A 253194-nucleotide genomic window follows, 5' to 3' on the forward strand; every position below is an offset into this window, starting at 1 on the left:
ATGGAACCTGGAGATTTGACTTTGGCTTGTAGCACTCAAGCTGCAAGGCTAATAAACTGCAGCGTATCGGGCCACCTTGCAGGGGCCTAGAGCCTGGGACCCAGCCTGAGTCCAAATGGCACTTATGGGTATCTCTATACCCACAGGAAAGGGAGTGTTGAACTGCAGTGTAGACAAGGGAATTCAGGATCTTACAAGATTTGGTAAGAGTTCTGTGGATTGCAGGAGAGGCAAAACTGGGATGTAGGTGACTAAGCCTCTGGGAGGAAACTGACTCTTAAATTTAATGCATGATTTGGATGGGGGCAAACAAGCTAATATTCCCCTCCCTTTGCAGCTAAGACAGATTTCTGTTGAACCTAAAAAATAACCCTGGTTGTTGGCAAACTAATTTGAAAAACAAATTTCATCTGAAATACCCAACATTTGGAATATCCATCTAACTTAGGGCTAGATTCTACAACTCTTATATGGACTAAAACTCATCTGTGCATTTCCATTGGCTCCAATGGGACTAAGCATGTGCATACATATAATTTAGCATGAACAAGCAATGCACTATCTGGCCCACAGCTAGTAGTCACATCTATATGGCAGTAAAAGCCAGCTGAACACTGAGTTGTACAACTTGGTTCTATTTTATAATTAAAAGATGCATGATTCAGAAATGAGAAATAATATTTTCTATCTCTTCCATTTCCAGTGTTGGTGAGCACATGGTGACTACATTGATCTGCATGTTTCCTTGTCTTTTATGAAAAGCAGTGGCATTTCTCTCTTCAATAAAATATGTGCAGCCATGGAAAGTTGTCAGGACAAATATTTATGGAGTAATATGCACATTTTTACAGATGAACCTCAAAATGCTTTACAAATGAAGTTCTCCAGTTGGGGGAAATTGAGGCACAGATACAGGAAACTGACATTATTTGACCAAAGCCCCCTCTGACTTTGACGCAATAGATTAAAAAACAGCTCCTCCCCTTTCAGAAGCAATTCATCAGTCTACTGATTAACTCTCAAATTTTCTGGTGACTAGTCAAAACAAGATAGGTTTTTCTCCTGTGGCTGGGTCTACATTTGCTGTGGAAGATTGAATGCTTACGTTCCATCTTCTGGGGTGCCATTTTGCGCATGTGTGAAATGGCGCATTCCTGGGTAGATGTCAACCCTGGAACTTCTTTTGAGTGGTATGGTAGTAAGGAAGGTTGATGGGAGGAGTGCTCCTGTCGACCTTCTGCCGTGAAGACAGGCACAGAATTTGATGCTGCAAAGTCTATTTTTGGTATGCAATACCAAATTTTTGGCGTACCAAAAATTGTGTAGAAGCCATTGACCTTCCAGGTAAGTGTAGATGTAGCCTCAGTGTCCATCCAATTATGTACTGTAGAAACTGGAAAACATTGTGCACTTACCTCACTGTAACAAATATATGGTGTTATATAGTGGCTGTTTTGTTATTTTTGTTTGTATTTCAATATAGCAAGACAACACAATGGACAAAGCTTTTGTTTTAATTTCCATTAGCCAGTTGGCTACAAATGTATCTCCTTTTCCTACAGGGCTTTTAAACTGTCCATCTTATTTTGCTGATTCCAGGGTATTCACAGCCATCCTTTAAGTTCTTCTTTCTACATTTCTTATTACATCTTAAAGAGGAGTAACCCACATGTACTGCGCACAGTAGGCTGGAGCAAATTTTAGCTATCCCTATGGAACTAAATGGCTTCCAAATATTGAGCATGAACATGACTGGTTGGGTCTACACGTGCCCCCTACTTCAAAGGGGGCATGGTAATCAGGGCCACGGGAGATTACTAATGAAGTTCTGCGGTGAATATGCAGCACTTCATTAGGCTAATTTTCCCCTGTGGCAACTTCAAAGCATCAAACTTCAAAGTGCCAGCATCTGCGTAGCCAGGAGCATTTCAAAGTGCCCATGCTACTTTGAAGTGCCTTTACTCCTCAAAATCGGTAGCTTCATCGAAAAGCTTTTGTTTGTCAAAGGGCAGATCCTTCATTTTGCTTTGGAGCTCTTTCAGGATGCCCAAAGTCTGGATCCAAAATGCCCTTCTCATAACTGTTGTCATGGCTGTAGATCAAGCCACTGTATTGGCCACCTCAAGGGCAATCTGGACACTGGTCTTGGAAGCAGCATAGCCTTCCTGGATGATTGCTTTAAGTAAGGGATTTTTTGAGTCTGGTGAGTACTCCATCAAGGATGTCAGCTTGGAGTAGTTGTCAAAGTTGTGGTTGGAAAGATGTGTTACGTAATTGGCCATCCATAGAAGTAGTGTGGAGGAAGAATACATTTTTCGACCTAAAAGGTCAAGATGTTTAGAAGTCCTTATCAGTGGACTTATAGTGTGACCATTTGGCTCTCTGCTGACAAGACTCCACCACCAGCAAATTTGGCTAGGGGTGGGTGAACAAGTACTACATACCCATAGAAAGGCCAAATATTTTTCTAATCTGCCCTTTTATCTGTAGTAGGAGCAGAGGCTGGCATCTGCCATATATTGTCAGCTGCTTCCACGATAGCATCTCCAAGAGGGATGGCAATCTTTGAGGAAACTGGGGGGGTGGGTTTCAGGTTCTTTAAAAGTCCTTGTTTCCTCTCTTGAATTTCTGCCAGTTTAACACTGTGTGTACTGGCCATTCTCCAGAACAGATCTTGAAATTCCTTGCGATCATCAGGGGGAGATGTATCACCAGGAGTGACGGCCTCATCTGGTGAAGATAAAGAAGCATCAGTTGGAGAAGGTGGTCTAGGACGTGTATCAGTGTCCAAGAAATGAACCTCCTATTCCCCTGACTGAGGGGGAAGGGATGGAGGCTGAGGATCCGATGGTGGTGGAGCTACCAGAGATGGGCTGGTTGAGCAGGATGCCATGGAGTGTTTCTCTGGTGACTCTTGTAGCACATGCATGTCCTGATCCTGACGATAATGCATCTTAGTCTCGGGATCTAGAACAGCAATAATGATGCCTCACAGGCAAGTAGCATCTGTACAGGGACTGGTACATAACCATGCCTGTGCAAGGAATAGGCTTGTGAATGCCTAGATGAAGGAGGTGGTGAGACGGAAGGGCAGCTACCTCAGTGCCACTGTGATTCAACCTTGTACAAAGAAGGAGACGATGGCTTTAAGAATGGTGAAGGTGACCTCGATCTGTGGTAAGGCGATGAGGGACGTTGGAATGGCAATGGAATCGAATACCATCCCGGAGATATCTGTGAAGTAACAGAGACAGGCAGTCATAATGAGCAGTGCAGGGAAGGCTTGGGAGTGCGCCTGTGCTTACATTTAGACTTGGCTTTGGTTTGTTTGTGGTCCTTGTCCGGTGCTGGTCCTTTAGTTGATTCTGTAGTAGGTTGAACAACAGCCAGTGCCAGTATGCTCGGTGCTGATGATTCACAGCTAGGTGCAGTTACAGCCGGTGCTGTGAGGATTGGTACTGTGGTCAGTGCCACACAAGTCGGTGCCCTTATTGGTGCTGCAGTCGGCACCAGAGCAGATGGCGTGATGGACTTGGGGCTTTTGGTGCTGAAAGTTGCGGTGCAGAGACCATCGGTGCCAACTTTGAACGCTCTGGAACCGATCTACTGCCTGGTTCTGCTTCATATCCCGGTGCCATCGAAGGGACCACTTTCTTGGTCTTGGCCTTTTTAGACATGCCAGAGACCATTTCAGTAATGCCCTCAGCCTCACTCATTGTTCCTCTGGGAAAAGCAGGCAACGATCGAGTTGGCGAGGCTCTTGGTTGCTTGTGTGCATACCTTTAGAAGAGAGCACTCTGTGCTTGTGCTGGCTATCTTGGGAAGGCTCAGCACTTTCAAGAGAAGACAGCTGGAGGGCCTTGTTGAACAGGATCATGCGCAACCGCATTTCCTTGTTTCACTGAGCCCGTGCAGTGAGTTTTGAACAATGCAGGCACTTCTGGAGAATGTGCCCTTCTCCCAGACATTGAAGACGTTTGGAGTGGCTGTTTGAGACAGGCATTTCCTCACAGCAAGTGTCACATTTCTTAAAACTGGCAGTGCTGAGCATGATTATATCAGCTTCTCTTAACTTGTCAATATTTTAAACAGAACTAACAGAGTCCGTTTGCTCCACAAGGGTTGCCAACAAGGCTTAACTGGTAACACATGGCTTAACTGAAAAAAAAAAAAAACTTTAAATGTCAAACTTCAACTTCTAACTTTAACTGTAAATTTAAACTAACCATAACAGTCTCCATTTCAAGTAAAACGAACCAAGGCGGTGGCAAAAAAAGGTAAAACAATGCATGAGGCTGAGGAGAAGGTAGAAGCTCCACCTGCAGCCCCTCATGGTTGAGAGGAACTGGCTGAGTTCAGACCATGCACATGATTGAAAGGGCGCAAAACAGCATGTTGGAGCCCACAGAGGCGCGATCCTGCTGAAAACAGCTATGAAGATCTCTGATCTGCACCAGGGCAAGCCTGACACCTAAGGTGGAGCACCCCCAGGGACACTTGAAGAAGAAAGTAAATTACTGAATGTGCCTTTCAATATAAAAAATATACATGAAATAGTGAAAAGTCAGATTTCTACTGACAATCATAGGAACAAAGCCCAGGTTTATTGGTCACAACAGGACTGTTTGAAGAGATGAATTTGATTCACCACATGGCATCATTTGGGTCTCTTGAAACAGTCCTGTCACTGTATGCCAGCAACTTGGACTTTGTTCCTGTGATTGGTGTTTAAAACATTTGAATTAAGAGATGATGTCTATATAGCACCTGTCAACAAAGGCTCTCCAGCTGCCTTACAATTAGTCCCTAAGTTCCCACTCTGCCTTCACAGCCTGGATGCTGTAGAAACATACATTTTAGAAAGGAAAACTAAGGTGCTGAAAACTTGTCTAAAGTCACAGAGCAAGTCTGCAGCAGAGTCAAAAATGACCCCCCAGTTCAAACTCCCAATCCCATGTTCTAAACACTAGAGAACATTCTAGCTGCATTTTTCATTTGATTTTATTTCGGACTTCTTCTATTTATAGTCATTCCTTTTGATCATATTTACTGTGTTTAGCTGCAGAGGTGTCCATCTGAGGAAGATCTGTAGCGTGAACACTCCAAGAGCACAAAATATAACAACGTACTATATTGCGGGACTGAAGGCACTGGGTCAGAAAGCACAGCGGCAGTTTAGTAACCCCAGCAGACAATGTAAGTACTATAATATGTGGCATTTTTGTAAGTAGAATGAAACATTTGTTACAAGTTTAGGGTCTAGCTTTTTGCTTTGTGTGCAGCTGGCTGCAATTAAAAATGCAAAGGAAAGGCTTCGGTCAGCTTTGTAGGGCTATCAGTCAGGACCTTCAGTGAGGCTTGATATGTCCTAAACTAAGGGAGAATGCATAGTTGTGTAGGGTGAACATCTGTCCTGTTTTAGCCAGAACTGTCCCCTTTACTAGCTCCCTGGAGAGAGTCCTGACTTTAAAAAAAAAAAAAATTTACAGGCTAATTGTCACGTATGTTGCAAAGCAGGGACCTGAATTTTAAAGAGACAGCTCTTTAAACAGCAGAGGCTGTCTGTTTAAAGAGCTGTCTGGAGGTGTGTGAGGTCTGAGTTCCATTTCACACTGGTGTCTTGAGATCATATCTCCCTCTTCTCTGCAGCTTCTGGCTGCTCTTTATAGGGTTAAGCTGCCCTCCATCAGACCACAGTGCAAGGCTGTTAATGAGACGTAGGTAGGCTGGACTAATGCCTTATATGGCACAAAGTGACAGTAAAGAGCAAGGAATCCTTTTGCTGATGTGATTATCAGAATAGTAACAGAGAGGGAGCCACCTTAGTCTGTACTCCAACAAAACAAAACAGCAAAAATGTAGCACTTTAAAGACTAATAAAACGATGCATCTGGCAATGAGCTTTTTTGGGTCAGACCCCCTTCATCGGATCAATCTCATTTCCAATACAGACTGACATTTCTGCTGTTTTGTTTTGAGGTTATCAGAAATCACTTTTATGAACCAGTTCATTGCAAGTGAGAAGAGTAAAACTGCAGTTTGTCAAGTAAGAAAGATGTTCTGAGTAGTAATTTCTCCCCAGCTGGTCAAAAACAGCTTTTTCCCCCACCCCCAAGTACTTAAAAAAAAAAAAAAAAAAAAAAAAAAAGAGAGACAGTCAAGGGAAAGATGTTGAGCTGATACTAATACATAACAGATTATCCACAGAAGACATATAGTATGGGAATGTGTAGTGTGAGGTCCTTGGAGAAACCCAGTAATTTGTCTTTACCATAATCTGGAGAGAGTTTGTTATGATGTAGGGCTGAGCTGTACCTTGGCCCTCTCTCAGCCTCTCTGTGCAGACCCCTTCTAAGGGTATGTTTACGCAGGAGCCTTATTTCAAAATAAGATATTGCATTTATTATTTTGCAAATTGCATACATTATTTCAAGTTAGGGAGACAGTCTAGATGTAGTCTCAGTGTAGGAACCTGCAGCTCACTCAACACTTAAGATGGACTGACGAAGCTACAGCATCTCCCTTCTACCAACCATTTAGAGTTGTCTGGATAATGGAATTCCCATTCTGTGGGAAACTATTAAACTAATGCATCCAAAATGGAAGAAAACATGAAATTCCAAAAAGTCCTATGGAACAGGAGTTCCAAAATTTCATTTAGAAAAAGCTGCAATGACATTTTCATTTTGCCAGTTCCAAAATATTTACAAAGATTTGCAAGCTGCCCTGGGGCTCTGTCAGCCTAGCAGGCAGGGAACTGGCTAGTTTTGGCAGCCTCAGACCTGGGGCTCCTGGGCCATTCAGCCTCTGAGAGCCAGGAACTTTGGAAAGCCTGAGAGCCAAGGCTGCAGCCTAGACTGCTGAGGAGTTGGGTGGCTGAGCTGTTAAGAAACCAGGCAGGGTCTTGCTGAAAATTAAACAATCAAACACAAGCCTGCGGATTGTTTTGCTTTTTATAAATCAGCATTTTACCATACAGAAATACACCTGAATATTTCTGAACAGTTCTGGAATCACCTTCGCAGCCCCATCTAAGTTTGGACTTCATTATATAGTCTTTTCATTGAGCTCTTGGGAGCAGAATGATATTGCAGTGATTCAAGACAGCCTCTTCAAAACAGGTGTGATTTATTTTTCCATAGGAACGAGAGAGGGAAAAAAAGATTAAAACATTAAAAGGACTTTACTAGCTATCTGAGAGCTCTTTAGGTATACAAAGTGCATCTCCAATATTATTTAATCCTCACCATACCCATATGAGATAGGCATTTGTAAGTATTATTATTAAAGCTAATGGTCACATCTATTTCTTATTAGAAGTTACCAGCAGGATCCAGGTGATAAACAGTTAATCAAGGGAGCCCCATCCACTAGGCCTGTAGTTCCAGATGTCAGGCAAAGTCATGGAATCTGTGTGACCAACTTCTGGTCTTATCTCGATCAGGCTGTCGGGAGTGGTTCTGACTGAGTGCTTACCAGAGAGCAGATTGTCAGAACCACAGCAGACACTTCAAACTGGTGCTATGTTTAAATTATTGGATTTTAGGAAGCTGGTGACAAGTATCAACTCCTGCACCACTCTAACAAATCTTGCCATGAGTCACAGACAGTCTGCTTAGACTTGGGATGGGCAATTTTCACTGAGGGACCACTCCAGAGATGTTGGTACTGGTTGCAGGCTGGCTCTGGGGCCCCTGAGAAGGAGCAAGGCCTCAGGCAAAAGGGGTGGGGACTGAAGGCTACAGAGAGACAGCGTGTGAGAGTGTGAAAGAGAAACTGTGAGGGACAGACTGACACTGTGTGCATGCACTGCAGTGTGTTTGTGACAGTGACTATGTGTATGTGGCACAGGCTGGGGATGTGTAACAGTGACAGAGGGTGTGCGCTGGCTGCTGCTGCGTAAGGTTCTGAGAGAAGCCACCCTCTTTCTCTGCAAGGGAAATCTACTCTGCTGTTTTCTCTCTTCCTCTGCTTTGCACGCCTGTGTCACTTACCATCCGTACTTCAGTCTGAAGCAGCTCTGCTGTGCCTCTCCCCAGTCCCTGCTCTGCAGAGATGGGACACAGAGGCAGGGGAACACCCTGACTTCCACACTAACCTCTCCCTTTCCCCTTCTGCACAGCTAACAGGAGAATCCTAAGAGCAGCTTGTCTGCAGATGGAACTAGGTGGGGGAGGGGCCGCTGAACCCAGGCTGCTAGCTATAAGTATGCACACTGCTAATAAGCTGGGCAGGCCAGAGAGAAATGCTTGGCGGGACAGATCCAACCCCCAGGCATAATTTTGCCCATCTCGGCTTAGCCTTGCCAATCTTGCCCTCCAGACTAGACTTAGTGACAAATGATCACTTACACCAAAAATCACATTATATTCAGGTTCTTTTAAGTCCCAAAGAGACTTACCCCAGATCAACTGGTATCCTAGATCTTACAACAAAGACTATCTGTAGCTAATCAGGAAATAAACTATCCACAGGTTTATTAACTAGGAAAAAGAACTCAGTTATTTACAATTTAAAACAAGCAAACACACATGAGCTACTGTCAGGATCCTAAGACTGACAGAGCTGTAGTGATCTGTCAGTTCAAAGTGTCTGTTAGGGCAGATCCTTGAGTAAACCCTGGGGATTTCTGGGTCAGTTTGACTTCTCTGGCCCTGTGAGAGTTCAAACAGGAAAGAGATGAAAGGTAGTCATTTCAACTGTTTTTTATTTTCCTCTTCCAGAGTTCAAAGTGATGGGATAAGATTCTCCATGAATGCATGGAACAATTAAATATTTTTGTTCTATAATGGCTGATTTAAATTTTAATAGTCTTCAGTAGGGGAGGGACAGTTCCCAAGCTAGGGTTCACAAGTTCAGGGCAAATATTTTCAAATATGTAAAGCAAAATGTATGCATTTCCTTACAGCATGGAATACATACATTACAAGTGAAATTAATGTGGACAGCAATCATAGAATCACAGTACTGGAAGGCATCTCAAAAGGTCATCTAGTCCTGTCTCCTGCACTCGTGGCAGAAATAAGTATTATCTAGACCACTCCTGACAGGTACTTGTCAAACCTGCTCTTAAATATTTCCAATTATTGTGATTCCACAACCTTCCTAGGCAATTTATTGCAGTACTTAAAGACCCTGACAGGAAGTTTTTCCTAATGTCCAACCTAAACCTCCCTAGCTGCAATTTAAGCCCAGTGCTGCTTCTCTTATCCTCAGAGGTTAAGAACTATTTCTCCTTCCTCCTTCTTATATCTTATGTACTAGAAAGTGATCATGTCCCCTCTTAGTTTTCTCTTATCCAGACTAAAGCAGCTCAGTTTTTCAATCTTCCCTCATAGGTCATGTTTTCTACACCTTTAATTACTTGTTACTCTTGTCTGAACTTTCTCCAATCTGTCCACATCTTTCCTGAAAATGTGGTGCCAGATCTGGACACAATACTCCAGTTGAGGCCTAATCAGCACAAAGTAGGAGAATTATTTTTCATGTTTGCTTATAACACTTCTGCTAATTCATCTCATAATCATCGCTTAGCTTTTTGCAACGATGTTACACTGACACTTCTTTATCTTGTGGTCCACTAAACACCGCAGTCATTTCCCAGTTTGTATGTGTGCAACTGATTGTTCCTTCTTAAACAAAGTACTCTGCATTTGTCCTTGCTGAATTTCATCCTCTGTACTTCAGAGCATTTCTTCAGTTTGTTCAGAACATTCTGAATTTTAATCCTATCCTGCACAGCACTTGAAATATTTCTGAGCTTGGTATCATCTGCACACCTCATAAGCGTACACTCTAAATAACTGATGAAGACATTGTACAAAGCTGGATTCAGAATTGATCCCTGCGGGATCCCATTCATTATGCCCTTCCAGCATGACTGAACCATTATAATTAGTCTCTGGGGATGATTTTCCACTAGTTATGCACCCACTTTACAGTAGCTCCATTTAAGGTTACATTTCCTGAGTTTATGAGGTCAGGCAAGACAGTATCAATAGCATTAATAATAATAAAATATACCATGGTTTACTGCTTTCCCCTATCAATAAAGCTTATCACGCTGTCAAAGCTATCAGGTTGGTTTGACATTTGTTCTTGACAAATCCATGTTGATTGTTACTTTTCACCTTATCTTCTGGATGTTTGCAAACTGACTGCCTAATTATTTGCTCTATTACTTTTCTAGGTACAGAAGTTGAGTTTGGTCCATAGTTTTCTAGGTTGTCCTTATTTCTGTATGGATGTGCACTATATTTGCCATTTTCCAGTCTTCTGGAATCTCTCCTGTATTCCATGACTTTTCAAAGATACTAGCTAATGGCTCAGATATCGTCAGTCAGTTCTGAGTATTTCAGGATGCATTTCATCAGGCCCTGGTGACTTGAAGACATATAATTTGTCTAACTTTTAGTTTTTCTTTTCTTATTTAAGCCTCTGATCCTACCTAATTTTCACAGGCATTTACAATGTTACATGTCCAGTCACCACCAACTTGCTGATGACAACTGAAACAAAAAAAGTCATTAAGCACCTTTACCATTTCCACATTTTCTGTTATTCCTTCCCTTCCTCATTAAGTAATGCACCTGTTCTATCTTTGGCCTTCCTTTTGCTTCTGTTGTGTTTACAGAATGTTTTCTTGTTACCCTTTATGTCTCCAGCTAGTTTGATCTTGTTTTGTGCCTTGGCCTTTTTAATTTTGTTCCTACATATTTATTTGTTTACATTCATCCTTTGTAATTTGACCTATTTACTGCTTTTTGTAGGTCTTTTTTTTAAGTTTTAGATCATCGATGATCTCCTGGTTAAGCCAAGTGATCTCTTACCATTATTTCCTATCCTTCCTAAAAAAATTGGATAGTTTTCTTTTGTGGTCTTAATAACGTCTCTCTGAAAAACTCTGACCCTTTATGTGCCCACTGGTTGAACCTTTGGCCCCTTGTTCTTCGTCTCGCCTAAGTCAAAAAGAGTACGTTCTGTATAGCCGTAACGCTGGCCAGGAGAGGATCAGCACTACAAGCACTGATGGTGGTGTCAAGAACATGAGTACCAACCCCAGGGCAGAGAGTGATGCACCAGGCTACAAAACCCAGATGGGCTGACAGATCTGTATTTATATTTCACCAGCCAAATATATTAAGTGTAAATGCCTCAGGCACTGCAGCAGTTTAACCGCATCTTTTGTCATCTAGGCAATCTTATTTTTTGTGATGGATGATCTCCTTACGCCATAAATCAAAGGAATATTCACTTTACTTCCAGTCCCAAAGTTCAGTCACTTACCACAGGTCAATTAGGCCTTAGCTCTCACACCAAAGACAACACCTGACCCTGTAATGAACCCTGTAATAAACTATGTATTTATTAAAACAAAATGAGTTATTTACAACATTAAAGCATATAAACACACATACACACAAATTGGTTCCAGTCTTTAGGTTCAAAAGATAACAACAGCTTCTATAATAACCAAGCCCTGTATGTTTTTTAGGGCTAACCCAGGCTAAATACCAGGGATCTCTTGCTTATTCCCCAAAACACTTGCTCTCCAGAGTCCAAGCAGCACAGAGGTACAGTTCCTCCTTGTTAGGGGCGTTCTTCATTCTACCCTTCTGCTTCAAACTGCCAACTCAGCTGATTGGAAGAATTCTCTTGCATATCTCCTTTTCATTGGAGTGGCAGAGCAAACAACAAAGTCCTTTGTTGTGTTTCACAACAGTCTGTCTGGTGCCAGGCAGAAGGACATACCACCTTCTGTTGGAGGATAGCATTTTAGACTTAATGTCTCTCTCCTGTCTGGCTATCAAGGCTTCCAATGCAAATGCTTATTTATTACTTTACAATATTACATACAGATGTTATAAGTGAGATTACTGCATGCAGCAACTTAAAAATATTCAATGAAGTCTGAATATTAGATGTTTGTAACAACTATTTTAACAACACTGACATATAGATGAACCAGACTGTTTCCAGCTGTTTATCTGTCACTCTTTAAATTAGGGATAGGGACCTTGGCATAAGGTGGCACTTGATCTACCAGCATTACAGGCAGGTCCTCTTTACACAGTGATGTTCAAAGACAGAGTAGCCGTATGACCCCACCTACACTTGTGACAGCTTTTCATTTAAACCAGACAGACAATGTACCTCTGGTCTTCTTCCCCAAACTGCAAACTAGCAGCAAAGAGGAACATCAAAACAAGTTAGATGTCAGGAGAGCACTGGCTTTTAACTTAGAATGAAGTCCTTTAATGGTATTCTTGTCACTTTGTGTCTGATGTGGATCACTAGGTAGATCTCAGCACAAATGGTCCATTTCTACATGAAAATTTTCAGGAAGAAGTGGCCTCCAGAAGCAGGACTTCCTTCTAGGAGATCTTCAGGGGCCGCACTTCTACACGCTGTTTTGGGGTCCAGAAGAGCTTCTTCCAGACTCCAAATCATGTGACCTTATGCTAATGAGGTGCTGGGAATTTACATCCATGCCTCATTAGCATATTTTGGGCCATTTATTAGCATACCACTTTCTCTGAAAGTGGCACGTGTAGAAATGGCCAAGATGTCTCATTGGATAATCTCTTGCATTATAATGGCATACAGGGCAGTCAATATGCCACCTCTGCAAAGACTCTTGGCCCATTCTGCAAAGGCACAGGCTTCACCAAATTTTTTTACCCCTTGGGGATGTTCCCATTCTGAATATCTGTAGGTTGCTACTTGGTCCTCAGTAAATACATTTACTTTGCACAATGTGGTCACACTGCCAACGTTCACACCTGATTTAGAAATCAAAGTCCTATTCAATCATTATTCAAGTAGCCTCTGAATCTGCCTCCAAGCTGTACTGTGTGAGAGAGAACTAAGTAGAATACATGCCTGTAACAAAGCAAACAAGAAAAAAAATTCTGCTTACCTGTTCCGTAACTGTTTTTCTTCAGCTTGTGGGTGCAGATGAATACTCCAGAACCAGCTCTCCACCCCCTCTCTATTGGGGTCTTAAGTTATCTGCTCTGTTGTTAAGGAACTGAGTGGGCTTGAGGCAGGGGCTGCCTTCTATTACCTTCTGAGGGGTCAGGGAGATATGAATTATGTGTGAGCTACTAGTTGCTGTGGGAGTAAAGTCTGATTCTTGTGTGCTGGGCATGAACATACTTAAGTGGAACAGATATCTGCACACACCTCTCAAAAACAAGTTACAGAACAAGTAAGTAGCCACTTTGGGGTTTTGTTTGGTGGGTTGTTTTTTGCAAAATTCTTCGCTTCTCAATGATTTTCAGAAGAAATCTACTTGATTTACAAGACTTATTCCCTGACTTCCATCTCTACATCCTCAACATGGGATGCGAAAGTGAAACTGGATTCGTTCAAGCACTGATTTCATAAGAATTAACAATTAAACAGGTGGAATTTGGATTACAAGTTTGATGCATGAAGCAGAATAGAATCCAATTAATTCACTCAAAATTGTGCTGGCTCTGCAGGGCTAACTGGAGTAAAACAGTATCTCATGTTTAAAATATAACAATCTGGTCTACAAACTAAGCAGATAGGACTTGGAATATACAAGTGACTTTAAAAAAAAAAACAAAAAACAAAAAACTCCGAACCTAATTTACTGGCTATGACTACACATTCCAACTGGAGACTTACCAAAGAGAGAACCCTGCTGTTCTGTTATTAACTTTTCAGAATTAAAATTGAAGCCAGACACTGATCAAAGTCCATTATAATAACTTCTTTATCTGTAAATCAATAGTTTGGTTACTTATATAAATTACAGTTTGTTTCCATGTTAACCAGTTCTCCCTTTTGGTATAGAATGAATGTAATTATCTCAGTGACAGTATTTAGTTTAGATCAGAAGATGGAAAACAATCATATGGCTGAGTTATTACTGCAATATACACCATCTGTCACTTTACATTTCCTTTTTGGATGTCATAAGCCATTAGTATATAATGACCCCTCTGAAGTCATATCTGTATTTCCCAAAGCTCAATAGCGGAAGTGTCAAGTCACTGCATGCAAATGCAATTTGCTTAGAGACGAACAGTGCCATTTGAAGTCTTTCCCAACTGAATACATGTAGAAATAAGAAATTACAAATTTGGTAGCAGTGTATCAACTTCAAATACTATATTTTTGTCTGCTGCAGCTATGTCTATGTACTGGGGCAGAGGGAATGCAGGAAAAATTACCCTGTATTATTTTGAGATTGGATGCATGATACTTACTCCTCAGCGCAAGGGGGCATCTGGAAGGCAGATTGTGACTCTCTGAATCATGAGCTGCCTTTCAGTTTGTTCCAGAGGAAGCACAAGAACTGCATTGCCCTTTGTCCAGGGTAGGTTAGTTTCAGAACTCTCAGGATACATAAAAATATTTGTTCAGAACATTAAGAGAGTTTCAAGTGGTCAAATTTGAGATCAAAAGGGTCAAAATCTAGTATCCACAATGGGACATTACTCTGCCTTCAACTTGGCCCCAGAAAATAGATAGGTGTTCAGATCAAGAATCTTGTTGCACCGACATACTGCTCCCCATGGTGCACAGTGAAGAACAAAACTGTGAAAGCCTTTGTGGTGTCATGTAGAAAGAAAGGCAGCAAAAGTTCTGGCACTCTTTAGGAATTATGCATCACTGACAAGCAGAGTCAGCAGTGCGTACAACTGAACCCAACCTCAAGTGTGGATCCAAGACCAACTGCTTAGAATAGCTTCAGAGAACGAACTTCAAAGCTATCAAGAGTTGAGCATATTTTATTCTTAATAGCCCAGAGTATGTGTTAGCCATGTTTTTCCCCCCAGGTGATGCCTGCATTAAGGCGCCCCAATGACCTTTGCCAAGGGACTGATGATGATTATGATGCCTGCATTTGAACCACTTCAAGTGCACTCATTACTGGCAACAATTATGAGGAACAAACAATATCTGTGGTATGACTACAACTAGTGGAAGAGATTCCCACTCTCAAGGGATGAAGCTAATGCAGTTCTTCCCACTACACCTGATTTTTATTTCCATTGGCACCAAAATGGAACAGAAGGAGCACCATAACGGATCCAAGGACTTACAGACTCCAGAGGGGAAGACAATCATATGACTAGAAGGATCTTGAGAAGTTATCTAGTTCAGTCCCTCAATCTCCCTAGGCAATTTACTCCAGTAATTTACTACCATGACAGTTAGAAGGTTTTTCCTAATGTACAAAGAAATGCATGCTTGCTGAAATTTAAGCCATTGCTTCTTGTCTTATCCTTAGAGGTTAAGGAGAACAATTTTAATTCCTCTTCCTTGTAAAAGCCTTTTATATAATTGAAAACTATGTCACCTCTCAGTCTCCCCCTCCCCAGATTAAATAAACTATTTTTTTTCAAATCTCTCATAGGTCATATTTTCTAGACTTTTAATAATTTTGTAGCTCTTCTCTTGTACTTTCTCCAATTTGTCTACATCCTTCCTGAAATGTGGCACCCAGAACTGGACAAAATACTCCAGCTGAGGCCTGATCAGCATGGAGTAGAGAGGAAGACTTACTTCTTGTGTCTTGCTTATCCCACTATTGCCAATACATCCTAGAATGACGTTGAGAATAATGAAGAGAAAGACGACAATGGGAAGGGCAAGGAGTACAAGAGTAACATAATTTGCAGGATTACTCAGAAAGCTGGTCCTGTTTGCCTAATTTTATGTTGCTGTCACAGCAGAAGTGAGTACTGTAGTGCCTCCATTTACGCGAGGGTTGTGGTCCCCTGCACCCTTTCATGCCTCGAATTTTGTGTAAGTTGGGGGGGTCGCTTTTCCCTGGTGGAATGCGCATTGTGCATCTGGGGAAGCAGCAGGAGCACCTGGAGCTCTTTTCGAAAGGTAAGTCCTGGGGTTGGGGGTGGCGGGGGAAGGGTTAAGCGTGGCAGTGGCTTGGGGTGTGGGAGGGGGGTGGAGTTCAGCTGGAGTTGTGCATGAGGCGGGAGGCTGAGCCGAAGCCATGTGTGAGGGGGTTTGAACCAGGGCGGGGGGAAGGGGAGGGCTGAGCTGGAGTCATGCTCAGGTGGTAAGCTGAGCCGCAGGGGTTTGAACCAGGGCGGGGGGTTGAATCGGAGCTGTGTGTGGGGTGGGGAGCGGGAGGTTTGAACCAGGGTGGGTAGGGGGCAGGCTGAGCTGGAGCCATGCATGGGGGGTTGAGCTGGAGCCACGCATAAGGGGAGGTGAGCTGGAGCCAGGGCCAGAGTTGGGTGTAGGGGTGTGAACTGGAGCCATGCGCGGGTGGTGATTAAACTGGGGCTGCGCAGGGTCAAGGGATTGAGCCTGGCGAGGGGAAGCAGGATTCTAAGTTGTGCTTAACTCGCATTAATGCAACTTGAAATTGTACATTTCGAGGGTTTACTGTATTTATGAAGAAATTTGAGTGTGGGGGTAGGGCTTACACAGCAGCTTGTTTTGCAGCTTGGACCTGCAGAAAAGGTACCATTAAATTATTACTACTTAAAACAGCACTACTCCTTGCACACACTGCAACTTCTGCCTCCAAGAGTGATCACAGTTTAAATAGCAGTACTGAAACAACTGTCCTGCCAGGATTTGGTTGGGATGGTTATACAGGAAGAATTGCAATGTACTTGGGCTTTTAGACTGCAGTAGCAATTGCAGAGCAGCTCTGATGCACATGGCCTCATTGCCTTGTGTATCTCCCCAGCACTCAAGACCAGCTACATGCACTACATATTTTTGGCAGGATTTAGACTTTGTAGAAGGAAGAGGTGGGGAGGAAACAAATCCAACTCTGTTAAGCTCTCCCAGGAGAGGGCAGTAATGATCAAAGAGGTGAAAATAATGGGCTGGTTTCATACTAATGAAATATAACAAAATTACCTTTTATTCACCTTCTAAGTTCACATACACATATACATCTCTTAGTATGGTCAAGAGGGGCCCCAAACAGTCCAAAAGAATACTAACATTTGAACATATTCTGGCTAAGAACTGTGGGAATCTCTGAACATAGCTTACACTGTTATTTTAATACCTTCCAAAAGGCAATAGCCACTATAATAAGACGACTATATAAAATGGTATTTAAAAATTACTGATTTATATTTTTGGAAAGTTCATAAAGATCAATACGGCCCATATAGTCTCGAAACCCTCACCCTTCCTCTCCTCCACCTAACGATTCTTCAGTATTATTGACATATGACAGAATAAGAAGCCAGTTATCCAGCGTAAAGCACCTCATCTTAAAATCAGAAATAGTTAGTTTTACAGTTGTGGTAACAGGCTCAGTGTCAGGTGCTGAAATTTCACAGTAGGTTTGAAGCTTTTATGATGGAACCCACATGTTGCCATGTGTATCAGGTGCTCTGGTATAAGGAATATTCCAAATCCATGGGCGATCTGCAAAACAACACAAAGAAAAAATTGGTACATAGATAAAAAGTAAAAATGTGCTTTTCACAGACTTATAGGCCTTGGCCCCAGGTGAAGTCAGTGGCAAATTCTCACAGACTTTATGTGGTTTACTAACAACATTTACTGAATTAGTGATACCAGTGAGATAGACACAGGTTTTCCCCCCATGAGATGTTCTTTTAAATATAGGTGATGCAACCTGATAATTATCTATTAACTATGAAGCTTAAAAACTCAAAAATAAAATTCAACAAAATGCCTATGTAGCCTAGTATCAGCGTAGTCTTGTTTGCCTTACTTTCATTTCAGCAGGACGACACGTCAAAACTGGTGACAAGAACAACTGGGAAGAAGGGGTGGGAAGTCTGGGAACAAACTCAGGCCTACTACTATCTCAAACAGACCAAAACAACTTAAATCCAAATGCCCTCAAGCTTTTGGAAAATCTGATGTCTGGATATGGAGCTACATTATGCGGCTTAAAACAATCTTTGCAGTTACCTTGTTTAAATAAATATAACATGCAACTTTTGACAGATTTTGCTTATAACAGAGATTACTGCAGCCTAATGTGCAACATAAGCCTAGAAAGGAGCTTCACATGCTTACCTGGTATTTTGTTATTTTTCTATTGTGGCTACAAGCCTAAAAGAAATTTCTACCACAAAAAGGCAGTTGTGAATTCTTACTTCTCATTTTTCCTTTGTGGGAAGTATAATATCAGATTTACAAGGTATGTCAGAAGTTATGAACTGTATTATAATTTCAGCGTAGCACCAAGAACTACCTCATTTGTGATTTTAAGTACAGCGTCCCAGTCTTCCCCATGAAATTAAACAGCTGTGGCCAATCAAGGCCTGCAGAGCCCTTGAAAAAGGCTTCCCCCAGAAAGGAGATAAAGGACTAACTGGGACTGGAGGGAGAAGACTCACCAGGGAGAAGAACTGCAGCTATCAGAGAAAGGTACTGTGGTTGCGTTACAAGGGGGCTCTGGCGGAAGTGGCCAAGGGGGCAGGCTGTGGCACTACAAGGGCCCAGAGAGGGAAGCCCCTCTTGCCAGAGCTGCCTAGGGCCCTTGGGCTGGAATCTGGGACGTGTGGGAGGGTATGGGCTCCCCCCAAGACCACCCCACGCATTAGGCCAGCCCTGGAGGGGCAGCAGGCAAGGAGTGAGCCTCGTCTCCGAGAAACTGTATTTTTGAACTAGCCAATGATGAGAATGGCCCAGTGATGCTGTGAACCAAGCCCTTGCAAGTACAGGAAGCAGAGTGAGGGATGCAGTGGGCCTCTGAGGCTGCTTTTAAATCGCTACGTACTGCAGGGACCCTCAAGGGCAAGCCTGGGGTTGTGTCGCAAACCCCATAGCATGTTAAATGAATACCGACATTCCTCATCTCCCACTTGAGTCCTTCATTCATGCCTTGCAAGGAGCTGTCCCATGCTCTTTGGGAATTACTGGGAAAGGTTTGTATGTTCTGATGATTCCTCCCCTTTCTTCCATGCTTCAATTAGAAATGAAACAGCAAGCAACACTGACACTGAGAGAATCACTGGCAGCTAAGTTAGCACCCATAAAAATGAATAGAGCAGTGCTCACCTCAACTTTATTGTTCAAGGCTTTCTGCAATTTCAGACAGATGACACTACATCGATTACAACTAGGTCATGTTTGAAAGGCTTTCTCCACAGCGTTAACAGGCTATTTCTGCTCCCCTCCCTCCCAACTGCACGATAAAAGATACACACTGAGGAACAAAGAACTGGTCTTTGGGAAATGCTGCACTATAAATTGATAACGTGCTAACAATAATATAATGTGTTGAGTTTCTGTAAGTTGTTACTTAGCATTTCAGTAACATGCTACATAGTATTGTATATGAAAAACCTGCAGAAACCTTTTGGAAAGCTCATGTTCTGGTGAAGTATGACAGATGGTGGTACAGAATGTACAGCCAAGAAGAGAAGAGATACAAAACAATGGAGCTTGCTTCAGAAAGAATGAAGTGCAAAATATAATTACTGTATCTCTATGGTCCTCTTTCCACAGCACCATACACTTACAAAACCATGAGTGATTAAAAAATGGCGTAGAACTGAGTAATTGTTGGACTTATTTATTAAATCAGAAAGTTATCAAAGTTAACTTTCAAATTCTTATTCCGCAGAATATGAAAATAGTTCTCTACTTTGCAAATTAATTCAATTGATGAAACTGCTCTCAGGCCACAAACCCACACCCTAACTCTCAAGCATTGCATTTCTTTGTGAAAAAGGTGAAGCAGGATGGGTTAATCATCTAAGCCAGGGATGTGCAAACTGGGGGGTGTGAAATTTCAAAAGGGGGGTGAGCTACAATTGGCTCCCTCCCCCATGGGAGCCCTACGCTGCCTCCCGGTCAGCAGAGGACCAGCTTCATTTCTGGGGGTGGGGAGGGCTCCCATTGCTTCTCCGCAGCCTCTCTTGGCTCAGCTGCCCATCTCCTTGACCCCCCCAAGTCTCTGCCATTGTTTCTGGTTCCCCTGTCCTCACATTTTGCAGAGGCATCTGAGTCAGGGTAAGAGATGTATGCTGTTATTGGCGCAGCCCCTTGTTTCGGTTTCCCTGAGAATCCAAGTTTTTGGGTTTTTTTTTTTGGTTTTTTTTAAAAAGTGGAATTAGGCTGATGTTGTTTACTTGAAAAGGCGACCAGGGAATGCTGGAAGGGGTGTGGGAAGTGGACTCTTAAAACAGTAGGAAGCTGCTGCTGCTGCTTTTCTCCTAAGCTGAGTCAGGCTCTTGAAACAGTAAGCTAACTATTTGGGACTGCTGGAGTTGGGGGGGCTCTTTAAACAGAGTGAATTTTTTGTTTTAAGATCGGTCTGGGAGGGCTGCGGAAGGTGGCTCTTCAGACATGCTTTGCCTCCATCTGTATAGTGAGTATCCTCTTGCCCATTGCAATTTACGTTGCTGTCTCACACAGACTGGTACATGCTAAAAGGGTTTTTTGTTTTTTTGTGTTTTTTTAAATATGAAACTAACAGAAGTTTCTGTTGTTTTGCATTTTATTAGATAGGTTGGGTGGCCCCAGCTAATTGCAGGAATGAAAAAATTTGCTCACTCCTGGTCTAAGCATCAGGCTTGGAACACCCTGAGTTCCTGAATTCCAAGGTTCCAGTGCCTACTAGATCTACTGAGCTATCACCCTGGTAGTTTGGATAATTAATTCTAAGCAGTTTACAAGTGGTTTATTTATTGGAGGGCATGAGGGGAAGGAGCTAACCATTTTATCAGGGTTAACGTTCCTAGCTATTGTTCTTTGAGATGGGTTGCTCATGTCCTTTCCATTCTAGGTATATGGAGACTTGTCTTATCAGTATCCAGAGGGTCAATTGTGGCACCCCCTTGAGTGCTGTGCTCATGCATCAGTATATTAGCCACCACCAACCTTAATCTATCAGTTCCGTTACCTGCCCTCCTACCGACAAAATGGTAAGAAGGTAGATATGACAAGAGGGCAGAATGGGCATAATCAACACATCTCATAGAACAACAGTTATGAAAGTTTGGTAACTTTTTTCTTTGAGTGCTTGCTCATGTGAGTTACCTAGAATGGAATCAACACCCAGTAGCTAGAGAAGTGGACTTAGACTGCAGAGTTTTGCGGCTTGCAGTACTGTCTTGCCAAAGCCAGCATCATCTTGGGCCTGCTGGGTAAGCATGTAGTGAGATGAAAACGTATGGAGAGACGATCAGGTGGCTGCTCTCTAGACATCTTGGACAGGCACCTGTGCCAGAAAAGCCGCCAAAGAGGTCTGTGCTTTAGACAAGTGGGCAGTGATACTCGCTTAATTGCAGCAGAAACAAATGCAGGCAGTGATCCAAGAAGAAATTCCTTGGGAGATACAGAGTGTCCCATCATCCTGTCAGCCACTGTGATGAATAACTGTGTAGACTTACAGATGGACTTGGTCTTATCAATGTAGAAGGCTACCACTGTCCTAAAGTCCAAGACATGTGGTCTACGTTCCTCTTTTTATTTGTGTGGTTTTGCAAAGATGATCAGTAAGTAAATATCCTGGCCCAAACAAAGCTGAAAGACCACGTTGGGCTGGAAAGCTGGGTGCAAATTCAGCTAGATCTTGTCTTCAGAGGAGACTGTATAAGACAGTTTGGACGTGGGCACCCATAGTTGTGAGACTCAGAAAGCCAAGGTCACCACAACCAGGAAGACAACCTCCTAGGACAGGAGATGGAGAGATCAGGAAGCCAGAGGCTCGAAAGGAAGACCCATGAAAGCACTAGGTTCAAGTCTCACAGAGGAACAGGGTTTTACACATGTGAGTAGAGGCCCTTAAGGTATCTGGTCACCCCATTCTTGGCCAAAGTTCACCCTCAGCCTATTATTGCATGGATTGTTGGCTGTTGCTCTCCACTCAGACAGCTGCATTTCGATGGTGCTGTAATCCTTCTAAAAGAAAAGTACTATATAAGTTTAAAATGCCATTTAAATGCTCATCCAATTGACAGTAGAAATAGATAACTTATGAGATGCTCTCTTTTCCCTGTTGATTAAATAATTACCTTAGAATGTTTTCCCTAAATAATTTGTTAATTCAAATGAATTAAGTCTATGGGCTCTGTGACTGTGCCATGAATTAAATATTTTTCCATTTATTCTGAAAATTACTCTAATTATTGGAAGCAGAAAAGAAAATCTATTCTCCAAAGCATCAGGCTCACTCATTCTCATTATAGGAGCAACTACTCAAGCTGTTCATCAAACATGTAACTTTAATACATAGAACATTAGTCAACTGGATTGCACAATGTACTTTACAATGTTCCATTTACCTTATACTTAAGGATGAATGACGCAGTCAGCAGAGTCACTGGCTATTATCACTCAGATGGTTATTAACCCCAATTAAGTGTTCAGTATGATGGCTGTGACTTATAATAGAAATTCTATAAAATGGTATTCAGTTTTACAAAAATGCAGTTTTGGGGGGGAGGAAGTTGGGGTTTTTTTTGTTTTTTGTTCGATGAATGCGACAGGAACTGCTCGTTTTAAACTATCCCTATATTTTGTTTCTTTGTTTTTACCTGGGGTAAATGTTTATCCCTTTCTAGCTTGATAAGTAAATTAATATGGTACAAAATTCTGCGCTGACAATTATCTACACTTTTAGAGCTGTTATACAAAATGCTTTCCCAATCAGTTCCATCTTCTCCTAGTGCATAGTTTTGGGAAATACACATGTCTAGGAGTAACACAGATGTTATCTTCAGTTGTTTCCTCTCCATTTCATGAGACTACTCCCAGGGTACATCTACATTATGTAATAAAGTCAAATTTATCAAAGTTGAATCTGTAATGCTCAATTTTATAAAGTCTAAGTTGAGTGTCCACACCTGCCCACAAAGTCAACTTAATGTGTCCCCTGGGCAGGACAGCAGGTCAGAGAGATGTTAGTCCCACCTATTAGGGAGTCTGTGCCATGCTAACAGGAACCTCAGTGGTCTCTCGGGGGAAGTACAAATCTGGACAGGGGCCAAAAGGATTGGTAAAGGTGCTGAGGCTACAATCATCCATGAGCATGTCAGGAAATCTGGAATTTTTTTTTTTTGTTCAGTGCGGTTGGGCAGCAAGTCAGGGAGCTGTCAATCCCACATATTACTGCATCTGTTCCGCAGGACTCTGTTTTCCTACCGTGAGATGCAGCACACAGAACACTGCAGAGACTGTGCAGCTCCCCCCCGAGACACACATTTGGGAAGCTGGAGTGGGGGAACAGGGAGCAGTCCACAATACAGCTTTAGCCAGGACCAGCCCTTCAAACCTCTGGAGCCAGGGAAGCACCTGTTAGCATGGTGCAGGCATCAGGGTATAGTGGAGCTAGCCAACAATGCAGCTTTGGCCAGGGCTGGCCCCCACAAATTTCTTGAGCAAGGGTCTCCATAGAGGCTCCTGTTAGTATGGTCCAGGCACCAGACTTCCCCCAGTGACAGCTAGTACCCAAAAATCGTTGCTGCGGGGGTGGGGGTGAGTACCCCCGGTGACAGCCAGCCCCCCAAAATTTTCCTGCCATTGGAGCCTTCACCACACGCAAGCCATTGCTGCTGTCTGGAAGCATAGTCCACACTGCAATGCAAGCATGTGTTTTTATTGGTTGGGGACTAGCCACGTGTTGTGGTTAGGTAGGAGATAGGCCCCTGACTGCATGGTACCTATGGGGGAGAGGGAACCGCTCTCATACAAGAGTGAGCCACAAAAAGAAGTTGCTTGGCGTCTCATAACAAGCATGACCCTCACAGCCTAGCTGCCAAACAAAAGCACCTTTCCTGGCCCTACACACACCCTCCCCAACAATTCGGCCCTAGCAAAGGGCAAAACAGGACCATGAATTTCACACTGCTTCTATGGTTGCTACTGAGGAAATAGATATAGTTTAGAAAGTGGAAGTTAAATCCTTGTGAGAAAAAGAGAAGGGTGCATTACTTCTTGCAAATGAAATATAAAACTGTCATCAGGAAGGCCAAAGAAGAATTTGTAGCACAGCTAGCCAAAGCCTCAAAAAGTAATAAAAGATTTAAGTACATCAGAAGCAAGAAGCCTGCTAAACAAGCTGTGACCAATGGATGATTGTGATGCTACAGGAGCACTCACAGACAATAAGGCCATCATGGAAGAACCATGTGTATTCTTTGCATTGGTCTTTACAGCTGAAGATGTGAGGAAGATTCCCAAGCCTAAATTGTTCTTTTTAGGTGACAAATCTGAGAAACTGTCTCAGATTGATGTGTCATCAGAAGATCATTTGAAACAAACTGATTAATTTAACAGTAATAAGTAAGGACCCTACCAAATTCACTGTCCATTCTGGTCAATTTCACAGTCATAGGATTTTAAAAAGAATAAATTTCATGATTTCAGCTATGTAAATCTGAAATGGCGTTGCAATTGTAGGGGTCTTGACCCAAAAAGGAGTTGAGGGGTTGCAAGATAATTGTTGGGAGGTTGCAGTATTGCTACCCTTACTTCTGCCCTGCTGCTGCTGGGCTATTGCCAGGTGCTCAGCTCTGAAGGCAAATAACCATTGCTCTCCAGTTGCCCAGTTTTAAAGGCAACACAAAAGTAAGGATGTCAGTATCACAACACTCCCTAAAATAACCTTGGAATCCCACTGCAACTCCCTTTTGGATCAGGGCCTCCAATTTGAGAAACACTGGCCCCATATAAAATCTGTATAGTATAGGATCAAAGCACAAAGAGAAAATTTCATGGGAGGAGACCAGATTTCACGGTCGGTGATGCGTTTTTCATGACCGTGAATTTGGTAGGGCTCTAGTAATAAGTCACCAGGATCAGATGATATTCACTCAAATGTGAAATTGCAGTACTAATTGTGGTCTGTAATCTATCATTTAAATTAGCTTACATATCAAATGACTAGGAAGACAGCTAAATGTGACACCAATTTTTAAAAAGGACTCTAGAGGTAGTCCTGGTAATTACAGGCTGGTAAGTCTAATTTCAGTACATGACAAACTGGTCATACTAAAGAACTATACTGTCAAACATATGCATGAAAAATAATTTGTTGGGGCAGAGCCAACCCATTATGTAAAGGAAAACCATGCTTCAACAGTCTACTAAAATTCTTTGAGAGGGTCAAGAAGCTTGTGGACAAGGGAGATCCAATGGGCATAGTGTACTTAGATTTCCAGAAAGCCTTTGACAAGGTCCTTCACCAAAGGCTCTTAAAGAAAGTAAGTTGTCATAGGATAAGAGGGAAGGTCCTCTTATGGACCGGTACTTGGTTAAAAAATAAGAATATGTATAAATTGTCAGTTTTCAGAATGGAGAAAGGTCATTAATGTTGTTCCCCAAGGGTGTGTTCTCGGACCAGTCCTTTTCAACATAAGCATAAATGAGCAGAAAAAAGGGATAGACTGTGAGATGGCAAAATTTGTAGATGATACAAAACTGCTCAAGGTAGTTCAGTCCCAGGTAGACTGCGAAGAGCTACAAAAGGATCTCAAAACTGTGTGAATGGACAACAAAATAGCAGAAGAAATATATATTTATAAATGCAAAGTAATGCACATTGTAAAACATAACACCAACTACACATATAAAATAATGGGGTTTAAATTAGCTGTTGCCACCCAAGATAAATGTTGCAGTCCTTGTAGATAGTTCTCTGAAAACATCCACTCAGTGTGGAAGTCAAAGAGGCAAACAATGTTAAGAAATGGATAGATAGTAAGACAGAAAATATCTTATTCCCACTATATAAACTCATGGTACACCCACATTTTGATATCTGTGTGCAGATGTGGTTGCCCCATCTCAAGAAAGAGGTATGGGAATGGGAAAAGGTTCAGAAAAGGGAAACAAAAATGATTAGCAGTATGGAATGGCTTCCCTCTGAGGAGAGATTAATCTGACCAGATTTTTTCATATTGGATAAGAGGTGACTAAGTGGGGGAGATACGACTAAGGTCTATAAAATCACGACTGGTATTGGGAAAGTAGATAAATAAGTGGTATTTATTCCTTCTCATAACACAAGAACTAGGGGTCCCCAAATGAAATGAACAGCTAGTGGGTTTCAAACAAAAGGAAAGTATTTCTTCATACAACAGTCAGTCAGTCTGTGGGACTCTGTCAGAGGATATTGTGAAGGTCAAGAGGATGGCTAGGTTCAAAAAAGAGCTAGATAAATTCATGGAGAAAAAGTCCATCAAAGGCTATTAGCCACAAACGGCAGGAATAGTGTCCCTAGCCTCTGTTTGCCAGAATCTGGGAATAGGCAATAGGTGACGGATCACTGTTCATTCCCCTGAGGGCAGCAGGCACTGGCAGAAGACAGGATACTGAGCAAGATGGACTCTGGTCCCAGTGTGACCATTCTTATGTTCTTATAAAACGGTTACTTCCACAAGCAAATGATTGTCATTTATCTACCTATCTATATATTTTGACACACACTACTCAAGAGCATAGTTTTGTCTAGAGACAGGTGTATAAAAAACCTAGACCCTGGTAGGTTGTTTCTTGTGACAGGTTTCCCTGTATTCTAAAAGAGAGAGCCTTCTGTTATTATGATCTCAGTTAAAAATGTGGGTTTTGCAGCTTAGTCTCCCAAGGGTCCAAAGTGTAGTTAGATACTGAAACACATTCTTCCCTCCTCACCACCTGGTTCATGTTGAAATTTGAATGCAGTTATCAGTCATATGGATTAATAAGGAGCATGATTAACAGACCTGTGGCAACCCATAACCTAGTTCTATATTGGTAAAATGTAAAGCTATGTTTAAGCTTCTCTGTGAAATTTCTTAGCTTGCCTTTCAAGACTTCTCATGCAACCATTTCCCCACAAGTTGTGTGCTAGCATGCAGTAGTTATGTCTTGCTAGATTCAAAAATTATAATAAAAGAAGACTTTGTACTTGCATAAGGCCTTCCACCTAACTAGCTCAAAGACATTTACACATATTAGGGCACACACTGCCCTTCTGAGATACTATAGGTGAGAATTCTCACACACTTCATGATGAGTCACAGAGAAATTAAGTGACCGACTCGTGAAAAATGCAAGCAGCTTGTAGCAGAGCCAAGAATTCCACCCAGGCACCTGATTCTCTTCTCACTTTTATTTGTGAGAAGTAGCAATAAGTCTAGTGAAATGATAGACATTACACTGGGTTAAAATATGTGCAATAAGAAAATCAGGACCTCTCTCTCCTGAATCCAGTCCTATACGTTAACTACAGGTTGCATCTACCTGGTCCCAGCACCCTTGGGATCTACATGCTCCCAGACCAGGGAATTTGTTGGACCAGGGAAGTGCAACCTGTACTTCCTGGCTCCAACAAGGCTCCTGATCCCGGCCGCCACAGCTCCCTAGTTCCCAGCTTCCCGCTGTGGTGGCCTGAACCCAGCCATAGCCCTGCTCCCTGCCTCTGACCGTGGCCTCCACTCCCCAGCTGTGGCTCTCCAGTTGCAGTGGCCTGGGCACAGACAGCCCAGCTGGCATAGCCTGGCCCCAGCTGGGATCCTGGCTTCCACCAGGTTCCTAGCCATGTGGCCTGCCCACATCAGGCTTCCTGGCCCTCACCAGCAGCTGCCAGTGCAACCACAGGACTCTCAGCTGGCTCCTGCTCCCAGTATTGAAGTGCTCTCTGGTCCAGCAACATCCATAGTCCTGCTGGACCACAGATGTTGCTAGACCAGAGTCCTGGATTTCACACGTTCAACCCACACAAGATAATTCTTTCTCCTTAAATGAGGCTAATTAATATGGTTGAAAATGTCTTTCCTCTTAGGGAGAAGCAAATCTAGTTATATGAAAAATAAAAGAGAAGAACATGTGGTTTTCCCCCAATTTGTTGAATCCTGTATGTTCAGAGCTGATTGAATAATGCATGTATTCAATGGTACTGCACTTTGCCTACAGAATTATGAGACTGTGAAGATCAGATATGACAAGAGTTTGCCACTGAAGTTACATTTTAAAAATAAAACATCTGACACCCATCTGAAAGCATCCCAAGAGAATCAAGCACCAATGTCAGTAGGGCTACAGCTGCATTGTAGCTGTAACTTGAAACAACTTTTGCAATATATTTTGAGGTACCTTATTTTGAAGTTGGTGCCACTCAAACAGCACCAAAGTTTGAAATAAGTGGCTGTTTTGAAGTTTCCACTACCCCTCTCATGAAAAGAGGTAGTGGACACAGAATACTTGTATCCCAAAATAGCAACTGCAGTGTAGCCATAGCCTAGGAGACTGGATGAAAAAAAAATAAACATAACGCTTATTTTTCATGTATACATCTCCTAGGGTACCTTATGCAGTATATTTGTTATTTTATGTTCAGGGAGATCTTTGTCTGCAAAAATTGACTGTATTTTGAATGGATGACTCTCACGGTACCATCATGCTGTTACAGTATATGCTTATGAAGTTCAACATGTCCTTTTGTTGCTTAAATGTCCTATTGGTAAAAAACCTACACGTAGTTATCTGAGAGACTAATACCCAAAAAGATGACAGGTCAATTATTCACATTATCAAAGCAGTAGCAATGTCTACAGCATGAGCTCCTTTTGCAAACCCCATAATAAGCGTGTTTTGCACAGGTGTATAGAAACTAACAATAGACTTGTCAACATCATCTGTTGTCCACAAAATGACTTTGGCACTGTTAAAAATAGTTACTTATCTCCAAAGAGTTGGCAAATAAGCTTTAGTCACATACACATCTGTAAATTAGGTGCTAAAAACGAATGACAGAACTTCATAGAACAAGAGTAATGTTACTGAAATAAGGGTACCAGTAAAATAAATTTGCAGATTTCAAATAAAACGGTTACTTATCTTTTCTTTGACAAGCCTTGTGTATTCATATGTTCCATTGTAGGTGTAAATGCACCCAATGCACATGATGAAGAATCTTTTGCCAGCAATATCAGTAAGCAGCTCATACACCCCTGCTCACCTCATATACCAAGATGAAGGCATACAAGGGGCATGGTCACTGTCTCCCTCTGCCCTGCTTTGCATCACTGTCTATACAAAGATCAAAGTAGTCAGGAAGGTGGGAAGATTCTTCTCCCAGTAATAGCGTGTTAATATATTTCACTGCAAGTGACTCACTTGTATTTCCTTTACAAATGGCAGGACTTGGTAGTTACCTAAACAGAGACTGCAACACTGATTTACTAAAGTTCGTGTCATCTCAGGAAGCATGAAAAATGGTGTAGTCTCTGAAGAAGGTTCATAAAGAGGATCACTTTGTAATGGGTGAAAAATAGGCTAGCATCTTCCAGACAGTTTGGGTCAGTTCCAGCAAGGCTTCAATAATGGAAAGGGCAGGACCAGAGCCTGCAAGATAACCCACAGAAGCTCCTGGGTATCTTGTACAAGAGTGGGTAACTGTGGCAAGATCTCATCATAGGAGAGAAAAAAAAAAAAAAGACACCTGTCTTTCCATATGCAGGCAGGAAAATGTGGTCTTGGTAAAGGTGCAACCTGATCATCTAAGAGCAGCTCAGGATTTAAGAAAACCTGAACTGCAGGACTGGTTTACAAACCGAGGCTGTTTTCTCCTATTAAGGGCACAGATATAAGCTGCTTTCCTAATTCACTAACATGAATGCAGTCTTGTCTGGAGTAAGTCACAGCCAGCTAGTTCTTACCAAAGTCCATCTAGGCTGAGGGCAATTCATTCCACTGATCTGGCTTGTCAGATGTGACAGAGACAGAGCTAGGTGTCAACGTACTGAATATCCTGCGGCCCATGTCTCCTCAACAGCCTTCCTAGATATCTCACAGACGCAGGGAACAAAAGAGGTTACACTAAAGACCATGGTGACACCCTGCAAGAGATTGTACCCTTGAGGCAGCAAAACAATTATCTACAGCCATCCTTTGGGTTCTCTCAGAAAGAACAAAGCCATTCAAGAGCAGGTTCATCCACCCAGTTCCAGCCACAAATGAACCAAGTCAATATTCAAGTCACAGTGGTATGACAAATATAAAGCAGCAGACAGAACATGAGCTTTTTAAAACTAAAAGTCAACCAAAATCTAGACTATCTCCTCCTCATCTCCAATGCTGGTCAATTCTACCAACATTGTTTCGTAGCACTTTTTATGCTTGTTTTCTGAACGAGACGAAACTCCATATAATTGGAGCACTTAGTTGTAAAATAATCTTGAATAGGAACCATGGGTGAGTTCCTATAGAATATCTACCCCAGTTAAACCATTTCACCATTGAACATGGCAAGGGAGCACAGGAAAGAGCAATACTATCCTACCTTCCCTTGAAGGGAATCCTCCAACGGATCCAGAGTGGCAAAAGGTAGTGTAATTTTCACTACCCCTGCACCAGCTTTGGAAAACCAGCTTCCATTTCATTCAAATGTGAGCAAAAGACATACCGAAACACAGCTGAAAACTACGAAAAAGCAACAGAGGTATTTTAAATTTGCTATATACCATATAAAATGTTCTCTTTCAGAATTGCTATATCAGTGTCATCTTAAACACAATTCTCAGGGAACAAAGCAACATCTCAATCCATGATTATTCAGTCAGAGTGGGATAATGAATATCTGTGGGAGGCAAAATAATAGGAAACAAAATAGTTATCTGTCTTCCATGAACCTGGCAATTTGTACTATTTGGAAAGCATTGAAAAGGAAGGAAAAAATACATAGCTAGGACTAATTAGTTTCTAAGAGCTCTGGAAGACACCTGATCTATCTGAATTTGGGATTTACATGGAAATCCATTATGTGAAAGAGACCAGAAGCCTCAGTTAGATTTTCCTTGTGAGTGTAGGAAGCTGTTGATTCTATCTACAATGAAATATCAGGCACATTCTTCAGATTCAGTGACCAAGAATTATAAGGAACTTCGCTATAATCACTTTTCATATACACTCACCCCTCGCTACATGAGCGCAATTGGTTCCTAACCTTTTTGCTCGTAGGTGAAAACTCGTAAGTGGGACACTAAATTCCTACTAAAATACTTGTAAAAGTCTCCGATTGGTTCCAAGTACTTGGAGCAGCAGCAGATGGCACTGCTTTTGAAAGGTAAGTGAGCCTGGGGTTGTGGGGGGTTAAAAACTGGGGCAGTTTTGGGGACAGGAGTGGGAGGGAGGGTTAAAACATGGTGGTGGGTTGGGTCTGCAGGGGGCAGGTTCAGGTTGCTGCAGGATGAGTCTGTGTGGCTGGGGGTTACACCTGCAGCGCTTTGGGTGCATGAGGGCGGCGGGGGGGTTAAGTGTTGTCGGTTTGGGTGCGTGGGGCCAGTGAGGGAGTTAAATTTTGATGGATCTGGGTGCGCTGGGGGTTGAAATTCTGGCAGTTCAGGGTGCACAGGCTTGTGTGTGTGTGTGTGTGTGTGTGTGTGTGTGTGTGTGTGTGTGTGTGTGTGTGTGTGTGTGTGTGTGTGTGTGTGTTAGGTTTCAGCAGTTCAGGTCTGTTGGGGGGTTTATGGTTCGGCAGTTTGGGGTGGTTACATTTTGGTGGATCCAGGTGGGTGGGGCTGGTGGGGGGTTTAAATTTCAGTGGTTTGGGGTGCACTGGGGCCAGTGGGGGGGGTTAAATTTCGGTGGATCAGGGTGCGGAGGACTGGCCGGGGGTTAAGTTTTGGGGTTCGGGGTGTGCGGGGAGGGTGGCAGGGGGTTTAGGTTGTGGTGACTTGGTGTCCGTGGGGCCGGCTGGGGTGGTCAGCCCGCAGAAGATTGGCGAGTAAGTGTCATCTTAGCAGGGGGAGTTGACTCGTTGAGTGAACTGGGGAGGTATGTGTGTCCCTCGTTTAAGCGAGTACACGTAAATAAAGTACTTGTTTAAAGAGGGATGAGTGTACACTGTGTGGGAAAGTATCAGAGGTAGCTATGTTAGTCTGTATCTTTGAGAACAACAAGAAGTCCTGTGGCACTGTATAGACTAACAGTTATTTTGGAGCATAAGCTTTCATGGGCAAAGATCCACTTCATCAGACACATCTGATGAAGCAGGTCTTTGACTGTGAAGGCCCTATGCTCCACTAGGAGCTCAAAAGGATTTTTTTTTTAATTAAAAAAAAAAAAAAAAAAAAAAAAAAAGATGAATCCAGTAGCAGTCTGAATCCATCTATAGTAATATTTGGGCTTCTTCTAACTCCTCTTAAAGCCAAGTAAATTCAGCAGCAATAAGGCAGTTTGGTCCCCATTTGATGCATCTGATGAAGCGGGTCTTTGCCCACGAAAGCTTATGCTCCAAAATATCTGTTAGTTTATAAGGTGCCACAGGACTTCTTCTTGTTCTCACTGTATGGGAGAAGTAGTTCTGAAAAAGGAAATGGGGACCAAACTGCCTTATTGCTACTGAATTTAATTGGCTTTAAGAGGAGTTAGAAGAAGGCCAAATATTACTATAGATGGAATCCCACTGCTACTGGATTCATTTTTTTTTTAAATTAAAAAAAAAAATCCTTTGGGCTCCTAGTGGAGCATAGGGCCTTCACAGTCATTCTCCATCTCCTGCGATCCTTAGTGATAGTCTTAATTTGATCCCACGTTAAACCAGCTGGTTTTACTTTGTCCAGGAAGTTTCATTGCCATGTTTGTTTGGGACGTCCCCTCTTCTTCTTTCCCGTTGGATTCCATTCTAATACTTGCCTCATTATATGTTCCTCACAGTCCTTGCGCAGGATACAGCCTGCCCATTGCCATTTTATCTTCTTGATCTGGACCTCCATTAGCTTCTGGTTTGTTCTGGATTTATCTAAGAGTTTTTCATAACATTTAATGAAAGTGGTCCATAGCTCACACAAGTTAACAGAATTGTTTTTACATTGGAGTTTAGGTTCTATTTGTTGAACTGTGAGATCTGACCTATATACACCAGATGAAGATACTTCTACAAGATGTAGTTTTCCTGAACTACATTTTCTTGGGTAGGATGTTCTTGCAGACTCCTTAATAAACTGATCTTTTCACATTATTATATGAGGTGTAGTAGTCCAGATGTTTGGACCACTTTGCATGTGTCTAATCTAAGAACAGAATCTTAGATCTTAGAAAAATCAAATAAGTTTTCTGTACATCAATCTTCTAACAGAAGTCCTATATGGGAGGTTTATGGCCATGCTTCTGACTGTTCACCATGCGTTCAACATTTCCTTCACTTATCTTCGGTTACTGATGGAGATTAGTCTGGTTATATGAAAGTGCCTGGTATGGTTCTTTGGCTTCTCCAAAACCGTAGAATCTGTCAGTTTATGAAAATCCCAGAGCTTTTGCCTCCCAGAGCAGGAAGACAGTGAACATATTACCTTTAGAGGAAGAATAATTATCCCCTCATACATCTCCTTCTCTGACAATTTCACTTGACTGGATCCCTATTTATTCAACCACATCCCTCCAGATTTGGGGAGCTGAGCTAACCAGTCTCAAGGGACTGATTTTTTTTTTGTGGTTTTTCTACTGCCATCCTATAAATATTCTTTAGGTATCTATTCTAATAAGAATTTAAGGAGCTCTAAACTTCCTGCTCATCAAGGAATTGAAATGGAATGGTCTTGGAGCAGACAGGGGAAAGAGAAGGCCACACTGAGGCACTGGTAGATGGGCTAAGAATGAGGTGGACTTGCCTTTGCCTCCAAAGACCAAACATCTTTCAGATGGTGAGATCTGGCCTCTCTCATGCTAAACATCCAAGAGACAAGAATATAGCCAAACTCGTGTTCTTCAAAGAAACAAGAATTGGTGTACAGGGCAAACAGTCCTTTTGACATTGATTATGTTTTAAAATATATTTTGTTAAATATAATACCATTGAAAGGGTAGGTAAAATGCCAGAATAGTAGCTGGAAGAGGATGGCAAGGGAGGAAGAAATCTTAATTACGTAGATAGGAATTTTTATAGAAGAAAATAAATCTAGTAGGTTTATGATTAAGCATGTATTTGTATTTTAATTTTCCATCTTTGTATGAAAACAACAAATCTGAACCACACATTTCAAGAAATCTTTAGAAATATATTGCTTGGATAAATTATTTTGTATACAGTAAACCCTCAAAATGAGCAACTTTGAGTTGCGCTTAACTTGCATTAACGCGACAAGTGCAACTCGAAGCCGCTCTGCAGCTGCCCATCCGCCCTGCTCCCCCAGCTGGGGAGAAACTGCACTTGGCTCCCAGAGTGCTAGGAGCCAGGAAACTGCTGGTCAGTTTCCCAGCTCCTGCCAGCAGCAAGAAGCTGGGAGCCAGGTTGCTGCCTGGTTCCTGGCTCCTTGCCTCAGGGTGGGAGACAGGAAACTGACCAGCACCAGTGCTGGTCAATTTCCTGTCTCCTGTGAGTGGCAGGGAGCTGAAGCCTGGGCTCACAGCTCTCCACTGCTCCCAGGAGACAGGAAACTGTCTCCTGTGGGCACAGGGAACTGGAGCTGCTGTGCTGGTCAGCTTCCTGGCTTCCAAGCTATGCGAAAAATTCAACTTACGCGGAGGTTGCCAAGAACGCAATCTGTGTAAGTCGGGGGTCTACTGTACTGAGTGTCAGTTCAACTCCTTGACATTAGCAGCTAGATCTCCCCAAGCACAACATCAAGTGGCTGCAAAGAAGAGTTTAATTTGTTTGCATATTTAGGCATGTGCAATTCCCACTGGTACTTCAGCTAGTATTTACCATTTAATGACTTATTAGAAGAAATCAGATTTAAGTAATGGTGAATTGCATACACTAAATGCTACCCCTTTCAGTTGGTTATTTACCCTGTTAAACTGAAAGAGGAACTGATTTAGCAGTAGTTACTACTACTATGGATAACATGTTGACTATTACTCTTTGATACAATGTTAGTGGTACAGCTACATCTGCATTTCCAAGTTAAGTTTGTATTTTCATCAGGGAAATTGAAATGACACTTCTATGTGTGGTAAATGAAGTACTGAAGGGCTCTTTAATACTGCTGACCAACTCTTTTCCCAGCACAATACACAAACAGGGTGACATGCTTTATAACTCTATGCTTATAATGATTGGCTCAAACCTGCTCTAACTGAAGTCAATGGCAAAACTTCCATGGACTTAATAGCAGCAGGATCAAATCTGATGTGATTACAGTTTTATGGATGATAAACACTGCAATGATATGACTTAAAACAGCCAAGAAGCCATGGTCAAATAAGTTGGTGGTGTTTCTAAATCTGTACGAGTATACATTGGCATAGTTTCCTATCCTGGCCAACAGGTCAGGGATTAAACCAAGGACCTCTAGAATTAAAAGCACTGGCTGGTAGAGCTTGAGCTAAATGGCCACAGCTCTCCAGTGGAGGCTTTATTAGACCCTGAGTCCACTGAAGACTGGTTACAGAAGGGTACCCATAATACACACACAGCCCCTGAGCAATTCAATTAAAATATACAAAAATTTTTTTTTGTTTAAAAATGAAAAGCCCTAATTTATTCTGTAGATACTAGCTAGAGGTACTGAAAAAGTTTAAAATCAGTGGATCTTGTAAGACTACCAGACAAAGCAAAATTCCAGAGACAGAAGTTCTCTACTGAATATATCCTCTTGCCAGTCCTAGAGAATTTAACGTCGGGAACCAACAGCAAAAACAAACCAGAAGAGCTTAACTGACACTAATGCTTGTCAGTATAAATTTTTCCATCACGTGTCCCTTTGCTTCGTGCTCCTACGCTGCTCTACAAGTGTTAGAGCTATTTTTAAAACCATTCATGACAGAAGGGAATTTACAGGCACACAGTCATGAGACTCTGGCAATCTAAGCAGCCATTTAATAACCATAGCTAATAGCGATATCATCATGATCATCATCTCCACTTATAACAGGAGTACTTATTGAGACATTTTCAAAGAACTATATAGACAATAATTAGTTAATTCTCCTAACACCCTTCTGCAGCTTTGTCGAGTATATCAAACCAAGTGTAAATAATTGAATATCATCCTGTTTTACACAATACTAACAGATACTTAAAAGAACTTCAACTACACAAGGCTGTAACCCAATCTATAGAACAGATAAAGCAGTAAACTGAGATATGCATGACGCTGCAGGGCAGGAATAGTTTCATAAGTTACAATACCCCAGGAATTAGGGTGATGCTTCAGGGAAGCCCACAAAATCTGGTAAAGGCTACTTCTTTGGGTGCTAGTCCTATGTTTATTCCCTTGCTGGATATCCTACAGTCTGAGAGATCCAGTCACGTGCTCCTGGTAAGCGAAGCCATACTAGAACCGGCAGTGGCTGAATGGTACACGCTGGCTACCTGTCCTTACTCCCAAGGATGCAGAAAATTGGTACTCTATACCAGACAAGGGAGTGGAATTCATGTTCACCCACCCTGCTCTGAAGTTCTTGGTGGTTCAGACAGCTCTGGAAATATCCGGACAACAATATCCAAGGGCTATCCTTGTAAAAAGGAAATCAAAAAAGTGTATAGATCATATGCAGCCCTACTTATGAATTTTTGTTCTTACCCTCTTTCCTTTCTTCACATTTTCTCACATATCCTATTTAACTGTTCTTTTCCTCCATATCTCTGCTTTCCTTCTCCCAAAGTCTTTAATTTCTCCTAAGTCCTAGATGCTCTTAAGGCAGCTGTGCAAAATCATCATAACAGAGAACCTGCCTAGGAATAAGATCTACTTGCCCCACCCCTACTACAGAAAGTACAAATCACAAAACTGTTTAAACACACCTACCTAAACAAAACCAAAAGAAACACCAAATCTGCCAAGAACAAAAAACGCTCATGAAGTTTACAGATCCTGAACTCCACCCTAGAAAGTGAAGACAAGATTGACTTTGCTTCATGCTCCATGGGGTTATAGCTCCCTGCTCTATGTCATGATCTGTCTCTTCACTAGTAATGCTACAAAAAATTCTCAATCCTTGGCTTTCAAGCCACAGAGCAACATATTGGAGGGCTGTCCTACGTGAAATGCCAACAAAGAGCACATGAGCAGGTCTGAAATTGGACAAAACAATTTGGCCTCTGCATAGCAGTCACACTTTTTCCTTCTTCAGGAGTATGGTACACATCTTACCTTTACTTCCATACGGCTCTGGGGGAAGATCATAAGGCACAGGAAAAGCTGTCACTGGCTCGTTACTTCCTGAAAACATTTTTTTCTTCACATGGAAATAACCTGCATCCAATCCCTGTGAAAAACACACAGAAGGAAATGACTGATTTCTTAGTTTTATTGAAGTAAAACAATCACGTATCACAGCATGGATTTTCTCACCACCAGTGACAGCTGCTAAAACAAAGTTTTGCTTTGCTGTCTGTTTAAACAAATACTCCTATCTTGAGAGCCCAGGCTTCCTTCCCTGCTCCAGTTCTTTCTTCCTCTTTTGATAACTACCATCTTGGCCTTGCATATGGAATAGACCATACTTGCACTCACTGTCCTTGTCAGTTATTCCCCTACTAATCTAACTCTACACTGAGGCAGAGAAAACGAGACTGTGGATGTCATCTTTATATTGGAAACCCCACGCAAAGTGCCTGAGAGTTTTGTAGGACCCAGCTGATCAATGTATCCAGTCCCAGTCTGAAAAGATGTTTTTGCATGTAAACCAAGTCATGGCCACAATTAAAAAATTAATGTGGAGAAAATACTTCTCTATTCTTTCCTTTGCTTAATTTTATTACAAAAGTCTTGTCTACATTACAAAAGTTGTGTGTTATTCATTAGAGGGTTAAAATCCAAATAAACATTAACACATTTGTAAAGAGGACACAAACATCTCTTCATAAAAAAAAGTCTCCCAGGCACTTTTCGATAACGTAGCACTGTAATGCTGTGAAGTTCACTGAAGCTTCGAGAACTGTGGTGTGAAAAATAAAATAAAAACTTTTGAAGTGTTACAAAGTCTGACAATAGGGATAGAAAATGAAAACAGACACTGGGGGTTTGAAAACAAAACCAAAACAACATATCCATGCTATGCAGTACAAGGAGGACAAGGAGGCCGTGATTTTTTTCAGACACATATGGCAGATGCTGTTAGGTTAGCTATTTGGTCAATGGGATTCAATTATCAGACCTGTAACAAATTACTCAAAAATAAACACATTTAACAATTCAGATTCCTTCGGATTGCATGTGAAAATAGCATCAGTCTACTGTTTTCAGTGAAACTAATATAAAAATTAGTATTTGAAAAATAGACTATTTTCTTCCAAAAGTATTTTTTTGATTGGGACTAAACTTCCTTCCTTTTGATATATACAACCCCCTACAAATGCCATCATAGCTGTGCTATTTGTCAGACTTCAACATCTGCCATTATTTGAGTTTTGCTAGATTCCTGGATTATTGTTTCCATAACAATACTAGCACAATGTTAAATAGCCCTTGAGTTAAATTTTTGTTTAGGGCAAAATTAAACTGAAACTGTTGGTTGAAATACAGAAGCATTTATGTAATCATCCTCATCTGCTTCATGTTGTTCTGTGCTTAATTTTTTTTTTGGATCAAAATGTTGCTGTTTTAAAAATTAATGGTATGTTGAATAGCTAGAACAATCTATACATTGTGCCATCATATGGGAGACAGATGTAGAAAAATGATCTTTGACCTTTTTTCTTCATATTTTGGAAATTCGAAAAGTTGTATTCATAACACTTAAGCTTGAAGAAAATTATGCTAGGGTGGCTCCTGCTTAGCCAGTCCATGAAATAATATAGAACTTAATGGAGGAAGATGCCCATTTTGTCCCATGGCTGGAAGTACTGAGCATGGAGCTAAGGGGATAGACGACAAGAAGGTAGGAGATGGTACCTAAGTGAAAATGGAAACTTACCTAATAAAAGGAAAACATAAGAAGGCCCCTGTCACATATGAGCAGCTCATCTAAGAGAAGGAAAACTCTGAAGTCAAACCAAAGGTGTCAGTCTTGGAAAGTTTGTCCAGTAAATATGCTTCCATGAACCAACTGCCTGTATCCTTACTATGATACAGCTTGCCTTCTTTGTTGCTGGGCCCCACTTTTCAAAGGTTGATACAAGGAGCGGCAAGCCCATTTATCTTTGGCAATTTCCAGTAAGCCTTAGTGCAGGGGTGAGCAAACGTTTTACATTGGGCCCCACTTTTCATCCCTGCAATTAGCAACCCTTCCCCCGCAACGTAATCCAAACCAGTAGAAATTTTGATTACGTTCATATGAAAAAAATCCCCAACCTTTTGGCACATTTAAGAAAATAATTATGTGGAATGTAAAAACTTTATTAATTGGTATATGAATGTGAATACACCTACATAAAAACAGTAACATATTTCAACATTTTTAATGAAATGGATGAGCCTCAGACCCAGCAGCCAATCATGCTGCACCCCGCTTTTGAAATTTCATCTCTCACTTCCAAGGGGGCCTGCCCCCACTTTGCTCACCCCCGCCTTAGTGGATGGAAAGGCACTGTGTTCTCACTCAAAACTTAATAGAATGGAGTTTCCCTGGAAACAAAGTTATAGAAATCTCATTACATGCCTGAAAGGCCTTGGAGTTACCAAAATGAAAAGCAAGCAAAACAAGCACTGCAAAGCAATTCATGCATCAACAATGAATCTAAAAAATAAACTGGGCTCAGTTCCTTGGATGGTTGACCTAAGAATCCTTCAAAGACAACTGGGCAAAGGGTTAATTGTCATATAATAGTAATTATAAGGCCTGGCAAATTTACTAGATCAAACACATTGCTATCATGGTACAAAGAATATAGTGTAAAGCATCATATGAAAACTTGTATCATAACTTGTTCATCATAGTTACCGTGAGATATATGTAATGGCAACAATTAAATAAGCTGTAGGTACACACAAAGAATATGCCATGCCATGTAACCAGGCAGGATTGGCAAGCAATCGAATGCCACCTACTTAGGTCTGAGTGTAAATGGAGCAGGGAAGGTCAAAGCCAGGAAGAGCTACATTTGCACCTGAAGTCAGAAGAAAAAGCTAGTTAACAAGAAAACAAAAAAGGGGACAAGGGTACCAGCACTCTGGCTTTTTGTTCCCCAGAAACTTCAAAAACCTTGTAAGAAGAAGAAGAGAGGGAAAAAAAAAAAAGACCTTGTGATTTTTCCACAAACGAAGGAAACACAGAGGACTGGTCTACACTTGCCCCCGCATGTAAACAACCCCGAGTGGTGAACAGCAATGAGGTGCTGCACTGCATATGCAGCACCTCATTAGCATAATTCTCACCACGCAAACTCTGAAGTTGCTAACTTCGAAGTGCTGGACAGCTGTGTAGCCACAGTTGTTTCAAAATACCCATGCAACTTTGAAGTTCCCTTACTCCCACTATGTTTTGGGAGTAAGGGAACTTCAAAGTTGCATGGGTACTTTGAAGTGCCTGTGGCGACGCAGCTTGCCGGTGCTTCAAAGTTACCAACTTCAAAGTCTGTGTGGTGAGAATTATGCTAATAAGGTCCTGCATATGCAGCGCAGCAGCTCATTCCTATTCACCACTCGGGCTCATTTACATGCCCTCTTCGAAGGAAGGGACTAGTGTAGACAAGACCAGAGGGCAGCATGTTTTGTATCCAGGGACAGCTGGGACAGTGGATTCCCAGATTTGTGGGTTGGCAATGCTGAGAGGCAGCTTTAGCTGAGAAACTGCCATACACAAGGATTGTAGCCTGATAAGATTAATCACTAGAAAGAGTCAATTATACTTTTTATTTGCAAACATGGTTTATTTCTATTATCTTTGCTTGGTATCACTTACATCTCCTCTCTTCATCAATAACTTACACTTGATTTTACTGTAAATAAATCTCAGTACAAAACATTAAAAAGTGTGACTCCTCAGATGATCTAACAACTGATGCGTACATTGCTCCTTTGGAGACAGAAGACTTGGTAATTACTGTCAGCGTTCAGTGACAGGGCTGGGGAGTGCCAGAGAATGTTCTTTGAGGAGCTTCGGGGATTGGAGCGCATCTGAGTTAACCTGCCAGACAAAGTAAAGGATGGCAGAGCTTTTGAAGAGATTGTTCGGAGGGCTATTAGACTGGAATATCAGGGACCTGATGTATAGTTTAGTCCCCTGAGACAGCATCTCAATGGCTGTCTATGCTAGCCAAGAACTTTGAAATGATAATGAAGCGCTGAAATACATATTCAGCGCTTCATTAGCATGTGGGCGGCAGTGGCACTTCGAAATTGATGCGGCTCACTGCATGCAACTCGTCCAGACAGGGTTCCTTTTCGAAAGGACCCCGCCTACTTTGAAGTCCCCTTATTCCCATCTGCTCATATGAAAAAGGGAACTTCGAAGTAGGCGGGGTCCTTTCAAAAAGGAACCCCATCTGGACGAACTGCGCGGCAGCAAGCCGCGTCAATTTTGAAGTGCCGGGGCCGCCCGCATGCTAATGAAGTGCTGAATATGTATTTCAGCGCTTCATTAGTAAACTTCGAAATGGCCATTTGCATGGCCATTTCGAAGTTTTTGGCTAGTGTAGACACGGCCAATGGCATAAAAATCTTCTATATCACATACTTAGAGGAGCTACTTTGATAGCTCACCCTTGAAGAGCAGTTTGGAGGCTCATGAAACTCAGATTGAATTATAAAGTTGGTTTTGCTTTTTAATGGGGAGTACAGCAGTTGCCACTAAAATCTACACACTTGCCAGGCATTGCAGTTATTTCACATATTCAGAAGATGATGATATGGTGGAATCTCAAATACCACATTGCAATATTTGTTGGTAAATTCAGTATAGCCTCTTTATCATTGTAATCCCATGGACAAGATCAAAGAGAAATCCAAGAGAAGATATCACAAGACTAAAAAGATTTTCGGTAAGATGCACACAGTTGATCTGATTACAAATACTTAACTTTTTGCATAGGTACAGAGAGGGATAGTACTGTGGTGAGACACCACTGTAGCTAGCACAATTGCGATCAATACACTCTCCCACAGGAGGCTCATGGAAGCTTCTCTCTAAATCCAGCAAAGGAAAAAGGGTAGGAGATACTAATATCCTGTGCTTAGCCCTGGTTCATGCTGGTCTCATCACAACAGTTATATTTTATGCTGGTATGTGAATGACTTGCATATGCAAATTACTCCTTCCCTCACAAACACACTCCAAATCCAGATTTTTTGAATTTCACATCTGACATTGAACAACTATCAATCAAGAACAGTATCTAAAGCAGTGGTGGGCCACCTGAGGCCAGCACAGCTTGTTAGGGAAAGCAGCCATCAGGCTGCCATACAGGTTGCTTAATTTGCATCCACAGATATGGCTGTCCAAAGAGCCAATTGAGCATGGTTTGCTATCCCCGGCCAATGGGAGCTGCAGGAAGTGGCACAGACCACAGAGTTGCTGGCCACTGCTTCCAACACCTCCCATTGGCAAGGAATGGTGAACCACAGTCAATGGGAGCTGCAGGCAGCTGCACCTGCAGATGCACTGTGAACAACCTGTCTGATGTCCTGCCAGTGGTTTACCCTGACAAACTGTAGGTTGCTCACCACTGATTTAAAGCCTGATCCCTAATCAACAATTCAGTGCAAACATCCCAAAGCTATACATTTTCTCTAATACCAGCCCTTTTGTCTGTAGTACCTGAGCAAGTCACAGCCCGTGTATGTCTACACTCAAAATGCTGCTGCAGTACAAGTAGCAGACCTGGGCCCACTGGTGAAACATGGTGCATTGGCTAGTGATCTGTGAAGAGCCATATGAACGTGTCACTTGCCATACCCTCCTATTTTCTAGTTGATTTTACAGAGTCTATCCACTTCAGTTTTTTCTATAGCTGTTGTTTTCAACCTGGGGTCCTTGGGCTCCATCTAAGAGGTCCGAAAAAGGCTGTTAACACAGAACAGTGGCTTTCAACATATGGTCTGTAGATGGCTGGGGATCTGCAGATTGTGTCTAAGTTTTCTGAAGGGGTCCACACCTCCATTTGAAATTTTTGTAAGAGAAAAGGCTGAAAACCACTGTCCTATTGAACTTGCCACTGAGATTCTAAGTGTCAACCTGGATGCCTGTAAAATGACCTGGAAAAAAGGAGGGAAAAATCAGCATAGTTGTCTCTAAGGACACCCAATTAAGAGGAGGACAGAAATAAGATTTGTTCACAGGGAGTGAAGCTACCAGTGGAACAACTAACTGTTTCTCATGTAAACAATTGCTGCAATTACCATTGAGTAATTGAGCAATGGTGAATAGGATGTCTGGAGGTCTATGAGATAATCTTACCAATATGTGGTCCACATTATGAAGAAGTCTGAGTACCTAGATCTAGACAAGCATCAGGAGGTAGCCGTGTTAGTCTGTATCTTCGAGAACAAGAAGTAGTCCTGTGGCACCTTATAGACTAGACAATTTATTCTAGTGCTGTGTGCAGGAAATCCACAGACAAGAAAGCAGCAGAAACAAAAAATATATATAATTTAGATGTTGGGGTCAGCTGGCTTTGTGATGTAGTGAGGGATACGTGTGTATATACGTATGTGTCTTTCAGGGGGTGTGGGGCTCCTGCTAAGGGTACCGAGGTGACCAGGTGACAACTCTGGACTGCAGACAAAGGAGGTGGTGGAGCCTGAGGGGTCTGAACTGGAACTGGGAGTTAGAAAGCAGTTAGTGTGGGCTGGGGAAGAGAGAGACAGAGACAGACAAAGGAGGGGGCAAGGCCCCAGCTCGGGAGGGTCCCTTGGGGGCCTCCTCTCCCCAGCATGAACATAAGAACATAAGAATGGCCATACTGGGTCAGACCAAAGGTCCATCCAGCCCAGCATCCCATCTGCCGACGGTGGCCAATGCCAGGTGCCCCAGAGAAGGAGAACAGAAGACAATGATCAAGTGATTTATCTCCTGCCATCCATCTCCTGCCCTTGTTCTGAAGGCTAGGGCACCATACTTTATCCCTGGCTAATAGCCATTTATGGACCTAACCTGCAAAAATTTATCAAGCTCTTTTTTAAACCCTAATAGAGTCCTGGCCTTCACAGCCTCCTCGGGCAAGGAGTTCCACAGGTTGACTGTGCGCTGTGTGAAGAAAAATTTCCTTTTATTAGTTTTGAACCTACTACCCATCAATTTCATTTGGTGTCCCCTAGTTCTTGTATTATGGGAAAAGGTAAATAATTTTTCTATATTCACTTTCTCCACACCATTCATGATTTTATATACCTCTATCATATCGCCCCTCAATCGCCTCTTTTCCAAACTGAAAAGTCCCAGTCTCTCTAGCCTCTCCCCATATGGGACCCATTCCAAGCCCCTAATCATCTTAGTCGCCCTTTTCTGAACCTTTTCTAATGCCAATATATCTTTTTTGAGGTGAGGAGACCACATCTGCACGCAGTACTCAAGATGTGGGCGTACCATAGTTTTATATAGGGGAAGTATGATATCTTTTGTCTTATTATCAATCCCTTTTTTAATAATTCCTAACATCCTATTTGCCTTACTAACTGCCGCTGCACACTGCATGGGTGTCTTCAGAGAACTATCCACTACAACTCCAAGATCCCTTTCCTGATCTGTCGTAGCTAAATTTGACCCCATCATGTAGTATGTGTAATTTGGGTTACTTTTTCCAACATGCATTACCTTACACTTACCCACATTAAATTTCATTTGCCATTTTGCTGCCTAATCACTCAGTTTGCTGAGATCTTTTTGTAGTTCTTCACAATCTGTTTTGGTTTTGACTGTCCTGAACAACTTGGTGTCATCTGCAAACTTGGCCACCTCACTGCTTACCTCATTTTCTAGATCATTGATGAACAAGTTGAACAGGATCAGTCCCAGGACTGACCCCTGGGGAACACCACTAGTTACCCTCCTCCATTGTGAAAATTTACCATTTATTCCCACCCTTTGTTTTCTGTCTTTTAACCAATTCCCGATCCATGAAAGGATCTTTCCTCCTATCCCATGACCACCTAATTTACATAAAAGCCTTTGGTGTGGGACCGTGTCAAAGGCTTTCTGGAAATCTAGGTATATTATGTCCACTGGGTGCCCCTTGTCCGCATGTTTATTAACCCCTTCAAAGAATTCTAATAGATTAGTTAGACACGACTTCCCTCTGCAGAAACCATGCTGACTTTTGCCCAACAATTCGTGCTCTTCTACGTGCCTTGCAATTTTATTCTTTACTAGTGTTTCTACTAATTTGCCTGGTACTGATGTTAAACTTATCGGTCTATAATTGCCAGGGTCTCCTCTAGAGCCTTTTTTAAATATTGGCGTTATATTGGCCGTCTTCCAGTCATTTGGTACCAAAGTGGATTTAAAGGATAGGTTACAAACCACTGTTAATAACTCCGCAATTTCATATTTGAGTTCTTTCAGAATCCTTGGGTGAATACCGTCTGGATTGGACTGGCTGTCTCTGCTGGCTGTTCTGACCCCTCTGTATGATGCTGTGCCCTGTTGGCTAATAAACCCGCTGTTCTCCTGCTGAGTGACAGTCACTCCTGCCTGTGGCCGGGCTGCAGTGCTTGGGGACTCCAAACCCCATCACAGGCTTCTTGAGCATTTCCCCGATACATGAACTGGTTATTTCACAACCAGGGACTGTTTTTTTCCAGCAGTGGACTCAGTATCAGGACCGTATGGGTACATTTAACTTAACAGATAAGTACATAATTTGTAAATAATGCATTCTCTCTCACGTCACTTTAAAGAACAAAAAGTACATAGAGTTCAGAAAGCTGATGAGTCATTTAGGAATAAACAAAACTTGAATTAAATAAGATCTGTGCAAGTTCAACCTACAGATTTTTTCCAATTGCTATAGATTTTATCATTTAACAATTTCTAGCATTTCGGACAGCTAAAAGGAAACAAAGATAGGTAACATTAAAATAATTTAAAATGAGGAACTTTTATAGAGTGCTTCTGTAATATTGCAGCATGTATTAGATGCATGCGCCTCTTGATTGCTATAGTTACTTGAGCTTTGGCCTGGTCTTTTCAGAATGCTCATGGTGGATTAGAGATCTGGCTGCAACTACACTGACACAAAAATATATAGCAAATCTCGGTAAACACATTCATACTTGAGCGTGAGACTGCATACCCATATATTCACTCTGCCAGCACACACACACACACACACACACACACACACACACACACGCACCCACCCACCCGGCCCTACCCAGTAGGGTGGAAGAGGGAGCTCTCTGAATTTACTCATAGGACATCTTTTTATATTACATCCAGTTTAACCAGGCTTTTCAATGTACACTCAAACTAAAATATTTTCTCAAAAGTATGATGTATTCCAAGTGGCTATTCTTCATATCTACCCAATATTTCTGTTAGCTCTTGGTAAACAGACTTAAAATGCTTGAATGACAATCTGACAAGAACTAATCCAATACATGCTACACTTGTCAAACAAAATAAGAAGGCCAAACACACACTGACTCAAAACTTGAGACGTGATATCACCTGCCATGTTTCCTACAAAGATGATGATTATAGGCTGAACTATTTTAACTTCCCTTTATCACCTTGATCTATGGGCTTGTCTACAAGGGAAAATAGCCTAGATTAACTGTTCTTCACTAGCAGTCACGTAGCGCTTCAAAATTTGATCTGAAGAAATGGGTCTGTCCCACAAAAGCTCAACACCTAATAAATTATTTTGTTAGTCTTTAAAGTGCTACATGACTGCTGGTTTGTTTTGTTAGAATGCAAAATAATACTGCTCCCTCTCTGTTACTATTCTTCACTAGCTCTCCATGTCAACATTGGTACTTCACACTGAGCTCCTTTAAGTGGTTTAGTTAAACAAACTTGGAAGGCACATCCTATGTAGGCAAGCCACTACCTACAGTTTGTGCCATCACCCACAAAGGTAATTCAGGTGGAATCTCTCTGGTCTAGGACTCCCTGATCTGACGTCTGTGGTATGGCAGGACCAGAGAGCCGCAGGGGCTGGCTGGGAGTCCAGCAGTGCAGGGGGCAGCAGCTTGGAGCTCTAGGCTAGCCAGGAGCAGCAGAACAGCCAGGCCCATGACTGGGGGGCTGGCAGCCTGGAGTCTGGCTATGGGCTGAAAGTGAAGCTGGACTCACAGCCAGGAAGCTAGAGGCCTGAAGCTAGTGCCATAGGCTGGGGAACCGATGGTTTAGAGAAGAGCTGGAGCACAGCAGGGCAGGGAACCTGGCCAGGGCCTGCACTGGAGCCCCATGGTCATGAGGTGAGCTCAGTTGTGGGGCTGGAGACACCCAAGGAGAGCCTGGAGGCCAGCAGCAGACAGGCCAGAATGACCATCCCCAGTCCAGCAAACTCCTTCATTCAGGACTGGTCAAGTCCCGAGGGTGCTAGACCAGGGAGGTCCAAGCTGTGTATCACTGTCTTCCATCTTCAAGAGAAGGTCAACAGTAAAGTCATTAGCACACTATGTGGAGGAGTTTCATACTCTTCTCCCTTTTTGGGTTACAGAAAACTCTGCTAGGGGTAGGGTTGTGTTTTGTTCTGGGAGCAGGTGTGGGGGAGGATGTTGCTAATGACAGACATGACATTGTAAAGGTCATGGTGGTAATGGTGAGAAAGCACTGCCAAATAGTAAAGGTTTTGGGTATTTCCTAAAGGAGATCAAACCTAGGATTCATCTAATCTCTTGAAGCTTGTTTAACAACCAGACACAATCAGTTACCCCAGAGGAGGTTACTGTATTGTTGGTTTACAAACAGAGATGCTGACCTGATCTATTAACAACATTAGGATTCGGACCGGGCCTCATGCTGGCTGAAGAAATGGAACAGGAGCCAGTGGAGAGACTGGAGCACAAATGTGACGTGCTCATAACCACTTTAACAGCAGAGGAGGCAGGCAGCTGCATCCTGACCTTGTTGAAGCCTTTACTTAAAGCTGTTGGGTGCTGAGCATTTTTCAAAATCTTTTGTTCAGGAGCTCAAATTGAAGTTCCTGAACATCTAAGGACTGGACATCTTAAAACCTGGACTTCCATTTTTCTCACTGTGACTACAGATCTAGAACCTCTAGAATTTCCTGCTATGCTATCACATTTCAACTTCACCATTGGTAGCAAAGGTGGGAAGCCTTAGCACACAGGGCTCCATGCAGCTGCTAGCATTTTTAATTGTGTCTAACCTCCCAGTGTAGGACTACACAAAACTCAGTTCTCAAATATGGCTGCTGCTACAGCCTTCCCTACACCAGAGCTCCTGCTACTGTTAGCATCAGTGAAGGAAATGCCTCATGTCCAGCCTCCAATGATTCCCTGTATTCTGCTCCTTCCTCCACGAGTTCTCCATTTACAAAATAAAACAAAACTAAAATCATTTCTACATGGTAAGATTGGTTTGCAATTTTAAAGACGACTTCAAAGCATAAACAAACCCCTTGAGTCTCTGCAAATTCCTTAGGGTTCCTAGTCTCATGTGTTCTGGGATTTGTAAAAACAGACTCATATATCCTCACCCTCCTGCCTGTGAATAAATTGTTTCCATCCTTCTGCAATAAATTAAAGCTGCTGGTAGAAGAGGAACAGACTTACTTTACAACTAATTAAAGCTGTTTCCCTGTATTTGAAGCAGATAATACCAAGCACTAGTTTGCGGTATGTTCACACCTGCAGGGCTTTCTTTGCAGCCATAAGGGCTGCAGCCTTTTCAGAAAAGGTATTGCTTGGATTATGCAGAGTCTGATGAAACTCTTGGGGCTGCCTTTTCTCAAGCAACAGGCAGCAGCACCAACTTTTGCTGAAGGGATGGAAGAGACATCAGCCTTTCAGATTCCTCCTGTGGAAGATGGATGATTTCTGGTTGGTTTAGTATGATCTTAAATCTGGCTTTTTTGTTTGTACATGTTTTCTCTGTAATGCTTTTCACTCTACGATTAAATGAACTTACTAGGAAAAGCTGTGCGATCACTGCTAAAAAACCATTGTTAGGCTACGTTTACACAGCAGCACTATTCCTGAATAAGCTATTCCGGAAAAGGTATTCTGAAAAAGCTTATTCCGAAATAGTGCAGCTGCACACAAAATGCATTTCAAACTAGCACTCAGCTATTTCAAAATAGAATGTAAACACACACTACAGCCTGCTTTGAAATAGAGCCATTGGATGCACTACAGCTTATTCAAAATAGGCTTGATTTCCTGTCTACACAGCACCTATTTCAAAATACTTATTTTGAAGTATTTAAGTATTTTGAAATAGGTGCTATTCCTCATACAATGAGGTTGCCAATTTCAAAAAAAGGCGTCCGCTATATTGAAATTATTTCGAAATAGTGGTTGTGCTGTTTAGATGCTCACAGTTATTTAGAAATAGCAGCTGCTATTTCAAAATAATTCTGCTGCGTAGACATAGGCTTACTGTCCTCTCCATCAGTTACGAAGGGGAAGAGTCTGCCTCACACCATCAGCTCTGGTTCCTATCTTCCCATTGGTTCCCAGTTCCCACAGCCAATTTGACTGTGGCCAGAACCTCCCACTTCCTGGCTGTGAGCTGGCATGGCCACCTCCTTTGCAACTGGGAAGACAGTAAAGAACTAGAACTGGTCAATGCCAGAGCCTCTTCCTTGTTGGCATGATGAAAAGATAATGGGCCAGGCCAAACCTGAGGGGTGCAGAAACCTAGCATGTGTCCCGCTGTTTCCTGTCTCTTCCTCCATTTTACTCCACCCATAGACACAAGCTACACCTGATGAGGAACCTGTACACCCAGATTCTTCATGGTCACAGACTCCAGCTCCATTCTGCATCACCAAATACGCGTCAATTCCCAAAGATCTTGGCATACAGAAGCACATGACTTCATGAATTACCCATGTGCAACAAAAAGGCTTATAAGCTAATTATTATTATTATTGAGTGGCCCTGGGGAAAACAAGTTTATTTCTACTTGTTTAGTCATAACACTCTGAAGTAAGCATAGTCTCTTTGACTGAAGGGACTTTTACCTTGGCTTCCCACATGAGTTTTTTGAATTATGTTTTTAAGACTGATGAATGCACATATGTAGAAGGAAAAACACCACACAACAGGAACTGACTGCCTAAATATGCTGGCCTTTGTGGCATCTGTAGCAGCTGAAGAGAATTGTGTTAATAATGCAGAAAGATATGTCCTTTAAATGCCTCAGCACTGTCTCCAGCTTGACTTTGCTTGGCAGCAGCTGTAGACAACAGAAGCCAGTTTGCCACAACACTGTCTGCTCCTGGGGACAAGCTGCTGACAAAATCATCAAATAAATCTTGGCCTAGTGAGGTGACAGTTTCTGCCTGAATCACTTCATGACTATCATCAATAATTACTAAATGAGTTTATTTTTTCTATTTCTTAGAGAGTTTATTGAATCCCAAATGACCACCCTGTCTAGTCAGTTAAGAGGTTCTCTTATTTCACAACCCAGCATTGTCACTAAATGTTGTGTTATACATCTGAACAGCATTTGAGGTTATTATGAGTCTTAGATCATTTGTGGGAACCTCTGAGAGCAACATGTTTTTGCTTCTCTATGATTTTAGTGATTAAAAAAGTCAGAGAAATGCTGCTATTACTGTTGAACGTTACCCAGTATTTGCTTTCAATTCTTTACTAAGTGTCAAGAGTGTGATGTGGCACTTCTCCCATGATAAAAAGCCACAGCAGGAAACCATCATTTCTATTCTAGCAGTTAGAGGCTGGAATTAAAAATTATTACACAAATATGTTCATGAAATTTCATTCTTTAAAAGTGCTCCATAGGTTAGTTATATAGTGCCAAATGAAATGATGAAGTTATGAGCTCTGTAGATGTAATCTTGGAGGGATGAAGAGGAGAAATTTTGTTCTGATGAAAGGCGCACTTGATTTTTAACTTATGGATTGTTTTTTCTAGCAGTCAGAAAATCACCATCATGAATAGGGATGCATTAGGCAGGAAGCAATCTGAATTGTTTCTTGTCGTAGATCAACTGTTGCTGTTGGTCTTATTTTGCTCGCAATAGATCCATGTTGCACTTTCTAGCCTTTGAGGATTTGTTTTGTTTTCTACAGAGGAATTATTTTTAGTGTGCTCATCTACAAAAATAAAGTAGAACACAAAGCAGTATCTGAAGGTCTCACACAGCTTTACAAATCTAGGTGAATATTTTTCCTGTTTTGTGTGACGAAACTGAAGCTGACACATGTTAAAGCCAAAATTTTCAAATGCATGTTCTCTAAATTTGGGTACCCAACCAGTTATAGCTAAGTCTGGACTGACAGAGCTGAAAAGCACATGCAATTTCCACTGACTACAACTGGAAGTTGTGCATGCTGAGTATCTCTGAAAAGCCAGATCATAAGCGTTCAGATAACTAAAACATGAGTGGATGTACTTGAACTTTTTTTGCCTGCTTGCACTACAACAAGCTAGGTAGAAATGTTAAGAAACAAACCCAAGCTTCCTGATTCTCAGTAATCTGCTCTGCTGTTAACCTGCTCATCAACCTTTTGTTCTGTAAGCTAATATCTGCTGAGAATTTCCAGTAGCAATGCTTCAATTTTCCAATATTGCGTTTGATAACTAGATCAGAAATTACTGATACCATAGTAACAAAGAAGTTTGAACATCTGCTCTTAAAAGTAGTGACTCTGGGAAAAGGCAAAGTAGAACTGTCCAATGGTCATCATCAGTGGATTTCAGGAAAGCAAATGATCAGAGGAGATTAGATGTTTTATTTGCAGCTCCAAACAAATTATATGCAGTTAGAATAATTGTGGCTTTTTCTAAGACACCAGTTTGCAGAGTGTCACAGTATCTAGGCTTTTGTTGCTGAATTGTGAACTTACAAATGCTGAAGGCAGGAAAAGGACTCCAAGCTCATACGAACGAATCATCAGTTGGGTGCCATTTTTCTCCAGAGCTCCCCAGGCAGCTTTGGAAAGATTGGCACTATAAAGAGAGACAGCAGTTCAGTGAGGCATAATCTTCACAACAGCAAAACACTCAAATACTACAGCTGCAACAACAATGCTCTTGAATTAAAAGTAAAACCTTTCCCCAAACAGGAATTCATTTCACAAAGAGAGTAATTAGGGCATTGCTCCTCATTATTATTCCATCAGTGCTGTAGGGAAATGTGCAGGTACCACACTAAAGGGCAGTCATGCAGCACATATACAGTAAGTACTATGTATTATGCAATTCAATATGAATTGACATTCCCAGATTCACAACGTGCAAGTAACCAACTTCAGCCTTCCCATTATTACCTGGGACCCTGAATAAAGAATTGTTACTAATCAACCAATTTTGGCATTTTCCCTTATGTATCATCTGTAGAGATGAAAGGATCATTCCCAACTGAAATTACTTCACATTCCTTGAGACATTTATTACCAAATACATACAGCAAATTAGTAAAACATAAGGCTTTTTCCCTAACTGACATTTTCTCCTTTGATAAACTCCATAAAGATTCATTACTTTATCAAACAAATAATTAATGAACGCAAATGTTACATTATACTTTCAACTCTTAGGCTATGTCTAGATTGCACGGTTCTGATGGTAGAAGTTTGTGTAGGAAGATGCCTTGCGACAAAACGTCTGTTGACAGAGCGCGTCCACACAGCAAGGCGCATCAAAAGAGCAATCTGCTCTGTCAACAGAGAGCGGCCAGACAGCTTGGCCACTCTCTCGACAAAGCTGTCACCTCAACCACATCAGCCAGGGTTGCAGGTCACCAGTTCCTTCTGGGAGCTGGTGCCAGAGCCCTGACAAGATGGGGACTTAAAGAGACCCCTTCAGACAGCCATTCCCTGACCCTGCTGTGGGCTCACCTACCCCTGTGAGGGACAGCAGGGCTCTTGCTGTGCCCACTGCGCTTGCCCTGTCTTTGGGACTACACAGGCAGTCCTTGAGGGTCATGCTGCCAGAGCTTGAGATGGGCCCACACGGACATGCTGCAACTGAGCTTTCTGGCAGCTGCCCTCCTGTTCCTCAGTGAGGGTAGCCACGAGACCACCCTCAGGGCTGGTGCATACCTGCACCCACCAGGTGCACATGTGGCTCTGAAGGTACCATGCCAATTCAGACTGGTGGGACTTGTTGGGCATGGAGAAGTGGTATGACCAGCAGTGACACCAAAAGTTCCACATGCAGAAGGCCACCTTTTTGGAGCCCTACACCTGGCTCGTTGCTGCCCTCCAGAGACATGACATCCAGCTGCATCCCTGTGGAGAAGCAGGTGGCAATTGCTCTCTAGAAGCTTGTCACCCCGACAGCTACCAGTTGGTGGCCAACCAGTTTGATGTGAGGAAGTCAACCATCGGCGTCCTCCTCATGGAGGTAACACACCCTTCGACTGCAGTCCCTGTGCAGTGAGGGAGGGTGTCCTGCTAAAGGGCAACTCTTGAGCAGCCTTAATGTCCCTGCTCCTGTATCAGCCAGCGAGTAGTTCTCAAATTTAATCTGAATCAAGAAAATATGTGAAGTTCCATTACCCAAATCTGTTCTGATAAAAGAAAACAAAAACACGTTTCTGATTTAAATCTGAACTGAAACACATAGTATACACCTTCTAGCTGGGACAGGGGAAGAGAGGAGGTAAGAGATTGATCCTGCATTAGTGACTTCAGTTGGCTGGATCAGGACCTACTCTGGAATGAAGACATATTGGGTCAAACCAATGATGCCTCTACCCATGGTGTCCAATACACTAGCCACTAGGCACATGTGACTATTTGTCTGGTTGAGTGTGGCTGGTTGGCTTGAACAATAAATATATTTTCAGAATAATGTGGCTAGTTTGCTATAGTGGTGCTTCAGAATTGATTGGACACTGTAGATCAAAACCCAGTATCCTGTCCCTGTAAGTGGCAGTCTCAGAGCATCACGAGGAGCGTACAGAAAAGTGCAGCCGAAGAAACCTCACTCAGCTAAGAAGGAATTTAAAAATACCATTATACAAAAACTGAAAACAAGTGCTTCTCTAATATTCTGACTGCTGAAGATCTGAACATAAATATTATGTATAAGATACGGTAACAAACAATCTATTTTCTTCTATTAATCTTCTGCCTGTGGGAAAATAAAGGCTGTTTTTTTGCAGGCATGAGAAAAAAAACTTGATGGCTCAGGAAATGAGTAAATTATCTTTCATCTTGGAGTATTTGTTACATGGATATCACTCTTGTTGCTTATGCATGTGAAAGTGGATTCTTTTGGTCAGCAAGGTCCATACCTCTACAAGTCCTCACATCATGCAAGCATAAATAAGGGCTGGCACAGTCCTACTGTCCTTCAGCTCCTTATTACCACTCATGGCAGTAAGACTGAACCACAGCACTCTCCATTTGCTTTCCTCGCAATCAATAAAAAAAAACACCAAACCACTGTGCTGCTAATAGTCAGTCTTCTTTCTTCATTAATTTTATTTTCATCTATTAACATAAAATAATCCCCTTTTCAATAGTTACTAGACTAGAGGACTCCATCTCATACAGATATTTGAGCTATCATGGCGGAAAGAAAATTCAGGTTAAATCTTATCCCTCATATAAAGTTTCTATACCACTAAGTAATGGGCATTCTAGCTGCTTTTTTGATTAGACAAGGTGCATATACCAGAATGCTGCTCCATCTGCCACTCATTTTCTAAAGGCACCAAGACAACCTCTTAATTACTTGTTGGAGACAGAGGGAAGGAGCTAATAAAGACACAGTCCCCTACCCAATCCTTCTTACTGAGCATCCTTAAGAGCTGTGGATTCTTCACCAAGCTCCAGAGAAATATTGGACCCCTGTCATGAGCTTCATTCTCTGTCACAACACCTTCTGAAACATGCCGGAGATACCATCACTCCAGAGTACAGGACACCCTCCTCCAATGCCTATGAAACACAGATACAAAAATCACCACAGGCTGCACCCTTCCCAAATTCAATGGGCAGTCAACACACTGACAAAGAATCCTCTGGCCTCTTGGTACCAACTGTTAAGAACAGCAACTTTACTTCCATATTTTAACTTATCTCACCATAGTACTGATACTTGAAAGTACTACTTATACTTGTATTGTATATATTTACTTTCACTATTGCACTAGGAATGACTGTCTACATCAAACGGACAAAGAAATTGTTTCTTGAAAGGACAAAAAACTAACATCAAATTACTCATTTCCCCTTGTGATCCGACCTATGGCAGAAGTAAATGATAATGAGAGTAAGAATATAGCGTTATAATTGAATTTGTTACATGGCCACACTGGGTCAGACCAAAGGTCTGTCTAGCTTCGTACTCTGTCTTCGACAGAGGCTGACGTCCCAGGGGAATCACCAAAGCAATCCCTCTCCTGACATCCATTTCCAACCTCTGACAAATATAGGCTATGGACACCTTTCCTACCTTTCCTGGATAACATCCACTGATAGCTCTAACGTCCATGTTCTGTCCAAATTTTCTTTCCTAGTCTTTTTGACAATGTATTTTGTACAAAACAGTACCCCCCCCTCACAGATTTCTGCACTGAATAGTAAGAAGCCTCATTTAATTGATATCCAAGATTATTTCCACTTGCAAAAAAGTTTTGCCATGGTCATCATGTTTTCTTAAACGTTCATTTCTAAATTACTTCTTAAATGGATGATTAACCTATATGGTTGGAAGCTGGAGTGAGGCTATTGTGCTTTAAAAAGCAAGATGCTGATGTCAGGGAACTGAGCCAGAGCTGCATAGCACAGAAGCCCCCAGGTTTATCAAAAAGGCAGGGACAAACCATTATTGTTCTGGGAGAATGCTCAAAGCATCATTGTATCTTTGACAGAATTATGTTACATTAAAACACATCAGCTGGGACAGAACAATTTCTCTCATGAAAAGATTATGGACATGTTAGTTACATTGTGGAAACCAAAAAACCCACCAGTTCTCATGTCCTACTCCCTTGCACTTCTATCACTGGGATTGAATAAGGTACAAGAAAACCACCACATTTCATCTAGAATGACTAATTAAGTTAACATTTATACAGTGCTTCTACAATGTCACAAGGCTACAGTCCCTATCCTGAAAACACTTTAGCAATGTACAGTTTGCTCCTGTGTAGCCCTGCTGATGCTAATGGCTCTTCTCATGTTGTCAAGTTACACGTTTGAGAGTTTGCAGTACTGGGTTTTATATGAGGGAATGCTGTATATAATCATATTTACCCTCTGTAAAGAGCTTTGAGATCTACAGATAAATGTGACACATAAAAGCTACGGATGGTATTAAGTACAAAAATAAACTCAGCATTGGGGTGAAGATAATGCATAGAAAATGAGCCCAAAAGGTAAATGTTTGTAAATAATAGAAATTGAAAAAGAATAGAAATGTTTCCAGAATAGAAATCGATTTGCAACCTTAACTGCCGCAACCAGTACCTACTACAATAAAAACATCCAAATGGTTTTGCTGGAGAATATTTTCAGCCTGAAACTACCCCTAGACTTTGAAACCAAGAGAAGGAGAGAGTCAACTGAGAGGGAAGTTAAGGTTTAAAGAAGACCAATATGGGAAAGTGAAGAGCCAACAAAAAACAAATGGAGACACCTGGAAGAAAGGAACAATTAAAAAAAACAAGAGTAATATTTCACAAAACTCCTTAATTTAGGCTGTTGACTATTTTCCCTCCACACCCATCACTCCTTCAGGTTCCTCTTACCAATGCTACATCCACTTCATGTGCTTCTATATCAGAATAGGCGGCAACCAACGCTTTGCAAGGAAATGAATGGGGGGGGGGGTGAGCTAAATATGACGACAGAACACTGAGGAAATCAATTATATCACCTCCATGTCAGCTCTGTTGGCCACCCGCCTAGGGAACAGACATATGAAAACTGATTCACAACCCAAGAATCCCAAGCTCAGCTTTCAATTTTTAGAGTAATTCTGAAGTAAACAAAGATACACAGAATATGGGGCTAGGGAGCAGAATTTGTTCACATAGCCCATGTCTCACTACGAAGAGGCTGCATTTGATTACTCAGTGGCTACAAGCAGCCAACCCTTTTAGTAGCATCAGTGTTCAAAACTCAACAGTTTAATGTTTGATATGCTCTGTGAGCCTTATCCCTCAGCTCCTCTGTTGGCCAATGACAGCAGAGGAATTTAGTACGTGATTTCTACCAAGGCTTCTCCCCACTCCACCACCAACTAATTTTGACCTGAGTTTAAAAATTCATTTTAACTGAAAACAAAGAAAACAAACAAGGATTTCAAAAATCATAATCAACGAAGGGTCCTGTGGCACCTTATAGACTAACAGAAAAGTTTTGAGCATGAGCTTTCGTGAGCACAGACTCACTTCATCAGATGCTCTGCAGCATGCTGAAAACTTTTCTGTTAGTCTATAAGGTGCCACAGGACCCTTTGTTGCTGTTACAGATTCAGACTAACACGGCTACCCCTCCGATACTAAAAATCATAAGGATGACACACAATTTAAATTACAGTAAGAAAAAAGTGAACTTGTCTCTAGTAAAATCTTTTTAATTACTGGCAGCATTTAAAATCCACACTCAGTTTGACTGTGCTAGCTTATGCTAGTTGAGTGTGACTAGAGCTGAAAATGCTGGTGTTTTACAGGGATCTCTTACTAAAGAGAGGGTATCATCAGGAACAAGCACAACGTACAATAGCAGCAACTCCACAGCAACAGCTAATTTTAGCTTGTACTATTACTGACACATGCTGCCCATTATTTCATATGGAAATTCCATTTGAGTTTAAAAATGGCACACTATTTTGAATTTCATTCCAGAACTAAGTCAATGCCCTTATGCAGCAATGATTTTCAGCACCACTCTTTGAAATACACCAAGTTTTCATTAGAAAACATCAATGGAGATGTGCATACCAGCTAATATTTTCCAGATTTTACTGAGTACCATTTTTTTTTTTTAACAAACTTTTAAAATCTTCTCTTTGAGCATACTATTTACATCACACCAAGCTGAACAATTACTAATAGTCTCGTCCTCACTACATCCCCCCCCCCCCCCCGCCCCAATGTATACACAAAAGATCAGAAATGCATGTGTGTGGGGACTTCAGGCCCAAGATGTTCTACTCTGGGCAATGAAATCATGGAGTGACAATATGGATGTAACTAGCTATTAGCAGCTCAGCATGTATACAGCCCAATGCTCTGCAGAGATATACTCTTCAAATGAAACAAATACAGATTTCATCTACTCAACACACTAATATTCCCAAAGACTTTAATCATGGTACAGAACAAACATCACGATTTCTTATTTATGTTAACTTAATGCACTCCTTTCAACTCACTGACTTCTTTTATTCATAGAACTACTTTCTACCTTATCATAATTGATCCAGTCTGTAGGATGACTACCTTCTATCCAGCAAAATTTGCTACAAAATGTTTTTTTTAAAAGAAGCTATATCCAACAACTACACACCTTCCCTATAGAAAAATAATTATGGATAATACTGATGTTTATTTTTAAGCACTTTAAGAGACTTCAAAATTCAGAGCTGCTTAAAACCCACACTTTTGTGCATTTTTCAGTTTTCATCAAAATCTCCCTGCTGCAGGAAATTATGGGGGAGGACTGACAAGTTTTGTAATGACAGTAGATGCTGAGATTCAAAAAGTTAAGAAGATTTATCACCATTTAGACAAAAACTATCAATGTCACACTGAAATAGACACAGTGAATCAATAAATCAAGCAGGATTTTTCTTAGCATGTGTTTGGAAATTTTGATTATCAATGGGCTTATTTGTGCACACAGTGAAATCAACATTCACTGACATTTACTAATAAAATCTAATTATTCCAAGCCTGCCTACTGTTTCTCCTCCAAAGGAGGCAGCAAGTTAAATGAAAGTTTCAAGTAAAGCAGATATTTCTCAAATTAGAGTAATTTTTTCCACTTTTTCCAGTAGGCTGTTGCATAAGAGAATGGACAATGCTCACACTGCATTTCTGAGGTTGCAAGTTTGCTTACACAGATGGATTTAAAACAAACTCAAAGCAATAGATAAGGCAGGGATGGGGAACCTTTTTTCTATCATTGGCCACTGATCCACAGCGGGATAGGGAATCAAATAACAGGTCACCTACCCACCCAGGGTCTCAGAAGCTTGGGGCTTTCCCTGTCCTCCCACATGCAAGTTGATGTGTACGGCTCCAAGCCCAACAGGCTATGTGTGCACGTGTGAACACACCATAGGCCAGATGAAATTAAGCAACAGTCTGGATCTGATCCTCAGACTTTAAAGTTCCCCATTCCCGGGTAAAGGGAACACTTATGTTGTTAGCAAAAAAAATAAAATAAAAAAAAAATCCTTATACTATGTAGCATTGCCAAAGCCAGCCAGCCAGCCAGACAAAACAAAGTCAATGCCACAGAAAAATCATGAGACTGGCTTAGAAATCAGTTGACATTTTCATTAGTAGATTTTGGGTTGTTTTATTTTCTCAGTCTTAAGGTTACATTATAAAAAAAAAATCAACTCCATCCTTCCATATATGTACACCCACCCCTAAAGCTAATGCCATCAAATCCATAGTCTCCAGTGGCAAAGATGAGAAGGAAAACAAATTTTATACCCACCATGAAGTATCAAGGGTTGGCAACACTTCATTTTTTCTACCAAGACTGTATGTTTAAACGATAGAAATATTGGAATACTGACTCTTTTGGAACTAGCCAGTTTAAGAAAATTCAGACAATATCTCATTATATTTGTTTCCAAAATTGTCCTGAACTGCTCAGTCAGAACTTTATTAGAACAAACAAGTAACCAAGTCGATTTAAAATTGCTCAGAATTGGATTAACTCTTTTCTCATCAATGGCAACGAGCATTACCTCTGAAATCAACAGGACAGACTTAGGGCAATGCTGACTGCTGCAGAAAACGCTACCAACTGTCTCCAATGAACATGCACTAATAAACCAGAATTGAATTTGCACCCTACTGATTAGCTCACTGTCAAAAAGATTGAACTGAATGCTGCTTTATAGAAACAGATTTAGAAACACAGATGACATCTGGGAAACATACATACAATTGTATCCTATGCTAAGACCAGAAAATCCTTTGATCAGAAAAGCTGCTCTCTTATAGAGGTTCCACCTCCCTGGTCCGGCACCCTCGGGGCCTGAGCGATTCCAGACCAGGAGTTTTGCTGGGCCAGGGGGGCTCAATCCCGATCGCCTCTGGCCCTGCTTCCATGCTTCCCTCTCAGACACTGACCACTTCCTGGCCCCAGCCTGCCTCTCCTGCTATGACCCCACCACAGGGTACCACACCCCAGCCCTGGCTGGATGCTGCCATCCCTCCTGTCTCGCAGCCTCCAACTCTCAGGGCTCCATGGCTCTCTAGTTCAGCAATGTCTATTGTTGTGCCAGACCACAGATGTTGCTGGACCAGAGAATTATGGATTTTAGAGGTTCAGCCTGTACATACAAATTAATTTCTCTAGTTTTAGGATCAGTCTTTCAACAGGCTACATTCTCGTTGGAGCATCATGACCTGAAGTGAGAATGAGGAATTAAGACAGAAGAAACCCATCCATGAGTTGGTACTTGAGACTGTTTCTATGCCTTCTAGCCCCTTCAAAGTTTACTCTAACTTTTGCCTTTGATATACATCAAAAAGAGCAGAAATCTTTCCTCATTACATCTTTATACCATTCAATTGTTGTTAATAAATATGAGAAGTTAAAAGCTATAAGATTTTGGATAAAAATAGTGAAAGTAGGAGTCACTTTGATGCCAGCCCACTAAAGAACGCTTCTTTTTTGAAAAATAAGATCATTACCAATCAACTGCTGATTTTCACTGTGTTCACCTGAAAGCAAGAGCTCCTGCAAAGCTGCAGCTTGTTGGCAGTTTTGGAGCAGCAGGTGAAGATCTGAAATAAAAAGCACAGCAGCAAGGAAGAAATTCTAGGGCCTATGGGAAACATTGCACTTTATACATTTTTAAAGAAGGAAAACTGCAACTATGGAGACAACTGAATGTAAATGTCTAGGAGGCAAAACAAGAATTGGAGTTTGGACTTTAATTTGCTTGTGTGACTAAATCTTTAATTATAAAGCAGTGTAGGTTATGGTTAGAGTATGGCACATGGCGTCAGAATATTAGGTCTTCCACAGGCATGGCATGACCTCAGGTAAATCTTATTTTGTGCCTTAAACTATACCTTGGTAAAAATGAGACTACTATTACACAGATGTAAACATTAAAATTTGTGAAATGCTTTGAAGTCCTTGGATAAAAGCAGCACTATAGTCATCAAGTAGTACTAAGGTAACAGGGTTACTGCTCTTGTAATTGCAGTAGATACAGCCACTTGCACATATCTCAGGTCCCCAAATGACATAATATTATTTAAGCTCTTAGATCTAATTAAATTTCTGCAGAATTTATGATTTTTCATTTTCACAGTATTCATCCAGAGTGTACACACTTCAAATTCACAGTTATATTAACTCAAAGAATAGCGATGAGAGGTGTAAAACACCATCCATTCATCTTTGTAGAATCTTAAACACTGGCATTGGGCAACCATTTTCCAGGATCAGTGCATTCACAGAGACCACAAGGAATAGGGATCATGACAATCCTCCCTAAAACAGAAGCAACATGCAAATTTACCAACAAATCTTCTCTTTCTCCAGTTTATTATATGCACTTCACAGTTCTTTATATATAGTCAGTTTCACTTTTTTCCCAAATGGTACAATTCTATCTTGTTGAAAAATATCCTTTTAATATTATCAAGATTGCAGAAGAGCACTTATAAAAGTATAGCTATTTTTTCCAAATACAGCCTAGACATACTGTTTAAGGATGACATATCATAAACTGGGACTTGTTGAAATTACAAAAAAAGGTTGACATTGTTCCTTCAAATTGCACACTTAACTCTAACTCTTACAGATTTTAGGTAGGACTAACTTCACTGGTCAGCAGTTTATTACTACTACTACTACTTTAGCTGAATGACTAGCAATTTCATCCTCGGAGGGTATTGTGCCAAGCAGGAATAGGAAAGGCAGAAAACACTGTTCTAGCACTTGAAACCAAGAATTACACACAACTTTTAATCCACATTTTGACATTTATTTACAGGTCTAATATACACTTATTTGTAATTTATAATAAGGTAACTTGGTATCATTGCTGCAGGTTATGCAATAACCATAATGTATGAAATAAATGTCAGCTATTGCAGTCACCAGTTAGTATTTTGTGAAAGATTTAAAAAACAAACAAACCAACCAACCAAAAAAACAAACCACCAACCTATTGGTATGGTCTCCTATGAATACTTACTTATGCATTTACAATGGGTCCAATGCCTTAATCTCACACCAACACTTTCGTAAAAATAAAATTTTATATGGTATTTTGGTAAAATATTTGCAAGGAGCTGTACTGAAAGGCTATTCCCATTTTATTTGTTGTTTCACTTAAATCTATAAAACTTTTTCTCAGTACCAATTTCCACTCTGACGCACATAAGAAATCAGACTCTCCATAGATGGTTAGGCAGCAGGGCAGATCAGAAATTCTACTAATTTATCTATCCTTAACCAAACTATCGCATGGTGTTATCAGGTTTGACCATGCAAATGTCTGACCTTTTCGTTACTCTTATTTTCCTTCAGACACTTCCCTAATACTTGTCATCTGCACTTGCTGCAACGTGTATCAATTTAGACTGAGCTCTTCAGGGCAAGGACTGCATGTTCTCATGCTTTTGTACTGCACTCAGCACAGTGCAGCTTGGACTCTGAGTTCAGTCTTTCAGCGACAATATTCAATGCCCTTAATTAAATTTCTTCCTACCGCAAAGAAGTTCGGTTGCTATATGCTCCAAAGGCAGAGGATCTGTGTTTATACATTTTACAGGTTTTTATTTGAAAGAATTGAATTAAATTCTTTCAGATTAGTATGTCAAACCATACTGCACATTTTCCAATGATGCATTTATCTTCAGACAAACTGCATTAGAAATACTATAGCAACACTGCCTCTATTTATTGACAGGAGAGTAAGGAAAACAAATCTGATTACAGCCATTAGGCATCAGATATTTTTGCCTTCTCCTCAGCAGTTTGTCTTCCCAAAGAACACTCAATCAATTAAAGGACTACTATTTCAAAGAAGAAACTTCCAAAGCGTAGAGTATTAAACACAATGGCTGTGTCTACACTAGCCCAAAACTTCAAAATGGCCATGCAAATAGCCATTTCGAAGTTTACTAATGAAGTGCTGAAATACATATTCAGCACCTCATTAGAATGCCAGCAGCTGTGGCACTTTGAAATTGATGCGGCTTGCAGCCGCGCGGCTCGTCCAGATGGGGCTCCTTTTCAAAAAGACCCCGGCAACTTTGAAATCCCCTTATTCCTATCCGCTGATAGGGGATTTCGAAGTTCCTGGGTTCCTTTCAAAAAGGAGCCCCATCTGGACTAGCCGCACGGTGGCAAGTTGCGTCAATTTCGAAGTGCCACGGCTGCCGGCATTCTAATGAGGTGCATGACCATTTTGAAGTTTTGGGCTAGTGTAGACACAGCCAATTTGTTTACATCAGAAGGATCTGTTTGAGGTGCCTTATGGGAGCAAATGATTCAAGAAAGGGTGACCAGCAACATGGTTTCCATGTGTTATGATGCAGTTTTCTTTGTCCCACAATGTTCTCTGCACCTTGTAATGTTTTTTGCTTCTTTTCAAAAACCTTCCAAACCTGCGTGTCGACCATCTGTCTGAGAAGTACGGGTCCTGCACAGCCCTGAATTACTGTGGTAAGCACTGAGAGACCAGCCATTAGCCATCAGTATCTGCAGAACCATCAGAGGAGCCACAGGAAACATGATGATTCCTTGGAGGCCAGCTTGCTGCTGGACATAGAAACAGTTTATGGCTGTTCACATTGTGGAGCAGTTGCAAATGGTGGAGAGCTGGTTTTGGGCCCAAGAAACAAGCTCTGACTGGTGCAGTTGCATTGTTATGCAGGTATGAGATGACAAGCTGTAGCTGCAGAACTTTGGTTGTGCAAGGCCACATTTCTGGATGTGTGTGGAAAGCTTGTCCTAGACCTCACCACAGTGACATCAAAAAGAAGACTGCACTGATAGTGGAAAAGTGACCAGAAGCCCACAGGTAAGTCAAAAATGTGGAGATCTGGGAAATTGGGAGGGGAGGGAACATTGGCTGTAATAGCCAGAATACAGGAGAGAAGTCAGAACTGCAAGCAAAATCAAATCAGTATCTTAATTGTCTATACGCTACCGCATGAAGTATAAGGAATAAGTAGGAAGAACTTAAAATGCAAGTAAATAAACAACTATGACATAGTTGGAATCACAGAGACAATGGGGTAATTAGTATGGAAAGGTACAGTTTGCTCAGAAAGGATAAGCAGGGAAAAAAGGGAGGTGGTGTTGCCTTATATATTAAAAAATGTATGCTCTTGGACTGAGATTGAGATAGAAATAGGACAGATTTATTGAGAGTCTTTGGGTAAAGAAAAAAGTTAAATATATATATACACACACCCCAAGGTATGGGTTTACTATCAACTACTGAACTAGGAAGAAAAGATGGATGAGGTTGGAAGGGGTCCCACAGGGATCAGTTTGGGGACTTGTTCTGTTCAATATTTTCATCAGCAATTTAGATAATGGCACAGAGAATGCATTTATAAAGTTTGCAAATAATACCAAGGTGGGAAGTATCAAGGCCTGGCAAGTGCTTTGGAGGACAGGATTATAAATTCAGAATGATCTGGACAAACTGGAGAAATGGTCTGAGGTAAACAGGATGAAATTCAACATGGACAAATGCATGCTTCACTTAGGAAGGAACAAATCAATTTCACACACAAAAATGGGAAATGACTGACTGTATGGGAAGGAGTATGGCAGAAAGGGATTTAGGGGTCATAACTGACCATAAACAAAATAAGTCAATAGTTTGATACCGCTGCAAAAAAGCAAACATCATTCTGGGATGTATTAACAGAATTATTGTAAGAAAGACACAAGTAGTAATTCTTCCACTCCTCTCTGTACTGACTAGGCGTCAACCAGAGTACTCTGTCCAGTTCTGGGAATCACATTTCAGGAAAGACGTTGAAAAACTGAAGCAAGTCCAGAGAAGAGCAACAAAAATTATTAAAGATTTAGAAAACAAGACCTATGTGGGACAATTGAAAGAACTGGGTTTGTTTAGTCTGGAAATGAGAAGACTGAGATGTGACATAAGTGCATTCAAATACTTAGAAGGGTGCTACAAAAGGAGGGAGAAAAAATATTCTCCTTAACCTGTGATAGGTCAAGGAGCAATTGGCTGAGACTGCAACAAGGAAGGCTTAGGTTAGACATTAGGAAAAACATCCTGCCAGGGTGGAATAACTTGCTTAAGGATGTTCTGGAATGGCTATCACTGGAAATAAATTTTAGTGCCGGATAGACAAACACCAGTCAGAGAGGATCTTCTATATGGTGCCTGGTCCTGTTACGAGTGCAGGGGACAGGACTTGATGACCTCTTGAGGTTCCTTCCAGTTCCATGATTCTATAAAAGAGTGACAATTGATGTGTGGAAGCTTACAACACGAGATTACTACTGATGAGTTAGGAATCACTTTGGAGTTAGGAAATCCACTGTGATGTATGTGTAGGGCCATTAACTGCTGCATCCTGCTACAAAGAACTGAGACTCAGATCATGGTTTTGCCACAACGAGTTCTTGAATTATGGTGGGACTACGGATGCCATGCATACTAGTACTTTAGCATCAGACCACCTTGCCCACAGAATATATCAACAGAAAGTGCTACTTTTCCATGGTACTGTAAATGCTAGTTGATCACTGGTGACATTTTGTCATCCTCAACATGGAATGGTCAGGGAAGGTGCAAGATGCATGCATCTTTAAGAACACAAACCAATTCAGAAAACTGCAAGCAGAGTCTCTCTTTCTAAACTAGAGAAATACCACTGATGATGTTGAAATGCCAGTAGTGATCCTGGGAGACCCAGCCTATCCTTTATTCTGAGGGTTTACAAAGCCGCACACAGGCCACCAGAACATCAGCAAGGAGTGCTTCAACTACAGGGTCAGCAGGTGCAGGATGACAGTGCCAGTGATACATTCAACCATCTAATCACAAGGTTAGATTTCTGGAATTCTGGCCCCTGTCCTCACTATCATTATAGCTGCCTTTTACTTGCTTCAAACTATCCGTAAAGAAAAGGGGGTAAAGTTTCTGGTGGTGTGGAGGTGGAAAAGCTGTCCGTTGTTTTTGAGCAGACAAATACCAAAACTATAAGAACTGCTCAACAGGGAGCCATATGGCTCAGGCAGGCTTTGAAAGGTCATTTTAATATTGTGCCTTAATAGTCTGGCATATTTTGCACTCAGGTATGCTTTTGTAATGAGAGCTGTGTGTGTAGTACAATCACATTGCAAATGCACCTATTGCTAGTATCTATGAATAAGATCAGCCCCAGCTAGCATATGTTGTGAATAAAGCTGACTTAAGTTTCCATGAATAGACTTATTCAAACCTATTAATATTTATAACTGAAACTTTATAGATATAGGGGGGAAAAAACCCTATGAAGGGGAGAGAACAGTCATATTCATTTCACTAACACATACACGGTCCTGTGACAGACACGGGTGGTGTAAATACACAATTATGATTGCCTGTATTGCCCCCAGGGTGCACTAGTAGGGGTAACAGAGGCCTTGGATGCTACATGGAATTGCAGGGGCGTACGGAGACCATGGAATGCAGTTCTCTAGGGGCTGAGAGTGAAGTGCAAATAGGAAAACAAATTTCTATTGGGCTTTTAAATGGGGAGGGTCCTGTATGCATACATGGCTGCTGGGCAGTGAAGTACAAAATGGCAACCAAAGCAGGTCATGGTGAGGCATTTTGGGATATCTCTTGAAAGTCAATGTACATAATGCACTGTCTACTCTGACACTGCTTTGACCTAAGCATGTTGACAAACAGTATTCCTCGCACAGGCGATGTCTGCACTACAGGAAAACTTCAAAATGGCCATGCTAATGGCCAAATCAGAGAATACTAATGGGGCACCAAAATGAATATTCAGCGCATCATTAGCGTGCTGCCAGCCGCAGCACTTCAAAAGTGCTGCATTTCGCTCACACGGGTCCTCTGCACAGGGGTCCTTTTCAAACAAACATCGAAATCTCCTTATTCCTATCAGCTGATAGGAAGGGTTATTAAGTTAGCAAAGCAGGTAAGTTACATTGGCAAGAGAAACACTGTTTTGTTTAGTGTTAGAATTAGGTTGATGCAAGCTGCCATATGTAGACCTGACACTGTAGTGTAGACCAGTCCTAAAAGTCAATGACTAAAAAGCTTTTCTGTGGTAATGCAAAGACTGCAGTGGCATTCTCGATAAACAAATGCATCAGTCAAGCTAGTAAGAGAGGATGCAACAACTCTTACAGTCTAACTACCCATAGATATCAACAAAGGAACAAATTTTTGATTAAGATCTGATATCCCATTGTTAGTAGGATTTCTGCTGAATGCTTGGACATGCTTCCCCCAGTTCTTTTTAGACTACTTTACAGGGAAATCCAAATACAATGCACTAACTCTGGATATATTCAAACATCAGCAAGTTTCTAATGTAAACCGTCTGTACCAATTTCCCTCTATTTCTTTTTAAAAAGGAGTATAAAAGAATTTAGTGCTCAGGAAAACCTCACTGACAGCACTGGAGTGCTCTCTTTTCTTATCGAGCAAATATTTATCGTTATGCTGGAAGATTTTAAGGGCAGTATCTGAACAGGAGCTCACCCATGTAACTTCTGGCATTTCGTAGGAGATTGAGTCCAAAAGCAATGGGATGAGGCACTGACTGGATGCTGCTGTAGATCTGTCTGTCTGAGCAAGAAACTAGAGAGTCAGGTAAAAATAAACAAAAGCACCAGAGTCTTACCAATTTCTCCTCCTAACCAAAACAACTTGTCAAAAAACACCAAATATCAGTTAACTGCTTGGGCCAGGGGAAATATCAATTTATTATTTGTATTGTGGTAGGGCTTACAAGTCCTAGTCATGGACCAGAGTGAATCACTGCAACAATACATGCATGGTTTACATGATCGAGATTGGCTTTACAACTGTAATAGATAACATTTATTTCAAATTAAATCTTAGATTCTGACACAAAGCTCTGTGGTATGGGCTGAATTCCACAGCTCACCATGCAGCACAAAATCACAGAATGCAGAAGGTCCTGATGTAGGGTCCACAAAGACAGACTAAGATGAACTCTGCAACTATTTGAATGGATAATGCTCTCAAGAGGGAGACAAATTATTCAGCGTTTCACACCGGTGTATTATTAGAAGTCTTTGGTGGAGATTGTTAAAATAAAATACCCCACTGCAATGAGATATTGGGCTTTTGTTATATATTTAGGACACAACGTAGTGTTTTTCCTTCAGGCTGTACTTTGGCAACTGTTTTGCTAAGAGGCTGAAATTCCTTTCATTATTTACCAAGTACTGCTTTAAGAAAGGAGAAAATATTACTTCAGCAGGGGATCTTATTACCCAAAGGGAACATCTCAAGCCAGGGAAATACATTCAACAATGAAAACTAAATTGTATCCAGCAATTTTGAATAAGAAAAAATAAATCTAAATTTAGAATGTTATGTCACTGAAATATGGTTAATTTAAGTAGCACTAATGAGCTCCACTACAGTATTTAATAATTTGCATATATTGTTCTGCGATCTATATAGTACTCAGGGGTAAAGCTAATGACCACACAGTTTGATGAATTTGTCCATAACTGGACATATTAATATTTTTTAAAAATACTTAATTAAAAATACATAATGCAATCATGCTGCCATAACTCATTTTAGTCCTTCCTCTCTTTACAAAGGCATTTCAACAAAAGTCTGAACACCTAAGCTAGATAATACATCTCTCTCACCCACTGGAAAACTATACTGCTTTAGTAACAGATCCTACTTTATAGACTAATATAGTGTATAAAGGTGCCACAGGACTTCTTGTTGTTCTCGAGGATACAGACTAACACGGCTACCTCTCTGATACGAGATCCCACTTTGGAATTCCAAAAGAAACTACACCATCTACTCAAAGAACTCCCTGCCTCAGCTTCAGACCAAATTCACTCAGACATACCACCTTAGCCCCGACCTGGATTATTCTATTTACTGCCTAAAAACCACAAACCTGAAAACCCAGGATGCCCTATCATTTCAGGTATTAATGCCCTTACTACTGGACTGTCCAGCTCTATAGGTTTCTTCCACAACCCTACACCAGCAGCACTCCTAGCTATGTCCAAGATACCACTGACTTCCCGAGGAAATTACAAAACATTGGAAACCTTCCTGACAATTCCATCCTTGCCGCCATGGACGAAGAGGCTCTCTACACCAATATTGCACATGAAGAGGGACTAAAAGCTACCAGAAATACCATCCCTGATGTCACTGCAGCTAATCTGGTGGCTCACCTATGTAAAACTTTGTTCTCACCCACAATTATTTCCAATTTGGGGACAACTTATACCTCCAGATTAGCAGCAATGCTATGGGCACCTGCATGGCCCCACAGTATGCTAACATTTTTATGGTCGACTTGAAACAATGATTCCTTAGCTCTCATCCTGTTACCCCTCCTTTACTTATGCTACATCAATGACATCTATCATTTGGACCCACAGTAAAGAGACTCTGGAAGAATTCCACAGAGATTTTAACAACCTGCATCCTACCATCAATCTCAGCCTTGACTATTCCACACGAGAAATACATTTCCTGGATACCACAGTACAAATCACTGATGGCCACATCAGCGCCACCCCCTACCGGAAACCCACTGACTGCTACACTTACCTACATGCCTCCAGCTTCCATCCAGCTCACACCACACGATCCATCGTTTACAGTCAAGCCCTTAGCTACAATCGCATCTGCTCTGATCCTACAGACAGAGACCAAAAACTACAAGACCTCTACCAAGCATTTACAAGACTGAATTACCCACCAGAAGAAGTAAAAAAACAAATTGACAGGGCCAGACAAATACCCAGAAACCAGCTACTTCAAGATAGGCCCAAGAAGATCAACCACAGAACAACACTTGTTATCACCTTTAGCTGCCAACTCAAACCCCTGCAACGCATCATTAAAGATCTACAACCTATTCTGGATCAGGACGCTACACTCCAGAAGAATGTAGGTAACAGGCCTGTCCTTTCCTATAGGCAACCTCCTAACCTGAGAAAGATTCTCACCAGCAATCACAGGCTACATCAAAGTAATACAAATTCTGGAACTTTTTCTTGCAACAACCCCCACTACCAACTTTGTCCACATATTTATTCTGGGGATACCATCGCTGGACCTAACCATGTTATTTACAAGATCAAAGGTACATTCTTGTGCACTTCCAGCAACATTATATATGCTATTATGTGCCAGCAATGCCCTGACACTATGTACATCGGACAGACTGGGCAAAACCTTTGCCAAAGAATAAATGGACACAGAGCAGACATCAAGAAACTCAATACACATAAGCCAGTCAAGTGAACACTTCAATGGAGTGGTCCATTTTGTTAAAGACCTGAGAATGTGTGTCCTGAAACACACAGAATTTAACAACAGATTAGAGTGAGAGATTTCTGAGTTAGAGTACATATTCAAATTCAACACATTAACACATGGTATGAACAGAGACATCAACTACCTCACGCATTACAAGGACTGCTTCCCTGCCTTTGATACTCGCCATTATCTCAGACAGGACAATTAGCACCCCCCACCTCTCACTCCCTTCCTTCAATCCTATTTGTCAGTTTTTATTGCAGTTTTTTTTTTGGGCCTCTGTACTTATGTCAGTCTGTATTGGAAGTGAAATTGCTCTGATGAAGTGGGTCTGTCCCACAAAAGCTCATCACCAAAGAAATTGTTTTGTTAGTCTTTAAAGTGCTACATTTCTGCTGCTTTATACTGTTTTCGGTCAGTCACATTTCTTTAGTTCCACAAGTTAGATCCTGCTGGTTACCTGGCAACCATAACGGTTCCACTACATGCAATTCACTCACTTGTAAATGACAGTGTTTTGTTACCATTCTTCACACACAAACAATCTCTCATAACTTAGCTTGTTTACCAGTTAACAGAGTTAGTAATGTTCAGCCAAGCACTCCTACATCCCAGCTTCTATCAAGTTGATTCTGAAATGAAATCTCAGCACTATACTTTTAAAAAAATAATAATATTTTGTACTAATGTGTTTTCTACCTCAGGACCTCAAATCACTTGATAAATATTAAGACTCACACCTCTGTCCTGAGGAAGTATTATGGCCATTATTCAGATGGATAAACTAATGTACAGAGGTTAAGTGATTTTCCCAAAGTCACAGAGCGACTCAATGGAACAACCAGGGTTATATCTCAGGAATCGTTACTGGACAACATGTTCTATTTCATCTGCCACATGGTTATGGTTATATAGCCCTTACTGAATAACAGCATTATAATCTAGGTCTTACACAATGCTTTTTATCTACAAAACTCTAACTGTTGTACAGAAAAGGTCAGTATAATTCTATCCATTTTACAGATGGAGAATCTATAGCACAGAAGTGAAGTGATTTGCCCTGCAAGCTACTGATGTGACTAGACACTCAAATTTATAATAAAATCCTCCTGGGGCTACAGCCATTCATAGCTATGCTTTATTCTAAAATTGTAACTAAACTATGGACTGGTCAGCCAACAGACTAAGTTTGATTTACTAATTTATCTTATTGTGGTCATGGAGCACTTCACCCTAATATGCCTTTTTAAATGTCTACTTCTGAATGGGGAACTGGTCTTGTAGTGGCAGAACTCTGTCAGATAAAGACATCCAAAAGTGTAACAACTGATTGGGTGTACTGGCTGGGTGTGCGTTTGGGGCTCTTCTGATGTGGTTCTACAATACAGGGGAAGGCTGTATAAAGGTACGCAATTCCAGGTATGTTAATTACATAGCTAGAGTCGATATGCCTTAATCTGGGCTTCTGTACTGTCTCCTCTAATGGAGGCTGATGGGCGTGCAGGCTCCTCTTGACTTCCTTTATTCCTAACAGGTGGCAGGAGTACTGCGGTTGACAGGTCACCCTATAAGTTTAATTTAGCACATCCCCACTGGGCATGCTGAATTGAACTCTGGAAGATCAACCAGGGCAGGGTCAATCTTCCCTGTAGTGACCCAGCCTCAAATAGTAACCTTTGGATTGCTTTATCTTTCCTGCCTGGAGAATGTAAAAGTGGTGTGGAATTCACTGCATGAGGAGCAGAAGTTCCTCTCTATCCTTCTCCCAGAATAAATACAGGTTCAATCTCCAAGGTCCCAGGCTGTTTGTGCTGATCCACCACAAATTAGATCATGCAGTTCTACAATGCTAGATTAACAGCCACAGCCTCTTCAGTCAGAAAGAGAGCAGTGTCACTGCCACACTCCCATCTTTTAAGATGCCCTGAAGAGCAGCAGAAATGGTGAGAGGACAAAATGCACGTACCTTGCTTACATTTGAAAGATGTCATTCACTTTTTTACATGTAACGTTCTGCCATGGCGGTCACAGTATACTCTATATTCCTGGGGAAATTCTGCACCACTGCACAATGCAGAATCTTGGAGAAGTTAATGTGCACACATAATTTGCTCACTGCAACCCCACAAATGTACTGCAGAGATGTTAGCTGACACTGGGAGCCACTGGACCCAACAGAGCAATCTTGCAAATAGAAGACAAAGCTCAGTGAAGGAGGAGGCTGGTACTGAAAGACACTGGACAGCTTCCAGCAGCTGTAATTCCCAGCAGACAAAACTGTTAGCCTACAACACTGAAATAGAGTCTGGAATTTCAAGGCAGGGCTGGTTGCACCATCAGCCACCTGGGGGCAGAAACAATTGGAGGGAACTTCAAGAGGGCCCTCTGGTTCTGCTCCAAGCTGCATGCAGACTAAAGTACTGCTGTAATTGATCGAAGGAATGTAATAAAGGTAAAAACTGCTGTCTAACATCCAGTTGTTTGCACATCTCTAGTTGATGGCAGAAATTTGTCTTAGTAGACGATGCAGCAAGACAATTTTTTTGGTGCATGAACTCTTTGTCAAGAAAGGACCGGCTTCATGCAGAAAGTTGTTTGATGATCATATCCTCATTCTGGTTGTACACATCACAAAGATAAGCAATTAGATAGGATTAGCTACAACCAGAGATGTCCACAATTAGAATAGGAATATGTCACTGTTGAACTGCCATGGCCAAGCTGCTAGAGTCTAGATCCAGATACGGATTTGACAGGCCTGAAAGAGAATGCAAAGATTCTAAACCACATTAGTAAGTATTTGCATAGTGATAATCCACTTGAGATTCACAAAACTAAAGGAATGTCTATATTGCTGTATGATGTGTAACATTCCATTTTGAGATGGAGAGAAACAAAAACCAGTATAATTAAAGTACTCAGTTAAAACAAGATTCATTCAAAAGGCAGGGTTTCTCTATGGAATTTTTCACTGCCCAGTGATGCTGTAGCTATGGCAACTATACAACACAAAAATCATAAATCATACCGCAGTGGGAGTTGATGTCTAGATAGTAAGTTTCTGCATAATTAGGGAGTTCAGGCAATCCATTTAATGAAAGATGAGTAAATAAATAATAACTCAAAATATTTTCCTGTCACAGACATGAACTACCACTACTTCTCAGCATAATCTCTGAAATTTAAAGAAAAGCCAATTAGTGATTCCAAGGTCATGTCTACCTGTGCCACTTCTTCCAGAAGCAGCACAGTAATGAGCTATCTGGAAGATGCTAATGAGGCGCAGATGCAAGATTTTCCATACTCATTAGCATATTGACACATGGTTCGGAGTCTGGAATACGCTCTTCTGGACTCCAAAGTACGCATGCAGATGCAGGGCCCGCGGTGATCTTGTGGAAGGAAACCCTCCTTCCAGAAGCCCCTTCTTCCTCAAAATTTTGGGGAGGGAAGAGGAAGCTTCTGGAAGGGGGGTTTCCTTCCAGAAGACCCCCGTGGACCACGCAGCTGCACTTGTACTTTGGAGTCCGGAAGAGCTTCTTCCAGACTCTGAACCATATGCCAATATGCTAATGAGGTGCAGAAAATTTGTATCTGCACCTCATTAGTATCTTCTGGGTAGCTCATTACTGTGATACTTCCAGAAGAAGAGGCACGTGTAGACACAGCCCAAGAGTTTAATAGCCTCCCTTTATCTGTGGGTGAGATGGCTGACACCAGGAATGAAATGGTGATCAGGCAGAAAATAATAAACTCTCAGGCTGTGTCTACACTACCTCCCTACTTTGAAGGGAGGATGGTAGGTAGGGTGTCGGGAGACCATTAATGAAGTGCTGCACTGCCCAGGCACTTCGAAGTACCAGCAGATTAGCTGCAGCTACACGTGAGCTGGTACTTCAAAGTTTAACACTTCGAAGTTGCCGTGGGGGAGAATTAGCTTAATGAAGTGCTGCATATGCAGCGCAGCACTTCACAAATAATCTCCGCACACCCTACTTACCATCCTCCCTTCGAAGTAGGGAGGTAGTGTAGACAAGCCCTCAGAGTAGCAGTTACAGGAGCTCATGGTTCAACAGCCATTTGTCACTTTAAGGTTAAGAATTCTTCATCTAGTTTTCTTGCATGTGTTACAGGTAAGCTGCTGGTGCACATAATAGAAGAAACCTGTTAGGGCTATATAATCCTTCTTACTAGTATAGGAACGTTCCCAAAAGTGCATTTTATGGTTCTTTGTCTGGTTTGCTTTTGAAGTCCAAAATGTTGCAGCTTCCATCTCGCCATCCAAAGAAGAAGAAATGATAAAAGAAAAATAACCCCCAAAGCCCACAGTGGAGCAATGTTAAGAAAGGTTTCTAGCCACGCTGAACATAGGTCATGAAAGAATTAACAACAAATACAATGAATTAGGAGATTTAAGCTCTGCTACTAAGTTATGTGACAAATCATTTAGCACTTGTTTTTCAATTTGTAAAGTGGAGATAGTATTCACTTTCAGGTGTGTTCTGATGTTCAGTTGGGTCAATATATGCAGATAGGAGGTATTACAGAAGACTAAAGTACAACTATTAGAACTAGGGTTTTTCACAACTTCACCATATGCCCATATGCCACCATTTACTTTTCCAGGTAAGTCAAGAATTTGTTTTGAGCAGCAGGCCAGTCTATTTTCTTGCTAACAGAAATTATTTGTAATTTAAGAATCATCTCTTCAAGAACAGAAAGGTAACAAACACATGAGAAAGATAAAAATGCAGGGGTAGGGAGATTTCTATGAAATTCATCATGTGAACTACACAGAAAAGGGGAAAAATATTGAGCCTCAGCTCCATCGATCCATCCATCTATATAGATATATGTATAGGTATGTGTGTATATGTATGTGTATATGGCATAGACTAAAACACTTAACATTTTCAAAACCCTGAACAACATTACAGACAGAATTAGTCTGTCTGGGCAAGAAATTCAGCACAAAATTCCACCTCTCCTCCCTCTGAATTATATAAACCTATTTCTTTTCACATTTTTCCACTGACAATACATTGCATATTGGTCATTCTAATGGACCCAGAAACTTATAACATGTATGGCACATACCTCAGATATCAACTCACAGCTGCTTCTCATTCTGATAATTAGAATAATTATACATACTTCTTAATAGGATTGCTGTTACCTTGTTCAACCCACCTTTACCTGTTTATTGCATCCCCCTGTTGTCTCATCTTAGATTCCAAGTTCTTTAGGGCAGAGATAACCTCATATGTTTATACAGCATCTAGCACATTCAGTCACCAACTTGGATTGGGACCTTTATATGATACCACAGTACAAATGATATTTAACATGACAGGAGGGATGTTCTTCTCAAAGTTCCCTCCCTTTTCTATTCCCCACATAGGCACTTACAGTAATAGGTGGTAACTGAAAGGGCTAAAATAAAACATCTTTGCTACTTCTACCAGAGACTCTACTGGACATGCACCCAAGGACTGCATTAGTCCTTTTGGCCACATTGTCATAGTGGGAACTTGTATTCAACTATCTACCTACCATAACCCCCCAAATATTCTTCCAGAGTTACTGCTTTTCAGGACATCAGTCATGTAAATATGGCCTACAGTCTTTGTTCGTAGGAATTAGAAACCTATAGTTCATTTACCTTGTAACTAAAAACCATGAAATCTTCTGAAAGTCAGGAGATGTCCTCATGTAAGTCTTAATGTGTGGCATAGCATGGCTGCGGCCTGAGGTTTCTGCTGACCATTTGCTGCAAAACAACAACAGGAATTCAAATAACAAACTTTAGTTTTGTTGCTCTGAAAGTCACTGTACCATAAAAAGTAGGCAATTCCATATCTGTGTTGGCTAAGTGTCTGCATCCTTCAAGTTTGATTTTCTTCTTACCTAGCTTGCTTGCTATACTTAAAATTCATTTTACCAAAGACAAATAGTTTGAAGCCCATCACGCAACAAAGATACATCACGACGTAGATACGTATTACAAGCAGGTAAGTTTCTTGTGTGTCTGCAAATGCCTTGAGGAGCATTCAGTTCTTCCATCCCAATTATTCACCACTAAACACTTTAAAAACTGATTCCAAACTTACATCCAAGACAACAAGGATAGTATAGCTTTGGAACTCGTAAATGACTTATTTAATCAATATTTCATTAACGTTACTTTTCATTTCTTTGGTATATTCAAGATTAACTTGAAGATGATCACTAATGTTTTGTAATGTTTGTCTCCACAATCATGTTAAGTGGGATGAGCATTACCTCCATTTTCATCAGTACTGAAATGGAGGCAGAATGAAATTAAATCATTCTCTCAAAGTTATACTTGATTTTTATGATAGAATATGGAATGAAACACATCTCCTGACTTCTGTTTCTCTGCCATAATCTAAAAGACCATCCTTTGTGTTTTCCACTCAGCTAATATTTAACCATTCGAGCAATCACCTACGTCCACTTTCCTTTTGTCTCTACCTGGATACAAACTATTGTATTGTAACAAGGTACATCAATTCTCTTTGATTTAAGGCATCAGAATAATCTAATTACAGTAAAGCCATGTAACAGCCCAAGAGACCTTGATACATAGTGGTGTTTCTCCAAATATAAATAACTAAAGCTATGAGAATGGGACATCTATTGTTATGGCTACAAACTTCCTTCAATAGGGCAATACAGATTTTTTTTGGCAGGTGGGCTGGGGGGCAAAGAGGGGAAGAAAGAGGAAAAGTGAAAGTCAAACTTCTGACACCTTTTTCTTTTAAACTTATTTTCCAAGTCACTTTAAAAAAAAAAGGCACAGAAGATTTTAGTAACAAGGAAAGAGATTGTAGAAAGGAATTAAAAAAAATAAAGACATTTTCATCCCAAAATTATTATGTAACAAGGGAGCAAAACATTTTTGTAAATTGAACAGAACTGTAAAACCAAAACAACTGGCAGGAGACTTGGGCAGGTGTAATAGCTACTTAACTCATGTTTGAAACTGGCTAGATTTCAAGTTGTCCATGGGATTCTATTGGCATATTTTAAAATTCTACGAAAACAAATTCTAAACCCAACTGCAGAAGATGAGGAAAATCATTCTTTGGCAGCAAGGTGAGAATGGAAGAAAAGATTGAGAGGATATTTTACTACAACAACAACGGGAGGATTACTTCCTGATAAATGTTAGGTCACTACACACATCATTGGAATTAAGTTAGCGCATCTGAAGAAATGGGTCTTACCCACAAAAGCTCATTGCCTAAATAAATTTGTTAGTCTTTAAATGCTACAGGACTGCTTGTGAACCCTAAAGTTGTTCAATATACTACAGGTTAAATAAGGAAAGTTGAAAGGGACCAGCTTTAAGAGATTATTATAATACAAATAACAGCTTGAAGCAATTATGTTGTTGAAAGTTAAATAAATTGTATTAAGATGTAAACTGATGGTAAGGCATGCATGGCAAGGGGACGAAAAAATCTTCATGTGAATATCTTTGCTTACTGAAATTATGTAATCAGCATCACAGACAGGCAATTTCTGCTATTATCACTGGGAACCCTCGCTAGCAGTTTAAATTTCACACTGGAAACCCATTCCTCCTGCCAGTTTTGCCAACACTTTACCACAGTTCCCTTTTCTGTTGAGATTTTATAACATCTAACAGCCCATTCCTCAATTATATTATGACTCCACTTCTATAAGTGAACACTTGTTTCATCTAGTGTTCCTTTAAAAATGTGTGAATAGTGGACTATGGTCGTCTCTACACTAGCCCCAACCTTCGAAATGGCCACGCAAATGGCCATTTCGAAGTTTACTAATGAAGCGCTGAAATGCATATTCAGCGCTTCATTAGCATGCGGGCAGCCGCGGCGCTTTGAAATTGACGTGGCTCGCCACCGCGTGGCTCGTCCTGACGGGGCTCCTTTTCAAAAGGACCCTGCCTACTTTGAAGTCCCCTTATTCCTGTGAGCAGATGGGAATAAGGGGACTTCGAAGTAGGCAGGGTCCTTTTGAAAAGGAGCCCCAACGGGACGAGCCTCGCGGCGGCGAGCCACGTCAATTTCGAAGTGCCGCGGCTACCCGCATGCTAATGAAGCGCTGAATATGCATTTCAGCGCTTCATTAGTAAACTTCGAAATGGCCATTTGCGTGGCCATTTCGAAGTTTGGGGCTAGTGTAGACGTAGCTTGTGTGTCTCAATTAGATGCTGTATCAACCAAGTAGAAATAAAACAGCTAATTCAGCAAACTGCTATATTCTAACTTCAAAATATGGCAGACTTTTCCCCCGACCACCACCACAGTAAGGGTTCTTTAACATTTCAATCAATATAGAGCTCCTTCAAACTAACCCCGAAAGAGAAGACATACATACTTCTTACACATACCAGATAGTCCTCTCTCAGTGCCACTCAAGGATTATTCCTTACGATGTTATATCTGGTCCACCCTTACATGAGTGGAGAATTGCATTTCCACCATATCTCTTAGAGGACTACTGCGCAAATAAAACGTAGCCTTTCCCCCTGCCCCCTCTGGTCAATTTCATCTCAATACTTTTAGCCACCGTTCTCTTGCACTATTCTAAATAATTCCTTCTATTTAATGCTTACAAAGCTTTTTTCAGAAGAATTACAGACCAGGCAGAAGCATGAGAGTCTTCATTATTCAGACTCTAAGGTGTCTTTTGGGTTTCACCCACTTTTTTCCATGCTAGCAGGTTTTAATATTGTTTCTAGCTGCTAACTAACTAACTAGGGGGTAAGACTTCAATGACTGACGAGTACAAGTTCACAGTCAAGTAGACTTGTGCTCCTAATTCACTTTGGCACTTTTGAAGATGTGTCTTATTTTTTCACTTCCCAAAAATTACTGATTTGAAATATGCTCTCCTCACAATGTATATATTGTGATCTCTTTCTCTTTTATTCTAAGGACAACTATCTCCTCCCTTCCAGATTCTATATTTATCTGGATTCCCAAATGGAAAGTAGATAATGTATGTTTTTTCTCCAGTTGGAGTCGCTATTTTCAGTACGGGTGCTATAAATTAAAACACAATATAGCATCACCCCTTCTCTTCCTATCTCTACCCATTCTATGTATGAGAATCATTCCATCTTTTTATTGTTTTAGCTACTAGATTCTGATTACCATAATTTATGGTTTCTATTAGATTTTTTTCATGTTAATTACACTGTATACCGATTCTGTAGTACATCAGCATCTGTCTCTTTTGTCAGCTTTTATTTCACAATTTCATCTTCAGCCCTGGAAAAAATTCTAGACTGTTCTCCTACCAAACAGAAGAAATTAAAAATGGAGAAGACCAAATAGGCCACATATCAAAGCATCATACACGTTTGGGCAACACGTAATTTGCTAAGAATTAATGTTATGTGCTGCAATATACTTGTAATACTTCACAAAATCCTTAGTGTCATGCATTTTGGAGAACAAAATAATCTTTATGTTGTGGTCTAATGCAATTAGTCACCTCCCTCCTAACATTCTCATCAGCAACTATAGACCACACCACAGTAACTCTAAACTTGGAAGCAATCCCTGCAACAAACCTCAGTGCCAACTCTGCTCACATATCTACAGCAGTGATATAATCACAGGACCGAATCACATCAACCACACCATCAGGGTCTCTTTCACCTATACATCTACTAATATAATATATGCGTTCATGTGCCAGCAATGCCCCACTGCAATATACATTGGCCAAACTGGACAGTCTCTATGTAAAAGAATAAATGGATACAAATCAGACATCAGGAATGGTAACATACAAAAACTTATAGGGAACACTTCAGTCTCCCTAGACACTCAGCAACAGATTTAAAACTAGCAAACCTACAACAAAAACAAAATCCAAAAATAGACTCTAAAGGGAAACTACAGAGCTGCAATTCATTTGCAAATTTGACAACATCAACCAAGGATTGAACAGAGACTGGGAGTGGCTGGCCGATTACAAAAGTAGTTTCTCCGTTCTTACGTTCACACTTCCGCATTAGCTACTTATAATGGGCCACAACCTCCCTGGCAGAATTGACCTGATTTCTCCTCTCTTGATTTCACAATTCCACATTAACTGCTGATAATGGGCCACATCCTCCATAACTGAACAGACCTTGTCAACTCTGGCCCTCCTCTTGATGGGGACTGCTTCCTTTTCATAAGCTCATATATTTAAACCCTCCTCTGGAACCCCCCCACCCATGCATCTGACAAAGTGGATCTTTGCCCATGAAAGCTTATGCTCCAAAATATCTGTTAGGTTATAGGGTTCCACAAAACCTTCCCCCCTGCCCCCCCAAAGATACAGACTAGCTCAGCTATACCTCTGATACTGGTAATGATACTGTCCTTAAGACTGTTGATAAGTTCTGCTCTTTTGGAAGCATACTGTCCTCCAGCATAAATATTGATGATGATATAATTGCTTGAGTAGCCTAAGCCAGTGCTGCCTAAACTAAATCATTACAGAATAACCATGGTATTAAACGTTGTATGACGTTTAACATGTACTTGTCCTGACTATCCTTCTGTACGGTTCACAGTCACGGACCATATAATCGCTGATGTTTCAAAACTCAATCAGTTCTAGACGCACTGCTTCAGGAAGATACCCCCTGTCAATTTGTGGGACAGGATCGCAAACATGGGAGGTCCTTAAGCTCTGTGGCATCCTGGGCATGAATCAATGCTTATGAACAAATAGTTTGAATAGACTGGTCATGTTATGAGGATGGATGACAATAGTCTTCTATGGTCAATCTGTTTGTGGATAACATTCTATTGGCAGTCAGTATAAATGCCATAAAGGTATCTTAAAGGCCAATGTGAAATCATGTGGCATGTCTCCCAGTGATCTAGAAATGACAGCTCAGGACAGACTATTTTGGTAGCAAACTATTGCACATGGTCTCAAAAGCTTTGAGAGTCAGTATATCCAGACATTACCAAAAAAAAAAAAAAAGACAGCACATAGGACTGAAGAACAGTGCATAACATCTTTGGCTGGTCAATGTTTATGTGACATTTACAATTGGACTTGCTGATCAAGGATTGATTTAATCGCTCAGATGATGAGATCCATTGATTAACAGCTCAGTCTGTCAGCCTATTCAGAGAAAGTAACTTGGTTTGCAACACATCGGCTGTGTCTACACTCGCTCCCTACTTCGAAGGGAGCATGGTAGTAGGGTGTTGAGAGATTACTAATGAAGTGCTATGGTGCATATGCAGCACTTCATTAATCTAATTCTCCCCCACGACAACTTTGAAGTGCCAGCTCACATGTAGCCGTGGCTAACCCGCTGGTACTTTGAAGTACCTGAGCAACTTTGAAGACCCTTTACTCCTCAAAAATTTGATTCGGCACTTCGAAGTACTGGCAGGTTAGGTGCAGCTACATGCAAGCCGGCACGTCTAAGTTTAAACATGAGTTTAACGCTTCGGAGGTCCCGCTGGGGAGAATTAGCTTAATGAAGTGCTGCATGTGCACAGCAGCACTTTATTAATAATCTCCCGACACCCTACTTACCATGCTCCCTTCGAAGTAGGAAGCTAGTGTAGACACACCCACCATGTATGTTCAAAATTTCCACTATGACTGTAGATTACCTGACTAATACACAGGTTAAAATGAAGTTAGAACATCACACTGATACAAGTTTGTGCTCTTCTAGATGTATCATACAAGGACAAATGAGAATTCCTCTGTAAGTTAAACACAAGAAATTGAACAAAGCCTTTGAGAAGATATGCCAATCAGGCATAACAATATTATAATAGGTAGTGTTATTTCAAAATGTAGATCTTTGCTGCAAAACAGAAGAACACACACACACTTTTTCACAATACACAGCGATAACTCATTTGAAATCATTATAGCCACCTGCAGAGTTTCAAAAGCTTGATGCTTTTACATATTTGTTGGGTAAACCATCCTTTTTAGTTCCATTCAAAATTCATGCTTTTGAAAACAAAGTGAGAAGAAAGGGCAACCACCCAAACAAGGAATTCAAATGACTTTGTACAAAAACACAGTACATGTTATTTTTGCAAGTTAAATGGCCATTCCAGCCTCTCTGGAATTTGGCACCCCTGGGATGAAAAAAACAAGAGCCTGCTTCTTTGCATATGACTCTTTCCAGGCAGTAGGAAAATTCTGTTCGGACAACATCATGGACACACCTCCATGCAATATATGCCTGTCTGTGCATTTGGTTAGAGCCAGGAAAGATCCATTTTTGTTACTATCTGCCCCCTGCAAATTCACAATAAACTAATGATTAGTTACAGATTTCTGCTTCATGTGATTAACCAGCCTCCTGGGGGTTGAAGATCAGGCCCAGACGCAACCAGATAAGTCTATCAGCAGCACTAACGTGAAAACAAGAGATGCTTGGAAACTAACTGATACACTTCTCTGTGGATACCTTGAAAGTATATGAGACTTTAGTTGCTGTGAGGTTAAATGAACATATCAGTGTTTGCTATACGGGGAGGCAATCCTGCTCTTCCCTCAATTTAATAGGCCTCAAGCCAGAGGCTTCTACCTAATTTCAAGAAGTTTCAAGGAGGAAGGAGAAAAAAAGAAAAAAAAATATTCTCCTCAGTCTCCAATGCTAGGACAAGAAGCAATGGGCTTAAATTGTAGCAAGGGAAGTTTAGGTTGGATATTAGGAAGATTCTCTTAATTGTCAGGGTGGTTAAATACTGGAATAAATTGCCTAAGGTGGCTGTAGAATATTCACTGGGGTGATGGTGCTTGGTCCTTCTGCGAGGGCAAGAAGCCATAACTGATGAGCTCTTGAGGTCCCTTCCAGTTCTAGTATTCTATGATTCACTTTTTAATGTGGGAGGGAATGACCTGTACCAGGGGCTGGCAACCAAAATAGCAAGAGAAGCCATTTTTTCTAATTTGATAAAAACTCAGTAATTCAAGAGCTGCAATGCATATGAATATGACATGGTCCTTAATAAATAATGTTAAACCATACTTTTAGTAATTCCTATTTTAAGAACAGCATACACACAATGATTTGTAAAGCAATACACGTTTGCTGGAAGACATTCACAAACTTTTTACATATTCTGTTTCCTCACACTCTACATGTGTGTGTTTGTATCACTATCTTCCTGACTTTCAGTCCCAAACCCACCTTAATTATGCCAATTTTACCTCATGATTAATTTCAGTTCTCTTTCTTAAAATATCTGTTGCCCTTTACAGCAGGAATGCTGCAGGCTTCCTTTTCCTTTTCAAAATCAAGACTTTATTAGCAACATGATCAAGACACAGATACAGTATCATATTCCCACAATGCATTGCACATATTAAAGGAAGAGTTATCCAGCATTTTGAGATCACGTATCATTTGCTATTTAAATACAAATTGTTCATTGTTGGGCTTTTACACATTCGCTGCTTACCTAAAACAATCAGGAAGGCTTCTTTTAATTTTGCAAGTATAGTTTCAGGACCCACAAAGAAGTCCTTAGAGAGCTGCATGTGGCTCCAGAGCTGCAGGTTACAGACTCCTGACATATACCAACATAATTAACACTAAAGCCAGGCTACATGGTTTTATAGAAAATGGGGCTTATCCAACAAACATGATTTAGTTCTTTGATAATGCACAATGAGTTGATAAAGGTAATAATGCTGATATAGTTGACTTCTGTAATGCATTTGACTTGATACTGCATGATATATTCTGATTAAAGCACTAGAACTATACAGTATCAACAGTGCATACATTAAATTGAGTATGAACTGTTTAACCGGCTGAAAATATTTAATGGAGAAATGCCATCAAATGAAGATGTCCACTGGTAACCCACATGCACTGGTAGTAAGCCTGACACTATTCTACATTTTTCATCAATGATTTGGAGGCAAATATAAAAATCAAGGCTGTTATACTTTGCCACTGAGAAAAATCGGCAGAGCAATAAATAAGGAAGACGACCATGCTCTCTTAATATACTGATCCAAGGATGTGATAGATTGGCTCATTCAAACAAAAGAAGTTTTAATAATGTCAACTGCAAAGTTTTATACAGGCAGGAATGAGGAATGCAGGCCATACCTATATCATACAGGGCTGTATTCTGGACAAGAGATGAGAAGGGTTTTGATGCAATAGTGGACAGGCAACTCAACATCAGCTCCCAGTTCAGTGTTGTGGCAAATAGGGCTAATGCAATCCTTGAGCGTATAAACAGGAAAGAAAGCAGTAGGAGTAAGGTTGTCATGTTACTGGTATATTCAATCGGTAAGACTGTTACTGCAGTATAATCGTGATATTTGTATTTTTAAAGGATGTTAAAAATTGTCGAGGGTGCAGAATAGAAGCACAGAAAAGATTCAAGGGCTGAAGAAAATGTCTTGCAGGGAGAGACTTAAACAGCTTGATCTGTTTAGCTTATGAAAAAGAAGACAGATGATTTTATTGAAAGTCATATATACCTATATGGGGAGAAAATAGCATGTATGAAAGGCTCTTTAATTAAGCAGAGAAAAGCGTAACAAGAAACAGTAGCTGGATGCTGAACCATTGGAAATTCAATTTAGAAATAAGGCATATGCATTTTAACAGTGAAGATGATTAAACACTGGAACAAACTACCACAGGAAATGGTGGATTCTCTGTTTCCTGATTTCTTCAAATCAAGACTGGATGGATGCCTCTCTATAAAGTCTGCTTTAGCCAAACCCCAAGTTACAAGGCTCAACACAGGAGTAAGTGGATTTAATGGCCTTATATATAGGCGGTCAGATTAGATGATCTAATATTTCCTTTTGGCTTTAAACTCTATGAATGTATGAAGTATAAAGCAAAAAGTTCCAGGATTTGAACTTTAAGTACTGGATATAACAGAACATACTGTGTTATCTTAAGGGCGGGCCGGGGGTGGGGGGGAGACACAACCTAAAAATTGCACAAATGGTACTCCAGTGAAGACCTTCAAGGTCTATCAATCCGGACAAAAATATAGACCAGTGATAAAAGAGAACATAGCAAGTGGTGGGGGTGGGGGTGAAGCATTCTGTATCAACAAAAGAAGACTAGCCTTGGAACAAACTGTTCTATTTTACAGTTACACTGAAGTGCCTGATGCATGATTTGCCATGGTCAGAAAAGTGCAACTATGATATTAAGTTGTGCACATTTCATTCTTCTTATAAGCATGTACTTCAAAGCTCATATATTTAAATTCATAATGGCATTAAAGGGTTTTGGATCCATTTTTAGCTGGTGGTGGTGGTGTGGAACTATCTACCAAAATCTGCCACATGCTTTCAAAATATTGGGAGGTATTTCTAGCTTTCTTTTTGTAGGAGTACAAGTTACGCGTGCATGGGTAAAATATCACAGACAGTTTCTTTTTCTCTATTCCTTTTTCCTTCCTTTAGAATAGTATAGGTAGAAGCTCTCTAATCAGGAACTCTCTCGTCCTGCAGCATCCGTAATCTGGCATGATTTTAGTTAGCCAGATGACCACTCATGATGGGTATGGCCAAGTTTCCCCCAGTCCCATAAAGTTTGTTTACAGCCATTAGTTCTGGCTCTCAATGTTCCGTGCTGCTATTTAGCTGTAATTTACCCATAAAAGTCTAAGAGCACTGTAAGCAGTGGAAATGTTGGTAATGCTGCTAAACAATATTGAGTCCAGCAACTTTTCTTGCCAGGCACCAGTCAGGTCCCGAGGGTGCTGCATTAGAAAGGTTCACTCTGTAACTGTTCATGTTCTCTCAACATCTGTTTATTTTTACCAATTCCTCCATGGCGTGTCTCCAGGTCTTGGTCCCACTTATTTTTGTCAGGGAGGGAGACCCTTCAAAAGCAGTCATTCCATTCTCTCGCTCTCTATCCCACCCAAAACACCCACATCACACCAAGCCTCCTGGAGCAGACTTCTCCATAGCTCATCAGTATTGTTTTTCAGGGACAAAGAGTTACACATCAGAGGACTAAACTACAGACTATGAGATCAACAATAAACGAAACACTGATTACTTTACACTGCACAAGTTGTCATTCCACTGCGCTTGAATTCCTGAAAGAAGTTGCATCATGGACTGATTTCAGTGCAATATATGGGAAGGAGTTCTCGGAGGAAGGAAGAGGGTTAATGTAATTGTTTATGATCCTTAATCAAAAAAGAATATTTTTAATGGTGCACGAGTATTTTTGTACACTGCAAAGGAATAATCTCTGATGCATATAAGGTCTCAAGCATTTCTAATGTACATACTGTACAAACAAGGATTTAATATTATGTGCTTAATTTTAACTTCCCAATATTTGAATATTTAAATCCCTAAAAGATGCACACTCATCCCTCGCTATACGAGCACAATCGGTTCCCAAATTTCTGCTCGTAGGCAAAAACTCATAAGAGCAACACTAAACTCCCATTAAAATACATCTAAAAGTCTCCAATTCATTCCAAGGGCTTGTAACTTGACATAAAACAGTTGAGTTTAGGTACTTCTCTGATGTATTTGAATAGTTTGGCACCAGAAATAGGCTGTAGTGTATGTATGTAGAGCAGGGATTTCCAACCTATGGGTCAGGACCCAAACATGGGTCCCATCAGATTTGTTAAGGTCACCAGCTGGGTAGCTCCCAGCTGCACGTGGCTGTTAAAGAAGCCATTTGCAGTTTTGTAGTACTGCTGCCTCATGCAGATATCTATCAATAGCAATAACTGCTGGATATGGCAGCTATCTCTATCACTAGGAATAGCAATTACCTTATGCCTAGGTGCTGAAACCTTAACACTGGAGTTAATTGCTGGGAGCAGGAGGACTCGGGGAGCCACCCAACCTAGGAGCCCCAGTGAAGAGGCTGTGGGAGGAGGAGTAGTGTCTAAGGCTGGGGGCTAAGACTGGGGGAAGTTTGGGGCTGCTGGGACAGTAATGCTGGGGGCAGTTTGGGGCTGCTGGGGGTGGGGTGTTGTAAGCCTTGGGGCAGTTTGTGGCTGCTGGTGGGGGTCTAAGGCTGGAGGTGGTTTGGGGCTGCTGGGTGGATGTAAGGCTGGAGGCAGTTTGGGACTGTGGGAGGCACTTAAAACCTGGCTGAGGGAGAGGTCTGCAGGGTGTGTGTGTGGGTGGGGGGGGGGTCTAATACAGTAAACTCCAGAGTTACCTAGGGGTTGTTCCTGCAACCCCTGCATAACTCAAATTTTCCTGCAAGGGGAGTGGAGCCAGGAACAACCAGGGCTGGTCAAGTTCCTGGCTCCCAGAGTGGCAGGAGCTGGGAACCAGGGGCAGCTGGTTCCAGTTTTCCCATGGCTTGCGGGCTGGGAAACTGATCATCTCATGGCTGGTCAGTTTCACATTCCCACCTTTGCAGGGGAGGGAACCAGGCTAAGAGTCTTCTCCCTCTCTTTCCCCCAGCCGAAGGGCTGTCAGACAGCTGCATATCTGAGGAAAGGGAGGGAGAAGGCTCCAGCTGCGGGTCTCCCTGCCCCCAGCCTGAGACCCCCACGTCTGGAGCTGAGCGAGCCGCAGGGCTGAGGGTCTCCCCACACCCCCCCCACACCCCCTGCCCCAGGGACATCGCTCAGATAAGCAGGGGAAGTTCACTCATATAGTGAATAAAAGTAGGTATATATGGTCCTCATATTAGCGAGTACTCATCAATAAAGTACTCATTAAACAAGGGATGAGTATTACTTTTTTAAAAATGCTAACTTGCTTAAAATAATTTGAGACTGAGCTCTTATTTGCAGTTCTCTTCGCTAAGTTCTATTAGAAGGTTTTAAAATGGAGCTCTGACAAAACATTTTCTGTGTATAAATAAATGGTAGCTGGCACAATCTGTCTGATCTAAACCTATTCATACATATTGCGGTCTCTGTTTTTTTCATTTTTCTTCCTTTCCAAAATGTAAAGAAAAACAAGTTAAGTGCTTCTGGCTGTAGACAGAATGAAGTATGTAAGCATCTGGAAAAGTGAACATCTGTTGCTGCCATGTACAAAGAAGCCAGTACATCACAGATGACACTCTCTATAATTTGCAAAGAAAGGGCTGCTATGGCACTTCAAATGCTGGTAGCCTGCCTACACTAAAGCCCTCTCAGGGTGCTGATCAAGTGTTAACAAGTCTGAGAAATGTTACAAAATTTCTCTACTGCAGACAAGGTTTGATTTTTAAATTGTGCCCTTCAAATTCTTGGAGAGAGCATAGCACTTGCATTAAAAAACAACTGGACAAATGAAGAAGTCATTTAAAGGCTTCATGTTTTCAGTTGCGCAATTACAACATATTGTGATAAATTACAAATTTGTTGCAAAGAGTTAAATCAATAATGAATCCAATCTGAAGGAGTTTTGCAACCAAAGAAATAGCACAGGTATATAAAGAAAAGAGGAGCTATGCAAAAGAGGCAGTTTTCTTACTCCACAGACTTGCTCCTTGTGTGTAGCCTGAGTAACATCTACTCACTATGTCATGGCAAAATGGTCACTACTACATCCTTACCTCAGTCCACTGCTTACTATTTTGGTTCTGTAGTGATACGGGAAAATGGGCTGGATTCTACTGTTTCATGCACCAGACATAAATACATTTCAGTTTCAGAATTTTAAATACTGTTTATGAGCCATGAGGTTCCAGCTGAATTTTTATAGTTCAGTTCGCGGGACTTGATAAACATTAATTAGTTTCATTTGTAACTTAATAAATCTGTAATTCACAACATGGGCTATCACACTGCCATTTTCAGACATTTTTTAAAAGTTTAACCGCCCTTGAAAGTTGCATGAATACACTCGCCCCGGATTCCATTTAAAACCATAAATAATAATATATCGTAGTCTCTTAAAAAGAGCACATGGAAAGTAGAAAAGGAATTAGATAAGTTATATCACAGAAAACCAAGGGCTGCACAAACAGTCTAGGCCCTATTGCCTTTTTTTAAACTTTTAAGTGGAGTATTTGTACTGATAATACAATCTTCAGCTGAAGTCTTCCTGGCCCCAGTGATCTCAATGGTAATATTCACAGTGACTTTAGCAGGACCAACATTTTAGAACCTAGTATTTGAGAACAAGCAAGCTCATAAATGTTGCATGAATAAGGTTTGACTTGCAACACAGTTGCTCTACTGCACTAACAAGATCTTCCTGACCCTGCTGGAAGAAGCCTCAGTTAGGGCTAATACGAGAAAACTTGTGCCCAATTCCTGAGGATATGAGGTGTAGGGCAAAATGGCAGTACCACCATATCATCACTCCAGGTCAGAAAATGAAGATTTAGACAACGCCTTATTTACAGATTTCAGTTTTAAAAGTAGGTTTCTGGTGACTAGTTGACCTGGGTATTTCATAACAGGATTCTACAGTGTCTGTGACTTCTTGTGATAGAGCGTCTACTGAACCTCTGAATGGTATGCAAAAGCATAATTAGATTTGGAAGCAAAGACATTAAATGAGTCTAAAATCCCACCAGGCGTCTAACCAGTTTGCCTAAATTTTCATTCCACACCACAATGCACTACAGCTAAAGCGACTATTTGTTCCATATTAGGTGGGACGGTCCCATATCTGAGACACTAAACAGGCGTCCCTATTCAGTTTTTAAAAGGGACTAACTGTCCTGTATTTGGGCCCTCCTCTGGCTGACCTTTTACACCAGCAAAGGAGGGAGAGCAGGTAGGTCACTTCCCTAAGCCTTGGAGAAGCACAGGGAGCACTGGCACTGCCACGTTCCTACGGCTTGGTGGAGCCAGGAAGAGCCACCCCTCCCTCCCATATCTCCCTGTCCCGTATTTGGGACAAGGAGATACGGTCGCCCTAACTATAGCAGTATGATTTTAGCCACACGGTCTGAAAACCAATGCTGTAAAGGATCAAGGGAGTTTTACTTACTGGAAATAAGAGTGCAGCCAAAGTTGTTTCTGTGCAGTTTGTACACTGTATGGAAGAGAGCCACCAGCTCAAAAGAAAATAAAAACCATTATAAAACACAGGTACTGGATTTTTGAAAGACATTTTGAAAAATAGTACAAAAATACATTGTCGGTAGATAGTGGGGGGTAGAGGAATACCTTAGCTCCATTTTCATCTCCTAAAAAGTACTTTTGAAAAACAATCGGAAGCCTACTGAGATACAAAATGTTTTGCCTTGTCAGAAAGAAAATATTTAATACAAATTCCCAAACATTAAGTTATAGATTTACACTATAAAATGTATTAAGAAAGATCAAATTATTAATTCACAGTTCAGTCTCTTTTAAAAATACCTGTGAGAATATTTTTCTTTATTATGCCCAAGAGAATATGCACCTCACAATCAGTCCACAGGTGAATGTGCATTATTCACTTACATAGGAATAAAAGGACAAGTAAGCTTTATCCAGGTCAATAACCATTTTATGAGAGAGCACTTTTGAACATGGGTATCACATACTAAATGTTGAGATATGACATTTCTGAAAAGGTGATCTGTGCCATACTTTGGGACATGTTAAACCCAATGTAGAAAAGACTTGCATAAACACAAACGCATTGAAATTTTTCAGTTTGGTGCCAGATCCCATGTACCATTATGACATAGTTGTGATTTGGAACTATACTCTGGATCCGACATGCAAACTGAACTAACAGTTTTGTAATTTATGCCAAAACACGCCAATACACCAAGACCTTTGCAATGCTGGTGTCTGAGTTCCAAAAGCAAATTCCAAGACTGTATGGCTGACCATATAATCCAACAGTCTTACCAATACAACAGAAGCTTGAGGCTAAGTTAGAACAAACACCAATTACTGAAACATTTATACATTAGCTTACAATGCATTATCACAGAAACTTTCATAAACAGGAAAAAAAAGTCTCACTTACCAGGGTATCCTTCCAAACTTTGCCGCACATTATCCACAGTAGGGTAAATCTAAAAAAAACAAACCAAACCATCAAACCAACCTATCTGATATAATGCATTACACTAAAATATTATTCCATTTGTAATAAGGATATTAGAATAATAAAAAAACACTGTATATTCTGACAAGTCATATTCCTAGCAAATGTGGAATGAAAGGACATGTTCCTTCAGGAAAACAAGAAAAGATTTAACTCTTGCCATGATACAGGAGTCTTAATAGAATTTTGAAAACATGTGGAATGACAACAAAACAGCTCACATTTTGGGAACTACATTTTAGAACACTTTGAACTTAAAACAAAATTGATGTTTCTTGGATCCCATCACAGTTTCCAAAGTAGAAAAAAATTCAGGTGTGGGAAAAATTACCATCTTCTAGATCAAATGTAAAATACATGTTTGTGATCATAAAGATTTCAGAGCACTTTGAGCGATTAGATGTGTTACCTCCCGGTGTTCCTAGCTAAACACATTTTCCCTATTTAAGGTATAGCTACACTTAAAATTCTACAGCAGCACAGCTGTGGTGCTCCCATGTAAATGCTCATCTCAATGACAGGAGAGGTACTCCCGTTGCTGTAGTTAATCCACCTTCCCAAGAGACAGCAATTAAATCAAAATGACGAATTCTTCTATCAGCCTAGCACCATTTACACCTGGGGATTAGGTTGGCCCACTTTGTCACTCAGTGGTATAGCTTTCTCAATATAACTTTTGAGCTAGGGTGAACGTAATTGCCAGGACTTACTGGTACGCCAAGGTCCTTGGCAAGGTGGGGAAGGGAGTTCCGAGCCCCCCCGCCCCCAAAAGGGGCTGTGCCTCCATCAAAGGGGTGGGGTGGGGCCAAACTCCCCCACTCAGCCTTTGACCTTTGTAACAACTACTGCCACAGCAGCAGCCCTGGGCTCCAGCTGCAATTTGAAGGGCCCAGTGCCCCCAGCCATTGTTGCTGCAGTAGTGGCAGCTGAGACCCCTGAGGGCATTTTAGACTGCAGGGCCACGGAGCAGCTGCCTCTTTTACTCCCCTACTGTCAACTGCTCTACTGGATCTTACCCTAAGAGGAGGTGGGGAGAGCAAAACAAGCAGCAACTTTAAAGCTTTAACACTGGCCACATGTGGGCCAGTATCAGCAACCAGGTAGGCTGTACTGGCCCACTTTCACCTCTAGTTTTCAGCATAGACCAGCCCTTATATTTGCCTTGCCAGTTTGAAAGAAAGTTATTCTTCCCAAAACGAATATTGCTGTTCAAGAATGACTGCTGCATCCTACTCCAGTGAAAGGCGCCTTTTAGTAATGGTCAAATCTCATATAGTTTGTAAAATTATCTAGGATTTTTCTGCAAGTCCATAACTCATTTCTCCTTCCCACTGGCTGTTAAAATCCAGATGGCCACAGTGCTGTTCACAAAATACTATGACAGAGTTAACTTCACAATAAATCCTTTTCTTAAAAATGTTAACATTAGTTTATCCACTGGACTAGACAAAATATAACACAGTATACATACAATCAAGAGGTAACACCAAGGGACTAGTTTTGCCCAAGTTGCTTTGACTAAAAAAGCATAGAATTGTGAAAAAATTATGAAAGGGAAAAAATATATAAAAAACAACAAACCAAAAATCTAATCTGAGCTTTTACAAAGAGTCACCATCTCTATGGATTGTAGACAGAAAATAATTGCATGCCTTCTGCCAATTCATCCCCTTTGTTATTGAGTGAAATCACAGAGGATAAACTTTAATTCTCCTCTTCTGGCATCATACCAATGTCTTATTCCTGACATAAATATTGCCTTGTGAGTTGAAAACCAACAAACTGACTTAAGGTTTGTTGTACTTTAAATGTAGCTGTATGATTTCATACATTACATAGATACAGTGTAACTATTCGATTCCTTTATCATTAAATTGAAAGAAGAAAAGTTTCATTTTAGCATTTTTAAGTGGAAAATCCTGGTAATTTTTTTTCCAGAAGTCATGACAAACTGACGTTGACATGACCTGTCTCTGTAATCCTACCTTTGAATGCTGGCAAAAAATAAGGGGGTAAACATAAAATAAAAAAACCATCAAGCACTACCAACTGCAAAACATACCAAATGAACAGGAACATCAGGTTTTGCTACAGTCTTCATGCTACTGCCTAGAGCAACCAGGCTTTCTTGAAATTCTGAACACAACCATTTGGATTGGTCAGCTCCCATTGATCCAATACTTGAGAACTGTCCTATCACTGGCCAAGATTCTTGTGCTGGAATAGGCGATGTATACTCTCTTAAAAGCTATTCAGGAAAATTAAAACACTTGTTAGATTTGTATATGTCAAACTGCATTACATACTACAGGTTGAACCTTTCTAAGGCAGCACCCTTGGGACCTTCCCGGTATCGAACAAGAGAATTTGCCAGATGACAGGAGGTCAATATTAATTAGCAGCATTACGAACACTTCCACCACTCAATGGGCTCTTGGAAGACAACTGGGGTAAAGTACAGCTAACTAACAGCACAGAACAATGAGAGCCAAGACTGGTGGCTGTAAAGCTCTATGGGACCATGGGAAACTTGGCCACATCCATGATATATGGTCATCCAGGCAACTAAAACCAAGCCAGATTATAGATGTTGCCAGACGACAAAGTGCCAGACTAGAGTGGTTCAACCTGTACATAAAATATTTGTAGCCAGGTTTTAGTATTTAAGCTCGTTTGATGCTCTCTCTAAGTGAGCACTTCAATTTGCCACTAATGAAAAAAGTTGGATTAGCTAGTCGAGATTCCAATATAAAACATTACTCAACGCCAGAAGAAAAAAATCAAAACCATAATCCTTTTTTCAATGGGAAAAAAAGAAATTATGAATAGTTTTGTTCGGATGAGCTGAAACCACCAGTTTAGTGGATAATAGGCTAAAAAAGTCCAAGCTACTTCCTGAAACACGCAGGCTAAGATTATCAGAAGACTCTAAAGGCAGTCACCCAAGTCTTTTAAAGTTTGATGGATATCAGGCACTTAACTCTGTTTGCCTCCTTTGAAAATGTCCAGCCTCAAATGCACAGGAGAGAGTGAAAGCAATACAGAGAGAAAGGAGGGAATGGGAAGGGGGAACAGAAATAATTTCAACATTCTTCCTAAAATATTCTTACTGAAAAGCTAATTAGGAAAATATGAAAAATCAAGTTCACAAGGACAATTAAATTATATTCGAAACAATAGACACCGCAGAGGCTCTAACTGGCTTCAGTAACAGAAGTGCATTCACACTATACAAGGTGTGAGTTTTTCATCCCAAAAGTAAATTAAATATACATATTCACACATCTCTTTTACAAGAGGAAACCTAACCCTCACATTTGTTTTGTCTAGGGAAGAACTGAAATCTGAAAGTCTCTGACTTTCCATTATGTCATAAATGAGGGAGCTTATAGCTCACATTTCAATGGGAGATCAAAGAGCAGATATTCCTCTGAGTGGAAAACAAATGAGACAAAAGAACATATTTACCAGGTCACTGAAAGAGGGTGTTAGAATTTGGACCATGACAGGTAAAAAAGTTTGGCAGAGCAAGAAGTTACCATATGCCAAAATGATTTTAGCTATAAAGAGTGTCTTTCCGGCTTTGAAAAAGTGCATATTACAAACACCACAAGGCATCTTTCCTTAATTCTAAATCAATCTGCATAAGATAAAAAAAAATTAGAGTATCTTACAAAAATTTTTAGTGGAAGTATGTTCTAAGGTAAAATAAGTAATAATATATGATGCTTATGAATATGGCTTAATAATTTACTAAGCAATATAGAAAAATCAGTCGCTCCCTAAACTTAAGCAGTTACAGCAAGCCAAAAATTGAAGTGCTTATTTTGTTCAATCATATTTGCAGGCCAACCTCCTACATTTTCAATTTGTTATCAGTATAGTCACACTTCAGTTACACAGTTCTTTATTTCCCTATCATTTAGAGACTAGGTAAAGAAAAAAGCTTTAAAAATCTAATAGCAACTATAGCCATCTTTTAAATATTAACATTGAATGATCCCACCCACTCGCAAATTTGTACTGAATTTGACCTCTCTGTCATACCTACTGACAACTTCTGCTAAGCTCCTCCTCACGGAGGTATTTATTTTCCAATAAAATGGCTTCTGTTCTGCTATTTTAGCTGCATGTGACAAGTGTGGCATCAAGATGTACAGAATCTATAAGCTATGGTTTTAACACCAGCTTTCCTTGTAAGATGAGCACTTGGGTGGACACCCAGGAGAGAATCAAATACCACCCAGATGATTAGCAGAGTGCCCACAGCTGGCAGCATGTGTTTCTACTGGTGATGCACGGCCACACATGCCTCAGGACACACAACAAAATTTATTCTGCACATGGGTGGAAAAAATAGCAGAAACATTGTTAAGCACCACCATTAGAAAGTATCATTTTTAAGGTCAAATATATCGAAAAAAGGCATTGAGAAGCTTACAGATGACTTTAGAAAACTATAATTAAATGATAGAAGAGTAAAGTTGAACAAAAGAAATCCCCCAAAAATTGTTTATGGAAAGGGAAGGGAAATAAGAGAAAAAAATGAATATAAACAATTACCTTCCTAAGCCTGAAGTGACCCCATTTTTCTTTTTGGTTGCCTTGATATCGTCCTGGGGTAGATCCAAGCAGATACACTCTTTGAAACAGTAAATATGTTACGTGCAAGGTGAGAAACAAAAAAGTGGAAGATGAGTAGTTTAGAGACCAACCCATCATTACCCATGTAATGTGTACATCTCAACCTGAATTTTAAAAAAAACCCAGCACACTAGGGTGAAATTTACACAGGCGTTTCTGCAGCGCAGTAGACAATTTCAATTTACAAGATTCAACACTGATTTTAATTTAAATAATTATCAGCTGGACCTGATATATAAGCACTGCTAAAACACAATATATATATATATAAATGCAACAAATAGTACTACAGAGTAGCTGGACTGAATTCAGTGTATTTTGCTACAGGTTGAACCTCTTTCATCCAGCACTCTTGGGACTTAACCAGTTCCAGACAAGAGAATTGGCTGGATGACAAGAGGTCAATATTTTCTAGCAGATCAGCAACACTTCCACTGCTTACTGGTCTCTTAGAAGACATTCAGGGACAAATTACAGCTAAACAACATCACAGACGACGGAGAGCCAGGAATTGTGGCCGTAAACAAACTTTCAGACCATGGGAAATGGCCACACCCATGATAAATGGTCGTCTGGCTAACTAAAATCATGCAGGATTATGGAGTTTGATGGATGAGAGAGTTCCAGATTAAAGTGGCTCAGCCTTTACTACTGTCCATTTCTGATTTACTATCAGGCTAGCAATGCCAGCAGATCATCTCTTTGCACACAATTTTATTCTTCCCTTTTCAGCAGGCAGTCCTGTATCACTGCTAATAGAATGTCCCTTTATTTTTCTGTAATACATATTTTGTACAAATGGCGTAAGAATGGGTTTCTATCTTGTCTCTGAAGTTGGGTTATCTGCATTTCCAGAATGGTTTACAAAGGGCATTCCAGACTTTAAAAAAAAAAAAAATAAATAAAAATAAAAATCAAAGTTTGTTGCAGGGTGGATTGATTTAAATGAAGGACCACAGTTTTAATCACCAAAAAACCCCAAACCCCATTTATTTGAAATAACTTAGCTTTTTTGATAAGACTGACTGTGTTTAAAGAGTATGTAATTTTGGAGTAAGCCATACTGAATTCACTGCCACTTCTGCTTTTTGAGAAAATGAACTATAGAATCGGGTTCCCTTAGAAAAAAGGAATTATGCACGTATTATGTAACAGAGTAAGAAAATGATACACTGGGTAGGTCTACACTAGACCTTAAAGCCGATCCTAAATACGCAATTCCAGCTATGGCAATTGCGTAACTGGAATTCATGCATTATGAATTACTTATCTGGCCATCCTCATTGAATGAGGCCAATGGAAGAAACTCTCACTTCAACCTCCCTTAATCCATGCATGAATGAGGAGTACAGGGGTTGACTGTCAACCCCAATCATTTGATTTTGCACATCCCCACTAGGAGCACAAAAATCAAACCATGGAAGTTTGACCCTGACTGGGATGACCTTCCATAAAGCTTAGATGTACCCTCAGTGGCAACTGGCAGCTCTAGATTTTTTTTATGCTAACTTTCTATATTGTACACCTGAGCAATAAAACTAAACCTAGTTAAACAAACAAGCTATATAGATTAGATAAGCTAAATTTTTTTTCTAGCAACATCAACACAGCAAACAGCATGGGAATTTGCCTCTCAAATCACACACTAAAAGGCAGAAAAAAAGTCTTGAAGAATGATGTCTTGTAAAGAGAATTATTTAAGTTATTAACTCATTAATCCACTCTGCCACAGCCATATCTTCATCCACACCATTTTCTCCCAATAAGCAGGTTTTCCATATGGGCCGTGTCTACACTAGCCCAAAACTTTTAAATGGCCATTTCGAAGTTTAGTAATGAAGTGCTGAAATACATATTCAGCACCTCATTAGAACGCCGCCAGCTGCGGCACTTCGAAATTGATGCGGCTTGCTGCCCTGCAGCTCATCCAGACACGGCTCCTTTTCTGAAGAACTCCGACAACTTCAAAATCCCCTTATTCCTATCTGCTGTTAGGAATAAGGGGATTTCGAAGTTGGCAGGGTCCTTTCGAATAGGAGCCCCATCTGGATGAGCTGCAGGGCAGTGAGCCGCATCAATTTTGAAGTGCCGTGGCTACCAGCATTCTAATGAGGCTGATTTGCACGGCCATTTCGAAGTTTTGGGTAAGTGTAGATGTAGCCCTGATGTTTCATTCCTGAAACCAGTCCTGGCATCCTCCTCTTGTACTGCTAGTATTAGATACATTTTCCTTTTTTACCAAAGGAATGAATTCTTCAAAATATTCTCAATAAATGTCTCTCATATGCTCAGAAGCCATGACAGTTTTTCTGTGTCCAAAATATGGTGGAATATAGGAAGCTCTGTGTGCGCTGAATAATGCCTTCCCTTTTTCTTTCCTGTCTACTGTTCTTTTCTATGCTGCCTCCATCCTTTCCCATATACTGGGTCTGTCTTTTGACAATGTCTTAACTAACTTCCCTGCCATACTTAGCCAAGGTCCTCCACCACATAAGCACAGAATACAAACAATCCTATCCACCCTGGGTCTTTCTTTGCACATATTATTTTTCAGTCTGCTGAGAAACAGAAATTGAAAGCCCAGAACTTTCAAGAAGCAAGAGCCAGTAGTTACGCTGGACAGACTACAACCATTAATTCATTTTTGTAAGACAGAGTATGCGTAGCATGTTTATGATGAGATTTAACTAACTTATTTTTAAATGAGAAGTTTAATTTTTTATTAATGATTTTAAAAATGAAAAAATCCAATTTAAAAAAAAAATCACTAATTTTTTTTAAATCAACTTTTATCCAGCTTGGTTTGTTATTATATATTCTATATTTAAAGTAAACTATTTTTCATTTTGTTTTGGGTCCAGGGACTTAGCCTACATTTTCTATTAAAAAAAAAAAATCATTGTTCCCCATCACCTTAACTGATAACATTAAATTGCATTTCAAGATTTGTTTTTCTGAGGGCAATTCTTAAATTCAGTAAAACATCTTATATAAAACCCTCCAAATTCTGTAAAATCTACAGTGCATGCCTTGGCTCTTACACGAATGCAAAGGTACCCACATTGAGAGAGATGATACGTACCTGGTCTCTGAAAGATCATGCTCTTGGATGATGTCAGCCCATTCCTTGAGAGTAGGGGAATTATAAGCCATCAAGTAGTTTATTAGGTCAGATTTAAAATTGGTTATAGATTCACCAGCTGAACCACTGGTTCCATGTGGTAGTCGTGGATATAGGGGGCTTAACCATATTCTAAAAAAAGTAGGAGTGAAACGCTAAGATACTAGATTCTCCAGTCACAATATTTATTCAACTACGTACTGCATTACACACATGATAAGAAAATAAGACCCAGCAGTCCAGTCAGAATGCCAGGTAGAAATAGTTCAATTATGTAATGATTCTGGTCTTTTATAAAATGACTACCTTAAATCAATGTTAAGCATGCACTGTAATCTCAGCACTCACTTCAAATCTAAACAGAAGGTTAATTAAGAGTACAGTTTATTATTCTGCCAAAACAGAACAGCAAACATGTTTATCCATTATAAATTTCTTGGAACATTTGTCTGTAATTACACTCTCTAGGTCACAGACTGTGTACCACTTTGACTACTTAGTCCCATCCCCTAAATCTACAGTGCTATATTTAAATGTTAAATAGTCTGAATTCCAGTATTTGGAATGACTGCTACTAATTGTACCAGAACTGTCACTTCAAATTGAAAAATTGTGCTGCTTCAAAATAGATTGATCTACCAATTCACAGAATGAGAAAATTAAGTGAAAAAGCTAGAGGGCTTGAAAGGTTTTTATGCTTTAAAGAAGGAAGCGAGACAATCATTTGTCAATACAAAATTTCTGCTAGCACAGAAGTGGGAACACAAGAAAAGGGAGTGAGTCAGCAGCCATCTCCCAAAATTCTTCCTACTATGTAGAAGGGTGTGGAGCTGCCACCATCCAGGATCTTAGAGCAGTGATGTCCAATAGGAATTTAAAGATCGCTGCACTTGCGGTTGTCATTTTTCCATATTCACCACATCCCCCCACCTCCCCGCAGAGCCAGGAGACCCCAGCCCCTCTCCCCCAATTCTAATTCAATGCCGGTGACTCACCAGAGCTGCTGGGGCTGCCACCATGCACTTCCCCCACCAAGTGGTAGGGTGCGTGCACAGAGTGGGTGGATGGCACTCCCTGCGTGCGGCTCTCAGGAGAAGCCACATTTAAAGGCTCCAAGAGCCACATGCAGTTCGGAGCTGTATTCACCACAATGCGGTGTCCTATTTGCCACATGTGGTGAGTGGCAGACACATTGGACTTCCCTGCAATAGAGAAAGGAGGAGGAGGAGGAACTATCTTCTACTGGACCAATTTCTTTTACTGTGTCACTCTGAGAACATTTTCCAGAGATGAAGAGCTCACTGTAAGCTCAAAAACTTGGTTTTCCTGACCACTAAAGGTTGGTCCAATGAAAGATATAACCTTGCCCACCTTGTCTCACTTTACTGCTGAGAAAGTACAAACCATTCCTTGAATTTCAAGTCTAAACGCTTGTGACAGAGTCAGTCTCATTCCTGGGCCCCAGGTCCTCTGTTTAGTCCAGTGGCCCCACTGTATGAACTCCATTACCCTTGCTGGGGCAGGGGGCAGTCTGGTGGGGTTGGGGGGAGCTGGTCCCCACCCACTTGTTCTGGGTTCCAGCCCAGGGACCCTGGAGGGCCATTACCAGTGAGGGCTGACTCCCTTCACCCTTGCTCCTGCAGCTCCTCTCCACGGGCCACTTCCCTGCCAGACGATTCCCCAGTACCTCCTTCCTCTAATGGTAGCCGTGGCAGCAAGTCCCCTCCTTTGTTTGGCTCTTCTGGCTGACCAGTTCCTCAAAGTCTCTGGTGGAGCTCCAGGCCCCCCTGGGTTGGGGCAGGCCAGTCCCCTGGGTTGCTGAGGTTCCTCTCCTCTTTTGTGGTCTCTGGTGTTCTTCTAAGTCTCCTTACTTCTCCTCACTTGCCTCCCAAACTCTCCTTCACCACCCCTCCATTGCCCTGCATGGAGAAGGGCTTATAAAAAGGTAGCCCTGAGTAGGGTCAGCTGGCCCTAACTGATTTAGGGCAGCCTATGCCTCAGCAGCTCCCACTTTTGATTGTCAGCTCTGTCTCCACTCTGTTTTTACTCCTGCCTCCCCTCTCCTGGCCCCATCCTGCCACATATCCCCCTCCGCAGCTCAACACCGTAGGGCTGGGCTACTTGGGACAGCATGCAGCATACCCAAGATAGGCCATCAGCATCCCCATGCTGGGCCCCAGCCTTATGTTGTACTCAGGCTGGAGCCCAGGAAGTTGAACAGCCGCAGGGACAGGTACCACTGGGTTATTCTTGCATTCCTGTCCTTGTTATGACACATCCATTGCAGGGACGCATGATCTGTAACCAAGGTTAACTTCCATCCAAGGAGGTAGTACCTCAGGCTCTCCATGGCCCACTTTACAGAGAGACATTCTTTTTCAACGATTGTGTAGTTTCGCTCTCTTGGGAGAAGCTTATGGCTTAGGTATAAAACAGGATGCTCTTCATCTCCAACCATTTGGGACAGTACTGCCCCCAAGCCAACTTCAGAGGTGCCTGTTTGCAGCAAGAATTCCTTCTCAAAATCAGGGGCGATGAGGACCGGATCACCGCATAGGGCTGTCTTGAGGTCAACGAATGCCTCCTCCGCTGCAGGGGTCCACTTCACCACCTCTGGGCCATGGGCCCTTGTGAGTGCCGTCAGTGGGCAAGCCCTGGATGCAAAACGGGGAATAAACCTCCGATAATACCCCACTAGACCTAGGAATGACCGAACTTGCTTTTTTGGACTGGCCAGGGCCAATTTTCTATAGCTGCCCCTTTGTTCAGTTGGGGCTTCACCACACTCCTCCCATGATGTACCCGATATTTGGCTTCCGCCAGTCGTATTGCACATTTTGCCAGGTTTGCCATGAGGCCAGCCCCCCTCAGGGTATCTAACACCACCTCCACCTTCTCCAGTTGCATGTCCCAGTCCAGGCTATGGATGATGTCGTCGTTGAGGTAAGCTGTAGCATACGTTCGGTGTGGACGTAGTAACTTATCCATTAGCTGCTGGAAAGTGGTGAGGGCTCCGTGTAACCCAAATGGGAGGACGGTGTATTGATATAAGCCATCTAGGGTGGAAAAGGCTGTTTTCTGCTGGGCCTTGTTGGCCAAGGGAATCCGCCAATAGCCCTTGGTTAGGTCCAGAGCGGACAGGAAGCTAGCCTTTCCCAACCGACCAATTAATTCAACTGTACTAGGCATGGGGTATGTATCAAACTTGGACACTTCATTTATCCTTTGGAAATCATTGCAGAACCAGAGGATGCCATCAGGCTTAGGCACCAAGACAATGGGACTGGACCATTGACTATGGGATTCTTCGATTACCCCCAGCTCCAGCATCTTCCTCACTTCTTGCACCTCCTGTCGCTTTGCCTCTAGGAGTCGGTAAGGCCTGAGCTGTACCCTTACCCCTGGATCCATGACAATATGGTGTTCTACCTCAGTGGTCCGACTGGGGTTTGTTGGCATGTTAAAGGACCTCCTTCTGCTGGTCTGGGGTCAGCTCTGGAGAGATTCTTACTTGCTGCTCCTGGCCCTCCTCTAACCTCACCATCCCCAGGACAACTGGCTGCACATCCTGGTCCCGCCACGGTTTCAGCAGGGTAACATGGTAAATCTGCTCTGTCTTCAGAGGTCTGGCTGCCTCACCTTATAGTTCACCTCCCCCAGGACTTCAACCACTTCATAGGGTCCTTGCCACTGGGTGAGGAGCTTGCCGTCTGCTGTCGGGACCAACACCATCACCTGGTCTCCTACCTTAAACCTCCAAACCCTCACCTGCCAGCTGTAGTAAGTCTGCTGGGCCTCTTGGGCCTGCTCCAGTCGTTCACAGATGGGGGTGACTTTGGCAATCCGGTCCTCCATCGGGAGGACACGTTCAATGATATTGCATCCTGGGTTTGTCTGCTCCTCCCAGGTCTCCTTCACGAGATCCAGGATGCCTCAGGATCTCCACCAATATAGCAACTCGAATGGGGAAAAGCCTGTGGAGGCCTGAGGCACTTCCCAGATGGCAAACATCAGATAGGGGAGTAGGGCATCCCAATCTCTCCCATCCCAGCTCACTATCTTACGGATCATGCTCTTGAGGGTGCAGCTGAACTGCTCCACGAGGCCATCTGTCTGCGGGTGGTACACCGACGTTCTCAGGGCCTGTGTATGGAGAGGTGTACACAACTCTTTCATCAGTTGGGAGACAAAGGTGGTACCTGGGTTAGTTAATATCTCCTTGGGTATGCCTACACGGGCAAAAATCTGTAACAGCTCTCTCACTATGGTCTTTGAATGGGTGTTAGACAGAGGCACCGCCTCTGAGTAACGGGTGGCATAATCCACGACTACCAAGATGTACTGGTGTCCTCAAGCAGACTTCTCTAATGGGCCAACTAAGTCCACTGTGATCCTCTCAAAGGAGATATCAGTAATTGATGGGGTATCAACGGTGCCCGCAGATGTGACCTGGGCCCATGCAGTTGGCACTCAGGGCAGGAGGCACAATACTGATGGACTTCTACATAGACCCCAGGCCAAAAGAACCTTTGCAGAATCCAGTCTAAGGTCTTCTCAACCCCAAGGTGACCGCCAAACAGGTAGCTATGGTCCAGGTCCATTAAGGTCCTCTGATGCCTCTGACGCACTAAGAGTTGCTCCACCACCTGGTCCTGGACGTTCACTACCCGGTACAGTAGGTCCCCCTTGATTATGTAGTATGGCCCAGGGCCCTTGGCTCTCCCTTCCACAGGGACCCCATTTACCTCCATTACTTCTTTATGTATGTTTTGATACACTGGGTCATCAGCTTAGTCCTTCATAAAACTTGTGTGGGTCCTCCTCCTCTGCTGGCCTAGGGGTTTAGGTGGTGCTGGGCCCAGGCTTGGGCCCTCCCCGCTCCCGTACCCCACTCTGTTGGGCCAGTTCTGTCCATCATCTCCCCCACACCCCACCACAGCTAGGGCTTGCCTCAGGTTCCCAGTCAGGATCCGGGTTTCCATGTGCTTGGCAGACCTTCTCTCATACTGGGACTTGCGGGGCTTCCCAGGTGCAGAGTATAGATCTTGGGCGAACTCACCAAAGGTTGGGGATGCTTCCTCTATTCCTCCTTTCCCTTTGGGCAGCAAGTTACCAAATCCACAAAAGTCCCGCCCAATCGCTATTGGGAAGGGAAGCCTCAGGACCACCCCCACTGTCACCTTGGCCACATTCCCCTGGACCTCTATTTGTACAGGGATGACTGGGTAATAGTTCACATCCTCACGTACACAGGGTACCCCAGTGTGCTTGGCCCAGGACAGTTGGCCCTGCCCCACTAGTTGCCCTGAGACTAGGGTGACTGCGCTTCCTGAGTCCACCAGGGCTGTGGTCTCCACCCCATTCATCTTCACTAACCGAGTATACGGGTGGGGGGCGTTTGCTACACCCACCATGTGTATCAGGCCACAGGACCTGACCCTGCCCCCAAGGCCACACTGCATGGGCTCCTCGATGTGTGGACACTAGGCTGCTATGTGTCCTATCTCACCACATGCATAACACCAATATCCACTATGCAGCAGCCATCTATTCTTTGGACTACATGGCCTTGCCTCCTGACTCTCCTTTCCAACAACTCCTGGACCCTTCATGACCTCTGACTGCTCTCCCATCTCCTTCCTTCCACCCCCTGTCCCACCCAAGGATTCGTAGGAGTGGGCCTTAGGGGTAAGAGTTGGTCGTTTGGCCAGCCCAGCATCTTCCCTGGGGGAGAGACATGAGAGGCTCCTGGTAGACAGCTGTCTCTCTACAAGTGCCATTATCTCATCATAGGAGGAAGGGTCATTCCAGCTAATCCCTCCTTGCAGATTGGGTGGACATCCCCACATATAGCAGTCCAGTATGAGGAGCTCTAAAATCTTCTCTGGTGCATAGGTCTCGGGTTGTCGTCACCTTCAAGCCACGTGGATTAGGTCAAACAGCTGGGACCTCGGGATTTTCCCCTCTTGGTACCTCCACTCATGAAACCGCTGGGTCCTAGCAGCAGTGGTCACCCCAGATCTAGCCAGGATTTCTGTCTTCAACTGGGTATATTCGGTGGCTGCTTCCTGAGGCATGTCGAAGTAGGCCTTCTGGGCCTCACCACACAGGAAGGGTGCCAGGATGCTGGCCCACTGGTCTCGGGGACAACCTTCCCACGTGGCAGTTCCTTCAAAGGCCAAGAGGTATGCCGCCTCATTGTCTTCTCCCATCGTTCTTTGGAGGAAGTTACTAGCTCACCAGGGTTGGGTCCCATCTAAGCTGTGTATGTGGGTAGTCAGCGTTTTCAGCTGCAGCACCACCTTTTCCAGAGTTGCTCAGTCCTGGGCAGCCTGGCTTATCAGCATCTGGTTATTTTCTTGCTGCAGCTGCAGGGCCTCCTGCTGTGCAGCTGCATAAGCCTAGGCAGCTTCTTGCTGGGCTCTGGTAGCCTGTACAAGGGCCTTTACTACATCTTCTATCGTGTCTGTCTTACTGTACTGATGGCGAGTTGTTTTGTTTAGTTATTCTGTTCCAGGTGGGTCTGCTGCAGGGTCTCACGGCTGCATAGATCCCACTCTCACACCATGTGTAGCAGAGTCAGTCTCAGTCCTAGGCCCCAGGTCCTCTGTTTCGTCCAGTGGCCCCACTGTATGAACTCCATTACCCTTGCTGGAACAGGGGCAGTCTGGGGGGGGAACCCGGTCCCCACCCACTTGTTCTGGGTTCCGGCCCAGGGACCCTGGAGGGCCGTTACCAGTGAGGGCTGACTCCCTTCACCCTTGCTCCTGCAGCTCCTCTCCATGGGCCACTTCCCTGCCCAACAATTCCCCAGTACCTCCTTCCTCTAATGGTAGCCGTGGCAGCAAGTCCCCTCCTTTGTTTGGCTCTTCTGGCTGACCAGTTCCTCAAAGTCTCTGGTGGAGCTCCAGGGCCCCCTGGGTTGGGGCAGGCCAGTCCCCTGGGTTGCTGAGGTTCCTCTCCTCTTTTGTGGTCTCTGGTGTTCTTCTAAGTCTCCTTACTTCTCCTCACTTGCCTCCCAAACTCTCCTTCACCACCCCTCCATTGCCTTGCATGGAGAAGGGCTTATAAAAGGTAGCCCTGAGTAGGGTCAGCTGGCCCTAATTGATTTAGGGCAGCCTATGCCTCAGCAGCTCCCACTTTTGATTGTCAGCTCTGTCTCCACTCTGTTTTTACTCCTGCCTCCCCTCTCCTGGCCCCACCCTGCCACATGGTATTTGCCTGAATTGCACAGAAGGAAGAATGCTCACAGATGGCTCCACTTTTATGAAAAGACCCTCAGCAAAGGAGCCATATTCCTGTAATGCAGGGTTTCCCAACCTATGGGTCACGATTACATTTGAAAAGGGGTGCGGGCTGGGCTGGATGGCTCCACAGGTGGCTCTTAAGAGCCATTCACATTCCTGAAGCAGTTCTCAACTTCTTAATTGGATTAACAGCCATCAGACAGTTAAACCAATCAATTAAATTGAGAACCATTTCAGCTGCAAGGTAGAGAACTGCATGCCTGAGGAGCAGCCCCCAGCAGGATTCCCACATCTGGTGCTGCCAGTGGAGCTCTGCCCCAGCTGGCTTCCAACCATGGGGGATTGGGGTCTCTCCATGGCCCCAGCTGGGTTTCCTGTGGCTGGCTCTACCAGCCAGGACTCTACCCCAACTGGCTTCCAGCCGTGGGGGAGTGGGGGTTGAGGTTTTCCTCAGCCCCAGCCAGGATTCCCGTGGCTGGCGCTGCTGGCTGGGGCTCTGTGCCCCAGCTAGCTTCCAGCTGCGGGGATGGGGGTTCCCCCATAACAGCCAGGGATCCTGTGGCTGGCACTGATGGCCCAGGACTCCACACCCCAACCAGCTTCAGCTGTGGGGGTCCCTGTGCCTCCCCTTGCCCCCTCCAGCCCCTGAGTGTGACCCCTTAGCTCCCTTCAGACTGTGAGTGACTCCTAGCCCGAGTGTGACTCCCCAGCCCCCTCTAGCCCACTCCAGCCCAAGTGTAACTCCTCTAGCCTCCTCCAGCCCGAGTGTGACTCTCCTAATTCCTGATTGACTCCCCTAGTCCCCCTCTAGCCCGAGTGACTCCTAGCCCCTTGCAGCCCCAGAGTGCGACTTCCCTAGCTCCCTCTAGCCCTGAGTGTGACCCCCAAGCCCCTCCAGCCCCTGAGTGCAACTCTCCTAGCCCATGATTGTGGGGTTTAAGCTGGGGGGAGCAATTTGGGGATGAGTGTCTTTCCACCACCACAACTCTAACTATAGTAAATGTAGTATAGTGTTATTTTATTAATATATTTCCACTTTTCTATGAAATAACTATATTATGAATATATAAACATGAAGAGGCACAATTTTATATTCTTGCCTCAGGCACAAAATTAGTTAGTTACAACACTGCTCCCTGCACCTCCACCCCCAATTTTCAGAAGTCTTGGGTCACCAAGTCTCCCTGAATTGTCAAAATGGGTTCCCATCCGGAAAAGGTTGGGAACTGCTGCTGTAATGGATCTCATGACTTTGGTCTCTGCATGGTTGCCGGCGTCTGCCCACATGAATACTTAGGAAGGACTAGGTCTAAACAACCAGAACCATTTCTATTGAAAACAAAAAAGAAAAATTGGAATCAAATTATTCAGAACAGTTTCAATAACAACCCACTGTATCTCAATACCACCTGACAATCCAGGCTGAAGCAGATTTCCTTCTAAACTGCGTGTGCCACTCTGCCCTCGATTGGTTTACACAACTAACACCTTAATCTGGAATAAAAAGATTTAACTAGTGGGCCTCGGCTCCTTCACCAATGCAGCTATCAAGAGTTATTGCAGAGGCTATGAGGGGCAAATCACATTCTGATAGCCTTGCTATCGCTTTGTCTGTTCTCTGGTCCCACCACAGAAGTCTCCCTTTCCTGCATAGCTCCCTTTCGTGCATAGCTGTGACATCACTAACCTCTGAAACTTGAACTCTGGATTTTCCCCTTCATTCACCGTATTGCCATTAGTTGTTGGTACTCCTTCAGTTCTGTGCTACACACCACCCCCACAACCCTTTAGCTCTGTAGTTTCATTCTTCTGTTTTCACAGTGTGCTTCCAACCCTCCCCCTCCCTCTATCTCCTTTCCATTTCATGTTCCTTCTCTCACCCCTTCCCTGCATTCCCTAAAGATCTTTTCCTCTCCCTCAAGTCATCCCACAAAAAGATGAAGATTAAATTTCTTCCCCACCTCCCCTTTTGAACGGCAGCAAGTAGAGGGGACAGGGAGTAGGGGAACAGAGGTAAGCTATTTAAAATAGTAAATTTGGGGGTGGGGAGGAAGTCTTTCCAGGTGTTCACCTAATATAACAGCCTGCCACTCCTGATCTGAGGCATTTGGACACTACTGCTATGAAGAAAGTGGCATTCATAAAGATACAGCTGCTGAAAATGCCTTGCTGCTATTGCTTTACCCTGTAGCATAGGTTCTCAATAATTTTCAAAGGCAATTAATGATGAAAGAAAGGAAAGCACAATGTTGACTTTCCAGAACAATGGGCAATTCTACTTTCAAATGCAGGAGCAATACAATGGTCTTGCCATATGTTGACTGAAAAGATAGCACCTTTGTCACTAGTGATCAAGATGTAGCATAAATCTGCATTTGTGTGAACAGTGATTTTCTCCCGTCTAACACTTTTTTTTTAAATAAAAAACAAAAACAAAAACACATCTCTTGACCCTCAGCTAGACTGTCATTCAAAATTTCATTTTTCCTTAGGCAAAGAGATTAGGGAAGATTATTTATTGCTAATTTCAGATACCACTATACAAACCAGAATTTTTTGTATTTAATATTGCAAGTTCATACAAGCTCTTGTAAGAAAAGAGAGACATTTGGGTCTTATTTTTTTTTTTTTTTATGGCAAATGGAAAAGTATCCTTAGAAGTGAGTCTGCATTCTGGGTGGACTATAGGCCCACCATCAAATTTCCTTTCCGATTTCACATCGCTGTAGCTACAGTAACCAAAGCCTTTGTTAAATTCTCAGAGGATATCTACTATCTTCCATACCTGAAACATCTACAATTCCAGTGGGAGACATCATACCGGGAATCTTGCATGTTGTAACAACTAGATACCAGAGTTTCTACGCACACAAATCGTCATGGAAGAAATTCTAATAAATAAGAATTGTTAAAAATGATTGAGTAGTAGGGAAAGCTGCCAGGAGCTCAAAAAGGCCTGCTTGGTTCTCTGTAAAAGCCAAGTGACAGAAAGAAGACCAAAGAGCAGTAAGCACTGAAGTCACAGTATCTATAAAAAGAAGGGATTTTAAAACCAGAAATTATTGGTTATATATTTTATGCTTCTCAAAGATCCCTAATGGGCTTTTGCTTCAGTGAGGTGAAGAGACCTAAAACTCTGATGTGTCTAGCAGTGATTAAACCTGGCTGGCTGATAGGAAAAAAAAAAAAAAAAAAAAACCTAGCTCTTCTAAAACTATTGTAGAAGTGGTTTGCCAAGACCACCCCACCCCCCGGGTGAAAATCTACTGTAGAAGCTTCCACAGAGGAATTGAGGGATAAGAAAACAAGATATTTTAATAATAGCTCTTCTTTCCCAACACTTCTCTTCCACTACCTTTCACTTACCAGACCAGTGTGTTAGTCAGAACTTAACACTGGACACCAAAACAGAGTGACTTAAGAAGGCCCTAAATACCATTTCAGCCTTATTACTGTCTTGACAGAATGCTTATGAGCTAATATTCCTCAAGACCATGTGAAGTTATTTTTTTCTCCCATACGATATCGGTTTTAAATGAACAGAACTAGGAGTATAGCCTCTCGTAAGGATCATAAAAACCAACATTTAAATCCCTGGACTTTTAAGTAGCTGTTTTGGTTTGCTCTCAATAGCTACTATTTTCTATTTAAATGGATCTACCTTTGTATAATTAACGAGCACAGCCTCTGATAATCGAAGTGTTGAAATTGGCCAAAACACCTGAAATGGTCAGAAATTAAAAAAAAAAAGAGATGGCTTGCTTAAGTTTCTCAAGTGTAAAATGTCTCACATGTATCAGAGAGGTAGCCATGTTAGTCTGTATCTTCAAAACCAACAGGAAGTCCTGTGGCACCTTATAGACTAACAGATATTTTGGAGCATAAGCTTTCATGGGCAAAGACCCACTTCATCAGACGCATGAGTGGGGGTGGGGGTCCCAGAGGACAATTTAAAGAGGGGGGGCCCAATAAAAGGGAGGACCAGATCTGACAGGGTCTATTCTGAATAGAATAGAATACTTGATAGACCTTGTCAGCTCTGGCCCTCCCCTTTACTGGGACCCCCTCATTAAATCCTACTCTGGAAACTGCTCCCCGCTGCCAACTACCACTCATGCATCTTATGGAGAGTCTTTGCCCATGAAAGCTTATGCTCCAAAGTATCTGTTAGTCCATAAGGTGCCACAGGACTTCTTGTTGTTTTTGGATGTTTTACATGTAGCTACAGCTAAGAAAGTTTAAGAAAGTTGTGGGGGTTTTTTTTTCAGGGGCAGGGGTGTTCAGAAATTGTGACCAGTGTACTTGAGTTGTAGTTTTGATATGGGTTTAAATTTCAGTTCTCCAGTCGCAATGCTACTCACTCAAATGTTGGGCAATCAGGCCAAATTTGAATGGCTGTGCAACTTACCACTTCAGTAATTATACAAATTTACTACGTGTTAAAAGCTGAAGTGTATGTTGAAAGTTGTATGTGTTTTTTTGTTTTTTTTTAAAAAAACACAGCCCCAATCTCAGGTATTACCATAATTAATAAAGTTCTTTGGGATAGGAACTGTCTTTTTCTCTGTATTTGAACAGCACTTAACTCAATGGAGTCCTATTTTCCCCTACCTCCACATGCTAAAACCAAACAAATTCCTAAGCTATTTTTTGCTAAATATTCTTTACTTCTGCTACAGTACTAAGAAATTTAAGGCTCAACAAAAATAAATGAACTTGCAATGTTAAATATTTTAGGCAGCCTACTTTCCAAAAATGTCACACGTCTAACAACATAGGAGTGAATCATACCAGTAAAGCTCATCCTACCTGAGGTGTCAATGATAGAATTTTGCCTCACAATTTCTCAGAGCTGCTTGGCACACAGCTCTTGAAGCAGAGCAATAATGAGTTGAGGTGCACTCCCACTTGTATGTTAGTCCCACTCCACTGATTGCAGTACAGTAGGTGAAGTCATGGGACCTTGTTCTCCCTATTTTTCTGTGAACCCCCAGAAGCACCTGGAGAGCTGTCCTTAGAATTCCCTCCAAATATCAACTGTAATACACCTTTGAATAGAGGAAGTAAGCAGAGACAGAGGTCTATTCTACTCCAGATGGGCTTTTATACCGCATTTATCACCGTAGTATCTGAACACTGTCCAAAAGTGCCATGCATCTGACGAAGCAGGTCTTTGCCCATGAAACCTTACACTCCAAAATAATCTTAGTCTATAAGGTGCCACAGGACTTTTTTGTTTTTGAAGACACAGACTAAAACGGCTGTCTCTGATACCTCCCTTACTACTCATCCTATAATGGCAGCCATCTTTGATTTGTTCTTAACAGTGATGAAATTTTAGTGAAGACATTTAAGGAATTAGCTGCCTCACCTGATGAGGGAATTGTTCAAAACACGAAGTCCCTAAATACTTATTTAGACATCTAGATACCCTTGAAAATCTGGCTGAAAAGGCAGCGTGAATTGAAACACCTACAGTACTCAAAGAATGAAGTGGTAAGTAAATGCTACCATTAAATAGTCATCTGATAGTCTCCACAATGAAGTGCACTTTTATTCTCAAGACAGACTGTAAAAATGGTATAATGGAATGTTTAATTGCATCTCAGCTGTTTCCAAATCAAATTTGGTCAGTTTATAAGTAAGAACATACAGTAGACAGAGAATAATTAAAAAACTTGGGTTGCCTACATTTAGACATCTACACGCATCTCCTATTTTCAGAATGAATTGAGCAACTGCATCTTTTAATGGGATCAATGGGGATGCACAAACTTAGTGCATGAGATAGTCACTTCGCTTGCTGAATGGCTAGATGAGGATATAGGTTGCTAACTTTACATGTCCAAATCTTAAATTTTGAACATAGTTTTTCAAATCCTTCTGTATCTGAAAGTTTGATGGTATTTTTCTGTTCTCATACATTAGCATCAATAAAAAAAGTGTGAGGTCCAAATCTTGTCCCCAGTTATGTGTTGATTGAGACGGCACAGGTAAATCCAGTTTCTCTTGACACAATACTGCAGAGCAAACTCTACTAGTAAATGTAGGATAACCGCATCACCACCAAACTACAGTCAAAGTGCTATCAGGCTTTACTTACTTATCATGGAAAGAGAAAAGAAGAAGTCCATTCCTAATCTTCATTTTTCAGTCATCTTCAACACACAATCCTGCATGAGACACGCAGCTTCTTTTCTAACAACTGGTAGTTAGCAAAGCCTCTGTTATAACAAAGAAATGGACACTCACCCCTGAGTTTTCTGGTCCCAATCATCCTCAATAAGATTTGATGTATGTATCACCACTCGAAGACCTTCTTCATATAACAACAACATCATTTTCCTTAGAAATAAATAAATGCACAAAGTCCGTGATGCGTTATAGTAAGACAATACAGAGCACAATAAAAATTCAAAAGATTGCAGTATTAAACCTTATTCCTCCCAGATTATTTGGAAATTTACTTTAGATTCAGGACTGGAGTATTTTTATAAAGTCTGGGCAGCGTGACTTCTAAGTAGAGCTCGTTCCAGAATCAAGTCTAAAACTTGTGTCCTGCAATGACTGTGTGTGCGCGTACACACAAACATGCACAGATCATTTTGAATTTTTATACATACGCACATATGTGCGCATGCATACAAGACCCCACACATCTCTGCAGTGAAAACAGAGGTTTACACTGAACCCCATTGCACCATAATATAATGCAGTCTCTTAACTGTTACAAAATGTAACTTGAAAATCATGGGCTGATCCCTGTCTTCAGAAGTTTTGCTTTAATATTTGAAGATTGCTGAATATAAACTGCGATTGAAACGTCTGGTATTGAAAAAAAAATCAATACCGTAGTTTCATTTGTACTCAGGAAATAGTTAAGGCGATGTAATTAGGGATCTCGACATACTGTACTTTTGGGAAAACTCATGTATCAAATTCGTTACCCTGTGAGGCTAGACTATGAAGGAGGTATTTTTTTCACTACAGTTTGTGTCAAAGTCACCTTAGCTTCAGGACCTGGAAAGATAATGGAGCAAATAATAAAACAATCAATTTGAAAATACCTAAAAAATAAAGTAATAAGTGAAAGTAGCATGGATTTGTCAAGGACAAATCACATCACACCAACCTAATATCTTTCCTTGACAGGGTCGTAGATTGAGGACAGCAATAGTAAGACTTTTGGTATGGTCTTGACTCATATGCTCATGAGCAAGCTAAGGAAATACAACCCAGACAGAGCAACACTTACAAAGATTCTGGACTCTATCAAGCTGGAGGGTTGCAAGTGCTTTTGAAGACAGAACTAAAATTCAAAATTACCTGGACAAACCACAAAAATGGTCTAAAGTAAACAAGATGAAATTCAATAAGGACAAACACAAGTAGTGCACTTAGGAAGGAACAATCCATTTCACACAGACAAAATGGTAAAAGACTACCTAGGAAGGAATACAGCAGAAAAGGATCTAGGGATCACAAGTTAAATACGAGTCAACATGTGACATCATTGCACAAAGAGAAAACGTCATTCTGGGATATATTAGCTGTAACATTGTAAGCAAAATGCAAGTAGTAACTCTTCTGCTCTATTGCATGCTGCTTAGGCCTCAACTGAAGTACTGTATCCAGTTCTGAGCACAACATTTCAGGAAATATGTGGACAATCTGGAGATCCAGAGAAAAGCAACAAAAATGATTAAAGGCCTAAAAACACAAACTATGATGGAGGATGGCAATAACTTGCTTTGTTTAGTCTGGAAAAAAGAAGACTGAAGGTCACATGGTAACAGCTTTCAAGTACCTAAACTGAAGTTACAATGAGGAGGGAGAAAAATTGTTCTCCTTAACCTCTGATTATAAGACAAGAAGCAATGGCCTTAAATTGCAGCAAGGGAGGTTTAAGTTAGACATCAGCAAAACCTTCCTGTCACGGTGATTAAGTTGGAGTAAATTACCTAGGGAGGCTATGGAATCTCTATCATTGGAGATTTTGTAGCATAGGTTAGTATTAGGGATGTCTAGGATGGTCCAGATGGTGTTTGGTCCTGTCAACAGTTCCAGGGACTGGAATTAATGACCTCTCAAGGGCCCTTCCAGTCTTATAATTCTAGCAAAATCTGATCTTCATAAGGAGGACCAAATTAAAGTTAACGGTGGCCATCAAAAACACTCCTCCAACAGTTGGAAGCCACAAAAACAAACCAACAGAAACATACAAAGAAATGGCGAACTCCTGTATTACAAGCTTTTCAATTTGTCTTGGAATAAGAAGAGTTTTGTCATGTTTCAAGTTCTGTGATTAAAATACTTTTACTTCCTGGACCCACAGAAAACCACAAAGCTCCATCTGAAATTGACTGGCTCTTTTGGTTAATGCACCTTGGATACTCAGAGGACGCACCCTTTGAAAACATTAGTGTTGGAGAGAAATAATTAATATCATTTAAAGCAACTCAAAATACATTATGGGAAAAAATAAAATACAGGGTGAGACACTACACTAATGAAGATATGTTCATGCCATGAAATGTTATTTATACTATTTGAATATACACACAAAGATCTGAAGGCTTTTTAGGGATGATACAGGAACAATAGTTGTGCTATTGTTAGAGTTAAGATTGGTTTTCTTTTTTAAATAAACATAATTTTAAGAATAACCACTCATTCCCACAACCTAATGTCTTTAACTTAGGAACAGACAAAAGTCTCATCCAAAGAAGGAAACCGATTGGAACAGTGTGACTGTTACAAACACTGATCTCATTCCCCTGGCCTTATCTTCCCTTCCCTGGATAAATAAGATGAAGGTCAGCTGCAAGCATATTCATGAGAAAGTTCATTTAAGAGAAACTCACCCTTTCAAACCCACTTTTCAACTTTGTTTTAAGTCACCATGAAATTCAGCAACCATTTTCAATAGGGCTAGGTGTTGGAATGTCCAGAATCCAAGAAGTTCCCTTTTTCTATCCCAAACCCAGGAAGTGTCCGGCAACAAAGAAAATATTTCTGCCTCTGGTTTAGAGGTTGCAAACTCAATACTCTGCTACACCAAGTTGTAAAGAGTCCATTTGCGACACTGTTTTCTCATTTTCCAACACTCCTTTCTGGAGCAGTTACTTAAAAATCCAACCCTTTTGTTCTCAGTTTTGCTCTCCCCACCCACCAAGTCAACCAGTTTCATTCTCCTAGAACTTTTTTTCCTAAAACAAAGAATAGAGAAAAAGAAATATCTGAAATTTCACTCTGCAAAAGCTTTTTCTGCCATATCTAAACCCTAAAGTTGTGCAAGAATAAAACATGCTACTGGAAAAATATAATGATAAAAATACAGGGGAGAGAGAAGTCCCAGAACGTGTATCAGTAGCTCACCTCCTCTTCTGAACTATATGTGATCATGGGATGATGTGTAATGACATAGCATTAAGAGTTAAATTCATACCAGTCCAGACAACCTGTAAGCCAGCATAAGCTATATTAATTTGATGTTTAAATGGTACCTAAGTAGTTTTTAGGCAATTTTGTGTACCATCTGCACTCAGACAATTTTCACCATAACTTTTGTTTTACCAAGAGTCAAAAAATCTCTTAGCTTATTTTAGAAGTAAAAAATGCAGAAAAGCCACCAGTGGTTTATTATGCAAAGTTCAGGTTCCAATCTTGATGGCATCACAAGTGACATTTTTAGTGACACAGCCTTTCAGTCACAAGTGTGCTATAAAAATGCAAGTTTCATCTTAAATGTGTGTGTACATATATGTTTACACAGGTCATTTAAAGCTTTCCAACAAAACATCAGCTTACTTTTAAAGTTGCTTTTGTAGACAATGACCACTAGTCTGGATTTGTAAAGATATTTAAAGATGAATGATTGTGTTGCATTATAAGCAAGAACTGTAACCACAAGACTAAGTGCAGCATATCTGAGAGACCTGGTCTACTGAAATCTGTCTGAGATTCATTACAGAACAGCTGCCTTAATTCCTGGGCTATGTGCAAATTTGCTTGTTTACCATCACCTTCAGTTTGGGAACTATGTGTTTATCCCTGTAACTTACAAGCTTCCAAATTTCTACCTCTTTCATTTTTTCTTTTTTTTTTTTAAGCAACCAGCCTGTTTTAATCTCCTAGAATAATTTTTTAAATCAAATATTAGAAATCAATGACTTCTGAAATGAGAACTAGAACAAACAAGCTAAAAAGATTAAGGCTCCTTCACACAGTTTGCAAGGGCTGAGAAATGGAAACAATGTAGTGTGACCCTTATAAATAGGGCCCTGCCAAGTTCATGGCTGTGAAAAATGCATCATGCCAAGGAAATGTAACCTCCACAATGATATCTGGCTATTGTAGGGGAGGGACTGGGTACATGTATCATGTGCTGGGCTCCAGGATACTAAATCCCACATATCTAGTGATCTTCATTTCTGTGCTATTGCTGGAAGGGCTGCTGGCTTTAGAGCCAGGCAGTGACCCCACCAGTAGCAGTGCAGAACACTCGTAATCTTCACACAACCTCCTTCGGGGTGGGACCCCGCTGGGACCCCCCAGCGTTTCAACACAACACTGAAAATTTCTAGTGTAAAATCTGAAACTATGAAGTTGACTATTTTTAAAACCTATGACCGTGAAATTCACCAGAACAGACTGAATTTGGTAGGGCCATACTTACAAACATTTGTAAATACCATGTAGAACTTTATGTAGTTCTTTGAGACCTCAGTCTCAACCAAGGTACAGAATAGCCATTAAGTTCAAAAGCACATCTTTATAATCCAGCCTTTCCACCTCTGAAGCATTAGAGCAGGGGTAGGGAACCCTTTTTGGGTCGGGGCCACTGACTCACAGAAAAATCAGTTGGCGGCCCCACAAAAGCTACAAGCAAAAAAACACCACACTCTACGAAGCTCTCAGTGATGTTGCCCCTCACCGAAACAAGTCACTTTTCTCATATTCCAGCAACACAGGTGGAGGGAAGGTGGGGGTGGAGAAGGACTTAGGCTCAGGGCTGCCCCAGGCCACATTAACTCTTCCGGGGGCCTGGAGTAGAACCAAAAATGGGGAGGTTCAGGAGCAGCATGCAGGTAGAGAGGTATGGGGGCACGTGCAGGAGCAGAGCAGGGGGTGTGGGAAGAAGGAAGGCAAGGGAGATGGCTGAAGATGGAGGTGCTTACTTCTGCATGCTGCTGCCACCACTGGCCCCTTCTGCAACTGCGAAAACCACAACAGCAGGAGAAAAGCCTCTCCATAGAGCTTTTTCACTTGCCACTACCAGGTACTCCCTCCTGCTGCTCTGATTGCCTGGAATTCTGCTGTTCCCCACAATGGGCCAGCTACTGGGAAGGGGAGCCCCAAGCCTCAGGGTCTGGATCTGGGCAAATGGGACTGCGAAGCAACGGTTTCCTACCCTGTTGTTGCAGGTAAGCTTTCTGTCTAAGTAAGCACATTTAATACAGCAGCTCCAGCATTATCATCTTTAAAACTGGACTTTTTTGTTTCATAACAATTACTTACGTATGGTGGGTTCCAAAGGCAATATCCAGCTTAGCCTAAAGTAACAAAAAAATCAGGTAACTATTTGGTAAAAATAAACAATATGCTGCTGCAATTAAAAAGAGAGATGGTTGTATCTTCTAGTTTGCTTCAGCTCACTGCTCCCTAGTGGAGAAATCACAAAATTACAAAATAATCACTTTTACCCCAATCTCTGTAGATGAAATTTCCTGTTGCTAAAGGTGAATAATCTTTATATATCACACCATAAGCCTCTACAGTGACTGTGAAATTAGTGCAATTTCTTCTAGTATCATAAGAGCAGTGTTTTAAAAGACACTCAAAGGGTGGGGTATAACAGCTCTACTGCAGGCAACTAAAAATAAGGTTTATTTGGTATGGAGAGAGAAGCAAGACATACAGAAAACTACAGATGAAAGGCAATTCTGTATTTGTTTGCTGTATTTACACTGTCCAGGGAGAGGATGAGCAACACCCTCAGACCACTGCAGATCATACACTTTTGGAGTACAATATTGACATTTGTTAGCCACATGCATGTAATGGTTACACCAAAGGCCACGCTCAGTTTACATATTCAAATACATAACCGTGTCTTTAGAAGGAGATTTTTTTTAAATAAATGGCTTCCTTTTATTTATTAACTATAATGAACATTCTACAGTGCAGGAGCCCACGCCAGTTGTAGGATTTATGTTCTGGTACTCAATGACATTAGGTACAAAACAAATCCTTTATCCCATGAAACACACAATTAGAAAAGTATAGTTTGTGTGCAGACAATTGGAAGTCTCAAACATTTGCCCTACAATATTGCGACTATGCTAGTAGGTCCCTATGGTGTTACAGTATTTCAGCAGAAGTTTGTTTTGTCAGCCAAAGGATGAGTTAAAAATGAATTACCTGGCAAAGGCGAACATTTTCATATGGGTTTGCCTGCGCATGTAGCTCAGCCTTGGATTCTCGCTTTTCACCATGTACTATTAATAATGGTTTTTTCCTTAAAACAAAATTAAAAAGTGAATCATGTTAATAAAAATGTGACCAGGTGGGTTAGCAGATTACTCAGAGGAATCAATCAACTGTAGCTGCTCCTTCACGCAGCTACAACTTCAGGTTCCCATCTCCCAAGCACTCACACAGAAAGAGAGCTATAATTTGCACTGACACGTCAATAACACCAATGAGTGAAAGTGATTAGGATATAAGTTTCTGAGAAAGAAGTGTACAAACTCAGAAGTGCAAGTGATTTAGAAACTAAGGAACGGAAACTGTCTCAGAAGGTTTCCAACATTGTTGTAGCCATACTGGTCCCAAGATATAACAGAGATAAAGTGGGTGAAGTAACATCTTCCAAGGGACCAACAACTGTTGGTGAAAGAGAAAATTTTTCAAACCACACAGAGCTCTGGGTGACCTAAGGAAGCATTCAATAAAAGAAGTTTCAAGCTATAGGGAACCTCTTCTTCAGGTCACCCTGAACACTGCATAGCTGAAAAAATAGTTAGGGAACTTAGCCCAATATTTTCCTGTGTGGTTTGGCTCCCTAAAAAGGAAGAGGCAGATAAAATCCCCTTGGAAGATCTTACATCCAGGGGTACTGAAAAATGCCCTCTTAGACTGTGATCAGTATAGCACTGCTACTCAAAGCTCACCACAACATTGACAGTCATATTCACTCCCTGATGCTCCACTCCAATGCACTTCTACTGTCATGGAAACAGCAAAATGACATTTAAGAGAACAATGGACACATTTTGTTTAGCAGTCTACAGCTCACAAAGATCATAATAAAGTGGAGTGACAGCGAGAAAACAATAATTGGGATTGTGATAGTACCCAGAGGTCCATCAGTCTGGCTTCTATACAAACATTCACTGCCTGCAAATCATGATCAGTTTGAAGAGACAAGAAATGAAAAAAGAGTGAAAAAAAAAATGTATCAGCAAAGTACTCTATAGACTAACAGACACATTTTTATTGTTAATTCCTCACTTTAGCACACATGCATGCACAGACACATGTGGAAGGCAACTATAAGCCAGGTTCCACTCCCCTTCTGCCTAAGGATCAGTTACTTCTCAGGTGAGTGTTCAGTGAGGCAAGCACCACTGGAATATGAGATTTTAACACAGTGCTCCCTCGGTCTGTCTTGTTGAAGCTGTTAAAGAGCCACTGGAACTGTGAAACTAGTGCCTCGGTTCCCCACAACCTGGATGAGTGCTGTGACCATCAGACTACAGAGCCACTCTCTTACTCTCACTCTCTCTGGAGTCAGGTGCTTATATTTCCATGACAGAGGTGGGACTTAACACACGTGCTTTTTTTTGGCGTCTCCCATTGACTAGCTTAGCAGCTCCTTGTCTAACATGTTGGCTTTTGTCACCTGCCATCTAAGATGCCTCTTCTGATTTATTCTACCAAGAGCCCATACATATAACTCAAGAGTTTGTGAATCAGATTTTCTAGCCACCAAGACACTCAGGCCGGGTCTACACTAGCCAAAAACTTCGAAATGGCCATGCAAATGGCTGTTTCAAAGTTTACTAATGAAGCACTGAAATACATATTCAGTGCCTCATTAGCATGCGGGAGGCCACAGCACTTCAAAATTGATGCGGCTCCCCACCGCGCGGCTCCTTTTCCAAAGGACCCTGGCTACTTCGAAGTCCCCTTATTCCCATCTGCTCATAGGAATTAGGGGACTTCGAAGTAGCCAGGGTCCTTTGGAAAAGGAGCTGTGTCAATTTCGAAGTGCCGCGGCCACCCGCATGCTAATGAGGCACTGAATATGTATTTCAGCGCTTCATTATTAAACTTCGAAACGGCCATTTGCATGGCAATTTCGAAGTTTTCGGCTAGTGTAGACGTAGCCTCAGTGTTACAACACTTAACTCCTTTTGTACAATCAGGCCATAAAGTTTTAAAATAAACGATACTCATCCATTCATTCAAGCATCCTGTTAGTACATTTCTCCATATTAGTTTGTATTTCTTTAATCTTTTTACCAGCTACAGAAGCAGTTGGTTGTTTTCTTCTTGCTTAAACCCTTTGGCTACAGTTACACTTAACCAAACTGCCAGCAGCAGTATGCAAATAGTCTCCAAATGCAAATGCGGGCTCATCTGCACATTCACTCACCAGCAGAGGCTGTTGCCAGCAGAAAAATATCAATATAAACGTGGTTCTGCTGGCGCAACTCCTGCTTTGTTGGCAGCCTTTTATGCCTGATTTTTCCAGGCATAAGAGGCTGCCGACAAAGGGGGGATTTCACTGGCAGAGCCACATTTAAGCTGCTTTTTCTTCCGCTGGAAACAGCCTCTGCCAGCAAGCAAATATGCAAATGAGCATACATTTGCATGTCCAAGACCATTTATTTGCATACTGCTTCCAGCAATTTGGGTCAGTGTAACCATAAGGACTATTTTGCTTGTATGTTGCTCTCTACTGCCCCTCCCTCTTCCTTTGTTTATTCTCTTTTCAGGCTGCCCTCCCCATTCTCTTTCTTCCCTTTTCAGGCTGTCCACTATTTGGGGTATCACAGTTGTTTGCAAGGGGCATGTGGAATGACTGGATTCTGACCCTTCGGTGCTATCACAATGTTAACTATTGTTGTGAGCTCCCTGCCTGCCACTCCATTCCTACATCTGTGTGCACTACAGGCATGGTCAGAGATCACAGACCATATCAGGTCCTGCACAGGATTTTGGTGTCTAAATGCCTATCTTACCCTGGCTTGTAAACTGTTGTAGGGCTTGTGACACTGTATGGAATATGAGCAATCATTTATAATGTTACTGACACTAATATTGTAAAATTGCAATCAACCTCATAAGATATGCCATGTAAGGTATCAGGAGAAAAATTAAGATTTGCCAAGTAGGATATCTTTTTATATGTTTGTATCATTTTTCTATTGTGCGTTATTAACGTGCGAGATCTGTACCTCAAACCTGTGCTGTGTTTCTTGGTCACGTTGCCAGACAGAATGACATAGGCACTACCCAGCCTATAGAATGGTCCATTAAGGGCAATCAGCCATACAACAAACACAAAGAGAAGCCAGAAACTTCAGCAGGACATGTAGGCTGTGTCTACACTAGCCCCAAACTTCGAAATGGCCATGCAAATGGCCATTTCGAAGTTTACTAATGAAGCGCTGAAAGACATATTCAGCGCTTCATTCGCATGCGGGCGGCTGCAGCACTTCAAAATTGATGCGGCTCTCCGCCACGCAGCTCGTCCCGACGGGGCTCCTTTTCGAAAAGGGAGTAAGGGGAATAAGGAACAAGGGGACTTGGAAGTAGGCGGGGTCCTTTTGAAAAGGAGCCCCGTCGGGACGAGCCATGCGGCGGAGAGCCACATCAATTTCGAAGTGCCGCGGCCACCCGCATGCTAATGAAGTGCTGAATATGTCTTTCAGCGCTTCATTAGTAAACTTCGAAATGGCCATTTGCATGGCCATTTCAAAGTTTGGGGCTAGTGTAGACACGGCCAAGGAGACACAGAGCTTGGCACAGGTGCAGTTCTGGGAGCCATGTGGGTCCTTGAAACAGAAGTGATGGCATTGAGGTCTCACCAGAAGAGGGCTTACTGTCAGCTAATCCCCTTGAGAGTCCACTGAAGTTGGGAGTCAAACTCCATGACACAGAGCGAGCAGAGGTTTTCAATAACTTCTCATTTTATTGGACCTGTGAGCTGATTGGGAGCCAGAGAACCAGAAAGCAATAAAGGTGTTTCTGTGCAATTTCTTTTTTCAGCTTTTTTTTGCTAACATGGTGATCGGGCTGGCTGGCGAGTCTAACCTCAGTGGCCTTGTCTACGCTAACGAGTCTTGTTGACAAAAAAACTGCCTTTTGGCAACAAAGGAGTGCGTGCACACTGCAATGTGACTTTTATCATGAAAAAATGCTTTTTTTTGGTGACAAAACACTTCCATCCCTATGAGAGACTTTTCTTTTCCCCTACCCATCCCCTCCACCCTTTTTCTTCTTTTTTGGTTGACAAAGAGTCAGTGTAGAGGCTGCTGTTTGTTTTGTCAACAGAATGGGCTTCCATCACTATCCCACCATGCTCCCACTGATCTTTCTGCTCAGTGTTCTGATCTCTGCTGCCATACAGGCATGCATTCCTCCCCTCTTAAAGTTCTGGGAAGTACCTGACAGCTGCGTGTGCAGCTCTTTTTGGAGAACAAAGAGAAAAACTGTTCTAACGAGCCTGTTCTGCCCTTCACTGGGAACACAGCATTTCGGAAACCGTGGTCACAGTGGGGATGGGGGCTTGCAATTACATTCTTTGTCAGCTATAATCATGGCCCTGTCGTACATTAGAATATGGGGAAAATAATTACAGGGCACTTCATTTTGTTAAACTCAGCCAACTTCGAGGCAGGTTGTATTCTTAATTCAATTAACTTTTCCCACCACTTTTTTCCTCCCACTTTGCCTTTTAAACTGCCAGGCTGCTAGCCTCATTAGCAGAATACTAAATGCAGTAATTAATAATGAACCGAAGGAATGATTTATGCAAATACTACTCTGAGTCTCTGGCCCTGATCCAGCATCAAGGCAGCACACAGAGTTCGGTTTATTCAGGACACTGCGGTGCACATATTGTGTGGTTTCAATTCCCAGGGAGACTCAAGACGGCTTATGAAGGCCTGTAGGAAACCTGCAGCTCACTTGCTGCTGAAGGGTCAGGTGTGAAGTAGGATGTAGTACCCCCCACCACCTCACTGTGGCACCAGCCCCTCTCCAGCTCCCTACCTCCTTGCAGCCCACCTAGCTTGAGGGGGCGGTGGTTAGGGGCCATTTCCCTGGACCCCTAAATCCGTCCTGAGCTTGTGGGGGGGAAAATCCCCTGCCAGGCCGGTACCTATCCACACTTAGCACTCCCTGCCCAAACCACTGTCCCTGGCTTGACATTCCTCAGCAAGCAGAGCTCATAGAACTACTCGTGATGCTGCTTCTGACAGATGAGGAGGCTGTAGGATAATTGTGCAGGAATCCTAAGATATGCAGTAATCATATGTGCCTTCTCACTTAACTGTGGGATACATACCTTCAGTGCATTGCTCAAACTGTTGATGATGCTGCCCCAAATCTCAGCATGGTCGATTTAGGGAAAAGGTATGAACATCCTCTGGTGGTTTTTGTTCTGTCAACTTTTGGGTAGCTACCAAGTTTTGTTGACAAAACTTTGCAATGTAGAGAAGGCCAGTGCTAACCTCCAGTTTGGGAGAATCTGCTCTCTTTGTAGTTTGCCCTGACCATGGTGCTTTCAATGTGCACTATTCCTGGTACCACAGGTCACAGCAGTGCTCAGGCAGGTGATAGTTCCCCAGGCATTTAGAATGAGTCAGCAATGTGCATACTCACAGGTAAAAACAGACACCTAGAAAATTTTTACAGCAAAATCTTAGGTGTTACATAATCTCAGTAGACGTGTTGTGCACTTGTGCAAAGCTGAAACTGGGACAAGCACCTCAGGCAGCTATCACCTGTCTGAGCCTTGCTGTGACCTGTAGCACCTAAGACCTAGCAACTTAACTCTTTCGTGCTTTCAGGCCAACTAACATATAAAAAATTAATTATGATTTAACATAGTATAAAACATCCTTAAAAAGTCATACCTGAATTCCAGTGGATACTGTTTTATGAGCCATTCCACATCTATACAATAGTTAAACTTACAGTGGAGAGAAAAGGAAAGGACAGTTAAAAAAAACAGTCAAAGAAAATAATTTCAAAGCAGCAACTACGAGGGGAATATTTTGCATTCAAAAATCAGCAATATGTACAGTAGTACTTATTATATTTCAGACTATATTTCAAATAGGGCTGGCTATCAACTGAAAATAAACAGGAATTTAAGGATTAAAAGAAGTCACAGTTAACTGTGGCTTTAATTACATTGTTAAACAATAAAATATCAATTTCAAATTAAACATTTTGGACCTTTTTCTACATCCTCAAATATATTGGTTTCTATTACTACGTGGTATAAAAAGTACACAGTGCTCATTTTATATTTGTAATAAAAATACTTGCACTGTAAAAAGGAGAAAAGAAATACTTTCTTTTCAATTTACCTGTTCATCCAGTGCCACTCATTCAGCCAAATGTGAAGAAAAGTTTGTTTATATTTGCAAGAGATAATGCTGCCCACTTCTTATTTACAGTGTCACATGAAAATGAGAACAGGTATTTGCATGGCACTGTGTAACGGGCATTGTAAGGTATTTACTTGCCAAATATTTGTATGCTTAAACTTGTAGGCTCTTCAAGTTTTGTATTATGTGCATTTATGCAAAAAGAATTTCTACATTTGCAAGCTGCATTTTAACAAATAGACTGCACGACAGTACTTGTATGAGGTGAACTAAAAATATCTTTTTACAGTGCAAATATTTATAATAAAACTAACAAAGTGAGCACTGTACATGTTGTGTTCTATATTATACCTGACATCAGTACATTTGAAAATGTAGAAAAAAATTCCAAAATGTCATTATTTAATAAGCATTCTATTAGACCTTAACAGCATGATTAAAGGAGGCTCTAGCTTCAGAAAGTGTGTAGCTTTCAGGATTTTCCCAGTGTTCCAGTTATATTTAAATAGGAAGGGCCAAATTCTGATTTTGGTTACACAAAATGAGTCTGGAATAGCAGCCCTGAAGTTGATGGAATTATATCAGCATAAGCCATTGAAAGCAAGTTCAAAATTTGGAAGAAAAACAGAACAAAACAAAAAAAGCTAGATCTGAAACTCACCTGAGCAGAAGATACAAGAGTCCCAAAAAGAGGAGACAAAATATCTATTAAAAAGAAAAACACCACACCTGTATAAATAAAATATGCACATATGCTTTAGATCTGGTAACGATTTTTCATTACTATTGCACTCAGTTCAGGTAAACAGATATGGAGACTCTCACCTAGATTGCTGTCTTAAATGCAGTCCAGGCAAACAGCATCAGCAGTTGCTTGTGAAATAACTTGAGGCGATAAGGCACTGAAAACTGTTGTGTTTTTTTTTTTTTGGGGGATGGGGGAGGAGTAGTTAAACTTGTTGGCAGAAAGAGGAGTAATATAATGAGCAACAGGCAATGAGGTACCCCATCATCTCTGATTGGTTGGGGCTCCCAAAACTAGGGCCAAATATTGGACCCCTGGTAAAATTGCTCGGACTTGAGCGAGTTCAATGGAAATCAGACCTATGCCGTACAAACGTTCAAAATAACGTTTACTGAGCACCCATTAAAGAGACATATTTCATTTTTATAAATAATAGGTTTTATATATATATATATATTTACAAGTAAATGGTTACTGCTCTGTAAAAAGGTTTGCTTCTCAGTCCTGCACCATGCTCCATTACCCCTTTAAAGGCCCAAAAGAGTTCAGTTGGGCCCTGACTCTGCCCTATGGGCTCCAGAGATTTCTCTTCCACAGGGAGCACAGGGGGAATGCAGGATTAAGCCCTGCCACTCCCAGCTGTTGCCCCACAGTGGGGCACAGGCTCTCCTGTCTTGTAGTGGTAGCCCTGGGCATAGGGGCTGCAGCTTCCCAGTGGGGAGAAGGGACCCAGAGATGAAAGCTGCAACCTGCAGGTCTGGCAGAGGAGGTCCTCCTTGCCTGTGGGGGGCAACTGCCCAACCATGGGACACCAGGAACGCAGCCTGGCAGAGAAGGAAGATGCCTGGGGGGCGAGGGGCTGCCCCAAGCAATAAGACACAATGGACTCCTGCTCCACTGGGGATGGGGGGGTGCTCTTCCACAGCTGCCCCACAGCAAAGGGTGCCCTGGCTGTTCCATGCTATGGAGTGCTGGGAATGGCTACCTCCCTGCTGCAGGGGAGCTTCCTGGATACCCTGTGCTGCCACCCACTGGGGTGGCTATCCTGCAGGGGAGCTCCCAAGCTCCAAGGGAGTTTGCCTTGTGGAAGCTACTGCCCTGCGGGTGGGACACTGCCTGGCTGCTCCACGCAGCATGGCACCGGAAATGGGATTGCAGCCCCCACAGTGGCCCCATTCTGCGAGGAGCCAGGAATAGGGCAGCAAGCTCTGCCTTGGTGGTGGGGGAGGGGGTCCTCCCTGGCTAAAGGGGCAGCAAAAAGGACCATGGTGGTGGGGGCGGGGGGGGGACACACAACACCCCCTGCCCCAACATACTGTGCTTTATCCTATGGCACAGTCCCTGCTGGGTCCCTCTCCTGCTTCTGTCTGCACACCTGGCTGGTCAGTACATGTTACATGTGCTCTCCGGCCAGCACCTGGTACTTGTCGCTGACACTGCACTGATCTGGGGGAAGGGCAGCTCAGCAGGGGGCATGAATACAGGACAATTAGCTTTTTGTTAAAATAAGTTAGGATGCCTTCCTGGCGCCTGAAATATGGGACTATCCTGGCCAAAACAGGAAAGATAGTCACCTGGGTCAAAAGAGGTTTGAAGAACATCTGCAAGGTAACATGAAGACATTTGTTCTGATGCCGCCCATGCTGTGCTTGTGCTATATATGAAGGATTTTAGTCTCCTGACAAGAATTCAGCATTTTCCACTTCCTTCTTGGGGGGAGGAGAAGGAGAAGAATGTGGTAGCAGGAGAGGAGGAGGGAAGCAAATGCAGCTAGAGCAGATTCAGGCTTTGATCTTGTAACTGGATTCATATAGGTTAGCTCCTATAGCTAAAAGGGACCCTTCTGAAGTCAGTGAAGCCACACAAGCACGATAAAGACCCAAGACAGAAGCTTGATATTCTCTGTATACTAGAATCTATAACAGACTATTCACAGATAATACACGAACAAAATCAATGTCTGAAGCACTAAGAAGAATTTACTTCAGAGTATTAGCAGATGAAATATTTTAAATCTCTTCCCACAAAACCTGCTTTGCAGATTAAACGCACAAAACCCATCTCCTAGTTCAGGGCTCAAGCAAGGTGCTGAGCACTGTTGAAAAAAGTATGAGAATCCTCAAGACTAACTCAGAGATGTGAGAATCCTCAGCATCTTGATTTACTCTTGTGGGATGGATACCTCAGACAACACATAAGCACTTTGGATATACACCATTTGTGAGAATACTGGCTAAAGAGTCAACAGTACTTTGAGGCAAAACTCTCACTTAATTCATTGTACATAAGTATAGGGCTAAAAATACATTTTCTCATAATGGTACAAGCACTTCTGTGTTGCTAGAGGTCAGATCACAAGTCTTATGCTGAAATAAAGATGCCCTGTATGACTATTTTAAATTTGTGATTCATTGGATGCCTAATGAAACATGCAGAGTGTTAGTGTAACATTACTGCTTACCTATCAAGAAGTAACAATATTTTTTGCACATCAGCTGTAACTCTGGGCTATTTATCCAGTACGGCTTCTTTGGAGTATCAATACTACACATACCAGCAATTATTTAACCTTTGGTTACGCCCAGATTTTTAATTTCTGGGACTGCAGATCTGAGTGGTATAAAAATTCAGCTATAAGAGCACTGACAGTGGTGTAAGGCAAATTGTGAAAGGTGTATAGTTCACTACCTAGGAAAGGCACTTCATTCCAGAGAGTCTCAAATGTTCAGAGCTCTTATACAATCCCAAAAATGAATGAAAAGCTTTCCTCCTACAGCAAAATCCCAGACAGCAGGCAGCAATGCAAGCACCACACAACCTCTCTCAGGTAGATACACACCAGTGATACATAAGGATATCTTTAACCCTGAGAGTATACTGGGAACTGGTATCCTAAGAGTTAGGACCATAAAACAATTGGCTGTGGGGGGGGGGGGGGGGGTGACAGAGTCAGCTGAGTACCAGCTCCCTCCCCCCCCCACCACCACTTTTTTTTTTTTTTTTTTAGTATTTTACAAAAAAAAAAAAAAAAAAAGCACTGACTAATTTTTATACATAGTTACAAAACATTTATACAAGAACACTTTCGTTAATGCTCCCATTCCACCCGAAACACTGTTGATGTAGGAATTACACATTTACCTTTTATGTGAAGTGCTCCAGAGTTGTACTTAGACTTAATACCATTGACTTTAGTGACAAAGAATCTGAAAGGGTTCCCGCCATTCAATAAATCCCAAGTGTCCTGGCCTTCACTTGGTACCATATAATGTTCTTCTGACTTTGGGCTCACTGAAAGCTCATTAACACCACATCTCTGTAAAGGTTGCTTTTCGGGTACAAAGTCCTGCAGCTTCTCTTCTTTGACTGCTTCCTTTGGTACACATTTTGACTGACTATCAGATTCAGGCTCCTCATCACTACTTGAGAGGCACCAGCCTAAACCCTCTTGGGAAGTTCTCTGTTTTTTTGCTGGAGAAATCACTGTAGAAAAACTTTTATCATTAAATTCCACAGGGCAGACTTTTCTCTTGTGAGCAATTTTTCTGACCTCTGAACATGGGTACCGTAGTCCACTACAAGACAATGAAGACGTAGATGGCTTCTCAGCATTATCATTTTCTTCTGTACTTTCATCACTGCTAGATACTGTCCATTTCCCATGCTCACTTTCTTGAGACATATTTCTGAAAATAAGAGCAAAAAAGCCATGTTTTATGTCTCAAAGGCATTTTCCTTGCCAGAGTGTATTCACCCATTCACTAACCTGAACTATCACTATGCCTTTGAGATTTTCTTATTTAAAGGGCCACCCAGAGTGCTTCTCGCTTAAAACCCTCAAAAGTATGCGAGACCTGAGTTATGCCTGAACTTAATATGCAACAGTGTGGATACCCACTATAGCGGCAGAAGAGGTTCTCTCATCACTGTTGTTAATTCACCTCCCCAAGAGGCAACAGCCAGTTTTCAGAACAGAGAATATATAGAATTCTTCATCTGACCTAGTGCTTTCTGCAGTGGGGATTAGATTGGTTTAAGTATGTAGTCTAAGCATGTGTATTTTTTGTACCCCTGAACAAAGTAGATAGTTTGACCTAGCTTTTTAGTACAGCCCTGGCCTTAGATAATGTATTTTGAGTCCAGTAGACAGACAGCATCACCTACTATCTCAATCAGAAAAAGCGTGGGAAAAGAAAACCATATTAAAAGGGTAGAAATAACAGAGGATTGAGGTTCAAGTTAGTTACTTTCATAACCACATGTAACAAAATGTAACAACAGTCAACAGGAAACAAAAGGCAACTGGTTTATTAAGCCAGTAAAAGAGGCAAAGGAAAGACCTGAATCAAAAGAAAAAGAGTAAGGCCTCTAATCTAAATCCATGATACCTACAAGAAATCAGCCAGTAATTAATGCTTGGATTGAGATAGCTGGCTCTTACATACAAAGAAAAATACGTATACATAAATTTTATCTATTACTGCAGTGGCTCCCAAACATTTCAGTAGCACAGCATGCTTCAGTGAAACAAACAATTCCACAGCACACCTGCTATTTTTCAGGTGAATCAATTATTCATAAACACTATATTTACTATGATTACAGTCTTACAAGAGAGGTTTGCAACATAATAGCGCATACCACAGGCTAAACAACGATCAAATGCATTAATGCTTCAAATCCACCACAGAATATACATATAGTCTTAGCGAATACAGACACATTTTCAAAATCTGCTCAGTGCCATGCTAGCAATATTGAGTAAATGAGTAACCCCTGAAAGCAGGCTCCCCTCCCCCCACCCAGGATACTGCACTTGAACTACATCCCAGCTCCAAAGGCTCCCACCTTCCCTCCCCTGTGTCACAGCTGGGAGCAAGGGCAGGCTTCATGCCAGCTCATTCACACCAGGACAAGCTTTCAGCTGCCTCCCAGAGTGAATGGAATCCTGTGGGGTCAACATTTCCCCTCATGGTAGCTCTGCAAAAATCCACCAGGTTTGGATGGGAGAGGGGTGGGGGGAATTGATGAACCCCACACCAGCTGGTACTCAGACAGCCTTTCTGCTTAAGCCCCTCCGTGGCATAGGGTCATCTCCGCCCCCGCCCCCGCCCCCCCCCCCCACGCGCAGGGTGGTTCTGCAAAGAGCCAGAGCAAGGGGAAATTGACAAAATTTCAGGGCACACTTCGACAGTTCTTGCAGCACACTGGCTGAAAACCACTGTGTTACTGTATCCCTCTTAGATGTCACTGTCTGAATTGGGTTTGATTTTGCAGAGCCCTTTACACATACTTAATCCAATGGAACTGCTTGTGGGTGAAGTTAAGCACATACATGTCTATAACCTTCATTATCGCAGAACAGCCCTCCTGAGTGGGCACGTATTCTGAAACAAGAATGCCTTGCACTCGTTTAGTGCCAGCTATTTTAACCGTAGGGGAAGCGGGGGGACAGACTGTGAGCTTCCGAAACAGCTCCACGTTACACGTGTTATACTCTTAAAAAAAACCAGACATCACTTTGACCCAACTAGGTGCCCCATGCAGACAAACCGCTAACTCCGAGGACAGCTGGGAAAGGGGAGAATCCAGCCTTCGTCCAGTGCCCAGCTCGACGTGGCCCTGGTCCCGGGGGAGCCACGGCTGAGCCACGCGGGTCAGGACCCGCAGCCCCAGCCCGCCACGGAGAGCTCGTGGGACCACCCACCGCAGAAGGGCTCGGCGCGGAGCAGCCACCAGGAATGGGGCTTGCTCCTGCCCGCGCAGCGAACTCATGAGAGGAGCGCGCACCCCAGCCCAGCTCCCACACACACCTGCGCCGCCCCGAGTTCAGCGAAGCTACTAAGCCGAGTTCTCCAGGCGCTACCGGTGCCCGATGTCAGCCGCCCGCGCAGACCTGGGTCCCGCCTCTTCCCGTTCCGGGGCGGGCTCCCTCCGGATCCTACCACCCGTCTGACACGCAGGGGCGCCTAACGGAGGGGAGAGGGCGTGGCGTGGACAAGGTGGGGGCGGGCCCATCCTGTCCTCAGCCAATGGCGCCTTCCTCGCGCTCCGCACCAATAGCAGGCGGCGCTGTGGTTGCCCCGCGGAAGTTGAAGGTGGCGGGCGGGTTGCTAGGACGGAGGTGAGGGGTGTTTGTGGGTATGTGCGCAGCCCTCAGTCAAGCTGGCGATGGTGGTTCGGGCAGGGAGCGGTACGTGCGGGTAGGTACGGACCCGGCGGGGGGACTCCTCCGTGCGCAGGGTGGTCCTCGGTTCCACGGGGCCTGTGTGTCCATCTCCCGGCGTTTAGGGCCTGGGGAAATCATCCCTAATCCTCCCCTCCCAGTTATTCGGGCTCTAGGGAGGTAGAGGGGTGGAGAGGGGCGGGTGCCACACCGGCGCGGGGGTAAGACTAATCCTACTTCGCCCTCGCACCCTTCGGCAGCCAGTGAGCCGCAGGTTTCTTACTCGCCCGCGTGAACCGTCTCGAGTCTCCCCGCGCAATCTGCGCACCGCAGTGTCCTGCCTAAACGAACTCTGCGTGCGGCCCGGAGACTCAAGAGTATTTCCATAACTCATTCCTTCGGCTGGTTATTAATTACCGCAGGTATTATTCTGCTAATGGGGCTAGCAGCCTGGCAGTTTAGAGGGCAGAGTGGGACAAGAAGTGTGTGTGTGTGTGTGTGTCGGGGGGCGGTGGAATTCATGGAATTAAAAATACAACCTGCCTCGAAGTTGGCTGAGTTTAACAGAATGAAGTGCCCAAAGATATGTTTTTTCCCCATATTCTAAATTGTGACAGGCCCATAATTGTAGCTAACAGAATATAATTGCAAGCCCCTGGTATTAGAATGCTGATTAAATAAGCAGGTAACCTGAAAATGAAAAGCCTGAACAAATAGAAATGTCATTTGGCAATTTTTTCTTAAAACTTTGGCAAGGCTGGTGGGAAAGGGTGGTCACAGAGAGCAGCCCTGTGTATTTTTATTCTTTTACAGTTCCAACTGGAAGAGCTCATAAATATACTCCTCAATATTACCAAAATAAAAGTGGAGTCCATGTTATGGGTTATTATCAGCAGTTACGGGAGAGAATTAGAACTGTAGGTTTCAAAATGTATTTCTGTTAACCCTCTTAATACTACATGGGTGCAGGGCTTTTTCCCCTGAAATACTAATTTAACAGAACGGCCGTACTGGGTCAGACCAAAGGTCCATCCAGCCCAGTAGCCTGTCTGCCAACAGTAGCTGGTGCCGGGTGCCCCAGAGGGGGTGAACCGAAGACAATGATCAAGTGATTTGTCTCCTGCTATTCTTTTCCAGCTTCTGACAATCGGGGGCCAGGGACACCATTCCTATCCTTCGCTAATAGCCTTTTATGGACCTAACCTCCATGAATTCTTCTAGCTCTTTCTTAAATTCTGTTTTAGTCCTAGCCCTCACAGTCTCCTCTGGCAAGGAATTCCACAGGTTAACTATGCGCTTAGTGAAGAAGAACTTTCTTTCATTAGTTTTAAACCTGCTACCCATTCATTTCATTTGGTGTGCTCTAGTTTTTGTATTATGGGCACAACTAAATAACTTCTCCTTATTCACCCTCTCCACACCTGTCATAATTTTATATACCTCTATCATGTCCCCCTAAGTCTCCTCCTTTCTAAACTGAAAAGTCCCAATCTTTTTAGCCTCTCCTCATATGGGACTTGTTCCAAGCCCCGAATCATTTTAGTTGCCCTTCTTTGAACCATTTCCAGTGCCAGGATATCTTTTTTTTTTTTTTTTTTTTTTTTTAAGCTGAGGAGACCACATCTGTACACAGTGTTCAAGATGTGGGTGTACCATAGATTTATATAGGGGCAGTAAGATACTCGTTGTCTTATTTTCTGTCCGTCTTTCAATAATACCTAACATCCTATTTGCCTTTTTGACTGCCTCTGCACACTACGTGGATGTTTTCAAGAACTATCTACAATAACTCCAAGATCTCTTCCCTGATTAGTTATAGCTAAATTAGCCCCCATCATATTGTAAGTATAGTTGGGATTATTTTTTCCAATGTGCATTACCTTACACTTATCCACATTAAATTTCATTTGCCATTTTGTTGCCCAGTCACTCAGTTTGATTAGATCTTTCATTTCATTTCATTTATCTGAAAATATTTGCTGCTTCTTGATCATGAACCATGAAAGTTCCCTAGTAATTTGTCCACCCTATGGCCTGAACTTGTGCTGTGACTTACATGCAAGTTAAAGGTGCTCAGTAGTCTAAAGTGAAGCTTGTGGCTTCATAGGAGCAGGTGTTTTGTATAGCTTTGTTTCCAGAAATCTGTTCAAAATGTTAGGCCCCTGGTCTACACAGCATCATTAGCTTGAAGTAAGCTGCCTTGTATCAACCTAACTGTTAAAACAAAAAGCAGTCAAGTAGCACTTTAAAGACTAGCAAAATAGTTTATTAGGTGAGCTTTTGTGGGACAGACCCACTTCTTCAGACCATAGCCAGACCAGAACAGACTCAATATTTAAGATATAGAGAACTAAAAACGGTAAGCAAGGAGGACAAATCAGAAAAAGATAATCCAGGTGAGTAAATCAGAGAGTGGAGGGGTGGGGGGGGAAGTCAAGAATTAGATTGAGCCAAGTATGTAGACAAGCCCCTGTAGTGACTCAGAAAGTTCCTATCATGATTTAAACCATGTGTTAATGTGCCGAATTTGAATATAAAAGCCAGCTTGGCTGCTTCTCTTTCCAGAACGGTGTGATAATTCCTCTTCAGTAACACAAGTGTCTTCATGTAAGTTTGTTGACTGGCATTGTAAGTCTCTAAGACCAGTGATACGGAGTTGGGCTACATCTGCACTATGGCCCAGATCAAAGTTCTGAGATCAATCCACTTGAGCCAATTTAGCAGGTCTAGTTAAAACCTAACAAATGGACCACAGATCCTGTCAACGCTGTTACTCTCCCCTGGATGAGAAGAGTAAGGAAACTCGATGGGAAAGTTTCTCCCATTGGACACATGGTAACACAACTTACAGTACACTGACTCCTGTAGATGGAGCTGCATAGCTGAAGTCAACTTTCTGTTTAACATAGATGTGTTGTGACATTTCAGAATAATTAAGTTGGCAGATGCTGTCAACTGTTGTTGGCCTTCAAGAGCCATATCACAATGCTCAGCACTGACAGTCTCATAGCCACCAGAGCTTCTGGTGAGGATGTACGCTGCCAAGATAAGAAGCCAAATGTGCACATCCACAGATGATTTAATAATTTTGGTGGCTGTATGCCTACATAAGTTAGTTTGAAATAATTTTGTAGTGGAGACATGGAAAAAAGGTCCTAAATTTTGTCACTTACACACCATGAAAATGAAAATATAAAACACATTAATAAGATAACATTTGTATGTGAATTTAAACCATTTACTGAATGGAAAACTGTTTATATGTTTAAAGAGATAAAGTTGAAATCTGGTTGGAGAGATTTTTTAGTGTTTTAATGAGTAGAATTCCACAGGCTATCAGTCACTTTGTAAGATGAGGTGCATAAAATATTTTCAGACAGCAATATGATTTTAAGTTGAAGGTTTATTTTTAAATATAGTATATTTTTCCTAATAAATGTTCATTCTCTCACAAAGTTTTAATAAGTAATAACAGTAACTTCAGGTTAGGTGTGCTGCCATTTCTGAATGGAAATCTGTTTACTTTCTTTAGGTATTTGAAGCCTGTGATGAAGATAAAAAAGGATATTTAAGCAGAGAGGACTTTAAGGTTGCTGTAGTGATGCTATTTGGTTACAAACCCTCAAAGGTTGGCTTATTTTTCTCTCCATTATGTCTCAAAGCCTAAGTTTATAAGGATATCTCATTATTGAGAACATCGTATATGAAAACTAATTGATCCAGTCGAGCAGAGCTGTTACAGTTCATGAAATTGACAGATGTATAGGCTGATTTTAGAAGTCAGGTATCTGCTGTATGCATGTATTTAAAAGCAAAAGGCCCAAACTATTAATATGCATGTTGTGAATACTATCACTATCCACATTAATATTTCAAAATCCACTCATGATCAGATTGGTAAAATGCTATTCTATAATTTTAAGTAAACTTAACAAAAATATTCACCTACTGGATGAGAACAGTGATGAGAAATTTTACAGAAAAACTAACCCCTTATCCAAAATGAGTAAGGGACTAAAACTGGGGACTACAAGAACACAGTTTGGTTACACTGGTATTTCTTTCCAGTTGACCACAATAATCTTGATGTGGCAGGTATTTGTAGCTTCCCTTTTAAGACTGTAAGAGTTAGTTGCAAGTCGTCAACACCACTCAGTTATAGACCAAATAGTCTCTTCACCCAAACAGTAGTGTCACTTCATCATTAGGAGTGTTGTGCAAAAATTGCACTTGCAAAGCTCCCTATGAATAGCAGATGGAAAAATGTATTGATCATGTGCGATATTGAGTTTATTTACAAGAACAAACATAATTAAGCCAAATGCAATAATCTGAATTTCTTATGACACTTTGTTTTAAAATACAAGACTCTTAAATTATAAGAAGTATACATGGATTTTAAAAATTAAGTATCTATTAGTCTGGCTTAACATATGTACAAGCTTTTGATTTTAACTCAAGCTTTGTTGAAAACTGCTTAATTTTTGCACCCAACTGAAGTTGAAACCGTTTCTAGATGTGTACAAAATGCATTTTAATTAACAATCTCATATTTTTAACTTTTGATATCTGTATTTACAGTTTTAAAATATAAATATCATTTTAAACCACAAGGTGTCACTAGTAAACTCTTCAGTGATATACTGAGTAAAGATTGAATTAGATACTATTGTTGAACTGTACTGTCAATGGAGCCCAATCAGTTCTGAAGCAGTAGCCACTAGGGTGCTATAGAGAATACGGCTGTAGCAAACTACCAACGGGAGCTTAAATGTATTTTCAGTGTGTGTCTGCACTAGCCCCTTCCTTTCAGAAGGAGAAGGTAATGAGCGAGGCTAGAAGATGCTAATGAGGTGCTGCCACAAATTAGCATCATGTCCACCATCCCCCACCTCCCATACTGAATAAATGCTGCCGACTCACTATAGCTGCTGGAGCCACTACCACCACCACCACAGCTGGGGCCAGTGCGCTCTGCTCCTCCTGCCAAGCTCTCTTCCACGATCTCAGTGTTCTTCCCAGGTCTAACATGGAGCGCTGCCTAGTGTGCCTTGGAAAGTGTTTCTAGTCCTGTAGATTTCAATTTAATGGGCTTTTGGTATGAGTAGACACCCCTTCCCCCATTAGTTTGTTAAATCAAGGAGGGAGTGAAGTAATTCTGTTTAAACTGAGAACAATTGCAGTTCCCGGGGCTTTTTGTCCCTGCATATGACAGCCAGAAAGACCCAGAAGGGAGATGGCTCCCAGGCAATTGAAATAAAGTGTCCTGACTGTTGCAAAATCAGCCACAGAGGTTTAAGTACCAGGGAACTGTATAGTTAGGTGCATTCAGGATTCTGGTTATTTTGAATTTGGGTGGGCTGCGACTTGTTACCTTGTTTTGTTGTGGCTGCTGTGTTCCCCCCCCCCCCTTTTGTGGTGTTTGACTTGAAATTTTGCCCCCTGTAACTTTAAAGCTGAATCCCATGGAAATATTTTTCTCTGTGTGCAACCCCAAGATTTATTTTCCTCCTGTTTTGTGAATAAATCACTTTTAAGCAACTGATCTGGTTTCTGTGTCCTAAGAAGAATGTGGGCCTCAGACGAAATGGTCAGCTACTGAATTACAGGTTTCTGTGTCCACCTGTCTCCTGAAGGTAGGTTTAAGAGCTTGGGGTACCTGCACAGGAAGATGTCTGTGTGTGTCTTTTTGGGGTAGGTTTCTCCCCCTCCCCGCCCGGCTGCTAGTGGCAGCAAAACTACCCCCAGGGCCAGGGAATCTGTGACCCTGGGGAGTTTTAAGGTAAAGCCTCTTTTACAGGCAAAGGAGTTTTTGTTTTTGTTTAGGTTTTTTTTTTGTTTTTGTTTTTTTTTTTTTTAAATTTCTGCGTGGCCTCACTTTCTGCACTTGGACTGTAGGGTGGGGAGGACCTCCCTGACAAGGGTTTACTGTACCTTATCCAAACCTTTGTCTCTCTAATATTAAAATGACATTTCTAGCAAGATGTCCCACCTCAGAAATAAACTGTTAAACACTTAGGTGATCAGAACTCAATTCAGTTAATAACAATTTACACATTCAAACAACTATAATGGATCAAACTCAGAACATGGTGTAAATAGGCTCAACAATATTGCCTGCTGTATTTTCTCTGTTCCAGATGGAGATGGATTCAGTAATGGCCTCAGTGCAACAAAAAAATTCAGGTAATGCATACTTTTCTCTCTAGTCTCTCCTCATTTATGATTTCTATAATCTAAAAACTAGACTAAAAAGACTTTTTAAAGACTTGCTTCTGATTAATTATGAGGAGATTTACAGCGGCTGTTGATGATGAGTCAGAATTGTTTGGTTGCTACATCACTGGGACTCATTTGCTGAAAATTACCTTTTGGGCTTGTCTTTGGTGCAAGGTTGCGAGTTTTTTTTCTTCAGAATACTAATCTAGAGCAGGCACTGATAAATGCCAGTTTAAACTGGAAAGTGTGAAATAAGTATTAGAATGTACTGGTGAAATTAACTGAAAAATATTTACCAGTTTGATGATAGCTTTTTGTTTTGTTTTGTTTGTTTTTTGCATACATGCTGTATATTCAATAGTGGAAACTGAAATATGACTCATGACTTTCTGACTTTCTTGAGAAAATACCAAACCAAAATATATGGATATTCTGATGTTCAGTATTATGTTTCATGTTTTAGAATTACCCTTACTGCCGTTGTATGTTTTATTTGTACAATGCTGAATTAATTTCCAAATGTGCCTCTTGTAACCACAAATTTGAATGCGTAACTGTGATGGGGTTCTGGGGTCCCCCAAGCTCTGCACCCTGTCCGCAGGCAGGAGAGTCTCTCACTCAGCAGGAGAACAGCGGGTTTATTAGCCGACAGGACACAGCATCGTACAGAGGAGTCAGTACAGCAGGCAGAGACAGCCAGTCCCATCCATGTTGAGGAGAGGAGGCCCCGAGGGGCCCCCAGAGCTGGGGCCTGGCCCCCTCCTTTGTCTCGCTCTCCCTCAGCCCAGACTAACTGCTTCCCAACTCCCAGTTCCAATTCAAACCCCTCAGGCTCCACCTCCTCCTTTGTCTGCAGTACAAAGGTGTTACCTGGTCATCAAGGTTACCCTCAGCAGGAGCCCCACACCCTCTGTGAGCCACTCACACACACACAGGTATCCCCCACTCCATCACATCTCTCCCCCCTTCCAGACCGAACTGAGCGGGGTCACTCAACTGGTGACCTGGGGAAGTTCGGGGCTCTCCCCTCGTGACAGGGCATCGGCTGTACCCTCAGTGCTCCCCTTGATGTGCACCACCTCCACATTATAGTCCTGCTGGGGGAGGCTCCAACTCAGGAGCTTGGTATTGGCCCTTTTCATGTGATGCAGCCGGGCAAGTCCCTTTAGTTCCCTTGGGTTGGTTGGTCTCGCTGCTTCGGCCCCGGTCCGTCAGCCACGTTCTCAAGTCGGGCGGGCAGAGCCCATACAGATGCTGCAGCACCAACAGATCAAACAGGTCTTTTGTGGTCTGGGTCCTGCCCCATCTGACCACCAGTCCATACAGCTGCTCCAGCCAATGTCTGGAATTCAGTTACAGTCCAGTAACGGAAGGTACAAATGCTTCCACCCTTGGCATTTAGCCAGACCACCCAAATGGCTGTGTGCCTCAGTTTCCCCTTCCATGCCACACAATAGGTTTGGAATGTTCCTTCTCATGTCACAGGTTGCAAGACTAGTTACAGGGAACAATGGTGACATTTCAGAGTTACAGACTCCTTCAACATACAATTCATGCTTCTACATCAATGTCATCATGTCACATGGCTCTTTTCAAACATTCAGTGCATGGTACAATTCTACAGCTTTTGGTAGCAGCACCCCTTGGTTACAGCAGTCAGCGTGAGTAACAGAACAAACCCATTGCAACTGTACATTTACGTTGCTCTTTGGTAGACCACAACTTTTGTGTAACCCCCTTGAGAATCTGGTATTTTGGGGATAAATGGCTGAGGCCTTTCTCAGCACCATCAAGTTCTAATCTTCTCCCTTGCCCCCTGGGGTGGAAATCTGATCTCTCTGGGTGTGCCCTCCCTTCTAACAAGAGCTGGGCCATTGATGATCTCAGGGAGACAGCCCCCTTCCTGCCAGTCTGGAAATTTGCAAACCAAACTGCTTTCTGAGAGTTGTTTTGTGAATCCCAGACGCAGAATCCACATGAAGGAATCCCTGTTTATCCCTTACTGGCCCACAGCTCCTTCGTCCTTCCACCTCCAACTACTGCCTCCTCCTGGAATCAGAAGTTGAATCCAGTATGAGAATATAAGTGTTTCCACCATCTGGAGATGGGGAATTGCTGGTGCTCTCCTGCATCCTACAGAGACTGGCTGTGCAGCTGTTTTACTTGGTTCTCACAGGGCTGCTCACATTCCCTGATAGTTTTTACTTTACTTGCACCAGCTTCCAATTCCTGAGAAACTTTTACACTGCCTGCTTTGGACCCTTCCAGAGCACAGCCAGTGGTTTCACACTCAGGCAGGTCCTGGCCATCAGGAGCTGAAACAAACTTCTCCCCAGGCAAAGGGCTGCTCTGGCGCTTACAGGCAAGCACCTTTCCTGTTCACTCTCCTTCACCTCACTCCCATTTTCTGCAGTCCCCACAGACGGGTCAGGAAAACTTTTAGGGAAATTTTCTTCCTCAAGAGCTCCCCCAAACAATAACTCACCCCTGTCTTGCTCCACAGGGGCACTGCTCCCTTGAGCCACAACCAGCTCCTGTGTTTCACCTACACCCAGGATCACTTCTGGCCCATCAGGCAGATTCCCACGTAATCCCCCTCCAGGCAGACAGCCAGTACCACCGGACAGAAGGTTAGGGTCCCTTTTCTCCCTTCTGCTACCAGCTCCTTTATCTTCATCAGTCAGCATAACTCCTTTGCCCATCTGTTCTTGTGACCTGGCGAGAGGATGACTCTGGTAGGACAGAGTCCTCTCACCCCCTCCCAGTAACACCTCAGCATCGGGCAAAGAACAAGTACCAGAATCATCTGGTCTCTGGGATTCCCTGATGATACTAACTGGATTAGACCAAGTTAAAGCATCATTCCCCCTGAGAGACACAGAGGCAGGCCCACTTTCCATCTGGGCTTCAGCTGCCCTCAGATCCAGCTCTGGGATCTTGGCTCCATCTCGAGCCCCCACAGGCTCAGGCAAAGGATTCACTTCCCCAGAAGCAGAAGCACTTTTTTTGCACCAAGGACCAGTGTCCTTAGCAGGGATACCACTGCCCATCCCAGAGCCATTCCCTCTGCTCCGGCCCCCATGGCTGGATTCAGAGACACACCTGGAATGCTCTTTTCTGGTGGATCCTTCTCCAGCCACCCTAGGCTGGGGAATCCTCCTCAGACAATGGACTAGTTTCCTCATTGGCACCTTTTCCAAACGCAGGCTCTGCTCTCTCCCCAGGCTGCTGCTTCTGTTCAACACAGACAGACAATGGGAGACACTCTCTCCTTTGTCCCAGCCCCCCGGCTGGTCTCCACACACACACAGAAGGTGAAGCAGCTTCTCTCACAGACAACTTGCCATTCCCAGTGGACCAGCTGCTTTCCTGCACAGACACACAGGCACCTTCCTCGGCCCAGGCCTGGAAAACTCTTCGCAGGTCTGTCTTGGCCACTAGTAGATGATGGGTTGGAATCGCTCCTTCCCTCCTTGAGCTGTGGCAGGCCACTCGGTTCAGAGCTCCATGCAGTCCAGGGTTCCCTGCCCCGATCCAGACTCACCTCTGCAGGATTTTCCTTAACCCTCAGCTCTGCCACTGCACATCCACGCTGCCTTGTCCAGCTTCTTTAATCTCGATTCGGTTTCCAGGTGCTGCCACTTCACAGCGGAGTTGCTGAGCGTGGTTGCAGGCTCTCAGGCTGATGCCCTCTGCACCTCACGCTTCCTGGAAGAATCCCTTCAGTGTGCCAGGCTTCTTGCGGGTCACAAGCTGCCCGGGGTTAGGCCATAGGCCCCTCTGCCCTCTGGGACCGACTCCAACAGACTCCCAGCGGAACCCCTTCTTCAGTGTGACACCCACTCTCAGGGACCATGAGCACCCTGTCTTGGGAAGGACTCATTCAGCGTCAGCCTCCTCAGGGGTCACTTGTTCCTGGGGGTTGGGCTCTCGGCCCCTCCACCTTCTGGGACCGACTCCAACAGATTCCCAGGAGTAACCCCTCCTCGGGTGTGACACCCCCTCTCGAGGACCACAACCGCAGTTGCTTGGGTTCGGCCGCAGGCCCCTCCGCCTTGGGGAACTGCACCTCACTGCCCTTCAGCACACCTGGGTCTCGCAGGCCCCACTTCTTCCGGGGCCCCAGTCACTTACTGCTGGATGCTCCATCCTCGGGGTGCAGAACATCCCACTTCTGATACCAGTGTGATGGGGTTCTGGGGTCCCCCAAGCTCTGCACCCTGTCCGCAGGCAGGAGAGTCTCTCACTCAGCAGGAGAACAGCGGGTTTATTAGCCAACAGGACACAGCATCGTACAGAGGAGTCAGTACAGCAGGCAGAGACAGCCAGTCCCATCCATGTTGAGGAGAGGAGGCCCCGAGGGGCCCCCAGAGCTGGGGCCTGGCCCCCTCCTTTGTCTCGCTCTCCCTCAGCCCAGACTAACTGCTTCCCAACTCCCAGTTCCAATTCAAACCCCTCAGGCTCCACCTCCTCCTTTGTCTGCAGTACAAAGGTGTTACCTGGTCATCAAGGCTACCCTCAGCAGGAGCCCCACACCCTCTGTGAGCCACTCACACACACACACAGGTATCCCCCACTCCATCACAGTAACTAAAGCAAAGTATAGCATGGTGTGCATTAAGGATACGCGTTTTAAAACAGAAATGGCTTAGAACTGGGACTAACTTATTTTTCTCTGAGCAGGCAAAACCATGGTTTTACCTGATAAAAATCATCTCTGGTAAACACTATCCTATCCCTATTTTGGTATAGGTGTATAGTATCAAAGTGGATTTTTTAATAGCAAGCATTTAGCAAGACTTATGGTTAAATTTTAAGTGGAAAGACAAGAAGTCCTATGGAACTTTGTAGACTAACAGATTTTTTGGAGCATAAGATTTCATGGGCAAAGATGCACCTGACAAAGTGGGTCTTTGCCCACAAAAGCTTATGCTCCAAAAAAATCTGTTAGTCTATAAGGTGCCACAGAACTTCTTGTTGTTTTTGCAGATACAGACTTCCATGGCTACCTGTCTGACAAGTGCAAAGAGGTACGTTTTAAAAAATATGTACTTCTGCTGTGTATGCATTCCAAATATGGTAGCATTATGCTAGAGCGGACAGGTTCTGTGGTCTGCAAGCTCCGTTCAGGTGGTCTGTACCCTATAAGGTGCACATGAGGGCTATGGTGACAGTAGCCAGTTTTGCAGACAAAACCCGGGCTTTGTCAACAAAACTGGTGGAGCTACCACACACAAAATGTGTTTTGTTGACAGTTTGTCGACAGAAGTCAGCACTTTCACCAGCAGTATTCTGTCTCTCAGCCATGAGGCATAACACTGCTGTTGACAGATTCTGTGGACAAAAAAGCTGTGTGGACACTTTGAGGGGGCCTTCTCTTGACAGACAGGGCATCCAGAACAATGAACAATTGGCAGCCCTGTCTGCTGTGCTTCTGTGTGCTCATTTTGTCAAGAGTGGCCAGGCAGTCGGGCTGCTCTGCAACAGAGCCGAGCGCTCTTCCGACTGGCTTTTGTGTGCGGCCACACTCTGTCAACAGAAGTTTTGTTGGGAAATCTCTTCCGTTAGTGACTTCTGTCAATAGAGCACTGTAGTGTAACCCTAGTCTTTAAGCAGCTGCACACAAGAAAATGAAGGACTGCCCACCTAATTAGTGTAGCCATGCAGGTGTGGCTCTCCTAATTAGGTGTCTGTATCCTGGAGAGGGCATACATGTATGGTGAAGTGGTGGCCTTGGGGGGGGGCAGGGAGGAGAATAAGGAGCAGGTGAGGGGTAAATACAAGGTAAGTGAGGGAACAATGGGATGAGAAGAAGAGTTGAGGGGGTGGGAATTTTGGCAAGTGTAGGACTTCCACAGCTGGAGAAAGAAGTGACTTTCCCCCAGTTCGTAGGCGCAGCTCCTGGGGAAAGATGTACCTCCTTCCCAGCCCCAGCTCGCTAGCTGCTTCAGAGGGACAGACAGCTCTCTCCAAACTACTGCTAAAATTTAATGGAATTCACTAGTTCAGACAAGTTTTGTAAGAGGAGAGAGAGCTCATTTTTATCCAGAGTGCTTTAGAGCAGTCTTTCCTAAACTTTGTTCCATGGAACACTGCTGTTCCGTGGACAACTCGCAGGTGTGCCGTGATCATCTGGCACTTTTTTGATCTCGTACACTGAAGGTATATGTTTTCTGTTGTTAAAACCAGATCTGATGATACTTCTTCATTGCTATGATACCTGATTAAATTACTTAATATTGTTTCTGCTGCATATGTTGCTGTAGGTTGTGGGTTTTTTGGTCTGACAATTAGTTTTTGAAGAAAATTTTCATCCTATAAAAATATTATTGTTTGATGTTCCTCAAAAATTTTAGGAAACTGATTTAGAATAGCTAGATAACAGTACAAACAATATTTGGAAATATTATTAATAGAGCCCTACCATATTTAAAGCCACTGCTCTCTATAGGATAGTGCTGCTGCCAAAAGCAGCACAGAAATAAGAGCAGCAATATCATAACCTCCACCTTACCATAACCTTGTAACTCTTTTGTGGATCAGGCCCCCTACAATTCCAACACCATGAAATTTCAGGTTTAAGTATCTGAAATCAAGACATTTAGCATTTTAAAAATCCTGTGACAGTGAAATTGACCAAAAAGGATCATGAATTTGATAAAGCCATAATCATTAAGTGGTACACTGAGACCCTCAGTAATTTTCAAATTGTCCCCCAATTTTGTTTGAGACACACTGTACCAGATTATGGGAAACCTGTTAAAGAATTTGGTAGAAGCTGACTATAAAGAAAAATAAATCAGCCAGTCTGCTTTCATTATCTAAGCTGAGAAAAATGCAGGAAGTAACCAAACCATGTATTGATAAGAGAGAAAAATTGTCTGACAATGCCCCTCTAACACGATTCCATTATTTATGTGTTGGATTGATAAGAACAGTGGATTCATATCTGCAAAGCTAAATCTAGACACAAGGACAAAATTAATTGTTTTCTTGAATGTTTGCATGTGACCAGCTAAACAAAGAACAAGAGACTGTGTTAAGTGTCGCTTGGCAGATGGGACAACACTACATTTTTATTTGGAAAGATGGCTTCATATGTATTGATGTAATTTTGTGCTCTGTAGTTCTATTAGATAAAAGCCCAGCTCTATAAGAGATCAATGGTGGCACAACTGTAGGGTTCATTTTATAAAAGGAAATTTGTGTGTACTATAATTTTGCAGTCTTATGTGCTAGTTTGAAAGAGAAAATACATAAATAAATGTATTGCTGCCTGTGTTGCTTTTCTAAGGTTTTACTTGCATAGTTATCCAATTGAAAGGGATGTTGCTGCGGTAGGCAAGTTCAGTACATCTAGGCAGCCCTTATTATTAGAGAAATTATGCGTAAACAGAACTTAGAATTTGAACCCACCATGTGTCTACAATTCTGGAAGCTGAGAATGTTATACTTTTTAATATATTTTCAAGAAACAGTAATGTAGTGGTGGTGGGGGCATTGGGAACCTCTGAGCCTGTAGTTTAAGGTTTGATTTGAGAGAGTAGGTGGAGATGAAGGAGCTATGCTTCAGAAGTATATCAGAAATAAATGAATATGGAAACCTGGAAGAAAAAAAAGACATAAGAGAAGTCTTGTTATTTTTATTATTTTTTTAAAGTGGCCAGTACAGTGAGATTGTTCTTGATAAATTATTTCAACTGTGTAAAATACGTCTAGATCTGTATATTTCACAGGTATAAGGCAAAAGATTAGACTACATGAGAATTCTGAGATAAAATTACATTTATTTCTGTCTGAACTTGTTCTGTTTTTTTAAAAAGTAGGACAAGTATATTTTTTCCCCCAAAAGAACTTTGCTTTCAGAAGTACCAGACAGTTAATTAGGGCTGGATTTAACAAACTACATTTGCATTCTAACCTTACTTAAAAACAGTTTTAAGTCTAATAACCAGTTCAGTGTTACCATCACTTTTATTAGGAAACTCATAAGAAACAAAACATGAGGCTACAGAGGATTTAGACCAGGGGTTGTCAATAATTTCTGATGTGGGGGATCCGTTCTAAGAAGTTTGTAAGTAGTCAAGGGCCGCATTCTTCCATGATATTTATGGAGGATATATGGGGATGGAGGTTGGGTGCAGACGGGAGCTTGGGACTGGGGTGCAAGAGGGGCTGTGGGCTCTGTGAAGGAGAGAGTTGTGACCACATAGCTCCCGCAGCCAGCCACTTCGAGTGGAGTGCAGGGCTGTGGAAGGTGCCAAGATTGCCTGAGGCTCCCACTGGGCCATGAGACTGTGCCAGTGGCTGGATCCAGTGATTTGGTGGGCCAGATCTAGCCCACAAGCCACATTTTACCTACCCCTGATTTAGACCATGCTGGGAATGGTGCCAGCTATACAGTTTGTGCAGTACACTTTACTTGTTTATTTGTGGAATGCAAAGAGCTAATCATTTTGGAGATACCGCTTCTTTTACCTGCTGTCCAGTCTGAGGAAAGATGGCGTTGTAGCTAGAAAGCAAGAAAAGGTAGAAAGAAAAACCAGGTAAACAAAATATAATTTCAGAAGCTGAATTTTTCAAATCTCAAGTAGAGTATTTTCACACAGTCTAACAATACAGAAGATAACTGTTTTGCACTTTGTTCTTATAATTAATAATAAAGCAGTTACAATTCTATTGCCCGAGTCATTCATACTTGAAGTGGGCAATTAAAACGGAGATTTGGGTCGGGGGAGCTATATTCACATTTTTTTTTTTCTAGGTATATTACTTGAAGAATTTCTAAAACTTATGAATGCAAAGAAGGCTGCACAACTACACCGTAGTGAAATAAGGCAGATATTCACAGCTTTTGACATGCAATGTAAGTTGTTTTTCTTCCATGCAGAGCTCTTTGAGAAACTTCTGCTCTGAAGCAAATACAGGTGGAACATCTCTAAACTGAAAACACTCTCACCCAGCAACATCTGTAATCCAGCATGATTTTAGTTATCCAGACGACCACTTATCCTGGATGTGGCCAAGCTTCCTTCGGTCCCATAAAATTTTGTTTACAGCCACCAATCCTGGCTCTCTGTTCTGTGCTGTTATTTACCCATAACTGTCTTCTTAGCACTCAGAAAGCAATGGAAGTGTTAGTAATGCTGCTAGACAATATTGGCCTCCTGTAGTCCAACATATTCTCATATCCGGCACCGGTCATGTCCAGAGGGTGCTGAATTAGAGAGGTTCAAACTGTACATAATAGAACCTTAATTCACAGCAAAATTAGGAGTATCCTAGATGGGGAGTTTACAGTCCCACCTTCCTATGATTCTGTGTCTCCAAGAAAAGTAACTGATCTGGAGTGGCATTATAGGTAGGTGATCAATAGAAGCAGGGACACCAGGTAGTTGAGGCCAGTCATAGGGTCCCAGGCTGTCTCTTCTACTGCATGCTTCTCTGGTTTTAGAAGGAAACCATCTCCAGTTATTCACCTGTCCTGACCCCACTATTGCACCTCTATCATGATTTTTTTTTATCCCTCAAAGGACTCTTCTCCTAATATTTCCCTGCCCAGCAATGCACACTGCTTGCCTTGCAGATTCCTTTCCCAGCAACTTGATCATGACATACAGGAAAATTAGAACAGACACAGAGAAAATTTTAAATGGTGGACTGCAACTTTATTAAAATTCTACATTGGAGAGATATAAGATATATGAGGCAGATAGTACAACTCAATATAGATTATCATGTGCCTGCTTCCCACAGATTCAGCTTCCTCTGCGGAACCTTCACACCTTTTTCCCAGCAAATGGGATAGAAAGTAGCACAGGAGGACTCCAGGCTGCAAGGACTTCAGGTCTCTCTTTTTCCGTAGACATGGGGTTCACTAGCAAAATTCCATATTTCTTACTTTTGATCACTAGCCCTTTGGCCTTTTATCTACCCAGGATGCTGATTGCAAGTTGCACTAAAATAACATGAAGCAACCTAAAAACATCATTCCCATACTATGGGCTTGTCTGTACTTAGAGCCAGGTTGACATGCTGATGGTCGATATTCTGGGATTCAATTTAGCATGTCTAGTGGTGCAGCACTAAATTGAACACTCAGGGGCCTGCTGTCAATCTACGGTCACAAGGAGTAAAGGAAGTTGATGGGAGGTCCTGTGGCACCTTATAGACAGTTTTATTGGAGCATAAGCTTTCCTGGGAAAAGATGCATCTGGTGAAGTGGGTCTTTGCCCACCAAAGCTTATACTCCAATACATCTGTTAGTCTGTGAGGTGCCACAGGGCTTCTCGTTGTTTTTGCGGATACAGACTAACACGGCTACGCCTCTGATACTTGAGGGGAGGGTTTCTCCCACTGACTTTCTGCTGTGGGGATGGTGCAGAAAATCGGTGCAAGGTACAGCAACTCCAGCTACACAGTTCACACAGGTGGAGATGCACATCATACATCAGTTTTGTCCCCTAGTCTTAGGTGATTTTTGTCACCTGGCCTCAAGAACTGCAAGGATGGGACATGGCCCCATCTAAACATGGGACAAGACACTGTGTAAACCATGGACTGGGATTTCAATAAATAGTGATGGGAGCCAAGGCTGATTAGCTCACATCTCTCCAGCTGGCCAATGAGCAGTGGAAAAAGGCACCCTTTATGTTCTCTCCCTTTTGTCCAAAGTTTTCATGCTTCTTGTTTGTCGACTCAGGTTCCCCCTTCATTAAATTGGTGCTGCTATTCTTGTCCTGAACAGCCAGCAGCTGCTTCAAAAAGCTTTGTGAAGAGGCATACAAACCTGAACAGTCTCTCTCACTTTCTCTGTCCTTCCCATATGTACGCAATGATAACCCTGTTGGAATTGTTGCTTTCTCTTCCAGTTGACTCCTGCAATGAAGTTGTAGGCCTGGTCTGCACCTAAAAGTTAAGTTGACATAGCTATGGAGCTGAAGAGTGTGAAAAAGCACATATTTGAGCACTGTAGCTATGGTGACCTAGCTAGTGTAGATGCAGGTATGTTTATGGAAGAGTACTTCTACCATCCCAGGTACTGTCACACAGAAAAGAGGTGTTTCTGTGCCTTCTGGTAGCATAGGCTTCATTTGTGCAACAGGGATATGCTGGCATAGCTACAGCAACCTAGCTTGGTATGTAGGCATTCCCATAATATAATAAATGGAGATACACATCTCACAGAGCTGGAAGGGACCTTGGGAGGTTATGAAGTCCAAGCCCCTACCCTCTTGGCAGCACCAAGTACCATCCCATTTTCAATCTATTTGCCCTAGATCCGTAAATGGCCCCCTCAAGGATTGAGCTCACAATGCAGGGTTTAGCAGGCTAATGCTCAAACCACTGAGCTACCCCCTCCCCACAATTGTGGGGGATTGCTCTCTTGCACTGGTTATGATCTGATGGTAAATATTCAGTATCATGACTTCATTGCAGAGCTAGTCTAGAAAATAAAATGAACTATGATAAAAACCTTGTTAAATGCAACTCCACATGTGGAATGTTGCTAGTTAGCAAATACAGAAAGAAAAATTGTGAAACATGTGAAAAGGAATTTAGCGTATGTTAAAGTGTGCTTTTGAAAAGTTTTCTTCGTATAAAAATTTATTTTCAAAATGACATCTACTAAAATGAGTTCTTCAGTCTGAAACACTGCAGTATAGGTGCTGGTGGTGTAATTCTTTTGAATGCAGTTCTTGAAATTCAATAAAATAATGCTTGAATTGCTCCTTATGTTTCTGATACCCCTGTTGCCCTGTGTGAATCCTAGCCATTTTCTAAAATTCATTGGTTGAAATTGTAACAACTTCAAAGAGTGTAGTAGAGTCTGAATCTACTGGACAGGTTTATAAATATTAATGTATTAAATTAAGGTTTGATTTTTTTTTAGCAAACAGAGCTCTTCACAGTATTTTTATCTTATTTTCTTGCTTCTTTAAACAAGGTAGAGGATTTTTGACTTTGGAAGATTTCAAAAGAGCCTTCAATTCTGTTGCTCCAAAGTTACCTGAAAGGATCATAGTTGAATCTTTCAGGTAAGACAAATATAAAAGTCTTGTTTGATTCTTGTCTTTAGATAGCAGTCTTTAATTTTCTCTTAATTCAAATGTAGAAAATGATCTCGAAATTGTAGGTGCTCCTAAGTAAAAGATACAGGCTTCAGCACATTACTGTTTCAACATGCTTGGGTGTATATATAACGTACAATAGAAATAAAAGAGACTTGTCTGATATTTTGAATAGCTACTACAGCAGCAATGGGCAACCTTAGCTAGTAAGCAGGCCGCATGAGTGGACTTTCTATATCTCAGTGGGCCACAAGATTGTCTTCTATGACTGGATATTTTTCTAACTGCTCTTGCATACCTACAGTTGTGGAGTGTACTGATTGAACTGTAGCCGTGCTTTAGCTGAATGCAGAGGGTTCTCACAATCAAGGTTGTGTGCAGTCTGCATGCACTTCTCTTCATGTGCTCTTATTTTATGTGCACGTAACTTTAGTAATGGCAGTGGCGGGAGGGGTGGAAATTGTGCTGATGGAATCTGGCAATCCTGCAATGTTCAAATGGGCTGGAGCAACTGCAGTTGAAGTCTGATCCCATTTTATCTGAAGCAGTGTTTGGGATTCAGCTGGATCTGGCAGATATGGTGATGTCATCTACGTACATGTCTGTGGCCTGGTCTGGTAAGGACATCTCTCAGGATTAGGGTGATGAAGGCCTGATCTCTCACAGGATGGTGAGGTTAGGAACCATGATAATGTGACTTGCATCAGTAGTCTTCAACTGCTCTTTTGCTCCGTCTCTTCTTTCTGTCTTTACCTCCTATTCTCTCATTTTTAAGAGCCCCACAAAGGGGCTGATGTGCGGAATAGCCCATTCTCTTATTTATTTTGTGTACTAATGAGGTCCAATACCTGACTCACTACTTTCGGTTCATGAACTTATCCCCATCATCTGTTTTTAACTAGCATAATTTCAACAGTCCTTGGACTATATGAAAGTGGCCTTTTTCTTTTAAAGTATTCCAGTTTCTCTGGGATTTTGGCATCTGTTCTCATCAACATTTATTTATATAAGTTATTGTGACATTTTATGAACTTGCATTCACCTTTTTACATTTAAATTCACCATCAATGTAAATTTGAAGACCCTGTTATCACTACAACACTAACAAAGAAAAAGTTATTTGCTCCACAGTTTGAAAGTATTCTGTGAAGTTGATGAAGCAGGTCTTTGCCTGTGAAAGCTTAAGCTAAGTATTTGTTAGTCTATAAGGCGCCACAGGACTTTTGTTGTTTTTGAAGATACAGACTAACTCTGCTACCCCTCTGATGTTTCAGCCGTGTTCTCCTGCTATCCATTTCAGATGGAGGAAGTTTGAGTGACTTATGAAAATGTGTCAGTGTTTTAAATTTTTGGCTATCAACTGTGTAATCACGGTCCCAAAGATGCATTCCAGTATGCAGTAAACAATAGTTTTATTTGAACTAATATGACATGTATCTGATCAGGTCCTGTGAAAGTTGTAATAGATTCTTTAATGTTATAATACTAATGGTATTCACTGAACTGAGAATCTTAAAATAAAAGTATACTGTGTTTTGTTGAAGGACTTCATGTGGATATTCAGTGCAAATTAATACTTTTCGTTTTTAAGTTATTTAATGGGGAATTATAATGGTTGTAAGGTTAGTTTTTATGTTGTGTTGGTTTTTCTTTTTGTTTTTATGGCATCACAGTATGACGCACTAATACTGCTCTGTGGGGTGCCTCACTATGCATCATCAGGATAACTAATGGGGGGAGAAAGGACATTAATATGGAATAACTTGTATGTTGAGTGATCTTTTTACCTTTTGTGCATTAAAGATTTAATGAAACATTGTGGGGCTAATCTCTTTAAAATGCTCTTTTGGGGGCCTTTTAAGGGGTATATATAATATTTGTGGGTGATCAGAGTGAAGGTAGACCATGAAGAAACACCCATTTAATAAGCCTTGTATTAGAACAAAAGGAAAATGCAACAGCCCAGAAACAGGGCAGAAAAATAGCTTTTCATTCCTAATACAGGTTTGAAAAATTTTCTGCTGTTACTTTATGGTCTCCATTGCACTCACTCATTTTGGGGACGTTGCTTATAAGCAAATGGGCAGATGTAAATCATCTATAATAACTAGACAACGTGGCTCTTGTGATTGTCATCTAAAGATTCTTTGTTATATGAGAAACAGTTAATGTGTTTTTGTTTGTTTGTTTTTTGGGCTTTTTTTTTTCCACTGCTGTACTTGTTAAAATTCTTCTCTTTTGTCACTCAGTAAACATACTGATTTACGGGAAGGTCCATATTGATTTATGGTGAAGTCCACATTGGTCTACTGACCAAAGCAAAGTAACGTTAACCATGAGTTAAATACATATATTCATATAGTTGTTTTTCATATAGTTTTGCTCTCATGTTCTTCTACTTGAAGAACTAGTTTCCTTGAAATTTATCATTTTGTTATCGTTTACTCTGAGAAGTTTTAAACACGGCTTTGTTTTGTAAAATCATTTCTGAAAATGTTGGAACTAATCCTTCTCCCGGTTTTGCCATAGATTTATTGGGAATTAGGATTTGATCTCCTGTATGATAGAACATAACAGAATGGAAAAGGACACCAACATTTTGTGATATAAAGTTTCTCTAGTGAATCGAAAGTATGTTTCACTGTTTTCTTCCACTGAGATATCACATACAAATTTTAAGAGAAAAAACAAACGAAACAAAACAGCTTATCATACCTGTGTTAAAAACACATTGATCAGTAGAAGCTATAGGGCAGTATTGCCATGTTGTGTGCCTTGTGATTGCTCCCCAGCTCTCATACCACATTCATAAATATGCAATTTAATACAGACCATGCTACTTGGACTGCAGTTTCAAAGATTATTTTTCATAGCATGGTAATCGCTTAAGGCCAGATTTGTGGCGTTCTGTGTTGAGTAGCACGTTATTCCACTGACTACCGCAGCTGAAATAATTGAGGGTACATGTTTCTTTTGGTCCCCTTTCCTTTTGTTGGATAAAATTTTATGTCTGGAAAGCTTTTCCTGGACTGTGAACAGAATGAGCCATCTAGTGAATTAAGACCACGTAGACAGTAACATTAAGTGATATGTTCTGAATATATGGACCAGAAGCATTAATATTGTCATCTCACAAAATTTGGTTCTCTGTACCCCAGGGTGGCTTGATCTAAATCACCAAGAACAAAATCATTGATTTAAACAAAGTTTCCAACTGATGCTTTCTCACATATTTCTTAAATAATGTTGCAAATCTAATCCCTAAAATGTGTTAATTTACAACTCAGTACATTTTACCAAATCTAACAGAAAACACTTTGTGTATATATTTAGATAACAACATGATTTTTATTAATTTAGGAAATAGTACATAATATTCATTACCCTCTGTCAAGCTGTAGGCGCAGCGTTAGTGAATTTGGAATGTTAAGAACAATCTTTCTCACCCAAACAAAATAGCACTTACATTTTATTAGACTAAATCTTAAATGTTACATAAACATTTCACATTTGCAATTGCAGCAGTGTCCTGAACTGCTGGCTGACAACTGTCTATAAACTATTTTAAAATTTTTCAAATTTAATTAACTCTAACGGACAAGTCCTCACACAAGCCTCAGACAAAGGTTTCATCTACATGGGCAACCTCTGACAGAGGTCGCTGTTGACAGAGCAACCTTGGCAGTACCTTTGTCAACAGATTACATCTACACATAAAAGCGACATAAAAGAGCAAGTCACTTTGACAGAGAGCAACCAGACTGCTTGGCCCTCTCTCGGCAGAATGGCTGACCAGAAGCTCTGCAAACGGCTGCGAGGTGAACCGAAGCCCTGTCTGTTGACAAAAGGCCCCTAAGCATATACATGGGCACTTTGTCAACAAAACTCTGTTGACAGACGTGCTATACCTGATTGTGGAGAGTTATAATGCTGCTGGCTGAACAGCTGAGTTTTGTCGACAGACTCCTGACAGAGCACTTTTAACTATGTAGACACTCTGCAGGTTTTGTCAACAGAGACTGCCCATGTAGACGTAGCCTAAATGTACAATGTTCTTAAAACTTCTACAATTTAGCACTCATCTTCCCCAGTCACACTGTCATTTTGATTCATAGACTGAAAGAGAAATGTGAGTTTTCCTACTTTTTCAACTGCCAGTCAATTTCTTAGATTTGTGTGACTAATATCAAATGATGAAAATGTGCTCTCGTGCCTGCAGAGGAAGCTACTGCTGTGAAAATTTGACTTAGCAACTGAAGAAGCTCTGTTTCAAGGTGCCTGGCTAATGATTTCCACCAATTCACAGAAGTGACCATTCAAAATACAACCAGACATGTGTTGATTACATGTTTTTGCTCCAGCCCTGAAATTTATTATGACTGGCATAACTGAGGAGTGATTTTTGAGATGCCCTTGCCTTGGCAGCAGCAACATCTTCAGAAGTTGGGCATCTACCTTTATATCTGAGGTTAAGAGTGTTCGCAAGAAAATGAGGTGGAGTTACTGTTTGATCCATTCATTTCTTTATTGCCTGTAGTTTTAACTTTCTGGTGAGGTATTTTTTCATCAATGTCTATTGATCAACAATGCAGCAGCAACTTCTCTGAAGTTTGTTTAAGGCTATGCATAATAGACTTCAGTATACTGAGCATATCCTCAACATTCCTCTTTCATCCAATGTTAGACACTTTGGATGAAACACTTCCATCTATTTAATCATGATTTTCTTTTTGAGATGAGAAAAGTGCAGGTTTTACACATGCAGTTACTGGAGTTTGTGTGTGCATAATTGCTCATATAAAGGTGCACGTATAATTTGTTTTTCTTTCTCCCCCCATGGTGCTTTAAAATCAATTGCATATTTTTTTCCATTTATGTAGTTTTATTACTGTTAAAATTCAGTTTACATGTTTTAGTATGCTATAGCAAGATATACTGGGTTATGATGCATAGTGTACTTCTGTAATGCATCAAAAATTAACAGTTAATACCTGTGGTTCATTTTGGTATTGTAAATAAAGTATATTTATAAACATAAGATATACTGAATGAATTTAAGCTGCCAATAGATCATCTCAGCCATTGGGTGGTGCTAAATGCTCTATTTAAGGTAAGAAGTGAGAACAGATATAGTTAACTCAAAAGTGTTCCTGAATATAGTTAAATGTGCAGTTTTTTTAAAAAATATGTTTCAGGCTAATAAGATCAACATGAGTATATCTGCATGTCATACAGATTAAGCAGACAGTTTCTAAATGAAATTTTACATTCATATGTTGTGGGTTTTTTTCCAAAATGTTAAGGCTCTGTGTGATTTGCTGTTAAGGTTCATGTAAGCTTCAGGTGAACTTTCAATTTATATTTGATCACATTAATTAACCACAGTACATACACAAATAATGTAGTACAGGGATTGTAGTAACGCTTCGTGGTTTAGCAGTAGGACATTTATGTAGTTAGGCAGTTGATTGTGGAATAAAACTTTTCAGCACAATGTTATTCATTCTCTCTTTGAGAGTACATGTATGAATTGTCAGAAAGGTTTAGTTAAATAGAATGATGTGAAATTATTAAGAACATCTTTTAATTAAAAGTGAACATGGTGTCCTCATTGTATGTTGGCATAACAGTTGTAGCCAGAAAGCATAGCAAGAAATGTTTGCATTTTTTGTTGTGAAACTTTGATTTATGTTTGGTTAACCTATTTAGAAATATACAGCATTACCAAGGAAATACCTGTCTTAGCTGTACCATTTATATGTAAGAGGGAGATAATTAATTGTCCAGTTCTTAAACTCTGATAGTGACAGAGAAGTAGCAGAACAAAGCTGAAAATGATTCATCTGATGAAGATGAAAGGGGGAAAGAGACAATAAATGTCTCTTGGGGAAAAAAAGAATAATGGACATAGTTTCTGAAGTTAGCAAGCATGCATCAGAGCTCACAGATTAGAAGCTGTCTATCCCGTTCATGATCTTTATTCATTCTACTTTGCACGTAAATTAATAGGATCACATGTCAGAGGTTTATTAATACTTTTGGGGGTTGATTCAGTCCCTACTAAAAATGACCTAATTGTTTCATATTTCTTTCTTATAATTATCCAATAACAAGAAAATAACCCAGCTTTGAGAACACAGAAGAAATCTTATGCTGTTTATGCAAGTTTGATTTATGGATGTGTACTGCGGAGCAGAGTGAATATGAAACATTCATCTTTCAATGGCTAGTTGCCATGGAAACATAGTACACAGTACAATATCATTCCAGCTCTAGTGATGCCTGCAGTAGTTTATTCCTTTGTTGTTCTCATTTCTTAAGCAACTGCCTTGAAGCCTTTCATATTATCACATTTAATCACATGCTCAAGTCTGTATTGTTCTCTTCAAAATCATCTCTAATGGATAAAATATTTTTATACATAGATGTGCATATATTCATTGTGATGTATATTTTTATTTAATCCATTGGTTAAAAACTAGTCACATGTTAAAAGATAACATATTATTATTCACAAACTGACACATCCATACAGTATACCGTGCTGGATGTTATTGGTTCACATACAGTGATACAATGAAAGCTGCTTTCTTTTCATCTAAGAAAATATTTTCTTGCTCTGTCCCTCCAGCCTCCTTTTGAAGTTGCCCAATAGGCACTGGAATTGCATCTCCACTGCTTCTCCACAGACAAATTTACTGCTCCAGCAAGGCAGTAATTAAATGCAACACAATCAAGGCTAGATTAAGACAGAGGCTTTAGCGGCTGCAGTTGGGGCCTCCTAAAAAGATCTCCAGGCCACCAGAAGTGCTTATCTTTTTGCAGGGCCCACTTAACCTGAGGCTGCAGCCATTAAAGCCCCTGCATTCTGGCCCTGTCTGACGGCGGAAGATGTTGCTCTCCATGATGCCATTTTACCCCTGCCCCCACTGTTACTGGGCTGGAACAGCAACCACTGGGACCTCTGTCTGTCTGTGCACCTCCCCCACCTGCAGGCTACTCCTCTGCAGCTTCCATTGGTTGGGAAGAGCAGCCAACGGGAGCTGTAGAGGTGGGGCCTGCAGGTGAGTGCAGGGAATCATGCAAAGCCAACCGCTCCCTCCTCTCTGTGAGGACTGTGCCAACAAAGTGGAGCTGACCCAGGTAAGAGCCTTGCACCCCAAACCCCTGCTTCAGCCCTGAGCTCCCTCCTCCACCCTAACTCCCTGCCTAGCTCCCACACCCCAACTTTGAGCCTGGTCCAGTACCCTAACTCCTGTTCAGAACCTGCATCCCATTTGGAACCATCTTCCCTGAGTTCCCTCCCAAACTCCTCAGCCCCAGACTGCACCTGAAAAGTCTCATCAATAGCGCCACCCCATAGCCCTCATCCCCCACCCTCCTGCTTCAACTGGCAGCTTCCTCATAAACTCTGAACCCCCCATTTTTGGTCTTAGCACAGAGCCTAGCAGGTCCCACAAATTGTGTTAGCCTCAAGTCCCCAGATGAATTAATCTGGCTCTGAGACCAGTAGTTCCTCCTGCCTTTCCCCAAACTGCTTTTTCAGATAAGAAAGAATCCAGAGTCTATCCTTGCCCTTAACTATGAGAAGTAATAGAAAGTGAAATAAAAGCATAACTAATATAAAACATACCAACCACGTGCAAATGTTCACAAATATATTTCCCTCAGGTAAAAGTGTTCTAGAAATCATGATATTTGTTTAGGAACCAAACATTCCTTCTGATATGTTCCCTTGAAATTAATCAGTGGGCTGATCCTAGAGTGTTTACAAAAGTAAGGAAGGCAAACTAAGGAGCATTAATTTTAATAATAATAGCAGCATATGTTTATGTGTAACTAGGCCAGTTCACAAATAACTAATAATAAAGGGAAGGGGAATGTTCCTTTTGGGAGAGTTACTGCATAAGTAGGTCCCCTGAATGGATTTTTGTTAAGATTTTTTTCTTGGGATTTATTGTTTTGCTTGTGTCATAGGTTGAGGGATGGGGGCTATTTTGTTTTTATTTTTGTGGTCAGGGCCATGATCAGGAGTGGATAATATCAGAGTGGCAATTAGTGTTGAAAAAGCAAATCAAAGCTTTGAAAGTGACTGTGCGGGAGGATTATGCTTCACTTGATGGAGGTCAAGGATAGTTGAGTCAAACTACTTTCCTCGGTTATTTCTTTGGCAAAATTAAAAATGCACTTCAGTAGACAGCAAAACTGATATAAGTAAATCTGACAGCAGATCTACTCCAATTTAAGATTGGTGCTTGAAAATGTGTGTTTTTAAACAAATACTATCTAGTATCTGTAATCTTTTCCTCTTCTGCATTCCAGTCCTTCAAACATTCGCTCAGTCTTAGCTTAGAGCATGTGGATTAGATCCACTGAAGAAAGAAGTACTTGCATGCTTAAAATTAATATATGGAGGATCAGGATCTTGGAATACAATTCATGTCAAATTACACACCTCGACTACAATCATTACTTGAACAAAATGTATGGATATTTTCCACTTTTGTGTCCTCCTCTTATTTTAAAGACAGTTTATTTCAAATATGATAAGTCTATAGAATAGCCTTTAAAATGTATATATGTAGCATTCCTAAAATATTCTAAACTGACAACTTTGGACACTGAATAATTAGTTATAAATAGCTATAGTAGGTTTCTTTTCTTTTCCTTTCCCCTGACAAATGTGTCAGTTCAAAATTCGATCATCCCAAAGACTGAAAGGATAGTTTGAGACTTAACGATCATTTAGTCCGTGATCTCTTTTACTAGGACTACCAGAGAAGAAGTTTGATTATTTTCAGTTGCATTAGTTATTGGTATGATATAGCTTCTTGTCCATGGGGAATTAGACTCAAGACCACTATATTTATAAATTCATCTTATGCAGACTACTAAATAAATATTAGACAGAAGCAACTGTTAGTCGTGATCATGATCATCCTGTATTAGACTGAACCACTGGCCCCAAGTATTGCCCTTGAGAGTTTGTAATCTAAGCAAACAAAACAGATTAAAGGTAGAGGGGCAGCATTTTAACCCCACTTTAAAGATGGGGAACAAGGGCAGAGAGAATTTAAATTAATTGCCCACTGTCACAAAAGAAATCCGTCAGAGTCCAGAATTGAACCACCTCTCTTGAATCCTATTCCAGTGCTTTAATGAAAACAACAACAAAAATGAGAAGCCCTGTGGCACTTTATAGACTAACATGTTTTTTGGAGCGTGAGCTTCAGACAGATGCCTGATGAAGTGGGTTTTTTGTCCATGAAAGTTTATCCTCCAAAACTAATCTGTTAGTCTATAAGGTGCCACAGGACTTCTCATTGTTTTTGCAGATACGGACTAACATGGCTACCCCGTAATACCAAAACAACAACTTTTCTTGGTCTGGTTGAAATTAGAAATACTTCAGCCTGAAGAGGGATGAGAGTTATGTATCTAATCGTTCCAGCAATTAGTACCATGACCTTCAGTCATGATTCGTCCAGGCAATGCTGACATCTTGTAATACACAAACTGGAAGAGCAAAAGTCTGTGTGCCAAAGCAAAGATTCTCCTGTTTTGGTTATAATTTAATTACTGTGATCATATCAGTGAATGACCTAAATCAGAAATAGGCTTCATCATGTTATGTGTTGTCTCTTCCCAATAGAGATTTACAATTTATTTCTCTTCCATATTAGTAGTGTTTCTGGTGAGAATCCTCAGAAATCAAGTTGATTAGCTGACTAGGATATACCAGGAGTCACTCATGAATGTGAACAGTTATAGCAGTGCTGCAAGTGAAGACCTATAAGCACTTTGTGTCTGATTTGTGCCAACTAAAAGTCCATGTCATGCCCAGTTTGGGTAACTTTCTTGCTAGGGATTTTTTCTGAACCCAATGTATTTAAAATTTGGAAGATAAATGGTTCTCATGCATAACTTCAATGTGGCTTCACTGGACTTGGTACAAAGACTTTCTGCTAACCTCATAGTTGAGGATTCTACTGTCTCTTGATTCAAGACCCAGCAAAGTGCAATCATTCAGAAAAACACTTTTTTTCTGACAATTTATAGGTACACAACATGAAACATAGGTCTTTCATTAGTACCTTCTTGAGAGTGGAGACTGTTCCATACCAAAGTATATTTTTGAATGAGGGTCACTGTGTCTTACTAACCTGACCTCCCCAAAAGAGGGCCTAAATTGTCTCCATTCTAGGTTTTTTCCATGAGACCTACGTCAGGATCTAGCATCTGATATCTTAAGTCCAGATTTGTGTACTACTTGTTAAGTATACTTGGCTGCTAGGTGTTACAAGGCAACTAAAAAAGTCTCTAGATCTGTGTACTATTGGCAGTCAGATGGAAAGTGCATTGATTTCATTATGGGTTCTTATTTATGCTGTTCAAAAGATGTTTTCATGGCAATGCAGCCAATGATTCCTTTTTGGAATCTTAAAATTTTCTGTTTTACTTTGCTTCATCCCAGCCCTTTGAATTTATGGCTGCCATTTTTCTTTCCTCCTCTTTCTCTTCCTCAGCCTCTGTGATGACGAAGAAACCTTTTGGAGGAACAAATTGTTTTGTACATTTAGCCTTTTGTGATTTATTGCTCCTTTTTTGAAGCGTCTGATTCTTGCCACTGTAAGAGAGAGGACACCGGACAACATGGATTACTGGTGTGATCTGATGTGACACAGCTCATATCCCTGAACAGTAACAGTTTGTCTAGTTTTCTCAGTTCTTTTCTAGGACTTCATATTTGAGAAGAGTTCCTTATTAAAGTTGCTAGGTGTATTCCCAAATGAGGCTCATCATTCCTTCTTTAATAGGAAATATCCCTGTCCAGTTTCAGCTCTGTATGGCTACGTTTGCACTACAGCGATTTTTTTTTTGAAAGAAGTTCTTCCAAAAGATTTCTTTCAAAACAGCGCATCCACACACAAAAAAGCTTATCAAAAAAATCGATCATCTGTTTCAATAGAGAGCATCCACACAGCTCCCACTCTTTGAAAAGACCAGGTTGGGGATCGAAAAATCTGGTGTCAGGAGGACTGCTCTTTTGAAAAAAGGGCCCCCAGGTAGTTTACAAACACTTTTTTCCAAAAAATTCTTTCGGAAAAAGGTGCTCTTCCTCATCTGGGAGAGGAAGAGGGCTGCCAGAAAAGTGCTGTGTTCTTTCTATTTGAGATCAAAAGAGTGCATTTTGTGTGTAGATGCTCCACGAGTTCTTTCGAAAAAGGCCTTTTTTTCCCCGAAAGAGCTTGCTAGTGGAGACAAGCCTTTAAGAACTGTATAATCAAGTTTCAGCCCAATTTTTACCTTTCTGTGCCTCAAACACAGACTCTTTCTGATAAATTCTGGATTTTTTCCTCCTCTCTTTTTAGCAATCTGACAGGACCTCCAAAAGCTGTAAATATATAGGTTTGTCATTGCCTGACATGTCATGTATCAAACTGACATAGGCAGATGGGCAGTCAATTTGCTTGTTTTGCTTTGAAAGTCTCTGGTGCTTATTAGGCAGAATTAGGAGGGATGGAGCTTGAAATTAGGTACAGCCCTCTCACTTTGACATCAGCGCTACAGCACCTTGTAAATGTCAGCACATGCATCCTTAGACGAAAGAGTGATGACTGTGATTTCTTTTTTCTTCCCTGTTAATACTAAGGGCCAGTGAGCACTGGTGCTTAGAGCACATTTCTCCAGATGTCCAGGTTGCTGAATCGCTCAGGCAAAATCTCCTTTTCTGTTTCTGTCTATACATTTCTGTGAACAGTTCATTACACATTCTGGAATCCACAGAGACTGGTTAACAATTTCATCTTTTATGAGGTCCCTCCCACTCCCTACCCACCCCCCAAAAAAATCTCTATCATCAGCATCAGATGTTCACAAAGTTTTTAGTCAAGCTGTATTGAGTCTTACAGGAGCTAGAAATAAATTAACCTGTAACTGTTTCCTAAGCCAAGCAAATGGGGAGCCCTGTTGGGTAGGCAGACTTCAAAATAGGTGACATCTTTGTCTGCCTTTTGAAAGAATGTTGTTGGGACTTTGGAGATGGGTGGCATCAGGAAGCATTGGCCCAACTGAAAAGTGAAGGTGCATACCTGGGCACAGTAGTAAGATGAGGGCCTGTCTCTTGCTCGTATCTTAGCATTATCAAAGTCTTGAGCATGATGGCTTTGGCCTCATAGCAGGACTATACACACAGGATTATGTTTTAGCCCTTCATCTTACTACAGGGTCCATATAGATACAGGTAAAGATTGTGTTTCAACTCATCCAAATCAGAACAGGCAAAGCTTGATGCTGTATGGCCCTAGGTCCTTCAAGGAATCTCATTGGTCTACATTGTAGAATAGGGAGGACTTGACAGATTTTCTCTTTCTTGGCTTTCTCAGAAGTCTTGTTTTTTCCAGCATGCATGGTCCCCTATTAGTTGCATCACTGTAGATCTGTGACCAAACTGAATGCCATACACCAGTTGCAGTCTCACCAATGCTAAATTGTAGGAAATAACTAACTCTCCTAAGCCGTGTCTACATGTGCACGCTACTTCAAAGTAGCGGCACTAACTTCGAAATAGCGCCCGTCCCGGCTACACGTGTTGGGCGCTATTTCGATGTTAACATTGACGTTAGGCGGTAAGACGTCGAAGCCGCTAACCCCATGAGGGGATGGGAATAGCGCCCTACTTCGAAGTTGAACGTCGAAGTAGGGCACGTGTAGACGATCCGCGTCCCTCAACATCGAAATAGCGGGGTCCGCCATGGCGGCCATCAGCTGAGGGGTTGAGAGACGCTTTCTCTCCAGCCCCTGCGGGGCTCTATGGTCACCGTGTGCAGCAGCCCTTAGCCCAGGGCTTCTGGCTGCTGCTGCTGCAGCTGGGGATCCATGCTGCATGCACAGGGTCTGCAACCAGTTGTCGGCTCTGTGGATCTTGTGTTGTTTAGTGCAACTGTGTCTGGGAGGGACCCTTTAAGGGAGTGGCTTGCTGTTGAGTCCGCCCTGTGACCGTGTCTGCAGCTGTGCCTGGCACCCTTATTTCGATGTGTGCTACTTTGGCGCGTAGACGTTCCCTCGCAGCGCCTATTTCAATGTGGTGCTGCGCAACGTCGATGTTGAACATCGATGTTGCCAGCCCTGGAGGACGTGTAGACGTTATTTCGATGTCACTACATCGAAATAAGCTACTTCGATGTAGGCTTCACGTGTAGACGTAGCTCTAAATTTGCATAGGGTACTTCTGCTTAAAAAAGCAACTATATTAATTCCTTTATTAATGTCTTGCATTATAGACTCCTTTTTTTATTTTTACTGTGGTATATTCCTGGTATGTATACAGTGAATCTCTTGTCATACTAAAGTTTCTCATTTTCTCTGAGTCCTAATTATGAACTTCTGGTATTTATAACCTCTTTTGGAATCTTGGAATTTCAGACTCGCTTTTTCTAGAAAATAGTATGACTCAACATCTCTTGTCATGACTGATGGCTTTTGGTTCCTTTTGCTTATTGTAATTGACAATCTCTCTCTCTCTCTCGATTCAGCTAATAAATAAATGTTTTTGTTCCACTTCTAAACCACAAACTCAGTAATTTCTTGCTTTCCATGTAATGGTACTTACATGCCAGCTATTCTAATGAGTAATATAAATACAGTGAATAATCTGTATGTTATGCCAAAATATAATATTTTTCTACATAAATTATCAAATACAAATACATATGCAGCATTCATTTTGTGCATAAGTAAATACATATTTAGGCTGTGACTGGTATTTTTCACTGTACATATTTAATAAAAGCAGCCAACGAGTGCATGTTGACAAAGCATTACTTTGCAAATTTTAACAATTTAAATGTAATCTAAATTGGTTTTAATATTATATTTTAAAGAATATCACTAGTCTTCACCAGTTATTGCTAGCTTCTAAATGTTGAAAAGTTACTAAATCCTTCAAACTTCCTTTCTAATACTGACAAACTGAGCCTTATAGTAAACATTTTAAATGGACTCTTGTCTGAAGTCAGTCTAGTGAAAAAGGTCAGTGAAGGGTCACTAATGCATTTGACTAACAAGCATATAAATTAATTAATTTTGTTCTACTGCCCTCACCTATTTTCAGTGGATGTGTGTTGGATTTGTTTGTATGTGCGTGTTGCACAGCCAGCCTGTTTTGCAGACTTTTCCCTTCATTTCATACTTCCTTAACTTTTTCAAACATTGGCCTGTGTGGTAGAATTTTTCCAGTTTTCTCTTCCTGAGGTGAATTTTTTTTGTCCATGTGCAGATGACTCTCCTCTTTAGCGTAGAAAGATGGCAACAATATTACCTTAACATGCAAGCATTAAAACCATTTTAAGATATGCTAAGGACTGCTGGCAAGTATAACTATAGAGTGCAGGTGGGTAGTGCTTACCCTCAAAAGATCAGAAATCAGTTATTCTGGTCATTGATTCAGTACCTGTACTTAGAAAAGTATCAGAGGGGTCACCGAGTTAGCCTATATCTTCAAAAACAACAAGAAATCCTGTGGCACCTTAAAAGATATTTTGGAGCATAAGCTTTCTTGGGCAAAGACCCACTTCATCACATGCATGATTGGGGGTTCCAGAGGAGGGTCACTGAGAAGAGCTTACAGTACTTGAGTTGAAAAAACTTGTGCTAGTTTATCAAATGTTTTTCTGGACTGACAATTTGTGTTTGGAGTTTTGACATTTGGGTGTAATCTAATTTACCTCTTCCATTTTTTTTTTTTAAATACTAGAAATGTAAAATCTGAACTGTGTTGCAAAGCTTCGAGAATAGTTAAGCTCTGTCTCTCAGCTGTGGTATTCCCTGACAACACAGGACTGGTCTGTGATCCAAAAGCAATATTGCAGACCTAGGGAATATGCAGTTTTAATTGGTAGTGCGGGTGCAAAGTGTGTCTAAGATCCTTTCGAAGTGTAAATTGGAACCATGTAATAATCATTTGCTGACTTGGATTAATTAGTAGAATAGTTAGGCCCTTGGTTGTACATTATGGATGCACTTCTTATTTAGTAGAGGTTGGCACGCTCTGGTCTGGCAATATTCGTGGTCCATCATGATTTTAGTTATCTGGATGTCCACTTATCATGCATCTGGCCAAGTTTCTCATGGTCCCATAAAGTTTGTTTACAGCCACCAGTCCTGGCTCTCAAATTTCAGTGCTGATATTTAATCTACCCCTAAATGTCTTCTAAGAGTCCAGTAAGCAGTGGAAATGATGGTAGTGCTACTAGAAAATATTGACCTCCCATCACTGTTCCCTGTAAGCTGAACACTTGGGTGGCCACCAAGGAGATATGTGCCACACAGCTGATTAACTAAGTTCCCACAGGACCCACAGCTGGCAGCATATGTTGCTACTTGTGGTGCACATCCACATATGTCTTGGTGCACATAACAAAATTTATTCTGCATATCCTGCCTATGGATGGAAAAAAATTAGAGCGAATCCTGTCTCTGGTGGGTCTACAAATTCTCTGATTCAGTCCTGGTCAGGTCCTGAGGAAGCTGGACTAGAGGGTTCAACCTGTACCTATATAATTTCTTTCTTACTATTTTGGAACTTGCCTAACCCTGCAATTTAATGGTATACCACTTATGTCTTCACTCCCTGACCTGAACTATTCTGTACTACTTCATTGCTCTTTTTAAATGTCTACTGTGTTCTTTTCAAGATGGGGGCGCATCTCAGATATATCCTTTACCTACTTCAAGGGTATAGTTATAGCAGCTTTTCTGCTCTGCATTAAGGGTTGCAACAATAGTTTTGTCATGTCACTTTTACTGATAAATGCACAGGGCATTCTGTCAAGGACGTCAAGTACCAGATGTCAATAGAAATTCTTACTCTTAGTGGATCTGCTTGCTCAGTCTATTACATTTTAAAAATGTTACTCTAAAGAGATGTTAGAAAAAAATCTGTTTAGAAAAAGAGATGTCAGAAAAGATCTGTGTAATACTGCAGGGAAATAATAGATGAAGGTAAGGTGTCACTGTCACCCCAAGAGGATATAATCTTTCTCCACTTTGCCGAAAGAGTGACTCTGGATATTCTCTTTCACTTGGCAACCTGACATTTCTGATGCCCAGAGCTGTACACCCTGTGCATCACTTATGTGCACCATTGAACTTATTTGTATCGTGGAGTACAAAGCACTTTCCTCGTTGGCCAGAATGTAGATTGTTGATTCAAAATGTCACTATTATATGTTTCACAACAAGGTAACTGATTGGTTTGATACAGATGGTTTGTGCACTGATTCACTGAAAGAAATTTAGGACATGGCTCCCTGAAGCATAGTTGAGTATGGTTTCTTATAATATAGTGAGGGTGCATTCTGGGAAAAACCTTGTGGTTTCCACTGGGTAGAGGGAGCAAATTTTCACTCCGATGTATCCTTAGAAGTCTTGTCAACAGAGACTGCTGTGACCATACATTGAATCAGCACATCTCATTTGCCATCGTCATAAAGACTTCCAACTTGGCAGCATCCACTAGATAAGCAGAGACAGATTCCTACACCTTTCTGCCATCACAAGTGTTGCACCAGAAGAAGCTGACTAAATCTAGCCCTAATATAGATAATCAAAAAGAGGATATCATGTGAAAGAAGTTGATTAGTGCCTATTTGAAAGGACTGTATCCAGAAACAGAAGGATGCATATTTTTATAACTGTTTTGCACTCATATGACATTTATGATTTGAAGATGCAGGTTGAACCTTTGTTGTCTGACACTCTCTGGTCTGACAATATCCGTCATCCAGCCTGATTTTAGTTAGTCAGATGTCCACTTATCCTGGACAAGTTTCTTGTGGTCTCATTAAGTTTGTTTACAGCCACTAGTTCTAGCTCTCGGTGTTCTGTGCTGTTACATAGCTCTAATCTGCCCTTAAAGGCCTTTCTAAGAACTCAGTAAGAAATGGGAGTAATGGTAATGTTGCTGGACAACATTGACCTCCCATTGTTTTTGGCAAATTCTCTCTTTTGGCATGGGTCAGGTCCTTAGGGCACTGGACTAGATTGGTTCTCTGCCTCCTCTTCCAATGATGGGGCACTTCTCTGGTAGACCTTTTTACCACCTGTCACAACAAGAAATGATGTTATTCTTGCTGGAGGGGTGGAGTAGAGAACAAATTGCTGAGCAACACTTTTCTTATCAAATGGAAGGGAGTCATTTTCTATGCCTTCCCTCACACAGTGCTCATCCCCAAGGTCTTGCACAAGATCCAGGCAGATGGAGCCATAGTCGTGCTAGTAGCATCCGCTTACTGCAGCGCATGTCACTGTACCCTTCCTACCCACTCCCAGCACTTCCCAAACTCCTGTCCCAGGACTGAGGATCCCTACTGCATCCTCGGATACATAGCCTTCACCTTACAGCATGGCTCCTAGTTGGTTCACTGTGTCTGAAAGCCTCTATTCAACACAAGTTAAAGCGGTTTTGATACGCAATTGGCAGAATACTCGGGCCACAAATTGTACAATGTCGCTTTGTAGGGTTCCTTACATCCCCTAAAACCACAGTCAGCTCCTTTGCACATAATTCTCGATTATATCTTACATTCAAAAGACTCAGGACTGGCACTGGCATCATTAAGAGTGCAGCTTGTTGCCCTCACTGCCTTTGTTCAGCCTATCGAAGGATTCTCTGTATTTGCGCATCTCACCACTAAGAGATTCTTTAAGGGCTTTGCCATTTTGCAGCCTCCTTGTCAACCAGCTCCTCCCCTATGGGATCTGGACCTAATTCTTAGTTCTCTTATGGCACCACCGTTTGAACTGGCAGCAACTGTACCTCTGCATATCATGATTATGAAGGTTGCCTTTCTTCTTGCCATCACCTCAGTGCACAGAGTCAGCAAAATCTTGGCTCTTATGGCAGTGCACCTTACATGATTTTCAATAAGGAAGGGGTGATTGAGGCACCATCCCACTTTCATTCCTAAAGTATGCAAGGATTTTCACTTAAATGAGCCCATTCTCTTGTCCTCTTATTACCCGAAACCACATGCCTTGCCTCAGAAAGCATCACTTCACATCTTGGATGTGGGGAGGGCACTGGCCTTTTATATAGACAGAACAAAGTCATTCTGAAAAACTGGTAGACTTCTCATGTCTCTCACTGATGGATCCAAGGTCAAGCCATTATCATCCCAGCGAGTAGCAAAATTAGTAACTTCACGTGTAGTGCAATGCTACTCCTGCAGTGGGATACCTCTCCCAGTACCACCAAAAGCACACTCTGCAAGGGCTGTGGCAACATCTGCGGCCTTCCTTCAGGGGGTTCCCTTCCATGACATTTGCAGATACACTACCTGGTCTTCTCACGACATGTTTGTGAAACATGCGATCCAACACTGATGGACTGAGGGTGCTTCTCTTGCATCAGCAGTGCTATCATCATGCAACAGATGTTGACTCCTGCCCTCCTGGCCAAAACTCACCCCTTCCTGAGGTATAACTTTACTACATTAATAAAAAGACCAAGTCCTTCCAAAGCCTCTTTCCCAGGCTTCTCTATTCATCACATTCCCTGGGTTCTCAGAACCCCGCACTCAGGATCCCTTTATCAGAATTGCCCAGCTTTGAAACTTTGCTTTTTCTTTCTTTTTTATTGCTTCCAGTTAAAGGGCCTCCCTTCCAGTATTGATATTACTGGCAGATGTTGTGGGTCAGAGCTGATTCCTGTTTTCTGGACAGATCATTAGCCCCCTCTTGTTCTGCTATGGTGGTTGGGTTTCTCCAGCCCACCACATAAATTTAGGAAACTCAAAAAACCTATACGCAGCCTCATAAATTTAGTTTTCTATTAATTTTCTTAGCTATTGAGAGCTAAGCTTCTACAAACTGATTTATTATTTTGTTTGTTATTAAGGCAGACTGATTAATAATTTATGCTGGAGGAAAATTATATAATTCTGAGTAGTGGAAAATATAGTGCTTCCTAAAATAAAGATAACTGGGGGAATGTACATATGCTTTTGTAAATATTTTTCAGGAGACTGCAATATGCATACTTTGCATCAGACAGGTAGGATCAAATTTTATCGTGCAGTCAGGTTTGCCTGTGCCCGTCTGAGTTTAGAATATCTATGACTCATTGATTTCCCAGTGACAATTCCATCTTTGAATCTCCTGCTAGGTTTACTCTTCTCATCTGCATCAAGTTTAAACTTTTTTCACATCTTCAAAACTCTACATAATTCCAAACCTACCTGCAACTCCAGGCTACATCTACACTAGCCCGGAAGATTGACCTGCTCAGGGTCGATCTTCTGGGGTTTGATTTCATTTGTTTAGTAGTGATGCATGAAAACAAACTCTCATAGGTCTCAGTTGACCCCTGTACTCCTTTTGAGACATGAGGAATAAGGGACTCGATGGGAGAAACTCTCCCGTTGACCTTGTTTAGTAGGGACATCCAAGTAAGCGGAGCACAGATAGGTCGATTCTAGCTACACATTTGCTGTAGTTCGAATTACATATCTGCAGTGGACTTACTTTGCCTAGTGTAGACATAGCCCGATACCGTTGAAAGGAATCCTTTGCAGGAGGAGGGCCAGTCTTAATAGCCACATTCTCTTCTGCTGCATTTGGCTCCACTCTGTCCTATGAACAAAAAAAAATTTTTTTTTGCTTCCTATTCTTATTCAAAGGTCTAAAGATTCCCAACTTACACTTTCCCACAATTTTTATTTTTTTAATTCCTCTACTCTCCAAGTTTTGCAAGTGCATCTTGACCTCTCTGTCCTCTAGACAGTCTATTTTCAGGGCAGGGATTGTCTTTATGTATTTTTCTTAATCAAGAAGAATGTATGATTTAATGAGTAAGTGTGAGAGGCAAATCTTAGACTATTTAGAAATTATCAAAGAAAACAGATGGGGAAGAGTAAAGTTTCTCTAGGCAAAGCAAGGTTTCAAATCATGTAGAAATCATGGGCAAAATCAAGTGGGATAAAATAATGGGAGAGGAATGGTATAAATGGGAAATAGCAAGTGTTCAAAGATAAATGAATGTATGTCCTAATATTATGCATGTTGCTTAGCAACAGGCAGTAAAAATGTGGGTGAACAAGTAAGAACAAAAAGTAATTAAAGAAGAGAAAGGCATATGCATGGTACAGTTTAATAATCAGGTAAAGGGGAAAATGTGGGAACAAAAAAAGCAAAGACAGAATGAAAATAGATTTCAAAGAATGTTGAGAAAAACATGCAACCCTTTTTTAATCTGTATAGTCTGATTCTATTTTTGCATAATATTAGGACAAACAATTATCACCTTGCACTAACACATACCTAAGCATGCACTGAATCTGTAGTTTCTAAGAAAAAAACAATACAGTAAAACCCCTATTTACACAATTTTTGACTTGTGTATTACTTGTATTAACACAAGGCGAAATTGTGCGTGGCGGGGAGCTGGAAACCAGGCAGCAGCCTGGCTCCTGGCTCCCCATCACTTGCGGAAGCCGGGAAACTGATCAGTCCTGCTGTACTGGTCAGTTTCCTGGCTCCAAGGAGTGGCAGGAAGCTAGGAGCCACCCAGTTGCTGACTCCCCACTGCTCTTTGGAGCCAGGAAACTGCCCAGCACAGCACCTCTGGTCAGTTTCCCTGCTCCTGCAAGGAGGGGAGCTGGGAGCTAGACTGCTGCCTGGTTCACATGTCCCCTGCAGTCCTGAGAGCTGGGAAACTGACTATGGCAGGAGCACTGGTCAATTTCCAGGCTCCCAAAACTTGAGCAAAATTCACCTTACACACGGTTGCCTCGTAATGCAGCCTATGTGTAAGTTGGGGGTTTACTGTACACTGAGTAATAAAATATCAAAAGTTTATTCTGCAACATAGAATTAACACAGCTTTTAAAAAAAATCACAGTCACATGGAAAATGAGCAAATGAAGTAATACTATCTTTAGTCGGCAATCCAACTTGCCCATTCCCTCTGTCTCTGAATCACTTCTGGGAAGAGCATGTTCTTGTAGCTGCTTTCATAGCTTCATTTCCCAGTTTTTCCCATAGGCACAATTCCCTAAAGTATGGTGCTGCACTACAATGTGTTCAAATATGATTATGAATTTTGAGAGATTAGAGGTCCAAATGTCTTAAAATAAATTCTTCTTGATTCTTTTTCATCTCACAGCCTTCTTGGGTAAAATATATAGCATAGTACTGATAATCAGTGAAGTGTGTGTGTGTGTGTGTGTGTGTGTGTGTGTGTGTGTTAAGACTTTTATATATAAAAGTTTTGCTTAGCTCTAGTTAGATGCAACACTTGGGTTCTGGCTGGGCTGACAGGTCCAAACAGTGAGATGCAAGTATTTAAAGGATATGCTTCATGGCCAGCGTCTGCCACACTTACAAGATGACTGATTTGGCAGGAGATGGGCACTTTTTGTAAAGCTGCTCCATGAGCTCCACTTTTACCTGGAGAGCATGTAAAAGGCAGTAATACAGAATGCAAACTAAGTTGTTGTCCTGGAATAATTGGGAGCTAATTCAGCCAGATCCAGTCCTTTGCAAGGGGCCAAGAGACTTTGTAGACCTTCTTTGGCCCTAATGCATCAGGAAATAAACAATAAAAATCTCTGCAGGACTTGCCTGCTGTTGTTCAGAGTTAGAAGAAAGATGTGGTTCTAAAGAAGAAAGTAATACTGTCTGCTCTATAGCCAGAAAGCAAAAACTCCTCGGTAATGTCAATCTTCGAGTTCAGAGTTGCCCCACTTTATGGCATGCACGATGGGATTTTAATGGACATAAAACAGACTTGTTCTTTAGAAGTACAAATAAATTTACTTAACTCTAGAAAATAATTTACATACACATGTTGATCTCTTAAATGGAAAGTAATCTTATTATGGTTAAATAATAGTAGTAATATACCATATATTGGACTAATCATCATGTCATACATTTTCTGGTCTGTTCATCAATAATGGTTCATCTTGCTGTTATATCTGAGTATCACGCTTATGAATAACAAATTGTTTTTTTGCTAGCCAGCTGATTAAATTGTTTTCAAAGGTCATGAATATTCGTCATCCAGAGAAAGACACTATACCATCATGTGTTCTTAATTCCATCCTGTCAGTATACAGACCAACAGTATACAAACCAACCACTTAATCCAATGGGGGGGAGTTCAATTTTTTTTCATTTACCAGTGAAGATGGCTTCTGTAATAGCTATTATATCACATCAGTAGGCTATGTATACAATAGAGACTTTTGTAGCCAAAACTGGGGTTTTGCTGACAAAATTTGCAGAGCATCTACACACAAAATGTGTTTTGTTGACAGAAACTGTTGACAAAAAAGAAGCTGTGTAGGGGCTCCAGGGGCCATTTCTTTGACAAAGCAGACCAAAAGATTGAGCCACATTTATGCGTAGATGTGATCTGTTGATGGAAGTTTTGTAGGAACATCTCTTCTGACAGTAACTTCTGTAGACAGATGCTTCTAGTGTAGATGTAGCCTAAGAGTGAGTGAAATACCAGGTACTAATGCTTGCCTCCAATGTATATGATCTTCTATAAAGATACATTGTTATGCCTGCACCCCAAATTTTTACCTAAAATAATTACAAATATCAATCAGTCAATGTAGTTGTTTTTTTTTCTGAAGCTCTAAAATCATGTACGTGAGACTAGATTATATTCTGCATATGAAAAGGATGTTAGTGTATTGCCTGAACAGAACCGAAGTGTTTAAATAGTCTCCTAATCTTTTTGTCTCTTATGAAAATCAGGAAAATGGTCAAGCTGTTACTGTGCAAATATTATCAAAATGAGTCAGATCAGGTATGCAGGAAAACTTGTAGAATGGCATTGGTCCCTGTCCTTAGACGAGATCAGATCAAGGCTGGGCAAAATACTAAACTCCCTCCCTAGACCCCCTGCCATCTCCCACACTTCAGTCCCTTAACACAAGCTCCTTTCTGTACCCAACCTCTGTCACTTCCTCAATTAATATCATTGAAGAGGGTGGGCCCTTGACCACTTTTCAAATTTTTGGAGTGCCCCCTCATCAAAAATTGTTGCCCACATCTGGATTAGATTCTTCACCTTCTACTAAAGCAGTGTTTCTCAATTTTCTTTGGCCATGGAAACCTTTTAAACACAAAAGAATTTTGCAGAACCCATTCCCAGGCTCTATCCCCCTTGGGCCCCAAACCTGTCCCCCCAGCCCCAGGTTTAACCCCTCTCAGCCACAAATCCGCCCTCCTATCCCCAGGATTAACCCGCCTCAGCCCCAAAACAGCTCCTGGGACTAACTCATCTGTGGTGTTGGCTATGAGGCCTATGCCAGGCGGCCACTTGCGCCCAGTGGAAGGAATGCTGGTGTAGAGGTGTTCCGCTGGTGAGGATGAGCCAAGCCATACCCACCCGAGGAGTATGGCTGCTCGGGTAGCAGAGCAAGTGAGGGGCTCTCTGCAGCTTCCTGCCCTGCTGCTGCTGAAATAATGGAACTAAATTCTGCTGGTTTAATGGCTGGATCCCTCCCACCTCCCTACTGGACTTTAAACAAATTAAATTTAGTTCTACTATTTCTGTGGCAGTAGGGTATGGAGCTGCATAGGAATTTTCTCATGGAGCCCTTATTTTCACTTAATGGAACCCCTTGGTTCCATGAAACACCATTTGGGAAACATTGTACTGAAGCCAAAGTATCAACAGTTGCTTTACAAAGGCATGTTCCACTTAATGAAATATGTGGAGCAGCAGCATGGAGTTGCATTCATGTATTTAATAATATTCCCTGGATTAAGCATCCAGCTCAGATGCTAGAGGTGAATTCTTCAGTTTCTTCTTATTTAGTAATCCCATATCCTTCTTTTTCCAGAATGCTATCCCTGCCAGATAAACTATCCTCTGGATGGGAATCTAGAAAGGTCACAGCTCACATGTAACCAGAGCTGTTTTGTTTTGTTTTATTTAGTTTTGGTTTGATTTTTTTTTTTTTGGTTTTTTTTTAAGGGACTGCAAATTTACACTCCCTGCTCACCTTTATCACTGTTTGGAATCCTAATTACACAGGGATATAGAATCACAGCATCATAGAATAATAGGACTGGAAAGAATCTCGAGAGGTCTTCAAGTCATCAAGAGGTCATTAATTTTTTCTCTCTCCTTGCCACAACCTTTTAGATACTTGAAAGCTGCTACCATGGTCCCATCAGTCTTTTTCTCCAGATTAAACTAAGCCAGTTCTTTCAGTCTTCCCTCACAGGTCATGTTTTCTAGACCTTTAATCATTTTTTGTGTTCATCTCTGGACTGTCTCCGATTTGTCCACATCTTTCCTGAAATGTAGTGCAGTACTCCAGTTGAGGACTAACCATCACAGAGTAGAACAGAAAAATTACTTCTCATGTCTTGCTTATAAAAGTCCTGTTAATGCATCCTAGAATGATGTTTCCTTTTTAGTAACAGTGTCACCTTCAGCTGCTCCATCTCAGTGCGAGGCTGCTTCATCACTGAACCCTGATGTGCAACCCTCAGTGCACAGGCCACTTCTCTAGAGGTCCAGTGGGTGCTTCTTGAAGGCAAGAAATCTTTCACTATGTCTGCTTACACTGCCAAATGGAAACAAGTTTCCAGCTGGGCCTCCCAGAAGGGAGTAGACCCAACTGAGGCCCCGCTTCCTTCAATTTTGCACTGTTTGTTGTACCTCAAGCAAGAAGGCTTAGATTTAGCCTCTACTTGGCCATTTCTATACAGGCCACTTCCTTTGGAAGTGGCATGCTAATACATGGAGCGAAATATGCTAATGAGGAGCAGATGCAAATTCCCCATGCCTCATTAGCATAACATCATGTGATTTGGAATCTGGAAGACCGTTCTTCCGGACTCCAAAATGCTGTGTAGAAGTGTGGCCCCCAGGGGTGTTTCTGGAAGGAAGTTCTTCTTCTGGAGGTCCCTTCTTCCTGAAAATTTTTGGGAAGAAGGGGCTTCCGGAAGGAGGACTTCCTTCTGGAAGCCCCCTTGGGCCGCGCTTCTACGCGGTGTTTTGGAGTCCGGAAGATCGGTCTTCCGGACTCCAAATCACGTGACGTTATGCTAATGAGGCGTGGGGAATTTGCATCCATGCCTCATTAGCATCTTTCGCTCCGTGTATTAGCATGCCACTTCCAAAGGAAGTGGCCTGTGTAGAAACGGCCTTTGAGTGCACCTGGCAGCTGCTTCTGCTTCAACTCTCCAGTTCAGGATGGCTCCATTTTCTCCCATGAAGTCATATTCAAATTTCTTAGAGGCGTGGAGAAACTTTTTCTGCAGACCTTGGCCTTGGTTCCGCACAAGGATCTTAATCTGACCTTGTCCAGAGCTACAGGGCATCCGTTTGAGCCGCTAGTCTCTTGCTCCCTCCTGCTTCTCTCGGCAGTGGTCACTTTTCTGGTGGGTGTTGGCCAGGCAGGTTTTGGAGCTCCTTGCTTTGAAGCGTGAGCATCCCTGCATGGTCTTCTTCAAGGATAATGTGCAACTTCGGCTGTACTCTTCTTTCCTCCCAAAGGTGGTTTCAGCTTTCCATATTAATCAGTACATCTTCCTCTTGGTTCTCTACTCCAAGCCCCATAAAACTAATAAGGAGAGATGCCTTCACGTCCTCAACATTCATAGAGCACCTGTCTTTTGTCTGGAGCAGATCAAGCCTTTCTGCAAATCACCTCAACTCTTTGCAGCATGTGTGGCGTGAGTTAAGAGCCTCCTGGTTTCCTCTGAGGATTCAGGTGGATCACCGATTACATCCACACATGCTGTGAGTTGAGGTGTTCAGCTGCCTCCTCTCATTAGGGCCCACTCCACTAGGGCTTCAGCCTCTTGGGCAGCCTTCCTTGCCCATGTTCCCCTGTGGGATATCTACCAGGCAGCAATGTGGTCTTCCATCTGCACATTTACATCACATTATGCCATCATGCAGCAGGTGAGGGGTGACACAAGCTTTGGAAGGGCCGTATTGTAATCTGCATGTCCTTAAAGGAACTCCTCCTACCTCCGCAGACACTTTAGTCACCTGTGTTAAATGGACATGAGCAAGCACTTGAATTAAAAAAGACCTGTTACCTGTTTCCATAACTGGTGTTCTTCAGGATGTGTTGCTCATGTCCATTCAACCTCTCATCCTGCTCCCCTCTCTCATAGTTTCCAGCAAGAATGAAGTGAGGAGGGAGGGGATCAGAAGCACCCTGTATAGGATGGCATATGCAGGCTGCTCCAGAGAGCTCCTGAGCCAGCTCCCCTATGTGTACTGGTTAGGGCATATCTTCCAGCATGGGTGTAGGTGGCAAGCACACACACACCTATGTTAAATGGACATGAGTAACACATCTCAAAGAACACCAGTCTTTTCTCTTTTTCTAAAAGTAGTGAAATTTGTTATGAACACATTAAACCACTTTGATTTATTAATTTAAAATAATGTCATTGTTTCAGTGAGTTTAACTATGTAGTCATCTGGACTGATTATCTTATGAAGGTTTAAGCATATATTTAAAACATAAAATCAGCTTAGAAATAGTGAAGAAGAAAATGTAAAACAGCAAGACCTACATCGCATATTCCGTAATATGTAATGTTGTGTTCAGCAGAACTGACTTGCCCTGACTACAAATTTTTGAAAATATATTTCTGACAAATTTCAGTGTATATCAAAAAAGCCTGTGAATGATATATTTTATTCCCAAATTTAGTGCTTTTAATTGTGTACCTTCTGCATGTCCAGCCTTCACAACCTGGCATGAAGTGAAAACCATGCTCCATTTTCTTTCAGAAGAAATTTTAGAAGAGTGTTTTTTTGTTTTTTGTTTTTTTTCCAAATGTCATTTGCTACATTTGGGTTCAGGGATTTGGCTAGAATGGGTGAACAGAGAGAAGAGGGAGACAGTGGGAAGAGGATGTGGCCTGGACAGAGCAGGGATAATGTGTGGGTGGGGTCTTTAACTGGCGAGCTTGTGTCCCCAAGCAGCAGCCCCCACCCATCATCCATAATGATCTTCCTCTTTGTTAATTTCACTTGTTTGTCCTGAAGTACACTGAAAATTCTTGAAAGTGTGGGCTCATGTCATTCTATGTGTCTGAACAGCTCCTAGTGCAATAATACCCCATCTGGACTCTCTGAATACTGTAAATAATGACAAAAACATCAAGAATCTAGTATTAAGATGCATTCTGGGGAGCCAAGCCTATTGGTCAGAGGGGAGTGAAAAACCAAACATCTCTCCAGCAGTCTGGGGACAAAAGTGAAGGTATCAGAGTTGTGAAAGTAGCTGGGCAGAAGACTACAATGCACAAGGGACCGATTAGTTTTGTTTCTGGGGGTGGAGGGAAAGGGAGAGAAGAATGGAAGATCAAAGCCCTATCTAGTTTCAGTTCATATCTAGTTATATACGGGGAAAGAAAACTGAGAATGAAGAGTGGCCACCAAAAATAAAATGTCAAATATACTGAAATCCTAAATGCACTTTAATACTATAGTGGGACAAAACAAGAACGTGAACATATGTATATCAAACTGGCTTCTGCAAGGAGACAAAAATAAATAATGAACTGTTTTGTTGCTTCACTGCTGTTCTGTTTCCAAGGAGCACAGTATCTGTGAATGAGTGTCATTTTCCTTCATGATTTATAATTGGTCCCTATGAGGAAAATCAGTTACTTCATGTAGAATAGTTTTGAAAAGGCAGAAGTGTAATGTATTTGTATTCTTGAGATGCAAATTCACCTTTATTCAGCAGCAGAGAAATAAACAAAATGAATACTTTAATTAATGTGACTTGCAGAGCGCTTGAAACAATGATCTGGATTTATAAAGACAGCAACAATAAACCTCCCACAGGAGAAATCTTGAGCTCGCTGAGTCACTGAGTTGGAAGTCATAGGGCTGTGGGGATCTGCAAAATTCCTGTTCATATGCTCTGAAACATTTTGTGAGAAAATTGTGGAATCTTTCACGTAGATAATGTTTAGACTAATTAGAGTTTTTGGAGAGTGTTTTTCTGTTTTATTTTTGTGCTTGCTATTTTTGTGTTAGGAAATCTATTTTTAATACCAAAATTATCCTTTAGGGAGTTACTGTTCTAAATGTGCTGGAGATGCTGTGAAATTAAAAATACAAACTTGCCAAGTGCTCTTTCTGAGAAAAGATTGCAGCTTCAAAACATTCTATACACATCCACTAGGTAAGCTTTCAGAAAGATATTGACAATAAGTTCTTGTGAAGAATATTAAGGAAATTCAGTAGCCACAGGATGAAAGGGGATTCTTTTGTAGACAGTGTGGCTAAGAGATAGTAAGTAGTCGGTGTACAATTTTTGTTGTAGCTCTATGGTCCCTGAATATTAGAAGAACAAGGTGGCTGACGTAGTATAATTTATTTGGTCAATATAAAATATTACCTCACTCATCTTCTCTCTGTAGTAGCCTGTCAGGTCTGTCTTGTCATGGCAGAAGATTGACTGGTGTAGTCCAAGGGTTCGTGCTAGGTCTAGAGTTGTTCATATCAATGTATTATTGATCAGGATAGACAGTGGCAGTACTTACAGACAGCATTATTTTGACTAGTCAAGAATAGAGAAGACGCTGAGGAACTTAGGAAGAACCTAATAAAACTAAGTGAATAGACAGCATAATGGTAGACGAAATGCAGTGTTGAAAGTGGAAGATAACTGGCTCAAGTGAATAATTCTGGATGAGAGATTGCTGGATTAGAGGGGTTCAACCTGTAGTTCCTAACATTCTGTGCAGTTTTTTCACTGCAGCTGCACATTTGAGCAGCTGTTTTCGGAGAACTAGACTCAATAACACCAAAGATCTCTTTCCTCATTTTTTACAAATCCTCTTTCTGAAGTTAAATACTACTATGATGGACTTTTTTGCATCACGTATGCCCAACAACATGTTTAATTCAGTTACATTACACTAGCTAATATCAAACGGTTCAATCTTACTCACTTCTGAGACCAGCTCCTATGCTCCGCTTAGGACTAAATCAAGAATTGCTTCTCCCTTATGGGTTCCAGGATGAGGTGCTCCAAGAAGCACCTCTGCATTTCATCCTGAAGTGACTTATACCCAGTCAATATGTGGTATTAGAAATTGCTCATTACTATTGAGTTTTTGGTTTTTATAGCCTCTCTAATCTCCCTGAGCATTTCACAATGACCATCAGTAGCATCCTGGTCAGATGATTGGTAATATAGTCTTAAAGTTTTAAGTTAGTTAAACCCGTGAACCCCAAGTGACACACAGGTCATCCACAAGGCTCCTTCTCCTGGTTCTGTCTTGGACAATGGCTTCAATCTGGCCCCATGAATATCCCAGTTCTTGTGCTTTCTTGACTGTAGATCTCCTCCATGTTATTCGGGGTCTTCCTCGGCTGCATTTCTCCTGAGGATTCCATTTTAGGGTATGTTGAACAATGCTGGATGGGGGTTTCCTCAAATTATGTCCCAGCCATCCCCATTTTCTCCTGTTTATTTGGATCCCCACTGTCTCTTGGCCTGTTCGTGTCCACAGATGTTCATTCATGACTTTGTCTTGCCATCTTATTTGTAATATGTACCTCAGGTATCTGTTCAAAAACGTCTGCAGTTTGTGTGTTGCGGACTTTGTGGTGCACCATGATTCACAGGCATACGGCAAGACAGACTTTACATTTGAATTGAAGATTCTCAGCTTTGTTTCGACAGAGATGTTGTGTGATCTCCATACTGGCCACAGAGTCTGAAATGCTGCTGTGGCTTTGCCAATCCTGGATTTGGTGTCTAGGTCAGTACCACCATTTTATTCACAACACTACCTAGATAAGTAAATTGTTCGACGTCTTCGAGGGTCTCTCCCCGTAAAGTGATGTTGTTTTGTTTAGTGTGGTTGACCCTCTGTAGCCAGACAGAGTCTCCCCCTTACAAGCCAGCTTGCTCATTGCCCCCCCACCCCACTGAGGAGCACACAGGGCACGGAAACGGCTGCTGACAGCACAGTCTTTGATGCCCTCATTGAGGCCCAGATATGCTAGCTTATCGTGACCCTGAGAAGCAGAAAGTACAGCTAGAAGGCTAACAGGCCAGACTGTCAACATGGGGTGGGGGGGGAACCCTCAAGAAATCACCCCAGCTGGCATTGATCAATATGATGCACACACACAATCACCCAGAAGGGGACGTGCCCCGCCCGCACAAAAGAATGTCCTGTACTCCTAAATTGCTTATCTCTTGTCTTACAAGTGCAAACTAAGTAGAAATGCCCTTGTAACAAACTGGCGTCACAAAGACAGACCAGTATGATCTGGCACCATAGATAAGAAAGAGAATACATAACCCAAAAGGGGTATAAAAGATGGGTCCAGCAGAACTCTAACTTTGAGTGCATCTCCACCAACTACCTGCTGGTCGGGTCAGGTGATTGCCTCCCGAGGTCCACAGCTGGGGACGCCCAACCTCATATTCGTCTTTCCGCGGAATTGAGTGACCGATCCAGCTTGGCTACACTGGTATCGAGAGACGCAGAGAGGGTAAGATACACCCATGCTAGGTCTCTGACTTTTTTTGTGCACAGCTAAAGAATTAGAGCTCTGTAACTAGATGTCATTGTGCCAAGATATCATTGTGTTAGATGGTAACAGATATCTTTGTATTGGATTGTAACGTAACTTGTTAACACCTGTACTTTGCTAGCATATAAGAAGTAAACAATAGCCTTTTGTAACCACACGCTTATAACTGTAGCTTAATAAACTTGTAACTAGTTAAGCTCTGAGCCTAACCATTTTGTTAACCCTTTTGTCACTGCAACACAGCCGGCACAACAAAAGAACTTTAACCATTTGGTTACAACAGCCTGGCCATAGGTAAGAGTGCTAGGAGCTGCCTGCTCTAACAGTAAAAAAACTGGGTTGCTTAGGACCCAGGGGAATCCGTCAGCCTGTCTTGGCTGCTTGCAGCGACGAGCTCTCTGCTCTTGTAGTTTTTAAACTTGGATGATAACAAGGGCATAGTTGGTACCTCACCGCACATTACCTGGCCACCGGCTAACACCCTCATAGTTCTAGTTTTACATCTACTGATTTTCAGGCCTGCCTTTGAGGCAATATATTCTTACTGCTTTATTATTCAAGCATGAAATTTCTATCCCTTAAGATTCTGCAGTTTAACCAGATTAATTTAATGTTTATACTATATTTGACTTTGTGCTTTCTTTCACATATAGTGCCATTCCCGCCACCAGCATGACTTATTCTGTCATTCCTATATATTTTATGCCCTCTTATTACTGTGTCCCATTGATTATCAGCATTCCAAGTTTCTGTGATGCCTTTTAGAGCAATATCCTCATTTAATACCAGGCACTCAGGTTCACCCATCTTCATAGTTGTGTGTCAAGCATGTGTATTCAAGCACTTATAAAATTTGTCAATATTCTGTTGTCTGCCCTCACCTGATATACTTTTAATAGGACTCTTTTTTTCATTTGACTGTTTCACTTTAGTTCTTGTGTACTTCATCAGCTTCTGTCCTTTCCTCTTTACTATGATATAGAAAATCCCAGTTAATAGATCCTCCCCTCAGGAATCTCTCTTTCTGAACCACGAGTTCCTCCAAACTTGACTTCCCCCCAGTCTATAGTTTAAAAACTTCCGTTTAACCTTTTTAGTTTTACAGGACAGCAATCTGGTTCCACTGTGATTTAAGTGGAGCCCATTCTTCCTGTATAAGCTTTTCCTTTCCCATGAGATTCCGTAGTTCATAATAAACCTAAATATCTTTTCACTGCATGATCATCTCATCCATGCATTGAGACCTCAAATTTCTGCCTGTGTAACTGGCCCAGTGTGTGGAACTGGAAGTATTTCAGAGAATGTTACTGTGGCGGTCTTATAAGTTCTTACCTATCAAGCTAAACTTGCCCCCCTACACCTCTCTCCTGCCTTGCCCTATGTCATTGCTACCCTGTATGTACCATGACCTCCAGCTTCTCCCCTGCAATGTACATACGTCTGTTTACCTATCTTGAGAAATCTGCAATCTTGGCATGCAGCTGTTACCAGATTTGCCTGTTACTCTGGGGTATGTTCATTTATTTGGGGCTATGGGGGGAAAGTTGAATAATTCTTTCAGTGTGCTGCTTGTGATATCAGTGTTCCTCAGGAGATTTACTTCTTCCTTCTGCTAATTCCCTCCCAATGGAGCTACTCTGCCCCAGGGCCCACAGGATTACGTTCTTCCCACCCTGGACTCAAGTACGTACGTATGTACGTACACACACCCCCCCACACACACTCTCTCTCTCTCTCGCTGAGCTCATCTGAGAGAACTGGTTAATCAGCACTTACAAGCTAAAACTTTAGATGCCCTGTACTCAATGGGATGGGTTGCACAGCAGGGCCAAGCTGTGGCCCTTTATATGCCCTTGAACTTGGTGGCTGGGTTAAACAGCACTCTGAGCTGTCACCCTCATATGCCACCCCAGTTCAGCACCCCCTTCCCACTTCCACAGCAAAGTCATTCTACTAGTAACCCATTCAATGGGCAAACCCCACAGGATTTTTGGGCACCTTTAACATGGGTGCAAGAAACGTTGCTGTAGAATGAATGCAGAAGCCAAAACAACACCTGTGAGGAAGAGTGAGCTAGAGAGAGAAAAAGAGAGAAGCAACCAGTTTCACAATGAAAGTTAGTTATTTCTGGGAAGTGAATATATGTATTTAACAGTTACAATAGTAAATAAACTGGTTACAAGTGTTAGGGCTAGCAAACCATATCACTAATTACATAAGGCAAGGTTAGGAGGCTATGCCTAGAGAGAGATCACCACTCCATGGAACGTGCACTGATCGGATGTCCCAGATTGTGATGGTAGTGAGGGGTCCAGAGGGCAGGAGACAAACACAACACGCAGCACCATCAGGCAGGAGATGATGTAGAATTTACATCCAGGCATCAGAACAGTTTCTTTTGCAAGAGTAGATGTTTTTGTAGGAACAGGACAACAGTTGAAGAACACTGGATTTGATTATAAGTAAACAGAGGTGAGTCAATAGAGACTGATCATACCTGGCTATGGGTGATGTTCCTTGAACGAACTCACAATGCAACTAGACCGTTTCAGTGTTTTGTATCAATAGGATCCATTACTAGAATTGGTCTGATAATGACTAGTTGTGTGTGAGCTGGCCTGGGCCCATTAGCATCTGGGGCAGAGATTTCCCATCAGGCAGTGCTTTTCGTCTTTTGGTATCGTATAGTTCAGTGTCGTTCCTGCTTTGGAAAAGCTGTTCTCCATTCATTATGCTAATGGAGATGTCTCTCTGTTCTGTCTTCAGTGCAGATGAGGCTAGGGGTGTTTCCTTAATCCAAAGACACTTGTTGGTAGCATTTTGGTGTGTCTACCCCTGTCAGTTTCAGTGTCTTGTCTTTGATTCAAGCAGAGGCCTGGCAGAAGGGGATTTGTTTTCCGTGAGTATTACCCCCTGGCTCACGAAAAACACAGGGCTGACAGGCGGTCATGCTCTGGTTTCCCCAAAAACACAGAGCTGGTAGGTAACACAGCAGGCAGTTCCCTTTTTTATTTTTTCTAGGCTTCACAGAATGAACTGTCTATATTTCTAATGATTAAATCCCCTCCTATTATCTGTTTCATCCTAATAATGGTATCCCTGGCACTCGGGCCATACATAGAGGTCAAAAGGTCAAATTTCAGCACTCTGTCTCGGAAAGATTGCTGATCCCTGTTAGATATTTACCCAGCCTGTTCTTACATATCTCCAGTGATGGAAATTCTAAAATCACCATAAGCAATTTATTGCAGTACCTAACCACCCTGACAGTTAGGAAATTTTTCCTAATGTCCAACCTAAATCTCCCTTGCTGAAATTTAAGCCCATTGCTTCTTGTCCTGTCATCAGAGGTTAAGGAGAAAATTTTTTTCTCCCTCTTCCTTCCATATTCTAGATCTTTAATTATTTTAGGTGCTCCTCTCTGGACCCTCTCCAATTTCTCCATGTCTTTCCTAAAATGTGGTTTCCAGAACTGGACACTCCAAAGAAGACCTAATCAGTGCAGAGTAGAGTAGAAGAATTACTTCTTGTGTCTTTCTCTCAACACTCCTGTTAGTTCATCTCCCAGAAACATGTTTTTTCTTCCTTTTTTTTTTTCCCTCAACAGTGTCACACTGTTGATTCGTATTCAGCTTGTGTACCCCTAGATAGCTTTCTGCAGTACTCCTTCCTAGGAAGTTACTTCCTGTTTTGAAAGTGGAGAACTTTGCATTTGTCCTCATTGAACTTCATCTTATTTGCCTCAGACCATTTCTCCAGTTTTGCCAGATGAGTTTGAATTCTGACCCTACCCAAAGCACTTGCAGTCCCTCACGGCTTGCATTTTGGTGTGTTCACTAGCTTGAGTTGGGACAAAGGTACTTCAAGAGTAGTGTTCATTTACTTTTTGTTTGATTTCATATTGAACACTGTAAGCATCGCTCCTTGTTAATTCTTCCTTGTTTTAATATATTGTGAACATTCCATTGGTGTGGAAAAATATATTTCTGTCTAGACTTTTTGTTCATACTAGTGATGCACATCTACACACTATCTCAATGTTGGTGTTGCACGTGAGAAATTTTAACCCACCCAAAAGAAAGTTCAACCTGTTCAAGGATGGAAAATCTTAGAGGGAACACTGCTCCTCAGGAGAGCCCAGGTGCATGCGTGGGGCTGGGCCAGCTAGAAGAGCCCTGGGTGTTCGGTTGCCAAGACCCCAGTGTGCAGGACAGGTTGGGAGAGAAAAGAGTAGGGCATCAGGGGCTCCAGTGCACACGGGCATGGCTGCTGTCAGCGGGGATGCTGGGGGAGAGGGGTAGGGGCAGGCTGGTTGGCGGGATTGTGGGGGACAGGGCCAGCTGAGAGCCACGGTGGTGGGGAGAAGGGCCGGGCCCACTGTGCTGGGTGGTCCACATTTACAAAAAAGCATTCCCTCCCAGAAATTCCTGCATTCAGGCCTGCGGTGCAGCTGACTGCGAGGCTGCCCAAGCAGCTTGTGGTGGTCCCTGGGCCAGCCACACTAGCCAGTGCCAGAGTTGCCCCAGGCAGCTGGTCACAGGCACTGACCTGGAGTAGCAGTCCAGGAGCAGCAGTTGTGCCCCAGGTTGCCCCTGTCCCAGCAGGATTGGTGGCACTCCCTACACACACACACACCACCCATCACAGCACTGGAGTTAGGGACTCAAACTGTTCCTGCCTGGAGGAGTGGCAGTGGAGTCTTGGAGCATCCCCTCATACCTGGAGCAGTAGTGGCAGCAGGGTCGTGAGTGCACCCCCATTTCCCAGCACACCGATGACTTCCAGGAGCACATGGAGTGCAACCCCTTCCAAGAGCACTAGTGTCCACTGAGGCACCTCTTACCTTTCTTCGCACCTAAGATTTAGTTAGGGGTATTTTTAATAAAAGTCATGGACGGGTCACTCACTGGGTGTTATTTTTTGTTTGTTGCCCATGACCTGTCCATGACTTCTATTAAAAATACCTGTGACTAAGTCATAGCCTTAATTATGAACAAATTTGTCGATTGATTGGATTGCTTTTTAAAATATGAAGAATTAAAAATTAATATTTTTGAGTCTGAAAGAAAAATTGATGTATAAAAGGTAAATGCCATCTATTAGAAGTGCATGATGTTTTCTTGCATAATTACTAATCAGGATTCATAAACTGTCTTTAACTTTTCATTGCGTATTTTGTTATTTCGTTGAGGGACTGATGATTGAAAGTGTAATTTCTAAAATACTAAATATACTGTGTTCTGCATCAGTGGATATGGTTAGTCTGAAGCAGTGAAGAAAATTCATTTCTAAATTCCCAGCACTGGGATCAAATGTCCACAAAATAAGAATTAAAATATAATTTCTTCATTGAAATTATGAATTAATTTCTTCAGTGGTTTTATTAAGAGGTAAATAAATCAAGTGATCTTTCACTGTTAATATTTAGAGAATTCCTTATCTCAGTACATTAATATTATTTACAGAAGAACTTTATTATAAAGAAACATAAATGAGTTAGCGCCCAGATTATGGTATTTTAAGAAGCTTTGTCTTTATTAAAATTAATTCTCTTTGTCTAAATTGCAGTAACCTAAAATGTTCTTAAAGTTTGTGTCCATCGCAAAACTACCAGTTATTGTAAGACATTTGGCAGTCTTAGCCCAAGGAAAGGCCTGCATGGACACAAACTGGATGTTGTAACTGAGGATTGAGGTGCTATGGAAAATCTAATCTTATCCTTTGAATTTGCATCTGAATATTTCCCTCTTCACACTAGCAAGGGAATGTAGACAACTCTGTAGTGTCAATCTTTTCCCAAATCCTCACGGTGGATAATTGTCAGATCAGCATATTTTTGGGTAGGTTGGGGGTGGGAGGACTTATCATTGTCTTCCCTTTTGGCATCTAGAACAAACGGAACAGCAGTGCACACATGGGTAGTATTCTTTCTGTACAATGGTTTCTCTCCTTTCAGGATCATCACAGAAATTAGTGATAGGCAACTGCTCTGTTTCTAGTGGGCTGACCTGCAGAGTTCTGGAAGGGTGAGTTTTCTCCCCCATTCTTTTAATATCTGCATGAAACTTTTGTGAAAGATCGAGATACCATATCTAAAATACCAGCTGCGTGCAGATTTCTCATAACTCTGCCATTATCTCTGACACAAGTAGTACCATCCTCCTCTCTCCTCTCTTCCTCTCTCTGGCTAAGAACTGGATGAACAGTGGTTGTCAGAAACTGACCCCCTAGGCAAGATGGTGAAAAGAGAGAAATACTTTGAGACTTAACAAATGTTATCAACTTACTGTCCATTCTAAAGCGCCTGCCTTCACATTATCAAATCAATCCACAGGCTGTTCCTGTACTCCCCACAGCTGCCAGGCAACACAGACATACGGCAACAGCTGTGAAAACAAAAATCCCCCTCCCTTTTTTTTTCCCATATACTAGTAGAAAGAAGACGGTGCTCTTGCTTTCTGCATATAGAGCATGCCACAGTAAAGCCTGCCTTCACAAGCTAATGGGAAGAATGTTAACTTACTACTGTATATGTAGTCCGAGCTTTCCAACATTTTTAATGAGCTTCTTAGTCCATGATCTGTCACTAAATTCAGATCCCAGTTCTTTATACAGGAGGACACATTCACTGTTTAGTTTTACTGTACATTTCCTATATTATATTATAGCTTTCCTAATGCATAAGAAGACTTTTTAGAAAACGAACATAACACCTATATTGGGTTGACAGTAACTTCGGCTATGTCTACACGAGAGGATAAAGTTGATTTTGAGCCATATAACTCAATTTTACAAAATGACTGGCATCTCTCCAAATACCATTAGGTCAATTTTAAGGGGCGCTAAGGTCAACTTTCTCACCCCACCCCTCTGATGTGGTATAATGCCAAGTTCAAATTTGAAAGGTCAAATTAATGCTAGCATGGAAACAGGGTTACTTTAAATCAATTTTGTTGGCCTCCAGCGGTATCTCTCAATGCCCCGAATGTGTCTGTTCTGGCCACTTTCACCTCCGATGCTCTCCAGGTGTGCAGGAAGTAGGAAACAGGAAGGCCAGCAATTTTAATTCATTTTGGCCAGCATGGCAATCACATCTATCCATGAAGAGCCCGAGCATGGAGCCATCAGGAGAACCAGGATCTCATTTCTGTATGGTTGGATGAATCTGTACTGAGTAAACACCAGGAACTCTCAGCAAGGGTCTGGACCCTTGCCACAAACATTGTACGGGGCTGGCATCCTTAACAATGGAGAGACATCAGCACCCTTTGAAATATCAAACAGTACAAAGCCAGGATGTGTCCTTGCTCCTCTGCTGTTCAACATCTATTTTTCAATGATGCTGTTAGTTGCTTTTAAGGACTGCATGATAGGCACGCCAATTCAGTTCTGAATAGATGGCAGTATTTTCAATCTTTGGAGACTTCAGACTCTCACTGAATTGGTTAACACAATTCTCCATGACCTTCTGTTTGCTGATGACTGTGCCTTGTTGGCTCATTCAGTGAAGAATGCACAGGAGCTTTTTGATCTCTTTGTTGCTTCTGCTCACTGCTTTGGACTCAGAGAGAGCCTCAAGAGACGGACATACCTCATCCTGTTGGAAAGAGCCCAGCACTCCAGTGATCACTGCTGCTGGTAGAGTCCTTAAGACTGTTGACAAGTTCTGCTACCTTGGAAGTTTACTGTCCTCTAGCAAAACGTGGATCATGATGTTATCTGCTCAATTAGCCAAAGCCAGCACTGCCTTTGGAAAATTGACCAAATTCTTATGGAATGACCATGGTATTAAACTGCTGCCTTGATAAGGAGTTTACCAGGCAGTTGTCCTGAATATCATGCTCTATGGCTCAGAATCATGGACAATATATTGCCACTACATTGTAAAACTCAAACAGTTCTATATGTACTGTCAGAGGAAGATTGCCCATGTGAGTTGGTGGGACAGAATTCCTAACACACAGAGGTTCTTAAGCTATGTGGTGTCATTGGCATGGAAGTAATGCTTATGAACAAACAGTTTTGCTGGATTGATCATGTTATGGGAATACACGGCTACCAAAGACGGTCTTCTAGGGCCAGCTTGCCCATGAAGAGCACTCTATTGGTGGTCAGTGTAAGCATTATAAAGGCATTTTGAAGGCCAACATGAAATCATGTGGCATATCTCCCAATGATCTGGAAACTCTCTTAATTCAGGACAGATTGTCCCGACGGTAAACCACTGTACAGACTCTTAATTGCTTTACCAGTCAGTATATCCAGACACTAAAGGAAAAGTGTAGGATCCGACAAGAATGTACAATGTTTTTCATGTGACATATGTTACCAGGGCTGCGTCTACACGTGCACGCTACTTCGAAGTAGCGGCAGTAACTTCGAAATAGCGCCCGTCACGTCTACACGTGTTGGGCGCTATTTCGAAGTTGAAATCGACGTTAGGCGGCGAGACGTCGAAGTCGCTAACCCCATGAGCGGATGGGAATAGCGCCCTACTTCGACGTTCAACATCGAAGTAGGGACGTGTAGACGATCCGCGTCCCACAACATCGAAATAGCGGGGTCCTCCATGGCGGCCATCAGCTGGGGGGTTGAGAGATACTCTCTCTCCAGCCCTTGCAGGGCTCTGTGGTCACCGTGGGCAGCAGCCCTTAGCCCAGGGCTTCTGGCTGCTGCTGCTGCTGCTGCAGCTGGGGGTCCGTGCTGCATATACAGGGTCTGCAACTAGTTGTTGGCTCTGTGTATCTTTCACTGTTTAATGAAAGTGTGTCTGGGAGGGGCCCTTTAAGGGAGCGGCTTGCTGTTGAGTCCGCCCCGTGACCCTGTCTGCAGCTGTGCCTGGCTCCCTTATTTCGATGTGTGCTACTTTGCCGTGTAGACGTTCCCTCGTTGTGCCTATTTCGATGTTGGGCTGAGCAACGTCGAAGTTGAACATCGACGTTGCCAGCCCTGGAGGTCGTGTAGACGTTATTCATCGAAATAGCCTATTTTGATGTCGCAACATCGAAATAAGCTATTTCGAAGTTGGGTGCACGTGTAGACGTAGCCCAGCTCTGCCGATCAAGGATTGGTTAAGTCACTCACCAATGGCATCATAGAAGATGAGATCCATTGATCAACAGCTCAGTTCAAGCAAGTAAGCACTGATTAATAAAGTTTTTTACATTCTACATACTTATTTTCTTACAAGCGCCTCGAGTTCTTTTTACATGAGCGTAACAGACATTTCCATTGGTTTAGATTACATTCGATGCATTGCAGGGGCCCTACTAAACTGCAGGGACAAAAAGTGGGGCCCAGTGTAAAAAGTTTGTTCACCCCGGGGTAGCGTGCAGGAGCTGGAGTGTAAGGATAGGCTCAGGGCAAAAGGTGGGAGGTGGTGAAGGAATAAAGCATGAGGTTGGTATTTAAAGGGATGTAGGCCCCTGATTCCTACCAACCCCGCTCTTTGCTTCCTTTCTGTCACAGAGCAAGAGGCAAGTGCATAGCATGGGTAATTCATTCCTCTGCCTCACAAGGAAGGGGACGGTAGGCCAGCTGTGAGCAGGGCCTGCTCATTTTTCTGGGGCCCTTCAGTTGGTCTGGGCATAGTCCCTTTGGCTCGGTGCCCATTCCATCACTATCCATGGTAGGGCAGGGAACTGGACCTTGGTCTCCTCCATGCTAAGCAGAGCACTAACCACTGGACAGTCCTTCCCCACTAGTAGTTTTACAGCCTGTAAGATTTCACCTCAGCATTCCCTATGATGGTTATTACTTGTTACTGTAATGTCTCAGTAGTGGCAATCTGCAGAGCCAATTCTTAAAGGAGAAGGAAAGGTTACTTACCAATGAGTTTAGTTCAGGTGTGCTGCCTTTACAGCTACACAATCTCTTATTCTCCATCCCTCTCTTCAGCTTTTCATTTTATGAATTTAGCCATTAAATGACCTGGGAGAGTTAAGGCCACGGCTTTTTATGCACCTTCTTAAGTAGCTCAGTATTTATGAGGTAGGATGCATAAGGTTTAATGGCCACTGCATTCAGCACTGAGAGCATGCCCTTCCTAGTCACATGGATCTGTAAAGGCAACACACTGAAGTGCCAGATAATGGTAAATAGTCTTCTTTTCTCATAACAACATTTAATATAAATACCTGTCTTTCTCTCTTATGAGGCACAGCACCTACCTGTCTTGTGCACCGCAGAAGAATTGTTACTTTACATTGGTTAAAGAAAATTATCCACTGTCAGTGCTTTCATACAGACTTTTATAGTGAGTAAAAATAGTTCTGAGGAAAGGAAATTGGCCATTTTAGAATAATGCATCACATAAAATATACTACATATATTTATAATGTTTAATAGACAATGAAAATTTCCCTTAAATCCTGTGATTTTTTGCTAATCAAAACATAAAAGATATCTGATCACCTATATTGATTTCTTTCCTTTGTTCCCTATAAAGCATGCCCATTATTATGTTTTGATGAATATCTTTGTTATTGAATAGAGTACTGCCAAAAAGAAACACAGATAATGACCTATGCAGATTTAATGATAGCTTAGACATATGTCTAAAGAGTATATTAATGTCATTATTTTATCAATTTTATAGTCTTGCTAACTGGCACCATTTTCTTTTAATAAATATTAAAGGCTTCTGTTACTTTCTTAAAAAAAAGCATATCTTGAGTAATTGCATATGCTAAAGCTAGTGTTTATATGGTTCCATCTGTTCTTACGAAGGCAGCTTTGGTGGTAGTTTGTGTTGTTCAGCTCTATGCTACCCTTATGTGTTATTTTATACTTAAGCAGATGGTGAATCCAGTTGCTGAAGAAAGAAGAAGGATAAGAATCAATTGGAAGGCATAGTTTAGTAAAAACCTTAATGAAAGTCAGTTGTGTACAGGGTTGGCACTGTTCTACCTCTTACACAGAAATATCAGCTAGCAGAGGTACTTGACGTTGCTTGGGTCCTTAACTGTAGTAAGGGGATTTTCTGGGCGTGGGGAGGGTTTGGAAAATTGTACATTCTATTTTTATATGATTGTACAGGGAAGGGGGTTGGGTGTGGGGATTCAAGAGTCAGGGCAGGACTTGGAAGGGCTCGGGACAGGGAGCTGGTGGGTGGGGTGTTGGTTCTGACCAGTGGGCAGGATGCAGGAGTGAGGGCAGGGGTTCGGTTGGTTGGAGGTGCTCAGGGCAGGAGATGTAAGGTCCTGGAATGAGGATGGGGTGGATGGCTCAGGCCAAGGAGTTGGTGTGGGAGGGGACTCAGGGCAGGTGGGAGGGGTGTAGGACTCAGGGCAGGGTTAAGAGATGGAAGAGTGAGGTCAAGTGTCGGGGGCTCCTGGTAGGATATGGGGGGGAGTGGAGTTGGGGGTTGGGTATATGATGCGGCGTAGGGCAGGCATGGGTGCAGGAATCAGGACTCAGAGATCGTTGCATGGGTTTGTGAGAGCTGGGGGAGGCTTACCAGGGCCACCTATGGCAGTGAAGTTGGCACTGGTCTGGGGGAGTGGAGGGCAGCCCTGGTGTCTCCTCCTGGGGCAGGTGGGAGGGAGTAGGACAGCAGTCCTCAGCCCCAGTGTCTCTTTAGTGGGGGCAGTCCCAGTTCCCAGCCCTGGTGTCTCCTCCAGGGGGCGCTTGTTTCTCAGCCCTCCAGCATCTCCTCGGGGAGTGGGAGAAAACAGGCCATGTTTCCACCTCCTCAGGGGGTGATGGGGCACAGTTCCCAGCTCCCTGTGACATCCACTTGGGGAGGGAGGAATTGCATGTCTTCGTCCACCGGGGTCTGCTGAGTGACGGGGGTGGGGGCAGATCCTGGTTCCCCTGGCATCTATTTCGGGCAAGGGGTGGGGAAGGGCTGCAGTTCCCAGACCTGGCCTATGATCTGGGGGCAGGGACCCAAACCAGGCCATGGTTCCCAGCCTTCCCACTTGTCCTTGGAGGGGTGGGGAGGGGCCAGGTCAAACTGTGGCTCCTGACCTCCCCACACGTCCTCCAGGGGAGGGCAGGCAGGAACTTCTTCCCTGGTCCCCGCTTGAGCTCTGGGGAGGGGTGGGCTAGGATGCTTTCCCCAGCCTCTGCTCATGAGCTCTGGGGCGGGGAGTTCCGTGGCCTTGGCATCTTGTGGGAGGGGTTGTCCTGGCAGAAGGGCTGTGCAGCGGGGACAGTGCTGGCAGCGCTCCTCCTTTCTGGCATTGTGGCCAAAGGCCAGTGGGGGAAGGATGGGGGCAGGGGACACTTAGCCTGACCAGTGGCTGGTGGGGTCAAGAGCTCCTTACCCTGGTGGTCGCTGTGTTCCTGCTTTAGCTGCCCTGCGTGGTCACTCTTCAGTATCGCCTTTTCCTGTGCTCACTGTCCCCTGTGGTGAGTCAAGTATGTTGTCCCTCCTCTCAGTTCCCCTCCCTGTCCATGTCCTGGAAAACTATCTATACGCTTCCCATGTCCCCAGGGCAAGCAAACCCTGATCTTGTTCTAAGTTAGGGTAAGAGGAAGCGGTATACTAAATTTGGTAGTTCTAGCTCTGATGGTTTCAGAAGTGTTCTTGAACAAATGGACTCAGGCGAATTCACAGATACACTCTAAAATACATATATAGATAAAAATCTATAGTGAATAAAAACAGTGTAATTGTAAATAGTGTCTTATTTTTTTTAATAAAAAGCAATTTCCTAAAAGAGTACTATAAGCTTCCTCTTACCTGCTACTGTTTAGTAATGGAGAGGTAGCCGTGTTCGTCTGTCTTCTAACAAAACAAAACAGCAGAAATGTAGCACTTTAAAGACCAACAAAATGACTTAGTCGGTGATGAGCTTTCGTGGGACAGACTCACTTCATCAGATCAGTCACCCATCCACTACTATTTAGTATACTTACCTACTACTATACATATGTGCTCCAAATTATGAACAAAATATGTGTGAAGTAAATTAAAATACATCAAAATTACTTTCTTCTTTTCTTTACTAGCTAAATCCTAGATTTCTCCTGAAGCCATCTAAAATGCTAGAGAGAGTGCAGGATAAACCTTTCTACTATTCTGCTCGTATTTGCAGCAATATCAGTGGAGAAAGCAGACTGGACTTTAGTACATAACCTCAGCACAGCTGATACAGCTGAGGAATTATTTTTCACATGCTAATCACAGATATTATGTTGGTTTATGTCATTTTCAGTGCATAAAGGGTAAAGAACTCTGTTCTGAATTAACAAATAGTGGCAAAAGATGCTTACCAAAAGTGACTGTGACTTGCTCAGGATCATACAAGAAATCACCCGTTTTTCTGGTGATTTTTTCTAGTGCTCTCCAGTTGGCTTGTGTATGCCACTATCCTAAGCCAGTGCTCTATCTAGAGAATAATCCTTCCACACTAGTAATTTCAGAGCCTTTAAGATTTCTCCTCACCATTTCCAGTAGTTATTTCTTGTTCCAGAAATGTGTCAGTAGGGGAATCTCAGAACCAATGAAAATATATTGTGCCAAACCAGCAGTTCCCAAACATTTTGCCTTCATAATCCTATTTTCAGCCTTATCTTTTCCCACAGCCCCAGACAGCATGGAGGCAGAGCCGGCCCAACCACACAGGTGAACTAGACAGTCGCCTAGGGAGCCAGGCTTTAAGGGGCGCCAAATGAGATGAAAGTGATTTTTTCCCCTCTATTTTAAAAACATTTTACTATGTAGGGCTTTGGCCAGAGAAGACTCCCCACAGCCCTCTTCCCCATGGCAGCAGCAAGCTCTGGGGATGAGACCCACCTCTTCCCCTCAGCAGCACACACACGTGACACACTGTGACTGCCCATGCTCCTAGGGTCCCCTTGAGGTCCAGGAAGCATCCTTGCCTTCCCTGTCATGGTGGGACAGGGGTTGCCATCGTGTGCTTCCTTCCCTGGTGCTTCCCCTCACTGTACCCTCAATGTGGGTAGGGGACGGGGCTGCTCCACGTCCAGTGTGGAGCAGGACTGGTCGCTGTGGGTTGTGGGGCGGCCTGTGCTGGTGGAGGGTCAGCAACAAGCTCAGCATTAGTCAGCCTACCCTGGTACTAGTGGCTGGGGGGCGCTAGGGCCCTGTGACAGTTAGTACTGGGGTATGGCAGAGAGGCGCATAGCACAGAGCTGGAGGGCAAAGCTACATGCTGCCCACAGCATAGGCAGGGATTCTCTGGAGAGGTGGGGGGCGTAGTTGGGGATGGGGCAGGGACCTAGTCCTGAACTTTGATAGAGCTAAGCCCCAATGCCCTGCATATTGCTAGAGCATGGACACATATAAAAACCTCACTGTCCTTGATCATGTGACCATCCTAAGCTCACCTGGGTCTCCTACTTCTGTTTTATAGCTTCCCACTATCAGAGTCTGTTTGGCTCTCTTCTCAATTTATGACTGCTTATGAATCCACCCACAGTAGAAACTTACTTTCCAATGCACTTGTTCTGCCCCGTAACTACCTGCCCTTACTTCTGGATAGTCCTGAACACTTCAAGTAAATGGCCTTGCTCTGTCTCCTTGCATGTGTACACAGAGATACAAACAACAGTCTATTGATTTCACAACTGCTTCCCTCTCTGCCTCTAAACAAATAAAATATTGTAGTGCAAAAGGCAAGTGGGTTAAATGATCAGAAGTCTTGGATTCTTGTTAGTTCTTTGTTTTTCTGAGGGTGACTAGGAGGCGGTGTGGGGCAGGGGAGTTAAGTAACAAGGGAGACGGAGTAGCATGTGCCATCAGAAAGGTACAACACTGCTGTCAAAGTAGAATACTGTGGGAAGAAGACACTACATTTTTCAGAGTGCAGCCTCTAATATAGATTTCAACACTGAGGAACAGGAGAAAAAAATACTGCCATGGCAGCAAGTCATAAGACTCTATTTAGGAATATTTTAAATATTTTTTTATTCTTCTAGGTGTAAAAAAGGAACACATCCCACATGTAAAAAGTGCCAAAGAGAGACTGTAGGCTTGGTTGTCATAATTAGGGCATTACCAAATTCACAGTCCATTCTGGTCAGTTTCACACCTGAAGCATTCTAAAATTGGTTAATTTCACAATTTCAAGTGTTTACATCTGAACTTTCACAGTATCATAATTGTGGGAGTCCTGAACCAAAATGCGATCGTGGAAAAACTGCAAATTTGTTTGGGGTTGGGGGGTCCACGACTGCCACTTTCACTTCTGTGCTGCCTTCAGAGCTGAGTTCTGGAGGCAGCACCCTCCAGGTTCCTGAAGTTAGAGGAAGTTCCTGGAGATGGATAGGGAGCCAGAGACTGGGTTACCGTGACTGAAGCGGTTGGGTGAGTGGAAGCCCAAGCCTGAACTTCCCTGAGATCTAACTGGAGTGGGGTGGTTGGCAGGCAGAAGCACTGAGCCCAGGCTGGCCCAAGATCCTCTGGAGTGGTTGGTGGTGGTACAGGAGATGCAGAAGCCCCAAACCTGGGCTTCTCCAAGCTCCAGCTGGAATGGTAAGGAGTAGAAGCCCCAGTCCAAAAGGAGCAGAAGCCCTTAATCTGGGTTGCCCCGAGTGGGGAGGGAGAAGTGTTGATTCTGGGCTGCCCTGGCTGTAGCCACAGGAGCACAAGCCACCAGCCCCAGGAACAGCACCCAAACTAGGTTCTCAGAGCCAGTACCGAAACCCAGAGCCCAGGCTGCCCCAGCTGCAGACTCTGGAAGTGAAATCCCCCAGTCCAGTAGGAGGCACTGCAAAGGCAGCCTTGAGCTTGGCACCTGGAGCTGTGACAGGAGCCATTAGGTGGTTTGGGAGAGAACAGAAGCCCAGAGCCCAGCTCCTCAGCATGGCCAGTCTAGCAGCTTGGAGTTCTGGATCTCCAGCACCAGAATAGATCATATTTCATGGAAGAGAGATGATTTCATAGTTCATGTAATATTTTTCACAGCCCAAGTCAAAATATAACAACATCATGAAAAGTGCTCCTTAGAAGGCAGTGACATTGACTGTGGACATGTCAGAAGAATCTAAATCAGTGGGTTAGTAAGTTACTTTTGCACCATTCTTCTGGACTGCATACCATGCCTTACTATGCCAGTAAATGGTAACTTACATAATTGCATAAATATCTGTGGATTGCTTACTTATACATTTCAAAATGCTTGTGTTCAAAATATAATTGATATGTTACTTTATTGTGGGAGTATTTATAAATTACATTGTTAGTGATACTGCTAGACTTCTGACTTTTTTTTTTATTGGTCAGTACAATCAAACATACTAGAAGATAACCTATTTAAAAGTAAAGTTTTATTAGGCATTTATTAATTTTAACACTAAAGAACAATCTTTTTTCAAGATGTTTGGTATGTTGCTAGTGATAAGGGTTAAAATTGTTTTAGGTAGTGGTGATGATTTTTTATTTTCCCTGTAAAATTGGGTTTAAAATAAATTGTACCATTTATATGAAAATATTTTCTGGCACAGACTGCTGCAGTAATAGGAATTTTTCATTTACAGTTTCATTTTTAAGTGCACTGAGAAATAGTGAGTGTGTGACATGTGACGATGTGCTGACCTATTCTGGGTCCCGTGGGTGCGCATGGGGTTTGATACAGCGGGTGGGGGGCGGGGTGTGGATGGCCTTATATAGTGTAGCAGCAATATGTGATTCAGTGTATCTACTTTAAAACCTGGGTTTCCACAGTATTATGAGTACCAGGAACAATAACACTCCGACTGTGAACACCACAATGCCCTGTGGCTGTTCTAAGTCCCAATACTTCTCTATACAGCCCCAGCTAGTCCAGCTAGTGTTATTTACCAATAGTGACTGATTCATTTATTCGTAACTACAACTACTTAACACTTGTCTTATATTTATATTTATTTATTTATTTATTTATTTATTTGGCATAGACTAAACACTAGGTTACATATAGCTGTATATAATTACATGTGACTTACCAATAAGATCCAATGCTCCCACATCTTACCAACAACTACGTTACAGCAGCCCTTCAAGTCAGAGATACGGCTTGGTTGGGACCTTTTGTGGTGGTGACGTCCAGGTGATCAGGCCGGGGTCTGCTGTCTGGACTGGAAGTTGCTAGCCTCTGCCTAGTATCCAGGAGCCCACACCCTTGTCCCTGCTAAATCACCTTTTATACTGTTTCTTAATTGGAGGTACAATACCTGGCCAATTAAAGCGTTTTTACCTAATTTGGGTTTTCTATCCTCCCGGCCTGTCAGAACATGTTACAAGATTTCCTCTGTCCTTGGTCATTTTCCGAACCTCCCCCCGGGACCCTCTGATATTGCACAACCAAGATATTCTCTTTGGGGGGGCTTCCAGCTACTTGCCCCAGCTGTTCTCTTTGGGGACTTACTATCTACTTGTCAGGATGTTCTCTTTGGGGACTCTCCAACTACTTGTCAGCTTTCTGATTTCTTTCTCCTGGCCTGGCTTCAGGCCACCCTGCTGTTGTATGATAGCGTTCCAGGATGGAGTGTATGGTCATTCTGCCTTGCGAATGAGGCCCGGCCACCAGGTGCTCGTGCTCCCACAACATGTACCATTTTGTTTTATGGTCCAGGTTAGGCACATGGCAGTGGTTTTCAACCAGTATGCCACTAGAACTGTCTAAGTGTGCCATGGAAATTTAATCAGTTTCCCCTACCCCCCCACCTGCACCAGCTCTTTGCAGAACCAGGTGCAGGGAATTCATGGAGTTTCATGGCTCACTTAGATGACCCTGTGCCAGCTGGAGGGCTCAAGCAGCAAGGCTACCTAAGTCTCAGCTGGTGCAGGGTCATCAATTTCCCTCCCACTCCTGCTTTGCAAAGCCTCTGTGAGGGGAAATTGACCAACCTGATGCCAGCTGGGAATCAGGCAGCCTTGCTCTTTGAGCCCCCATCTGCCACAGGGTTCTCAGTCCCGCCCCCATCCCCATACATGCACACTCTTCAAAGAGCTGGCAGCGTAAGCAGCAAGGTTACCTGATTGCCAGCTGGCATGGGGTTGGTCAATTTCCCCTTGCAGAGGCTTTGCAAAGTGGCTGTAGGAGGGAAATAGATGACACACCAGCTGGGACTCAGCCAGCCTTGCTGCTTGAGCCCTCAGGTGGCACAGGGTCAGCAATTCCACCTCTTACCCTGCTGTGGCTCTGCAAAGAGTTGGGGGAGGAAAAATTGACTAACCACGGCTCTGCACCACATGTAATTAAGTAACCACTGAAATTTTCAGCTGTTACTCCTAGTACGGCGGGCTTTCACATGAGGGAAAAAGTGGGTGTCCTGTGGAATTGTTTGTGTCATCAAAGTGTCTCATGTTACCAAAAAGGTTGGGAACCACTCACATGGGGTGTATGACCCAATGCATACATTTAAGTGATTGGAGTGAACAGGTGAGCCTGCTCTCAAATGTTAATTAGTTCACCTTGAAAAAGATGTCAGAGATCATTCAGAACTGAGGCTTAGCAGTTGGATAAGACAAGGAGCCAATCAGCCCCAGGGCTGGTAAAGAGGCAGGGAGCAAGTGCCAAAGGGAGGGGTGGGAAGAGAGGGGATTAAGGCTAATTGAGCTCAGTTACTCAGAGGTCTCAAGGGGGAGAGAGACACGTCTGTTCTCAGGCCCTGTGGAGATAGCACCAACAAGCACTTTCGGCTATAAATTGACCGTTGTGAAAATGGTGGAGAGAACTTAAAAGTGACCACACTGCCACTGGAGTCTATGCTGTTTCTCTGGGGAGAATTCAGGAGAGAAGTCATTCTCTATGACAGCATATGAACATCTCTCCTCTGGAGTGTCTACAACTTCAGAGTCAACACCTTGTACACATGTCAGCTAGTAAATTATTTATATTAAAAACATTTTTTCATCATCCAGTAAAATCAAGGTTGAGGTCATACCCAGGATCAGCAAATTCCAGCAAGACTCCATATGTAAAAAGATTCCTCAATTAATTTATCCTTCAAATTCTCTCTTGATCTTGTTCAGAACAAAACACTTAATTGATCTACCACAGTCCTCAGGATTAGGCCACACACAACCTGGTGAAGGAGGTGTGCAAAAAAAAAAATTGACAAGAAATTCATTAATGTGAACCTTGATGTGTAGAGCAATGTATATAATGCTCCACTAATATGTGCTTTTTGTGGCAAAAGGTTGTCTGTCTAATAGAAACAATTTCAGGAGATTACTGAAGTACAAATAAAAAGAACTGGGGGATAAATGGAAAAGTTGATTAAAATCAATTATTTAAATCAAGTATTTCCATTTGTGATTTAAATCTTGATTTAAATCAATGCACTCTGAAATCAAAGAACAGAATCTGTTATGAATGTCTTTATAATAAAAACAGATATCTGCTGAAATTTTTTGCCTAATTACAAAATGACTTTTTTTTTAAAAGAAGGTCTGGAAAAGGTCATTATCTACAAGTTTTCTTCAAAAAGCAATTAATTCTTGACTTAATACATATTAGGGCTGGCAGGGATTGAGTTAAAACCTCATTGAAATTATTAGGTGTGAATGCATTCTTCACTTAATATAACTCTGTGGATAAGACCCCATCTAGGACAAAAAAGAATGTTAGCCCATTTAGGAGCTTTTGCTGAGTGTTGCTTGGGGAGGAGGGGGTACTGAGGCAGAAGAGACTAAAATGGAGAGAGAACAAGAGACAGATAGCAGGAGCAGATAACAGCAGTGTCTGACCCTGAAAGAAACCCAGAGAGAGGTTTTTAGGTCTGGGGTGCAGGTTGAAGAGTGTTGTTGGTGTTATAGTCAAGAGAAGCTGTACTCTGCTATTTGATTCCTTCTGAATTCAGGGGCAAGTCTTTATGCATTCTTTGTAAATAAATAAAAGTGCATGAAAGGAATATCTGACTATTACCAATTCCTACTCCCCTCTGAGAGATCCTGAGAGCCCCCAACTTTGCCTCGCTGCTCAAATTGAAAAGGGGTGCTAATATTATTCAATCCTGACATGACAAAATATTGAACATAGTAAGATTGCCAACTTTCTGCCTGTAGAAGACTAAGCACCATTGCCCTGCTATGCCCCTTCCCCGAGGCTGCAGGGACAAGCCAGATACTTCTGGGAGCCATGAAGAGCCAAGGCAGGTAGGGAACCTTCCTGAGCCCCACTCTGCCACCAGATGGACTTTTAATGGCCTGGTCAGTAGTGCGGACTGGAGCCTCCAGTGTCCTTTTTTCAAAAGTCAGGCACTGGGCAACCCTAGCATGGCTTGAGAAGATCAACTGAAGAGATCCAAAGTCTGTGGATACTATATACTGTCTACCCAGGTATATATTTAAATAAAACTGAACACTTCACCAAAAAAAAAAAAGAACGATTCAGAGTATCCCTGATATAAGTATACCTAAATACCTCGAGCTAGGTGACGTAGCGCATGTGAATATGCAACAAGTTTTCCTGCGCTTCTTGCAATATGACATGAAGGCCATATGCTCCATCATTTAATGTTGCCCTTGCAAGTTTACACATCCCTGAAATATGTATGTTTTATCACACCTAGGTGAAGATTTCTACCAATAGCATGTTATTTTTTCTCAAAGCACCATTCAGTTCTCACTTCCCCAGAGTAACTTGCCTTGTTTTTCCTAAATAGCATAGGCTGTACATTGGTTTTGCAATGGCTCCTATTTTTGCAAAGCTATTCTCCCTTTTTAAAATTGGCTGATTTTCTCTAAATCTTCTGTTTGAAACCAGTTTGGGCAAGTATTATGCACAATGTGGTAGCATTGGCTTTTATATAGAATTTGGAGGCAGGGAAATTAATATTAGCAATGGTTAAGGACAACTCACCATTGATTCCGGTGTGGATTTTTCCTTAAAAATCTTTGACATGATATGATCCAGACTTTGTATCAAATTGGTAGGACTTTCAGCGTAGAGTCATGGAAGCATATCGCTATGAGATTTTGGAAGGGCTGAACTTTGACCCCACATTTCCTGTAATGCCTAGGCATCCTTGAAAGATGTAAGGGCAAATTATAAACCTGGAATTACTTTTGATTCTATAATGGCTATATAGGTGTTCTTGAATATATGTAATCCTGTATGTTTTGGTAGCCTTAGCAAATAAACGTGTTGCACATGATATATATTTGGAAAGTGGTGCCTTAATCTCACCACATTTTATTACCCCTATTAGTTGATCAAAGATTGGAAGAATTCCCATTGACCTGTCTCCTAACTCTTTGAAAGCAGCCATTGCTGGAAATACTTTTTTTGAATAATAACTTGTATAGAGGAAACATCTACTTTTCATTTTCTTTTTAACAAGCATAGTGTCATGCATTTGGGAACAGTGTCTAATAAGAATGCTTTTAAAGCAGACAGCATAATGACTTTGAGCTGGACTGAGTGTTAAGATAACCCATAAGGTCACACTGATTTTAATTCTAATGCCAGAGTAGGAATTAATAGCAAATGACATGTTTATTACTCTGATATTAACAATATTGTGTCTTTATTAAGTTCTGTTTTCCTTACTTATTTTTTGCTTGGAGATACCTCTTTATAACTAACATACATATCTCATAGAGCTGGAAGGGACCTCAAGAGGTCATTGAGTCCAGTCCCCTACCTTCTCAGCAGGACCAAGTACCCTCTCTGACAGATTTTTTTTCATCTATTTCCCCGAGACCCCTGAATGGCCTCCACAAGGATTGAAATCACAATCCTGGGTTTACAAGGTCAATGCTCAAAGCACTGAACTATCCCTCCCCTGCCAGGGCCTAGGCAGTTATTAATTTTTTTTTTAAACCCTTGTACTCTGAGTGGCACATAGGTCATTTACAAGTCTTCTCCCCGTCATTCCATCTCAGGAAAAAACTTCCAGCTGACCCCAGGAGTGTTCCAGTTGTCCTGCAATCTGAGTATGTCTTCTCCACATTGTCTGAGGTATTCCTCTTTTGCGGGTACTATTTGATGGACTATGGTAGATGATGGTTTTCTGAGAGTGTGACCTAACCATCCCTGCTTGCAGTAGTTTAATACACTTATGTTTTGATATCTAGGTTCAGATTTGATTTTGGTCACACATACAATTAGTTTTGTCTCTACCAGTCCCCAATGGCTATCTGGTTATACCAGAATGTTGTCTCGTTTTCACAGGTATTTAGAGTCTCTTTGCCATATTTCAAGTAATGAAATAGATGGGATGGTACAAGCTGTTGTAGTAACAAAGAACTGTGAGAGAGAACTTGTGCAGTAGGTCGTGTGCTTGCTGTATAACATCCAATGAAAAGAGATCATTAGTGCAGCAACTTAGTTACATTTCTGGAGTCATTCTGGCACCCCCTGAAGAGAATAAATACACTGTTTCCAAATCAAACATGGGCTGCTAATGCAAGGCAATATTAAGACCTGTTTCTGCAAACTTTAGGACACCTATGTTTCACTTCTCACAGCGGGCACCAGAAGAGTAGTATTCTGGTATTCTCTGATTGGCTGGCTCCCCACTAGCCGTGTGCTCTTACTTCCTTTGCAGTACAAAAAAGGTCCAGAGGAAGAATTACTGCTGATCATGGCAACAAGAACTTACACTTCATGATAAATTACATTGTCCTCAGTAGTTAGCACCCTTAAGTTCTTACTGAGCAGAAGAATAAGACAGCAAAGCTCTGGGGTGGGATTTTAACTGCTGCTCCAGAATGCAATAAACAGTAGCTACAGGACTGCTAATAGCTTCAGAAGATGAGGGAGAGGTAATCACAGCCCATAAAGTTGCTGGGAGAGGTTGTATCTTGCAGAAATTTAGCTAAAATTGATATTAACTTACATATTTGCAAAACATGGGGCATTTTGCCCAATTTTTAGGCAGCTGTGTGCTTTTTGGTGTTGGCCTCTGTCAAGGCTGTTTCCCACTCTGATACTTAAGGTGCAGAAGATGGGTGCCCGCAAGAGACCTTAAAAGACCTTGCCTTTATAGGCTTCTGCTTAAAAGCTTCCCAGGGTCACAGATTCCCTGACCGTGGGAGGTAGCTGCCACCACCCAACTGGGAAAACCCCATTTAGAACCTAGGAAGACACACTTGGGATGTTTCTCCATGGGTAACCCCATGCACTTAACCCTGCCTTAAGAGAGAGCTTGAAAACAAACCACAATCTCTGATAGCTGACCTCTTAGTATAAGGCATGTGTACATACAGAACCTTCCCTAACCTTCCAGGATACAAGAATCAAATCATCATCTTGAAAAGATGACTTTATTAAAAAAAAAAGACATACTTGGTGAGTATAGTTGTCTGCTAGATATTACAGAGCAACTAAAAATGGATTAAAACACAGAGAATTACTTTACTGGGATTCAGTTTCAAAATTACAGTGTACATCAGCCAGCCTGAGAAGTCCCTCACCAGACCCAAAATAAAAAAAATAACCTGATCGCATCTGACTACAGATTTCATTTCTACTCACACATCTGTTATTCCAAGATTTCTCTCAAGTCATGGATATTACTGAAAAATTCCAAGTCTGGTTTCAGATTTAAGTTATCTCTATAGATTAGATTGCTCACACAAACTTTTTGTTATGCTATACTCTGTTATCCAATGCATTTCTGATAAACTTTCTCAAAATTTCACAAGCACAACATGAGATTTATCATGGTTCTCATTTGAGTTTTATTTGAGACTTAATCATACGTCACATAGTGAATGGGTAATACTAAATATTGCTACTTATTTTACTATATTAGTACTCACATTTTATGGGGCTTTTGTATCATTTGCTTTGGGAAATCTTTATTTTTTAAAACAATGGAAAGTATTTATGTTGTAAAATAAGAAACCTTATTTTAACTTACAGGAATCCCCCCTGTTCAGCTTCCATCTGCACAGGCAAAATGCCACAGTTTCTTCAGTTGCCTGCAACTGTACCTTATGTTCATTCTGGATACTTTTTGTCTTTTAATAAAAAATGCACATTTCCTCCTAAATGAGTATATATTAACCCAATGTTCTTCAATTTTTGAGTGGATTATTGCTTCTAAAATAATTAGTCTCTGTTTCATTAAATTGGAAAAATAGACTCTTTAGTGAAAGAATATTCCAGCAGCAAGCCAGCACTAAACTCTTCTTTATTAATTTTTGATATTCCATAATTTTTCAGGTACACATTTATATAAAGTGTTGCTAAATTCACTGCTAACATGTTAATTTCTGCTACCCACACCAGAACAATGATGGTGAAAAAATTTAAAGGATTCAGAGTCACCCGAATACTTTTACAATGAGACTAAAGGAATTCAATATGTTTAGCTTATCTAAGAGGTTAAGGGGCAACTTGATCACTATCTGAAATCATCCATACGTGGATAAACAATAGCAGAAATTAAAGAGCTAATCTAGTAGACAGTCATAACAGGATCCAAGATTGGAAGCTGAAGTCAGCAAAACTAGAAACAAATTTTTAATGTTCAGGGTAGCTGACCATTTTAACATATTATCAAGTGGGGAGGTAAGTTCTCCATTGCACAGTGTTTAAATCTAGATTGAATATTTTTCTAAAAGATAGTATTCAACCACTTTACTGGGCTAAGACCATTCTAATTTTAAAAATTACAGATCTACTATACACTGTACAGAAACTCTTGTAGAATTTCTCTGCAAAACACATTCCTCTCCTCTTCACCCAAAATAATGGTTTCCTAATATGACTAAAATGAACTAGAAAAACAGAATAGACTACTTCAAATTCTGATGCAGCCTGGAAAGTATTATACTCCAAAACATAAACATTTCAATAGTCATAAATTCAAATGATTTGAATCGTTTTCTGGCCTGTGTTGCATTTGGATTGCTGTATACTGGAAATTTGTTAAGTTAGAGTGTATTTGTCAGCGGAACTCTCTTGGTGTCACAGTGTATTGTGAACCAAAAATCTAAGCACAATGAGATGAAAAATTGAAAAAACAGAAAAAAATTCAATGGACATGAGTATAATGAAAAGACTTAGGTTTGATAAGGAAGTATTTGTTGGTTACCTGTGTGAGGAGTGGAATTAGAAAAAAAGAAAAGGAACATGGACTGATATGTAGCACCATACCCTACTCAGTCCATTCAAAATCTTGTCCATACCTTATGGGTCTCTTGGCAGCAAAGTCCTTTATGTCACATTTAATCTTAATTATTTGGCATACAAGTTGCACAGCAAGGGAAGATGACTGCTATACAAAGCTTCTTCTCCTCTGTAAGCGGCACCTTAGGTGTCCTAGGTGACTGCTGGCTTCTCATCAAAGTATCTGCCAAGATAGTGTTTCAGGTCTTTCTGCCTCTCTGTGGAAAAAAATGTCAGGTCACTAGTCTTTGCTGCTGTCCTTCCTGTTCTGAATTGTGAAAGATCTCCCTCTTTATTCTGCTAAATGGCATAAGATTTTCCTGAATTTTTTGTTGCACTAACAAATATCTCATTAACCTCCATATTTCTGATCCATCTCTCTCAGCCCTTTTGAATCAATGCACAGAGCCCATGTGTTTGGGAATCGGTGTAATCTTTGCTACATTACTCCTGAGAGTTCAGATCCTTACTAAATCATTAGTCAAGGAATATGAACTTATTACCTTCAAATAGTCTGCATCTGTGCACTCATCTACTACACCATCTGTTAAAGTGATCAGAATTCAATTTATTGCCTCTTTTGTGGAAGGCCCTGCTACCATGAAAAGCCAGTGTTTCTGGAAACATAATTTTCCTCATTATTCTTCCTTTCTCACTAGATTATAACATACTAGAAGACACTTTAACACAGAATAAAAAGTTCTAAAGAATAGCCATTCTTAGGGGATTAAACGATTACCATCACTGTCCCATTTCTTTTATTTCATAATCAAGTTCAAGTTGGAACTAGATATCTCACTGAAGTGATTATACATTTGAAATAGAAATTACTTGATCTGCATTTAGGTACCACAGTGTTTAAGACAGACTTATTGCTTTTCACTAATATTAATATACTTGTGTTTCTTTAAAACTACACCTTTATTTGAATTGCACTTTATTAAACACAAATTATCTAATAGGTGAGATTTTAGATTCCTTACTTACACTGTTACTAAATGCTATCATTCAGAACAATTGCATATCACTAATAGTGCATCTGTAGTTCAAAAAACATGAAATGTGGGAGCTAGATGACTTGCAAGATGGCAGTCCCTAATGACAATATGCATACTGTGAGCCTCTTTTGTTTGGGAGAATCTTATATCTCTGTACATGTCCGGTATGCAAGTCATCTTCTAAATAGCCAGAGTCATGAGTTAAAATGTTTTTACTAGACCAGTTTAGATGGCTGTGATGGGGTCAACTAGGCCTTGAGGCCCCCTGCTAGAGGCCTTGTAGCCCAGCCACACCCTATCACAGGGAAGGGTAGAGAGATGTCTTCCAAGCTGTCTAGAGCAATTATGTGGGAAGCAGCCAATCAGGACACAATAGACCAGTATATGAAGAACTGCAGGGCAGTTCCTTGCTTCAGTTGGAGGAGAGCAGATTGTGCCTGGGCTGCCTACTAGTATTCCATTGGGACAAGGCCTTGAAGAAAGAGTGAAAAATGTGCTGGAGCCACGGGGAGGTGGCCCAGGGAATTGCAGCCCCAAAAGAATTATTTAAGGGACATTGTAGACTACTGCTATTTACCGTGTCCCTGGGCTAGTCACTGTGGAAAGTGACCTGGATAGTGAGTCATCTCAGAGGCAGAACTGAAGCATAGTGGCTCACCTGAAGGGATGTGCAAGAAAGCCCTGAGAGGATGAAGGCACTGTCTGCAAGGGAAAAGCCCTGGGGCACTGCTCTGTTCCAAAGTGGGGGCAAACAGAGGGGAAGACATTACAGATGGCACTGAAACAGGTCCCATTGGACTTGTACTCCAGAAGAGGTTTGCTATATTTTACTTCACACAGTCTGTGTGTTACTCAGGCAGAGGAATGTGTCAGCAAACAGCCATCACAGAGAATGCAGGCACATGCACTCAGTCAGGGGGTGCTCACAAGAGGTGAGTGCACCCAGCTCAGTGGCTCATTTTTATATAAGTATAGTTGACGTCCCTGGACAAGATCCAGTTTTGTCAAGAAGCGCCCCCCCGTTCCAGATCTTATCAGCTCCTTGGCTTAATCTTCCAAAGGCTGCTTCTACACTCGCCCCTTCCTGTCACAGGGGGCATGGTAATGAGGCAATTCAAAGCAGGCTAATGAGGCACTAACATGCATATTCAGAGCCTCATTAGCACAATGGCAGCCACATGAATTTTGAAGTGCAGACTTTGAATTGCAGATTGACAGTGTAGATGGGGGCAGCTTCGAAAAAAATGCCCCACTTCGACATTCCCTTACTCTCACCTAATTTAGTGGGAGTAAGGGAAATTCAAAGTGGGGTGCTTATTTCAAAGCTGCCCCCATCTGCACTGTTAATCTGTAATTTGAAGTCTGCACTTTGAAATTCATGTGGCTGCCATTATGCTAATGAGGTGCTGCATATGCATGCTAGTGCCTCATTAGCTGCTTTGAATTGCCTCAATACCAAGCCCCTTCCAACAGGAGGGGGGCGAGTGTAAAAGCAGCCAAAGCTCCAGATTCAAAATACTTTACTAGGTCTTTTTCTGTTAAACTTGTAGAAGTAAAGGAGCATATTCTAAGTCCAGAATCTGGTTTCCTCAGAGAGCTTCTGCTATAAAGAGTTCTAAATTGCCTCTTCCCATTCTTGTCTCCGTCCATTGGTGGACATGTCCAGACAGCGTTCTAACCAGGGTCCCATTCCACCAACTACCCTCTTCTATTATCCTTACTAGGGATGCCTCACTTTGGGATGGGGGTCATTTGGATTTCCTTTCGGTCCAGGGCAAGTGGTCCTTCACTAAGCAAGCACTCCACATAAATCTACTGGAGCTCAGGGTGATCTGCTACACTTGCCATCACTTCCATTGGCACCTCGCGCATAGGACTGTCAATATCCTAACAGACAACACCTCCTGCATATTATTACGTCAGCTATCAAGGCAGGGTTCAGTCCCCATCCCTATGTGTAGAAGCCATGAAACTGTGGACCTGATGCCTTCAGTACCATATCACTGTGGTGGCTACATACCTACCGGGGTACTAAACATGACTGTGGACACCCTCAGCTGCTCATTCAGTGATCATCACGAGTGGAGGATTAGCACAGTGGCCCTCAATCATGTATTTCAGCTTTGGGGCTAGTTGTGCATAGACCTGTTTGCAACCTAAGTCAACAGAAAGTGCCATCAATACTGCTCCAGAGTGGTTTTGGAGAGGCACTCCCTTGGGGATGTTTCTCCATCAAACAACATGCCCCTTCTCTACTCATTTCCTCCCCTTCCCTTGATTCACAAACTTGTGGTCAAGATCAGACTGGATCAGGCTCACCTCACACTGATAGCCCCAGTGTGGCCAAGACAAACTTGGTATCTTTAGCTTTACCAGCTGTCAGTGGCAAGTCCATATCCCTTTCCTCCCTGCTGCAACCTTGTGTCCCAGGACTTCGGACACACCCTTCATCCCAGTCCACTCAGGCTGCATCTCCATGCGTGGCTCCTTCATGGCTCCAGGATGCCAAAATTGCATGCTCTGAGGTGGTGAAAAGGGTTCTCATAAACAGCAGAAGAAAGTCCACCCACAAGTCCTACCTCTACAAGTGGACACAGTTCTCCCAGTGGTTGGGCGTGAATCACCCTGTGCCTCCTCACACCATGCCCCATCCTCTCCTCCTTGACTACCTGCTGCACCTGTGTGATCAGGTCTATCCTCAGTACTGTGAAGGGTGCATGTTGCGGCGTGGCAGCATTCCACAGAGCAGAGGATGGGATTTCCTTCCTTGTCCATGCTATCAACAAATGCTTTTTGACGAGTCTGCGAAACACTTTTCCATAAGTACATCCTCCAGTCCCTATCTGGAACCTTAACCATGTACTCAGTTGCCTAACAAAGCTACCCTTTGAACCCCTGGTGATGCATTCCTGGCTCTATCTGTCAATGAAGGTCTAGTTTTTAGTCCCACCTTGTCAGCCAAGAGGGTTGGGGAGCTTTATGGAACGATCCAGGGGCCATCCCATTTCATCTCAACGGTTATCCAAATGGATCTCCACCTTCAAACACATCTGTTACGCTCTTCAGTGGAACGACCTTCCAGATGCTGTCACCACCCATTCTACCAGGGCTGTGTCTTCCAACCCTGCCTTTCTCAAGAACATACCACCTTACAAACATATGCAGGGTGCCAATGTGGCCTTCAAGCAACACATTTGAACAACACTACGTTCTTTCATCTTCCTCCATTCAAGTGGGCCAAGCAGTGCTGTCAACTGTAATTGTTACTGGGCTCCAAACCCACCTCCAGAATGCAACTACTACTTTCCAGTCACCCAGAATGGAGCACTCACAGGGACACTACTCGAAGAAGAAGAGGAGGTTACTCACCTTGTGCAGTAACGATGGTTCTTCTAGATGTGTCCCCAACGGTGCTCCACTTCCCTCCCTTCTCCCCCTGCTTTGGAGCATAGTGCTCTATTTGTGAGGGTACAGAAGGAATGGAGGGGCCCGTGCTGTGAGCATGCCGGATAGTACTAGGCAGTTCTACTGCACATGCACAGCAAGGGAAACCACTCTAGCCATAAAGAAGCCAACATTTCTTCAACTGTTTGGTCATAAATGTTACTCCTCTGTAAGCTGATCATTTAGAATTTCCAATGATCACTTCCATGTTATGAATTTCTTTACTAAATTGCCACAAGAGCATAGGGAGGAACTTAAATGCCTGATTTCACTAGGGCAGTTGATGAACGTCTTTGCATGCAGCTCCAGATACTTCTGATACTGCCTCACAATTTATAGCACTTCTGTGGTCACGAAGCACACATCTGGTTTCCATAGTTCAGTAATCCCCGGAAAAGTTCAGTGAATACTAGAGAATTTTCTGTTCAAGCACCGAGATCTATTCAGTGCACAAACTGATGATACCTTTTTCGTTTGGAATGATTCTTCTGCCACATTTTGTTCTCACAGGCTGGGTACACCAGTACACAGAAAGAAAACAGTAGACCTGTGAATAGTTCCATGCATTTTATTTTATCAATGATCAATAACCTGAGAAAAGACAGTGCTACTGGAAGACGAGAGCTTGTGCAACAATTTCAACTATACTCTACCTCACAGGCACTATTAAACAAACATTCTGATATGTTGGCTGAGGGTCACAATTTAACCACAACAGGAGTCATGGAGCTCCATAGCAATAGACCACTAAGTCAGGAACATCATTTTAGCAGGTTATTACCTGCCATATTGCATTTCCATACTGCCCTGTCCCTTACACTTGCACCCCACAACCTGTCCCTATTGCGTGACCCCTTTCTCACTGTAATACAGAGGGAAGCCTTTCTAGTCACATTATTTCTTCATATTTAGAAAGAAGGATAATAGTGGATTTGAGAATACTCAATACTTTCATTCGCCAAGCCAAGTTCAAAATGTTCACTTTCTTCTTCAAGTGATTGCTCATGTCCATTCCACATGACATGTCAGATCTTGGCTGGGACACACACACACATAGAAAGCCTCCAGATCCTGAGGGTGTGGTCTCCAGAGGAGAATTTTTTACATGTAAACATCAAGGCGCTTAGCATGGTTTGGTTGGGAGGCAGGGTCTTCCTGCCTCATGGGTCAGGAAAAGTAGTCAGAGTCTTCATAGACAACACAGCATCAAAGCTCTACATCAATAGGCAAAAGGGAGTGCACGCACTGGCCCTCTTCCAAGAGGAACTCCATCTCTGGGACCTCTGCATCTGCTGCAACATTCATCTGGAAGCTTGCCATCTCCCTGGTGCCAAGAATAGCCTGTTGGATCACCTCGGGAGGGACTTCTTTCACCCCAAGTGGTGACTGCTCTTGAGCTGGCTTGTATGATCTTCCAGCAGTGGGGTACTCCCCAGGTCAACCTGTTAGCTATGAGGCAGAACCAGAATTGCCATTGATTTTGCTCTAAACAAGCAATGGTGTTTCAGCCTGGCATACCAGGAATCTGTTCTTGTACAGAAGAACACAGAGGAACGTGCACAGGACTCAATTTCTGGTAGCAATAATGCACAGTTTGAATGAGAGAGAGGAGAGCCTCCCTGACCATTGGAAACCTTGATCTCTGTAGAGGGTGGGAGAGTAGCAAGCAGAACTGTCTGGTCCATAGGACAGACCAGTGCAACAACCCTGGTCTCTGCACTTTGGGGGACCAGTAGTATGTATGTATGTATGCGTCAGTAGTATGAGGTAGGGGTGCACTAGCAGGAGGCCTGGCACCAGCAGCAGAAGTCAGACCTGCACCCCTCCAGCCATCCTGAGCTGGGCATTTACTTCTTTTTCTTGCTTGTATCCATCCCAGGCTCAGGCCACTTGGTCTCTGCAGCAGGCAACCCAGCCACACTGCTCCACTCTGTCTGCTCCTAGAATCACAGGCTGGCTGACACTGGACCCTAGTGTTTCCCATGGTCTCATTCACTAATGCCACTCCAGTAACCTGCACAGGGCAGGCTGATCCTTACCCTAACCCTTCCAGGCTTCTGCCATTCTAGTGTTGGGACCCTCTACTGGTGCAGCCCTGCTGCACTGGGCCCCACACCGCCCCCTCCCACCCTCTTAGCACAGATGAGTGCAAGCCAGGCTCCCTCCAAGTGCCTCTCCTGTCATCCAACACTGGTGGCCTCCCAGTGCCCCACACGTCCTCCTTCCACTGCCTTTCTCCCCCCTCCCAGCTTTTTGGGGGGAGGTCATTGCCATGACGGGGCGTCAGAGCTTATCACCAGTGTCCCAGAGTCTGTTTTTCTTTTTTCAGAAATTCAGCAGCTGGCTCCACCCTTGGGGTTCCCTTCTGTGCAGCACCTAGAGTCCCATAACTCCACTACCCCTCTAGGACTTTCAAGTTACAGAATAAAAGCAGAGTATTTCCACTGACTCCCGCCATTTTATGAGGTTTAAAATCCAACCTTTCTAAATGCTCTGAAATCTGAATGGTTGTTCTGAATTACTTGCAAATCTGCTTCCTGGGGATGTGGAGTCACCAATGATCCAAATTTGGGGTCATTTGGCCAAGGAGCCCCCTGAGTTGCAGATCCCGCCAATCTGTTTCTTCTGTGTGCTATAGAGGGCAAGGTACTTAATGTCTGGAAGAATCACAGACAGACCTCATTATCTTCACTGAGACAGATGGTACAAACTTATCTACCGTCAGTTAACGTAGCTAAGGATAAGTCAGTCTCACTCACGTTAGACAAAAGGAGTTTTGGAATAGATGCCTGCTGGAGGGTGCTATAATTTGTGAGTCATAGATGGTGGCAATTTGAGTTTGATGAGAACGTCTTTGTGGGGAAGGGGCAAATTAGGTATATGAATTCTTCCTGGTCAAGGAGCAGTATGGGCGGAGATATACTGGGAGGGGGAGATACTGTCTACTGTGGACTTTAGGTCTCTGCTTCAGGGGTCTGGGGTGGGGGACTGGGTTGGTTCCCAGTGCTAGGGGGGCAGGAATTGATTTCACTGAGTAAAAGAGGCACTGTTGGTTCCTAATTATGGGTGATGGGGAAGTCCACTGCTGGTTGGAGGCAGATCAGGGCCCCTTTGCCTCTATGAAAATGTTAAGGGTGGATCCCTAAAGTGATTTTCCCTGCATTCCACATCCCTTAGGGATCGCCATGCTAGCAAGGGCTGGAATCTCCTCCCTTCACCACAATAGGTACCTGAATTGGCACCACCAATACAGAACCTTCCTAAAAGACTCTCATCTGACTGTGATTCCCCAGTAGCAACTGTTTTTGAGATCTTCCAGTTAACCAATTCTTAATCCAGTTAATGGACTCATTTTGGAGGAATTAATATAACTATAGTTATGGAATTCCTGTGCCTGCAGTAGGAGAAATAAAGAGTTTTCAGCTGTGTCTACACTTGCATTCCTCTTTTGAAAGAGGTATGCAAATAAGGGAAATCAAAAATGGAAATGAGGTGCAGATTTGCATATCTGGCACCTCAATTGCATATTCTTTCAAAAGAGCTTCTTTCGAAAGATGAAAACCAGTGTAGATACTGCTCTTTCAAAAGTAAACCCCATCTTTGAAAGAATCCTTCTTCCCTTCGGCTATGTCTACACTTGCATTCCTCTTTCAAAAGAATATGCAAATGAGGTGTCAGATATGCAAATCTGCACCTCATTTGCTTTTTCGATTTCCATCATTTGCATACCTCTTTGGAAAGAAGAATGCAAGTGGAGACACAGCCGAAGACTCTTTATTTCTCCTACTGTAGGCACAGGAATTCCATAACTATAGTTCTCTTCATTCCTCCAAAATGAGTCAATTAAATACGTTAAGAATTGGTTAGCTCGAAGGTCTCAAAAACAGTTGTTATTGGGAAATCACAGTCAGGCTAGTGTAGACACAGCCTTCCAGTTTTAAACTATCTTTGAATTATTTTCTTAAAATTACAACAAAATAAATGAAAATATTCTTATTGTCCGTCTCCTGACAGTCTGAATGATATCGAAAAGGAGCAGACAGTTCTTATTAAATAAGAATCATCATGAACCTCAGATCTCTCTCTCTCTCTCTCTGCAAAATGAACTCAAACAGTCTAAGACTCAAGATGAGTCAGTATAGACTGGGTGGCCAACCTGCTGCTGCTAGAACAGTAGAACTCAATTTAACTGGTTTAACATCCGGCAGGGCAGGGGGAGGGATCCAGCCATTAAACCAACTGATTTTAGTTCCATTATTTCAGTGGCAGCAGGGCAGGGAGCCACAGAGAGCCCCTGACTCACCCTGCTACCCAAGCAGCCATACCCCTCTGGCAGCAGAACACCTCCACACCAGCCTTTCTTCTGCTGGGTGCATGTGGCTGCCCAGCGTGGATTCCCCAGTCAGCACATGGATGGGTTAGTCCCGGGAGCTGGTTCGGGGCTGAGATGTATTAGTCCTGGGGATGGAGATGTGGGTGTGGGGCTGAGAGGGGCTAAGCCTGGGAATAGGGGAGTGGCTTTGTGGCTGAGAGTGGTTAAGCCTGGGGGTGGGGGTGGGTTTGGGGCTGAGAGGGGTTCAGCCTGGGATGTGGGGTGAGTTTGGGGCTGAGAGGACTTAAGCCTGGAGATGGGGGGTGAGTTTGGGGCTGAGAGGAGTTAAGCCTGAGATGGGGGGGCGGGTTCGTGGGATGGGGGGTTAAAGCTTGGGGTTGGGGTGGATTTCAGGGCTGAGGACTGAGGTGGGGAAAGCCTGGAGATGGGGGGTGGGGGGTAGAGCCTGGGAATGGGGTGGGCATGGAGGGTTGATGCGAACATTGCTTCTTCCTGCTTAAGAGCCTAGCCTCAAGCACAGCATTTTCCTTGTTCTCATTTGCTCTGCAATTTGGGGGTGGGGAGGGAAGTAACTTAAATAACAAACTTTTAACTGGTAGAAATCATTGTGTGTGTGCTGTTCTTAAAATAGGGGCTACAAAAAGTGTGGTTTGACGTTATTTATTAAGGACTGTCTTGTATTTACATGCACTGTGGCTCTTGGAGTATTGATTTTGTAAATGAATTTGAAAAAATGGCTCTTCTCACTATTTTGGTTGCAGACCACTTCTATAGACGGAAGAGCTCTCCTACAATTAACTGTAAAAAAAAAGATTTGTTCCTGCTTATGCTCCCACTGAAGTGCTGGAGAATTTTGCATTTGTCCAGTGGGAACAGGACAGAGCTTTTATTCTGTCTTTGTCCCCTTGCTCAAAGGTGACTACCAGCTTGTTGGGCTACAGGTACCAGACCATTCAGTTCTTGTTCCCTTTTTCAGCCAATCTAATCTTTACATGTTTGTTAATAGTAGCAATAAATGTGCTGCTGACTTCAACAAAATGTTTTCACAATTGAATTTTTGAAAGAACACTAAGCAAAATACGTTCATTATAAAATGTTACATTGGTAAGATGAAATAAGCACATGACAAAAAGGAACCTTCCAGATTAAGTTGAAATTTGTTATTTTATTAAGCACAGCATAAGTTAGTACTGTATATAATTTGATCCCTACTTTAAAAATATGATTTAACAAACTGGAGAGCACTCCAGGCTATTTCAAGGATAAGTACCTTTATATCTTGATGATAACTTGATGATATGACAATTTAAATACCTCCTTGAGACCTCCCTCTCAAAATAGAACTTTTAACTGTTAGTAATCCAATAATGTACATCCAGTTTTAGCCAACAAAACTACCGTGATCTTTTTTCTTCTGTGTTTACTGAATATCAGAGTGCCTTTTCCTAACACTTATGTCTTTAAAGAAATTTAATTATTATAAGCATTGCTAACTAAACTGCTGTAGGAGCCCTGCAGGAATCCCATCAACAAAGAAGCAAGCACTAGAAGTAGAAAGAGCTGGCCGGTTAATCAGAAAAGTAGGAATCTTGTTGGAGAAGCTGTCATCCTTGAATCTTCAATTGATGGGTCATTTCATCCCCAGCAGGGGCTCCTTGCATGAAGTGTAATTTTCACTCTTACTGTTCAATCTGTATGACAGCTTTGGCTTTAATGTGATGGAAGTTTTGACTCTAGTCTGAATTATTCCTCTGACAGTTCATAAAAAATCCGGAACCAAACAATCAAAAACAAAATGAAAACATTCTTTATAATTTAAAACTCTGCCTGGCTGTTAGAATTTTACTCTTAATATACGCAATGAGGTTTTATATGTAAGGGTCAAATTCCATAGTACCATGTAGTTTTTTTTCTGAATAATAAATGTCAGTGAGTTTGTAATTCAAAGCCGTACACCCTGTTATAGTACAAAGAATCTACAGTCAACTTGGACTGCAAACTCTGAAGTTTATATGCCAACACCATGATTTACTGTATACTCAAACTGCAGTTACACTCTGGAATTATATGGTATAATTTAAAGAAATACTTTATATATTATGTGTTCCACAAGAAGGCATTTTGTACAATTTGAAGAAAATGTTCTGTCTTTACATTGTTGTTTCCATAAACACTTTTCCCTGTGAAAATGTCACTTTGGCATTTTTTCCAATTGAAATTCCTGTGATTTATTTTTGTAGTACATAAGAAATTCCCAAAAGAGCAGACATGTCAGGAAATAGTATTATCCGTAAATATTTTAGCAGCCATGAACAGACATAAGAACATTTGACTGGCCATACTGGGTCAGAACAGAGGTTCATCTAGCCCAGTATCCTGTCTTCCAACAGTGGCCAATACCAGGTGCCTCAGAGGGAATGAACAGAACAGCTGATCGTCAAGGGATCTGGCCCCTATTATCCATACCCAGCTTCTGATAAACAGGGGCTAGGGACAATGCTGTCTTGTATTTTGTTTAGTAGTTTTTATCTTTACTACAGTAATTCCCTGAGAGAGTGTTCAGGTTTGGGGTCTTTATTGTAACAGTTGTTGAACATATACAGCAGCAGTGTCCCATAGGAATTCAAAGATCACCAAACTTGTGGTTGTCATCTTTCCGTATTCACCACAGTATATTATACAAAACTTTATTAAATAATATAAGAATATTGGTAGGTATTTCATACTAAATAATAAAAACAACAACATTTCAAACAATCCATTTATTAATATTATTAGAAATCAGTGTGATTTGCTATTTTTATCTTTTACTAATTGTTATTTCTTGGTGTCCCCTACAGCCAAGCAATCCCAGTCCACCTCCAAATAAATACGCTCCCCCTCCCCCAGAGCCAGGCTCTCCAAGAGCCAGGCACTTCCAGCCCCTCCTCCCATTCTAATTCAATGCTGGCGACTCAGCAGAGCTGCTGCTGGAGCCGCCGCTGGGGCTGCGGCTGCTGCTGCCACATGCTTCTCCCATCAATCAGTGGGGTGCGTGTGTGGAGCAGGCAGATGGCACTCCCCATGTGTGCCTCTCAGGAGGAGCATCATTTAAAGACTCCAAGAGCCTCATAAGGCTTGGGAGCTGCAGCTTGGCCACCCCTGTATTCACCACAATGCAGTGTCCTATTAGCTACATGTGGCAAGTGGCAAACATATTGGACACTGTGGATATACAGAGTAAAAGTTAACCCCTAGTTCAAAGAACTTACAATATCAATAGAGACAAAATGCAACAGCTCAATGTAGAACAGAATGAAGAGAGAAAACAAGGGGGACTTCAATATATTTACCAAGTGTTATGTACGCATCCTAGATAATGTTGCTTGAAAAATTTCAACTAGAAGTCTTAGGCACTATGATAACAAAAGTAAATTAACAATAGTAGTGATAATAAATAATTATTTAAGACATTTGTGATAGAGGACTAAACATTAATGGGGATATAACTCCATTAGAAGATGAATTAGACATAGGTGGTCAATGCAAGGAAAGGGAAGTGCCAGAGATGTTCAGAGCAGAGCAGCTTCTTGAGAGAAGGTTGGGCAAGAATGCAGGTCACTTTTCACACATACAGCCAGTGTTACTAAGTGGCTTGTTGTGCTGCTTTGCAATTAAGGTGCCACTATAATAATTCAGGAAACATCAGAAATCTTCATGGGCAGATTACCAGTGTTCCAAAATTATTTTAAGAGGATACAAAGCCTGTCTTTAGGTACAACTCACTCATAGATGAGAGGAGAGCAGGCAATGTGGAATAACTCAAGTTTTGAAGATTCCAATATTGAATCTCCCATTTGGGTACACAAATGGCCATAGCAGACAAGGAAGAAGCCACTAGTAATCATAGTACTTCTTTAGTCAGCATATATAAATTGTGGAAAAACATAGGTATGAAAATGTAAGCTAACTCAACCCTCAGATGTCTCATAGGAGCTATGACAGATATGGCAGTGTCTCGCAATATCCTGGACAAACCTTACTGAATTAGGTCCAAGCTTAAAGGTGACATCTGAGGATCCAGAACTCTGTGTGGGTGTTTTTGCTAAACCATCGTGAGAGAACAGAGGTGTATTTGCCCAAAACTGTGACAGGAGCACCTCAAACGGCTGTCATCATCCCCTCCAGCTAACTGGACGTATAGTTGGCATCTTGCAGGGCCTTGGATAGTATGATCCTCAGATCCTAAAAAGGCTTGGAATATTTCTTATTAAAGATATAAGTGATTACTCTACATTGGTATAGTATCTTTTGTTTGATCATAACTTACATGTATCGGCTTTGAAAATATTTTCTTTCCAAAGTAGTAAAACAAACTGTCATTGGTCTAAGCTCATTAAGTACTGTATGTGGTGTTGAGTTCTCTTGGTACTATATTTGAGAATGGTATGTCAGAGGATTTAAAAACAAGTCAGTGTAGTACAAGGAAATGTTTAAAATCCAAGAAAACATTTTTGTTTGTAATGCTTTTTTAGCACCGTTGGTCCCAGGATACTGAAAAGACAAACTGAGTGAGGTAATGTCTGTGTAGCTTAAAACTTATCTTTCCCCAGCAGAAGTTGGATCAATAAAAAATGTTAACTTACCTACTTTGCCTCAATGAAAATTTTTAACACTTTTGATGGAAATACTCAATTTTCTAATGCAGCTAGAACTACAGTAAACTCCCATCACTGTGGAATTCAATGAAAAATAACTTTGAAGTTTTAATTTGTAGCCTGATCTATAGATCTTGTTAATTATCTTGATTACTTAAGAATCAAGCTAGCTCCATGGGCTACAAATTTACAACTGCTAATGTTTTATTTACCCTCTAAATTGCTTCATGTAATGCATTTCCTTTTTTTCCCTCATGAGTGATCCCTCTCTGGAATTCAAACTTCATCCTTCAAATTAATATACCATATACTTTCAATAGTACAATTAAATAATATTTATTTTTAATATCATAGATCTGAGTGATCACTCAGCTTTCCAACTCACCATATAACTCAGACATTGAATCACCTGTGGGGGAACAAACACATGCTAGGAAGCATATATAAAAATCATGATCTATTCCTTTTCACTTTCTAGATAGACATGGTAAATAAACATGCTTAGTCTATAAATTAGGATCAGTTCATTCTCACATGCAGTGCCAATTTTCGAGGTAATGGTTTCATGAAACTTATTTGTAATATAAAAAGAAGAAATATTGTAATGCTGTAGTTCAGATTCCGCACTCACTAACTTCAATTGGTAAGAAGTTCTAGATTTGGCATTATGTAAACTCTATTTATAGACGGGAAAGGAAAATGAAGTGGCTGATCAGTACATAATATTGTTGTTTATAAAAATAAAAGTGAAAATACATTTTCAGTGCATGTATAGCTTTTTAAAGTAAGTGTTCTATTTTAGTGATTAATAAACAGAAAATTTTAAAAGGCAACATATGTTAAACATTACTCTTGTTGATTATTCACTTACATTTCTTATTGAGATTTACAGTTAAAATATTCCTGTTGAGAGAAAAGTACCATTTATCTTATCCAGTGCCTAAAGAAAAAACACTTAGGTGGTTTCAGGAGTCTTCAACTAGCTAATTTAATAGAAGAGTAATTTATATTCCACAGTGAGTAATTTGCAATACTGTTATTACTAAAATTCAAGTAAAAGATAACACAGTCTGCTTTATCTACTCCATAACATGAAATATCTATGTATATTTGATTTAAAAAGTTAAATGAATAGTGACATCTGACATAGGCAGTTATTTTAAATCAATATACTATAACACATTATTTTCTTAATCACAAAGGTGAGTATTTCATTTGTCTCCAGTGGATGAGAATGAAGATTTAGCTCTCTGAGACCATTGTGGATTTCACACTACTTCAGCAGAACTTTCAGAAAATCTCCATTTTGAATTAAGGGTAGTATTTCCTTCTTAAATTTACTTGTTTTAAACAGCCCACAGTTCATTTACCATTCATCAGTCTGCATGTGCTGCTAATCACTGCTTAAAGATTGTTCATATAGTGAACTTTTATCTAAAAGAGCCTTTTATTGGCTAGTGAGATAGTGAGCATATATCACATAGAGCTTTAGGCTCCAATTTTCAAAAATTGCTTCTAAACAGGGGCACAAACGATAGAGGGTAAACATCAAACTACATTCACTGCTCAGGTATTCAGACATTTGGATTGAAGTCCTGGCCCCATTTAAGTTAGTGGCAAACTCCCACTGGTTTACATGAAGGATTTCAACCCTAACTTCTGAAATGTGTGCTGGTCATTTGATTCTTGGAGAAAATTTAGGGGCTTGATTTTGAAGAGTCCTTTATAAACTAAATGGTTTACTTATTGTTTCTCTGGATGTCTTCATTAGCTAATTAATACTGGACTGCAAACTATCAATCATGATCACCACAGAAAATATTGAAAAAAATCTTGTTAGTTCATCTTTTTAAAATAAACTGAAGTCTCTGAAAGGATGTAGCGGTGGACATTTTCCTCATTAGGGAAGTGAGAGGAGACTCACTTAGGCTGTGTCTAGACTGCTGGGAACTGTCAACAAAAGATACGCAAATTGTGCATGTCATATTCTGCGTTGTTTGCTGACAATTCTGTTGGGAGAGGCTTTTCAGACATTTGGTCTATCCACATAGGGCCACATGTTGGAAAACGCCCCTGTGTTGAGACAGCCCTTCTTCCTCATGGAACGCCGTGTGCAGAGATGTCAAAAGAACGCTCCCGACCAGCAGATCTCTTCCGAGAGATCTGCAATCTGGCCATGCTCTGTTGACAAAACTTCTGTCGACAGATGTTTTGTCACCAGAGGCCTGCAGTCTAGACATGGCCTCAGACTGTAAAATCATTCAAGTAAAATACTAGTCACTGTTGTTTCTCTGAAAAGCATTAGGCATATCTATGCTGAATTGTAAATATAAATAATAAAAGGCAAGCACTGCTCAGCAAATATAGTCTTCTGTACCTTGTTTATATGGCTCAGACTTATGGGAAGAATTGGAGGCATTTGTCGTGCCCACTCTCTTTACAGTCCCAAACCCTGGACTCTGTTGTTCATCAGTGAAATTGTTAACAGTCCATCAACCCCATCACTTTGATTTGAACTACAACATATATTATAGCAAGAGATCCAATTTTGATTTCAAAACTTCAATCCACCATGTCCCTAGGTAGAGTATTCAAATTTTAATTACTCTTATTGTTAACAAATTATACCTTATTACTAGTCTATCAGCATTCTCTTCCCCATATAGGTGTTTTTAGACCATGGTCAGGTCAGCTTTTAACCTTCTTACAGTTCTAGATTTTTAAGTCTCTTGCTATATGGCTTTTTTTCCAGATCTCATCCTTCTTGTAGCTGTTTTTCTGAATGTTTTGCAATTTTTCAAAATTCTTTCTGAAGTGTGCACACCAAAATTGGACATGATTTTCTAATGGTGATCTCTTTAGTGACAGATAAGAGTACCTCCATAATTCTCTTTAATACAGGAAGGTCTCATCATTTGCGAATATAACAATTGCAAATTCAGTTATTCATGAGTGGCCGAGGGAGTCACTTTCACTTTCCTGTCCTGGGCTCGGGAGGTTGAGCAAGCTTCTGAACAGCTCTTATCCCAGCCTGCCAGCCACGGTTACTGCTGCAGGGACCCACACAGGGTCACTGATGTGGCGGGCAGTGGGGAGCAGAGCATCTCCCCACCTTGCACACACACACTGGGCCAGGCATCCTGTATTCCCCAGGGCTGTGGGTGGAGCAGAGCAGGGAAGGGGCAAGGCTGTGGCACGGGGCTGCAGAAGCTGTGATGGAAATCGGTCTGGCCCATGTAGAGCGGGGCACCCAGCCCTGCTCCAGCCGGGGGCACAGCCCGGCCACTAACCAGCTCCCCACAGCCCCACTGCTGGGCTCTGCCTCCTCCTGCTGCTGCCCACAGCTGCTTGCGGCTCCGGAGCCCATGAGCCCACCAACTTCCACTCTCCTAGCCACCCACACCTGTGGGGAGAAAGCAATGCTGGCACTGGGAGCAGTTCTGGGAGCCTGCAGCAAGCCCAGGGAGTTTCCTTCTGAGCCCCCAGCAGGAATTCAGTATTCACAAATATTAAGCATTCATGGGGGTTCGCAACACCAAACTCTTGCGAATGTCGAGACCCTACTGTATTCTGTTGTTGAGCTATCCCAAGGGTAACATTCACTCTCTCAGGTACAGCATTACAGTAGTAGCTCATAGACATGACTACAGCACTGCACAGTTCAGATTAAGAAGGTGTGAATAGCAGTGCAGACCAAAGTTAAGCACTGTAACTCACCTGCGTGGATGCTGTGGGCATAAGCTTCAGGGTCCCAAGTTAGCATTAAAAGATGCAGCAGCTCAAACTTAGGAGCTTGAAGTTTGTACCTGCCACACCCGCACAAGTGAGTTATAGCACAGAACTTTGATGAGCACTTCTCTGCAGTCACCTTATTCTGAACTGTGGGGCAGTGCAAACCACCCAGTCATTTGGTTACCTGCCATGACTGTTAAGTCCTTTTCAGCATCACTGCTTCCCAGGGTACAGTCCCCCATTTTATAAATGAGATCTACATTCCTTGTTGCTAGAAGATTAATTTTGCATTTAGCTGTATTGAGGCATTTTAAATGGTCTCAGTTTACCAAATGATCCAGATAGTCTGTGTAACTAATCTGCTCCCATCATTATTTATCATTCTACCAATTTTTGTGTCATCTGCAAGTTTTAGAAGCAGTGATTTTGGATATACTTTCAGACCTTTAATAAAGTAATTGAATACCAATTAATCCATTTAATATAGGCTATATTGATTTGTGTGGTGTTAATTTTTTTAATCAGAGTAATAGAGAACTATGTCAAATGTCTTACATAGGTCTAGGTACATTACATCATCACAGTTACTTTTATTGAACTTGTAATTACAACAAAATATATAAAGTTTGTTTGGCAACATCTAGTTTCCTTAAAGTTATGTTGTTTAATGTCAGTTGTGTTACCACACTTTAATACTTTACTTGTTAAACACTTTAGAATAAATAAGAGCAATTTGCACCCTTCAAAACTGTTGCTTCACACAAAAACAAAAACACTTTGTCTAATTTTACACCTGGAGGGTTTCCCTTATAGCATTAAAGACGTTTTACAAATTGAAGATTAAATAATATAAAAGTCCTGGGGCCACGATATGAATACCATTAGAGTTTATCGACAAATACCAATTCAGCATAGCATAATATTAGCTGAGGCTGTGCCTACGCTAGCCCCTCCTTTTGGAAGAGGTATGGTAATGTGGCACTTTGGAATATGCTACTGAGGTGCTGCCATGAATATGCAGCTCCTCATTACATAATGACAGCCACATGCAATTCGAAAGCACTGCTTTCAAATTGCGCACTGCCGATGTAAACAGGGGCCTTTTGAAAGGACCCCCTGGACTCTGAAAGCTCCTTCTTCCTGAAACCACATAGGAAGAAGGGGCTTTCGAAGTCTGGAGGAGTCCTTCAGAAAGGCCCCTGTCTACACAGGCAGCACATGATTCAAAAATGGCACTTTTGAGTTGCGTGTGGGTGCCATTATGCTAATGAGGCACTGCACATTCATGGAAATGCCTCATTAGCATCTTCCCAACTCGCTCATTACCATGCCTCTTCCAAAAGGGGCTAGTGTAGATGCACCCCTAGTGAGGAATACAGGGGTCGACAGTGTCCCCTGAGTGGTTGATTTCATGCATCCTTACTAGATGCCTGAAAATGAACCCTGGAAGATTGACCCTCAGCAGATCAATCTTCTGGGATAGTGTAGACCTGCCCTGAGCAATGTAGTTATACCAGTCTAAGTGCCAGTGTAGATAGAGCTATGTGATGGGACAGTTTCTCCTGCTGACATAGCTACTGCCTCTCATGGATGTAAGCAACAGAAGGCCTGTCTCCCATCAGCTTAACAGGCTTCACAAAATCTGCATTGGTCGGCTGCACCAATTGTGGCAGGGTGGGGCCAGGGGAGGAAAGGCAGGAGTAAAAACACGGCAGAGATGGAGCTCACAATCAAAGCGGGAGCAGCTGAGGAGTAGTCTGCCCTAAATCAATTAGGGCCAGCCCACTCAGGGCTACCTTTATAAGCTCTTCTCTACGCAGGGCAAGGGGAGGGTGGTTAAGGAGAGTTTGGAAGGTGAGTGAGGAGAGGGAAGGAGACTTGGAGGAACACCAGAGATGACAAAAGAGGAGAGGAGCCTTAGCAACCCAGGGGCTGGACTGCCGCAATCCAGGGGACCTGAAGCTCAGCCAGATACTGTGCAGAACTGGTTAGCCGGAGGAGCCAAACAAAGGAGGGGACTTGCTGCCACAGCTACCACTAGCGGAAGGAGGAACCAGAGGGAATCATCTAGGGAAGTGGCCCAGTGAGAGGAGCTGCAGGGCAAGGGCGAAGGGAGTCAGCCCTTGCTGGTAGCGGCCATCCAGGGTCCTTGGGCCGGAACCTGGAACAAGTGGGTGGGGAACAGGTTCCCCCCAGACCACCTCCTGTCCCAGCATGGGTAACAGGATTTTGTATGGTGGGGCCACTGGACTGAACGGAGGACCTGGGGCCCAGGAATGAGAATGACCCTGCCACACAGTGTAAATTTCTAGTGTGGATCTGCCCTTTCCTTTGAGAAAGGATTTGTTTAACATAATACCTTTGGGGATTTAAAATATCTGTAATTTCTTTTCTTTTATAGGGAAGTCGATCAGGATTCTGATGGTCACGTCAGCTTCAAAGAGTTTGAATCTGCAATGAACTATGGACAAAACGAAGTATAACGACTGCACTTTGCCTAAAATTTATTCTTTGGTATAAAAATAAGATATTTAAAAATCAGTGAAACATCCATTGTTTCAGCTAACACTCTTACAATAAATACAGTGCTGCAGATCTGCCTTTGAAGCTCTACTGTTGTCAACTTAGGTTATTTATTTAGGGTGTGTCTACACGGGCATACATCTTCGAAATGGCCATTTCGAAGATTACTAATGAGGCGCTGAATTGAATATTGAAAGCGTTGCTTTCGAAAGCGTGCAGCTCAGTGTGGCTACATGGGGGTCCTTTTCGAAAGGACCCCACACCTTTCGAAATCCCCTTATCCTGATCAGTGAGCGGGATAAGGGGATTTTGAAAGGTGCGGGGTCCTTTCGAGAAGGACCCCAAGTAGCCACGCTGAGCTGTGCACTTTCGAAGCACCGCGGCCAGAAGCATCCTAATGCTAATGAGGCGCTGAATATTCAGTTCAGCGCCTCATTAGTAATCTTCGAGATAGCCATTAGCATGGCTGTTTCGAAGATTTGTGCCCATGTAGACACACCCTTAGTGTGTATTTTTGTAATATTGAAGATATTTGAAATCTAATTTTATCCACCCCTTACCATTTGGAAACTTCAATTATATACTTTTTCTCTTTGGTTGAACACATGAAAGGAGAGGGACTGGTTTCGAGGTACTTAGTATTATATTTGTTAACTTTAACATTAAGATTTTACTAATGAGCCAAAATGTATCATACCATTACAGAGAGGCTACCTGGGAACAGGTTAAACTTTTTTATGGATGATAAAACATATCCCTTTTTAAACAGTTACTATATAAACACCTTGTCCTTTACATGTATGATGTTTTGTTTCAATTGCAAGATCATTTATTGGTTAGACAACTCTGTGATTTAAATCCAAAACATTGTACTGTTAAAAAAAAAAACCGTGAGCATTGGATAATATTACATAAATGATGATGATGATTATAAAAAAATGAAATCAACTTTCTCACTTTTAAGGCTTTTCTCTGTTAAATTAACTCCTTTAGAGATAGACTAAAAAACTGTCATAAATAAAGAGAAATCTCTGAAGTTTAGGTCATATATCTGTACTTGGCCTGTCAAAAAGATATGTACCCAAATCTTGAATGGAGGCTAGAAAACCTTGGCCCTTTGCCCCAACAGGCTGCAGGACTCCTAGCTGCAAGCTCCCAAGTCCCAACCCCTGGCTGCGGGTTGCAGAGTGTCTCTGCTGGGCTGGTGGTACGCCCCACTGAACAGTGCCAGGGCAGGAGGTGCCCTAGGTGGTCAGAGGATGAGTTGGGTCAGCAGCCCTTAGCTGCATTGGGAAGGCGAAGACAAGGGAGGAGCCAGCCCCACTGCAGCCGTAATTGCTGCAACTTTGTATTGAGGTGAGTTAATGGTGAGGGAAGAGCCAGATTGGGAATGGACCAGGGATAGCCAAGTTGGGAGGAGAAGGAGGGAACCGAACTCTAGGTGTAGAGCCAGGCGTGGGACTGCAGGGTGTGAGGGCTGAGGGTGTGGAGGAACCAGGATTGGCTGGGGGTGGTAAAGGGGTGAAGGCAGAGATAGGCCTGCTGGCAGAAATGAGCTGAGCTGGTGGCAGGGAGAGCACAGGGCCACTGGGGGCAGACAGAGGTGGGCTGGCGGGGGCAGAGGAGAAGGAGCTGAGATGGACTCAGGACTGGGGGGGCAGAACTTGGCAGGAAGTAGCTGGGGGAAAGGAAGGTGGTTGAGGGTCTTCTGGTTGAGGGGTGGTGCTTGCAGTTTCTCCGGTTCAGGGGCAAGCTGGCTGATGGCTCCATTTGAGGGAGGAGGAGAGAAGGCCATTGACTTAGCTGTCCCAAGGCCCAGAATTCCTGTCAGCAGGCCTGACCACCACTCAGGGAGGTGGAATGCTTACAGCAGCAAAATACTGCCTTTTATCGCTATAGATGGAATCTATGCTACGGTGACATAGCTACAACACCATAAGTGTGCCACAGTAACACCTGTAGCATAGTGGTCTCTGGGTCAATGGCCTACTGTTGTCTTCCTTCCTTCAATCTATGTCTACTTGTCTGTCTTTGGAAAAGAGATTGCTCTTACTGGCTACGTCTACACGTGAAGCCAACATCGAAATAGCTTATTTCGATGTAGCAACATCGAAATAGGCTATTTCGATGAATAACGTCTACACGTCCTCCAGGGCTGGCAACGTCGATGTTCAACTTCGACGTTGCGCGGCACCACATCGAAATAGGCACTGCGAGGGAACGTCTACACGCCAAAGTAGCACACATTGAAATAAGGGTGCCAGGCACAGCTGCAGACAGGGTCACAGGGCGGACTCAACAGCAAGCCGCTCCCTTAAAGGGCCCCTCCCAGACACAGTTGCACTAAACAACACAAGATACACAGAGCCGACAACTGGTTGCAGACCCTGTGCCTGCAGCATGGATCCCCAGCTGCCGCAGCAGCAGCCAAAAGCCCTGGGCTAAGGGCTGCTGCCCACGGTGACCATAGAGCCCCGCAGGGGCTGGAGAGAGAGCATCTCTCAACCCCCCAGCTGATGGCCGCCATGGAGGACCCGGCAATTTCAACGTTGCGGGACGCGGATCATCTACACAGTCCCTACTTCGACGTTCGTCGAAGTAGGGCGCTATTCCGATCCCCTCATGAGGTTAGCGACTTCGACGTCTTGCCGCCTAACGTCGAAGTTAACTTCGAAATAGCGCCCGACACGTGTAGCCGCGACGGGCGCTATTTCGAAGTTAGTGCCGCTACTTCGAAGTAGCGTGCACATGTAGACACAGCTACTGAGTGTTTGGGAGGTGACTATCATTTATGCCACAAATAAGCAATAATTTTTGATGCGGGGGCATGCCAAGATTTAGGTAAATAGTTAAGGGCCGCACTTTTCGAAATGGAAGGAGTTCAGAGTCTGAGACAGAGGTTGGGTTAAGAAGGGAGCTCAGGGTATGGTACTGGGATGCAGGAGAAGGTGTGGATCCTGAGAGGTCCCTTCCAGTCCTATGATTGTTCTACAGGTGACAGTCCCTTGGATAGTCTCATAGGTGGATGGGAAGGAAGTTAGGCAGACTACTTTTAAGTTGCTGGAAGAGCATTTACAGGAATCCTTGTCACACACTGGGTGCAATTTACTTTTTATTTGTATGTCTATTCTGTTGCTGTTATGCTGGTTGTCCTTGTGATTGACATGCCTGGGACTGAACCAGGGATCTCCTGAGCTGAAGGTATGAGCAGCTACAGCTTGAGCAAAATAATGAATTCCATGGGCTTGGGGCTATAGCAACTCATATCGTCTATGAATTTGTGCATGTACGGGAGGGGCAGAGGGGCTGGGACACATGCTCATGAGTGTTTTACACTGTTTTTTACCAAGTTTGAGTGTGGGTTGTTTTTTTTGTTGTTGTTGTTAAATTGTTCTTTGTTGTATAACATCTTGGAGGACTTGGGAGTGGGGAAGTTCTGTCTGTTACGGGTACCCAGGGAAGAGGGTGTTTAGTTTTCCTGGATTTCTCAGTGGGGGCTTGAGCTGTTTTACTTATTTGTCAAAAGGACCCTAGAGATACTGAATCCAGCTTTATTGCTGTTGTTAACCACCTAGTGGAAGAATTTTATGTGTATGATTAATCTTTTACTCTCCTGGGACTTTTGTAAGTTGCTGTAACTTACAGTCTAGTACAGTGTAATTCACTTTTTAAAGGATCTATGTATTTTCTTGGTTGGAATATTAGAGCTGCTTAAATTACAGTCTGTGGGCAGTCCAGGATCTGTGAAGCCTTCCCTGCTGCTCTGCAAAATGAAATATTTTGAGAATCAAGCTGAGGTTAATGGGACTTCTACAAATAAGAGTCTGCACGATCAACCCCAACATAATATTGTCCTTGTTTATATTTATTGCTTCTTCCCTTACATCACATGGTCATTACTTCATATATATATAGTCATTTTTAATTGCAAATGCATTTACATGGACATTCAAAGTCAAGGATATTAGTTTAAATCAGTGATAGACTGGGGCTTGGGGATGGCAAGTTGTTCTCTATTGTCTTATGCAGCTCTTTGCAACACATATTAAAACTTTTATTTAACTATTAAACAATCTACATTAACAAATCAGGTAGTTTTACTATGTTATTAACAAACTGTAAAATACTTGGCATATTGATGTGAGAATATATGTATAAAAGTAATAAATGAATGAATCACTATTGTGGCCCTTCTGGGTAATGATTTTTAATTTGGCTCCTGAACCACAGAGGTCTGAGTATCACTGGTTTAATCATTCAGTATCTGAAGGAAGGGCATTGCAGGAACTCCAGACAAGTCAATTCACCTGTCTGTACCACTGTTTCTCCTCCTTTCCTTTTTCTTTCTCACTCCACCCCTCCCTATCCTTGAACTACTTACAGTTACCATCTTACCTCCAGGCATAGTCAAACAGCCATTGAGATTTTGAACCTTTTACATAACCCTTCAATATCAATTTCTGGTTCAATCGGCAGCAAGAATAACCATTCATCCTCTGTTATGCCTTTGGCATCTCTGAGGCTTCAAGCCTTGAGGTTTCAAGCATGAGCATGTAAAATATTGCAGCTATATTGCAGAACCACTTTTGGATCCTCTCACCCTCTAGACCAGTATTTCCCAAACTTAAAACACTCATTTACCCCTTTTGGGACTTTGGTCTTATCAGTGTACCCCTCTCCCAGTGCCGTCCCAGTCCTTATTTCCTGATTGTTAGTAATTTATGTTGCATACCCCTTGAAATTCTTTCATATACCACCAGTGGTACATGTACCACACTTAGGGAAACACTGATCTAGACTATATAAAATATGCACATAATTGCCCAGCTGCAGATTAGATGTACTATGAGCTGTCTTGCTTATTAATCATTAAAGATACTATCTGGCCTTGTGTAAACACAATCTTGTTTCATATTTGTAGGGGCCTGATATAAAAATAATGTCTTGTCAAACCCTTTATAATGTGGGCTTAATAATAAATTCAATTTCCATGCCAAACTGAATGGGAACCCTGACTGCATTTCCAGGAAGCTCTCCTGTTACTTTGAACTTAAACATTTTTACAAACAACAGTTGCAATAGGGACACGTCAACCAGCTGTAGCACAATGGAGAGAATATACAGACGGGTGATGTTAGGAAAGGGTGGGATTCAAAGACAGAAGGGATAAACATTGGACCTGGTCCAACTTCTGCAGAAGTAAATGGCAGAACTCTCATTGATGTAAATGAGTGTAGGATCTGTCTCATCCTTCCAAGAATATAAGTAAGACCTTATCAAATTCATGGCCCATTTTGGTCACTGTCAGAGTCATAGGCTTCAAAAAATCATAAATTTCATTATTTCAGTTATTTTAATATGAAATTTCATGGTGTTATAATTGTAGAGGTCCTGACTCATAAAGGAGTTTTAGGGAGTTCACACGGTGTGAGGGTGGGAATTGGTACTGCTATTCTTAATTCTGCCCTGCTGCTGCTGCTGCTGCTGCTGCTGCTGTTGCTGCTGGCAGTCGTGCTACCTTCAGAGCTAGGCCACTAGAGAGCAATGGCTGCCGGCTGAGAGCCCAGCTCTGAAGGCAGAAACATCACCAGCAGCATGCAGAACTAAGAATGGCATTGTGTGTATTTCCCCCTTACTTCTGTGCTTCTGCCTTCATAGTTGGTGGGCTGCACTACTCTTCCACCAGCCTTTCTGCCCTATTCCTGCCTACACAGCTAATCCTGAGCTCAGTTCCCCCTTCATGGACCTGTCACCCCACCAAGGGGGCAGGGATTATAGGCATGCATGCGCTCAGGCTGCATAGGCCACCAGAATCCGTACGGACAACCATGAGCAAGTGGCTGTTGATTTGGTCTCCCTGCTGCACTGTGCAAATCACAGTGGAGGGAGACTTTCCTGTCAGAAGAAAGAAGATCTTTTTGTATGACTTCTCATGCTCCATGTCTACACAAAGATCTGAATAATTTGGGCATAGAAAGTAAATAACTGAAACTTGTGCAACTAAAATATTCTCATCTCTGGTATCCTTATGATTGTGCCAAAATGCTAGGCATACGTTATGGCCGGGTTGATCTCTGATCTGCGTTTGATCTAAGAAAACAGGTGTTTTATTTAAGTATATAAATTATATTTAGCTTTATAAAATCTGTCTTTTAAAACTTTATCTACCTGACAGTGTCCTTTTAAAGCAGTGATTGCTGTCATTTCAAATGTGTGCAAAAGAATAAGGGAGGTGACTAGAAGCTCATTATTAATTTGCTGCTTTTATTGCTTGGAAATTAACATGCTGGCAACAGTTTAATTGGGCTTTTTATAAATTCTCATGATGAGGCCTTGTTTTTGTGTTTTGAGACTGCAGATAGAAACCAGCATCTGGTGTTTGAGGATGGTTGGGATTTACACCAGAGTTATGTGTAATAGTTCTACTGTAAATAAACAAAATGAATAATTAAGTGAATAACGAGGTGTTCTGAATGAAGACTTTTCTGACAATATCTGTAGAAAATCTAAAGCATGTTTTGCACTCCTGCAGTGTGTTCTCTGTTGGGCACCTTGAGTGTGGCATTGCTTGCATGGAAATTAGTAAGAAAATTTTCCAGGCAGAAGCTGGAAATACCATGAATCAAGGTCATCAAATATAAATGAGGAACTTTCCATTCCATGGTACAGTATCTGCTCACAGTAAAAAGTGTAAAACATCAGAATATTTGAGTTTATTTGAGAACATTTTTTTTATTTTAAAGCAGATTTAAAAGAAAGTGACATTAAAAGTGTGATATGTTGTATCCTGGTATGAGAGAGAATGCAGTAAATGTCACACATATATCCCCGTATAGATTCCTGGAATGTTTCAGTTTTCTTGTAAGTACAGTCCAAAGGCTTAGTTTTCTTTACTAGCTAGAGAGCTAGTATATATTATCTGCCGATATATGAGGGGTGTTTGTTGGTAATAATATTTCATATTATATATTATAATTATATTTCTGAAAAGAAAAATACTGAGTTTTCATTTTTAAAGTTTTCTGAGCATCAGGGATGAAACATCCACTCTATCATCAGCCCTTCCCAGAATACCCAGACCAAGGAGCATGTCTAGAAGCATGTTTTACTATGAAATGGCAAAGAATTTAATAAAGGCAATTACAGTTAAACCTAGGAGTATGTCTACACAGCAGTCTTATTTCAAAATAAGCTACTCCGGAAGATCAAATCTGGAATAGTTTATTTCAAAATAACACTGCTGTACACAAAATAGCTCTTAGCAATTTCAAAATACAGTGTCTACACACATAGGCCATGTCTATACTTGCCCCCTTCTTTCGAAAGGGGTATGTTAATGAGGCAGTTCAGAAGATGCTAATGAGTTGCGGACATGAATATACACCCCCTCATTAACATAATGGTGGCCGCATGTGATTCGAAAGTGCCACTTTTGGAAAGCATGGCGCCCGTGTAGACAGGGGCCTTTTGAAAGGACTCCTTGACTTTGAAAGCCCCTTCTTCCAAGTGTAGACACAGCCATAGAGCCTACACACATAAAGCACTGCTTCCAGGAGTGCTAATCTGAAATACTATGTCTACAAAGGGGCTTATTGGAAAATAGGCCCTCTTTCCTGTCTATGCAGCCCCTATTCCAAAATATCTATTTCAGAATAGGCTCTATTCCTCATGGAATGAAGTTTACCACATTTGCAATAAGCTGTCCACTCTTGCAAAATAGCAGTTGTGTTGTGTAGACTCTTGCAAAGTTATTTCGGAATAGTGGCCATTATTGCAAAATAACTTTGCTGTGCAGACACACCCCTAGGCTACATCTACACTACAGTGCAATTTCAAAAGGCTCCCTTGCGAAATCCACTTTTCAAGAGAACACCTTTTGAAATTGCGCGTCCACATACAAAACATGGATTGAGGTCACAAATCTGCTTTTTTGAAAGATCGGCCCAGCATTTTGAAAGGGAGCATCTACACAGCCATGCTACCCTGTGCCAACAGGCACAAAGGGATGGGGTATGGCTCAGAGAGGCCCTGCCTGAGGTCTTCACCTGGGACCCACAGTGACCCTCCCCTGGCCACCCCACCACGACAAACCCCTTCCTGCACCCCCTCCCCTCCCCGGTTTCCCACCACAAACCCCCTCCAACACCCCCACCCCTTACGGCTCCCCCACCATAAAAGAGGAACAGGGGAGTAGGGGTGAAATTTAAACTATTTACTAAGAAGTAATAAACTTAACCTACAAAGTTATAAACAAGAGCTTTACACTGTTTACATGGGGGAATGGAGGGAACTACATACAACAGGGGTCCTGGGTGGCATTGGGAGAGGAACAGAAGCTGGGGGAGGGTGCTGGAGTGGGGGTTCAAACTTGGGGGAGGGTGCTGAGGTGTGGGGCCCACTCATCCACTGAAGTGGGGGCCAGGAGCCATGGTGGCCACAGGAGCCTCTACTGGGTCCAGGGTCCCTATCGGGGCTGAGAGCCAGGACAACAGGGAGGTAGGGGACTGAGAGAAGTATGGTGAGCTCAGGGTTGATGGGGAGCACAGGGGATGAGGGGAGGCTGGTGGGAAGGGAGGGTCCCCTCTGGCCACCAACCACTGCCCCAGTGCCATCTGGGTGGCAGAAGGGAGGGTGGGCAGGAGCAAGGCCCCAAGGTCGGGGCCTGCAGGGGAGCTGCGGGATTGAGGGAGGCTGGCAGGGGATGGGGAGGCTGGGTGAGGTGAATGGTCACAGGCTGGGTGAGAGAGTTCAGGCTGTCAGTTACCCACACCCAAATCTCCTGCTCTGTCGCCAGCCAGTCCTGGAGCACAGGTGTCCTGTCCCGCAAGGTTGCCGTGTTGGCGGCTGCCTCCTCCTCCCCCCATCAGCAACAGTGGCTAGCTCGGTATTAGTTCTGCATAGGCACGGAATGGGGTGAGTTGCAGCCTTCCATCCCTCAGCTGCGGGGTACTGGCCTTGGGCAGGGCTCAGAGGGCCCCCAGACGGTGGACCTGGGGAGACAGAAGGAAACAGGGGGATGGCCCAGGAGTCCTGGATCCTGATCCAGCGGACCAGAGCCCCCACTCCCGTGGCCCCCCCACGTCACCCCGTCTGATGATATTTGCCCATGGAATACTATTTGCGAAGGGGTCCCTGCCTGGTGGGGCTCTCCCTGGGGTCGGTCTCTCCCCCCACCACAGGTATGCAGGATGTGGGGCTGTGCAGGGGTGCAGGTGTTCAGTGCCATATGTGTGTATTGCCCCTACCAGCTGTGACGGGGGGGTCCCCTTTCCCAGGCCCTGGGGCATCCCAAAGGCCTGCTACCTACCTGCTGGTCCCTCCATGAATTCGGTCAAAGCCCAACTGGAGGGGTCCCAGATGGATGACCTGGAGGGGGTGGTGATGACAAGGTCCCATCATTGGAACCCTCATCATTGGTGCTGGCCGCAGTCTCCCATTCCCTTGGGTGGGGGATGGTGTCTCCCAATGGTCCCTGTTCCTCCTTTGAAGCCTCGGCCTCCAGCTTAGGTTCTGGTCATGGGTTTGCCATGTCTATCAGGTGCTCCAGAGGTGCCATCTGCTTCGTCCCAGTCAAGTTCTTCGTAGTGGGGACACAGCATGGCTGGTGCCTCCTCAAGTGTGGCAGTATGTCTGCTGCAGTTCTTCAACCTTTGATTGCACTTGGTCAGATGTGTGGCTGGGAAGCCCCTGGGTGAGGCCCTCGACAGGCGGATGAAGGCAGCTGCATTCTAGTTCCGGACCCTGGTTTGCAGCAGGACCTCTTCTCCCCCACAAAAGGCCAAGCAGGTCCTTGAGCTTGGCCTTGGTCCAGGATGGGCCCCTTTTTTGTGGGGGCTGGCTCAGTTTCTGGGACCCCTAGCTAGACTCACCAGAGGACCCTGGGGAGCACAGGGCCCTTGGCTGCTTGCCATTGCCACCTAGTGGTGGCTTTCGTGGCTCTGTCATCCAAAGGCAGACATGCTGCAGGGAGCTTGTGCTCCCTCTGCAGCTAGCACGCTCTCAGCTTCCTGCCACAGGTTGCTGGATGGCTACGCCTTTAAACATGGCCAGCAGTAACCATACAGTCCCATCTGGGCCAGCCGCAGCATCTCTGCACTCCTGCAGGCCAGTGCCATGGCAGACCTGCTCTTTCAACAGAGCAGACTGCAGAGTTTCTACACACGTCCTATTTCGAAATTATACTTTGAAATAGGGCGCTCTTCCTCAAACGGGACTGGAAGAATAACTTCAAAATGCGGACCCCGTTGCCTCGATTGCAATTTTGAAATAGGGCAAAACGTGTGTAGATGCTCTGCAGTGTTTTTCGAAAGGGGGCTTTATTTATCCACCATTGAGATATGTGCGGTCAAAACACAAGATTATTAATATTTGTTTGTCCTTGGAGAATCTGAGTTTTCTGACAGCACCCATCTCCCAAGGTTGGGTCTTCTCCCATGCCATTTCTTTAACTTACGAGTTAGACAACAGAAGTTTGTTTACTTTAATACCATTGCCAAAGATTAATAAACACCCAAAGTTGTTACAAATATTCTGGCTTCTGGGACTACAAAGCTGCTGCGAATCACATTCCCAATAGCAACAGCATGTAAAGCAAGTTAAAAAGCATTATTTCTAAAACAGCAACACAGTAAGACTAGATGGCCATCTTTTAATAAAGTAGGACTTAAGTCTTTGCCTCCTAAATATCAATGCATACTCTTGAATCGATCATAAAGTCCACAGCTATTATTATAACTACACAATGAGTAGTTTGTCCAATAATTACACTAACAGCAAGGACAAACTATTTTTAGAGCTGTCATATATATAATTGCACCTAAGCCTTATTTATCTTCTGATTAAAAAAGGTTTTACTTCAGATGAGTTAACTTGAATGTTATGCTCATTTACTAAGTTACATGTTTCAGTTCAATTTATTTTAGTAGATTCTTAGGGGGAAGCCCATAAAGCTAATTTGAACTGAGGCTGGACTTAAATGAAGGGCCATAAAATTGGCAAAGTGAAAAAAAATTAATTTTACAGTTGTTTTACTTGATGGACATTGACAACTTTCTTTTTCCTGCTGCTGAGGGGTTTTATATACTGTATTTCAAAGAATGTAAAATCTCCTAAGAATTAACTGCCACTGAAGTTTTGGTTAATAAGAATCCTGCAGAGATTTTCTCTTGAAAAAAATTACTCAGAAATAAAAGTTATGACTGAAGGAATCATTGTGGGATTAATACTCCACTCACACCAGTGTAACTGCAGTTGTCACTTGTCTTACTCTTGATACTTGTAAGAGAATCAAACCCAATATCTGGAATATCAATCAGGTAGTAATTTGTCACATAATACTCTTTTAGCCTGATTAATGAATGCAGGATCATCACTTTCACTGTATCTACAGCTCATTTCATTTCCAACTCATGAACCAAAATCTTTGAAAAAGAAATTAGCCATTTTGGATGTCTCCATATTTGGTTACACCTTAAAGAGGTCTGATTTTCAGAGGGTAAATTCTTGGTGTTTTCTGAAATCAAGCTTCCTTTAAGGTGTTTCAGTATGAGCAACCAAAACATGAGGTGTGGCTACCCAGGGCTTCTTTTCGAAAGGACCCTCACATTTCGAAATTCCCTTATTCCTCTCAGCTGAATTTCCAAGCACCCTGTCCAGAAGTGTGCTAATGCTAATAAGGGGCTGAATATTCAATTCAGCACTTCATTAGTATTCTTCCATTTGTCCATTAGCACGGCCATTTCAAAATTTTGGCCAAGTGTGGCCACCGCCATAATGTACAGTAAAGTCTCAGACTATGCAAATTCAGAGTACATGACCCCCCCGTTATGCGGTTGTCCCTAGTTCCTATAGTAAACCCTGTACCGTGATTTCCAGTTGCTCTTAACTCACTCCCCCCACTCTGGCTCAACCCCCCTCAGCTCTGCATGGCCCCAACTCAGCCCCTCTGCTATGCTCACCACCCGTGCATAGCTCCTGCTCACCCCCGACCCCCACCTCTGGCTCTAGCTCACCACCCCTCAAGCATGGCTCTGGCTCAACCTCCCCAGCCCCGGTTCAAACCCCCTTCCAGCTCACCACCCGCACGCAGATCCAGCTCACCCCACACGCCCACACCTGGCTCTGGCTTATCCCACCCCTCACGCATGGCTCCAGCTCACCCCCTGCCCCGGTTTAAACCACCTGTGTGCAGCTCTGGTTCAAGCCGCCCACCCCATGTGGCTCCAGTTCAACACCCCATCCCTGGTTCAACCCCCCTGCCATCTCACCACCCCTGCCTGACTCTGGTTCTGGCTCAACCTTCCCACTGCCCCCATGTCCTGGCTCATCACCTGAGCAGGGCTCCAGCTCAGCTCTGTCTCAACTCCACCCCTCACCCTCCTGCAGCCCTCACCCACCCCAGGCTTAGCTCCCCCTGCCTGCCTCCCATGGCCTTAACTACCCCCACACCCCAGGATTTACCTTTCTGCTGCTACCCCAGCTGCAGAACATGCGTTCCGCCAGGGAAAAAGCCGCACCTCCTCTTATGCAAAATCTGGGTTTACGTGAGGGCATGTGGAACAAAACCCTCGCGTTCTCTGAGACCTGACTGTATTTGGAACTTCATGTCAAACAAGTCACAGCTCTATTTTGGAGGCCTTTGTATGCCCTTCTTAATTCTGAAATCTTTGTATAACGTTTGTGGGTATATTCAGTTTAGTGAGACCTAATGTTTTACAGAATTTATGTTCTTTCTTTTAATATTTGATGTATTTACAGTTTGAGAAATTCACAGAAATAATGGCAGGGGAACCCACTAGTTCAATTTCCTGTCGCATAAATTACTGGGGAAATGTTCATTATTCCATGAGTTCAATGTACCCCAAACCTAATCAGAAACAGAAGTTAATATATAAAGGAACACTCCATTTTACTCCATTATTTCTTTTACACTTGGTCATATATTAGAAAATAATGCTACCTTTTACAAGTAAATACTCATCCATCTAGAAAGAAAGAAAGACATTGGTTTGTTCTAGTTTTCCTTTATGTATTTTAAAAACATCCCTGAGTCACAGAATTATTTTGTGACATGACAAATTTTCCAGTAATTATGAAACAGGAGTGGACACTCTTATTTGCTTAAACCATTTTAAAACATGGGTGCATGAAGTTAGAAATGAAAGCAAGATAAATGTAAGTTTAAATACCCACATACAATACCTTGTTTTTTCAACAATGAGAAAAGTGCACAGCCCTCATCAGGCTCATTGGGCGATGTGGTTGCTCACCTCTTCTGAATATCAGTTTAGGAGTAGGGTGACCATACGTCCTGTATTGGGAAGGAGGGTCCTCTGTTTGGGACTCCAAAAAGGCGTCCTGACTCTTTTTTCAAAAGGCACTCATTGCCCCATATTTGACCCACCACCCCCCAGCCTCAGGGAGGCAAGGGGAGTGTGGGCAGCTGCTGCTTCCTCAGACTCCCAGGGAGGCTGGCAGCTGTGGCTTCCCTGGGGCTCCCAGGGAGCACCAGCAGCTGCCGCTTCCTTCCCAGCTCTCCAGGGCTTGGAAGCTGCCCCTCCCCTCCTAATATGGGGCAGGGAGATATGGTCGCCCTATTTAGGAACCTGTCTTTAGGCACCAACATTTAATAATGTTACACCTAATGTGATCTGGACAAAGCAAGTGGAAACTCTGTACTGTTATTGTTTACATAGGTGTAAATCCAGAATAACTGACATCAGAGAAGCTGCTGTGCAAATAGCAAAATTTGGCAACTGGTCTTTCGTCATTTCCAATACATATTGGAAAGTTACCTGTTGTTAAGCTCTTGGAACGTGAAAGTACCAAGTAAGTGCTAATGGTTTGATTATAGGGGTTAGACTGGAGCTAGCTGGTACAAATGCTGACTCATTTACTGTATTACACAAAGGGCAATGTTCAGTGCAGTAAGGAGATAACAGCAGCAGCCCTACTCTGAGTACCTGTAATTACTCTGTATTTCGCAATGGAAGGGTTTCATGTAACTGAATGAACAGAAGGAGAAAATGTAAAGGACCAACCAGAATGTTACAAGAGATCACATCTGAAAGGAAATAACTGTGGGTTTTAGTGCCCAGCCGGTTCTTCCACTCTTCACAGTGTAGCACCTCTTCTCTCATGTACCAAACAGACCAGCAGCAAAGGAATAGAGTTCATTTAACTCCCATGCCATCATGTGTGTCATCTAAGAATGGATTGTGACAAGACAGTAACCTCCCATGGTAAATGTCACAACCAGTTTGCATTACTAAGTCTTGAAACATTTTAGCCCCTTCACAACTTTGGCTGGGAAATAGGTGTACTCTGAAAGTCAACAAGAAAGTTTCTGCAAAATCTGAATTTAAGATAATTACCAAAAATTACCCTGACCTACAAGTTTAGCTGTTGAAAGATTTTTTTGGGTCTCCTTTTAGTGCCATAGCAGATTGCCTTTTAAATAACCATCCTTTCAAATTGCCCATAAAAGGGTTAATCTACTGTCTAAATCTGAAGAAAAAACAATGTTATTAATTATTTTTGCTATGGAAAGTCGATAATAATGGGAGTTATGAGTCCAATATTAATTCAGTGAATGGTTTCTGTTAATTTTTACTCTCCGTTTCAGGGGATCAGGATAAATTGTTATTGCTGTATATAAACATGTTCTGCTATATTGGCTGATTGGAGCTTCAAAAAAGGTCTGTAAGGCTATGTCCACACGACAGCAATTCTAAATGAGCTGTTTTGGTATTTGGCACTGTTTGAACAGCGCCAAATGTCAAAATGAAGCGCTATTTTGAAGTATCCCTTATTCCTCCTGCAATGGGGACTACAGGGATGCTGAAATAACGTGCCTGTTAGTTCAGAACAGTATTTCAAAATAATGGGCACATGTCAAAGACACGGAGTAGCTATATTGGGATACCAAGGTATCCCGAAATAGCTCTGTCATGTAAACATAGCTTAAGAATCCAGTAAACAGTCATCCATTAGCTCTGGTGGTTGAATCCTATTTCCGCTGAAGGTGCAGGAGCAGAGTTCTATTCCTGCTTCTGAGGGGACTGGTTCGTCATGGAGAAGTGGAACCTGGTTTTGCTCTCCTGTATAACTTCAAGATGGGAAAAAAAAATCATGTGCGTTTTTAGAGCTAAACCTCATTAGCTATTTGAATGTGTTGCAAAACTTAAATAAATCAAATTGTTTTGAGATTTAAGGGCTTTAAATGGCTTCTTTTTGTAATTTTGGGGAAATGCCAAGTGTCGTGGCAGGAGCATCATTTGGGCGGGAAAAGGGGGACAGCAACCCCCACCCCAAAGAACCCCACCACTGCCAGACATTGGCTCCAGCCTCCCCTCTACCCAGTAGTGTGAGGAATGTAGGACACTTGATTTATGCATCTCTGGCTCTGAGGCTCATCAGTGAATGTCATGGGGGTGATGTTTATATGCTCAAATCCTTAGAGAAACACTAGAATTGGAACCTCCTCCCTATCCTTTGTATTTATTCATAACCAGGGTGAAAGTAACAAACTTTTAACAGGTTGTGTACTGTCACAACCTTTCCCCACCCTCCCCTGCTCCAGGGGATCCACTGTGACAGAACAGTGCTTGTAAAATTTTCAGTATTGAGTGGAATGTGGGGGTTCAGGGCAGAGGGGTGGTATGGAGTCAGGGAGCACGAGGTTGGGGTGTGAGGCACTGCTGCCTGTAAGAATTTTCATCCATGAGTGGAGTGAGTTTTATCTTGGGCACGAATACGGGAGTCAGGTGTGCTTGTTCAGATGCGTGCCACCACGGCACCGCACACATCAGTTACTAAAGGAGGCATTTTTAAAGCAGGTGTGCACGTATACAAACCCGGAGGGAAGCGGGGGAGCCTAGTTACACCTACACACACACAGACCCAGAAGGAAGGAGGATTCCCAGGCACACACACACCCCAGAGGGAAGTGGGAAGCTCAGCCACACTCACACACTAGAGAAGGGGAGAGCCTAGCCAATCACACACATGCTAGAGGGTAGGTAGGAGCCCCATCCCAGCCACATACACATACATGCCCCAGAGGGAAGGGGGGAGCCCCTACCCCCCCACACACACAAGACAGCAGAGGATTAAGGGGAAATTGCCATTGGGCCAGCCCTTCAAGGGCAGCTGGGATCTCCTGGCCCCTTTGGACTGCCATGGAGAGCACTTCACATGGGCTGAAGTAGTATTATGCTTCACACATCTGTGGCCACCAAGTGATTTGTCTATGGGTCAGTGGCCCCCAAACTGAAAAAGATTCCCCACACCTGCCTTACAAAGACATTGGTGGTTGCATTCCATGCAGACAGTGCACTTTTGTTGACAGATTCTTTCTAGAGTAATTTTGAATTTACTTTGCGTATGTATATTGGGCTTCAGCCATTATTAACTTGACCAGATGTATTCATTTATTTACTTGACCTGTTTCTTTATTCGCCTATTTAAAAAATCAAATTATTGAAAAACTGGGAAATTTCAAAAATAATAATCTTCGTGGCCAAACCATTTAAAACTAAGTGGCAACATAATAATTAGCTAGCAGAACATGTTCAGAAATTAAAAGCAATTAAAACCTAGGAAGTTAATACTAAAGCACCCCATAAATCTTCCAATGCCCGAATAATAGAAATAAAAATATTATTTAAAGAAAGGTCTGTTTAATCGTGATGCACCTTAACTCTGACCCAGGAATATTTGTGTTGTCTTTTCAATTTAAACATATAAACATCATTATAATACTGCCAAGTATGAAATATAATCAACTGATTTCAAATTAACTGATAATATTTTCCACTTCATAGTAACTTAACATATGTACATATAAAAAAATTTAAATACGTATTTTAAAAAATTCAGTTGATCCAGATGCAGAGGTTTATTTAGTTCAGGAAGAATATGTGCTATACATTTTTAGGTCAGTACAATAAAAAGCTGGCTAGTGTCATCTCTGAAAATAATTAATCTCTGGAATAATACCACTTACATTCAGTAAATTTGCACCAATATTAATTTTGGCCTAATTCCTTCTAATTCTGAATTTAAAAAAATGATGTAATCTGGGGAATGATGAAGGGATAAAACACACAATTGGATGCATTACAGTGTAAATGGCTACAGAAACTCTGAATGCACAACTAAATGATGCAAAAAGCAGCATGCCCTGTTGAACTAATTCTAGAAAGCACCATATATGTATCTGATTAGTAAGCAAAATTGTTGGACGAGAAATAGAGATAACAGATAGTATTATGAAGAAAGCAAGGTGTTTAATATGCTCAGTGTACAGAAGTAGGAGAAAGCAACTCATAGGCATGTTTGAAAACTTCAGCTGGGTTCTTGCAATTTTGCATAAAGGGTCCAACCTGCCCTCACTAATGTAAGTGCACTTTAAAATGTCTGGGTACTGCACCGTATAATTGAGGGCACAAATTAGCCAAGATCTCTGTCTAGTTATAAATTTCAGTGACAATTACCTGTAATGATTCCTTGGCCATTTATCATTCATTAGGAGATTTTTACATTACTTTCAGCAACTTTAATGTGAGCCGGCTCCTCGACTGAGTTCATGCAGTGCTTATTGGCACATGTTGAAAACAGTCATTAACACACATTGAAGAGTATCAGATCGGCTGTATGCAGCTGCCACTTAGCTGGCTTGTCTTTTGTTGCTTCACTCCCTTTTTGTGTTTATTATTTCTCTTGCTGGCCCGCTGAAGGAGCTCATAAAAGGGGCTGACTGAAAGGATCCTTCTAACAAGAGAGAAGACATGCAAAGAGCATCCCACAGCAGACTGAGATGGCAGAGCATTCTTCATGCTCTGATGCAGTGCTTCAAAAGGTGAGAAAGATTGAGACTGAGGCTACGTCTACACTATGAAATAAAGTTGAATTTATTAAAATTGACTTTGTAACACTAGATTTTATAAAGTCGAAGTTGTGTCTGCACCTGCGTCCCCGTTGAATCGCCGAAGTTTGACTGTTGCAGCAATGCATTGTTGGCACTTATTCCACAGTTCCTTCAGCCCTATTGCATTCTGGGTTTTTGCTCCTGCATTATGGGAAAAAATGCCCCGCAAGTGGTTGTGGGTGTGTGAAGTCATCTTCCCAGACTGCATTGCCCTCATTCCCCCCTGCTGTTGAAAAGAAACAGCCATTTTTCAGAAGTCTCTTACCTCCAATAACAGAAATTGTTTGAGTCACCTGCATTACTGAAAGAGGCAGCTTGTTTTTATGGAAAATCATCTTTATGAAATGAAGCAGCTTTTACAAAAGAGTTTTTTACTAGAGACTTCAAATTGACATTAAGTACAAATGAAGAGACAGAGAGGCTGAAGAAGACATGTTTGAACTAGAGAAAGAGAGAAAAAGCTTTGTGAGCCATCACCACACAGAAGTGAAGAATGGCCATTGTTCAGAAGTCTGTTCCACTGGTGAAAATACATCAAACAGGTGGGCTTCAAAAGCTGAAGCCCACGATACCTAAATGGAACAGAATGGGTCTACACAACCAGTGAAAACCTTCATATTATTCTCAAGGAAAGAAGGAAAAACATGGAATCCCAGAGGTCATTGGTGTCTAGTGGTTAGCATTATTCAAGAGAAGAAGAGAAGGAAAGACGAAGGCACTGGTTTCTAGTGGTTAGTGACTTTTTCCCTGGTAAAAATACACCAAACAGGATCCATGTGACTAGAGAAAGACCTCATATTATTTACAAAGAAAGAAGATATAATGAAAAAATGGTGTTGTAGAGGTAGTGTGTCTGGCTGAAGGAGCCAGGTTTGAAGTACAGAGAGAGAAATCTATGAGTCATAATCTCATAGAAGTGAAGAACGCTCCAGGGAGGCCATTGCACTGATGTCTCCAACATGAGGCGAGGAGACCATTTGAAGTATTAGTTCCAGGATCATTATGAATCCTGAAGACTAAACAGGTGAGGAAGAAAGAATCCCAGAGGTCCTTCCCCAAGCCACACGATTTGGGAAGGGAGAGTACTCCGTATGTCCCCCAGTCACATTCATCCCAATGAGAATAAGCCCTCTCAAGCAGTGAGGCCCTGTGCAGGACAGAACATTGCACTGTCTGCAGGCATGGTCCAATCCTCCCAGCCACCACGTAGTGTGGTGATGTGGAGGTTAGCCTAGTGGGGGGTGGGGCTAGCCTGCCAGGTGCATGGCACCTGGGGGAGGGGGAAGCCCCTGTAAAATGTGCTAGCCTCATGGTTGGTGGGGGTTGCCCACCAGGAACATGGCACCTTTAGGGAGCAGCCCCCATAAAATGTGAAGTGGAGAAAACAAGTTTCTTGCAGGGAAGAAGCCTTCACCCCACAAACTCTTCATGATAATACTGCTTTCGTGTCAGAAGTGCACCGCTGCAATACTCCATAAAGGGCATGGAGTAATTAACAACCAGAAGAAGAAAATGTGTGTCCACAAAGGGAAGGAAGAGTCAACTGAGACTGGGGGTACTCACCATTTTCCTCAGGCTTTCCTTCTAAATCCTGTTCAGGGAAACAGCCCACTCAAGCACTGAAGACCCCTGCAGGGCAGGACATGCCGCAGTCTGCAAACATGGTCCTCACAGCCCAGCCAGCACATGGTGTGGTAGCAGGGAGCTAGCCCCCAGGCACATGGTGCCTTGGGGGGTGAGCCCCATAAAATGTTTATGGATGGCTGTAGTTAAATTCTAGTGGTTGAAGCTTTTAAGATGAGTTACAAACTCTTTATGATTATGTTGCCCTCTCATGCCCTGAAACCCCGTGCAGGGCAGGGTGCACCACTGTCTGTAAGCATGGTCCATACTCCCCAGCAGCCACATGGTGTGTGTGTGTGGCAGGGGCTAGCTACGTGATGTGGGGGGAGGAGGCTAGTCTGCCAGCTGCATGAGACCTTGGGTGCAGGGCACCTGTAAAAATGTGAAGTGCAGAAATTCAGTTTCTCGGCCTGTCCTGTGCAGGGAAGAAGCCCTCTGAAGCACTGAAAGCCCACAGGACAGGGCAATACCACTGCATGCAGACATGGTCCTCACAACCTGGCAGCCAGTTGAGGTTCAGCCACTGGAGGAGCTAAACACAGATCCTGAGTTCCTAGGCTGGGAGGCTGATGCAGGTCAGAGGGAGGATGATGAGTGGCCCAGACCACTGGGCCCACAGCTAGACCTCACCAAAGAGGAGCCATAAAAAGCTGAGATTTAGACCCTGCTCTAAACAGACACGGGAGAACCTAACTTGCTGCCCAGTGAGGTGCGTCCTGAGGGGGAGTCTAGAAGTGGCCCAAAGTTAGCCGAGTCAGCATGTTGGAGTTTGGATCCCTGTTGACCCCAGTGGCAGACCACTCTGCTGCTGCTAGGGCCCTGGGCTGCGGTGCAGTGGAGAGGGTGGGCCTGTGTCTTTCCTTCCCACCACTAATCTGTGGGTTATAGGTTGCCCCCCCAGCTAGAAAAGTGGTAGACGTGCTAGTTTGTGTCCACAAAAACAAGAAGAAGTCCTGTGGCACTTTACAAACTAACAGATATTTTGAAGCACAAGAGACCCACTTTGTCAGGTAAAATGTGATGTTGCATCGCATCTGACAAAGCAGGTTTTTGCCCACGAGAGGTTATGCTCCAAAATATCTGATAGTCTATAAGGTGCTACAGGACTTCTCATTGTCCTCCTGCTACTGTAGGTGCACTCCTGTGTTTGTCAGCCCTCCACCTTCTTTGGAGGCCTGACCCCTTTGCTGCCTTGCTCTGAACCAGGGCCTGGGCTTGTACCATTATAACTGTTTGCCGCCCTACACTGCGCTAGGGCCTGGACTGGAACAGTGGGAACTGTTTGTTGCCCTGTCCTGAGTGAGGGGCTGGGCTCCTCTGACTGTGCGCTCAGCCTGAATCCCTGGACTACAGTCACCTGCTCTAAGTGGGTGCCTGGGCCCGTTTTACTGTCTACTTGACCTGATCCCAGGCCTGAGTCCTGGGACTAGTGTGGTTATTGAGACTGATTCCCCATAGATGACCCCAGTGAGGCAGAGCAGCCCCTCACTGACCCAGAGGGGGAAGAACCCTTTCCTGAGCCCAGCCAGGCTACAAGGGATTGCTCCTTCCTACTTTTGCCGTTTTTATTCAGTGCATTGTTCTTAATCATTCCTTGCTCACACAGCATCCCACTGAAATCAGAGACCAAGGGCCACAGGATTCTGTTTTCTGTGTATGCATATCTACAAAATCATGTCTGGAGTATGCAGTGGGATATTCCTTTAAAATAGCTCCCCTTCTCAGCACCTAAATGAAGCCAGTGGCCTAGAATGTGCACTGCGGGTGGGTCAGCAGGAGCACATCGACAGAGCTGCGCTACTCACACATTTTTGGTATTGTCCTGTGTTGTTCATCAGATTTTTGCCATGAGGGTGGCAATCAGCAGTACCAGTTCTAGTATAAAAAGGGAAATTAATTAGTGCTAATAATCCTCCTTTACAGTAGTCTCTCAGCTTATGATAGAGCTGCTTCCCCCCTCTACATGCAGCCTGCCAAAATGTGAGTGAGTGTCGCTGCTGGATTCTGTTGAAGAGATTGTTTTGGCTGGAATTTGACAGGCACAGATGGTCTCACAAGCTGTAAGTTCCCCAGTTCTCTTTGGCTGAACAACAGCTCAGGGCCTTCTCACAGTTTGCTGAGTAGAGAACATGAAATCATTGATTTGTTCAAAACTCTGTCTCCCCTGGTTTTCTTAGATTAGCAACAACTGGCATATTTCAGCCTGCTTCTAAAAAGTATTCAGCTGCCAATTTCAGGCTGACAACATTTGGTCATCTTTGTTTCCTCCTTCTACAGATCCTAGCCATTATAATCTTCTTACCAATTCTTAGCTATGATCTAGACTTAAAAATTACATCAACCTACTTATATTGCTGTGGGCTGTGAAAAGGTCATACCTTGAGTGATGTAAGTAGGTTGCCATTACCTTTAGTGTACCCAAGGGGTACACAATTGTTTTTGATGAGGGGCCACTCCAAGAATTTGGTAAGTGGTCAAGGGATGCACTCTTGTAATATTAATGGAGGAGGTGAAGAGTCTGGGATGGAGCTTGAAGTAAGATATTGGGGTTCAGGAGGGGTGTGGGATCTGGGAAGGAGTTGGGTGAGGAGGGAGTTGTGACATAGGGCAGTGGACTGGGGTGCAGGAGGGGGTGTATGGATTTGGGATGTGAGTCCCTGAGGAGAGGGGATTGGGCTGCAAGGTCTGGAAGGGGGTTGTAACCTGGAGCAGGTGAAGGGGCTGGGAAAGGGTTTGAGTGCATGAGCAGAGGTGCAGAGGGTTCATTACGTGGGGCAGAGGCCCAGGAGGGGGTACATTGACTTGCAGGGGATGGAGAGGCTGGGGTGCTAGGGTCAGGTTCTGGCCGGGAGGCACTTTCCTGGGCAGCTTCTGGCCAGCATCCCAGCAGGTTCCTTAACTGGGGTCTCTGCCTTCCATGCTCCCCATGTGCTCAGAGCAGCTGCAGGGGCCATGTGTACTACTCTGAACTGAATGCTGCAAATTGAGGGAGTGGGAAGGTACTTCACACGCTGCCAGCCCTGCAGTAAGACAGCACCTATTGGCTGGAAACTGGCCAATGGGAGCTGCTAGATGCAGGGGCAGCATGAGGAGCCTTTCCCCTCCCTAGGGCTCTCAGCATCACACAAGCATCCATGGCCCCACAGCCGGCTTTTCTGAGTGCTGAGTCGGGGTGGGGCAGGCAGGGAGCAGACCGAGGCTCCCACAGGCTGGATCTGGTGGCTCGGCGGGCCTTGGTGTAGACACAGCTAAATCAACAGAAGAAGTCTTCTGTCAAACTAACTGCTGCCTCTCAGGGTAGTGGATTAACTATGCTGATGAAAAAAACCCTTCCATCAGTATAGGCAGTGTCTACACATAGCATTACTGTGGGCTGGCTACAGCTCTGCAGCTGTGCAGCTTATGCTGTAAGAATAACATTACTCTCACGTCAATACTCTCCATATGTCTGGATGGTTAAAACGCTTGTGCTGTGGTTATTGACTACTTGACTAGTGTACTCACTTCCTCTCTACCTTCCTGATTCTCACACCACTTCCTCTAGTCTGTACAAATCTCTTTAACTGAGGGAAGGAGAGACTTGGAACACACACTCAATTAGTACAAGGCAGAAAAGATCTATCAAAATGTCCAGAGGTCCCTGCTTTGTCAGCTTCTACTAGTAGGAGCCTCTTGCTACATCCTCTCTGCAGCTTTTCCCCCAAGGCACATGATAGGGTGTAGGGGATGCAACACCAGGATCCCCAGAGTGGCTCTTCCTTGCACAGTCCAGGGTCAAGGGATGGCTGGGGAGTGCTGGTCCCACTTTATCCCCTCTTTCCAGTAGAGCAGTTCCTGCTTTGGCTGCTTCTGCGGACAACCTCCCAGTTCCATCATGCCAAGCCACCACCTTCCTAAAAACTCACAAAATTTTGTTTGCCATTCCCTTCCTACCACATAAGCACACTGTCCACCTCTCTCCTCCAAGATTCTCTGCTAGAGTGGAAACTTCCCCTTCTGGTTTGCTTGCTGGCTTCTCTCCACATAACTCTGAAATGGAAACTCAGACCACTGTCTCCTGACTGATTAGCCTTCTGCTCCCCATTCTCTGGGCAGAACGTTTTTGAGCATTGGCCACTTTCAGCTGGACAAGTTCTACATGCAGTGCTATTCTTTCCAAACTGATAACACAGCCCTGCAACGTAATGCCCAAGGGAGCCACCTATCCAAACCTGGCCTACCGCGTCCTTCTTTACAATTAATATCTGATCACATTTTTCTGTAATAGGTGCAGAACAGAACAGCAAACTTCCCAACCCTGTAACCTGCTCCTTCCACCCAGGAGGAGCAAAAAGAGGAACACATGACAATAACACAGAAGAAAAATCTTGTGAATACATCACAGCAGTTAGCTGGCCCAAATGGATATAATTCAATTGAAGTTAGTGGAATTGGGTTTTTCATGCCAGAGTTGAATGTGACCCTTTTCCTGACGATATTCATTCTTTTCCCAGGCTTAGAGGAGTCAGCCAATGCCAACTACTTACTCTTGCTTTTTTCTATCCAACCACTTCTACATTTCTGTGCGTACAACAACCTTTCTGTTGGGAGCAGTGAGTTTTGTAACAATAATGAGCTTGTCTCTGAATCTCCATCAATCTAATTCTCAAGTCTCTTTCAGAGTTTGCCAAGCTCTATGGTTTACCAATCTGTACTTGAAGCTGCTCACAGCAATTGAGACAGTTGCCAAGTTGCTGTATAGTCAGAGTGTTTGTCTATTTGTTTGTTACGATGATCTGCCAGAATTTGTCTCTGTTGGCAACATGATTTATTTCCAGCAGCAAATTATAAGCATGTCTCAGCTAAGTTTGTAAGGGGTGGGATTTTCAAAAGTGCCATTGACTGTCAATTGAACTAATTCTTCTAAGTCACTGTATTAAGGTATTTTGGGGGAGAGGCCTAACAGAAACGTGCTGTTTTGAGTTAACTTCAAGCTGGTGAAACAAGTGTTCCATGAGATTGGGTCACCCTCCTGAACCTTGTATAGATAATATACGTTCCGTAAAATCTGCTTTCCTAGGTTTCTAGGAACGTCAGCTTTTTTGAAATTGAAAACACAATTTTATTTATTTTTACTGCTTTTTCACTTTGTTTCCTTCTAAATTTTGAAGAGCTCTGCTAATGAGAATAGACAAATCATTTGCACTTTTTTAGACAGTTTTTCTGTCACTTTCAGGTTTTAATGCTCGGCATATATGTCAATGTTTAGTTTGCAAATACTATAAGGAGCTGTTCATTTGTTATAAAAATTCTTCCACTAGAATTAAAACAAAAAAATCTTGGAAACACTGCCATTGATGTTTGGTTACACAACTCCTTTTTACCAAAATTTTGAGATCAATTTGCCTCTTTCACCATTACTGTTATAGACACTGCAAAAAAAGATAAAAATATGTTAAAAATTGGGAAGCAGCTGATATATTATTCTTTGCTGTATATGCTAACTAATAGATATGTGTAAGGAAAACTTTTATTGGAACAATATCTGTTGAGAGTAACAAGTTTTGATCTACGTACAATTACATGAACCAACAGGCAAGAATCAAGAGCTAGTGAATCTTACAAAGCACATAAATATATTTTTAAAAACATCTCTTTGGCAGAGGATACATATGCTGATTTTTGTGGGGGAAAACATAATTTAAATGGAATTATGTTATGTCTGAAAATGACTGTGTAAAAATGATCCCCTGTGCTGATCTATGGTGGGAATTGTAGTTACTCTGCTTCTGAAAATCACACCACTTTAAGTGTGTATGTAACCCACACATCTAATGGATGAGGACCACTTACAGAGAAACAATTAATTTCAGAAGGAGTGCAGTGTGGAATGATGATGCCAAAGCAAACACTTCTTCACATTAAGCATGATTCAAGTAACTTCCTTTTCCCTGAATTTGGCAGTAAGACAATGGAAGTTGCTGGACCAGAGGGCACCTGGACCAGAGCTCCAGCTCTGCAGGGTGCAGCAGAGCCCTGCTGTTGGTAGGGAGCCCCACTGGCAGCCCACTCTGGGGAGCCCCAGGGCAGGGATCTAGGACAGGGACACCAGTACTGGGAGCCCAGCTGGGGTTGGGCAATGCCATTGTGGGGAACCGAGCACCAGTTGGGAACTCCACAGTGAGGATCCAGCAGAGAGCCTGGCTGTGGCTGAGAGCCTGCCAGGATCCCCGCAGCTGTAATGACCACAATTGGGCTGGGGGAGCCCCATGTAAGGGAGCCCTGCTGGCAATCCTATAGATCCTGGCCAAGGGAGCCCTGCAACGGAAGGTAGCTGGGGCATGGAGCCTCCTGGGCAGCCCCACAGCTGCGAAAACACCAGCTTGAGCCAGGGGTATCCTGTAGTGGGTGGGCAGCTGGTTGGGGGTTGGTGAGTTGCAGCAGGACACCCCAGAGAATCCCCACCCCCATCAGCAGTCCCACAGTTGACCCCCCCCGCCCCAATCTCCCCTTGCCTTGGCCTGTCTGCTCTTCTCCATGTGAAAGGAGCAGGAAGTGAGGCTGGCAGCACAGGTGTTTTGCCTGTCCCTCTGACAGGTGTGCAAGCAGGGCTGTCCCATCCCGCTGTGCTCCACCGCTGCACAGCGGGAGGAGGAGCGGAGCCAAGCTCCCGCCTCATGCTACTCAAAAGCAGAGTCATGGCACGTGCTGGGAGTTGCTGACCCCTGCCCTAAATGTATCATCTGGGCTCTGTAAAGTAGCCTGCCAAGCGAACAGTGCAGGCAGTTCAGTGTGCTGGTAGGGCTGCCAACAGTCACTTACTAAAAAGTGCCCAGCCCATTCTCCAGTCCCCAGTCCCACTCATTCCAGCCCCTACCCGCTCCTATCACTTCTCCCTCCCCTCAGTTGTTCACTTTCACTGGTGCCGACCAGAGGGATAGCGGTGCTGGCTGCAGCCGCCAGGGTCCCTTTTCGACCAGATGCTTGCTTTCTCACCAGAACAAAATATTTTGCTTTAGTTTTGGTATAGACTGCGAGCTCTTCAGACTGTGGTTATTTGAGTCCTGTCAGTACTGAGCATGTTTGTGGATGTGTAATGGAATTCAGGTCCTGTCATGTCCTTAGCTCAACTCTGTCACCTTGACCCTGTCTAGTCCAATTTCGTGTCAAACACAAAAATAAGATGCATAAAGTATGTGTGTGTTTCTGTGCAGGACCAGATCCTGCATTATACTCCCAAAGCTCACACTAGCTACACTGGGAATTGTATATTTGTAAGGGATGCAAGACTGGGGCCATAGCTATTAGACAAGTGCCCGGTAGGGTGGCTGTACCACCAGTATGTAAGCCATACTTACAGAATGGAGGCCGTCTATCAGCCCTCATTCTGTAAGTATGGTCCACCTTTCTGACTTAAACTCATTTTTAAAACTTCCATTTCTTATATAGCTAAAATATTCAGTGTATTGCACTCCCCTTTTGTATAAAATATGGTTTCGAATATGCCTAACTCAAATAAAATGGGGCATGTGACCAGTCACTGAAGAGTTTGTAATCCTCTGACTGTATATATTCTCTGTGTGTGCGTATCATGGCTGTATTTAAAGTTAGAAATATGAAGTAAAAACCTGTTAATCTAGGTGTGCTACTTAAGGAACTTAATGGCCCTGTGATAAAGACAATGACCCGTGAATAGTTTTGTTCTTCCAGTAAGCCTGGACTAGGGTGTGTCCAAATAAGACATGTGGTGGGGTCACTTTATGCTGGAACCCATTTTGAATGTAGTACTTTCCCATGTGGGGAGGGTTGAAAGGGCTTAAACTGAACACAGAGAATTCCCATCTTGGGCAAAATCTCTTTGTAGGCAGGTAGGCAGGCAACCAGACAACAGGGAAGTTAGCAGTTGTGAGACACCACAATACCCTCTGTTTACCACCAAGATGACGTCTAGAAACAGCTAAGACTGAGCAGGAGGAAGGATTCAGCCCAAGCTAGGAGACCGATTAGTTTGTCAGAAAAGATAATTAAAACTACTGCTAGGATAAGGAA

General features: G+C 42.4%; 2 protein-coding genes across 2 annotated transcripts; one reads left to right on the forward strand and one right to left on the reverse strand.

The window, feature by feature from the left end:
• Positions 1-16748: 16748 nt before the first annotated feature.
• Positions 16749-131808, reverse strand: TDP1 (tyrosyl-DNA phosphodiesterase 1). Its single transcript, XM_074998760.1, has 16 exons — positions 131721-131808; positions 129049-129593; positions 125824-125867; positions 124683-124738; positions 118954-119050; positions 118051-118085; positions 112783-112875; positions 99245-99415; positions 96082-96160; positions 93581-93766; positions 91438-91486; positions 90463-90529; positions 76208-76315; positions 51711-51813; positions 36975-37089; positions 16749-17397 (listed from the first exon to the last, which is right to left on the reverse strand). Exons 2-16 carry the CDS (start codon positions 129587-129589, stop codon positions 17324-17326), a joined length of 1818 nt encoding a protein of 605 aa, XP_074854861.1. The 5' UTR covers positions 129590-129593; positions 131721-131808; the 3' UTR covers positions 16749-17323.
• A 204-nt stretch (positions 131809-132012) lies between these two features.
• On the forward strand, positions 132013-243439 carry EFCAB11 (EF-hand calcium binding domain 11). The gene is made up of 7 exons (XM_074998761.1): positions 132013-132110; positions 135606-135701; positions 138214-138259; positions 147057-147158; positions 150240-150330; positions 239309-239441; positions 243353-243439. The coding sequence occupies exons 1-6, from the start codon at positions 132051-132053 to the stop codon at positions 239415-239417; spliced, it is 504 nt and encodes a 167-aa protein (XP_074854862.1). The 5' UTR covers positions 132013-132050; the 3' UTR covers positions 239418-239441; positions 243353-243439.
• Positions 243440-253194: the final 9755 nt, after the last annotated feature.

The sequence above is a fragment of the Carettochelys insculpta genome, chromosome 6 (assembly GCF_033958435.1).
Source record: "Carettochelys insculpta isolate YL-2023 chromosome 6, ASM3395843v1, whole genome shotgun sequence".
NCBI lineage: Eukaryota > Metazoa > Chordata > Testudines > Carettochelyidae > Carettochelys > Carettochelys insculpta.

Bases quoted from the DNA above. Each gene is read 5' to 3' on its own strand.
- TDP1 (XM_074998760.1), bottom strand. From the start codon at position 129,589: ATGTCTCAAGAAAGTGAGCATGGGAAATGGACAGTATCTAGCAGTGAT. The intron at 125,868-129,048 runs GTAAATGTGTAA...TCTTTTTAATAG, and splicing joins TGGAGCACTTCACATAAAAG to ATATTTTGTCTCCTCTTTTT. The intron at 112,876-118,050 runs GTAAGTAATTGT...TTTATTTCTAAG, and splicing joins GCCTTTGGAACCCACCATAC to GAAAATGATGTTGTTGTTAT.
- EFCAB11 (XM_074998761.1), top strand. From the start codon at position 132,051: ATGTGCGCAGCCCTCAGTCAAGCTGGCGATGGTGGTTCGGGCAGGGAG. The intron at 147,159-150,239 runs GTAAGTTGTTTT...TCTTTAAACAAG, and splicing joins CACAGCTTTTGACATGCAAT to GTAGAGGATTTTTGACTTTG. The intron at 150,331-239,308 runs GTAAGACAAATA...TTGTTTACATAG, and splicing joins ATCATAGTTGAATCTTTCAG to GTGTAAATCCAGAATAACTG.